The sequence below is a fragment of the Fundulus heteroclitus genome, unplaced genomic scaffold (assembly GCF_011125445.2).
Source record: "Fundulus heteroclitus isolate FHET01 unplaced genomic scaffold, MU-UCD_Fhet_4.1 scaffold_174, whole genome shotgun sequence".
Classification (NCBI taxonomy): Eukaryota; Metazoa; Chordata; class Actinopteri; order Cyprinodontiformes; family Fundulidae; genus Fundulus; species Fundulus heteroclitus.
Window position 1 is genome coordinate 26157 of NW_023396586.1, and position 272263 is coordinate 298419.

General features: G+C 42.9%; 2 protein-coding genes and 1 long non-coding RNA gene across 12 annotated transcripts; 1 reads left to right on the forward strand and 2 right to left on the reverse strand.

The window, feature by feature from the left end:
* Positions 1-44602: 44602 nt before the first annotated feature.
* LOC105919942 (homeobox protein Mohawk) lies at positions 44603-243555 on the reverse strand. Of its 5 annotated transcripts, XM_036129472.1 has the most exons (8): positions 78698-78888; positions 78544-78555; positions 77779-78048; positions 75124-75283; positions 72355-72508; positions 60699-61052; positions 47025-47058; positions 44603-46912 (listed from the first exon to the last, which is right to left on the reverse strand). In XM_036129472.1, exons 1-8 carry the CDS (start codon positions 78871-78873, stop codon positions 46705-46707), a joined length of 1368 nt encoding a protein of 455 aa, XP_035985365.1. In that variant the 5' UTR covers positions 78874-78888; the 3' UTR covers positions 44603-46704. The 5 variants fall into 5 exon arrangements, with proteins under 5 accessions (XP_035985365.1, XP_035985367.1, XP_035985366.1 ...); XM_036129474.1 differs by lacking the exons at positions 78544-78555; positions 78698-78888 and adding an exon at positions 243462-243555; XM_036129473.1 differs by lacking the exon at positions 78544-78555.
* Positions 189108-190948, forward strand: LOC118558883. Its single transcript, XR_004928544.1, has 3 exons — positions 189108-189149; positions 189611-189971; positions 190066-190948. It is a non-coding gene; the product is annotated as an uncharacterized LOC118558883 (long non-coding RNA).
* On the reverse strand, positions 224148-243539 carry LOC118558882 (homeobox protein Mohawk-like). Of its 6 annotated transcripts, none has more exons than XM_036129478.1 (7): positions 243462-243539; positions 242291-242560; positions 240277-240436; positions 238552-238705; positions 230719-231072; positions 226570-226603; positions 224148-226462 (listed from the first exon to the last, which is right to left on the reverse strand). In XM_036129478.1, exons 2-7 carry the CDS (start codon positions 242464-242466, stop codon positions 226186-226188), a joined length of 1155 nt encoding a protein of 384 aa, XP_035985371.1. In that variant the 5' UTR covers positions 242467-242560; positions 243462-243539; the 3' UTR covers positions 224148-226185. The 6 variants fall into 6 exon arrangements, with proteins under 6 accessions (XP_035985371.1, XP_035985372.1, XP_035985370.1 ...); XM_036129479.1 differs by lacking the exon at positions 243462-243539 and adding an exon at positions 242832-242930; XM_036129477.1 differs by lacking the exon at positions 243462-243539 and having other exon boundaries at positions 242291-242726.
* Positions 243556-272263: the final 28708 nt, after the last annotated feature.

Below are 272263 nucleotides of genomic sequence, written 5' to 3' on the forward strand. Positions count from 1 at the left end.
TAAGGACCAGGGTTGGACACAACTAGCATAGAGGATCAACAGGCTTACGGCTCCATCCGAATACTCTATTTGAGTAAGGACTTTTTCGCCAAAGCGGAAATGCATCAGCGGTCGCCATGATAAGTGCTGCCCAAATAGTGCGGTTAGTAAGGAAGGAGGTAGGAAAAGGAGCCTGTAAGCTTCCTCTCGGAGCTAGTTTTTCCTAGGAACCCCGAAGTTCCTTACCGGTGCTAAGAAGCCTTAAGGTATACCACAATTCTTTGCAAGACATGACGTATAAGCACAGCTGCCTCACTCAAATCAACGGAAATAAGAGATAAGAGAGCACGCACATTGTAGTGCATTTCTGTCACATAATGATGTCAGAGTTAAAGGTTGTCCAAAATCAGCACATCAGTCCAAAACTCCTTTGCTCCCCACATGGGAGTCCTTGCTGTTGACCCCGCAAAAAGTTTCTGAGCAGGATTTAGGTTATTTGGATGGAACCTGAGTGTGACAATCAAGACTGGTTGTTCACATGAAAAAGAAGAACATCAGGCAAAATAGGACCAGTGTAAAATAAGGCCCGTTTACACTACACTTTTTTTACCAAGCCGAGACCAATCTGAGCTTGGATCAGTTAACCGAGCTGAGATGACCGTTTACACACCACACTATCCCGGTTCCTTGGTTGCTCCTCGCCTCCTAGTGACGATCTGCGGTACCACCGCTCTCTGGGATTGAAGGCGGAAGCAGCAAAACAAAACGGCGGCGCCCGTAACATTCAGGATGTTAATGTTAGACAGAGTTGGCATTTGGGACGTGGATAAGACAAACGCACGTCTAATAAGGATTTACAGACGCAGGAAACAACGACAGACACTGAGGTTCATTACACTGCTAAGCAGAATCATCTCTGGAAATCGTGTGGCATGGTAAGGAAGCTAGTATTATTATGAATGTCTGAAATTTGTCTGAATGGAGTGTGAATCGGGACATGCAGCCAGACACGCCGGAAAAAACGTGGACAGTCAGCTGACTGTAAGGGGATGACGCGGTCTGCTCATGTGCTCTTTATCAGATAAACGGGCCAGAAAAAAAAACAGGCCGAGACCTACTCAAGAACTGGTCTGCAGTTAGCGCGGTACGGTTATGTTTAGCGCGGTCCAGTTCAGTCTGCTGACCATTTACACACAAGAGTTATCTTGGTTACCGAGCTCGGACTGGTCTCGGCTCGGTTAAAAAAGCGTAGTGTAAACGGGCCTATAATGGGTTAGAAATCGATCAGTCGACACTGAAGTTGATAGATGCACTGCAAAAAGGAAACTAAAAGTAAAAGATGATGGAGAGGAGTTGTTTATATTTTGAGTGCAAAAATCTTATTTCAAAGATCATTTAAACATGCCTGCTCAAATCAAGGATAAATACAGTCATTTCAAGAAAGCTCCCCTTTGCAACACATTGTGCTGTAACCAGAACAGCTGTGAAGGTTTCATCACCAATAGCCTGTGACCTTACGCTGCATAAAATATGGCTCCTTAGTTTAAATCTATCCATTTGTAAAGTGTTTTTCTTCTTTTTTAAGTCTAGATGGACATGGCACAAATGTGAAACAATTCCACCTAGTGAGGCCGAGGAATGTATCAGATGTTCTTGCACTTCTAATGCATTCCTGATGAGGCTTTGATTATCTTTTGCTATGAACACTTGTCACTGCTCTGACCCTTACATGGTCAGGATGTAGGGAACCATTAAAAAACTGAATAATAAAACTGATGTTAAATTTTTCCAGCAGAACTTTGAAGTGATTGGCTCTTTATGAAAGGTCTTGGGGTCTTTAACTGTCAGTCCTTCACCTCTTGACTCTGTTATTCTCTGACTAACAACATCCAGCTGAAAGTTAAAAACCTTCACCCATGTTTCTCCTCAGTTGTATGGACAGGCTGGTTTTGGAAACGTGAGGAAGAAAAACAGTCTCCTACACCTCTGTGTTCCCCATGTTCCATTTATCCATCTACCACCTGGAGCTATTTTCTCTTTAAACACCGATCAGACCTTATCTTTCATACATCGAACAAGGTTAGGCAGGAACAGATGAGATATGCTGATTTTTATCTGGTAAAAGCTATGTCCCAATTAAGTGCTGAAAACTTTCCCTGAAGTAAAGAAACATCCCGCTGGATGGTAACAGAACAATCTCAAGTTGGGCTATATGTGGGCATAAGGAGAATTAGCCCATTACAAATAAACATACACTACTCAAAAAAATAAAAAATAAAAATTAATCTAAAGGGGCAACAATGAGACTACCACTGAAAATAGGAAGGTTTTGCAAGTGGAGGCCACAGACTTTTTTCTAATGTCTCCTACTTTTTGAACTGCTTTTCGGTAGTTTTGCATTTGACCTGGGTTAGTGTCACTAGTGGTAGCATCATACAATACCTGTACCCTACAGAGGTGGAGTTGGACTACCCTACAGGCAGTCCAACTCCACCAGGATGGCACATCAATATGTTCTATTGCCAGGTTTGCTGTGTCTCCTAGCAGCATCTCAAGAGCATGGAGGAGATTTCAGGAGATAGCCAGATACCCTAGGTAAGATGGACAGGGCCATCAGAGGTCCACTCTGAGGTGGTGTGACAGATGGGAAAGAGTCTGGAGAATACTTGTTTTTAACAGTGTTACACCTGTTTTGCATTTTCTGGACAAAAAAAGGCAAGGCTATTCCATAACTCCCCATGTCATGACTTTACATTCCCCTGGGGGTTGCGCCCCACAGTTTGAGAACCACTGATCTAGGGAGGCATATCCATGGAGGAATGCACCGACCTGTTCACGATAAACAATGGCACCCTGACTGCGATCAGGTATCAGGATAAAATTCTTAGGTGTCATCCCAAGGGTCTAATTGGAAAGATATCTTCAGTCAAAGTGGAACTGCATCAGTGTTTGCCATAAAATGTCTGAATAGCACAGTCAGTGAAGAAGGAGGTAGGAAAAGAAGCCTATAAGCTGGCGGAGGTCAGAGGGCCCGGTGGCGCCGGTGTATGGCAGCCTCGCCTCTGTCAGCCTGCCCCAGGGCAGCTGTAGCTACTTACATAGCTCACCACCGTCAGGGTGTGAATGTGTGTGTGTAAATGGGTGAATGACTAAGACTGTAGTGTAAAGCGCTTTGGAGGTCGTCAAGACTAGTTAAAAGCGCTATACAAGTACAAACCATTTACCATTTTCCATTTATATGCTTCTTATAATGCTCCCCTGACCTTAATCCAATCACATTCAGTCAGGGGAGGCAGTGCCTCAACAATGGTCATGGCGAATAAAATACTGAGAAGATAAAATCCATTTCTCCACTTGACTGTTTATTAATTATGTGTTATTATGATTTCAACATTTGTATGTTCAGTATCTGCCGGTTCAAATACATGGGAGAAGGGTGAGGTGAGGGAGTGAAGAGCTGCACCTCGCCTCTGATAGAGCTATGCCACACACACTGAATGGATGCAGGCAGTTGGCACATGCCCATTGTTGTCTCTCTTCGTTTTACCAATACGTGTACATGTACTACACAGGCTGACATCTAAAAAAATATACTGAATGTCCATCCATCCATCTATTGTCTTCCGCTTATCCGCAGTCGGGTTGCGGGGGTAGCAGCTTCAGTAGGGAGTCCCAGACATCACTCTCCCCAGCCACTTGGGCCAGCTCCTCCGGGGGAACCCCAAGGCGTTCCCAGGCCACCCGGGAGACATACTGTAGTCCCTCCAGCATGTCCTGGGTCTTCCCCTGGGCCTCATCCCACTGGGACATGCTCGGAACACCTCACCAGGGAGGCGTCCAGGAGGCATCCTGTCCAGATGCCCCAGCCACCTCAACTGGCTCCTCTCGACGTGGAGGAGCAGCGGCTCTACTCTGAGTCCTCCCCTGATGACTGAGCTCCTCACCCTATCTCTAAGGGATAGCTCAGACACACTACGGAGAAAACTCATTTCGGCTGCTTGTATCTGGGATCTCGTTCTTTCGGTCACGACCCAAAGCTTGTGACCATAGATGAGGGTAGGAACGTAGATCGACCGGTAAATCGAGAGCTTCGCCTTTTGGCTAAGTTCTCTCTTCACCACAACGGACCGGTACAGCGCCCGCTTCACAGCAGATGTCGCACCAATCCGCCTGTCGATCTCCCGCTCCATCTTCCCCTCATTCGTGACCAAGACCCCAAGATACTTGAACTCCTCCACTAGGGGCAGCACATCCTATAATGAATTAGTGCAGCATATTTAGTTTTTTTAATCAGTCATAAATGTGTGATTAAAATTTGCTAAGCAATGCAAAAAGTACTGTGCCTATACTTTCTATCCTGCAGGCTGTGTTTGATTTTATTGCTGCATTTTTGCAGTATTGTATTATTAAGTAAGCACATTGTGACCATTGTACAATCCAGAGTCAAATTCCTCTTAGGTGTACACATACTGATTCTGATATAAGCGTGTATTTTAGGTACATATATAGATCTCCAGAGGCATTGGTGTCTCAGTAGTCATGAACCTCGCCGCACATCACTGCTTAAACTCAACAGAACATCTCTGGACCTTCATGTTTAGGTTTATCCGATTCTACCAGGTTGTAGTTCAGACTTTCTAGGAGCTCATCGATGATCTGGCGAGGATCTGGGAGGACAGTCTGTGGTGCAATTAAATGTTTTTGAGTTATTTCATATTTAATCTAATAACCCTCTGTTAGTTATTGTCCCATGAATATCAGTCCATTTTGTCTTTAAGATTAGGACAATAGGTAAAAGAGGGTTTCAAGTTCTAGCTTTCTCTAACAGCAACACATAAAATAAATGAGTGACAAACTTTTATTCAATAATGAGAATTTATTAACAGAAATATTTCAAGTCAAACGCAATTTAATCAACAACTCTTCTTTACTAGGCTAGTGAAACTTAAATAAGCAAAGTTAAGCTCAAAGAACCAGAGTTAGTCTTAATGAATGAGGTCAAATTAACTTAACTAATTTAGAAGAACAATTGTCATATGTTCAACCCATTCGCGATGCAACTAAGATAAAACATTGTTTGAGGAAATAATATTTTAAAGAATGTATTGCTAAATAAAAAAATAATAACCTTTGGGACATTAGAATTATTTAAAAATGTAATTATTTATAATTAGACACCGCCTTAGGACGAATAAGCAAGAAATTTACAGCAATTAATTAACCAAAATCAAACTTACTTTTCACCAAAGGAAGGAAGGAACATTCCCTCTAAACAATTGGTCCTCTCCATCAACAATGTCTTAGTAACATTTTTCCCAGACTTCCCAAAATAGAATGCATTTGGTATTTTAGCTTGTCAACAGAGCAGCAGCCTGCAAACATGGAAGCCAGTTAGAAAAGCGTTTGTGATTGGTTGGAAGGATGTAATGACTGTACATGATATGCTAGAATGCAAAAGAAAGGACAACTGTTATTCACATGAACTTTTTATTTACCCTTTTTTCTATTATCGATATACTGTACGTCTATCGATCAATATATATATATACATTGTTATTGATTTATCGTTCAGCTCTATAGAAAACAAAAACAAAAAATGGTCAGATAAATAACAAAAATAGAGTGATTTTGACTGTGGTTGGAGAAAGTACTGCACCGAGTTGTTTGCCAAACACCCATTCAAAAACTTAAAGGTGCCATGACATTATCGTATAAGCCATATCATGTAGTTGATATTGCTGCATTTATAAATTCTCCAAAGAATTTCCTTAAAAAAAAATTATGTCAGCTTGTTGTTTTGTCAAGCCAAATGTCCCTCCTCAGCAAAAGGGTTGGGTACACTAATGATATGCAGCCCTACCTAGATGAGTTCACTCTGATTGACTACAATCATATTCGGAAAACCAGTCAAATGTGGCTCCCCCATACCACTTTCTGCATCCATTCAAGCCTCCCTTCTTCTCAGCGCAATACTCCATCGCAAATCAATATAATAGTTTGATGGCTGGTTGAAATGTTTGTGTTGCAGGATGTCGGACAGACGTGGCCAAGCTGACCAAAACCTTTAACCTGGCGACATGATTCAACACAGTGGAACCAAAAACAAAGCCACATAAACTGCGGCGTGGAGGGGAGTGTGCTGCAGTTGCACAGGAAAAACAGTAATAACAGTGACACAGGAATATGCAACTGACTGCCAGCTCTCCACCACAGTGGAGAGCGAACTCACCTCTGCAATCACCGCGATCGCTCTCTTGGGCAGCGACAGGAAAATCATGCTGCTGGCAGCAGTTTAGCTTCAGTTAGTCAACCGGATTTTTCAGTTGCAAACACAACGCCTTACTTTTGACAGCATTTAGAAGTGAATTAAACTTAGAGGTAATAACAGTGTTGGCACAGAACTTTTTTTTTTATTTGCTTGTTTGAAAACTACAACCTGAAATTCCCCACAGGAAACTGTCTTCAGTAAAATCCCCATAATTGAACCTCAGCCACTCTTCTATGCATGGAAAATCTGCGAATAAAAGGCGTAAGTGGAACCTTCATGCACCACCGTCGGACATATCAGCCCCCCTTTTTAGTAACCACTGTGAAGTTAGTTTTGGGTTCCATGCTCCATGGCTTCTGTGGTGACTGCTTCCTGTGCAAGCCGATACAGGGAGGCTGCTATCTGCTCGCTGCTCCGCCTTCCTCCTCCAGTCAGACATGTTAGCTCGACTTACAGCCAGTGCATCAGCTGGGGGAGGGGGATGGGGACACCGCCTTATACGGTGCCCACATGGCGCAGCCATTGACTCTGTGGAAAGATAGGGGCCACAATAGGAAGGGAGAGGGAAAAACATGTATTTCACACTTTATCCTAATAACAAGATACCGTTTGAGATATCAAAAATCTCTGGCACGAGAAGCACAAATATGATGAGACACATATAAGCAGAAGGTTGATATTGGAGACTGGTCGTGTAAGTTCATATGTCGTTGTGGGCATCAGTTGTGTGTGTCTGTTTGGGTGAAAGTGTTTATATTTTCATGAACACTCTTCAGAGGCCATTCTCCTTGATGTTATCAACAGACAATCATACATGGCTAATTGTTATAAGAGAATAATGCACTTATTTTCATACACAGTTTTGTTATTTTACACCTGTTACTTCTACTTTAATACTTTAAGTACTTTTATATCCAGTACCTTTATACTTTTACTTGAGTTAAAGGTTTAAGTTGATCCTTATACTTCTTAAGAAGTATTTTTAAACCCTAGTTCTATACTTCTAGTTGAGTAGTAGATGTGAATACTTTTGACACCTCTGGCAATTTGAATCGAGAGAAAAATTTTGTAGGTTGCAGGTGTCCTGCTGTGTGGGTGGTCAAAGGAAGGTCCTACAGTCTCATAAATCTCATGATTACAATATGAAATTTATGTTCCTCAAGGCCAAGGCACAACACCATTTGTAATTCCATAAAGAACAATGTTATCAGGTATTCCTACTGTATAAGCACGTAGGGGCCATAGTAACTACGAGTAGCATGTTAAGTTACTGCATTGACATTTCAGTAATATGGGCCAGCCTGCTGCATCAGTTTTTTTAGCTCTTTGTGAAACTCTGAACTGAACATGGGTCAGTACTCTTGGCAGGGGCTCAGTGGCTGTCAAGTGTGGTCGGTTTTATTGATGTACACAAAGGGCTAAAAAGCAGTGAACTCGGGTTTCATCAGGTTTTCCATTCTCACTTCAGGCTTATTTAAAGCTGAAACAAGTGACTGAGAAATCTAGCCTACAAGCTGGTGCTGGCATGCAGCAATGGTAGATGCATTTGGAACTCTAATCTCACATTGGAAAACCTGTTCTCATTTAAGTGCTGTTTGATGAGCCCACCATACTTTGGAAATTAAATTTCAAAAAAACCTGCTGACGATCACTTTGAAGGGCTAGATAATTTTCCAAAAGGTCCCACCTAGGGATAACCAGACTTTCGCCAGATGGATTTTGTTCCGCAAAGCTCCACATGGCTTCATACATCTATCTGGAATTGCTGCCATTGGGAGGGATTCATACCACATAAAATGGACGAGAAAATCAGCATTGCCAGGCAGAATTTTCGTAGATATAACGGATCAGAGAAGTGAATGTTTGAATTCAGACAACAATGGTGGCTTGCAGCGAGGAAGCAAGCGGTGACAGTGATGCTGCTATTTAATAGCTGTTGTCCCTGTGCCTAATGTAGCCTTTTATTTGCAGATTTTACATGCATAGATGACATCTGTCATTTACTAACATCACATTATATCCAAGATGGCGGCTGTTCTGATTTTCCCTGCGTCGCTCTCGTCAGCGTCACAGGTTGGTTTTGATTTGAGTGGTTGAAGTAGCACGTCATTAAAGATGATGGTCAAGTGGTTTATCCAAACATATGCAAGGAGTTTGGATAAGGTCTCTCCTTCTGAAATACTTCTCCAACAGAGCAATCCCAGATGAATGTGTAGATCTCTGCGGAACGAAACTCCTGAGGCGAGAGTTAGTTAACCTAGGGATTCTGAGTAAAAACGACATGTTACACAGACATGGTAGTGTTTTGCTGCTGTGTGTATATATTTATATACAACTTAAATTCTTTATTTTCACATTTAAATCATTGAGTGGTAATCTTTATATAGTAGAACTGCAAAGCTTGGGTCTGAATACCTCATTAATGTAGCCCCACAGCCCCTCTTTTCCCCCTGTTCTGAGGTGCATCTGAGGACAAGGTGATCTCTTTAAAAGCAAACCAGTAGGTAAGTGAACTTTATCAAGCACCTTTCACAGGATAAAAACCACAAAGAGCTTCACAATAAAAAAAAACATAAAAAAGCATCCATGCAACATCATAGTATAGAACTGGTTAAAAACTAACCAGTGACAGAAAACCTACTATGTAATAATGTTACTGGCTTTTGGAAAGAGGTGAGAGCTCTAAATGTAGGCATATGTTTATATGTATATATGTATATATATATATATATATATATATATATATATATATATATATATATATATATATAGATAGAGAGAGAGAGAGAGAGAGAGAGAGAGAGAGAGACATAGATAGATAGATAGATAGATAGATAGATAGATAGATAGATAGATAGATAGATAGATAGATAGATAGATGTTTGTTTTTTTACATGTACTGTTTGGCAGTGTATCATTAAGAATTGCTGTCTTAATGTCGAAGAGATCAGTGGCAATGTGTCTTGCCCTTCTCTGGACTTGTCCTGCATAAACTGAAATCCTGTAGACGGCATCCTACAATTCCCTGTGTTGTTCTCACCACTCGTGCTAAATCTAACCTCTACTGTACTGTGCAGATCCCATACCACACAGTTATGCTAAGACATAAACACTTTCTATGGTAGCAATGTAAAAGTTTTTTTTAGCACCTGAGAAGAAAGTCCAGTCCATTTCAGTTTTCTAAGGAAGAACAGCCCGTTGTTGGGCCTTCTTCACAAGATAGGAGATGTTTACAGACCAGGAGAAGTCAGATGAGATGTGAATGCCCAGGAACCTAATGCTGTCCACACGCACCACCTCCTCCCCCTGTATGTAGAGAGAGGTGTGTTGCGGACCTCCTCTGTAATGGGTCTCATTGTTATTGGAAATGAGAATCACCTCACTTCATCACCGTGTTTGTGGGGTGGAAAGCAGAACAGTCATGGGTGAAGAGGGTAAAGAGAGCAGGGCTGAGGACATAGTCCTGCAGCATGTTGAGGATCTGTGGGGCATATGTGTGTTTCCCTATCCTCACCACTTGGGGTGAGGATGTCACTGATGCGGGAGCAGAGTGGTGTAGATAATCCCAGGATGTGGAGTTTGAGAGCCAGCATACCTGGGAGCATGGTGTTGAAAGCGGTCACAACTGGGATAAAAGCGTTCTGGCTGCAGGATAGAAACCCAATGGGATTTGCTGAGTGTTGCTTTAACTGCTAAAAGCGATACAAACCAATACCTTATTTCGCCCCCAACCTTTTGATGCAATATCTTTGTCTCAACCTGCAACTAGACACTAAGCTAAGATTAGATCTGTTTTGCATTAGGGCAGCCTTTTCTTTGTGCTTCCTTCTGCCTGAAAATGCAGCACCAGAATGTTTGAATTAGTGTGTTCTGATGAGCACTTACTGTGAGCACCTATGCTGTGTAAAAACGTAATGAGACGTTGGGCACGGTTTCATAAGGTGTAGGGTTCCTAGACGTCACTCACTCTGCTATACTCATTGCTATCACATGAGTGTTTTGCCATGCTACCTTATACAGTAAAAATGAGAGAACTGGAAAACTCCTTCTCAGTCACCTGAACTGATGATGTAGAAAGAATTAATCATGTTGGCAAAACTGAATCCTTTTTTCAGAGAGTTCCAGAAGAAATCTATAACTTTGTGGACTGGTTACATTCTGAGGCGAGGTAAAAGGAAGTGGCCTTTACTCCTCCTCTGAAATTAGTCAAAACCCAGGTCTGCTCTTTTAGTTTTCTTTCTGTGCAACAGAAACCTGAGAGGCATCAATCAGCATGACCAGAACTGATTGCTTTGCCACTGCAGGTAGAAACACTTTGATTACTTGAAAATTTGTGTTGACCTTTTTGTACTTCTTCACATTTAGACCATTTGACATTTCATAAACTAATGGAAGTCATTTCTGGTTTCCTTTAGGTTACACAGTGGTCAGTCAAACCTCTAAACTTCTCTCAATCACTATAGCTATAGTCTCTAAATCATCACTTGTCAGCTAAATTCCTAGAACAGGGAAAGCAGGAATCCTGTCAGTTTTTGTGAACCTTTGGCAATGGAAGCAGTGGCAGAACTTGACTTTTTTGGAGGTGGTGGGGGCAGCTAGCAGGGGCAACAGACTAAGAGAATTACTGTTTTTTAAACAATTGAAGCACCTTTACCACCACACTATAAGGTTATGCACCAGAATGGAGAAGTGCCTGTGTATGATAACAGACAAAAGATATCAAACCAGATCCATTTAGGAAAACCTAAACAACCAACTTAGAACAATACAAAATAAAACAAACACCCCTTTAAAATGAAGTACTATACCAGCAAAAATGATTTTTTAATTGCACCCCTCTTTCCCATAGGCTAACCTGGCCAGGCAGATTGATATGGTGTAGTTCTGCACATTATCAATCTTGGACTGCTCCATTTGAATCTGTTAGGGGAGGGAATTTCAGCTGAACTCTCCAAGCTGATTGGACAAAGTGACACCAAGTACCTGCCTACCAAAGGTTGGTTTTAGGCAATCATGGTATCAAAATTAAACATAAGCAGCCCACATCATGAGAAACCACAACAAGATAAGCTAGTCAATGTGCAACTTGCTGTTCTACTATCAAAGATGAAATTGTGGATTCTTACAACAGATGTGACAGCTGCAACTATGCGTATGTCCTACACGGCCATGTTTACGTTGGTGCGGCCGTGGGCTCAGCCACTCTTGCTTTTGTCACAGCGCTATGTCCCACCTTAAACCTCAACACTGCAACATCATTGGTCCAAACCGTTTTTTGGTCTGGACAAATACAGTTGAAGCTGGAGCAGTACAAGATGGATTCTCGTGTGTTTGTGAATGCACAAATGCTGCGAGAATTCATCTGCAGGCAAGGTTACCTTTTGGCCGGAGGGCAAAAACATATAAAATTTCCCTTCTCCCAGACCGTTAAAGTTATGTTTTCTTCTTCATTGTGCTGTAAATGTGGCCCCTCCAGAAATCTTGTCTTACCCACGCTTTCAGTCTGATTCCTCACAGACTTAACCTTGGGTTTCCTGCCCACAAATGTTGGGGTGCTCTCCCCACAATGCTAGTCTCTCTTCTCCTGCTTGCAAATTCCAACCAATTCCAAACCCTGCCTACACCCATACTTTTGGCCAATCATTTCTTTGTATCTTATTATTTTTTGTATCTTGTATCTTGTTCTAATGGCAGATCACAAACAGCTTTAATCCATACCGCCATTTACTGTACACAGGGCGAAAATCCCATTTGATTTTATGGAGGGACTTCACACAGATAGAAGCTCTGTTCAGCTCAGGGTCCTGACTTAGTGAAGGAGGCCACTCTCTACCTTTAGCAGAAAGGTAAACTTTGAAGAACTATGCCCTGTAGTGATCCACCACTTTGTCCACAAGCAAATTGATAACAAAATATTTATTTTCCCCCCAAGGAGGAAAGACAATGTTTCGTATCAAGTTTTTTTTTTTTTTTTAATAAAACTAAACAATCTTTGACTTTAAAAGAAATTATGTGTCAACCAAAGTAATGTAATAAGTAGTAGCCTACAAAACATAACTCAAACATAAATGAAGAAAAATGTATCTGGCTCTCTAAGAACAAATCTAAAATGGCAGTAATATATAAATTATGTTTGTATCTAACATTACCATTTTTGACAAATATGTCCTCTTTTTTCCTCTCCTCTTTTCCCTCATTTAGTTTCCTTTCAGTCATAAGGGATCTCTCTTTTTTGTCTCTTCGCTCTCATCTGTCATCCTCTGTCCTGTCACTGCCGCTACTTTATTGCTACCCATTTTAGCTTGAAAAAAATATTTACATAAACAAGGATTTTTTTTTTTTTTGGGGGGGGGGGGACATCTTTTTGTTAGTGTGGGGGGGGGGGGGGGGCACATATACCCTGCTTCCCCCCTCATCCCCCCACCATGAATGTGCAACTCTGTAGTCTCCGCATACTTTATTCTATGTTTTAGTTTTGAATTGTTTAAAAATAAGAACAATGCTTCATTATAATCCTTGGGGTGGGGTCAGTGCGTTTTCAGAGGGTCCAGTGGTGACCCCCCCACCATCAAGTTCTGCCCATGCTCGGAAGCATGTTCAGTTGGTCTTAGAAGTTTCATTGAGTTTCCTCATATTTAATCCCCTGTTAATCTAATTAAAGTTTAAATTATTTTTGTTTAACCTATACTTGTTTTCAAAAGACAGCCCCAGGTGCATAAGCTTAAAGAAATGAGATGTGAATAACTCTTTCACCTGTGCCTTAGGTTACTGTGGCAATAAGCACAAGGGTGAGGGCAGGCCACCAGAGGTGCCCCTGCAGCCGGCCAGGCCTAATTTCCTGTGCTCACAGGTCTCTCATTCTGTGTGGCTTACCTTGGGCCTTACGTTGCCTCCACACATCAGATTCTTCAGCAATATAGTCATTAGCTGTTTCAGGTCTCACTTACAGCTACTGCTGCAGACTAGAAGCAAACCCTCGTTCTCAGGCCATTGGCTCCTACAATAAACTAATCACTTTATGTCAACATGGGCTGGGTGTTAGCTTTCCACATGCCTTAAAGATTTTCATGGACTAGACAAACGTTTGATGGCAGTGCTTTGCTCCCAGTGAAACATCATGTATAAACTCCCTTTTTTGGGTTATGATTGGCATATAAAGAAACAAATTCATTATTTGTATAAACAATCTGCTCTCGGTGCAGTAATTCCTTTGCTTGTTTTTCTTTGCCAGGCCCATTTCAAGTTTTTGAGGTTAGATCAGTGTTTTTTTCTTTTAATTAACCCACAAAGATTATAGGACTGCTGTTCTATACACTTTGAAAATACAGGAAATCCCATGCTTTGGTAGCCAGATGTATGTCCACCTGACAAGTCTTCTGAAGATACTGAGGGAGTCTTATAAGACGTTTACACCACTTTTTTCTGTATTTAGACTTTTATGCTTCAATAAATCTAATCTAAGTTTAGGTTCATTATGACCAACCACAGGAAATTTGGCTACCGACAATAGTGGAAAATTTTATTTAAAAATACAAAGTCTGGAAATACCTCTCTCACCTTCGCGACTGCACCAAACTACTGAATCCCTTTCCTAGGAAATTGGACCCAGGTCACACAAACACCACATGCTTTCATTTCAATCAGTCTATGTGTATGCATTATCCACTTTCCTGGAGAATTTCCTTTCAATCAGATTATGTGGAATAACAAAGGCATGACAAGTGTTTTGTAACCACATACCCTGTGAGAGTCATTTCGTGGAGTTCAAGTAAAGGTAGAAATCAGGGTTTAATGGTCCGACCGATGACTAGATCTCTGGATACTCTAAACCAGTGGTGTTGAACTCTAGTTAGGGGTCGGTGTCCTGCAACTTTTAGATGTGTCTCAGGATCAAAACATCTGACTCTAATAGCTAAATTACTTCTTCAGTAGGCTGTTAAGTTGTACAGGGTACTACCAAAGACCTAATTATTTGTTCCATCTATTTTAAAGCATATAACTATCTAAAAGTAGCAGGGCGCTGGTTTAAGCCATCTACAAGTAAGAAACCAAAAATGGAAACACGACTGTCAAAAAGGACTCCACCGTGAGAAGTCACCTGCCCTTCTTGATTGCTTCAACATATCTTTTACATATGTTTGGATTGAGTGTTTCCAGTAGGCTGGTGGGAATGTAGCACCATGTAGGGAAGATGGATTCATAAAGACCATTTAACAATTGTAAGTGTGAACCCGAAATTCAGCCAAACACTGTGTTACATTTAAAAAGGGCTATATTGTAAATGTGGGAACAGACCAGGAGATGCAGGTGGAACCAGACTTGAGCTGATGACGGTGGAGCACACACAAATTGAAAACACCATAGTGGCAGGGCACAAGTGAGGTGATGTGACGATCTGGCAGTAAGTGTGGAGGTGAGGCAGGTATATGAAGACAGGGGAACAGGTGAGCAGAGTGGGAAACAAATTAGGGACAGCTGGTGGAATTGGTCTGGGCCGATGACTGGTGACTGAGAAGTGGAGAGAGCTAATAGGAGGATATTCTGCGGCTGAGAGGTGAAACCCTAAAGCATGACAGACCATCTATAGTCAAATGTTGTAATATAATCTCTCTTGTCATCTATATCCAAGAGTTTTCTATGAGCTGTAAATCAGACAAACATGCAGGATGGTATTAAAGACGGACATTATTGCCTTGCAATAACAGCCTAACTGGGCCCACGCATCCCTCTGCTGTGGTGTGTTGTCCTGGAGCTGTGAAGAGATAGTGTATCCTGGTTTTTTTGCCTCCTTCTCCCTAACCATTTTTTGCACTTAGTTCCCAATTTTACTTACTGAGCATAATACTTGGGCTTGGCTTTCTTGCAATGTCCCAATGAAACATTTACATTCCAAGCAGGAATCAGACAGGCAGAATGTCTTTTTCTGTTTAACGTGCCAAGCAGCTGTGTGTGTGTGTGTGTGTGTGTGTGTGTGTGTGTGTGTGTGTGTGTGTGTGTGTGTGTGTGTGTGTGTGTGTGTGTGTGTGTGTGTGTGTGTGTGTGCACTCGCATGAAGAGGAGACAGAATCTGAATCTCTGATTGCAGTGGGTTGATTGACTGTTTTAAAGTCTATTTTCTGCAATGAGCTCTATAGTGAATTGAAACATAGGCCTGCAATAATACAAATATTTTAATCTTTGTATTTGCTGCAATTCTGCTTGGATTGAGCTGGTTTCTTCCTCGAGTGTGATCCTTTGTGAGATAGGAGAGGAGAGCCTCTCCTACCTTTCTACTAATACAGCGTTCTTTCTGCTCATTTTGAGCCCTTTACATTTCAGCCATTTCAGCTGTTCTATGCTGGGTTTCTCCATTGAAGCAGGTTGAAATGAAGTTCCTGGGACGTCGTCATCTTCCAAAATGATTAGGACTGCAGTTGTTGGCAGTGTAATTTGCACTCTTCCTGTCCGACCAGAAGGTAAGCTGGCTGTCTCGGAAAAAAAATAAATGTCATTTGAGAACTGCACAATTCGCTGAGGGAAAATGAGTGCAATGATCTAACAGGAGGAGAACAGGATCTAACAGGAGTAGATGAATTATCAAATATAGAGTAAACTAAACTGGGACAGGCAGGCAGGCAGGAGAATAATGATCTAACAACACTGCTGAAATCATAAAGAACAGAAGCTAACTAAAACAGGAACCAAATCTAATAGTTCCAAGAATATATTCCTAACATAAATACTGAACAGAAAACTAAACTAATGACCGAAACAAGGGTCTAAGGAGAAACGATACAAAAAATGCAAAACATAAACAAACTGTAGGACCCGCAGGGAGCCACAATAAGTAATCAAACCTCTGGGGATTCTGATACCCTGTGCCTTTAAAAATGTTGCAGTAGTACCGGAAATGGTATTGAGTATTTTTCTTAGTATTGAATTATTGAAATCAACTTGAAATAACCAGTATTAGACACGTGCGTGCACGTGCGCACACACACACACACACACACACACACACACACACACACACACACACACACACACACACACACACACACATTCTTCTTCTTGTTTTTCTTCAAGTACATAGCCCAGAATAAAAGTGAGGATCGACACAAGATCCTCACTTTACATCAAAGTTCTCACTTTACTAGTAAAATGAGCAAAACGTGTTCAAGCTCAGTTGCAATAACAAACACACATACCAGTCTGCATTTAATTTATTTGCTGAAACAAATTTTGCTGAATGAAAATTATTTAAATGTTAATTTGACTAGGCTATGAATAATTTTGGGGTCAATGTATGGAAAGTATTTCTGTAAAACAATAAATATAGACTTGCTACATTGATACACATTTAAAATTACCCTAGTGTTACCTTACAGGTATTGAGAATGCAGCTTTTATGGACTGTGTGAGATTCATTATGCTATCTATAATTGATCTGTTTTGGCTTTTTCCCTGATATTAATTCTGCAAAATATGTATGCATTCCTTTTTTTTGTCCCATGCTAAATGTGCGTGTTTTTAATAGTAAACATGTCTTTTAATAATTATATTTATTATTAACTTGAACTCTGTGCATCGCAAACACATGGAATGTCTCTTGTATGGAACAGAAACCCTCCTGATTTACCCACCCACTGTAGTCACATAGTTTATTTTATTTGGAGATTTGATGAAATGTCTAATAACAGTTAGTCAACTTGAGTAAACTATCCCTTGATGGGAGTGTCAATCTTCACAGCTTTATGTTTCAGCTTTACCCCCCGACATGTATCCATATTTATCTCATGGGGGAACTGTGACTGACATCTGGAAGTGAGCTCCAGCATTAGCTGTGGGTGCCCAGTTGATTTGAAATTTCTGGCAGAATTATGAATTTGGCTCCAGTTGGATGCTTGAGTGATGTGAGGTCTAGTTCTGTTAGCCTACGAATCTAGCTGCCACAGTTACGCTATTCGGCCAGCCAGGCCCTCTGCTTTCCATACTGCTTTTGAGTCTCTGCTTTCACAACTCAGTATTTTTGGGTTTCACATTGTCCCCACATGTTCAATATGTGTGCATTTGTGATTTAAATACTCATTCCTCTGTGTTGACATTCTTTTGAAACATTTTTAGGCTACTCACAAAAGTTAATTTGAGCCAAATTTTATTTTTATGATAACCACTTTGTATCCTCCTCTCATTCACACAAACACAAGCAGATGTGATTAAATCCTGCTCAGTCCATAGCCAATGTGCTCTTTTTTTGTTCCTAGACAAGTGTTAAAGTGAGAAGAACTTCCAGTCTCTTTTTAGGCATTGCTCACTGCCAAACCACATTCCTCCAGCAGTGGCCATTTCTTACATCTGCTGCATGGGCATGGTTTCACTTGACTGTTTCAAGGAATTTATTTAGCTTTACTGTGATTAAATATCACAGACACACCAGGCCCCCATGCTCCTCGATTTCTTATTTGTGGTCCCCATGGCTGACATTATGTTATTGATTTTCGGGGGCTTCTGTTTTAAATGTGTAGTGTACATAATCCTGTTGCTACTGTTATCTCTCACTATGCACACTGGAATCTAACAGGGCTTTAAGCAATTTTGTAATTTGGAGATTGTATTGGTATAAATAACTTTGTCTTATACAGCTTTATTATTAGATTTAAGTGTTATTTTCTTACAATTGTTCAAATAAAAGATTATAGAAAGCCTCTACATGTTAAATGGCTTTACATATTAAAGCAGAGGAAAGTCAAGCCAAATTTATTTGTAGAGTACATTTCAGTACAAGAACAACACAAAGTGCAGTTGGGACAGTTGGGAAAAATGTAGGAAATTTTAAACAAAATAAAAACAGAAAAATTGAAACTTAAAGTAAATATTAATGATTTTAAAAACAGTTGGACTACCAACTTAAACTAATGATGTTTCAGTTGACAGTTTAGAATAGTAAAAGGCAATCCTAAAAAAAATGTGTTCAATTAAATTTTATTTATATAGCACCAATTCATGAAACATGTCATCTCAAGGCACTTTCCAAAGTCAAATTCAATCAAATTAAACAGATTGGGACAGATTATACAGATTGGTCAAAGGAAACCCAGTAGCTTGCATCAAGTCTAGACAAACAGCATTCACTCCTCCTGAAGGAACATAGAGCCACGGGAACAGTCTTCTGCATTGTCCATGGCTTTGCAGCAATCCCTTATACTGAGCAAGCATGAAGTGACAGTGAAAAGGAAAACTCCCCTTTAACAGGAAGGTAAAACCTCCAGCAGAACCAGGCTCAGTATGGACGGTCATATGCCTCGACCAACTGAGGGTTAGAGAAGACAGAGCAGAGACACAACAAAAGAGACAAAAAAAGCACACATTGATCCAGGAATCTGTTGTACATTATATGGTAATAGCGGGTCATCCATCTTCCCTGGATGATGTCACAGCTAACAGAACGCCAGACCAGGTGAACCTACTATGAAAAGAAAAAGAGAGAGAACAAAAAGTTAAAAGCTGAAATGACAACAAGCATGGCAAATTGGAGAACAAAAGGAAAATTCAGCAGAGTGAGAGAAATAGACCCTGATGTCCTCCAGCAGCCTAAGCCTATAGCAGCATAACTATAGAGATAGCTCAGGGTAACCTAAGCCACTCTAACTATAAGCTTTGTCAAAAAGGAAAGTTTTAAGCCTAGTCTTAAAAGTAGACAGGGTGTCTGCCTCACAGATCAAAACAGGAGATGAGCCTCATAGCTAAAGGATCTGCCTCCCATTTTACTTTGAGAGACTCTAGGAACCACCAGCAGACCTGCAGTCTGAGAGCGAAGTGCTCTGTTAGGAACAGGCGGGGTAATCAGAGCTCTGATATATGATGGAGCTTGATTATTAAGGGTTTTATATGTGAAAAGTAGAATTTTAAATTCTATTCTTGATTTAACAGGAAGCCAATGAAAAGAAGCTAAAATTGGAGAAATATGATCCATCTTGTTGATTTTAATCAGAACTCTCCCTGCAGCATTTTGGATCAGCTGAAAACTTCAAACTGCATTTTGTAGTCCAGTAACAAATGCATGGACTAGTTTTTCAGCATCACCGCTGGACAGAATATTTCTAATTTTGGCAATATTCCAGAGGTGGAAAAAAGGAAGCTCTGGTAATCTGTTTAATATGGTATTTAAATGACACGTCTTGGTCAAAAATAACACTAAGATTTTTTTTTTTTTTTTATAACCAGACGCTGTTATGTTTATGGCCTGTCAACTAGTGTTTTGTGGTTTCATTCTCCTCTCCCTCCTGCTCTGATTGTTCATTTGGCCCTCCTGTGCTGCCTCTGCTCAGTCCAATTACCAGTTATTCCCCCCACCTGTTTGCCAGCCTTCTTAAGCAAGCCTCTGACTAGTTGACAGCGCCAGATTGTCTGAAAGCCTTGGTTAGTGAGCATCCAGCATTTTCCTCTGTCTGTTTTCCTGATCCTGACCTGTTTTTGACTCCTGATTTTTTGAGCCTGCCTAGCCCCTGTCCGACCTGTTTTTTTGTGCCGCCTGGATCTTAGACCCGTTTCTGTGCCCTGACTTTGCTCCTGGATTCTGTTTTGGATTCTCTGGATTTCTGATCACCCGGCTCTGACCCTGGACCCTCCCTGACCACGAATATCTGCCGAGCCCCAGTGAAACGCCACTCTCTACAACCCAAGCTTCAGGATCTAAGACATCCCACCAGGATATAAGACAAGGTTAGTGGCTTTCTATCTGAACTTTCAAACTAAACTGAATTATCCATCACAGCCACTAACCTGCTCTCTCCCCTCCAGAGGCTCTGGTTTTCCCGAACCCGAATACCTGCAGAGTTTCTACAATAAATCTTTAAAAGTAATTTTTCGTTGTGTTCTGGTTGTATCTGGGTCCTCAATCGGAATCGTAACAGTACAATCTGGCCAACAATGGACCCAACACCAGCACAACAGTGGCGAGCCGGTGTAGATGGCTCTATTGCTCGGCTCAATGCAGGTATGACTGAAATAATTTCCATATTGCGCAACATGTCTAGTCCCAGTCATACCCAGGCTTCTCCACAGCCTTTTTGCTCTCCTGCAGTTCCAGTAGCTACCACAAGAGAGCCAAGTTTGTGTCCTCCAGAGGTTTTCAGGGGAGATGCTGATCAGTGCAGAGCTTTTCTCACTCAGTGTGAAATTCATTTTGAACTCCAGCCCTCATCGTTTCCCACAGATCGGTCAAAAGTGGCTTATGTAATTTCTCTTCTCTCAGGCAAAGCCAAGCAGTGGGGCACAGCAGAGTGGCAGAATGATTCCCCTTGTACCTTTTCCTATTCTGTTTTTGCTAAGGAGCTCATCAGAGTATTTGATCCTGTTCTCCCAGCCAGAGAAGCCGCCAGAGGTTTACTCTCACTCCAACAGGGGTCCAGGTCAGTCACGGCTTACATCATTGATTTTCATCTTCTGGCAGCTGATAGTTCCTGGAACCATGAAGCACTAATGGATGTATTTTGGCAAGGTTTAAATGAGGACATTAAGGATGAGCTTGCTACTCGTGATTTCCCAAGATCTTTGAAAGAGTTGGAGGATTTGGCTGCTCGTATTGACTTGCGTCTTTCTGAAAGAAGGAGAGCGAGAAGTTATAAGGGGAGGCAAGTTATTTTTTCCACAGGAGCCAAACCAGACACCCAGTTTAAAACTGTCTCATCTCCTCCTACCAGTGAACCCGAACCCATGCAGTTGGGTAGACTGAGGCTATCAGCAGAAGAACGCATTCGTAGAAAGCAGCAGAATCTATGTTTCTACTGTGGAGGAAAGGGTCACAGAGCCGTGGGGTGTCCGTTCAAAGGATCAAGCTCAGTAGAAGGGGAGGAGTTTCTACTGAGTCAAAGCCGGTCCCCAAGCTCCTCAAACACCCTGATGTTCCCTGCTAACCTTTTAGTCTCCTCTGCCTCTCATCAGGTCTCCGTGTTCATTTACTCCGGAGCCGACACAGTTTATGGATGAGTCTTTTGCCAAGAGACATAACATCAGACTCATTCCTGCTTCTGCATCCCAGAATATTTTGGCCCTGGATGGGCACCACCTCAATCAGTCACATCAGATAACAGAGAACGTTGGCCTAGCTCTAGGGGGTAACCACAAGGAGGAGATCTCCTTCATAGTTATTCAGTCTCCTTCCATTCCTGTCATTTTGGGAGCTTCATGGCTACGTAAGCACAACCCCCATGTTGACTGGAGGGCCAAGGAGATTCTAGGCTGGTCAAGTTCTTGTTCTGCCTCATGTTTGTCATCAGCTTGTACCCTCTCCACTCCCAGTAGTCAGATTGAAGAGACCTATCCTGATCTTTCCAAGGTTCCCCTAGTCTACCATGATTTAAAGGAGGTTTTCAATAAGTCTCGAGCCACTGCTCTCCCTCTCCACAGGCCCTATGATTGTGCCATTGATTTATTACCTGGAACATCCCCCCCTAGGGGGCGCCTTTATTCTTTGTCTGCCCCTGAACACCAGGCCATGAAGAACTATGTAGAGGAGTCACTTAAGGCAGGTATTATCCGGCCCTCCTCCTCCCCTGCTGGAGCTGGTTTCTTCTTTGTGGGCAAGAAGGACGGTTCTTTAAGACCATGCATAGATTATCGGGGTCTTAACGAAATTACAGTCAAGAACCGGTATCCTCTTCCCTTAATGGACACTGCATTTGATCAGATTCAAGATGCTAAGATTTTTACAAAACTAGATCTGAGAAATGCCTACCATCTTGTCCGTATTCGAGAAGGAGATGAGTGGAAGACCGCATTTAACACACCCACTGGTCATTATGAATACCTTGTCATGCCTTTTGGCTTAACTAATGCCCCGGCGGTCTTCCAGGCCTTGGTTAATGATGTCCTTCGTGACATGGTGGGACAATTTGTTTATGTATACCTGGATGATATTCTCATTTATTCACCAGACTTGGAGTCACACCATCACCATGTCAGGACGGTTCTCCTTCGCCTTCTCCAGAATCATTTGTTTGTGAAGGCTGAGAAGTGTGAGTTTCACACAAGTCGCACTGCCTTTCTTGGTTTCATGATCTCTCCAGGCAAAGTCATTATGGACCCTGCCAAGGTCTCTGCTGTTTCTGGATGGCCTACTCCTTCTGATCGCAAACAGTTGCAAAGGTTCCTCGGTTTTACAAATTTTTACCGCCGTTTTATTCGTGATTACAGCAAGATTGCTGCTCCTCTCCATGCTCTGACGTCTGTTAAGGTCAGGTTCTCCTGGAACGAGCAGGCTGAGAAGGCTTTCTCTCGTCTCAAGGCTCTGTTTTCTTCAGCCCCAGTTCTCCGGTCCCCTGATCCTCAAAGACAGTTCATTGTAGAAGTTGATGCTTCAAGCACTGGGGTAGGAGCCGTTCTTAGCCAACGTGCTTCTGACAATCGGCTTCACCCCTGTGCTTATTTCTCCAGATCTTTGTCCTGCGCTGAACGCAATTATGATGTGGGGGACCGGGAACTACTAGCCATAAAACTGGCCCTGGAGGAGTGGCGGCACTGGTTGGAGGGGGCCAAGGAACCGTTCATTGTCTGTATTGACCATAAAAACTTGGAATACCTGAAATCTGCTAAACGGCTAAATCCCAGACAAGCTAGGTGGGCTTTATTTTTTGGCCGTTTCAATTTTTCCTTATCTTACAGACCAGGAACGAAGAACATAAAACCAGACGCACTTTCCAGGATTGCTGAGAGTTCTGGATCAGAGGTCAGTGGTACTAAGGAATTTATTCTTCCTGAGTCAGTGCGACTAGCAGCCACCAGACTGGAATTGGAAAGAGAGGTTAGAGATGCCAACCGAAGTCTTCCTACCCCTGAGTCATGTCCCAGGGGTCGACTCTTTGTTCCTGAGAACCTAGTAGCCAAAGTGATCAAGTTTTGCCACAACTCCCGTCTATTTTGTCATCCTGGTATCGTCAAGACTCTGAAATTGGTTCAAGCGCAGTTCTGGTGGCCATCTCTGATCAAAGATGTCAAGGACTTTGTCTCATCCTGCACTCTGTGTTGCCAGGCTAAGCTGTCTCGCCGTCCCCCTTCTGGACTGTTGCGGCCACTCCCTATCCCGCCACGTCCTTGGTCCCATCTCTCAATGGATTTTGTTACGGGGTTGCCTCCCTCCAATGGGTTTACTGTCATTCTTACTGTTATTGACAGGTTCTCTAAGATGGTCCATCTCATCCCCCTGAAGAAGCTCCCCTCGGCCAAGGAGATGGGAGAGATCTTGGCCAGGGAGGTGTTCCGGTTACATGGGCTCCCCTCCGATATTGTGTCTGATCGAGGTCCCCAGTTTGTCTCTCGTTTCTGGAGAGAGTTCTGCTCCATGTTGGGCGTCTCCATCAGTCTGTCCTCCGGCTTCCACCCACAAACAGATGGTCAAACTGAAAGGGCAAACCAGGAGATGGAGACCAAGCTCCGTGTCCTGTGCGGGTTGGACCCATCCAAGTGGTCCCACAGTCTGTCGTGGGTTGAACACGCAATGAATTCTCTTCCCTCAAGTACCACTGGCCTCTCACCATTCTATGTTGTTTATGGTTTCCAGCCACCAATGTTTTCGATCCAGGAGAGGGAGGCTATGGTCCCTTCTGCCCACGCTGCTGCCTTGAGGTGCCAACGAGTCTGGAGGAAAGCTAGACGGGCCTTAATCAGGATGTCAGAGGTACAGTCCAGAACAGCCAACCGCCGTCGTGTCCCGGCCCCTGTTTATCAAGTTGGTCAAAGAGTCTGGCTGTCCACTAAGGACCTCCCACTCCGAGTGGAGTGTCGTAAGTTGGCACCCCGTTTTGTTGGCCCCTTTCCCATTTCTAAAGTGGTAAACCCAGTGGCCCTCCGGTTACAGTTGCCTCGTTCCATGAAGATCCATCCCACTTTCCATGTGTCCCGGGTCAAGCCCTATGTTGGGTCTTGTTTCGAGCCCTCCTCCGAGCCCCCTCCACCCACCCGGTTCCTTGATGGTGAACCTATCTACACTGTACGACGTATCCTCCGTTCTAGGAGGAGGGGTCGTGGGTTCCACTTCCTGGTGGATTGGGTAGGATATGGACCAGAGGAACGGTCTTGGATTCCTGCTAGGTTCATTATTGACAAGTCCCTCATCAGGGACTTCCATCGTCTGCACCCTGATCAATCTAGAGGTCCGTCAGGAGCCGGACCTTGAGGGAGGGGTACTGTTATGTTTATGGCCTGTCAACTAGTGTTTTGTGGTTTCATTCTCCTCTCCCTCCTGCTCTGATTGTTCATTTGGCCCTCCTGTGCTGCCTCTGCTCAGTCCAATTACCAGTTATTCCCCCCACCTGTTTGCCAGCCTTCTTAAGCAAGCCTCTGACTAGTTGACAGCGCCAGATTGTCTGAAAGCCTTGGTTAGTAAGCATCCAGCATTTTCCTCTGTCTGTTTTCCTGATCCTGACCTGTTTTTGACTCCTGCTTTTTTGAGCCTGCCTAGCCCCTGTCCGACCTGTTTTTTTGTGCCGCCTGGATCTTAGACCCGTTTCTGTGCCCTGACTTTGCTCCTGGATTCTGTTTTGGATTCTCTGGATTTCTGATCACCCGGCTCTGACCCTGGACCCTCCCTGACCACGAATATCTGCCGAGCCCCAGTGAAACGCCACTCTCTACAACCCAAGCTTCAGGATCTAAGACATCCCACCAGGATATAAGAGAAGGTTAGTGGCTTTCTATCTGAACTTTCAAACTAAACTGAATCATCCATCACAGCCACTAACCTGTTCTCTCCCCTCCAGAGGCTCTGGTTTTCCCGAACCCGACTACCTGCAGAGTTTCTACAATAAATCTTTAAAAGTAATTTTTCGTTGTGTTCTGGTTGTATCTGGGTCCTCAATCGGAATCGTAACAGACGCCAATTTAATGCAACCCAGATTAAGTAATTGATTAAGACGTTTATGTTTGAGGACTCTGGTCCAAAGATGACAACTTATGTCTTGTCAGAATTTAAAAGCAGGAAATTTAAAGTTATCCAGCCTTTGATGTCATCAAGACATGCCTATAGTCGAAGTAATTGATTGGATTCATCAGGATTTGCTGAGTGTCATCAGCATAACAGTGGAAATTAATCCCATGCAGTCTGATGCATTTAAATTGTAAAGAGAACTGGCCCAAGGACTGAACCCTGTGGTTTAAACCTAAACCACAAGGTTTAGGCTTAAACCAGCCTTTCCCCTTAATCCCTACAGTATGTTAAAGTCTTTCGAGGAGAATTTTGTAATCAACTGTATCAAATGCAGCACTTAATCTTGATTTAAAAGAACTCAGGCTTTCAGCATTTTTGCAGTTTTCTGGATGTTTGTTCCACATAAGTGAAGCATAGGAACTAAATGCTGCATCTCCGTGTTTGGTTCTGGGTATGCAGAGTAGGCTTGAACCAGAAGACCTTAGTGGTCTGGAGGTTTGATATACTAACAAGTCTGTGATGTATTTTAGTGCTATACCATTCAGTGCTTTATAGATTAAAAAAGTATTTTAAAGTCTATTCTCTGACAAACAGGGACTTCGTAACTGGGGTGATGTGCTCTACTTTCTTGGTCTTAGTGAGGACGCAGTGAATTTAGTGGTCTCTGATATAAATATATTATCTTCTGGCAAAAAAAGTCTGTCATTTTAAGTCGAGCGCTGTACCAGAAAGGCTGATCCAGTTTTCCAGGTGCTCTAACAGAATTATCAACATGACTGAAAAATGTCAAAGTCACGTTTTATCTCCATTTTGTTCATCTTCGAGTCGCTCCACTTTTGGTATATCCTCGAAATCAGACGCTCGTTGCTCAACACACTCCAATCTTTCCATATCCTGTCAAACTCATCCGACATCTCATATTAATAACTTTTTCCACCATGGTACCCAACATTTTGGCACTATTGTCAGTCACTTTATGAACTATTGAGATGTCTGGATCGGGGTTGGCATCCTACTGGACCAATATAGTGCTAGCACCCCGCTCTGTATTCCCATCACAAGCCAGGCATGCTTTGTCATCATGGCTAGCTAGAGTAGCATTAGCCTTTGGTATGTTCCCCTTTTTTGAGTTTCTTTCTTATTGGGCATATTGAAAATGTTTTCCAAGGACATCCCCAGTGCTATTGTAAGGTTAAGGACAATATTCAAAGTATTTCTGGAAGGGGTTTAATTGAAAATATTATTTTAACCCATTCCCATTAGGAGAAAAGTGAAAACACGTCTAACCAGTAGCCTTTATCACGTGACCTCTGTATTAATTATTCTAATCAGGACCCGAATCATGTGCCACGAAGAAAGTGGAAGTTGGAGGGCTATGGGTAACAAGAGGAAAAGGGTTTTACTACTAATGTTTCAGAATTTGTGCTCTGTTTCGCAATATGTAGGCCCACTCACTAAATGCAAGCATACAAGGCAAGATACGATGAGAAAGTGTGACAGGCACTTTAGGTCTACAATAGAGAAGACCACTTTTTTTTAGGTAAAGAACCTGAGAGAACGGCAACTGGATGTAGTTAATACAAAAGTTACTTAACCCTCCTTCCAAGACCCCCCCACCGCCTGCCCTGACAGCGCTCAGACGGCTTTCTCCCGGGCTGGCCACAGGAAGCCCCACTGCTGCATTGCACGTCACGGCCCAAGTCTGCGTGGGTGTGGTGCATGGCAGTGCGCCGGGCACAGAGGGTCCTTCCCCGTCGACGTCAGAAGGCCCACCTCCGCTGCCGCATGCCCACCTCCGCTGCTGCATGCAACGGCCCAAGCCTGCGTGGGTGTGCGTACCACTGCTGCTGCCTGCACGGATGCGGAGCATGCCAGAGCGCTGGTTGCACACGTCCCTGCACTGGCCGTTTCTGAGGTCGAACCGCCGCTGTCCCGTGCACCCGAGCCGCCGCTGTCCCGTGCACCCGAGCCGCCGCTGTCCCGTGCACCCGAGCCGCCGCTGTCCAGTGCACCCGAGCCACTGCAACCCAGCGAACCCCAGTGTACAGAGTTCTCCAGCGATCTGAAGCCTCCAGTGTTCTCCAGCGACCTAAAGCCTCCAGTGTTCTCCAGCGACCTAAAGCCTCCAGGGTTCTCCAGCGACCTGAAGCTTCCAGGGTTTTCCAGCGACCTGAAGCCTCCAGGGTTTTCCAGCGACCTGAAGCCTCCAGGGTTTTCCAGCGACCTGAAGCCTCCAGGGTTCTCCAGCGACCTGAAGCCTCCAGGGTTCTCCAGCGACCTGAAGCCTCCAGGGCTCTCTAGCGATCGGAAGCCTCCAGGGTTCCCCATCGCTCCCAAGCCTCCAGGGTTCCCCATCGCACCCAAGCGACTAATGTCCTCCAGCCCTCTCCAGTGTGCCTCAGAGGAGGTCCCAAGGTTCCGCCGCCGGGGTTGCCATCCCCGACGCCCGCCACTGACTCTGCTGTTCCGCGGCCGGGGTTGCCCTCCGCGATGCCCTCCACTGACTCTGCTGTTCCACCGCTGGGGTCGCCCTCTGCGACAGCCGGCGATCTCTAGCACTCTGAACCCTTTGTATGGACTTTTTCCCTCCTTCCAAGACCCCCCACGGCCTGCCCTGGTTGGGTTGTTTATCTTTTCATGAACTCTAGTGGAGGTCTGGAATCCGTCCTTGTAGGGGGGGGTAGATGTCAGGATCCTCCGAGCTGTGGCTTTATTTCAGTTAATTGGACTCACCTGTGTTCCCCTGATTACCACCTGTATTTAAGTTCCCTCTGGTTATTTCCCCGTTGTCGGGTCATTCTGCATTGAATCCTGTGTTTCGCCTGTGTTCCTCGGGTACATGGTACGGGTCCTCGCCACCGAACCCGTACCATGACACCCAGGTTTCCTAAAAACAAGCACTGTGTCTTGAACCTGCTTTGTAGCACAGGCCTCTGAAACATGGAAATGTATTTAGGTAACTATATTTATTTAATAATAGATGTTGTTATGGAATGTGTGTTGAAGGATATACTTTTAAAAATCATGTATCTTTTTTATCAAGGCAACATAATATTAAAAATATCAACCACTCGGACAGGAAAAATGACCATGAAATTGACACATGGAACTACTGTTTTGTTACCATAATATTTTCTCCACATACTGATTTGATTTAAAATAAGCACTGGTACGCTCTTGCACTTGGTTATTACATAAATACTCATTAAGATCTATGGATTTACCTATGTATTTAATAATTCAGATCTGTTGTATTTGATCTTTCTTTGCATGTTGCTCAGAATCTCTGAGAGGAGATCACTGGGGGAGTGGTGGCATAGTGGTTAGAGCAGCACGTTTGTGTCATGGTTTTTAGGTGTTTGGCCTACTTGCAGAACACAGTCAGGAGACAACAAGCAGTTAAGATGTTTATTTAGGCTAATAACCCAACTAAAATGATCGGGATGTCAGGCACTGCAGGAGAGAAAGGGACAGATTAACGAGAGCAAGTGCAGGAATCTACGCTGCGTGAAGCTCAGAACCTGTCCGGGAGAGGTGGAGTGGAAGAACGGACTCGGCAGTTCTCTTACTCTTGGTGGAACTAGGTGACTGAGCGACAGGTGAGCTGGCAGGTGGAACAAAGGTGGGGAGCCCGAGCAGCACCATAGCAGAGAGCAGGAAGGAAGAACAGCTGAAAGAACCGGGGTGAATCCAGGGACGGGAACTCTTGTCCGGCTTGGTATCACCAAGAGGGCTCGAGGGGAATGCCAGAGCAGGATCTGAGTGGCGGGGATTCAGGAGCCAGTCTTCAGCACTTGGAGAAGCGACCAGTGAGTAATCCAAAGCACAAAACGAACTACGAGAAACAGGAGACAAAAGTTAGCACAGGGAATCTGGAATATCTGACACACAGGAACGAGGAATTGGACATTGGCCACTAAGTGTACCACAACGGTTTAACACTCCGGCGTCCTTCAGCTGACTGCGACCTGCTTTTAAGCTTCAGCCGGAGGTGCCGAAATGAGCTGAAGGTGTGCACCACGCCCACCTGTCAACTACAGTCACCTGTGAGGGGAAAAAGAGTAGAGAACAGCCGTGCAGACAGCACAGCCTGCAAGTGCCCACAGAAGGTTGCAAGTGCTAACAGACTTTCACTATGGGTCCCTGAGCAAGACCCTTAGTCCCAGCTTTCTTCCTGGGCACTGTAAAAGCTTTACACTGCTCCCTAAGGGATGGGTTAAATGTGGATAACACATTTGCAATGACATTTCTTTTTCTTTTCATTTTCACACATTTTTTACTGCAGTCCATTAAAAAAAACAAAAGTGAAGGAAATTTGCAAATCCAGGTACAAATACAAAGATGCACTTTTTATTCTAGGCTGTGGATATAGAAGGATGATAAACTACACTTACCTCAAAGAGGTGGTGTCTGGGTAAATTGCAGGCTGTGTTAGATGCTGCTTTCTCAAACAGCCCAATTCAACTGGCTAACCTCCTCATGAAAGAGGCAGCCACACCAACTTCAGAAGATGAAATGTTCTGCTTAAAGTGGCTGTTGGTGTCACCACAGAATGTGAAAACAACAATCAAGACAATTGCTGCTAGCATGATGGTTATTTTTGAATGTCGCTGCAGTGGAGTTTGCCAACACCCAGAATTTGTTCACATGAGCTAAAAAAAAAACTAATAAAATTTAGTTCTACTACAAAAGCATTGCTTGTGTATTAGAAAAAAGTGTAACTTTTGTTTAATATGACATCACCTTAAACACTAAATGCAGAAGTTCTCATTTTTATGTCTGCTGCAATAAGGCAATGTGAGATAACATCCAAAAATCTTCCCTCACAAGTTCTAAAAAGAAAGTTGGTTCCTATTCCTATTCCAATCCCAGCTTAATGTTTCTGTGTAAACATGAGCTTCAACTACTGCTTGTTTGTTTCATTAGGAAATGCTCAGAAAAGATAATGTCTTCAAAATGTCTCAAATATTGTCAATGACTGGATAAAGATGTTTCAAGATAATGTCTTTCCTTCAAAGTTCTTGTGATGTTTGTTTTTCAGTTTAAGAAACACAACCATGGCAGAAAAAGCAGGATGCACCCCCCAAAAAACTTTTACTTATTTGTCACTTTGAGTTCTCTTTGGGATTCCTCCCACAGTCCAAAAAAAAGTTAATTGGTCTCTCTAAATTTCCCTTAGGTGTGTGTGTGTGTCCTGTCTCCATGTTGCCCTGTGTTGGATTGATGTCATGTCCACTGTGCAACCCGCCTCTCGTCAAATCACCCCTGGAGATAGGCCCCAGCCCCTTTGTGACCCTGTACGGATAAGCAGGCATAGACAATGGAAGGATGTCATTTTAAATAACTTTTTGATAATTCACAGGTTGATTTGGTTTGCAGTTTTTCTTTCCATGGCAATAATTAATAGAGGCAGTTCCTTACAGTATTAATGCTCCACAAGTGATCAGAAAATAATAACATTAGTACAATTAAGAAACATGTTACATTCTATTATTATAAAATGTATTTCTATGTGTAGCAACCAGAGCCACAGAAAGTGCTTTGTTCAACTTCTTAAAACATTGGTCATGTACTGTCCCTCCCCAATCCTATGGGGCTGTTAAGTCACAGCTACCACTACTTCCGGGTCCAAGCTGGCCGAATCCATTGTTGATTCAAATGCAACTGTGGTGTGTTCCATGCTGTCTTAATAGAGCTGAGACAAAAAACTATTTCAGCTGGAATTTTATCATTCCCCATGCGATAAGAAGGAGAAAAGGAGATGGCTGCAGTTTATAAGATGTTATTCTCCAGGAGATTATTAAAATTATGTGATTTTGCTGACTCACCGCATTAGCATTAAACTAATCTGTTGCATATGCTAACTACAGTACATACAACGTTAACGTTTGATATTGTAAAGCATAAATACAAGTTTGAGAATTAACCGTAAGCGTAAACCACAGTGTCATGTACAGTTGATGGGGACCCGGAAGTTCACCCGTGGCGTTAGACTTAACAACCGGATTGAGACAATTTTTTTAAGGCGCTCCTGCAATATATGCGTACAAACCTTTAAATGTTTTGGCCTTTCATCCAAACAAAAACTGTTTTACTTCACTTAAAAAGGATTATTTCTGAAAACTGCAGTCAAAGTGGAGATTTCTGAAAACTATCTTTGAGCCTATATGACAAAACAATGTTTGTGCATCACAGTCTGCAACAAATAATGCAGTGCTGACATCACATGTACGATCACTGAAAGATATGGAAGAAGTACTCATTAGAATTATGCATTTTTTAGACATTGAATTTATAACATAATTTTTATCCTGTGAAATGATGTATGTTATTCTCTTTTTTTACTTTCAATTCTCCAGCAAAAATGTCACATGCCAAAATTCACCTTCAAATATTCACCTGCAAAACTTACAGCAGCACTAATTCACCTTATAACACTATAATAACCTTGTCAGTTTCTAAATTAAAACTCCCCACCATCCCATTACCATCAAACTACAGCCCATAAGACTGAACACATTAATCTTATGACTTCTGGTAACCATCATAGGCAGACCATCTTTTTTCTGTTTCCCACTAAAGAGTCTGACGTTGTCCTGGGGTACCCCTAACCTGATTCTCACCAGATGGATGGAGTTTCACAGTGCTCCACACGTCTCTACACATCCATCTGGACACGCTGCCATTGGGAGGGATTTCTATACACCAAAAAATAGACGAGTCAATCAGAATTGCTGGCAGGGAGTTTTGTAGATGTGGCGTAAATTAAATTAACTTATTTAGCGCTTTTTCAGCCATACTGACCACGCAAAGTGTTGTACACTAGAGCCACATTCACCCAATCGCACTCACTATTTCGCACACATTTAAACACTGATAAGCAGCTCGGTAGGCAACTTGGGCAGCGTGAACAAGGGGAAGCTGGAATCAAACCCGCAATCTTGGTTTGCAAGACGACTACTCAACCCATCAAGCCACAGTCACCCAAAGAAGGCTCACAGCAAGGAAGCAAGCGGCAATAATAGCCCCTTTTCCTTTGCCCTTCAAAAGCCTAGGGCTTTGCAAATCACCAGTAGCGCTTCCATACACATTTACACAACTAATTTAATTTACCTGCGCTTTACTTTCCTGGGTCTTGTTGAGTGTGTTTATTTTTTTTGTGGTACAGTTGAAAAGAGTATCTTGTAATCAAAAAATTCCACAATCCAAATGGAAACAAATATGCTTCAACTGATTCAGTCCAGTTTGTTGCAGTTGATGTCAAGATGTGTATCTATAAAGTCTGAGGCTTTTTTTATATTTTCGAAGGGGTTTTCATGGTGTTTTATTTTGGAAAAGATTTAGGCGAGGCTCAGAATCTTTGATTTCTTTCTTTGTTTAATCACCTATAAATCAGATATGGGGACCTTTGCAATAGTAGTTCCACCTGAACATTATTCTTTAATGCCTTTTTGTAATACAAAAACTAACATTTCCACTTTATGACTTTGGAGCTGTACTTGATATAAATCACATATGTAATTTCAGGCGAAAATGCCCCCTGAAACCCTCTGGGCTTACGGGGTTAACACTGTACTTCAATCAACAAATCCTCTGTACTTGGCTAGTGAGAGTTAACTTAACTACTAAGCAAAATTAACATAAAAAGAAGCAAAGGAAATATGTACACACAGAAAAACAAAAAGGATAAAATAATAGAGTTAAAAACAATCGTCAGAACGATTCAATGAATCTTGGTTGACCCCATCTTAAACAATATGGAATGAGGTTAAATTAGCTTGTCTAATTTAGAACAACACTTGGTATATGTTCAACCCACCCACAATGAAAATCTTAGTTAGGAAAAATATTATTTGAGGAAATTACATTTTAAAGAATGATTTTGTTAACCTTTATGCTAGGCATCAGCAACCCCCGCGACCCCATGAGGGATTAAGCGGGTCAGAAAATGGATGGATGGATGGATTTTTATTAATGTGATTATTTCTCCACGAAATAATTAAGACTCAAATTGGTAACTTGGGAAGCTACAGGGTGCTGTAGCGGACAATCTACCGAACGCATCCTGGCCATGTTTCTATTACCCTGGTGAGTTAATCCCAACGTTACACGAAACACCATTAAGTCAACATTACGTTCCTTATTAATGCTATACTAACGCTTGTAGCACTATAGAACGATGGCGGAACTAGATGAAAACAAACATCATGTTTAAAACGCCGTAGAAACGTTTACTTGGAGTAGTAGCAGTAAGTTATTGAGAGTCTAATAGTGGTAATGCTAGCGGACATTTTGTGCTAATTTAACAAGGCTTTTAAGCTCTAGTTGGTCGAAATGAGCAGACCGGAAAACACAAATATTAAGGTCCCATTGGCGTATAAAACCCTGAAGAAAATAAAATTTATTATAACTGTTACGGCCCTGCTGTGAGGCAAGTGGCCGGTAATTGTTTGTCAGTGTAGGTGTCAGTGTTGTAGTCAAGTCACTATGCCTCGAGTCCGAGTCCAGGTTCGAGTCACCAGTGTTCAAGTCCGAGTCAAGTCCAAGTCATTAAAAAAAAATCCGAGTCGAGTCCGAGTCGAGTCCACTACTCATCCGAGTCAAGTCCGAGTCGAGTCACTATTGATCCAAGTTAGGAACATGCCGTGACGTGTGATGTATGACATGAAGCAGTAACATTCCATTGCACTAATAACTCTTTCGCTGTAGTTACCCTTGGTTTTACTCGGTAAAACTACCGCTTTTTCCAAGTCTATGACGTCTCCAAACCATGGTTTTTAAACATTGTTGTTATGGAACGCGCAACAGCGACTCGAGGTACGCTGATAGGCCGCATATGAAGGATGTTAAAGCCGCAAGCGGCGTCGATCGGCCCTCTCAGCCAAGCGCACTCCGGCCTATTGGCCACCGCCGCGGCCCCGGCTGACCGGCGGGGTTCGCGCACCGCCGCCCGCCACCGCAGATGCTGTTACGCATTTTCCTCGCCCGTCCACCGGGCGATTCCCACAAACGCGTTCGGCAGCCCTCCCCCATGACTCACAACAAATCTGGTGCAGATCGGTCGATGCAGCGCGGAGATACAGCCGTTGGATAATGATAATGCATTTGGCCACCGGACCGGACTAAATAATTCGGCGGGCCGGAAAATTTATACCGATTCCTGGACAGTGACTACAAACAGAAAAAAAAAAACAGCCGCTGACGCCATGAACGCCGAGCAGGAGAAAAACAACGACTTACCTTCCTATCAACTTGGCCAGTTTTCCAGTCTTTCTAAGCCCTCGACACTCAAGCAATCGTTTGAGCTGAACGCTGGTATGTTGTTCCACAGTTCTACCAGTAAAATGGTCGCCTGGACATCCTCTTGTGAAAGTTTAACAGCTGAAAAGTCGGTCATATAGTTGTGTCTGTTGCATGTGTAATGGCTGGTTGCCCAACCTTAGCGGCAAGGGGCGTTGCTCATGAGATGGTGACGTCACGTGCGCGGCACGACATTTAGATATTAAAATCATACACCAAATAATATTCTAATGACATATTAAAATTATAGCCTAATGATATAAAAAAAAAGTTGAGTCTTTTTCTCAATTTCCGAGTCAGAATGATCTGAATGTAGGAGTCCGAGTCCAAGTTCGAGTCATCAGTGCTCAAGTCCAAGTCAAGTCACGAGTCTCTAAATTTAGCTAATGACTCGGACTCGAGTTCGAGTCTCGGACTCGAGTACTACAACACTGGTAGGTGTTTGACTATGGAAGGTGCTTCTGATTACGTGGCCACCTGGATGGTATTTAAGGAGCACTGTTCCACCCATGAGGAGGTGTGTCACTGTGGTAATAGGTGTCATCGAAGTGCCAGGTATGCCCCAGGCTCAGAGCACCAGTGGCTCCGTGGCCCCAGAGAGTAACAGAGGACCAGGGTTGATCCAGGGCGGCAGCCGAGGCCAGGACCAATCCAAGTCCCAGATCCGGTCAAGAGTAGACCGGAGGGAGCACATGTTGGGCTGCCACTCATTATTCCCTAGACTGTAATTTTAATAATGCCTCTGAAGGTCTAAAAACATTTCTGGTTGCTGTGTCCTCCCTGTTTTTGTTGCGGCTATTTGAGCCGGGCCGTAACAATAACCGTAAAGCACACCCAAAACACATCAGCAAAACTTTGTTTCAACAACGCAAGCGGGCGAAGGCCTGTAAGCTCCAGGTCTTTTTACTCGGTCAAAACTTAATACAGTACAAACCCATTAAAAGTAAACAATTCTAAACTGCCCCTGCTCATTTCTCTGCCAAACCTCTGCGTTTGCCTCTGGTTGTGGCGACAGAGCAGCCGGGGTGAAGGCAGTTCGGGCTGGCTGGTCAGTGAATCCTGGGCTGGAATCGCCGGTTAAAGACTGTTCAAGCTGATGGAGAGGAAGCTCGGCGCTGCACGGAAACTCAGCAGGCTTTTTTAGCGTGGCTGTGTTCAGTGCAGGGGAGGCGACTTACCTGGTACAGCTACAGGAAACCACTTCATGCAGTCTTGGCTCAGTTTTCCTGCATCAGCTGAGATAAATCACAAAAGCTGGTTTTGATAGAGGCTGGTTACTTACTCCTGCGTCTGATTATGAAGAAGACAGACTGCAGACTTAGCTCCGTTTCCAGTTGAGCACATGCCTGTGAGTATCCGAACTCCATTCAGACCACAGTTGCAGTCTCCGGACTCCATTCAGGTCCACAACAGAAGATCAAAGGCCTCCCCTATGCTGCTTAAAGCAGCAGGTGAAAAGAGACCATTTGTAGCATGGTCAAGGGCTTTATACAGTGGGCCCCCTGCTGTGAGAACAGTCCCCTGAGGGAGGGAGTGACTCTGCTGCTTTTTATAACAGAGACAGTCTGATGTTATCGTGCTCTCAACTTACAGCCTGATCTTATATTCTCTCTTGGCTGAAAGCACAACACAGTCCAGATCCTGAAATGATTCCAAGGCTGGGCTGAGTTTTTAATTAGTAAATTTCTCAGAGATCTAACAATTAAGTCAAAATGTTTCTGAGATAATATTGTTTGGGAGTGGGGGTGAAGGATTTAGTCTCATTGCTAATGAACATATGAACATCCTTTACAGCAACATAACTAATTACTTAAGCATGCAGGAGTCATATTTCCCTATCAAATGTGAAATCATTTTTTTAGAATGACACATTCTTGGAATTTATTTTGTGAAATTTCATCTGCTTTTGACATGATTTTCTTATTGGCAAATTGAATGGCCAAGTTGAAGTCTTGAGTCTATCAAGTGTTTATCCATGCCAATCAGAATCTCTGCTTGTCCTTCTGTACCTCCTAGATAAATATGGAGTTCCATGACTTCTTTCTAATCTTTCAGCAGCACCTAGAGGAGGCACTGATGGAAAAAAAGAGAGAATGGAGAAGCTTTGAGCTGTGTGGAATATCACTTAGCATTTCAATGGAAAATGTGGATCATTGAATCTGGAATTTGCCCACCTCGGTGCAATGAAGGAGAAGAGTAAAAAAAATATGATCGGAGTGGTTTCTTGAAGCCTTTTGAGCAAATTAATAACATTATGCAGAAGTTCAAAGACAGGTGATCTGTGACAAATTCATACTCACAGGGTGTTAGACAGTCCACAGGATGTGTCCTGATTGGCTCTGAAAGATAACAGATTCCTGCGATTTAGGAGCTTCCTTGGTTTGGGGAAGAATATTTAAGACCAACTTCATATCTTTTTTTCTCCCTTTTCTGGCTGCTTCTTCAGTGCACTAAGCTGCGGTGTAGGGCTGGAAGTGAAATGAATAGTGCATATGCATACTGCAATCACATTCAAAACCAGACTGATAATCACAAAGTATTATCAGATAAAAAGTTTCATCTTTAAATTCACCTGAGTTTCAAGGATTTTTGCCAATACTGAAAGTTGGAAGATGGGACAGTAGTTGTTTAACTCAGAAGGGTCATCCCCTGTATGTAAGTGAAGAACATCAACAGCTTTCCGAATATTGCATTGATATGGATCTGCATCTATCTTTAAAAGGTAAGGCTCAATGATGTCTGGGCCTGGAAGTTTTTTTTTCTGATCAATGCCTTTTAGGCCTTTGTGAACTTGGGTGATTGAAATAGGTTCCGAATAAAACTGATGGAAATTTGTATCAGTTCCTGGGGAGGAGGAACATATGTTACTGCTATTTACATAAAAACTCTGAGATCCTGCACTGACAGTGTTCATTGAACTGTTTCACAGTAGCAGCTTTAATCTTCAATTCAGCTTAGCCAACCAGAATTGTATCAAGGTTTGAAATAGTCTTCGTAATTCACAGAGATTTAATTACTTTTCAGAATTTTGAAGGTTTATTAAAATCTTATGCAAATTACCTAAAAAAACTCGGCTTTAAATGTTTTGGTCATTAACAGGGGTGGGCAATTAATTTATTCAGGGGCCCACATGACAAATCTGAAATGTGCTGGAGGGCCGCACCACCAAAATAAATAATTTTATAATGCTCATTTGGCCTTTTATTCTTTTGGTATTAAGAAATTAAACATATTCGGTAAATATGTATAAAATGTACATATAAGTATTAAAAAAAAGTAATGGTGTAAAACAAACACAATCATACCATAAGATTTTAATTATTTTAATCTCTTCACAAATGAATGTGTGATTATTTCAGAACGTGAACTTCTCCACCATGAACAATAAAGTCTTAATGTAAAGATGAACAGCTTATCAACATTAGCACTAAATTATTGGAATCATTGTTGTAGTTCAGTGAAATTTTCAATGAGAAAAGTCCAATCTCTCCTGTGCTTCAACAAGTGCTTTGAAATCTGGTTCAATGTCTGATACAGCTATACGCAGGAAAGCTGCAAGGTGGTCATCTGTAATGGAAGACCTGTATCTGGATTTGTTGAACTTCATCAGTGAAAATGTTTGCTCACACACATATGTAGATCCAAAAAGTACAAGGATCTTTTGAGCATGTCTCCTCAGGTGTGGAAAGTTCTCCTATTTTAGTGAAGATTAAAACTGAAGCAGTGAGACTGAATTAAAGTTCTCTGCCCATAAGTGTGTCAGCCTGCAGATCAATAAGTTCCATCTGAACATCACTACATGCATCTTCAACACTACAAGTGAAGGGAATAGAAACCATGTTCATCTCACTCTCAACTATTTTGAAATCTTGAAATTGCCTTGAAAACTCATCATGCAGTGCATCTAACATGGATGAGTACCTGAGGAGCTGATCTGCTGATGGTGTAGCTTGCTTTAGTGTTGGCACGTGAGTGAGAGTATTATCTCTCAGTTGGCTTGACAGAAGCTGCAACTTCCTCCTGAAAGCCTTGACTGCACTGTACATTTGAAATACAAAAGCATTTAGTTAATTCATTTGAGCAGTCACATCTACAGTAAAAGCAAAATCTGCCAACCAGTCTGCCTCTGAGAGCTGGGGGATGTCCTTTCCCTTCCTCTCACAGAACTCCTGAATCTCACCTCTCAGGTCCCAGAAGCCTTTCAGCATTTTTCCCAAACTGAGCCATCTCACAGCTGTATGGTAGCTAATGTCACAGTGCTCAGTCTCACATTCTTCTAAAAGTAAAACAAATTGTCTATGATTAAGAGCTCTTGCTCTTATGAAGTTTACAGTTTTTGTTACAACTTCAACTACGTGATTCACATTCAACATGGATTTGCATAACACTTCCTGGTGTTTTATACAATACAAAAAGTTAACTTTTGTTCAGGGTTAATTTCTCCCACTTTATCTTGTATTCTCTTCAATAGACCAATGTTTTTTTAATGTCAGATTTGGGCAGCCGTCTGTTGTCACACCCACCAGTTTGTCCCATTCCAGTCCCAAGTTTTCCAGACATGCATTTACCTCCGTAAAGAGATCACCCCCCGTTGTTGTCCCTTTCATTGATCGCATGCCCGCCAGCTCCTCTGTCACTGTGAAGCCTGCGTTGATCCCGCGCACGAAGATGAGCAGCTGGGCAGTGTCCCGTACATCACTGCTCTCATCCAGAGCCAGGGAGAAGTAGTCAACGCCCTTCACCATCTCCTTTAGTTGTTCCTCCAGGTTTTTTGCGATGTCCTCAACCCTTCACGTCACAGTGCGGCACAATAGTGATACGTTCTCAAAAGCGCCCGTTTGGTCTGGGCAAATGATCGCGGATAAGTCCAGTAAACAGTCTTTAATCAACTCCCCATGAGAAAAGGGTTTACTCTTTCTTGCTATCTTGTGAGAGATAACAAAACTTGTCTTGACTGCAGCAGCTCTAGATGGCAAGTGTTTTCTGAAAAGTGTTTGTTGAGATTGCAGCTTGGCTAGCAAAACTGACGACTCAGTGGCGCGCTCTTTATCAGAAAAGTTCTTGCATTTCTCCTCATGCTTGGTCGCGTAGTGACGATTCAGATTGTAATCCTTTAACACAGCCACTTGTGCGCCACAAACTGAACATAGGGCTTTACTTTTGACTTCTGTGAACAAATATTTATCTGTCCATGCCTTGTTGAATACGCGACTCTCAGAATCAACTTTTCTTTTTTTATATGTCAACATTTTGGGCGGAAAATTTGCTCGCTGCGTGACCTGACCTATCACTGGGCAGACCGGGGGAGACAGAAAACAGCGTGCAGGTGCATGCATGTACATGCTGCGCGCGTGTGTAAAAAATGCGTCAAGCACTTTCAAAATAAAATATCGTTGCGTCGCAGCCACACTAAAGTATTTGTTTTTCGGACAGATGGTCCACGGGCCGGATATGGACGCCTCACGGGCCGGATGTGGCCCGCAGGCCATAAAACGCCCAGGTCTGGTCATTAACGTACATTTATTTCCCAAGATTTTAAATTTAATCTAATCAACAGGAGAGTTTGACAGTCTAGCTTGTTTCCAATATTCTCTAATTAATTAGCTCCGATGGACTATCCGAAAACCAGAGATTATTACTAACACTTACCCTCAACTTCTTAATGGAAACGTGATTATTGGAGATGGACAGAAAAGTTGAGTAAAAATGATCCCAAGCTAGCTCAACCTCAGGAATTAGATTCTGCTCAGCTTCTTTAAATCATGTAGGGAGTCCTGGAGTTTAAAATGGATGAATTGTCTTTTCCAAATAAGACAGGGTTTTGCTTAGGACATTTTTGCATTCCTAGCACAATCAAGTGTACCATGATCACTAATATTGAAACAAAATATGGCAAATGAATATTTATGGGATAAACCCTTAAAATTCTTATTATGCTTAAAACTATCGAATAAGAGGACCTGGGGTCCGTTCTTCGTACGTTGCTTAAAACATCCGAGATCAAATGAGACATTCAAGATGATTTCATCAAGCTAATCCTGATCCGGCTAATTGGGTTCTTCGAACACACCTGTTGTTTATGATTAGTATGGCTGGATTGAGTTATCTGAGACAACTACGCGTTCATGCGTTTGTTTAAAAGGGGAAATGTATCGATAGTAGAAACATTGATCAGCAACGCTGCTATTGGCTGTTCAGCATGGCCAAAGAACGCCCACAGTTTTTCTCCCAAGCAGAACAAGAGCTTTTAATGGAAGGTTATGCCGAATTTGAGTCATTAATTAAAACGACAGGGAACACCTCAAAGTCTGCTAAAGTCAGGAGAGAGGGCTGGTAAAAAGTAGCAGACAAATTAATGTGTAAATACTGTCCATGGTAGATGTTTCTATCACTTTCTACAGTATGAATTTTTGCATTTTAATAATTTCATATTTACTTTGTTCTTTTATATCAGAGCCTCCACGGGAGCCACTAGAACATGGGGGCAAGTAAAAGTGAAATACAAGAATATTCTGCAAAACGATAGCCTTTAATTATTATACTTTATTTTAAAAAGGCACTTGTTATGTCAAGAGATCCAAATTTCAGTGTCATTCCTTAGACACGGGAAGTAAAGGACACATGCAAATTGGGAATTTTAACAAAAAAATTCTTTATCCATAAAAAATGAAAATCTTCCTTTTCCAAGTCATCCACAGTTTATGTGGTAAAACTGTATTGCTCCGTGTCTAGATAATCCATCCATAGTTTTTTTCTAATACAATATACGGCTCGACAGGAAACAAGCCTTTCAAAGTAAAACTAAACTTCACGATAAAATGGCCTGAACAAATCTTCTTAATGAATAGGATAAAAATAAAAAGCAAACCATCATACAAATAACTTAAATATTTTAGATTTATGGCTCTAACACCACTTTTTCCTCTTTAAAAGCCACTGTTAAATGATGTGTGTGTCTGTTTATAACAGCCACGAAGAAAAATCTCTCTACAATTACACTGTCGCGCTGTGCCAAAGGATCCTGTCTATTGCACAATACGCGATTAATTCGAAAAACTCTGCAAATTATTCTTGCACCTTCCGCAACAGGTTGCTGTCGTAAAAATGGACATGGCTGCGGCAGACTTCCCTATCTCCTCCGCTTATACAGCTGCGATCTAATCCTGTTTACATGAAATAAGCCTGCTCGCGAGCAGGCTTAAGCTGCCGCACATGTTGCTATGACAACAAGTCCAAGATGAGTTTCGAAGAACCAAACGATCCAAGATCATGCCAAATCGTCAACAATCTAATCCAGCTATCTGAGGTAGCAACGTACGAAGAACGGGCCCCTGGTCACAACACAGGTTTTTGTTTTTGCTTGATCCATATGAGCATATTGAGTGTACAAGCAATCTAAACAAGTGACCACATGTAACATTTGCAGATGTCTTTGGCTACCGTGTTTATGGAGTGAGTGCCTACACACACGAGAAGTTCATAAATTATAAATCTCTATAAGCTCATTTCAGTTCACCAGGATCTGCAAATTTTCAGGGTCAATGACCACAAAACCGCCATTCTCACATAGGTATCTGACCATCACATGCACACACAAACCTACTCCTCAACAAACATTTAAAGGCTGCTAATTGTTAGGCACCTATGCAAGGCAAAAGAGTGCAGTTACGTGTTTCTAGTGATTTGTATAACTCATTAAGGCAATTTTGATATCTGAATGTATTTTGTTATTCTTATTAAGACCACACTATGTAAAGATAATTACATTCTCTAAATGTGGTCTGTAGAATAGTCACATTAAAAACTTTTTTGCCTTGGATTTTCACTCTCAGCACCTCAGTGAACCTCACAATAAACTGTTGGTCAAGATCTGTTCCACTGGCCAAGTGCACTGTGCATATAGCATATGTATGGCTGGCATTGCAGAGTTATGCATGATGTGGAAAGAGGCTGGACTCGGAGCCAGGCTTTTGGGTCACCGCATGGCTCAGTGGGACTCTTGCTTTTCCTCCTTTACTATTTTGTACAAAACACTGGCCGGCCTTCTGCCCGCTCTATGACAATCCTTGAAGGACATTTAACCAGCATGTCTAGGATAGGAAAACATGTTTCTAACACAGTAATGATGAAACAAATTTTCTTTATGCTTTTCAATTCAAAAATAGTGCACAATGAATATAACACTATTGGTATTATTGATGTTACAACAGGTAACCTAAAATGTTATGATAAATTGCAAAGTTGTTAAATAGTCTGATGACAGAAGCAAAAGGGGGCCTTTGGAAATCCTCACACTGTGTTCCTCTTTTTATTAGTGACTTTGGGCTTGTTAATTTATACTGTTTACAAGGTAGAGGCAATAGAGCTGGTGGCTTGTTTCTCTTGCAAGAACTATCAACACTGGCTTCCAACCCACACTCACACCATTTATTTTCCTGAAATGTAGCTGCCTGGGCCCAGAGGGATAGAACATTCTTCTCAAATGCTTCCACTGCCATGTAAAAGTTAAAATTTAAAAGTCAGTTATCCTGAACTAAAAAAGCTCTGTAGCGCTGCACAGTTCATCATGTGCATGCAGCATCTTTTGACTGAAGATGTGTGACACAGACCTAGTGGCAGCTGTTGGTTAGCAGTTAGCTGCTAACTTTTTGCGGCTAGCAAGAGATTCCTCAAAATTCCTCATTTATCATTGGTTTAACAGCAGTGATGCTAATATTTTCTTTTCCAGAATATGTGTTATTATGAGAATGTTTGGCTAGCTGTGCCCACCACTACAAACAAGAGGTTCTGAAAGTAGATTGGAGAGCACCACCATGTTTAAACCTGTATGCAATAACCGTCAAACTTACAAGATAGAGTCTAGCCTTTGTCATCTATCTATTAATTTGGTCCCAGTGCAAACCCAATGACAGCATCAAGTAAAAAAAATAAATCAATAAGAATAGCTAAGTATAAGTACAAAATAAACAAGAAAATTACACAATAAGCTAAGCACGTAATATATATGTAGAAATAACCTGTATTTGTATGAAAATTTTTAATGGCATACATTTATATTTATATTTACCTATAATCATACCTAAACCAATAGCTTGTGTCATACCTAAGACACAAGCTATTGGAACGATATTTATAATCAGCTAACAGATATATTAGGATACTCAATGCCCAAAATGTGTACATTTCTCTATCTTGCACATTTATCAGAAGGAGACATACAAACCCAGGACATCTATTTAATCAAAAATCTTCTGGCAGCTACAAAGAAAGCCATTACAAGGAATTGGTACAAAGTGGACCCCACCCACCCACACCACCACCTTTGGAAGGACATTGTGGAAGGGATTTACAAGATGGAGACACTGACCTACGTTATAAGACTACAACAACTAAAATGTGTGAAACTGTGGAAAAAAATTGACAATCTACAGGAAATTGCCAAATTAGTCAATCATTGAGAAGGCATTGAAAGTACATCTTAAACAACATTCTACTCAATGTTGTTGTGAGTAGCAGCCATCCTGAATGCGGAAGTCAGGTATGGTCCTGTTGTTCCGACATTCCGACTCATAATTCGGACTTTAGGGGCCATTACACCTGAAACTTCCAACTCAGAAGTGGGACATTCTGATTCTGTTAGTTATGGTTCTCTGGATGACTAATAGCAAAACAAGGCCACTTAGTAATCTGAAAACTAAAAAGCTGAAAATGTCTGTATTATTGACAGCGCAGGCCTTAATTGCAACAGCTCAGAGCATACCTTATACCTCGAGGACTCCCAGAATTTCTAATGGAAGAAAGCAAATAAATATACACACTGGCATTAGTCTTGAAGTAAACCATGAATCTGCTTTTTTGATTATTTTTTGACTATAATTTAGCAAAGTTTCCTTTGTAGTTGTTTCTTAAAATAAATAGGAATCAATAACATCTCACTTTTTTAATACTGACCCCGCCCCCCGACACCCCCATCTAGTGTTGCTAGTTATGTGCAAAGGAGTCATAAATTTAAAGTCACTTGTTTTGAAATTCTAAGTCGAGTCGCTTGCTTGTCTTAAACTTCTGCTTCTGCCAATGGGTGGAAAATTACACCACTCACATTGTTGACATTTTTATTTACTGTCATCACAATGAATAAGTAACAAGTAACAACAGTTTTATAAAATAAACTTTAGAAGATAGCACACAAGAAAATACAAGGAGATGTATATCTGGTCACTGGGTTGGGAATCCATTCTATCAAAATAATAAAAAAAAATCATTGTTCATAAATTAACAACAAAAGGGAAGTTTTGGTCACCAGTTTCCTTGCTTTGTCAAAGTAAAACATTATACACCATAAAACATAATTTTTTTTGTATTTCTCAATATTATAAGAGCAGAGTTTGTGCTAGTGAGTGTTACAGTAACAAAGTCATTGTAGTAGAATCCATTTGTTAATACATGTAGTGTTTCTATTGGGGCAGTAGACAGTTGCTGCTTCTGAACTCCCCTTGCCCTTGCTCTGTCTCCTCCCAGCATGTAGCCATCATGTGAGGTGCGAGCGGCCCAGAGGTTCAGAGCTGCAAACTGGAAAAACAAGAAGCCGATCCATTTCTTCCCTGCAGCTACCCTGCCTGGATCAGGCAGATAAAAAACACATGTCGGACACGGACGTCAAGATCCCTATAGTGCATAAACAATCATGGCCTGAGGTTTGGAACGTGTGATTAATTCCAAACTACTTCAAAGCTAATCCAGCATACACTGACTGAAATAACCAAAGGTTCATTGATTGTTTGTATGTTTAACTTTGTTTTGTTAAAATACCTTAACCATGAACTAAAGTTAATCATTTAACACATGAAAAGGTAACTGTGCACTTTTGCGCTATCTCAAAGACCTTGACCGTAATACAGCATTGAATAGAATATAAATATCCATCATTTTTCCAGTGGGAAAATTCAGGAAAATATTTTATACAAATGACACAATTCAAGTCCATTTTGAGGCACAATAACAGTACTTTGAAGAAATTTTACAAAATTAAAGGTCAGCACAGATGTGCAACTGTGGCCCCAATTAAGGATTTGACTTGTTCCCCTGATTCTGAGCTTAGCACAGTTTACCATAAACAATTAAACACACGCACAATAAGGAATGAGCACTTTCTCAGAAAGCAATTCTTTCCATTAGATGACAGAGATGATTTTAATGCAACACAGTCAGAGGAGATGGTTTTGATCGAGAACAAAACAAGACATACAAGCATCCATAACAAATGCTTTGAACACTTGCTTGGCTTACAAAGAAATAATATTGTAATGAAGTGCAGGGGAAAAGAGACCATGGAGAAGAAGGTTACATTTTTAAGTCTATCCTCAGGCTTCTTGTAGACAGTAATTTGAAAGAAATGTTGAACATCTGGAGATGCTGTGGATCAAAAGAGGGAGCAGAGTTTTTTTTTTCTTTTTTGGTTACTTTATACAAGACAATACTGTTAAACTATGCAAAGCACTCACTGCTTGTATGGCAGACAGAATACTAAAGACATCCCTTTTAGGTCACTGCAGTCTTTGACAGAACATATGACTCCACATTTATCTGCCATGTGGGTGATTGTGGCTTCAGGTCAAGCTGAGAACTGGTGCACGTTTCAGCAGCTACACGGGTTGATAAGAGAGGATCCTTCAGTGACTGAAGGCGGATATGTGGATGAGGTGACTCAGCAGTCACTGTTTGCTTTCCAGAATCTAGAGTCTGACTGAGATAAAGCAGCATGCTGTTTACAGCCAAAATGGAAACTCCAGTCAAAATAAAAAAACAGTTCATGTGAGGAACTTCCACCGTGGATCTGTGCAGATGCAAACTATTTGAGTTCATCAATGCCAGTGAGCTCACTCTGTCATTAAGGCACATCATGTTTTAAGGATAACACTACACGTGACAAAACATTTCTTCACAAATCTCTGTAATCATATGTTCCATTGCTCACAATCACTGAGCTGCACTGCTAAAAACAAAGGCACTTTGGATATACATTTTTTGTCATAAAAAATACTAATAGAAAATAAGTTAACATTACAAAAGTTGTGTTTTTTAAGAAAAGAAGTCCAACTTTTGAACAGTTTCAGAAGGACCAAAAATATAGTTTTTCCACAAGCCTTCTCTTCTCCTTAAGCAACCGTTAGTTTTAAGTCAGGGAGAGTTTTTGGATTCTATCAAGTTTACTGACAGAGGAATGTTTGCTGCTTTGGATGGACAAATAATGTCAGAGCTAATATTTGTGCACCAATGCTACTTTAACAGTCTTCACCTCAGCTATGTGAGAGGACTTCTGGATGATGCAGCTGGTTGTCCCAGAGACGCTGTCCTTCCCCTGTGCCAAGTTGGTCAAGGCCATGGCCGCGTTGATCTCCTTCCAGTGCGTCTCAACTTTGGCCTTCTTCTTTTGCTTTTGTGTAGCTGTGACGCCAGAGCTGCCACTGGCAACCGGCATAAGACGCAAAAAAAAGAAAAAAAATTAAAAGAGCCACTACAGCTCACGTTCAGGTTGTGATCAGACGCAGTTTATCTGGTGATAGAAGGTCTACTCACTTGTAACATTTACTTGGCCCAAGGTCTGTGGTTTCTGAAAACAGAGACAGAAAGAGGTCAATACGCTGTATTTAGCAGGCCAAAAAAAAAAGTTAAATAAATATAACTGGACTTTTGAAGCTGAAGATGTTTTGCTTTTCATACAGGAAGCTTTCTCAATTCAAAATGTCTGGAGTAGACATTTATAGACATGCCGGTGAGGCCTCATTAGAGCTTGGATTTGCATGTATATTTACCTGGAATTGATCACCCATCACAATGGAGAGCCGTTAGGCTCATCATTTGCCTGGCTCACAGGAGAAATATTGTGGTCATATGAGGTGTGATTTGGGTGGAAACTTGGCAGGAATCAAACCTATTGCTGTGTTGTAAGTTTTTGAAAGTTGAAACCTGAGCCCTCTGCCTCAGTTTAACATTGTTTTTTTCTCACTTTATGTAAATGGCTTCCTTCACTCTTCTCTCAAACCATCTATCTTCTCTGTACAAAATGTGAACATTTTGGTCTTCAAAAGAGTGTCCTTTATACTTGAGGTGCAGGTGGACTAAAGATTTTTCAGTTTCCATCACTATCTCCTCTTCTCTGACTTTTACCCTTTAACTTCCTTACTATCAGTGCTACTCTACACACCACCATCCTGTGCTGTCTCGCAACAATCTCACCAACCACTACCTTGCAGTCACTGACTTCCTTCAGGTTACATCATCTATACATGATGTAAACCACCTGTGCTTTCCTTCCTCCGCTCTTGTAAGTCAAACTGTGTTCCTGCTTCTTCTGGAAGAAAGTATTCACTATGCTTCCATCTTCTTTACAGAGTCTCCCACCACCCGTCCTTCCTCATTACCGTGGTTCCCTGCTCCAGCCTGTCCAGTGAGGTCTGCACAAATACCAATCTTTCACCTCTGGGGATATTCTGCATCACTTCATCAAACTCACTCCATAATGTCTCCTTTTCCTCTAACTCACACGCCACCTGTGGGGCAAAACCAGTGTTGAGCATGTTTCTTAAAAAAAGTAAAAAAGTAACAGTTACTAATTACCTTTCCCAAAAGGTAACTGAGTTAGTAACTCAGTTACTGCACTATCAAAGTAAGTAGTTGGTAGGTAAAGTAACTAGGCAGTTACTTTTTTACCATCTAACATGTCAATTAACTTGGATGACTTTCCTGTTATTGGAACTTTACTTACTTCTGAGATCAATTATCAAATATAGAACGCATGATAATTAAATGGATTACATATCTGAAAACATTGGGTGAGTGAGTCAAGACACCTGGCATTTGCAATATATATATTTTTAAATACAATTATTATTTTAACAATCAATTTCTAAATAGTTATGTGAAGGACACAGGGTATATGTATATAGTTGAACATTTTGTATGTTATAAGATGATATAGGTACCTATATTGTTCAAAATTGTGTTTTATTTTAAAATGGATGCAGTATATGTTCATCAACAGGGATACATATTTATCACTTGAAATTTTTATATAACAAGTATATATTGTTATATAAAAATAACAATATACTGTATATAAAAAAGTGTTTACTTCTTCCCTTTTCCTTTTTTAAATCTTAGCAGACTCTAAGCATTAGGTTATTTGCATCTACTTGCTCCTCTTCTGTCTGGTCCCCATGCAGCCTGACCCATGATGACAATAAGTTTTGATATGCTCCAAGCTGAAATGGGCTTCATTAGGACATTTCCCTAATTATGTTGCAGTTGTTTAGAAGAGTTAGACTCTTCTAAAGAGACTAACTTTCCACAGTTCTCTCATAATAAGAAAAGGAATGTGTCAAGGGAGATAAATACATGATAACCCAGAGTTACAAATCAGTTTTAGTTCAGGTTAAGGTTCATCAGAGACTTCCAACAATATCTTCACATTCATGTCTTTCCAAAATTCTCTACTGTGCTGTCTTTTCCTCTGCTGTCATCCTGCTTAATCTGGGAATCTCTTTATTTTTGTGGTGGCACTCAGTCTCCATCTTCTGTCCGCCACGTGTTCTAAGATGTTCTGGAAAACCTCCTACCTTGATCCAGGTGATCCACACTGACCCTTCCAGCTGTGAGACAAAACAAATGTGTCTCCCCTGAGTTGTGTTGAACACTTCTGAAATCCTCTTACAGTACTCAGTTTCCTTCTGTCTTATTTGATTAGTTGGATTAATTTATGAGACGCTTTAGACTCAGTTGTTTTAATTTTAACTGAGAGTTCTTACAGACTGCTCTGTGATGGATTGGCGACCTGTCCAGGGTGTACACTGCCACTTGCCCAAAGGAAGGCCTAAAATACAGGCTGACTAAACACTGAGGCGACAGGATTGAGAGCAAAAAGAGAAGAGAAAAAGATGAAGTTTAACAAACCAAATCAAAGAAGTTAAAGAGAGAGTGGTGTTCCACCTAAACAGATGACGGGTTTGTTTGTTGTTGATCATTACCATCAACAACAAACCAGCAACAAACCACGGTATGGTCAGAATAAAACAGCCAGAAACACACTAACACGCACACACACTCAAACAGCTTTCTATGATAGATCAGGCTTTAGCTGCTGCTTAGGGGCCATCTTTCTTTCCCTCTTTTTATGTTTCTGTCTTTTTAATGTAAATTTGTACATTGTTATATTATCAAGGCTATCTGCCGCTCTTCCTTCCTACTTCTTAATTGAGTGAAAATCTCTTTAAAATCTAGATCTGCCAGAGTTTATAATATTTTTGAGCGTAACTTTATTGAATTCTAATTTTATGACATTTGGGATCTGCTTCTGATCCATTCATGGGGTTTATCTAGCAACAAAAATGTGTGCTCACAACACAACATTCACTACTCTTTGCAATAAAACGCATGCATTTGTCAGAGTTTTGGTCCTGCTCTCCCCCAGCTCTGTCCCTCAAGTTCCAGGGGTAACGCCTTATCTATTGATTGTCCCACATGCCAATCATTTGCTCACATAATGGCAGTATGCGTGCCCATCCCTTGTTAGTTTCCGCTTGCTGGTTGCGCGTGCACACATCTAGTGTTTATGTATCCGGTTAGCTTAGCGGTTAGGTTAGTGGATAGCTTCCGTGTTAGCTGTTTGTTGTAACTCTGCTGCTCTCAACGAATATTTTGAACATGGCTGACAAAGGCAAGAAACAAACTGCGTACAAGTTTATGAAACAAGGAAAAAGACCTCAGTAGAAAGAAATAAGACCACAGTGGATTTGGTAGATATTTTTTTCATGGAGAAGAGCAAGGTAAGACGGCCTTACGCATGCGCAGTCATTCAAAAAGGGACTTTGGGAATCATCTGGAAAAATCGACGACGCAAGCTTTAACATTTCACTGAAAAAAAATATGGATAAATTCTTTATAAAAATTGTGTCAAACATTAAATCTTTCCAATTTCCCATAGGGATACATATGCTTAGTACACACTGAATCTGTATTCGCCTCAAAAGTCAAGCGGCTGTCGATAACTATACCAGTGCTAGGGATCTGTACCAAATTCGATACTTTAGGTGCCAACCGAATTCCGTCAGTAATACTGAATAACTATTCACATAAAATCAAACGGTACCATGTTTTGGGACCTAAATGCATCAGGATGACACTCAAACACTCCTGGGTAATCTGACCTGACTAAGAGGCCGCTCATCCATCATGTGTCAGCAGGTCAGCAGGATCTCTGAAAACATCCTCCCTCCGCATTATTCCATTGGTGCTGTCCTCAAGCAGTGCCAATGCTGCTATTGTTCCACAATTACGTGCACCTTTTACACAGCTATTTGTGGACATGTGTGACTATCTCCACTTTAGAAACAATTACACCTGACTTCTTAGGAATTAATCTGCTGATCCAACCCTGTTTTCTTTTTCGGTGAGAATGAAAGTGTCTCTTAGATGATTTACATGCATTTTTGCACATCGGCTGATCAGCATTCCCATTTACATGTGACAAAAACAGGGAATACTCTAAGTTTACATCTGACTGAAGTTCTTTCCATTAATTTCTGAGGTGTAAACAAATTATAGAATGAGAATCTATTTATTTGTACCAGTTTAACCTGTAACAGCTCAAACTCTTGAAAAACAGTTAAATTAAATATAACTGAATGAAGTTATATTTCAGTGTATTTAGGTGAGGTTTAGTACTTAGTAGCAGTTTATTATTGTTCATCAAAGGTCAAAAGATTTGCATGGATTGCCATGCATTTGTTCACACAATGTTTTTTTTAACATGCCAATTTGTGTGATATACATTGCATTGCAATTATTTTAGAAACTGATCTGTAGTGGTTAGTTAGAACTTACGTAGTGTTTTCAGGTCGTCAGTTCCCACTTTTACTCTTAAATTAGTTCGTACTTTATTTGCATGATACCTTAACTTAAAAAGTATCATGCATGTTAACTAAAGTGATTTAGTTTTTCTACCCACCGTTTTCAGCAGATGGTACACAAGTTGTTGATATTTATTGTGTTTCTGAGTCCAATCATCAGCTCTGCAGAGGCTCCTATCATCCAGATAAACAAGCTCAGAGGATCACCTTGTCTCACTGTTAGATAAAGACATAACTGTTTCAGATGGTTAAACATTCCCAGGTTGTTGTTGGCCACATGAGCCTCCTATTGCGGCTACCATCCAGCAGGTCCTAAAAAGACAAAAGCAGCCTGACCATCCTCCACCAGGTGTTTTCATCACAGCTTTCTCTGAAACATTCCTGAGAATAACCAGTTCTTTTTGTGTTGAATTAAACACATCATGGTGTAAAAAACAAAAACCACAAGCAAGTATCATTCACATTTGTAAGTGTTTATATGTGAACAAACAGCCTTTTTTGGGATCTGGAGGGCAAATGATATGTTTGTGCTGCACTTACTGCATCATTATGTTGCAGTTGTTCACAATGAGACCTGAGCTGCCCTCTCATACTCCTGGTGGATTTCTGTTCTTGTTCTGTGTCCTTGCTGTGTCACACTTCTGCTCTCTGGTTAAAGTGCCCCTCCCTCTTCCATCCCATGGAAACAGAGGCTGTCCATTGTTCCAAACCTGGCTCGGCTCTTAAAGTGAAATAGTTTGTGTTTTCCACAGAGCCGGCCAGTGTGGCTCTGCTTCCCTGAGCGAGCAGGCAGCTGTGTCCCTCACATCTCAGCATGATTGTGAGTGTGATTGTCCTGGAAAGCCTTGGCGTGCCGACCATTTAAAAACCATCAGGCTGAGAGAGCTTTTTATTCCTCACTCCTACATGTTGGAGAGCTGTCTGCATCTAAACTGTGTCTGTGTTGGTGTTTGGGAACTTTTCTCTGCAGCATCAGAGACAGAATGAACACAGTCTCTGTCTACTGCTTCCCTCAGTTTGTATCCATGAAGATCAGAAGCCAACAGCATCTTTCAATGATTTTGCATTTGATCTTCCACCTGTTGATTTTCTTCCTGTTTCTCTCTTGTCATTTTATCCTCGTTTCCGTCATCACAAAGCTTTACCTCAGGTTCATGCCAGGATTCTGCTACAGCTCAGCCAATTTCACCCCGTGTCCTGTTAGAACAGCCACACCCTGAGGCCTTTCCCACCAAACACAGTGTATAGCAGTGTATTGCTTATATTCTGAATAACGCCTGGTAAATGTGAACATAAGTCATGGTCAGATTAATTGAGTTTGTGCCCATATAAACAATATTTTGTGATTATTTTATTTAAAATGTTTCCTTCTGAATGCATTTCTATTCAACAAAACAATTTTGAGCATGTAAACATACCTACTGTTTAAAACTTTCATATAAATAAAGTTTGTCATAACGATATAACACAATCCAAAACACATTAGCATCAGGCTCCAAAGCGCTACCAGGAATCTTAGTGGCCTGCTAGCGCTAGCCTCAGTTTAACCTTAAAACCCAGTGACAAATAAACGGTACCCAAATTGTTTCATACCAAACTAACTTCCCCTTTTTACCTGCCGGACATAAGTCCTCTACCATGTCATTTCTGGAGGACAGTGGGGACATCTAGTGATGGTTATTACCACCGAACTACCACCGAAGCTAACCGTATATATAAACACTAGAAGTTCGCATGTGCAGCCAGCAAGTTGAAACTAACAAGGAACGAGCACGCAAGCTGTGGTTACATGAGAACGTCAGAATGATTGACGTGTGGGACAACCAACAGATAAGGCGATACCCCCGGAACTTGAGGGGCAGAGGGAGGTGTAGGCAGGACCAATACTCTGACCAATCCCTGAGATTTGATGACAAGGATTGATCAGTTTTTACAGGCTTGCAGCTCTCACAGAAATCAAATTTTTAATCTCCTCTTTCTGGATACATAATGTATAGACTTCTGTCAGGTTGGAAGGACCATTTCACCCCGTATAACAAACCTGGGAGAAATGTTTTTCAACAGGACTGCCAACTATAGCTTTAAGACCACCACATGTTCAGTTGACTTGTCTATTTCATTTGCTCATTTGACCTATTTCATATGCTTTAGGTCTAGCCTTCTTTAGTTCTCATTCCAGTGTTAACTCTTTTTCCTTTGCAAACCAAAGTTTGGTTGCCCAGGGAAAAAATAAAGTCTGTGGCTTTTAAGTAGGCACGATTCTTTTTGCAGCAGGACATTTATTTTAAGGGACAGTTGCTGCCTATTGCTTGATTAGCATCAGCCTTCCATAGATGGAATCTACATGGTACCCCATCACTGACTCCCACTACCGACCACAGTCACAATAGCTACCCTAGGTTGTCAGTGAGCTGAGGCATTTAGGAACTTTATTTGAAAGCAAGGCAGTAACTTCAGACTCTATCATCTGTCATGTGGATGCTCTGACAGAACGTGTTTCAGTCAGCAGCAAAAATGCACAAATGTCGGCAGCTAGCAGGTGTCGTGCCAAACTAATTGTCCCCAACAGAAACTACAGCCCCTGTGCTGGGAGCACACATTGGGACAGGATGCTGGAAGAGTGGATCCAGTCAACTCCCTCTGACATCTAGACATGGAAGTAGAGGTGTTTTGTTAAAATGTGAAAGAGGAGTGTCAACACTTTATTGTTCAATTAGTAGGTTGAAACAGAAAAACACACACACGGAGACTGCCTACTCTGAGAAGAATCATGTCTGTTTAATCTCCTTTCACAACATCTATGCTCAATATTGCACCTTCTAAACAAGTAAACGGCTCTCTGGTCATATCCAGATTTCTGAACAAAATGCAATTTGCTCTGAATGTCACTCATCTCTAGAAATTCTGTTTGGTGCCACCAAAGCCCCACCGTCCTTAGTTCATTTATCCTTGTAAAATATATTTTGTTTCTAGATAGGCCCACATCAATGGATCAAATGAAACAAACCCCAAATGTACAGTACAAATAATCACGGAATAAAGTAAAAAAGTAGTTCATTTTGTAAGTGATTTTGGCTGTGTTGATTTGTGGTTCATAAGTGACTCCACCGCGGGTTGCTTTTTCCATCTTTTTTCCCATTTCTCTCTTTTCTGTCCTCTTATCAGTGAGTTGAATCTTTTTGTTAAACCTCAGTTCGTGCTCTCCCCTTGAACTTCTCATTCAGGCCACCTCCCTACTCAAGGCACCACCCCACATTATTGTAAGCGTTGGTTACGTCACTAAGACCTTCCCTTACCTCCCCTTACCTCCCCTTACCTTGCATCACGCAAGGTTGTAGGTCACGTGTCGTCATTGTTGCCATCTTGGGAAGGTGCAGCGTAGCTAAGCTGTAGCTAGTTGTTGGAAAACATTGAAGCGTCCATCTGTATTCTCAAAGCTGTTTTGTCTTCAATGCTGCTACGTCAGTGCCGACGTCTTGAATGTGATGTTTAAACAACTGAGTTGAACTAAGATTTGCTACCCCTCATTTTAATCAAATTTTGACTTGTTAATTTTCACATATTTTCACATGCTTAGGCTAGTAGTGAGTAGAGTTTCCATGGTTGTTGAATTTGAATAATTACTGTAAAAGGGAATTGCTTCGGTTCAATAAATAGCAACCTGTGTAATAGTAATTGTTTGTGTACATTCCAATTCACAGTTGCATGGTTTTTCAGAATACAGAGTTGACTCTTTTTGAGTTAACATCCGACATTAACATTAACATTGGATTGGTGATAAGGAGTAAGGGTTTAAACTCTAATTGCAGTTATAATTTGAGTTATCAACGCTGCTGGATAAATTTCATTGACCAGAAACGGATCAGACCTCCTGTTCCAGCATTAATGAGTCCATAACAGCTAATTAATAAATGCATTAGTGTTATAAATCATTGCAAGCTTATAGCCCTGGTATCACCACCATTTGAGCCATATTTTGTTATAGCTACTATTTGAGCTTGAATGACCTATTATTAAAATTATAACACCAAATTATAATTAATAATAATAATCATATTCAAACAGCTTCTGGCATAACAGTGTTATTACACTTCTTTTTTAAAGAATGGAGAACTGCTTTATTTTATTATATTAAAGAGTACCACTCATGCAGAGTGCGTCAAAGCTCCATTCTTGACCCCTTCCTCTTCTCTCTTTACCCCATCCCTTTGGGGTCAGTTATAAGAAACCCGTGTTTAGCCTTCTTTTTTTAGCCAGAAGACAGTCAGACTTTTATGACAAAAGGAAAATAGTTTCTCTAAAAATAAACTTCTCAAAGACATTGCTGAAATCATGGATGTCAACTAAATTAATGTTGTTTGGGCACCTTGATGTGTCTAACATCAGTGTTGACCTGGGATCAATAAAGTCAGTATCTGACACATACAGCTACAGACCTGAATGTAAACCTCGAGAATAATAATTTCAAAATTATTTTATTTGTTTTTAAATGTCTTCATGGCTTTGATTTCCAGCATGTGTCAGTTGAGAATATAATTTGTTTTTAAAAACAGGGAAATATGGTTGTTTGGCAAACAGAGGTTCTGCAAAAACAGCTCAACCACATAACACAATCTTTTTTTCCCTAACTTTAATAAGAACATATCGTAGTTCATTATAAAAGGCACAATCTAGGCAACATCCAGGCAATGTAAACACTACCAATTATCATTAATCTATGGGTGTGTTTATCAATATAGGTCTATAACCTCATTGGCGAATGAGGCTGAATTTCATCAAGCCTATATGGCCCGGTATTCTCCCTTCAGCTGCAACAGCATACAGGGGTTCAATCTGCGTTTTTACGCATGATCCAGCTGCTGATGTATCCCTCTTTTTACCTCCAAGCACTTCTAGACTGTTATAGTTCATAACCATTGTAATCACCTTTCACAGTGGCAGGTTTGCCATCTCAGTCTCCGCCTTGACCAGACAAATCTCCTCTATTGTGCAGGGCGTTGCAGTGCATAATTACGCATGCCGAAGGTTGAGTTTGAAGTTGTTTTCCAAGCATGTTTTGTTTGTGGTCAGAACGAACGGAATGATTACATTCTGCTTCACTTTCAGCCCACTAATAGTCTTAAAGCCGGAATCCTTTTGGAAATATAGCACTTTTCATTATGCATTGCACCTGAGCTTTTCAAGCTCTACGCCTCACTGGTTCCTAAGTGACTGTAGAAAAAAAACACAATTTATTTTGGTAATGTCTGCTACCAGCATAGTTTATACTTAACGATACTGGTTAGGTGAGGTGGGCAGATTTTTTCCCCCATTTGGTGTGCTGTACGTGAGGAATAAACATGCATAAATGAAGACTGTAAAAGGCTCCTTTAGAGGGAAGGGGCAGAATGACAGGTCTGAGCTAAAGACCCTGATGTTACAAGTCTCTTAAAATGCCCTTTAAAAGTGCAAAACTTAATTACATGTAACTTAATTATGCACACCTGAATTCAAGCGCAAGGCGACGCAGCACGCCCACCGCAGCATCGCTGGTTCTGTGTTGTTAAACGAAATAGCATTAAATACATCTACTAACTCTCTTATTGATTTTAATTGGGACATTTTGCTACAGGAGAGAAGACATTAAATGTAGTAGTTCACGTTCTGAAGGATGGCCACTGATAAAAGCCCCTGGCTCCGAGGTAAGCGGGGGGAGGAGTAGTAGGTAGGAGCGTCGAGGCATAGAAACACAGCACATATAGTCCAGAAACAATTCAAAATGCACAGAAAATAAACTTATAAACAGACTAAGTGGTGTTTCAGACTGCATCTGGTTAGCGGATCTGTTTTCTGATCCAAGATTCTGAATGAAGGCTTTAATAATAATAATAAAACTTTATTGATCTCACAATAGAGAAATTCACTTCTGCATCTTAACCCATCCCCTTGGGGAGTAGTGGGCTGCTACTGTGCAGTGCCTGGGGAGCAATCGGATCTTGCTCCAATTAAGGATCTTGCTCAGGGACTCAGAGTGCAGGCTGTGGGGATCGAACCAGGTACTTGCAACCTTCTCAGAGCGCAAGCGCACTGCTCTAACCACTCAGCCACCACTCCCCCTTTATCTGGCAGCCACTCTCCCCCCTTGCCTCCTGTGTACCGACTTAAATTATTTTAGCAGTACGCAGTACCAGACTGTGCTGGATTTCACCGCTACTTTCACAACTGGGTAAGACCAAAATTATCTATAACTCTGATCGCTCTTCCTGTTGCTTTGTTAACACTAACTGCAGCAAGAATTACGGATGGCCACAAAACAAGATATGTAGCAGGGCTCTCAACTCTCATACAACAAATGGATTTCCCTGACTGCACACACACACACACACACACACACACACACACACACACACACACACACACACACACACACACACACACTTTACAGCACTGTTCATTCAGAGCTCAGTCCAAACCCCGCCTTCTGCGGAGCTGTTTCAGCTTCTTTCACAGCTTGTGGTCATCAGTAATTTGTACATTTGGGGTCTGTTTCATTTGATCCATTCATGCATGTTTTTCTAGAAACAAAATGTCTTACAAGAATAAAGCAAGCAGACAGCTGGAATGGACCCAGGAATTGAGCGTCAATGTTGTGAATGGATTTTAAGTAGACCTTATCCTCTTCATATTAGGTAGTCTCGATATGTTGAAACAATAACAGGAGAACAGTTTTTTTTTTCTGTTTGAACCCACTGTCGACACTCCTCTTTCAATTTTAAACAAAACTAAAACATCTCTACCTCCATGTCTAGTCGGTTAAAAATGAGACGGAGTTAACTGGATCCTCTCTTCCTGTGTCGCTCCCAATGCAGGGGATACAATAAGTGGTATTGCAGCCTATGTGATTGAACACTGTTTTCCGAAACTTGGACAGGTGTGCAACACGGGACATGGCTGCATTCACTAGGCAGAGCAAAGCGCAGAGTTAGAACCTGATGTGTGTGGCGTGCAGAAAACAGGTGGAGGATGGCAGTAAAACCTGAATGCTGACTGAAGAATCAAGAATTGTTATTGCCATTACCATAAACACATTTTTGATGAGGCAGACATCGGCTCAGAATGCACACACAGACACAACAAGACATCATATTTCCAAGCTTTGAAAAAAAAAAAAAAAAAAAAAAAAAAACAGTTGATTGCACTGGCCAACAACTCTCCCTGATAGGTGTTGAGCAGCTTTGAGTGCAAGAGGTAAGATGGAGGATTAGTCTTTTGACATTTATTATATAAATGTCAAAAGACAATAGAATTTAAATAAAATAGAAACTAATAAAGTTGTTCATCAAGTACACCACAAAGGTCTGATGAAAAGCAGGGTCACAACAGAACCTCAGAACATTGATGAACCTCTGGTTTAAAGTATTTCATTGTAATACATTTGCTATCATGATTGATCTTTCTCTTGTTGTTTTTGTCCATAAGAGACATTTTTGTGATGAATTGATCTGCTTGCGATGCCTTTCAAAGTCTGCCTCTTTGCACCGTGGTATTATCCCTATCCTAGGGACAATTTGCCTTTCAACACTTCTTTAATCTCCTTCTAGAGCTGTGTGTACAGAGGCGCTGCTCATCTGTCCAGTTTACTCTTCTCAACCTTTTTTTTCTCCATTTGGTGTTGGACATTTTGCAAAACTCAACAGCTTTATACAAGCTGGCAATCCAAGTAAAATACTGACAGGTGAATTTGCATTAATATCAAATAGATGAAGAAGTAAAATGACCAGTTTGGCGAGTAAAAATTACAATAAGCAAAATAATGATGATGTAAACAAGGCATGTTCAAACATTCTAGTGCTGTGTGGCATTTATTTTGCATAGTTTTAACATTGTGTCACATATATTCCTTAATCCTATCTAATCTATCTATTTTTAAAAGAGGAATTTCTTCAAAAAATATCTGGAATCTGTAGCAAAACAGGAGAGGAAAACAGGAGGAAATGATGAAAACTTGAAAATGAAATCATCTCCCTCTCCACTTTTTCATTTGCTCCGTTTCTCAAAGATTTGACAAGGAATTAAAATGTAATTTTGCTGACTGTCCTTTGATTCCTTTCTTATGTCGGATCAGATCTGATGTTCCCGCAGGAGCTTGACCCTTTTGAATCAACCCTGCATCAGAGAACTTTCCATGTCTGACGAGGCCAAGAGGAAGACATCAGCGCCAATAAATTAAAATAATCAGAGAGATAAAACAGCATCTATTAAAACCAGCAGGTCCGCAGCTGAATTCATCCCTTTTTGGGATTTGTCTTCATAAACTGCTGGAGTGAAGGTTCTGAGTCTCCTCTGGTCGATCCATCTGGTTCTGTCCTTGTCCATCTGGGAGTCTCAGCATGTGTTCTGCAGTGAAAACAGCCTGATGTTGGCTCGGGTCAGAGGGTTTTCCTGTCGCACTGGTTAATTCATTTCATCCAAACCCTGAACAGACACACACACACTCTGTCTGCTTTACACTCAGAACCCAAACCACATTTGTCCCAAAGAAACACAATAACAGCAGATCTTCCCTCCAAAAATCCAGCTCGTACATGTTCAAACGCGGACCATTCGGGTTCTGGCCGTGCTCCACAGAAAGTGAGAACGTTACTGTTGGATGTGAAGTCCACCTGAACAAAGACCCAGTGTTCCCAGCTGATCCAAACAGAACGGACCTTGATCCCAGAAACACTGCAGGATCTTCTGTAGATTACAGAGGCTTTGGGTCACAAAGGTCCCACATGGAATTCACCATTCGAAGAAGCCTGTTGGACATTTAGCTCTGAGCTCTCAGCTGGTGCCACAGCTGGATCAAAGACATGACAAACAGCAGCCTGAAACCATTCAAAATTACCTTGTTGTGTCTGACCCAGTAAACCCTGGTTAGCTGGAGGTGAAATTCACCCCACCTCTCTGGACTGGCTGAGAGTCAACCAGTGTTTCTGGTTGTGTGGGTCTGACAGTGTGAAGGTTACTGAATAGGCTTGTGTGTTTCAGACTAACTGCACCTTGTTTCTCTTGACCAGCCTCTCCATTTCAGCTACCATGAGAACCAGATTCAACTACACACATGGCCTATTAAATGGCAGGAGAAACACACACAGAGACACACACAAAATAATAACCCTATATCTATTTATCTATCTATCTAGATCCAGCAGAGATATTACAGACCATGCAGAGGGTCGGGCAGCTGGAAATAAAAGACTGGCTGCAGGAATTAAAAAAACCTTCAGAAAGAAGAGGAGACAAAGATCAAAAATGAAGGATGTTAGGGTGCGCTGGAGAGAGTTCCTTAAAGGGAAATAAAAATGTAAGGAATGCGTCTCCTTACCAGCTTGATAAACGAAGTTGGCCTCAGCTTCAGAGGAGGATGGCGACAGCAGCTCATCGTCGTACTCGTTGGAGCTGAAGGAGCCAGAGTGGTTTCTCTTGTGCGTGACAGCGTTGGCCACCATGACGTGCCGCAGAGAGTCGTTCAGGTAGCGATGCAGCAGGCTGCTCTTGTACTTGGGTGGAGACACGTAGTCCTCGGCCAGAGAGGCGGCCTCAACGGCAGAACGCAGCCCCGGGTCCATACCTATGGTCATGGCCACCATGGAGGAGCCCTCCCTCTTGATGACGCTCGGGTACAAGGGTTTGGTGAGAACCTCAGGACCACTTTGTGTTCTCTGAGGGTTGTCTCCATCTGCAACATCAGGGCATGCACACACAATCCTTCTTTAGATGGTGAATAGGAAGTCTTCTCCAAAGCAGGCCGGTGTTGTGCACAATTCTGTTTCCCCCGTGTCGGGAGCGCACTTTGCAGCCGTTTTCCCGGCACTTCTAGTTGATTTCTCGGTAAAACAAATCCTATAATCATGTCTAGGTTGTAACATTCAGTTTAATCGGCAGCTGTTTACAAGTGAAAATCTGTTCCCGACACAGGGGGAACAGATTTTCACGGGGGAACAGAATTGCGCACAACACCGGATCTCTCTGAACTCTGTGTGAAGCTGCAGTCCCGGTTAGAGGCGACGCCGAAGTACAGAGCCACGCACAGTAGGCGTCTGCACATCGGACCTGCCTCGGAGAAAATGCTGCCAGCATTTACCTACAACCCCGAGGAGGCAAACGGACAGTTCACGGGGTTGTAATTTTTGGATCCTCGCGTTGTATATAGGTGTTTGTTTTAATAAAGCTCTTTCTTTGCATAAACATCTTCCTGGCAAATGTTCATTTCCTGTATAAATTCATTCATGTCCTTGATGGTAGCCTAATTATAGTGTAGTAGCCTATATAGGATAACATGAATATACAGCATAATATGAATGAATAAATATATATATATATATATATATATATATATATATATATATATATATATATATATATATATATATGTGTGTGTGTGTGTGTAAATAAGTTATTGGGGATCTGCCAACCAATCAGGAGTGATTTTACTTGTTTGAAAGAAGTGGTTCCATCCAATACTCAGTAAGAACGTTCAAGCCTGGCCTGGCCACGTGTGGTTTTGCTGCCAATCAGGAGCGATTTTACTTATTTAAAAATAGTGGTTTCAGCCAATACTGAGTAGGTTATTCAAGCCAGACCTGGCCAGCCGTGCGGGTTCGCTGCATTCATATGCTAATTAGGGCCATTAGTACAGCTGATCGCTCTCCACATACGTCAGAGTCCGGTTCCGACAATTTGTGGCACTGAAAACGGCAACAAGCGCGGGTTGCAAATTGTCGTTAACTGCCGAAAATGAGGGAGATCTGCGGTAGTTTACGGGGACGAAAATCTCACTTTTCATGCAGTGTGTGCAGAGAAATGGTTGAGAAATTAATGTTTCCAACATTCATAAGGTATCAAAAAGTCTCTGGGTGGGTGGGCCCGTGGGTCGTCTGGTTTGGGGCCGGGATGGGGGTCAGGACCGAAGCATGGACCGGGAAGGTCGGGTTGTGGTGGTGCCTCCCCCCCATCTTGATTTTAGGGTTCACCTACCAGGTCTGGGGGCTGGGTATCCCTTTAGGGTGCCGGTGCCTGGACCTGGGAATAAAGGATGTGTGTGGTAAGTGTGTGTACTGCGTCCTTTTTTTGTTTTCGCATGTGGGGGCGCTAGGGTTGGAACGAGTGAATGTGACTGTGTATGTAGTTTTCTGTTAGTTTATTTGTCAGGTTGGGTTTGTACTGGAGCCCATTCCCCCCATCCTACTCCCATCTGCTGGCTGGCAACTTGGCCTGGTGGTGCATTGGTGGTACTCTGTGTCCGGGGCTGGGTGCCCGGGGCTGGGTGCCCGGGCAGGTGCCGGCTGCTAAACAGTCCACACCTCCACAGGGATATCATTAGGACCAACTGCCTTTCCCTTCCTTACTTCATCCTTAATCATCTTTGCAACTTCCTGATCCACAATGGCCGTTTCTTCTGCTTTTTGTTCTCACTCAATTTCCTCATTCATCGACCATTCAAAACACTCCAACCTGCTGAACACCCTTCCCGTCTCTGTCTCCCTGCCTCACCAATCTGTATAAACCCGTCTCTCCCTTCTTACTGACCAACCTATCATACAAGTCTCTGTATGCCCTTTGGCCTTAGCTACTTCTATCTTCACTTTATGCTGCACCTCTCTGTACTCCCTGTGACTCTGTTCAGTCCTCGGTTTTACACTTCTTAGCTACTTCCTCATTCCACCACTTGAATAAGAGAACCTTAGAAAAAAGGGCTGGCAGTTTATGGGTGGACAAACTTGGAGGACAAAAGCTCCAGTGGAGGAATATTTACAAGCCTCTAATAAAAACAGACTGGTGATCTTCAGTAGAGAATTCTTCATGATGCAATTATAACAAATATTTTTTTATCGGTCATCAGTCCTGGGGTTTTAAATGAATGTCCTTCTGCAGTTTGTCTGAGAGTATTGTTCATGTTTTTATGGATTGTAAAAAATTGACAGCTTTTTTTAACCTATTGATGAGTGTTTTTAGCTTTTTTGTTGTTATTTTTTACAAATTATATATTTATTAGCAGAGTTCACCAAAACAGAGCAAATAAGTCTAAGTCCCAATATTTTTATTTTTTAGTTGCCGAAGCAAAAATGGCCATTTATATATCTTGGTGGGACAGACTGCAGGATGGACCTAAACTTAATGGTGTAAGTCTGTGGAGGTGCAATGTGAAAGCCAGACTGTGACTTGAATTCTGTTTTCATGTAGCCAATTGGAATTAAGAAGGCTTTGTGCAGTTTTGGGGTCTTATTGGAATTCTGTGCACTGTGTCCGATACAAAAATTTAAATACAGCAAGCACCTAATGTAAATATTTTAAAACGGGAAGAAAACATATATTTTTAATAGTGTATTGTTAATTTAATTACTTGTGTAAATAAAAAAAATCTGAATAATCTTCTTCTTCTTCTAACCGGTCTTGTAATCTGGATGTATAATCAGGCGGAGAGGGCTGCTAATGCTTCCCACATTTGGTGCCACCACCTGAACTAAGTGTTCAGTGCATTGGGACCAAAACATAATACTTACATTATCCCCGACTGCCATGTCCGGTTAACTCTCTAGATCAGTGGTCGCCAACTCGTCAATCGCAATCGACTGGTAGATCTTTGAAACATGCCCAACTGTCCTTCCAAAAGACATACCAAGTACTCTCCTACCTTAGCATTAGCTGTCCAATCATTGGGAAGTACACTCAACAAAAATATAAACGCAACACTTTTGGTTTTGCTTCCATTTTTTTATGAGATGAACTCTAAGATCTAAAACTTTTTCCACATACACAATATCACCATTTCCCTCAAATATTGTTCACAAGCCAGTCTAAATCTGTGTTAGTAAGCACTTCTCCTTTGCTGACATAACCCATCCCACCTCACAGGTGTGCCATATCAAGATGCTGATTAGACACCAAGATTAGTGCACAGGTGTGCCTTAGACTGCCCACAATAAAAGGCCACTTTGAAAGGTGCAGTTTTATCACACAGCACATTGCCACAGATGCCATAAGATTTGAGGAAGCCTGCAATTGGCATGCTGACAGCATCAACCAGAGCTCTTACTCATGTATTGAATGTTCATTTCCCTACCATAAGTCATCTCCATAGGTGCTTCAGAGAATTTGGCAGTACATCCAACCAGCCTCACAACTGCAGACCACGTGTAACCACACCAGCCCAGGACCTCTAGCATGTTCACCTCGAAGATCGTCTGAAACCAGCAACTCGGACAGCTGATGAAACAATTGGTTTGCATAACCAAATAATTTTTGCACACACTGTCAGAAGCCGTCTCAGGGAAGCTCATCTGCATGCTCGTCGTCCGTATCGGGGTCTCCACCTAACTGCAGTTCATCTTCGTAACCGACTTGAGTGGGCAAATGCTGACATTCACTGGCATCTGGTACGTTGGAGAGGTGTTCTCTTCACAGATGAATCCCAGTTTACACTGTTCAGGGTAGATGGCAGACAGCGTGTGCTGTGCCATATTAAAGCTATGATGAAATAATTGATGTCAGATTGAATTCTGACCATGTACCATGGAGGAGGGACCAGAAGGGATTCCACCACCCTGCCGCAGGGTGCCTGCTGTAAACCCAGACCCCTCCCCATTCAGGATCTCTTCAGACTGCACCTCTCAGCTCCCTTCAGTCTACCCCTGGCCAGAGACGACAACCACTTTTCTCCTGAAGCCCTCAAGGAGAGGGGGGAGGGGCTGCCACCCAGACTTCTTCCAGCCATGCCCTGCAAGCCACATGGTTTCTTCCTGCCTGAGAAAAAGGAGGAAGGAGGCCAGCCCGAACCATGAGGGCTCACGGCCCAAAAGACAGGAGCCAGCACAGGGGAGAAATCCCTCGTCGCCCGGGGAATATAACCGGACAACTCAGAATTAAGTCTGCGTAAAACCGTAAAACGCTGGAGGGAGAATCCCTCCATGCCAAAAACAGCTTTGTTTATTTCTTCTGAGCCTTTACAGGAAAGTGGACTCCAGACAGAGCTGAAAAGCCGGCAAAAGGACCCACTTTTGCATGCTGAGGAAAACCTGCTGAAATCGTGACTGCAACCGGGTCAGAGGCTGCCTGCAGGACATCCAGGCCTCGACCGGTGCTCCACGCTTCAGCAAGCTCATGGCCACATTGCTGCTGCTAAGCCGCTAGCCCGCTGCTGGACAGACCAACGATTTTCCCTGCTTTTCAGTGCTCTTTTCCGTGGATGGCTAAAGTGGATCAAGCTCACAAGAGGTACCGACAGGTTGGACAGAGAGACCTAAAGGGAAAGGTTACATTGTCATTGGGAAATGTTTGTGTAATGTGTTCACATGGTTTTTAAACAAAGGGGCTAACGGAGGTAGCTCATTGATAGCATTCATTGCCAATGATGATTTGAGTGTGTTTTTATGGTTATAACAAACATTATCTCCACAAGGATTTCATACATTGATGGGATATTAATGTTCATGTTATCCGGCCACTCATTATGACTAAAATAAAAGACGAAACTTTTAAAATTAGCACCGAAATCCACTAGCCGAAATGCTATTAGGTTAATTTCCGGTTCCGGACAATCACAAAAAGCCGTTTTAAAGCATAAACTTGCTTGGTTTCACTCCGCCATCGTTCGATAGTGCTATGAGCTTTATTCCTGCATTAATATGGAATATTAATGTCGATTTAAAGGCGTTTTGGTTAACTTTAGGAGTAACCAATTTTAGCGACTGATCGCTGCAGCGACCCCTAGGGCCCGGAGGTAGAATTGCATAAATAAAATCTACCGCCCCCTAAAGTAAATGATTCTACGGAGCAAATCATTCTTTAGAATATTATTTCCTCAAATAATGTTTTGTGTAATTTGGGATTTGCTTTGTAAATGGGTTGAAACACATACCAAATGTTGTTCTTAATTAGTGAAGCTAATTTAAGCTCATTCCATGTTCTTTAAGGTGAACTTTGGTTCTTTAACTCAAACAAAATGTTATTTCATCAAATGACATTTAGTTTACTCAGGATTTACATTGTGAATGGATTGAAAACATGCCAAATGTTCTAAATTAGTTAAGCTAATTTAACTCTATTCCATGCTTTTTGAGTCAGATCTGCAGTGAACAGGATTCACTGAATTATTCAGATCATGATCAACCACTTTTGTCTTGTCTTTTGTTTTGTTTTTGCATGTAAAAATTCCTTAGCTCAGTTTCTTTTTATCTTCATTTTGCTTAGCAGTTTAGACTTAGACTTAGACTTAGACTTTCTTTATTGTCATTTTGTAGCACAGAGTGCATACAGAACGAAATTTCGTTTTTTCATACAGCTCAGAAAGATTGCAGTAACTCTACAGGATACCTTGCAGTGAATTTACAGTACAGGATAAGAAAAATGCAGTGGTAAATCACAGTCAAATACAGGATAACTTTCAATTTAACTTTCGGATAAGGTGCAGCAGTGAGCAGTAGGCAGATTTAAATGTAAAGACAATGTAAGCAATGTAAACAAATATGCAGTAAGGTGCAGCAGTGATTTAACAATAGACAGTTGCATTGTAAACAGTTTTGCAGTACGTTTCCGGAAAAAGTGCAGCAGCGATATTGAAGGATACATACATATGTGCAAATTAGCGGGTCGAGTGTGGTACACAGTCCGTTTTTATACTTCAGCAGTTCAACAGTCTGATGGCAGCAGGGAAAAAGCTTTTGCAGAACCTGGTGGACCTGCAACGGATGCTGCGGAACCTCTTTCCAGAGGGCAGCAGGGAGAATAGTCTATGGTGGGGGTGTGAGGGGTCCCTGATGATGTTACGGGCTCGAGACACACAGCGCTGCGATGAAATGTCTTTAATGGAGGGAAGAGGAGCCCCGATGATCCCTTCTGCTGTCCTCACCACTCTCCTCACGTTCTTCCAGTCGGAGGCACTGCAGCCTCCACACCACACAGAGAGACAGCTGGTCAGAATACTCTCTATGGTGCTTCTGTAAAAGGTCGTGAGAATGGGCGGGGGCAGGCGGGCTCTCCTCATCCTCCGCAGAAAGTACAGTCGCTTCTGTGCCCTCTTCACCAGTGACATGGTGTTCATAGTCCAGCTGAGGTTGTCCGTGATGTGCACCCCCAGGAACTTGGTGCTGCTGACCACCTCCACAGCTGAGCTGTTGATGAGCAGTGGAGCATGGTGAGGCCGGTTCTTCCTGAAGTCGACGATGATCTCCTTCGTCTTCTCCACGTTCAGGATCAGGCTGTTGTCTCTGCACCAGCCCACCAGCTGCTCCACCTCCTCTCTGTAGTCCTGGTCGTTGTCGTCTCTGATCAGGCCCACCACCGTTGTGTCGTCCGCAAACTTCACGATGTGATTGGTGGTGAACCTGGGGACGCAGTCGTGTGTCATCAGAGTGAACAGCAGGGGGCTCAGGACGCAGCCCTGAGGGGAGCCCGTGCTGAGGGTGATGACATCAGAGGTGTTCTGTCCGACCCGGACTGATTGAGGTCTGTTGGTTAGGAAGTCCAGCAGCCAGTTGCGAAGGGGTGTGCTGAAGCCCAGATGCTCCAGTTTTCCCATCAGATGCTGTGGGATGATGGTGTTGAACGCTGAACTGAAGTCCAGGAACAGCATCCGCACGTGCGTGTTCTTCTCCTCCAGGTGTGCCAGGCTCAGGTGAAGAGCAGAGGAGATGGCGTCCTCAGTGGAGCGGTTCCGTCGGTAGGTAAACTGGAACGGGTCGAGTGTTGGGGGGAGACTGGAGACGATGTGTTCCTTCACCAGCCTTTCAAAGCACTTCATCATGATGGGAGTCAGTGCAACAGGCCGGTAGTCGTTGAAACAGGTGACTTGAGGTTTCTTTGGCACCGGAATGATGGAGGCAGACTTGAAGCATGCTGGCACTGTGGCTTGGTCCAGCGAGGTGTTAAAAATGTCTGTGAGGACACCAGCCAGCTGACCTGCACACTCTTTGAGCACCCGCCCAGGTATGTTGTCGGGGCCTGGGGCCTTTCGCGGGTTGACTCTCCTCAGAGTCTTCAACACGTCGGCAGTGTCAAGGCAGAGGACCTCCTCTTCCTGATGGGGAACAGCTTTCACTGCTGGAGTGCTGTTTAGTGCCTCAAACCTCCCAAAGAAGTTATTTAGTCCATTGAGGAAGTCAGCATCAACTTCACCCACCGGGGGGGAGGGCGTGTTGTATTCAGTGATCGCCCGGATGCCTTTCCACATGCTCCTGGTGTTGCTGGCATCGTGGAAAAGCTCCTGGATTTTCTGGCTGTGGTTCCGCTTTGCAAGCCTGATGGCACGGTTCAGGTTGGCTCTCGCTGTCCTCAGAGCCTCCTTGTCACCAGACTTGAAGGCTGAGTTCCGTGCTTTTAGCGCTTGACGGACCTCCGCAGTAATCCAGGGTCGTTGGTTGGCTCGGGTGATGATGGTCTTGGTGGTGCTGACGTCCTCAATGCATTTGTTGATGTAGGCTGACACGGTCATGGCGTACTCATCAATGTTGATCTTGTCCTCATAAGTTGCTGCAGCTTTGAACATGTTCCAGTCAGAGCACTCAAAACAGTCCTGGAGCGCCTCTATTGCTCCCTCAGTCCACACCCTCACCTGCCTCGCTGTAGGTTTTGCTCCGATCAGCAGGGGCCTGTATGCAGGAATTAGCATCACAGAAAGGTGGTCTGAAGAGCCCAGGTGGGGGCGGGGGGCTGCTCTGAATGCTCCTTTTATGTTTGTGTAAACTAGGTCTAGAGTGTTCTCTCCCCGAGTTGCAAAATCCACGTGTTGGTAAAAATGAGGGAGAACAGTTTTCATATTTGCCTGGTTAAAATCCCCAGCAATGATGAAAACACCCTCTGTGTGTGCAGATTGCAGCTCAGAGATAGTCCGATAGAGAACAGTCATAGCCTCTGTTGTGTTTAGTTAAGTTTCACTAGCCTAGTAGGGATGATTTGTTAATCGAAATATTGTGTTAATTCAGATAAACAGCATTATATAGTGATGTTCTCTGGATGTTCATTCTATTTCTGTTATTAAATTATTGAACTTGAAGAGAAGTTTTCACTCTTTTATTCTATGTGTGTGCAGAGTTTGCTGTTAAAAGATTGCTAGTGCTCAAATTCATCCCTTTCAACCATTGTCCTGATATCAGCTTAAGAGCTGATTATCACCAGACAATACTTAACAGACAGGGAGTTATTTATTAAACATTAAATAACTTAAAACGGTATATAATTGCACAACACGTGTGTGTCATCGGGTGGGTGAGTGGTTTTCTGATGTCAATGTTGTGGATCGAGTGGCCCATGGTTGGGGTTATGGTATAGGCAGGCATCTGTTATGGACGAAGAACACAGGTGCATTTTATTGAAGGAATTTTGAATGCACAGAGATACCGTGACGAGATCCAGAGGACAATTGTCATACATCCAAGGACATTTCCTCATGTTGCAGCAGGATAATGCAGGGCCCCATGTTGCAAGGATATGTACGCAATTCTTGGAAGCTGAAAACGTCCCAGTTCTTGCATGACTGGCACACTCACCGGACATGTCACCCATTGAGCATGTTTGGGATGCTCTGGATCGGCGTATACAACAGCTTCTACCAGTTCCTGCCAATATTCAGCAACTTCACACAGCCACTGAAGAGGAGTGGACCAACATTTAACTCTCTCTATTTTACAGCTCTGCTCTGGCTTTGTCCTCTTCCTCACTATAAGACTCATTCTACACACATCACTACTGTGCTGTCTGGCATCACTCACCAACCACTGCCTTGCACTTCTTGTATAATCTAAACAAGATGTAATCCACTCGTGTGCTCCCACCTCCACTGTAAGTTACCATGTGTTTTTGCCTCTTCTGGAAAAACGTATTCACAACATTTATTTACATCTCATTTTTTGGCAAAGTCTACCTCCATCTGCCCTTCTGCATTCCTGTTCTGGAAATGCACTTCCACATCAACTCTGTTCCCTACTCCGTCTCAATTGAAATCTGCACCAGTCACCACTCTCTCACCTCTCATATTCTGTATCAACTCCTCAAACTCACTGCAGAATCTCTCCTTCTCCTCCAACTAACACCCCACCTATTGGGAATAACCACTAACAACACTGAACACAACACCTTTAAATTTTAAGCTGCAGATTCATCACCTTGACAGTTGTTTCTCTTTCAGAATATTCCTGAAAGAAAAACTCCTAAACAATTCTCTACCCTCCCACACCATGATAGAAAAGCTTGAACCCTGCTCCTAAGCCTTTAACTTTTCTACCTTTTCATCTGATCTCCTGGAGACACAGGTTGTCCACCTTCCTGCTCTGAATAATGGCAGCCAACTCTTCAGCTTTTCCTGTCATAGCCCCAACAGTCAAAGTCCCTACTCTCAGTTCCTGACATAACTTTCTGGATTAGGACAGGCTAAAATAGGACACAGGACACTGTGCCACATTTAAAGGCTTCATCTTATTCTAATGTAATTAAAGGTTATATCCTATATTTTCAGGATTAGCTTCTGCATTGTGAAGTTTACTGTGGCAGATTTTTAACCAGTTTACCATACAACACGATGTGTAGCAAAATAATCCCAGACCATGAAGCTACCCCTGCAGGATCTTAACTTTTACCAAAGTAGACCTTCTATTTTCTAATAAAATGCATATTTGGTCTGATTTAAAGGAGTCCTAGAAGTCAGTGGGGACATAAAAGTATCTGGAACAAAACTACGTGTCTCTGTGAGTTTCAAAACATAATGGAGGGATTTCAGCATGTGGGCCAGCAGTGGGAGCAGGCTGCGGACAGCTTCACAACCATAATGTGACAGGGAGAGGAGTCAGGGAGATATATGGAACCTCCAGAGGTTCAGCGGCCTGCGGCAGACACAATCCCAACACCATGCACACATTCCTCTGGGAGCCACACGCTTAGCTTCTCCTCCTCAGACACTGAGGTAGAGATTACAGACACCACAGCGCTCTTCCTTTCTGTCCATTCACTGCATGACTCAGCTTGTTTTCTGTGCTGTCAGTGAGCAGAAATAATGGCCGCATCTCCCCATGAGAGTCAGCATGTGTGCAAGTGTTAGCAGTGAATACAGGGCTGACAGAAAGTGACTCATTTCCAGCTGTAGGCCGGGAGGCAGAGGTTGGCTCAGCGGGGTGTCTTAATGGCAGCCTGTCACAGTCCGCTGGCCATCGTGTGTCCCTCTGCTGGCTCGCCATTTCTACACAAAACATGTTTCTGTACTGTATCGACTCCCTTTGACAAAAAAGCAGTGGGACATGACCTGGGCTTTTCACAACTCAAGGAGGTAGCTAAATGTTGTCCTGAGCACCAGCATCAGGTCCAAACCAGGATCTGTAGCCTTTTGATAACAAAGTTCCTGATATGATCTAAATTTACCAATATTTATAGAAACTGATTGTTTACTTAAAGAAAGATGCAAAAGAAAACAAAACCAGTTCAGAATAAGTACCATGTAATGACAAGGGGACAGAAATGACAAATACTGAAATGTTTACTATTATAAATTCAGCTCTGACTGGCGGAAAGATGTGGGTTCATTTCAGGAAACCAGAGTCAGTTTGCAGTCAAATATTAATGTGTCTCTATCAAAGGGATACCTCTGACTCAAAACTGAGTTAGAATAATCTCAGTCTGGAGAATCAGGGAGAAATTCTGATAGTCAACCTAACTACTCGGAGGGTGGCCTATTAAAGGAAGAACTTCTGCATCTAAATCATTTTAAACTAAAAACTTTTAAACAAATTTCTAATAATTGTAACATTAAGTACCTTGAAATCTCACCACTTTTAACTGAGGCGACTGATAACCCTGTCCTTATTTCCAAACTGAGGCATATTGCAGCCCACAAACAGTTACTAACTCCTGTTCAGCAGGAGGCAGAAAGAATCGGGTCCAAGAGGTTTAGCTCCAGAACAATTGTTCTCTTTAGTTTGATCATTGGCACCATTTTGATGCCAAGCGGCCACTTCTCAGAGCTACAACTGCTTTCCTTAGAGCACAAATGGGAGGCCTACCTTCTGAGCAGCTGTCGTCACTGCTGACACTGAGCCTCTCAGCGTTGCCCTGAACGTATTTGTTGTAGAGTTTGATCCTGAGGGCCCAGCTCAGGTACGGCTGCCTCACTGTGTTCTTCAGGCGTCTCCTAGCATTGGCAAACCAGTTGGACACCTGAGGGGGACAAAGCAGGAAGTGAGAACACACAGCAAACAGGAACATATGTCAATGGTTGGAATCCACACTCCTCCACATCCACAGCCAAGCAAAATGTGTCCTCCTCAGTAAAAACTTCTGCTCACTGCCTGCCACAAGTCTCAGTGAGAAAAACCGCAAGAGGAGCGAGACAGTAGACAGGAACAGAGTCAGGCTGCAGTTTAGCTGCAGCTCTCTGAAACTGAGTGTTCAGAAACATCCCAGATGCTCTGCAGAAACACCTCACATCTTTGTTCTACCAATGCCTTGTAGAAACAAACGGCAGACAGACAGTGAACGAATCATCTCCTGAACCAATGCTCTGATACAATGACTGATACAAACGTCCTCATCCTGCTTATTCTGGACACATCCAGCCTTACTCCTATAGGACACTTTTTCCATCACTGTCTTTAGGATCCAATAAAAGAGACAGTTGAGCCGCTGCTCTTCGCTTCACTGGGAGGAGAGAATATTAGATGCTATAATAAAATAACTTTTCATGCTCGATAGATTTCAAGCTGCTTATAGACGGCCAGGGACAGGGGCCTTATGTTAGAATACTTAGTTTTCAGATCCTCTCCTTCAGTATTAGATTTCTCATTAACTAGGACCATCCCTCGCTCTTCAGTCTGCAGCCCTGCATTGTGGCACAGCAGGCAGAAAGCAGCATCCAGTTGGCCAGCGGGACTGGAGGAGAGGAGGAATGAGAACAGGGGAGGCGTGGGACAGAGAGGAGGACAGACGGCTGTCAGAAGAATGAGAGTAAACAGAAAGGATGGCACGCCTGTTTAGACGACACCACAGAGACACTGAGAAGAGAACTGATCCAGCTCTTCCAGCCGTGGCCTTTCTGTAGCCGAGAGGAGACAGCATGCAGGCACGGAGATGGGTTTCAGGACCGATGGAGAGATGGCCCGATTATCAGCGCCGAGTCACAACATTTACATGGAACAAAGCTATCTGTTGTTCTAAAACATGACAGATTTAGTTGCTGTTTAACACCTGCTGCCAGGTCAGCCTTTCCAGGGAAAAACACGCAGGAAGTGATGCGTTCACCGTCACTGGCAGCCTTTACAGCGGTCTGTCTGGACTAAACAGTGGAAGAACTGGGCTGTTCTCAGCAGCAATCAGTGGAAAAACAAAGACGAGTTTCTACAGTCAGTCATCATGGTCACATCTGAGTTTCTGTTCACACTCTGGGACGAAAAGATCACTTCTTTAGTCCAGAAAAGATTTAGAAAGGCTGAAAGTCTAGAATATTTTCTAATTAGTTGTTTTCCTAATTAGCAAAAACTAATACAAATGTAATTTCTTTAAGAACCTATAAACAGAGAAACGTACAACAAGGAGGAACCAGGAACAATAACTCATGAAGATTTTTCTGGTTTTTGATATTTTTTCAGACCAGCAGATATTTGACAGCTGAATTTATCCTCTCAGCAACACAAAAGCCATGAGAAGAAAGCCTGAAAATGTAGAAAGAGATCTGATTGGATCCCTGCTGGAAAATCCTTTCAGTAAAATTGGAAACACATGCATTAAATACATGGAATATAAACACTTTCAATGATTACATGATGGACTATAGCTCAGGAAAATTTAATTAAAAAACTGAAATAATTTCCATATAATTTCAAAATAATTTTCTATATTTAATAAATTGGAATTTTTGTTGCATTGTTAATACATTTCTTCATTTAATATATTTGACAAAGTTATCTAAGTAAGAGTACAATTTGTAATTATTCAATAAAGGTATTACTGTTTATTAAAATATCACATCTAAATATTTATCTGGCAAATGATTTATTTGCTAGTATGTAGCACATTTCAAGCGAAGCCTGTCAGTTATTTATTAGATACTGAAATCATTTTTGAGGATTTTCAAATATATTAAATGTAGCTTTTATTTTGTAGTTTAGAACTGTATTTTATACATTTGACGCAGTTATGATGTATTTATTGCTGTTTTATTTAAAAAGCACATGTCTAAATATTTATCTGATAAATAATTTAATTGTTAGATTGATGCACATTTTCAACCAATCCTCCACCTCTGACCCCACTACTGATATTTGGACTCAGACATACGCGTGTGAGAGGCCTGTCAGTGTGTGTTCGGGTCAAAGCCTCCTCACTCGGCCTCACTCTCAACTAAACAAAAAGCTCCAGGGGCTCAGATATGAGAAGCAGCTTCAGCATTGCAGCCGGCAGCCTGAGAAAGCTGCTCCAGACTCTCAGAGACATGATCAGTGACCTTGTGAGGAAAATTATAGTGTACACACACACACACAGCTGCACATGTCAACCACAGACATGGGTTCAGTGCTGGATGGAAGATAAAGAAACAATCATCTCAAAGACTGAGACACGCAGCCGAGAGCAAAGAAGCTGCAGGAGGATCTGGAAGGCAGAGGAAACAGCACTTCACTCCTGCATTGCTGCTGGAAAATGTTCAGGAAAAGTAAAATCTGACTTGAAGCTGAAAAATATGAACTCCAGCAGCCTGATCACACTCATGTCTGCGTGTGCAAAAAGCAGGATCATTTGCTTCCATCTCACTGGAAACAGAGAACAAGAAAGCGGCTCACCTGGACCAGAGTCATCTGCGAGCCGAGCGCCAGGAGGATTTTCTCCGTCTTGGTCGGGTAGGGGTTGTCTCTGTGCTTGTAGAGCCACTGCTTGAGCGGCCGGGCCATGTCCTGCAGGGCCTGGCGCTTGTGTCGCACTTTGCTGCCGCTGGGACGACCCCTGTGGAGGAGCAGGAACGGGATTTAAAAGCAGGCAAATAACTGGACACATCTCTTGGTTTCGGCACACAGATGTTATAAAATCCCTCAAAATCTAAAATAACTAGAGGTGAACCAGAAGAACCTCCTTAACCCGCAGGAGGAATAACTGAATCCTTTGGGAACTGATTTGCTGAGCCATCTCGGCTTACCTCCCACCTGCAGCGCCAGTAGTATGGAGCTGCACTCCTCTCCCTTTATCTCCCAAAAAGGCTCCACTGGCTGCAGATGGGACAGATTTCAGACCTCAAGGTGGGCCTCGGGTTCTTGTTCTTCCCATATTTTCCTTGTAATCTGGGCCAGTCTAAACATATTGGAGCACATTTCTCTCTGAGCTCTGAACTTTGTTCTTCATGTCTTTTTCAAATGTTGGGCGTTCTCCATTCAGACTTTAAGACAGGAATAACTTTGTCCATTTAAATAGACGCCAACTGTCTTTAACGCCCCATGGATACAACTGTTCTTCATTTGTATCCATGCCTCCCAGACCAGGCATTCCCTTTACATGATCTTTGAGTTTTGTTCCAGCTCTCTGTGAGGAGCCCTCTTCCACTCACGGCTGTGCTCTCTTGAAATAAACAACTCATTCAAGCAAACAAAACTATTGTGTCTTCTACCTGCTTCCTGTTCCAGACAGATAGTGTTAAATCCATTCAGACTTGGTCTTTATGTGATGAACTAGAGCTCACATAGAGCTGAAGGTGGATTTATTTATTGGAAACAGATGGAGTCCTGGGCTGCAGTGACTCAGCAGTGCATTTGTTTTTATGAGTTTATTTATTTAACTTTTTAACAAAGATTACACCTGTTTCCCTCCTCAGGACACAGCTGTGTATCCACCTAACCCCTGTTTGCACTGTGTGGCTGTGTGTGTGTGTGTTTATGGGATTTAATATTCAGTAGGATGAGTTTTATTTAAAAGTTGAAAATTTTTTATTCAGACTATACAATAGCAATAACTTTGTCCATTTCAATAGTCGCCAGCTGTCTTTAATACCCACAGCAGATGTATATTATCAGTGGCTGAGATGTGGAGCTCATGGACAGTGGTAGTGACATTGTATTATGGTAAAGAAAATACAGTCACTGGGAAATGTGGGTCAATCATAGTCACGGGGCCTTGGCCCCCTTGGCTCTGTCAGTGCCCCACCAGGGAGTAGGGTGCCCCTGGGGCTCGGGTCTCTGGGCCCATGGCTCGTCGCCGTAGCTTCCGGGGGCTTTGGCACTGTGACTGTTGGGGATTTTCTGGGGCTCCTCTCTGCTCTTCCCTGGGATGGGGGAGGCAGCTAGCTGTGTTGGTCCCTCTTGGGCACCTTTGCTCTGAGGGTCCTCCCAGGCCTCTGGGGTTCTGGTTTCCCCGGCGTCTGCCTCGATGCCTCAATGCTCTGGTCTTTGGCTCCTCACAACCGCTATTGAGGATTTTTTTTTTTTTTTTTTTTGTTGAAAAAAGCTTACATACACAAGTGCACTCTCGCAAAAACTGTTTGGTGCCTGGATTCGGGTGTTTACAAATTCAATTCTTTACAGAAAACTCCTATTATATTCTTTAGCTGTCACTTTATACATTTCATATTAAATAACACTGTGTATTTTTCAGTGATGGAATTAAGGCAATCATCAGGATTTTTATTTGTAAAGACATACATTTTAGGGGTGTACTCCTATTTCATTTCCTCATGCCAGAGGTGGCACTATACATATTAAATACTTTAATGTGCAAATTTCTATTTATATATCATTTGGTCATATTTGCTAAACTATATGTTCATTGTAAAACAATGGTCTGTGAGGAGACAATATAGGTTAAGATTAGCTGATTAAACAAAAGTTTAGGTAATAGATTCATTTAGAAAATACATAATCCTGAGTTGCAGTTCTAATTCGTGTCTCTGGAACAACGAGCTACTGAACAAGTCTGAACTGCTTCTTGATTCTAACCTCAGCTGTGAAAATTAAATCATCAGCAGTTTGGAAACCAGTAAAGGTTTAATATCTCATCTGTCAGATTGTTCTCCATTACAACCTTTGGTACAAAATATTTGGATATTACAGGAAGCAGCAATAAGCAGTAATTTCAATGGGGAGGCTTTTAAACCTTTTAGCCATAATTTGCACAAATGCGTATTTGCGCACGGCTGCAGAGAGATTACCATTGGTTCATTATTTTATTTACACATTTACAATAAAAGCTATGCTGTCAAACTTTAAATTACACGTCAGTCTTTAGTTTTAATCAATTCTAGCCTTTAAAGTCTTATTTCGATGTTTCTTTTGCTCCGCTCAGTTTGCGCACAAACCGCAGAGAAACTCAAGAGATCTGACGAGAGTTTCTCCCTTTATTGCACAACTAACAAGTGAGCAACAACTTCAAAAGGCCTATAGATATCCCCCCCGTGGGTTTCTTCACGAACATCCACACATGCTGAGCAACGGCCTCTAACCGAGAGCCTCACATACCCGCTCCGCCTGTGTCTGACCGCCTGGCTTTCTCTGATGGCCGCGCTGCTGCAGAGGAGATCTGGATGTTGGCCGTCGATGACTTCCAGGTAACTTCTGCTGCTCATTTCCACCTCATTCGCCTTCTCCTCAAACAGGATCTGGCTGCTCAGCTGGTTAAACACAACTGTGTTCATCTCTGGCCGCTCGGTCCGCAGGTCTCTCCCTCTGTTGCGCACAAACTCTGAAGGTGTGTGGAGGGAAAACCGTCCCAGCGTCCCCGTGTTTCTCCTGTGGCAGATATATCACATTTAGTTTGTGAGGATCCTGTGAACAAATCTTTCAGATCAGCTCCATCACATTCGAGGAGCTTCAGAGTTAAAGGTGGCACAGCAGCCCTCTGACGCTCCACTTCAGCCTCGCTCTTTGGAAACAATCCCGAATCTGAACTGTTTCATTCATTCAGTGTTTGCGCAAACCCGCTTCTACAGTAGAGGCGCTTCATTCTGCGCACATCTCACTGCGCATTAATTAGTGCAAACAGCTGATAAATAAATGTGGGATGGATCAGAGCAGACAGCGGGCAGTTGGACTGGTTCCAGGTCCACTTTACTGCTGCGCTGCGATAAAAACCCAGAGACGCGGAAACTTCCTATTTTACAGGAAGAAAATCACCTGAATTATGTTAAAGCGTCTCTGAAACACAGGAAAATGTACGGTGAAGCTGCGGGAGGTTCGGACTGAAAACAGATCAGAGATAACGCATCTTAAACGTTGTTAAGGTACCTGGTCGCGTTGCTGTTGGTGTTACAGACAGTAGATGAAAACAAAATAGAATCCAGGAAATTTAGTTGTGTTCATTCAAAGTTGTCTTAATGCAGCTTTAGTTGTGTCTTCAGAACATCTGATCCTGTCCTGGGAGTGGATGAAGACCAGTTACCTTCCCCGGCTCCTCCTACGTCTTTCGGCTGTGCTGAACGACAATCCTGCTCCCAGCCGTCCATGCCCCGCTAACATTTTCCCCGCCCGAGTTTCTAAGCTCGATCCACACGGACCGCCGTCTCCTCCTCCGGTTTTACCGGCGGCCCGGGACTCTGAATATCTGCGCCTGCTCATGTTTTCTTGCCCCCAGCCTGAGCCTGCAAACATCCAGCTGCTGCTCTACGCTGGTTCAGGGGCAGCAGAGGAAAGGAGAGGGAGGAAGGGAGTATGGGAAACTGAGGGCAAATAATGTGCTTTTAGAAGCTGCTCTGCTCCCACTGATGAAGTTAATTTGTTATTCAGAAGGTTGATTTGATTTGGTAGCAGGAAGCTGCAGCTGAAGGACATGGCCAAACAGTTGTTTAATTTTCGGAGCAGAAAGCAGATAAAATGTCACCTGGAACTGAAATTGCATGTGCTCTTCCTGCTTAGGTTAGTGAACATCAGTGTTGGGTCAGCTTATGACAGCAAACAATAACAGCATACAATTGTAAAAGTGCAAAACTAAGGTGCCTGGTTGTAAACAATAACAAAAAAGTATAAGCGTTGGCCTACTTCTGACCTACTTCTTGTAACGCTGTTATTGTCGAATGCCTTTACTCCCTACATCGGTAAGCATCAGCACTGTAGTACAGCCAGCTGCTGTAGGAGATTAACAGCGTTGCAGTTTACTCAAAACCAGAAACAGTTACTGTAAGAATTGCTGCAGTAAGTGTTTTAATTAATTTCCATAATTACTGTTGCTAAGGATGTTGCTTTAAAGGTTCATAGTGCAAGTTTTGAAGTTAAATATTATGTAGTTGCACCCAGGCCAGGAGTGGCTAAATGGGAGGACAGAGACACTACCGCTACTACCACCATCCATGGGCTTTTTTTTTTTGACACACCCTGACGCAACACGTCGGCACAGAGAAAGCTAGAACTGAAAAGGAAAGCTCTGCAAACAGACGCTGCTAAATGTACAAAAAAATGGCTGCTTTTTCAATAAAATGAGCTTGGGGATTGTAACGTCAAATGAGGACTATGAAATGGGTTAGAAAAGATGTTGAACTTAGCCTGCATACTACCCTACATGTTATTTACCAAGTCATTGAATTTTGTGATGTTGTGGCACACAATGTTCTGTTATAGTTTAAATAATAGTAAGATAAAACACCACATGGCTGAATTTTTGTCTTGTAGCCCCTCAGAGTCAGAAGCAAAGTACAGCACCAAGTACCAGCCATGAGCTCACAAGTCCTGTGTGGGCAGGTAGGAGTACTCATTTGGTGAATATTAGAATTAATATAATGATGAGTATGGTGCTGTGATGTATTTATCCCTGAGATGTTAGATGATTCAGCTCTACATTTATGAAACTGATCTGAATTTAAAAAGGGTGATTTTATTCATGCTGAGAATTATGACCATTTTTAAAATGTGATTTAGTGTCGTAAGCAGATCCAGTAGTGTGGGGGAATTGCTCCTGTTAGTATGGAAGAAACAGGTGAGCTTTGGTAACAGAGTGTGTGAACAAACAACAATTAGTTCTTATATAACTGCTTTCTATACCCAAACAGTGACCTGTAATAATTTTTATCATTAATAGTAACATAGTAAATACACCAAGCCAACAAGTGAAAGGGAATAGGATAAAACGTGTAATAAATCTGCATATTTTTTATGATAATAGGTCCTTATCTTAGGTGGGCCGGGATGAGGCATGAAATTCTGGTGCTGAAAACAAGTCCAACTCCAGCCTTGGTTGCAGTATCCATCTGAACAGTTTAAATAAAGTGTTTAATAGAAACAGATTACTTTTCCTTTAGACTTCCACCCAGGACTGTGCTGGAGCCAATTTTTCTTTTTTTCCCCTCCATACATGCCCATACAATTGACCAACGTGTAAAATTATTTATCCTCTATTTTCTGCAGTTGTCTCTATAGACTGGATTAGTCAGATCACGAGCGAGTGATTCATGCCGAATCCTCTGGCCATGTGTGTGGGTGTGATATGTTATGCTCTCTTGTTCACCTGGCTACTTTTTGAGTCTCCTCCGTAATTGATGCCTTAGCAAGAGAATATGGAAAAAGTCAATATTTATAGCATTCTTACCTCAGAAGACAAAAACAACAAAACCTCTAAACAAAAGACCTATGCAAGTGCACAACACTTGTGTCGTTAGAGTTAGGGTTATTTTATTCTATATGTGTGCAGTGTTATGATATATTTTTCTGGGATGAACCCGGACACAGCACGCACACACAGAGTCAGTTCTTATGAGTGAGTTTTTATTGAATAGTGTGGAAGATGGATGATGAGACCAGAGTCTTACAACGGACGGAGGTGAAGGGTGTAGAAGCTGGCTGGCAGGAGGAGTGTGGAGAGACTGACCGGGAGGAACTCTGGAGCCGAACACTGGAGAGCAGGACCTCTGAGCAGAGCCGTGGAGCGCAGAGCATCAGAGCCGAGCAGAGCATCAGAGCCGAGCAGTGGCGAGCAGAACGTCAGAGCCGAGCAGAGGCGAGCAGAGCATCAGAGCCGAGCAGTGGCGAGCAGAGCATCAGAGCCGAGCAGAGCATCAGAGCCGAGCAGAGCATCAGAGCCGAGCAGTGGCGAGCAGAACGTCAGAGCCGAGCAGAGGCGAGCAGAGCATCAGAGCCGAGCAGTGGCGAGCAGAGCATCAGAGCCGAGCAGAGGCGAGCAGAGCATCAGAGCCGAGCAGAGGCGAGCAGAACCTCAGAGCCGAGCAGTGGCGAGCAGAACCTCAGAGCCGAGTAGTGGAGCACAGGACGTCCGAGCCGTGCAGTGGAGGGCTGAACGTCCGAGCCGAGCGGTAGAGGTCTGAACGTCTGAGCCGAGCGGTGGAGGTCTGAACGTCTGAGCCGAACGGTGGAGGTCTGAACGTCTGAGCTGAATACTGGAGAAAACAAAACTGTCGGAAAGTCTTTGGGCTGACTGAAACAAGACCAGGTGAAAGGAGTCTTCAGGCTGACGGGTACAAACGGAGCTGACAAGAAAAACTGGCAGGGACTGAGCGGGAGTGAACGCTATGGACCGGCGACGGGAACAGAAAGAGGTGAGTCTGATAAAGCGGTGGGAACAGGTGGAAGCAGTTGTGGGTTAATTGCAGCCTGCCAGGTGAAACTGATCAGGCTGCGCAGGAACAAGAGAGAGGGAGAGAGGCTCAGCATGCAGCCAATAAGCTGCATCCTGACAGTACCCCCCCCCAAGGCCGGACACCGGACGGCCCAGAATCCCCACGCCGGGCGGGTGGAGGGGGCCCAGGAAGGCGGGCAAGAGTCGAAACCGAACACTGAGGGACCAAAGAGCCTGCAAACACAAAAGGGGCCAGAGAATACGGGGAACCAAAGGGGCCAGAGAACACGGGGAACCAAGGAGCAAGAGAACACTGATGTGCCAAAGCACAATCAGGGGGCGGCACATCAGGGAAAGGCACGAACGCTTGACTGCGCCGGGGGAAAAAGCGAGTGCTTGACAGCGCTGGGGAAAGAGCGAGCGCAACACAGCGCCAAAGGGAAGGAACGGGCGCAACACAGCGCCAAAGGGAAGGAACGGGCGCAACACAGCGCCAAAAGGGAAAGAACGGGCGTACACAACGCCAAAAGGGAAGGATCGGGCGTATGGAAACGCCAAAAAGGGAAGGATCGGGCGTATGGAAACGCCAAAAGGGAAGGAACGGGCGTATGGAAACGCCAAGGGAAAGGAACGGGCGTGTGGAAACGCCAAGGAGAAACAACGCCGAAGCGTGAGAGGAGCGCTGGGGCCCAAGGAGCGAGATCGCCGGGGCGTGAGGGAAACGCCGAGGCGAAACGGACGCATGACAGCGTCAAGGGGAAAATATAGGCGTACGAAAACGCCAAGAGGGAAGAACGGACGTACTTAACGCCAAAGGAAAAGAACGGGCGTACAAAACGCCAAGGGGAAAGAACGGGCGTACTTAACGCCAAAGGGAAGGAACGGGCGTACTTAACGCCAAAGGGAAGGAACGGGCGTACTTAACGCCAAAGGGAAGGAACGGGCGTACTTAACGCCAAAGGGAAGGAACGGGCGTACTTAACGCCAAAGGGAAGGAACAAGCGTACTTAACGCCAAAGGGAAGGAACGGGCGTACTTAACGCCAAAGGGAAGGTACGGGCGTACTTAACGCCAAAGGGAAGGAACGGGCGTACTTAACGCCAAAGGGAAGGAACGGGCGTACTTAACGCCAAAGGGAAGGAACGGGCGTTCTTAACGCCAAAGGGAAGGAACGGGCGTACTTAACGCCAAGGGGAAGGAACGGGCGTACTTAACGCCTAAGGGAAGGAACGGGCGTACTTAACGCCTAAGGGAAGGAACGGGCGTACTTAACGCCAAAGGGAAGGAACGAGCGTACTTAACGCCAAAGGGAAGGAACGGGCGTACTTAACGCCAAAGGGAAGGAACGGGCGTACTTAATGCCAAGGGGAAGGAACGGGCGTACTTAACGCCAAAGGGAAGGAACGGGCGTACTTAACGCCAAAGGGAAGGAACAGGCGTACTTAACGCCAAAGGGAAGGATAAGCGTACGACAACGCCAGAGGGAAGAACAAGCGTACGACAACGCCAGAGGGAAGAACAGGCGTACGACAACGCCAGAGGGAAGAACAAGCGTACGACAACGCCAGAGGGAAGAACAGGCGTACGACAACGCCAGAGGGAAGAATAAGCGTACGACAACGCCAGAGGGAAGAACAAGCGTACGACAACGCCAGAGGGAAGAACAAGCGTACGACAACGCCAGAGGGAAGAACAAGCGTACGACAACGCCAGAGGGAAAACCCGCCGGGGCGTGAGGGAAACACCGGGGCTTGGGGAAGAGAACGCCGGGGCGTGGGGAGAACGCCGGGGCGCCAGGAAGAAGAATGCCGGGGCGCAAAGGGAACGCCGGGGCACAAGGGAAACAGGAATATCTAAAACACCAGGGAACAAGAACGGAGGGCGTACTAACACGCCGAGGAACCGAGAAAAGAGGGCGTCCTAACATGCCGGGGAACCACGAATCAGAGGGCGTCCTAACACGCCGGGAAACCGAGAATCAGAGGGCGTCCTAACACGCTGGGGAACCGAGAATCAGAGGGCGTCCTAACACGCCGGGGAACACTAAATCTAAACGCCAGGAAAACAAGACCTAAACACCAGGGAACTAGAGGGTGAGCTAGGCAGCAACAGGCCAAGTGCGCCAGAGGGCACAGACAGCGACTTAAGCACTGGAGGGCTCTGGCGGCGACCTGCGTGCGCTGGGCAGCGACAGGTTGGCGCACCAGAGGGCTCAGCCGGCGACATAGGGGCGCCGGAGGGCTCTGGCAGCGCCTAAACAAGGGAATAACAACAAGAGGGTGAGCTAGGCAGCAACAGGCCAGGCGCGCCAGAGGGCACAGACAGCGACTTAAGCACCGGAGGGCTCTGGCGGCGACCTGCGTGCACTGGGTGGCGACAGGCTGGCACACCAGAGGGCTCAGCCGGCGTCATAGGAGCGCCGGAGGGTTCTGGCGGCAACCTGCATGCGCAGGGCAGCGACAGTCTGGCCCACCAGAGGGCTCAGCCGGCGACATGGGTGCGCCGGAGGGCTCTGACAGCGACCTGCATGCGCCTAAACAGGGGAACAACACAGAGACACTAGGGCAAGACAGAACAAAACAACTACGGAAGGGAACTAAACTAACCTAAACAGGGCAAAACATACAACGAAAACAGGAGAAGGGTGTAGGGACCTAGAAAGCGTAGGGCCCTTAGAGAGCGCAGGGACCTTAAAGAGCGCTGGACTCCATCCAACGCAGGAACCCATACAGCGCAGGAACCCATAAGGCGCAGGAACCCAGACACCTAAATACTAAGGGGGAAGAAAAAAAAACAAAACAAACAAAACTAAAATAAAGAAAAAACAAATACAGAACAAGACTAGAACTACCGGGCTAGGACAGAAACTACAGAGGCTAGACTGGAATTACAGGGGCTAGACAGGGACTACAGGGTCAAGACAGGGACTACAGAGCTAACGAAACTACAGGGCTGACGAAACTACAGGGTCTCAAACTGAAAAATCAAAACAAGACTGGTAAACTAGGAAAGGAACCAAAAGCTAAAGCAAAACTATGAAACAAAGCAGAACCGGGAGATGAGGGCAAATACAGCTGAACTGATGAAAAACTAGATAACTAGAGCTAGAAATAACACAAACCAAAACAGGAAGTCTAAAAAAACTGGAACTCAAAAACAAAACTCAGAAAACTAACCTAAAAAATAGAACCGAACTGGATAAACAAAAGCTAAATAAAACTCTAATACTCAAAAGCAACATAAATCCCAAAAAATTCTAAGTAAACCAAAATCTAAGGTTGAGCCAAAACAAAAGAACAGAAGGCGGAAATAAATCTTCTAAAACAATAAAAAATATACAAAAAGACTAGAAACTAAAGCAGATCTAGAACACAACACCAAAAAATAACTCTAAACAAAAACCAGAAGGCGCTGGGCAGCAAAGTCTGAATATGCTGGGCAGCAGCAAAAGTTAGCGCTGGGCAGCGACGACGAGGAGCGCCGTCCTTAGTGCTGAGCAGCGGGGAAGGCGGACCAGGAAAACAGAGTCAGAGGCGGGGCGTCGCAACTCTGCGACCCGGGTGGCGTCGCAACACAGCGACCCAGGCAAGATGAATCCAGAAGCGTGGCGTCGCAACTTTGCGACCCAGGCGAGACGAACCGGAGGCGAGGCAGATCCTACCAGCTTCTACACCAGGCTCTGTGCGTGCTCGGGTTCATCCCTTGGCCGGTCCATAATGTTATGATATATTTTTCTGGGATGAACCCGGACACAGCACGCACACACAGAGTCAGTTCTTATGAGTGAGTTTTTATTGAATAGTGTGGAAGATGGATGATGAGACCAGAGTCTTACAACGGACGGAGGTGAAGGGTGTAGAAGCTGGCTGGCAGGAGGAGTGTGGAGAGACTGACCGGGAGGAACTCTGGAGCCGAACACTGGAGAGCAGGACCTCTGAGCAGAGCCGTGGAGCGCAGAGCATCAGAGCCGAGCAGAGCATCAGAGCCGAGCAGTGGCGAGCAGAACGTCAGAGGCGAGCAGAGCATCAGAGCCGAGCAGTGGCGAGCAGAGCATCAGAGCCGAGCAGAGCATCAGAGCCGAGCAGAGCATCAGAGCCGAGCAGTGGCGAGCAGAGCATCAGAGCCGAGCAGTGGCGAGCAGAGCATCAGAGCCGAGCAGAGGCGAGCAGAGCATCAGAGCCGAGCAGAACCTCAGAGCCGAGCAGTGGCGAGCAGAACCTCAGAGCCGAGTAGTGGAGCACAGGACGTCCGAGCCGTGCAGTGGAGGGCTGAACGTCCGAGCCGAGCGGTAGAGGTCTGAACGTCTGAGCCGAGCGGTGGAGGTCTGAACGTCTGAGCCGAACGGTGGAGGTCTGAACGTCTGAGCTGAATACTGGAGAAAACAAAACTGTCGGAAAGTCTTTGGGCTGACTGAAACAAGACCAGGTGAAAGGAGTCTTCAGGCTGACGGGTACAAACGGAGCTGACAAGAAAAACTGGCAGGGACTGAGCGGGAGTGAACGCTATGGACCGGCGACGGGAACAGAAAGAGGTGAGTCTGATAAAGCGGTGGGAACAGGTGGAAGCAGTTGTGGGTTAATTGCAGCCTGCCAGGTGAAACTGATCAGGCTGCGCAGGAACAAGAGAGAGGGAGAGAGGCTCAGCATGCAGCCAATAAGCTGCATCCTGACATGCAGATTTTGCTCCTTGTGACAGCAGATATAAACATTAAGTTAATCCTTGTGTTATTTTCCTAAAGGGGAGGGGTAAGTTGGAATGATGGCTAAGGATGTTGTTTTTCAGTACTCATGGCAAATTTGCTTTATGCATCTTTAGCCACTGGGACTTTAAAGGTTAACTCTATGCTTTAGTGAAATCTAGACAAATAGAAGAACTAGTTGTACTATGAATAGCCATGCTACGGCTGGTTATTCCTGACACAGCCTCTCATTGACTTCCATTATAAAGCTGTCACATTATGGGCCATCACTCAGTGGTTCTGAGGTTCTCGGCTGTGGGTTCCTTTGGGGTTTATTCAGGGTAGTTATTCCAAGGATGTGACTAAGCAGCAGGCGACATCTGAGGGTTGTACCTCTATGTAATTATTCTTTATTTGTGCTTACTTTAATTTAATGGGGGAAGTTGACTTTTACTGAGAGTTTGTGCAAACATGTTACGAAGGGTCCAGTCATGTAATCAGGTTAATTAAGGTCAGGAAAGGTTTATTTGCTCAGGTTTTCCACAATATTGCAGCTCAGACTTCTGGCCTAAGGTGAACTCCTGTTTCCTCCTCTGACCTTATCGCTGTTTTCTAGACCTGTGTCTCAGCACTGACCTGCTGCAGCACCACTTTGATCCTAATCCAGCCTCGCCATGTCTGCTGCATGTCACTCTTTGTGGGTGAATAAAACCACTCAACAGGCAGCCATGCCCAGCATTAATCATGATGTCCTAACTCCAAAGGAATTGGTGACATGGACTCTGCAGGTAATTCCTACCACACAGCTCTGCTTAATCTCAAACTGGACTTTAGGAATTGCTTTCTTTGGTATCCATTCAACTGCTGCTGTGATAGACTAGTAATGGGTTTTGAAGCCTGTCACCAGAGTTATGTCAGAGACATTGGATACCTGCTAAGAAGCTTTGCAGAGATCCAATAAGTTCTGCAGCTTCATGTTCCAGCAGGATCTCTGTTCCAAATCCTCTTCTAGTGAATGTAAACAGACATCTGACACAATTTGATCCCTGGTTGAAGAGGCACAGATTAAGTTTCCTGCAGAGCACAGTTATTTGTGCTCTGCAGAAAACTTGAAAACAAGTAACCTTTTCTCCTGCAAGTTTAGGTCCTTCAAAGGAAACTTTTGACAAAACTAAAGCAACTAAACTGAATTAGTTAATTCAGTTAAGTGTTCGATAATAGTTCATTTAGATATTAGCTTATTCTGACTTGGAGGAAACTTCCTGAGAGTCTCATCTCTGTACACTGTTTGCTGTCTCTGTTAACTCACAGTTTAACTGGGATCCAGTTAAAGAAAAAAAAAAAACAGGGTTGGAGTATTCAAATGTTTTATTAGTTTTTCACAAGTACAGAAACCTATTGTGGCAAAAAGGCTGCAGAAGGATCAATCCATGAAGATATAAACTGGTGAGGTGTGTAAACTGTGTGAAGGTAGGTAATTTAAAATCAAAAGCAGATATCTGCAACCCATTATGACTCTTGTTGGAAATATCTTGTTCATCTTCATCATTCAGTTAGAAAATAAAAGGAGTTGTCTATTAAAGATGGCCTTTACTATAAATCTGTTCTCTCAATGTAAACATGTTAGACCATTCCAGTCCAGAGGATTTTAAAGCTTCTGTCTGGAACCACAATCTGTCAATGAGGATGATGTTTTTCCTCCAGACTTGGGCTTCATTGCTCCATGTAAACCAGTCTGGAATTACAGGCTGTCTGACACAGACTTCTTCTAAAGCCACAGAAAGATTTGTTGGACTGTTTTCTAACTTTGGAAAGAGTGACTGAAGAGAAAATGAGCAGATCGATGAAATGACCCAATTCCAGCTGTAACAGCAATCTTTCCTCTCTGCAGTTTACCACCGCTATTAAGTCCTCTTGAATTTTCAGCTTGACACAAAAGAATCTTGGGAGACAGCAACTTCTGTTAATAAAGACTTTTTTGAAAAGGTAAAAATAAAGTTACACATTTATTCTCTGTTGTTCTGTCAAAAACTATGTAGCTTAGTGGCCTGCTTTACAGAGTCTGATTAGGGGGTGGTGATGCCATCACTAGTATACTTAAAAAGGTGCACAACTAAATCCCATATTCAAATCAGCCCCCCGAGAAACACGTAACAAACATTGCTCTCTATGTCATGATTTGTCTTTGGATGAACCCGGACACAGCACGCACGCACAGAGCTTGTTCTTGAAGTGAGTTTTATTGTACAGAATGGAGGGTTAATGACGAGAGGAACCAGAGTATTTATGGACGGAGATGAAGGGTGCGGAAGCTGGCTGACAGGAGGAGCGCGGGGAGACTGACCGGGAGGAGACTCTGGAGCGGAGGACTTGAGACCGTGAAACAGCTGCGGAACCGGAGAGCGTGGAACTGTTGCAGAACTTGAGAGCGTGGAGCTGAGTTGCAGAACTTGGGAGCGTGGAGCTGAGTTGCAGAACTTGAGAGCGTAGAACTGGATTGCAGAACTTGAGAGCGTGGGACTGAGTTGACACTCACTGGCTGAGACTGAGCTTGAGTGAACACTACGGACCGGCGACGAGAGCAGAATGAGGTGAGTTTAAATAAGGGTGGAACCGGGTGAGAGCAGTTGAAGGTTGATTGCAGCCTGACAGGTGGATTTAATTATTCTGAGCAGGGAAGGGAGAGAGGCAGTGAGGCACAGACTGCAGCCTACAAGCTGCATCCTGACACTCTACACATCTTTTTTTTCCCCTTGACCAGACATTTACGTTTCTGATAACCCAACATAAACACCCCCTTAATGTGCATCATCCTGCATCAGACCTATTACCAGATTCTGAATTTTCTGGTTCCCAATATAAAATCTATGGAGATACAAGAAATGCATTTTTTTTTTCAACATTGCTGCAACCACATCGTGTAAAATTAAACAAGCAACATCTAATTTATAATAGTCTTTTAGGTATGCAGGCTGTTTAACCTGACAACCAGACCTAGTAGTAACAATGGTGTCATCCCCTTGCCCAGCACTTACTACAGTCTGTGCTTATCATAGTGTCTGTATGTATTGGTGGAGCTGTTGTGTTGTAGTTGTGCCTGTGATGACAACGGTTTCTCCCCACAACACCACCAGACTCCAATTCAACCTCATAAGATATTGGGCTTACTGTTCTTAGAACATTTGCCACATTCCATGTTTGACCATAGTTGTATGGCTGGACCCGCACACTGTCCCCTGCCTTGAGACAGCTCAAGTCTTTCTTCTTCGAGTACTCTGTCTTTGTCTGTTTCTGATAAATCCTTGATTGTCGTTTGTCATTTTGGGTTCCAACAGTAACTCCTTAGTAGGAAGAATAGTCTGGGTTCTCCTACTCAAAAGTCTCTGGGCCGGGCTTCTGTCCAGACCTTGACTTGGATTATTATGATGTTGTAATACATTGGAAACTGGACACCAGAAAATTAAAATTGGACAACAATAATAATTTAAGGTTTTTAGTAAGAAACTGGCAAAGCTGCAGATGTAGCAGGTTGATGTGCACTCAGGAAATCACTGAAAGGGAGAGAGAAAGGTTAGTGCCCGAACCACACTCAGGAAGGATGAATGAACAATGAAAATAAGCCACTAACTTTCTCGGGAGCCGGTATGAAGCACTGGTCCAGACAAGATGCACTGAGCACTCAAGCAGAGTCTTTTCACAACTGATAGGTTGTTGGGCTGAGGCAAAAAAAAATATAAAATCAGAAATCCGGCTTGGGTCACGCACAATAGACAGGAAGTAGGAAGATGTTTCCAAGGGGAGCAGACAAGAGGCTTAGTCATAAGACAGGAAAGAATCAAAAAGTGTCCAGAAATCCAAGGTTCATAGTAGAGTCCAACAGGGGCAAGGCAAACAGGCAGAAATCCACAAAACAGCAATGATCAATATCAAGCAGGCAATCAGAAATATTGAAAGGTCTACTCACTCTATGGCTTTTGAGAATCTGGCAGCAACACAGGGTCTGAGGGAGGAATATATAGTGAGCAGATCAGGTGCAGTGACTCAAGTAATTGAGGCATCCAGTAGTGTTGCTGGTCAAGCTGATTACAGGAGGTGTGCAGAGCAGACAAGGAGTGACCTCATTGTCACTGCAGATACCTCGCAGTCAAAATAGCAGCAGAATTGCTAATCATTACAGATGATCCAGCATAGCCAAGTATGGAGCCTGTCCTGCAGCTGCTGCTTTCTGCATGCGTCATTTTGATGGTTTGACTGCAGACTCAGCCTTCTTGTTGCTTTGTGGGTAGCCAGGTGAAGACATTCAGTGCTCAAATTTCCAGTTTCACATGAAGGTCTTAAACCCCTGTGACAAATAGTGTGGCTCATTATCTAAAATTAGCACGTACGGTATCCCTTGATTGACAAAATGTAATTTCAGCTTGTGTATTACTGTGGTGCAGTGGCGGCTGGTGCTAAAAAAACTGAGGGGGGCGCACACAAACAAACAAATGAAAAACAAACAAAGCAAATCTTAAAAAATAGCACTATTTGAACATTAATTTTGCCCTCCTTTCCTTCTGCCCAGCAAATTTCTCAATTATATTCTTAATTGTTAAAGTCAGTCATCTCTGTGACTAGTCTTTTCTCCATTGACAACATGGCCAATGCATTCAGCCTGTCCTGAGTCATTGAGTTTCTCAGAAAAGTCTTGATTCTTTTCAGAGTTGAAAAGCACCTTTCAGCTTCTGCTGTGGTCATGGGTGTGGTGATGAGCATCTTCAAGAGCGTGACAGTTTCTGAAAAGACTTCTTCTAGATTGTTTTCCTGATTTTAATAACATTTGCTGCCATTTTTTAAGGCTGTGTTATGAAATGTGTTACAGCATTTTTGTGGGACAAGATTATACAAAATTCAGTAACTAAATGTTTTATTCCCCATTACCCATAAACTTCAGTACAACTTAAATAATAAAATATCTTGCTGACAAACATTACATCAACATACCTACACAGCATAGACACAACTAAAGGTATTTCTAACTACAAAGCACATCTTCCTAATATATTAAATAACATTACTATAAACCAGTGTAACAGTGCTTTTCCACAACAACTCACCTCTGCAGTAATCCTTTAATGGTCTTCTACACTGAGTGTCCGACGCTTCTTCACTGGCTGACTACTAGCTACACTGCTTTGTCCAACCATGGAGTGGAGAGATCACTTGCCTGCTGCTGAATTTGTAAATTAAGACGATCCGGTCCAAGCTCCTTTATCCTGTTTTTTTTCTTCAAGTGAACGCTTTGTAAAAGCATTTTTTTGTAAAGACAAAACATAATTTTCTCTCATTTTGAAACTACTCAACTTTACAAGCATAACCGTGAATCAACCTAACGAACTGCAGCTGAGCTGAGTCGAATCGGGGATTGTCCAATCACACAATGTTTTTAAAAAAATTAGCCAGTACTGACACTCTACCAGTAATGACGCAACAGAATGGGTGTGTCCGGGACGCAGAGCCGTGCGCCCCTATGCAAAAGCCTAGATAACCAATTAAAAGTCAGCCTCAGATCACGTGCTTGCCCAAGTTCCTGCGCCTACATTCACTCCCATTAGACCGGCGCCCTGCACATAGGAAAGGAGGAAGTGTGCACAATGTGAGCAATTAAATAGAATTATGTATTTACTATTTTAATAAATTCTAACATGTCTATTGGACACACAGTATGAATAAATACATTTCTAAGAACTTTGCAGTTCAGAAATCATTTATTATCGAAAAGATTTAAAGGGGGCGGCGCCCGAGCGCCCCCTACTGGCCAGCCGCCACTGCTGTGGTGCTCTTTGTGTCTGGCAAATATTCAACTTCCCAAAAATCTGAAAAATAATCCACTGTTACCATTTTATTAAGTCATGAAAACAGATTCCTATTTACTACTGACACTAATTCTGACTTTGTGTGCCCCTGGCCACTGTAAGGTAAGTATGCTCTGCTCAGTGTGTCAGGTAACAACATATCTCTACCTGGCACATAATCAGAATCAGATATACTATTTCTTTTTTAAGTTATATATTTAAGTGAGTCCATCACGCTAAAAAACTAACACACTAAACAAAACATACATTTCTTCCAAGGATATTACTTTCTAGACAATTCATTAATTTTATTAATATGGCCACATGGTCATAACCATGTGGCCATATTAATAACCATAGGTCATAACCATAGGTTCTCTGTTGCTCCCCTGTCATCTCTTTATCTCCTTCCGCTGTTATTTTCTTCTTAAAATAAGAAGAGATGTCTGTGGACTTTCTCTTCATGTCAGGAAATTGACAAACCATGCACAAGCACCAGCTAACAACGGTAGCTACGTAACTCTTTGAAAACGTGTCAAAAAGACATCAAAAGCCGCTGTAACTGTAACTGATGCAGTTCATATATTCCCCTCTTCTTTTAGAAACAAATGATTTGACTTATTTACTTACGGTTAGTATTGTTCGCTATCTCTATTAATTCCTTTCATCACCGTTGAACACGGGCACGAGCTGAGCCGTAGTTGTCTGAGAATGCAACAGCGGCTGAGGGGACAGGCGGGGGAGGGAGGTGAGGAGTGGCAGGGTGAGCTACAGTGCGGGAGAAGGTCAAGAAGAGCGGCGGTTCGCTGGCTGTGCATATCAGGGGGAACTGACGCTAAACTGACGCTACTACCATTTACACTGGCGAGTTGGGTGGCCGGTGGGGTGGCCAGGACATCGCCAGGGGTGGCCGTGGCCCACCAGAGGGCTCCAAAAGTACATTTAGGAGGAAGGATGGGTGCTGGTTCCCTTTCATGTTCCTGGGGAGCGAACTGTCTGGAAAGGGCGTCAGGCTTGACATTTCTGGAACCGGAGCGGTAGGTTATGGACAGGTTAAACCGAGAGAAAAAAAAGGACCAGCGGGCATGTCGAGGATTCAGACGTCGGGTGGACTGCAGGTAGGCGAGATTTTTATGATCAGTCCAGATGACAATGGGCTGCTCGGACCCCTCCAGCCAGTGTCACCACTAGGGAATCGAAAACCGGTTCCTTTTCAGAACCGGTTCCATGTGTTTCAGTTGGCACTGTTTTACAGCTTGCTTAACGATTCTCTTTTCGATTCCGGTGTGCTGCGGCTCTGAGCAGCACAACGGTAGCAAGTTATACAAGTTACGTCACGTTTTTACGCAAGTTAAGTCACATTTTTTACGCAAGTTACGCACACGGCATTCAGTAAGCAAGCACGACGTGACCAGGCGAAAAACCAAACAAAAAAAATGCCGCCCCATCGGATAAGCGGTCGAAGGTTTGGGTTCATTTTAAGGAAGAGAACGATGGCAACGAGGCGCTTTGCAATCATTGCAAAATGGCATATACATCCGCGAGAGGAAATAGATCCAGCAGGCAGAAACACCTGCACACACAACATGGCATACAATTTGCACGAATGCCATGTTTTTGATTCTTACCAGACAGAAGCTAAAGTTACAACCAGCATGGAAGGCAACTCTGGTTGTAAGTAGCTAGTTTTACATCTGGCTGTGCTTAATGTGGTGCCCAGTAAATCATATGCCATCTCTGGAAAAAAAACAATTTCCTACCTCTCTTTGGGGTTATTAAGGGAGTGTGCCTTTCTCGTTAAACCAGCCCTTCATTGGTAGCATGTTTAATTAGAACTACTGGTAGCTTTTTTTTTTCTTTTTTTTTTTTCTCTCTTTTCCTCTTTTTTTTCAGGTATGGGTATGGTCCGCTCCCTCTCCCAAGAACATCTGAAGTGTCCGCTAGGTGCGGAGCCCATCCCCCCACGTCCTGCCCTCCTCCGCTGCGTTGGCGGGCGCCTTGGCCCTCTGGCGCATTGGTGGGCCCCCGTCGCGGGGCCCATGGCCGGGACCACTTCAGCGGGGCTAGCCGCCGGCGGAGCCCACGGGCTCGTCCCCGCGGCTCTTGGGGGCGTCGGCATTGCAGTGGCTGGGGGATTTCCTCGGGGTCGTCTCTACTCTTTCCTTGGGGGGGGGGGGTTGCAGATATCCTGCGTCGGCCCCTCCTGGGCGCCCTGCTTTAGGGGCCCCTTTGGGAGTCCGGGATTATGGGTCCCCTGACTCCTGCCTCTGTGCTCGGGGAAGGCGGGCCTTTGGTTCTCCACAACCACTATCAAGCTATTTCCTTTTGGATAATTTTCACCTAAACTAGTGCACTCTCACAAACTCCCACAGGTGCTGGGTCCCAGGTATTAAGTGTTCACTTATATACAGTAATCTTATATTTTATTTATTTATTTATGTTCTTTCATTTTCTTTTTTCAAGTATCACATTACACATGTCAGCTTACATAATAATACATATGATTTAGCAATGGCATAGGTGTTATTCGATTGTATCTGTTGCTTTATGTCTGTTGGTTGTGCTGTTCTTTTTGCATCTCTCTTTCCAGGTGACGGAGCAGACGGAGAAGGTTTTATCATTCTCTCCCTTTTTATCTCTTCTTTCTTTCACCTCTACTCTTTTTTTTCTTTTCTTTCTCTTTCACTTCTTGTTCTTCCTTTACTCTCCCATTGTAATGTCCATATAATTTGAAATTCTCCCTGCAGGAATCACAATAAAGCTATTTACAAGCATAAATCAAGTAGAGCACTATGGCGAAAGCTGTTTTCTCCACTTGTAAAAGCAAAATCTGTCGAGCTCTATCTGGCATTGAGACATCAATTCCTATTGCCACATTGCTAGACAGGACACTGGGAAAAAAAAAAAAAAAAAAAAAAAAAAAGAACTACTGGTAGCTGGAATTCTTACATGATTCTAGGCATTGCAATGGATGTAAGGAAACATGCTACGAAGTTGCTCCACAGTTCAGGGAGCGAGAGAAAGGTGACGCTTGTTTATTTAAATCAGGGGGAGATGAGTTTATTTCCCAAAATTGTACAGTAATGCTTTTTCATTAAACGGATGGCTTCTCCGTTAGATTTAGATGGCTGAGGTTATCTAAAGAGAGATTAATAAGCAACTGTCACAATAAACTTACATTTTCTTGTATTCTAAACAACTAATCTACTGTATTTAAGTTTGTGTTTATATTTCTTTTTTTATTTAAACAAATATAAATGTTACTCCAGTTGCACATTTTCTGTGGACATATTGACCTTGTTAGTTTGTAAGGTCGTGGGATAGTTAAGTAAACAAAGTTGATGCTCATCATCAAACTGTTTGTTCTCCTTTTTTCCCCAAATTGGAATCGAAAAGAGAATCGAAAAGGAATCGAATCGTTTCACAGAATCGATAAGGGAATCGGAATCGTGAAAATCTTTTCAATTCCCAACCCCAGTCGCCACATCAATCAGTGATGCACTCTGATCGGCACCTGGCATACACAGACTGGGACAACGGAACACCATTTTACTAGAATTGCAAAATGGTACAAAAAAAATAGTTTATTAGTATTTTGTTTACAGTTTAGCTTAGATTTTATTTTCTGCACTGCATAGATTTGCAATCTGGCTTTGAGGGAACAGTGCCACCGACACAGCAACTGAGACAGTAGGCGCGGAAAGGAGGGGATGGGGTTAAACCGACAACCCACCAGTTGCAGAAATAACTCCCTAACACCTAACACCTACGCCACTCGTCATCCCTGTTAAAATGGTGGTGAATTTTACTCTTTTTAAATAAGTAAAAGCACTCAATAAAATAGAGAAAGATGCTTCTTTGTCTTTGCAAATTTATCCAAATGCATAGAGCAATTGAATGTCTCTGTCCCAATGCAGTCAGGAAACAGAGCATGCGGAAAAATCACACAACACATTTATACATTTTAAGTAGGAAGTGGGAGTAGCCTTATGTGAGATATAGGAGCGCACACAGCTGGTACGATCCACTTTTGATCTAACACAACTCTTCTGTGTGTCCTTGGTTGAACAGAACACAATAATAAATCTGTTTTCTGTGAGCTCTTTCACACAGGAAAAATATACAGCTGCATCTAAGAAGATGTGATCAAAGTTACATATCAATAAAATTTTCCACAACAAAATCTAATTCAAACATCTTGATCAAATCCAAGCTGATCTCTTCACTGGTTTGATTAATGCCCTATTTAAGGGCATTAATCAAACCAGCCTGGCAGAGATCCAGCCTGGCTTTCTGCAGCCATTTTGTATCATCTTTGTAAACAAACATTTTTTTTCTGTACTTTTGCTGCTTACAGGCTGTTTTCAGTGAGATTTGTTGATTGTGGTTTCCAAATTTCCCCTGGAATCTGACCCACTTATTAGTCAGTGTGTTTTACTCTTCTTTTTATCTAGCTACAGCTTCTGAGTCATACAGCATAATTCTGAGGTGAGACATCTCTAAGCCCCTAGAGTTGTGGTATAAAATGGAGGGAAAACATAAATTACTTCTGACACAAATAGAGCTTTAGCAGCCAAAGACCTCCAGTGTTATTCCACCATGTAAGCCTATAAGAGTCGGGTTGGAGTCCATATTCCTAATACTTTCTGTGAGCGCTGTAGAAAGTGCTCCAGAGTCTCTTCCCTCCAGAGATCCCAGAATAAAATAAGGGATGACTATGGCAGAACTAGATAAAAGTTGTGAATTATCATTTGGACCAAAACCAGCTAAACCTGCCTTAGTCAGAAGGTCAGTGTCAGTACCAGATCAAATATGTAGGCTAGTCTTGGAAATAGATGATGGATGCGGCCAGAACCTTCAGAACCTAAACTTCACTTTATTACAGAACCATAATTGTATCTGCAGCCGTTTGTTCTTACAGCTCTGTGAGAGGAACATTTGCAGAACTCATTCAGTAAAGTTTGGGCTGGAAATGTTTGGAGAGTGACTTAATTTTTTTTAATGCAAGAAAGAATTCTTGTTATATTTCTGCTATGAATACACACTCAAAGTGATAGTTGGTAACCCTGTTCAGAAATACTTTGTTATACTGGGTGAACTGGTCCTTTCATCCTGAGATTATTCAATACATTATGTATTCAGCAAAAATAAATATTAGACCTCTGCAGGACTGAATCCCTGTCATTCGTACCGAATGGCCGGGACTGGTCCTGTCCACGCCCCCTCTGTTCCTGGAGTTCCGGGGGGTATCACCTTATCTATTGGTTGTCCTACAAGCCAATCATTCTGACGTAACGGCAATGTGCGTGCACTTTCATTGCTAGTTTCCGCATGCTGGTGTCTAGTGTTCATGTATCCAATGGCTAAGAGTCACAAGAAGCAAACTGTCTTACACGTTTATGAGAGGAAGAGGAAGGCCTCTGAAGAAAGACCAGCATATATTTGGACGTTTTTTTTTCACACAATCCCCCTTAGGAGCACACGAGCAGGTAAGATGCTCTTTATTCAAAAAGGGACTTGGGTGTTGCTTAGTTGCATTTTGGAAAAAAAAATAAATAAAAAATCGCCGCCTCTGCCATTAAGGAACACACCCTTTGAAGCAAAGCTGTGCGTGTAGACAGGAATTTGTAATGTGTGGATCTAGGAATCCAATATTCAAGCTTGATACTGTCAGCATTTTAAAAAGTTTGTTACGTAAATAGAAGAAGGTGGCAGAAGAGACAGGCACGCAGGAATGGCTGGAGATCACAGAGTCAGACTCGACCAGATGATGCAGGCAGAGACAGACTCGACCAGATGATGCAGGCAGCGACAGACTCGACCAGATGATGCAGGCAGCGACAGACTCGACCAGATGATGCAGGCAGAGACAGACTTGAGCAGAAGCAGTCTATGAGTCCTCTGTGAGGGCAGGGCAAGACACATTATCCCCAGGAACAACCTGAACCAGGTGGCGCACACAAGCACTAGTGAGGCCAATTATTGAAAGCAGGGAGAGAATAGATCCACAGGATCAGCAGGCTGAACAACACAAACATTGGGGAAAGACGTGCAGGCAATGAGACAAGGAGAGATGTTCTGGCAGTGACAAGTGAGTGAGGCAGTTATAAATAGGCACTAAACTAGGTGGGAGGACTTGAGGATAATTAGTGGCAGCAGCAAGTGAAACTAATAATGGTAGCGCTGGCTGAGGGGAGCTTGAAATAGTAAAAGATCAATCAGTTCCAAAAACACAAACAAGTAACCCCAAATTAAGACAGAATTACAGCTTTTGTATCGGAAAACAGTTTTTCAGAGATATAGATTCAACTGATTTTTTTTTTTTTTTTTTTTTTTTTTACAAAAGTTGTTTTAAGGACAGAAGTAAAACTTTGTTTTGGAATCAGCCTGTTAAATATTAAATTGACAGAGATTGGACCAGTGGTCCTGGAATCTGTTTACATGAACCCAACTGCAGATGTCAAACAGGAGAGAGATGTTTGGGTCTCCATCTTGATCCTCCTCTTTATCTGAAATCAAGGAAATAAAGACAATGGACGGATGAACTTGTTAAGTTATTTTCCTTTTCTTCTTGACAGTTCAGTATTGTTCTTCTACTGTTGTGTTCAGTGGTGCTGGGCCCAAAATGCAAATAACCAGATGTAGAGGAAGAAGCAAAATGAGGGAAAAGGGTAGAGGTGGCATCTCCAGATGCAGAGGGAGACAAGCTCACGGGGTTAGCAGATGGAGGTGGAAGGTGTGGCTCGGTTGTTGAGAGGTTGGTATGGAGCTAGGTAAGGTAGCCATAGGAAATCTCAAATGGTAGAAATGACAGGTTTCTCTAGAAAGAACACTGGCCGATCTACCTACTAAGCAGTGACTATTTGGCAGCGAGCACACATGAAGCCCGGCTCTAAATACTGCTTCAGATAAAGATAGGTTTCAGGCATGTGCAGGCAGCTCCTCCCCAAGCCACACCTATGCAAGTGAGAGAGCACACCCAAACCACACCCACAGTCTCACACACCACAGTTACTACTAAATATCCTTGAATTAAAGCTCTCACAAGAAAGTCTGGTGTGTTTCCCAGAATCATGCTAAAACATTTAAGAGCAGCAGCTCTCCCGCTTACCCTCAGATTACATGAACTGCAGGTCTTCTGCTTTTCTTCCATGTTAAGATAATCATGGCTGACATAATGGAAAGCATCCCTCTCCTCTCTGGTTGCCTAAAATCCCTCCTCCTCATCCTTCCAACCAGTCCTGTAATATGGATGTATGATCAGGCAGAGAGGTCTGCTAATGCTTCCCCCACATTTGGTGCCACAACCTGGACTAAGTGTTACGGCGTCAAACCACAGCATTGGGTCCAGAACATAATCCTCACTTTATCTCCGACTGCCATGGCTGGTTAAATCTCTAGATGTTGTCTCCATTCAGTCTGAGGAGGAGAACCCTCCAATCAGAGAACCAAGATGGTATTGAAGCCATCAGCACAGACTCCTACAGTTAGTTCTCAGGCCCTTGATACAAGGTCCCTCACAGCAGCAGGGCCGCAACAGGTGGTTTCAGTGGGAGTTTTTTTCCTCTTTGCTCCACCCTCCTTTTCTCTCATTCTGAGTAACATGGGTTGTGATTGGAGGGGAAAAGGTTGTTTATTGTTTCTTCCACTTGTCGTTTACTAATTGCCTTTCAGTGACGTCTGGAAAATGGGATGTTGGACTCTAGCTTCAGGCGGCTACATGACTTGAGTCTTTGTGTCAGTTATCTTAAAATGGACTTTTTTCTTTTTGCTTCACAGTTGGAGCCATTTCTAATCCAGGTACCGGCTTGTAGTGAGTATGTTGGAGTATGAGTGGTTTGTTTGTAGCTTAAGTTTGCAGACGCCACCAGCTGCTTTCTTTACACACTTGCTAAATGTTCCACATGGGCCATGGGTGTAAGACATTATCTTGCTGGAAAATGGGTTTGACCAGACAGACCCAGAGAGCTGAATTAAATAGGCCTGTCTCCTTATTTCTCTTTTCATGGTACTTGTTTACCAAAAAACTTCACCACAGTGTCAGTTCCAGATTCTGCAATTTCTTTATTCACAGCTGGAACCGTTTGTCGTAAGACTCACAGAAATCCCTCCAGGATCCGGCCTCTACTCAGCGTTGATGCCTTTTTACAGGAGAAATGCAGATGAATGGTGGATGTTTTCCACTGTGAGGCAGAAGGTAATAATCCCCCAATAAGGAGGTGGGGGAAGTTATGGTGCTGAATGAGTAGATTAACCACTGGAGAGATGGCAAAGAGCATGAAAGCCACAGCTTGGCCAGAGTGGAACAAAGTCTGCCTCAGTACCATGTAACATTATATTCAGCACTGAGCCACGCGCCTTCACTCCTGCTTATATACACACGTGCTTATCCAGCAGCAGTGTCACTGTGCTGCCATGACTTACTGCGTGTTTCATCTGGAAGTCAGCATTGGTCTGCAGCTTCTTCCTTAATTAAGGGACTGTTTGGAAAAGAACAAGCAGAGAAAAATGGGACTCTGAGCTGTTTGTGTGCAGAGCGACACAGCTGTTTGAGGATGATGTGTGAGTCTGTCACTTCATTATTTTATTTTGGTTCATTCATTCTGCATACTTTATTACTGATATTAAAATATAATGAAATCATAAAAGTTAAACCAAGTCATTGGCAGCAAGCAGCAAGAGAGATGTATTACTTTTCAGGTTTTAGCAACATGTAATAAATACAAATGTCTGCTTTTAATACTTTTAACAATTATGAGATCAGAGTGTGCACAATGAATCATTAAATTAAGAAGTCTTGGTGACGGTCAGAGGTAGCAGAAGGGCGGTCAGAGGTTGCAGAAGGGCAGTCTGTGACATAAACCAGAAATACAGGCAGCTATAAAGTGAACAATTTTAACTGTTTGTTTACAGTAATCATTTAGGTTTCCCTGTTATGTACATATTACAGTCTTTGGAAAACAAAGCCTGACAGTTATGTGTCCAAACTTTAACAAACTGTGTCTTACAGTCATCTTTAAGAAACAAAGACCTGACAAGATCTGAGAGATGCCTTCAGCTGATGGTGTGCTGAGGGCAAAGTTTTCAGTTAACAGGTAGTTGAGAAGAACATTGTTGGCACTAAAAAATATTTTTAGAATGTAGTTCTGTAATTCTGTTTCAGCTAAGGAAACTAAAGTAAATATAAAAAAAAAACAAAGTCCAACAATTTTTTTTAAATTATTTCCAGCCTGGATAATTGCTGCTCAGTCAGAATCAACATTGTACACAGCAATTAGTTTGTACCTGTTTTAATATGTACAATCCTTTTGAAAATCATGCCCTTAGTCTACACCACACTCTGTGGATGTATTGTTTTTAAAAAAGATAATCATTTTCATGAAAAAGTTTTAGTTATAGCCTTTACTGTGTGATGTCATTGCTCACCTCACACTCTGCTGCTGTTAGACTTTGCTCTGGATAAACTGTTTTAATGTAAATCCACAACTCTCAGCATAGAGACACTTATACCCCGTTTACACTACCTTTTTTTAACCGAGCCGAGACCAGTCCGAGCTCGGTAACCGAGTGTAAATGGAACGCAAACTGAACTGAACTGAACCGAATCAGTTTGTCCCTATCTTGGTTATCTGATAACGAAGAGCGCATGAGCAGACCGCGTAATCTCCGTGCGGTCAGCTGACATTTCAGACATTCAAAAAAATTCTAGCTTCCCTACTGTGACAGATGATTTTCAGTGATGATTCTGCTTAGCAGTGTGTTGAACCTCAGCGTCTGTTGTTGTTTCCTGCATCTGTAAATCCTTATTAGACGTTTGTTTGTCTTATCCACTTCCCAAAAGCCGACTCTGTCAAGTAAATTCACCAAAAGTTGCTGTCTTTGCCTGACTCGCCACAAACAACGACGTATCACCAAGCATAATTGCCTGAATGTTACGGGCACAGCTATTTTGATTTGCCTGGTGCCGCCTTCAATCCCAGAGAGCAGTAGTACCGTAGATCGTCACTAGGTGGTGAGGAAACCAAGGAACCGAGATAGCCTTGTGTGTAAACGGTTGTCAGAACCAAGCTCGGCTTGATTAACTGATCCAAGCTCGGACCGAGCTCGGCCTGGATCGGTTTAACAAGGGTAGTGTAAATGGGGCTTTATAGATCATGGAAACTATGACCTCTGGGACTCCAGAAGCTCCAGATGGATGGGCCTCAGCCTTCAAGGATCTAAGAGGAACATGTAACCCTTAATTTAGCTCTAAGAGGGGCAGACGCTGCTGAGCTTTTATCATTCAGTCCCATTAAATAATTTTACCTCCTGCACCTCGCTCTCTGAGTCCTCAGAACTGTTCAGACGATTGAATTGGTAACACTTGCCTGGACTAGCAGCTGTTGCTAAGCTTTCCAAAGACCTTCATAACAACGTGCCAAAGTCCTGGAATTAGTTTAGTTGTTTCTGATTCTATGTTTGTGGTTGGAAAACAAATGTTGGCAGCAAATGGAGGAACAATAAGCTGAGCCAGGTGCTGCTGAGAAGGTTTAAATCTCTGTCAGCACTAAATGGAGCATCAGGGAGTTGTCGGCTTCTCCTCATTTTCCTTTTTAGGTTTCTGGCGGGAATAAATATGACAAGAACGTCTCAGACAGAAATGGAGCAACAACGTTTTCCACATTTTCCCTGAAAGTCTCTTGTTTTCAATTAATCAAAGATAAAGCTCAAACATCTGTTCGAGCAGCTTCAGGTTAGATATTTCAGAAGGTTGTTTTAAACATCCACTCTAGAAGGTGGAGAATGTCTCTCTACTTTATTTCTCTGCTCCATGTGCTCTCGCCTGATTGGCCAGGCCTCTGCAAAAAATCCAACTGGAGTTCGGATATCCTCCACATATGCAGGCAGAATCGAAGCTAAGTGCATCTCTGCTTCCTTCAACTTGAAAACCTAAGCAACCGACTACCATGAAGTGACATGGTGTCATGTTTGCCTTAAGATGTCGGGCCCACATGCAGAAAACACACTCGGTGACAACAGGTAAGTTTTAAAGAGTTTATTTTTACACGGGCGAATGCTAGGCGGCGGAGCTAATGCGCGGACTGGAGGAGGCTCGGGCAGGAACTCGGGTAGCAGGTAACCGGGTCGATCTGGAGGTAAGGGAAGACAATTAATTCACGGAGGGGAAACCTAAAGTAAAGTAACTAGGGGGGCGTAAGCTTACCACGAGGTGCAATAACCCAACCGGGGAGGATGGCAGTGTGGACTCAGCTGGATGTTGGTCGTAGGTGTCCGGGCAGCTGGAGAGCGAGGCGAGAGGTCTGAGCAGCACCGGAGAATCCAGAACAGCGGATGGAACCAGGGAGTCGTCGGGAAAGCCTTACGTCCGAGAAGCGAGAATCAACTCGAGAGGAACGGGAGAATCCCAGGAGGAGACACGAGGATGATTGAGGAGCTCGAGGGTGGACGAAGGAGCACGAGGAGGTACCTGGGAGACACAAAGGGTGGCAGTTAGCGTGGGAGCTAAGTCTAGAGGCGAGAGGTCGAAGCTGGTAGGCATACCACAACGGTAACACTCTGGCATCCATCCGCTGTTCGAGTGCAGATTTTATAGTGCAGCTCCGGTGCAGCTGACGAGCTGCAGGTGCGCCTACTCCGCCCACCGGCCAACCGCGAACACCTGTGGACAGAGCAGAGACGGCAACAGGCTGTACGGCCCTGCCAGCTGAGTCCTGACACATGCTTGTCACCTTTCTCAGTTGTTGAAGCAAAGCTGAGTCAAGATGGTGCGTAGCGATCTCCTGTGGTTATGCCGAGCTAAGAGAGAAGCTGACCTGAAGGCCTGGTTTCCCAAACAACGGCTGTTTTCCCCTGGGCTAGCCGGTTACTCGTCCCTGGCCGAAGAACCAGTCATAACCTGGAGTAATTCACTGCAACCGGATGCCCCATCACCTCAACAAGATTAATTAGTCCCAGGCCAATTAATAACTACAGTTCTTTTGAACATTTAACCCTTAGTTTCCCTCATCCAAATTGCAAAGCAATAAAACCTCTTCTGTTTGTTGTTTTGTATCGTCCACCAAGCCCTTGCTCTCAGTTTTTGGATAAGCTGTCAGACTTCTTATCTGATTTGGTGATAAACACTGACAAGGTTATTATAGTGGGTGATTTTAACATTCATGTCGACACAGAATGTGATAACCTTAGCGGAGCCTTTAAAACTATCCTAGACTCAATTGGTTTTGCTCAAAATGTGCATAAACCGATGCACTCTTGGCTCCATACTTTAGACCTTGTGCTGACATATTGCATTGATTGTGAAGAATTAGCAGTATTTCCTCACAACCCTGTCCTATCTGATATTTTTTTAATAACATTTGAGTTTAATCTAACTGAGTTCTCCACAACCCAAAAGATGGTTCCATTATAGTACATCTTTATCGGAGAAAGCTGCATAAAACTTTAAAAAGTCTGTTCCCTTTTTAATATCCTCAGTATTGCAGAAATGCCCTGTAGATGGCAGCAATGCTGTTTCTTCCCATTCACAAATAGATGTCTTTGTTAATGGTATGACTTTGTCATTGTGTTCTGCATTAGACAATGTAGCTCCCTTAAAAAAAGAAGGTGATTATTTACAGGAAGCTGGCTCCCTGGTTTAATTCAGAGCTGCGTTCCTTGAAGCACAATGTTAGGAAATTGGAGAGAAAATGGTGCTCTACACACGAAGAGGAATCCTACCTAATCTGGAGGGACAGTCTATTGTTGTATAACACGACCCTTCGCAGAGTTAGAGCAGCATATTTTTCATCATTAATTGAGAAGAACAAAAATAATCCTACATTTCTCTTCAATACAGTTGCCAAACTTACACAGAGTCATAGATCCGTTGATCCACCCATTCCCTTAGCTCTTAGCAGTAATGATTTTATGGGATTCTTCATAAACAAAATTTATTTCATTAAAAATAAAATAATTGGCATCGTCCCAAACATGACTACCTCGTCCTCAGTAAGTGAGGCAGCGTTGGAGCAATCTTTAAAACCTGCGCAGTGTCTGAACTGTTTAGAAGCAGTAGAGCTTTCTGAGCTATCTAAAATTTTAGCTTAATCTTAACCTTCTACCTGTATGTTAGACCCGATCCCACCAAGTTGTTTAAGGAGGTATTCCCTTTGATCAGTGGTCCTAATTTAGACATTATTAATCTATCCTTGGTAAATGGATATGTACCACAGGCTTTTAAAGTAGTTGTTATTAAACCTTTACTTAAGAAACCATCTCTTGATCAAGATGAGTTAGTAAACAACAGACCTATATCTAATCTTCTTTTCCTATCTAAAATTATTGAGAAAGTAGTTGCTAATCAACTTTGTGAACATTTACAAAGTAATGACTTACTTGAGGAGTTTCAGTCAGGCTTCAGAGCTCATCATAGCACTGAAACAGGTCTGGTGAAGGTCACTAACGATATTCTCATGGCTTCAGATGATGGACTTGTGTCTATACTTGTCCTGTTAGATCTCAGTGCTGCATTTGATACAGTTGATCACAATATTCTCTCACAAAGACTTGAGCATACTGTAGGGATTAAGGGGAAAGCATTAGGCAGGTTTAAATTTTATCTATTGGACAGATCCTAGTTTGCTCATGTTAATAATATATCTTCTTCAAACTCTAGGGTCACTTGTGGAGTATCACAGGGTTCAGTCCTTGGACCAATTCTCTTTACTATATATATGCTTCTGAGTGGTAAAATTATCAGACAGCATGGGATTAATTTCCACTGTTATGCTGATGACACTCAGCTATATTTATCCATAAATCCTGATGAATCCAATCAGTTACTTTGACTGCAGTCATGTCTTGATGACATCAAAAGCTGGATGACTTTAAATTTCCTACATTTAAATTCTGACAAGACAGAAGTCGTAAACTTTGGACCAGAGTCCTCAAAAAATAAACTTCTTAATAAATCACTTAATCTGGATGGCATTTAATTGGCCTCTGGAAATAAAGGTAAAAATCTTGGTTGGTTGTTTTCGACCAAGACATGTCATTTAAATCCCATATTAAACAGGTTTCCAGAGTTTCCTTTTTTCACGTCAGGAATATCGCCAAAATTAGAAACATTCTGTCCAGGGGTGGTGCTGAAAAACTTATCCATGCATTTGTCACTTCAAGGCTGGACTATTGTATTTCTTTACTATCAGGAAGTCCACACAATGCAGTTTGAAGTCTTCTGCTGATCCAAAATGCTGCAGCAAGATTTCTGATGAAAATCAACAAGAGGGATCATATTTCTCCAATTTTAGCTTCCCTTCATTGGCTTCCTCTTAAATGAAGAATAGAATTTAAATTTTTTCTTCTAACGTATAAAGCCCTTAATAATCAAGCTCCATCATATATCAGAGATCTTATTACCCCGTATGTTCCTAACAGAGCACTTCGCTCTCAGACTGCAGGTCTGCTGGTGGTTCCTAGAGTCCCTAAAAGTAGAATGGGAGGGAGATCCTTTAGCTATCAGGCTCCTCTCCTGTGGAACCAACTCCCAGTTTTGGTCAGTTAGGCAGACACCTTGTGTACTTTTAAGACTAATCTTAAAACTTTCCTTTTTGACAAAGCTTATATTTAAAGTGGCTCATGTTACCCTGAGCTACAGCTATAGTTGTGCTGCTATAGGCTTAGGCTACTGGAGGACATCAGGGCCTATTTTTCTCAGTCTACCGATTTCTACTATTCTCCAGTCTACTGTTCTCCAGTTTTGCATTGCATTACATTGAAATGACTGTTGTCATTTCAACTTTTAACTTTTTGCTCTCTCTCTTTTTTATTCATAGGTACACCTGGTCTGACGTTCTGTTACCTGTGGCATCATCCAAGGAACACAGATCACCCACTATTACCATCTAATGTAGAAAAGATTAATGAATCAATGTGTGCTTCTGTGCTTTTTTGTCTGTCTTGTTGTGTCTCTGCTCTGTCTTCTCTAACCCCCAGTCGGTTGAGGCAGATGACCGCTCATACTAAGCCCGGTTCTGCTGGAGGTTTTTCCTTCCCGCTAATGGGTGGTTTTTCTTTCCACTGTCACTTCATGCTTGCTCAGTATGAGGAATTGCTGCAAAGCCATAGACAATGCAGACGACTCTGCTCTACGCTTCTTCAGGAGTGAATGCTGCTTGTCAGGACTTTGATGCAATCAACTGGTTCCCTTTATATTGGAAATTTTTTACCAATCTGTATAATATGAATGATTCTGACTTTGTAAAGTGCCTCGAGATGACATATTTAATGAATTGGTGCTATATAAATAAAATTGAATTGAATTTAATTGAATTGTGTTAATTTTAACATGTACAATGGGGAAGGGATCCAAAATGCATTTTAGACATGAGACTCACACAGCCACATAGAAGAGAGAGCCAGCGGGGAACGGCCCCTCTCTCTCTAGCAGGATGCCAGCTGTGGATTACTCCCCACAGATAAAAGGGTCAGAGTGCTTCTGACCACTCTCTTCTGCAGCTCTTCAGACTCTCTGCAGACTTCTTCAGATTCCAAGCTGCTCAGACCACCTCGTCCTGGAGCAGACCAGAAAACCACTTCGGGCCATGAGCCCTGCACGGGCCTGACCGATACACAAGCCAGCATCTGAAGGAAGGTGCTTGGACCAGCCATGCTTGACCCAGGGTCTGCTAAACTTGTCTGCCTGCTTCAATGGAGGACCTCCCTGCCATCGGAGGAACTGCTGGGACAGAACTAGGTATCACTCTGACTTCTGCGCAAACCAGCCACAAAGGGATACTGAAACAGCTTTGTTAATTTTTGTCGGCTGTTGCAGGAAAACAGACGTGAGACGGTGGATGCCTTCCTTCACCAGACAAGCTGAGCGATCAGACTATTAAATGGACATCAGTCGAGGCCTCCAAGCTATCCCGACCACGCGTCACCAAGCTGCCCGACCACGCTGTTGGTTTGCTCATAGCTGGAGAGCTAAACGCTACCATTGTCTTGATATCAACTTAACTGCTGATTATCACCAGACAATACTTAACAGAGAGAGAGTTATTTAATAAACATTAAATAACTTTAAACAGTGTATAATTGCACAACACAGACAAAGGCAGAGGTTTTGGTAGAGAGTAAGCAGAGAAAGCTTAAAATGGTTTACTTCTAATGTGTTCTCACTGTTTTAAAGGTTTGACCGAGCTAGACAGAGCTCACAGACTAGCGTTCTTGTTGTTTTTGTGTTATTTAAGGTCATAACAATCTTTATTTCCATAAGATTTTTATACACCGATGGGACATTAATGCTTGTGTTTTCTGGTCCACTCATTACGACTAAATAGAGCTTAAAAGTCCTTTTAATTTAGCATTGAATGTCTGCTAGCATAGTGCTAGTTAGCCCCTACTAATAGATTACGGCTACCACTGAGTAAATGTAACTATGGTTCATCCTAAACAATGTTTGTTTTTGTTTCGCCACGCCATCATTCGATAGTGTTACAAGCAATTGTTAATGCATTAGTAGTGTCAGGTTGCTGCAGTGGCTCTCTCTCTCCCTCTCTTTCTCTCTCCCTCTCCCTCTCCCTCTCGATGATGGCTACTGACGAACTGGGTGGCGCTGAGCGCAGGTGTTCAACATCAGCGCGGCTGTGGGGACAGCTTAAAAGGAAGCGGCTGACTGCACATTGTTGCCAGAGTGTTAGCCATATGTGGTAGGAACTTAGGCCTGCGTCTCAAGACGTCTCCTTCTTTGACTAAAGCCTGTTTCTTGTGTCTCAAGTGGACAGCTCCGAATCCCGCTTCGGAGTCCCTCCGCGAACTGTCTAGTTCTGAAGCCAAGCTGACATCACTCTGTCCAAAAAACTAGGAAGCATGACAAATAGGGAGCATTAATGTCGATTTAATAGACAATTTTCACAGCCAGAACGACAGGCACTGCATTTTTAGTTGGTTTCAGCCAACAACTTCCAGTTTGCTTGGCCACTGTATACTTATTTGGTTTGCGGTCTGTTTTGTGGCTGAAGAGAGCAACTCTGTATTGTGTTAAATAAAGTCAGTAACATCGCCTCCACCTGCATGAGCTGTTCCGACCCCATACAAAACTCTGAGAAAATAGTGGGACCACCTATCACGCAGGTTCTATTCCCGGGTCTTCCCTGCAGCAGCAGGTTATTACAAAATGAGAAAAATGAACTACATCCACCACCTTTCCATTTATTTTACAGGTAAGCCATGCTCGTGATGAGCTTGATTAGCCTTGTCAGCCGACGTCTCTGAGTCATGTAGGCTGCAGTACCTGCGGTCCGAGTGGACCTGCGAAAAACTGACATGAATGTACACTTCTTTGTCTGATCAGGGGTGTGGTGTGTTTCTGTGTGAACTAGAATGAAAGGGAGAAATGGCACTATGAACAAACAGAGGGATTTTAATATTTTTTTGTTATTCCTCATTTCAATCGTGTTGGGGTGACGGGGTAACCTGAAAACAGCCAGATGCATGTATCGCTCCGCCTAGCTTCACTCACATACATCTGGGACATCGCTCATTGAAAGTGATTTCCCCAACCAAATTTTTGGTCTGGCCAATCAGGACGCAGGGCGGGTGTTTCATGGATGTGACGTAGTGGATAAGCCACCGTGAGATTCCAACAACAATGGCGGCTCGCATCGAGGAAGCAAGCGTTAGCATTGATGCTGCTATTTCTTCCGTGTTGTCCAATCTATCTGATATTGTTTCATTAAAAGAACATCAGAGATCGGCTCTGAAGGCTTTTGTTGGTGGAAACCATGTTTTCGCCCTTCTCCCGACCGGATTTGGCAAGTTTTGTTTTCCGGGGCGCGTACGCGGACGCGCCCCCAGCGCCTATCGCCAAGATAGGCGCTGCGGGAAACCCTGCACTAGAGCCGCAAACACATAAAAAAAAAAAAAAAAACAGGGTTTTTTTTCCTGCGTCACGGGTTAGCTTCGGTGTGAGTGGTTGAAATAGCACGTCGATAAAGATGACAGGCAAGTGGCTTATCCAATCATATGCAAGGAGTTTTGATAAGGCCCAGCCTTCAGTAAAGGCAATTCCTATGGCGGTGTCCCAGATGTATGTGAGTGGAGCTAGGCGGAGCGAGACATGCAGCTGGCTGTTGTCAGGTTAGTGACGGGGTGGACTCTATGCGCAATTGTAGTTGATTAATGGAACCTGGTGTAAATCACATAGAATATGATAGCTATACGAGACTCATGATAACATAATAAATAGGCAACCACATCACACACATTGCAACAGTTTCTACAACTTACTCACAAATTACTAATCAACAAATAAATTTGTAAGGTGAGTAAACTTCCCAGACTGCATGTCTGCATGACACGCAGTCCGGCCGGGTTACAGCGGTACAGGTGCAACCTGTTGTCTCCAACTCTCCTTCGTCCGTGACCACTAAACAAGCGTTATGAAAGTAATTATTCATACACTGGCTTGGTTAAAAATCCACCTTCATGTACACCAAATTCCCGTGTTTTTGTATCTGCACAACTCCGACTTTGTCGCTGTGTAAGTACTGATAAGCCTCTGAGCATTTCATACATAGCATTCCCATATGTAACATGAGCTCATCTCGTCAAATTAATTCAATAATATTTGTATAGCGCCAATTCACAACACGTCATCTCAAGGCACTTTAGAAAATTCAATCAAATCATACACAATGGTAACAAAGTTTCCTATCTAATGAAACCACCACAACAGATCTGTTGTGGTGAAGAGAGAGCTGAGCCAAAAGGCGAAGCTCTCGATTTACCAGTCGATCTATGTTCCTACCCTCATCTATGGGCACGAGCTTTGGGTTGTGATCGAAAGAATGAGATCCCGGATACAAGCGGCCGAAATTAGTTTTCTCCGTAGTGTGTCTGGGCTCTCCCTTAGAGATAGACTGAGGAGCTCAGTCATCCGGGGAGGACTCAGAGTAGAGCCGCTGCTCCTCTACGTCGAGAGGAGCCAGTTGAGGTGGCTCGGGCATCTGATTAGGATGCCTCCTGGACGCCTCCCTGGTGAGGTGTTCTGGGCACGTCCCACCGGGATGAGGCCCAGAGGGAGACCCAGGATACACTGGAGGGACCATGTCTCTCAGCTGGCCTGGGAACATCTGCCTCCCCTGGATGATGTCACAGCTAAAAGAACACCAGACCAGGTGTATCGACTATGAAGAAGAAAAAAAACCCTGAAATTAAAAAGTTAAAAGTTGAAATAACAACAAACAATGCAAAAAGGAGAACAGTAGGAGAACTGAGCAGTGTGCTAAAAATAGACCCTGATGTCCTCCAGCAGCCTAAGCCATAGCAGCATAACTACAGAAATAGCTCAGGGTCACCTAAACTGCTCTAATTGTTTATAAGATTTGTCAAAACGGAACCTTTTAACCCTAGTCTTAAAACCAGACAGGGTGTCTGCATCCAAAACTGGGAGTTGGTTCCATAGGAGAGAAGCCTGGTAACTAAAATATTTGCCTCCAATTCTACTTTTAGACACTCTAGGAACCACAAGTAGACCTGCAGTCTGAGAGCGAAGTGATGTGTTAGGAACATACGGGGTAATCGGAGCTCTGATATATGATGGAGCTTGATTATTAAGGGCTTTATACGTGAGAAGAAGAATTTTAAATTATATTCTTGATTTAACAGGAAGCCAATGAAGGGAAGCTTGGAGAAATATGATCTCTCTTGTTAATTTTCATCAGAACTCTTACTGCAGCATTTTGGATCACCTGAAGATTTTGAACTGCATTGTGTGGACTTCCTGATTGTTAAGAAAAAAGCAATAGTCCAGCCTTGAAGTAACAAATGCATGGACAGTTCAGTATTGTAGCAGGCTGAGAAATTTGTAAGCCACCTTTTATGAGTACAAAATGAGAATGCACCCATTTTAGAGCCATCCCCATTAGATGTAAATAAATGCTGCTAGTGTAAACAATGGCAACAGGAAGTGCCCTGACATGTAATGTCCGGTCAATCTTCCGCTTAGAGCGCCTTCTGGCCTCCTAAATTACCAATTTTAGTGTTACTTTTTTCCTGGAGAAATAATTGTCAGGATTCTGCAGGCGTGCTGTACAGTTTCCTGTCAGCACTGCCTGCTCTCTTCACTTTCCCTCTCACAGGTGATCGTACTTGACAGGTGGGCGTGGTGCGCACCTGCGGCCCGTTCAGCAGGTCCGGCCTGGAGCTTAAAAGTTGGGTACAGTCAGCTGAAGGACGCCAGAGTGTTAAACCTTTGTGGTACGCTTTCGTGCCCACTGTCTCTCAACAGTTTCTTGTTCCAGCGCTACTTGTATTTCCTATTTTCAGCGCTAACTCGTATCTCCTGTTTTCTCACAGATCACCTTGTGCTCTGGATTACTCTCCAGACGCTCTTTCGAGTGCTGAAGCTTCAAGTCAATTTCCTGGAGCCACTTCGCTCAGATTTTGCTCTGGCATTCCCCTCAAGCCCCCTTGGTATTACCAAGCCGGACAAGAGTTCCCTTCCCTGGATTCACCCTGGTTCCTTCGGCTGTTCTCTGCTCTCAGCTTCCCGCTGTGATGTTGCTCGGGCTCCCCGCCTCCATTCCACCTGCTGGCTCTCGTGTCACTCGGTCACCTAGTTCCACCTAGAGAAGAGTTCCACTGAACCCGTTCTTTCGCTCCACTCCCCCTGGCTAGGTTACCTGTGCTCGGCGGTAAGCGCACCCACCTTACGGTTAGATTCCCACATCTGCCTTACTTAACCTGTTCTTTTTTCTTCCAGAGTGTTTCGATCACTGCATCTCGATCACTGTCGGCCGCTCACTCTATGAATCTTATTCTCAGTGTATCTCCGAGCCTGAAATAAACATCGTTAAAGTGCTCTTTCCTCCTGATTGTGTTCAGCATGTGGGCCAAACACCCAAAAACCATGACAATAATTACATTAATATAAATCAAGTTTCCTAAAGACTATTCATTTTTTACTGAGCAAAGCATTCTTTAAAAAGTTATTTCCTCAAATAATGTTTTATATAACTCAAGATATAACTTACCATTATCAGTGGGTTGAACATACCAAATGTTGTTTTAAATTAGTAAAGCTAATTTGATCTCATTCCATATTCTTTAAGATGAAGTTTGGATCTCTATCTTGGATATGCAGTGAACCAGGATTCACTGAATCATTCTGATGATGGCTTTCAACTATTTTATATGTCCCTTTGTGTGTCCATAGTTCCTTAGCTTTTTTTAATCTTAATTTTGCTTAGTGGTTTGGTTAAGTTTCTTGATCATGAAAGGGAGGATTTGTTGATTGAAATATAGTGTTAATTCAGATAAACAACATTATTTAATGGTGTTCTCTGGATGTTCGTTTATTTATTTTCATTAATTCTTGAACTTGAGGAGAAGTTGTCACTCGTTTATTCTATATGCGTGCTGTTAAAAGAATACCAGTGCTCGAATTACCCTTTCAACTATTGTCCTAATATCAGCTGTTTGGCCTGATATTCACCGGCCAATACCCAACAAGCAGAGAATTATTTATTAAACATCAAATAACTTAAAACCGTGTGTAATGGTACAACAAGGGTTTGGACCAAATGTTTCTGCCTTTATCTGACATCTTATTTCACAAGTTAGAATTCACATCAGTTCCTGCACCCATGTTCCCCTCCTCCTGTTGTAATGTGAAATTTTTAGTTGAATCAGCAGCCAAACTACATTTCTAACAAGATGAGATGAAATTTTAGAGAGAAAGGATGTAGGGAACCTTAAAGAGCAAACAACAAAGACAACACGAGAATGATACATATATCCTAAATACTTCCCTGTGCTGCCTTATTCCCCGTAAGGCTTTCATCTGGTGACTATCTGACACAGGAAAGGTTCATATTGTCTAAAGGCCTCCTGGCCTTGCAAATGAGCACACCAGTTCAGAGAGCCATTTGCCTCGAGGTCCGAGGAAACATTTGGAGAGCAAAGACACCAAGCTGAAGCTGGGAACTGATGGGATTTCATCCAGCTGGTAAGAACTGCAGTGATGGTGGCAGTTAAGCTCATCATCGATGGAGAACAGAGAGCCTTGGCGGCACAGACTGCAACAGATATTCTTTGTCAGCTAACCTTCCTTACAGAATGTTGCATAACTCCTCTGCCTCCATGCTGAAGGGTGCATCACATGTTCCCTGCATGCTGCTGATTCACCAGAGGAATACAGCTGGAAGAGATGAGGGCAGCATTTTAACAGATAGAAACACATAGGTAAGATGATGTGCTGTTGGTTAGAGAATCAGTCAGGTCTAAAGACAGATCCGCCCAGAGGAGCAATCAGACATGTTGTAAACAGTGGTTCAGCCATATGTTTATCATAAACCTAAAATAAAGAACAGAGAAACTGATGGGATTTGTCCTCTGCTGATAGAAGTGAATGTTGGCTGGACTGTAGAAACTAAGATGAGCCCAAGTTGCTACAGTGAACAGCTTTGTAAATTGTCATTGATGATGACACTGAGCATTCTAGTAAACTATTTCACTGTTTGTGTTTCAGAGTGAAAACTATGTCTGATTTATTTTGAAATGCAAATCAGCCTAAATCCACAGCAGCCTTCAGATTGAAACAGATATCTTGGTAGGGATTAGACCTCACATGCAACAGGGTGTCAGAGGTGCACAGCTGTGATCTGATCTCCAACCAGGGAGGAAGACACCCAGGAATGACCTCTGGTCCGAGCCCTGGAAGTGGCCTTGAGTTATGAGCTGATTTTACCCTCACAAGCAGCCAGTAGGCTGACAGCCTACTCATCCAACAAACTGGTTGCTGTAACTTTCTCTTCTGCTTGCTGTTTTTCTCTTTTAGAAACAACTAACATGAGGCCAGAAGAAACTTCCAGATGAAGAAAACTTTTATCCTGCAAAGTTGACCTTCAAATTTAAGGTTGATCCACTGTAAAGCAACATTTTCATACCACACAGCGATGAATAACTTAACAGTAGGATAATGAAAATTATCAGATATCGAAGTGTAAAAGGAAAATATAGAAGACTGATATAGAAACTGTAAGAATGGCCTCCACAGGGTTCTCCTGTGGGGAAATATTGATGTCTCCTCATCCTCGTTCCTCGGTCTGCTCCTGTGTCTGTAAGCATTAAGCTGAAAAATAAAATGAATGAACTGAATCAAAGCACAGGTTCAGGACATCCAAAGACCTGTTTCCAAAAGGTTTTGTTCTTTAGTGCTGAGACAGGGAGCGAGATAATCATGGAAAGCATTTTAAAGTATGAAATTAGACTCAGACATCCCCCTCAAGGTAAGAGATAAGTGAGTCCACATGTGTGTCAGACTGCAAAGCAACCAGTCAGAGGTTTGCATATCAGACAGAGCAGCAGACTCGCTGTCAGGAAGCAAAGAATGCTGCCAGGATATTCAGAGAGTCTGACAGAGAGCCAGGTACTGATGGGAGGGATCCGAGGTGAAGAAGGCAGGAGGTAGTAATGCACACTGTTCAGTCAAGCTGCAAGTTTGCTAATCCAACCTGGAGCTGAAGAATAACCACTTTAAACAGCACCTCATGGCTCTTTAAATATCAGTTTCTAACCACAGAATGAATCAATGAAAGCAGAGAGAGTAAGAGATAGGAAGGGGATTGGTTAGATCTTACAAATGTTCAGTCTAAATGGACACACTCCGAAAGCCCTCGCCAAAACCAATATTGTTCCAGCTGACGGAGCTCCAGGACTGGAAGGAAAGAGGAAAAGACCCCCTTTTCAACCCACCTCTGTCCTTTGTTCAGGAACTACGGGCTCTCCAAGGTTCCCCATAGTTCAGGCCACCTCCATGTTGGGAGGTTTCCTACAATTAGGTTTCCTACAATTAGCTTGTAGTTTATGTAGTTTATGTTCATATTAGCCCTATCTCCGAGTGGATGGGCTGGGATCGGGTGGGGGGTTAAAACTAGAGTATGGACCGTGTAGGTTGTATTGTGGTGTTCCCCCCACACCATGTCACTATGTTGGTGTTTACCTCCCAGGTTTTGGGGCTGGATACCCCTCTGGGGTGCCGTTTTTTTAATGTGTAGAAGTGCTGGCACAAGGGATGGGAATGTATTGTTAAGATATCAACTGGGTCAGTGGAGTGACCAGCTTGATGTAGGAGCTGCATGGCACACTTAGATAGCACCGGACTCAAGGAAATGACTCATATCTGTCCCGGAAGTGACACAGTTTCTCTACTGATGACACAGTTAGGAAGCGTACAGCACTTGCATGGGTGTGTACCTAGATCCCTATATAATGTTTGTGTGATGAGCAATAAGGGCTTCTTGCCGATCAAGAGCCCATCAGCGCTGATGTGTCTGTAACTGTTTCTCGGTCTTTAGTAGATAAAGTAACTTGAAGTATACCTTTCTGTTTCATGCGTCTTGCATCCAAAGTTAAGCCGGGGTTGCCTGAAGGGTACAAACGAGCTGGGTCCATCGAGGGTGTTTCACCGCTGACAGGGTGCGGTAGCTCCTAACAGTATGAATGTGACTGTGTACATGGCTTTCTGTTTGTCTTTTTGTCAAGTTGAGTTTGGACTGCCCCCTCCTGGGACATCTCAGTTCTCCACTAAGTATGGAGCCCATCCACTTTCCTGCTATTCTCCGTTGGCTGGCACCTTGACCCGCTGGTGCCTGGGTGGTCCTCATTGTCCGGGGGCTGGGTCGGCTTGCTCCTGGCAGCTCCTTTGCTGGGCCTTGGCCCCGTTGTCCCAATCGGGGCCTCCGTCAGGGTCGAGGTGCGCCAGGACCTCGGGTCTCCGGCCCCATGGCTGGATCTTGTCCGGCATAGCTGGCTGCCGGCGGAGCCCGTGGGTTCGTCTCCACAGCCCCGGGGGGAATTGGGACTGTGGCTGTTGGGGGATTTCTTGGGGCTCCTCTCTGCACTTCCCTGAGATAGGGGAGGCAGCACTCCTTGTGTTGGCCCCTCCTGGGCACCTTTGTTCGGGGGGTTCCTTCGTGCAACTGGGGTTCTGGTTCCTCTGGCATCTGCCTCGGTGCTCTGGGGGTGGGTCTTTGGCTCGTCTCAACCACTATTAAGCATTTTTCTAATGGATAAACCCTGCATACACAAGTACACTCTCACAAAAATCTACACACTGCAAAAAGAGAACTAAAAATAAGTACAATTTTCTTGAAATGAATGTATTTGCCCTTGATTTGAGCAGGTAAATAAAATTATCTGCCAATGGAATGAGTATTTTTACCCCTAAAATAAGGGGTAAAAATTAGAAATACTGCACTTGAAATAAGGTGATGGAGATGAATTGTTCCTGTTTTAAGTGCAAAAATCTTATTCCATTGGCAAATAGTCCTATTTATCTACTCGAATCAAGGAAAAATACTTTAATTTAAAGAAAAAAAATTCTTATTTTTAGGTCTATTTTTGCAGTGCAGGTGCTTGGATTCAAGTGCTTCCAGATTCACTTCTATACAGAAACCCCTATTATTATCATTAGCTGTCACTACATTTTGTATTAAATTATATTGGGTATTCTCCAGGGATGGTATCAAGGTGTTGTGCCATATTACAGCTATGATCATCAAAATAATTGAGGTCAGATTGAATTATGATTCTCACATAGAAGTGAATGCTTCCAGATTCACTTCTATACAGAAACCCCTATTATTATCTTTAGCTGTCACTACATTTTGTATTAAATGATATTGGGTATTCTCCAGGGATGGTATCAAGGTGTTGTGCCATATTACAGCTATGATCATCAAAATAATTGAGGTCAGATTAAATTCTGATTCTCACAGCAATAAAGGAGAGAGAGCCAGCAAGGATGGCCCCTCTCTCTCTGCAGGGTGCTTCTGTAAACACCCACACAGATAAAAGTCAGAGTGCTTCTGACCACCCCCACTTCTTAGAACCTCTTCTGCAACCTCTTCAGACTTCAAGCTGCTCAGACCACCTCTCCCTGGAGCAGACCAGGAAAAGGCTACCTTGGACCATTGGCCTGGGCCCGGGCTGGGCCTTAATGACGCACCTGCGGGAAAACTCTCGTCGCCCGGGTGACATGTCCGGGCAAATCAGAGTTAAGTCTGCTGTCTTAACCTCAGCATCGGGAGCAGGAGGAAGGATCCTGCCTGCCAAAAACAGCTTTGTTTTATTTCTCTTCAGCCGTTACAGGAAGCGAACCCCAGATGGAGCTGAAAAGCTGGCAGACGGACCCGCGTTCGAATGCTGAGGAGAAACTGCTTTAATCGGACTGCATCCAGGTCAGAGAACGTGGCAGAGACCAGGCCTCCGATCCTGACCATGATTCGCCAAGCTGCCCAGCCACGCTGTTGGCTAGCTCATAGCTGCAGAGCTAAATGCTAGCCCGCCAGGAACAAACCAACAACATTCCTGCTTTTACTGTCTTCCTTGGATGGCCAAAGTGGATAGAACTCACACGAGGCAAAAGACAGGTTTGGCAGAGAGACCCAAAAGGGAAAGTTTAAATGGTTAATTTGGGAAATGTTTGTAAACCGTTTGCACACAGTGTTTTTGAACAAAGGGCTTAACGGAGGTAGCTCATTGCTAGAATTTGGTACAGTGTCATTGTTGAGTGTGTTTTTATGGTTATAACAAAGGTTATCTCCACAAGGGTTTTATACATTTATGGGACATTAATGTTTACGTTATCCAGCCCACTCATTATGACTAAAAATAAAGCTAAAGTCTTTAAAGTTGATGACGAAAACCCGCTAGCCAAAATGCTATTAGCTTCTGTTAGCATCTGGTTCCGGACATTCAAAAGGAGCTTGTTTTAAAGCATAAAGCTTAATCGTTCTGCTCCGCCGTAGTTAGATAGTGCTACGAGCCTTATTCCTGCATTAATATGGAATAGTAATGCCGGTTTAATGGCAATTTTGGTAACTTTAAAGTAACCGATTTTAGCGACCGATCGCCACAGCGCTCCTTAGCGCCTAGAGGTTGAATGGCATAAACAAAGACAAGCGATCCTAAGGTAATCATTTTACTGAGCAAATCATTCCTCAAAATATTATTCCCTCAAATAATGTTTTGTGTAACTCAGTATCTGCATTGTGAATGGGTTGAACCACATGTCAAATGTTATTCTGAATTAGTTTAACCACAATTCACATTCTTTAAGGTGAACTTTGGTTCTTTAACTTAAACAAATTATTATTTCATCAAATAATGTTTTGTTTATCTCAGGAGTCGCATTGTGAATGGATTGAAACACATGCCAAATGTTTTTTTTTTCACTCCATTCCATGCTTTTTGGAATCAGATCTGCAGTGAACAAGGATTCACTGAATTATTCTGATTATGATCAACCACTTTTGTTTTGTCTTTTTGTTTGTTTTGCCTGTAAATAGTTCCTTAGCTTAGCTTCCTTTTAGCTTCATTTTGCTTAGTAGTTTAGTTAAGTTTCACTAGCCTAGTAGGGAGGATTTGTGATCGAAATATTGTATTAATTCAGATAAACAGCATTACATAGTGAAGTTCTCTGGATGTTAATTTTATTTCTGTTATTAAATTCTTGAACTTGAAAAGAAGTTGTCACTCCTTTATTCTATGTGTGTGCAGGGTTTGTTGTTAAAAGCTCGCTAGTGCTCAAATTCATCCCTTTCAACCGTTGTCTTGATACCAGCTTAAGAGCTGATCATCACCAGACAATACTTAACAGACAGAGAGTTATTTAATAAACATTAACTAACTTTAAACAGTGTATAATTGTACAACAAAGGTGTTAGTTGTTTGAACCTGTAAAACTTAACTGGGTAGTTTTGCTGAAAATAGTCCCAGGATAAATCTAATAAAGCTTTGTGCATTTGTCAGTGGGGCTCTGAGGGTTATTTCTGAACTACTTATTGAAAAAGTCCTGTTCGAATAAGGGCTCACATAGGGAGGGAAACAAGTCATCAGATGGGCATGACTGTCTGAAGGTAGTAATATTAAGGGAAACAAATGCCCTGTAAGAACTGGCTTCTGGTTTACTGGGATCACTCCAGGAGCAGAATGGATCTATGAAGCCATATCCAAATGGAATGTGCTTAGCTGAGGTTTTGAAAAGGCTGAATGAAAGTAAGGAGACCAGTTATATATTAGTGAGGAGAACTTCTGTACTGATATGATCTCAAAATGTGGCTAGAACTGGCAGGATGAAGCACAGGGAGTGAGGGATAAGATAAGGAGAAGAGGAAAGGTTTGTATGGAGTGGTAAGCAGATGTGTTTCTAAACTGGTTTTTGATGGATGTGCTTACAGCAGATATTCACTGGTTCACGTGTTGCTAATATAGAAATATGGAGTCAGGTGATATACCTGAAGCTCCACATTAAAAACCTTATTATCACCAAACTGGAGAAAAAAGCACCAACTTGTTTTGGTTAAAGGCCTTGTAATAATCACAAGACTAAAATCTATGAAGTTTTACTAAAACTTCATAATATATAAACTGGAAGCACAGCCTCTTCCTTCACGGCTGCAGGCTGCTACAGGCAGGAATAATGAATAAAGCAGATTCCTGGACAACCTTCTGGTTGTGGACTGAAGTCACACAAACCAAACAAATGAAAATGTATAAATGTTTTTATATCACAACAAATGTCTTTGTGTCTTTTAGCTACTATGTAATCCAAAAAGGACAGTGATTGAAGTGAGGAAGTCTATGAAAGCAGTAAACACTTTTTTATGTTACAGAAAAGCAACTTTATAATGGTCAACTGTTATATTCCTCTACTCTGGGCACTGGGTTATAATGTTTTCCTTTCCCCTCATAACAGTGTGTGACTGGCAGGTGCAGCCTCCCCAGCTGCAGCTCATTAGGCCTCATCAGGAGGAGCATTCTGAAGGAGACTGGAGCCCTGGAACAGACACCAGTTTGTTTGCTCATATGAGTGGTATGCTCAGATGTTGCAGAGCTCTAGCCTCTTTTCCCTTCGTGGAATTTACTTACATGTATCCTCTTGCACCAGATCTTCCTTGAACCTCTCGAGTTCCCTTTGAAAGCTGCTGGATGGCTTTTGTCTCCTGTCAGTGTATGGTTACCTCCGAAGATCTACTCACACTCCTTTGTTGCTCCTCCTGGGTCTCAGATTGAGTTGTCTCTGTTCTATTGCCTGTCCAGCCTTTTTCTCCAGTTCAAATACCTGTATCTCAGTTAAGAACTCACCAACCACTATCGGCTGCTTTTTCCTATGAGATTGCTCCACCACCTCAGAGCGGTTCGCCAGACACCCTGAGAAGAGTCTGATATTTCTTCCCAGGTATGAACGAACTTCTGCTCTGCCTTGGGGGCAAAAGTCTGTGTTACCTTTGGGTTTCACCTTCGATCTAATGGACTTTGTGAGCTCAGCTGGGAGCTGGAGAACAACCATCAGTGTGTGTGCTTCTAATCCCACCTCCTGGAGTTTACAGTTACCTTGGGTGGAGTTTGCACATCTGAGCTGCTGCATGTTTTTTTTCCATTTGAGGCTTCCTTAGGGTATCAACACACCTTGCTGACTTTTTCTTTCACTGATTCTGCAAGAGAACCTGGAACTAGACAAGATTTTACGCACATCAGTGCAAAATAAAAGGATTGCAGATTCCAAGCCTGTTCGAGCCCCAATCTACATCCCTTGTCAGAAGGTCTGGTTATTCTCCTGAGATTTCCCTCTCAAGGCAGCCAACTATAAACTCTCTCCTCGTTTTCTGGGTCATCTTGAAATTGAAGCTGTCATCAGTCCTTCCGGCATATGCCTGAAGCGCCCCTCTCTGGTCCTAAATTAAACCAGTCCAGTCCGTGGAGCCCTCCTTCCGAACCCCCTCCACCTGCCCAGATTGATGGTCACGCTGCTTTTGTGATCCGCATAATTGTTGGGGTGCTGTGTCAGGGTAGGTTTTTCTAGATCTTGGTGGACTGGGAGGGATATGGTCTGGAAGAGCGTTCTTGGGTATAAAAGTCTTTCATCTTGGACCTTGGTCTGATTGCTGCATTTGTCGGTCCTTCTATGTCCGGTTGACCACCAGGTGGCATCCTTTAAAGAGGGGGTTACTGTTATATTCATCTGCTCATGGTTATGATGTTTTCCTTTTGAATTGAATTTAATATAATTTCTTTATCTGTCCCCTGTGGGGAAAAATTTGTTTCTGTACAGCCCATCAAGAAACAAGTACATGGGTAGACGGGTGACTGGGGCCGAAGCCTAGCCAGGTGCTGCCTTCTGGCAGGCTGGAGTAAGGATTACAATAGGATGGCTGAGGGAAATAAAGAGTGCATTAGTCGCACTGTCACTCTGACAATTCGATCACTGCAAGAAAAAAAACCCCTCAGCACAAAAAAAAGAAAACATACAGACAACATCATAAGCAGACATATTTCAGGTGTGACATATTTCAGGTAGTCCCAGTCCAGTACCCGAAGTGAGTAGTGCGTCCGTGCGCATCAAACCTAAGTTCCTGTTCCAAGGGGAAAAGACATCAGGCACAACAAATGCGGTGAGGCACAGGGGATTGTCTTTATCACTATGTTCATATATATATGTGTGTGTGTGTGTGTCAGTATGGGCTCATGACTCACCAGCCACCCTCCTCCAGCCATAGCCTTAGATGATATATTATCAGCAGTTCCGGATCAGGTTAGAGCATCTTGTTTGTAAAACATCCAGGAGAATTTGAGATAGCCAATTCCAAGGCTAGCCATCAGGGCACCAGATTTAATAATAAGTAGATTGTTTTATGTCTGGCTGACCAGGAATTTGTGTCAGCCTTAAAGTATCTGCTGCTCCGTCTTCATGGCGAGTCCCAAACGGCCAAATTTATTGGACTTTCTGCTGTAAATCGAGCCAGAAACATCCCCGAGTTCTTACCATTCTACCATTCCGTTCCACCCCAGCCAGCATGCAATACTGTGCAAGTATGGCATCCAGCTTGCAGTAGTGTTCACTAATCATATGAGTCTGGGTGATCACGGCCCGGTTCAAACCTTCACAAACAGGCAATCTTACCATTGCCAAATCTGACCGAGATTTTATGTATTTCTTGATATATCAGGTAACCGCCAGCTCCAGTAAGCAGAAATCCTGTTATCATAAATCCAATCATGTACACATCTTCCACGTCCTCAATGGACAAAATACATGAATTGCAGAAACAGGCTCTGAGAGTTACGCAACGTGCAGACAGAGAGGCAAGCAGGAGCGGTCCGAAGGAGAAGAGGTGCAGAGAAGTGTCCGCCTTCACTGAGAGCAGGAAGAATCCTAAAAGGGTGTGACTGGCAAGTGCAGCCTCACCAGCTGCAGCTCATTGGGCCTCATCAGAAGGAACATTCCTAAGAAGCCTGGAGCCCTGGAACAGACACCAGTTTGTTTGCTGACGTCAAGGGTATGCTCAGATGTTGCAGTGGTTTAGCGTCTTTTCTTTAGTTACCTTTACTTACCTGTATACTCTTTCGCCAGATCTTCCTAGAACCTCCCGAGTTCCCTTTAGAAGACCCGGATTGCTGCTGTCTTCTGTCAGAGTCTGATTTCCTCTCAAGATCTGTTCACGCTCCGTCCTAGCTCCTCCTGGGTCCCGGATTGTATGATCTCCGTTCTCCTGCCTTTCCAGCCACTCACCTGCTGCCTCAGTATAAATACCTGTGATACCAAAACCCTTCCACCCTGAAGAAGTGGTATCTCTACCTGTTCCCAGATTCCTTTGTCACCCGCAAATAGCAGGGTCCAATACCTGCAAAATCAGTTTATTTTAGCAAGTCAACCTGCCCAATCACTAACCCCTTCTTCTTCCCCAAGTGGCCAACCTGAGGCTTCCATCTTATCCAGTTCTTCTGTGTCCTTGTTGAAAATGAAAAATAAACTTTAACCATGCATACAGTTTTGCAAGGTCGGGTCCCTTCCAGAGTCTTCCAAAATGTTACAAACATTACACCAGCAGCTTTATTCTGTCTAATCCGTCGTAGAAACAGTAAGAAACAGAGAGGCTAATTAAAGAAACTCAGACTAAAGTTAGACTTTGCTTCTGAAACAGTCAGCGGTCAGATACCCTTGGATCAGGAGGATGTTTCTGTGTTTTCCTTTCTTCATAAACTTATAACTGATAACTGAAAAACTGCTAAGTGTCCTCCGGCTTGCACATCTGTTCAAATTTTTCATCCACTTACCGTTCAAAATGGACCAGCATTATCACAATAAAGTTTTATCATTAATTATCATGGGCCTGATGTGAGGAAACACAGATTATTTTGTCAGCACAAAGCAACCAGAAGGACGAAAAAGAGGCTGAGATGTCTGTAAGCAACACAGTATCACTGTAATATCTATATTGGTCCACAGGGGGAAATTTACTGTCACAATTTTGGCTCAATACTGTTACTGATACCTTGTTGATATCCTAACAATACGTTTCAGTCTTAAGTTTTATTTGGCCTATACATTTACATTGGCTTGCAACCATGTCATGACTATGAAGTTTCCCCCAGCAAAAATAGAACATTGCTGAAGATGCACATACTTAATGAGAAAAAGTAAACCATTTAAGTAAAACTGTTGTGTTTATATGCATTTTGACGACATTTCTTGTGAGAAGTATCAATAATATTTTCTGACACTTCATTCAGGGAAAGTAGACAATATGTCATTTATTAGTTTTGTCAGGATTCTGCAGGCTGTGCTGTCTGCACGGCCTGTTCTCTGCTCTTTAACCCTCACAGGTGACTGTAGTTGACACAGGTGGGCGTGGTGCATACTTGCAGCTCTGGCTGGATCTTAGAAGCAGGTTGCAGTCAGCTGAAGGACGCCGGAGTTTTAAACCGTTGTGGTATGCTTAGTGGCCACTGTCCTTCGACAGTTCCTCGTTCCTGTGTCTCAGATATTCCAGATTCCCTGTGCTAACCTTTGTCTCCTGTTTCTCGTAGTTCGTTTTGTGCTTTGGGTTACTCACCGGTCGCTTCTCCTAGCGCTGAAGACTGGCTCCTGAATCCCTGCTGCTCAGATCCTGCTCTGGCATTCCCCTCGAGTCCTTTTGGTGTTACCTAGCCGGACAAGAGTTCCCGTCCCTGGATTCACCACGGTTCCTCCTGCTGCTCTCCGTTCCTGCTCTCTGCTGTGGTGCTGCTTGGGCTCCCCACCTTTGTTCCACCTGCCAGCTCACCTGTCACTCAGGCACCTAGTTCCACCAAGAGTAAGAGATCTGCTGAGTCCGTTCTTCCACTCCACCCTCCATGGACAGGTTCTCCTGGCGTATTGTGTCACTTTCTGTTTTCATGGCGTGAACTACGGTCTGTTGCTCCAGACTCTCTCGCTTTTATGTATAATCTCTTTGCTGTAACATCTGTTTCTAACACATAAGCACTTTTAATACATTCTCTGTAGCTGCACATCGCGCTTGGGAACTCCTCGTGTTTCACACGGTTTGCTTTTTTGGCATGGTAAAAGGGCGCTAGCCTAGCTTTAGCTCCACAATAGCTTCCCCTCTTATTCTCTCTTCCACTTCTCCGTCTCTGTCTACGTCTCCCCCTATCTCCTGCTCTCTGTGTCAGATGTTTAGTTATTCCTCTGCCTCCTTTAGTGATAATGGTACTTGTAATAAATGTAGTATTTTTGTAGCTTTGGAGGCGAGGGTGTCAGAATTGGAGACCCGGCCCCGTGCTATGGAAAAACCAGCTGATACCCATTGCTAGCGCAGAGCCACATAGAGTTACTTCATATAGCGGTCCTCCAGAAGCACCCGAGCAGCCGGGTAACCAGGCCGGCTGGGTGACGGTTCGTAGGAAGTATGTCATGATATTTTTCTAGGATGAACCCGGACACAGCACGCACACACATAGCTAGTTCTTAGGAGTGAGTTTATTGAATGGTGTGGAAAATGGATGATGATGAACCCAGAGTCTTCTAACAGATGGAGGTGTAGGGTGCAGAAGCTGGCTGGCAGGAGGCGTGTAGAGAGCCTGACCGGGAGGAACTCTGGAGCCGACCAGGACGGAGCATCTGAGCTGAGGACTTGAGACCAGAACATCAGAGCCGAGGACTTGAGACCAGAACATCAGAGCCGAGGACTTGAGACCAGAACATCAGAGCCGAGGACTTGAGACCAGAACATCAGAGCCGTGGACTTGAGACCAGAACATCAGAGCCGTGGACTTGAGACCAGAACATCTGAGCCGAGGACTTGAGACCGGAACAGCTCACCAGGAGTTGAGAACAGGAGTGGAAACAGAGCTGAGCTGGATCTAGGCAGAGACTGGAACAAAAACAAAGCTGACGGAAAGTCTATTGGCTGACTGGAACAAAAACTAAGTTAAAGTAAGTCTTCTGGCTGACTGTAACAAAAAACAAAGTTAAAGTAAGTCTTCTGGCTGACTGTAACAAAAAACAAAGTTAAAGTAAGTCTTCTGGCTGACTGTAACAAAAACTGATCTGACAAGGATTCTGGCAGAGACGGAGCAGGAGTGAACACTATGGACCAGCGACGAGAACAGAATGAGGTGAGTCTTATAAAGAGGTGAACCCAGGTGGCAACAGATCAGGGGTAATTGCAGCCTGACAGGTGACGGGAATGAAGACTAATTAGTGTCCAGAGGTGTGACTAAAGCTGAGCGAGGGAGAGCTGAGTGAACTACAAAATAACAAAGAAGCCAGACAAAACTTAAACCATGACAAAGTATAGCTCTAGATTTCAGCCCCCAGGTCACCACCAACCCGTTTGCGTTTCTAAAAAATTTTCCCCACTCAGCGACTCACCCGCTGAGAAGCCGACCCTAATTATTGGGAGCTCTATAGTCAGAAACGGCACTAGAGACACCAGGGACCATAGTTAAATGCCTGCGAGGGGCAAGAACGGGGGCCATCGAATCTTACCTGAAACTGCTGGCTAAGGATAAGCATAAATGCAGTAAGATTGTTATTCACGCTGGCTGTAATGACACCCAGTCACGCCAATAAGGGGTTACTAAAGTTGGTGTTGCATCGGTATGTAAGTTTGCTAAAACAATGTTAGACTCCGTAATTTTCTCTGGTTCCCTGCCTGATCTGACCAGTGATGACATGTTTAGCCACATGTCATCATTCAATTCAATTCAATTCAATTCAATTTTATTTATATAGCGCCAAATCATGAAACATGTCATCTCAAGGCACTTTACAAAATCAAGTTCAATCATATTATACAGATTGGGTCAGATTATATAGATTGGTCAAAAATGTCCTATATAAGGAAACCAGTTGATTGCATCAAAGTCCCGACAAGCAGCATTCACTCCTGGGGAACCGTAGAGCCACAGGGAGAGTCGTCTGCATTGTACATGGCTTTGCTGCAATCCCTCATACTGAGCAAGCATGAAGCGACAGTGGGAAGAAAAACTCCCCGTTAACGGGAAGAAAAACCTCCGGCAGAACCGGGCTCAGTATGAACGGTCATCTGCCTCGACCGACTGGGGTTACGGAAGACAGAGCAGAGACACAACAAGAGAGACAAAAAAGCACAGAAGCACACATTGATCTAGTAATCTGTTCTACATTAGATGGTAGTAGCGGGTGAGCCGTCTTCTCTGGATGATGTCACAGTTAACAGAACGCCAGACCAGGTGTACCTACTATGAAGAAAAAGAGAGAGAGCTAAAAGTTAAAAGCTGAAATGACGACAGTAATTTCAATGTAATACAATGCAAAACTGGAGAACAGTAGACTGAAGAACAGTAGAAATCAGTAGAGTGAGAAAATTAGACCCCGATGTCCTCCAGCAGTCTAGGCCTATCACAGCACAACTAAAGAGATAGCTCAGGGTATGAGCCACTCTAACTATAAGCTTTGTCAAAAAGGAAAGTTTTAACATTAGTCTTAAAAATAGATAGGGTGTCTGCCTCACGGACCAAAACTGGGAGTTGGTTCCACAGGAGAGGAGCCTGATAGCTAAAGGATCTGCCTCCCATTCTACTTTTAGAGACTCTAGGAACCACCAGCAGACCTGCAGTCTGAGAGCGAAGTGCTCTGTTAGGAACATACGGGTAATCAGAGCTCTGATATATGATGGAGCTTGATTATTAAGGGCTTTATACGTTAGAAGGAGAATTTTAAATTCTATTCTTGATTTAACAGGAAGCCAATGAAGGGAAGCTAAAATTGGAGAAATATGATCCCTCTTGTTGATTTTCATCAGAACTCTTGCCGCAGCATTTTGAATCAGCTGAAGACTTCGAACTGCATTTTGTGGACTTCCTGATAGTAAAGAATTACAATAGTCCAGCCTTGAAGTAACAAATGCATGGACTAGTTTTTCAGCATCACTCCTGGACAGAATGTTTCTAATTTTGGCGATATTCCGGAGGTGAAAAAAGGAAACTCTGGAAATCTGTTTAATATGGGATTTAAATGACATGTCTTGGTCGAAAACAACACCAAGATTTTTAACTTTATTACCAGAGGCCAAGTTAATGCCATCCAGATTAAGTGATTGATTAAGAACTTTATTTTTTGAAGACTCTGGCCCAAAGATTACAACTTCTGTCTTGTCAGAATTTAAATGCAGGAAATTTAAAGTCATCCAGCTTTTGATGTCATCAAGACATGACTGCAGTCGAAGTAACTGATTGGATTCATCAGGATTTATGGATAAATATAGCTGAGTGTCATCAGCATAACAGTGGAAATTAATCCCATGCTGTCTGATAATTTTGCCAATCGGAAGCATATATATAGTAAATAGAATTGGTCCAAGGACTGAACCCTGTGGTACTCCACAAGTGACCCTAGAGTTTGAGGAAGATTTATTATTAACATGAACAAACTGGAATCTGTCCGACAGATAAGATTCAAACCAGCCTAATGCTTTTCCCTTAATCCCTATAGTATGCTCAATTCTTTGTAGTAGAATATTGTGATCAACTGTATCAAATGCAGCACTGAGATCTAACAGGACAAGTATAGACACAAGTCCATCATCTGAAGCCATGAGAATATCGTTAGTGACCTTCACCAGACCTGTTTCAGTGCTATGATGAGCTCTGAAGCCTGACTGAAACTCCTCAAGTAGGTCATTACTTTGTAAATGTTCACATAGTTGATTAGCAACTACTTTCTCAAGAATTTTAGATAAGAAAAGAAGATTAGATATAGGTCTGTAATTTACTAACTCATCTTGATCAAGAGATGGTTTCTTAAGTAATGGTTTAATAACAGCTACTTTAAAAGCCTGTGGTACATATCCATTTACCAAGGATAGATTAATCGTGTCTAAAATAGGACCACTGATCAGAGGGAATACCTCCTTAAACAACTTGGTTGGGATTGGGTCTAACATACAGGTAGAAGGTTTAGATGAAGCTAAAATTTTAGATAGCTCAGAAAGCTCTACTGCTTTTAAACAGTTCAGACAGTGTGCAGATTCTAAGGATTCCTCCAATGCTGCCTCACTTACTGAGGACGAGGTAATCATGTTTGGGAGGATGCCAATTATTTTATTTTTAATGGAATCAATTTTATTTAACCACCACCTAGACACCACCTAGACAACCACTGGTTGTCTAGTTGGTGTCCTGAAAACGACGTGGGCTATATTGATAACTGGCGAACTGGCAAATTGATGTACCGGCATTGATGTACTGGCGAACTTTCTGGGGAAAACCTGGTCTGATCCGGAGAGACAGCATTCATCCCACTTTGGATGGTGCAGCTCTTCTTTCTAGGAATCTGGCCAGATTTATTAGTTATCCAAATCGCTGACAACCCAGGGTACAGACCAGGAAGCAGAGCCGCAGTTTAACACACCTCTCTACAGCTTCTGTACTGTTACCCACCCATTACCCTATTGAGACGGTGTCTTTCCCACGGCCAAAACTTAACAGATCAAAAACTGATCGAAAAGGAACAAATCATAAAAATCAATACGGCTCACCTTGAACCAAAAAATAAAACAATTAAATGTGGTCTATTAAATATAAGGTCTCTCCCTCCAAAGACTTGGTTAGTTAATGAATTGATTTCTGATAAACAGATTGATTTATTTTGTCTCACAGAAACCTGGCTACAAGAGGACTACGTTAGTATAAATGAGTCAACTCCTTCCAATTATTCAAATTTCCACATTCCCAGATCTGTGGAAAGAGGAGGAGGAGTGGCAACCATATTTCAGTCTGATTTATTAATTAATCCCAGGCCAATTAATAACTACAGTTCTTTTAAACATTTAACCCTCTGTTTCCCTCATCCAAATTGCAAAGCAATAAAACCTCTTCTGTTTGTTGTTTTGTATCGTCCGCCGGACCCTTACACTCAGTTTTTGGATCAGTTGTCAGACTTCTTATCTGATTTGGTGATAAACACTGACAAGAATATTATAGTGGGGGATTTCAACATTCATGTTGATACAGAATGTGATAACCTTAGCGTAGCCTTTAAAACTATCCTAGATTCAATTGGTTTTGCTTAAAATGTGCATAAACTGACGCACTCTTGGCTCCATACTTTAGACCTTGTGCTGACATTTCAATCTGAAAAACTCACACAGAAAGAAAAGGCAATTAGAAGAATTTTATTGATACAATATTTTAAGAGTTTGGCGCTCAGACCTCGGCAGGAAAAATTCACGCTGAATTATACTTCAATATGCATAAGCAGGCGTATGAGAATAGGGATATTTCCCCCCGGGTCTGAAACTGGTGGTGGAGTGGAGATAAACAAAGTTTGTTCAGTCCATATGATGATCTGTTTGAGCTAGATGTCCAACTTGATAAATACAGGTTTGCATGAACTGTCCATGATGAGCAAGCATGAAGCGACTGTGGAGAGGAAAAACTCCCCTTTGGGAAGAAACCTCTGGCAGAACCAGGCTCAACATGGCGGTCTTCTGCCGGACCGTTTTAAGGAGTGACTGGGAATTCCATGAGAGTCCAGGAGGAATTACACTCTGATAGGGACGAGGTTGAAGGAGGACCGTAGGAAAGCCAGGTGGAGCTTGCTACGATGGTGGAGAAGGGGATGGAGGTGGGTTGAAACCGGTCGACAGAGTCCAAACCGGACACGCCCAGCCACCGCTTGCTCGCTGAGGAGAAGGCCGAGACGAGGATGTGGAGTTCTTTTAAGATGTACCCAGGATGCTGATTGGCTTCGAGGAGGAGCAGTTCAAAACTGATTGGCTTGTGTCGGAGGCGGATGAGTCTCTGATTGATGGAGGTAGGCAATAGAGTTTCTTCAGTCTGAATTTTCGCTTAAGCTGCATATGGCATTTATTGTGATTAATTAACAGTATTTCCTCACAACCCTGTCCTATCTGATCATTTTTTAATAACATTGGAGTTTAATCTAACTGAGTTCTCCACCCCCTAAAGAGTCAGAACCATTCCCGAGCCAACACCCTGTCTTTACAGTAAACTTTCTAAACCGTATACCTGTCCCTGTGGTTGCCCTCCTTCTGAGTCTCAATACATAACCATGACACTAACGTAACACTCATATATAAGCGTAGTGGTGTTGGCTCTCATTTGGCATCTGTGTAAAGGCTTCAACTACTTTGGGTGACTGGAGTAGAATCTGTGCATGCATGCCTTAGGCTTATGAATGTCAGTTACACCCATGCTAAATGTGTAAATGTAGATCCTAATGTATAAAACAGCTGGAGGCATAACTTTATAAATAACTTTAACGGCAACTCCAAAACAGTTAACATTTTCACTTTAAAATGTTTGTGAGAACATTTTCCTTTGCAGGACACCCTGAGTATTGATTGTAGTGTAAAGTGCTTCGGGTCGTATGACTAATTAAAGCACTATAAAGTACAAGCCATTTACCATTTATTGGAGTTTCTTCTGTGCATGGCTGCATGCAGGAAGGATCTCCTGTAACAGTCTATCTTACAGTGGTTCCAGAAAAGCTCCTCAATGAAGACACTGTTGTTGTATGACAATCTGATGTAGAGGATACTCAGAGTTGTCCATAATGTTCTTCATTTTATGAACATGTAAAATCATCTCCAGAGGTTCTAGTGCAGTCCCCAGAACATAGCTGGCTCTCTTTATTGAAGCTGAACAAGCTTTCTTCAAGTCAGTTACTCTGATGCTTCAAGTCAATTGCCTCTGATGCTACCCCTACAAATAATGGCAGAAGAGATAACACACTATACAACAGAAAAGATCTTCAGCATCTTGCTACCAACACTGAAGGACCTAAGCTTCTTCAATGTGTCCAGTCTGCTCTATCTCTTCTTGTAGACACTATGCTCAAATGACCTTTAGACTGCTTTATGTCAGGGAAAGTGTAATGGTAAGATTGTCCCATCAAGGACTGCATGAACAATCGACTGATGTGTGGTTCACATGTCATGATAGTATTATATATGAAACAGAATCATTGGCCACCCCATGGCTACAAATGTATCAAGTTATGTGACCTGTATTCCTATATAAATTATATCAGATACTCATTTGTAAGTTGATGCTGCACAGAGGTTTATCAGAACCTCTGATTTACTTGCAACAGGGTACATAATAGCACAAGAAAGAAGATGCATCTCCTAGAAAAAGCTCCCATAAATACTGAGTGTGTACCCTCTGACACTTTGTGTTATGATTGTATGTTGGTTAATGTTCTTGATGATAATGTTCTACAGCCTATTGTTCTGTACTTGTTAGAATTTTGAAGAAAAAACTAGATCCAGCTTCTATTAAAACAGCCTTAACAAAAGGGTTAGGATTGATGTTAGGAAAACTATGAAATAAAATATTATCTACACTTCCTGAATGAATAATGTTGAAATATTATGCATATATTTGCTAGAAATGTCATCAAAATGTAAAGAATTGCACATGGATAGAGAGTAAAAAGAACATACCTGAGTTTTGGCTCTGGCCTACACGTGGTAGAACAAGTGTAGGCAGGAACTATTATTCAGATCGTCTTAAACAATCTAACACTTTCATTCGTTCGATGATGACAAAAGATGACTCCCACCCTGTCCTCAGAGTCTCGATTAAACATGCAAGGTGCACTGCATTATGAGAGATGATCAGCAACCTCTGACCCTGGATCTTAAAACCAGAAGCAGATCCAGCCTCTGACTGCTACGATGCATAATATGAAAAAATATGTAGCAGCACCACAGTAGGTGAGAATGATCAAATGCTGGTGGGTCAGACTGCTAGATTCAATTTAGTGCACTAGTTGATGTTTTCTTCATCAGAGAACAGCAAGCACTGCAGCCAAAATATGGCCTTTTTTGACCTGCTGTATATTAGCCAGTTCCTAAGCTTGATGTATCATGAAACTGTTGACCTTTCGGGTTTTGTGATTTTTATTTTATTATTACAATTAAATAATAATACGGTTATGTTCATAGTTGTTTTTTTCCTAATCCACCTCCTTATATCTTTCAATCCTTATGTAATTTTATCTGTATTGTGTGCACCTGCCTGTTGTTTTAATCCTATAAATTTCCCCGTTGTGGGATAAATGAAGGATTAGCTAATGTTATCTGATCTTAGATAACACTTTTTAATAGGATATATGTACGGGGTTCTTTCAAGGTCTTAAATACATTTTCTGTGTGGGCTCCAGTAACTTATGATAGATAATATCTACTTTGAAAGTTAACATGAACTGCTGTTGAATGTGACCACTCTTATCTACCTGGATGTTCTCTTGAGGACTGAAACCCCTCAGTCAGAGACGTCAGTCTGTGGGTCTGGGTCTGGGTCTGTCGGGGCAATGACAGAAGTTTCGTCTCCTCTTTCCGTTTCTGTCGCTCGACGTGTTCTTGCTCATAGTTTTTCACGTGCTTTGATAAATTTGTTGTGTTTCCACTGAATTTAACCGGCTTTTTACAAAACATACAGTTTGCTATTGTTTCATTTACGGTATTGAAATAGAGCAAAACGCCGCTTCTTTCTCTCTTCATGTTTTTCCGCTCATGGGGTCTCTCTCTCTCCGAGTCTGATCAGGAGCAGCGCGGTCATTTGTGTGTGGATCTAAGTGGACGGGCCAGGCTGAGCCTGCGTGCTGATTGGCTGGCGCCGCTGAGCTATGTACGAGAGGGGAGGGGGAGCAGCAAAGTGCAGTGACACAGACTGCTGCTGGAGTCAGCACGCTCGCTGACTGACACTCTGACTGAACATTAAAATGGTCAGTCAGAGTGTCAGTTTTGGGCCCCCTCTCTGTCCTGGGCCCAGGACAACTGACCCGTTTGTCCCCCCCTGTCGGCGGGCGTGAGTGGTACCTACGGACACAGAGTAACCCCTGTTCTTTAGGTAGGATTTGAACCAATTGTGTACTGTACCAGAGAGTCCAACCCAGCTCTCCAGTTGCTTTAATAATATATAATGGTAAAAAGTGTCAAATGCTTTACTGAGGTCCAACAGAACTAGTACTGTGGTTCTTCCACAGTCTGTATTTATATGGATGTAACTGAAAACTTTATCAATAATTTCATTCATAAATGGCAGGTTGTAGATTGGCCTCTAATTCTGCGGATGTGATTTGCCCTGATTGCTCTGTAGGTGTCTGAAAGAAACTTTGCTGTCAGAGACACTTGGGCAGAGATGAGTCCATAATGTTAATGTAATTAACTCCATTGAACTAAAATTAAGATGCTATTTTAAGGGGCATTATTCTTATTGGAGAGTAGTGTGTCTGTATCTCAATTTGTGTATGTGCAGTAGGATTTGAAAATGTGTAAATAAATATGTAAATGTGTGAGGAGATTTGAGTGTCTACAACAATCTGCAAATGTGTAAAACAACTTCTGTGTGTAATCTGGTTTGCAAATGTGTAAAAAATCCACAAATCTGTATTCAGATCTACAAATATGTGCTAAGATTTGCAAATGTGTACTAAGATTTGTAATTGTGTACTAAGATCTGCAAATGTGTAGATCAATCTGTAAGCACGCACAGAGACACTTATGTCTGAAGTATTTTCGTTTCAAGACCCAGAAATACAGACAAATCATTGGTTATCAGTAAAGCGGTTTCTTGGTTGGCTCTCTTTACACATGTGATTTTTGCTACACTTCTGCTGTGTGACATCCACAAATGCGTAGAGGATTTGTATGTGTAATATCTGGATTTGCTGTCCTGAGCGCAGGCTCAGTGGCTGCCTCTTCCAGCTGTGGGAGTTCACGTGACTTTTACGGATCGTACCGAAGCATTTTGCTGCCAGACGGGTGACAAGGTAACTTGTTATAACGAGATAACGTTCTTGTTTTAACGACAGAAGTTTCTCATTTCAATGAGATATTTATCTTGTTAAAACGAGATAATTTTCTCCTTATAACAATGGCATCAGCTTGCGGGATATTTGAGTGTCATGGGAGAAGATGGAGAGACAGAAGGATGCCCTTTATTTCTTTTTAAGAAGTCATCATTTGTCTGAGGAATTTATTTCTGCTCTGTGGAGTGACAAGGTAAGTCATGCATATAAAGCAAGTAGCCTACTTGAAATCTGATCGATTCGACAGTTATTATTTATAGTTAACAACTATGCTCTGGATACACCTGCAGCACTGTGGTCCCGTCTGTGGCTCTGTTTACACCATGAAAACAGGTTTGCGTTGCATTTTTACCGTCCATTTATACACTACAAGGTTTAACTGTTGCTTAAGGAGACTTTCAGCTAGTACTATAGGTTTATTCAGAAGAGTTTGCAGCTGAAACAGTACTCTGCTAGCCATTGTTTTCTTCTTCAGGGCAATTTAACGTGGAGTTTCTAAAATCACATCACTACTAGTGGTGCGGCATGAGAATTACACAGTTTAAGTACCCTGTAAACAGGGCCTGACTGCAAATGTACTTCATTGATGTTGATGAAATTGGCTGACAAAAAAAAGAGAGATAAGGATAAGCAGCTTGATTTAAAAAAAAAAAAAACATGTCATGTATTTAATCATAAATTCTGCTGTAAAGATGAATAAACATGAGCTCAAAACAATCTATTTTTAGTTTTTTTTCTCTCTCTTTGCTATAACCATACTTTTATTGTGCTTGTAGACTGACATATCAGCTATAGCAAGCATGGATGATGAGAACTTGGCCACCTACATTCCCACCTATGGTGACAGAATTGTCACCTGGAGATTTTGCTCCGAGTACCAAGGATAAGGTGAAAGAGATGTGCATCGACATACATTGCTTGAAAAACTCTTTTTTTTTTTTTTTTTCAAACAAATCGTTTCATGGAAAAAGTGCAATTTGTTTGATATATGTTCTTCTGTGAGTTGGTTTGATCACAAAACATACTTTATTTTGTGATGGGTTTTTACCAAGGCTTTAATAAAAGTTTTCATGTTCAACAGAAGTCTGTTTTTTTTTCTTCCATCTGTATGTCTTTGACTGCTTGTCCTTCAGTGGTTGTGGGGTCTGCAGCTGTCTATTTCTGACTGTGTGGGAAAGTGACAGGGTCATTCTGCACAGGGTCACAAGTCATTTGCTGCACAAACTCTTCTAATTTTTTACAAGACGATATCACACATCTCACAGGTTTATACGTATACAAGCTCTTAAAATAATTATAACTCAATTGTTTCATCAGGTGTGGACGGTGCACAAAGAAAGTTTTCTTTCATCAGAAGGTATGATAATTTGAAAACTGTCTCATCACATGTGAATGGTCCTCTGAAGACATTGGGCTTTGCAAGTGTCCGCTGCTTGCTCAGAAACCTGTTTGAGATTATATTGTTCACCAAAAAGGCATATCATGTAGGGCTGGCCACTTGGAGCAATTGCATCCCTAATCTTACGAATGCTAAGGGTGTTCGTAAGTGAATTACTTTTTGGAGTTTTCCTGAAAGACAAGAAAATAAACAAGTTCTTAAAGTACATTCTCCATATTTAAAAGCTTGTATCATATAGTATTTATCTTTTACATTCAAACATACCTCAATGATATTTAAACAGGTGAAGAGAATTAGCTGCTTATCCAAGATGTCACCAGTAAAGTAATCTGAATTCTTCAGTTTTTTAAAAAGGTTCATCCAGTGCTGTGCGTGACGTTTCCTTAGGAAAGCCCAGCAGCTCTCAATGTGCTGGCTGTGGGTGATGGATACTACAATGACACAGTTTCAGAATAGCTCTAATCATGATGCAAAAATCTTTGAATGTCTTTCATTGTACTATTCTCTGTCTCCATGTATATATGAATTCTGGCAGCGGTACCCCCTCTTTCGTCAAATTTTGAAACAAAATATCCAGCAATAACTTTGGAATTACTGGACAGCTACCATCCCTGCATTCAGCCTCAAAGATGCCAACCTGTAAACACGGCAGAGATTTTGTTATTGTTTTTTTCAGTTTTTTTTTTTTTTTTTAACAAAGGTGACAATAACAATTTATTTATCTTTTCTACAAATTGAGCATGTTAGTTTTGCTAAATGTGGGAAGCTAAATATTCCAAATTAAAAGTTTTTTAAGTATTTACATTTACATTTTGAGTGTCAGATCAAATGCACAGGCATTCTAAGATGTAAAACAGCAAATTCATGTTTTTTTTTTCTTAAATCTGTGGCTGTGTTCTTAAACCTGGTTCACCTACCTTAATGTTTTTGTTTATGGGAATTTAAAAAAGTACTTTTACAAAATTCCCATCAAAGGGAGATTAAAGGTTAGACTGGATCAATATTAAAATCGCTCAAACCTAGATTGCGATGGAACAATGTTGTTGAATAAGATTTGTTTTCTTTTCTGAGTGAGTTTAAAGACATCAGAAAAAACAAATGCAACAACTAATAAACTGAAAACATAATGTAATGCCTTCCTACCAGGAGCTTTTTTTTGATAAATTCTGATAATAACCTTTACATTTAAAGCAATGACAATGGATTATCAGTTTTTGCTTTTCACCTTATTAAAGCATGTCGGTAGTTTACTGGGTTCATTAATGGAGCTGATATAAACAGCTGTCATTGACTTGCTTCTACACATTTGCAAATCTTAGTACACATTTGCAAATCTTAGCACACATTTGTATATCTGAATACAGATTTGTGGATTGTTTTGCACATTTGCAAACCGTATTACACACACAAGTTGTTTTACACATTTGCAGATTGTTGTACAGACACACAAATCTCGTCACACATTTACAGATTTATTTACACATTTTCAAATCCCACTGCACACACATAAATTGAGATACAAACACACAACTCTCTCCACACACATTTTCAAATAATATTGCAACAATATTGCCCCCATACTATTTAAGTGGCTGCGAGTCAGAATGTAATGTAGGTTTGACTGAGAAGAGTTTGTCTTCTTCAGTGGTTTGCATCCAGCTGTGGACAAACAGGGATTATTCTCTTTAGGGGTAGGGAAGGTAATGAACTGGTTATGGTTAGAGGTAAACTATTAACCCCATAGAGGCTAATTATGAGTAAAGATACCATGTGTATGTGTTTATAAAGAGCTGAAGGATTATCTGTCTGCACAGAATATAGGTGACTCTTTCATTCCTCTTAAGGTTCCTCCCTGAAAACCTCAGTCCCATAATGGAGCTCATTTGAGGCCTGAGGAGAAAGCTGCTTGGAAGAACTACACAGCATCAGTTTCCTCCATGGAGGCCCTGGCGCTTAATACTTCTTGTTTTAAGACCAGAAAAGAGTCACTACAGAAAAAGGACACTGTGTAATTGTCAGCAGAGTGATGGGAGGCCTGAGGTCTGGCAGAAGATTAAGAAAACTATTCTCAAATTCATTTTAAACAAGGAATATTTTGTTTCTTTGCCAAGGGAATGAAGCTGAAACAGAGAATTTTTTGGACTGATATTAAAAGACACCAGTCAACCCAGGGTATGAATGATTTCCTCTGGTTTCTTGTCAACCACAAGGATCATGTTGACCTTCTTCAGTTCATCTCCAGCATCAGCCCTGACACATAAAAACACCAAGATTACATCTCTATAATCCCTCTGATGTCTATTGCTGTAATCTTCTGGCCCAAGTGGGTGACTATGTGAATGTGCAGCGTGTTTAGAGACAGAGGTTGTGTACAGAACATCAAATCAATGTTTACAGTGATAGTGATCAGATAGGATTGGAAATTGGAATGGGATTGGAAAGGAATCATCAGGTTATTGTGGACATGTGTGGAAATTTGCCTTTGGCTCGACTCTGGCAGAGCTGACACACAGGCTGGACACAGTTAATACACACACAAATGGGAAACATGTGGACAAACAGTGAAGCATTGGCATCTGTGTTAACTTTTAAAGAGCGGATTGATTTAATTTATGGTCCAAAGACCATTCCTTGACGCATCCTTTCTCTGCTGCACAGAATCAGGAACTTTGACCCCTCCAAACTGCTGACAGACTAACACAAGTAAGAACAAGAAGGAGAAAAAGAACGAGCTGGAACTGAACATTCCTGTTGGCTGTTTCTCCTCTCATGTTCCAAGTCACAATGATGGCTGCTGTACCATCATCACATCTTATTGTGTCATAGTGTCATGTAAACATACAAGGATCCAAACTTCAAGTATTTATTCACACCCATCAAAACCAAGACAAAGTCAGAACTCAAAATAGCAATTTCAGAAAAAACAAAAAAAACAATCAGCCTACATCATGTCGTCTTTCTGGATCCGGCCACAAAATTTCGTCAACATCGCATGCGATATCCTCCAGTCCAAGGCATATCTCCTTGAATGCCGTATCCAGGCCTGACATGATGCCTGGTCAATATCTCCGCATGCCTCCTTCATTGCCTGTAAACGGGCTACCTGTTAATGAGGATGACAGTCGTACACTTTCCAGCACCAGGCAGAGAAGAACTCCTCGATGGGATTTAAGAATGGAGAGTATGGAGGGAGGTTGAGTGCCATGAAGAATGGGTGGTCTGTAAACCAGTTGCGGACCAAAGCAGCCCTATGGAAACTAACATTGTCCTATATGATGACATATCGGGTATGCTCTGGTCTCTGAACAGTGAGCATGTCATGTAAGGTGTCCAGGAATGCAATAATGTGTGCAGTGTTGTATGGGCCTATGGTTGCATGATGGTGAACAACACCATTTTGGCTTATAGCTGCACACATGGTTATGTTACCACCACGTTGTCCTGGGACATTGATGATGGCACGGTGTCCAATAAAGTTCCTGCCACGTCTCCTGGTTTTACTGAGGTTTAAACCGGCTTCATCTACAAAAAGTAGCTCATGTCCCATGACATCTGCTTCTAGTTCCATCACTCTCTGGACAAGACAAAACGGATTTGCATCACATCAGGCCCATGCACAGCACTACAATATGTACTTCCAAATTCAGAGCCAATGACACTATAGCTTACCTACACATAATCATATTGCAGTTGCTTTACACGTTCTGTGTTTCTCTCGAAAGGAATTCTGTAAATTTGCTTCATTCTTATTCTGTGGCGCGCAAGTACACAACTTAGTGCAGAAATGCTTACACTGTGTATATTTTAAAAGATGGTGTCATTATCAATTATGCGCTGCTGTATTTCGTGCAGCCTTATTGCATTATTGGCAATCACCATATTCACTATATGGGTCTCTTACTCTGTAGTGAACATCCTTCCTCTGCCCCCAACATCTGGACGTCTAGCAATTCTGTAAAGTAACAATTTTAGTATTTTTGCATGTATGGTACTGTTGTGTTTCTCAACAGAGTATGGCAGTGCTACAAAGTACTTACCGATTCTCATTTCGAATCAAATTAGGCCGAACCCGTTGGCCAGCTTCCCTCAGGGTCATCCCATGGTTGATGACATGGTCAACTATTGTAGCTCTGATGTCATCAGTTATTCTATTTCTTAATCTTCTTAGCCTTCCTCTTTCCCCTCCTTGTCCTCTTCCTCTAACTTCCTCTAACCCTCTTGCTTCTTCAACTTCACGTCCCCTCCCTCGGCCTCCTCCGATTCTCACTCTTCTCACTTTTACTGCTCCATCCATTGTACTCCACACAGACAGCTTACATGTGGCTTATTTATAGTGCTTAGGCTGATTGCAAAGTGAACTAATTATCTAAAACAGTTTTAACATGTGAAAGTGTGTCAGACAGTTGGCAAAATAGTGGTAATGTTAACCATACATGTGTATAATTTTACTAGGAGTGTGTTGGAAATTTGGTAATTGAGTGTAAGCAGTGAGTTGTGTTTAAAGTTCTGCAAAAAGAGTGTTGTGCAGTGAATTGTAAATTTGCAAAATGTGTGTTACAAAACTGAGTAATTGTTTGTGCTTTTAGTTTTGCAAACTCAGTGAGTGGTTTTGCTATACATATTGTTTTAAAAATTGTGCTACAAGAAGCTCAAGCATTCAGGAAAAAAACTGTAATCAGAATATGTACATGCATAATTCATTGGTGTGCCTGTGTAAAGGTGAATACTTACGTTTTACCCAGAAATCTCCATCTCATAACAGTCCAGTTCTATATTGTGTTTGATTTCTATCCACATTGTCTTGCAAACGTTTTCCTACTCCTTATAGTTTTTAAATGTTTTACAGTTCTTCTTCTGCAGGTTGCTGCTATTGATGAAGAGAAGGGCAGACAGGATTTTTTTTTATGTCTCTCTGTTTGTTTTGGTGTTTTTTATTGGGACATGCACTGGTACTAGCGCTGCAGCCCGAAAGGAGTCATTTTGGCTGTGGTCAGAGGGCCTGGTGGCGCCGGTGCATGGCAGCCTCGCCTCTGTCAGTCTGCCCCAGGGCAGCTTTAACTACTAACATAGCTCACCACTGTCAGGGTATGAATGTGTGTGTGAATGGGTGAATGACTAAACTGTAGGGAGAAGCACTTTGGGGGTCGTCAAGACAAGTTAAAGTGCAATGCAAGTATAAGCCATTTGGCATTTACCATTATTTTAGTACTCCACACTGTTGCCAGCTCCTCAGTAAGGAAAGCAGTGGGCTTCAGGACTGGCTGTCCTGAAGCCCACTAGAAACTTGGCTAGATATCAGAAAATAAATGGAACTGTAATACGCACCCCGTACATAGGAGAACCAATAGGCTAAATTATATAGTAAATGTGTTTAAACATCCTTTTTTCTGTTCATTGTTTATAAGTTGATGATTAAAAGTGGGCTGCACTAGTAGTACTATTGCCTTGCAGCAAGAAGGTCCTGAGTTCAAATCTTTCTGCATGGAGTTTGCATGTTCCCCTTGTGCATGTGTGGTTTATCTCCAGGTACTCTGGCTTAGATAAGTAGCTATACAGAGTGGGTGGATAGATGGATGATTAAAAGGGCTTATTATTCAGAATCAGTTTAGGCCAAAGTATCAATAATTCAAGGTTTCAATTAGGGCTGGACGATATAGAAAAAAACATATTGATAAAATATAAATCATATTGGATCAATATTGATAATAATCAACAAATTGAAAACATATTTTAGGTACAGCCCTGGTCATTTTATGCGACCTAGTTTAAGATACAGTATTCACTTACACTGAATTCAAACTTAACCCTAAATTCAACAAACTTTTTGTCATGGTTTGTTTATCGATGAACTAAGGACGCACAGACGGGACTAAAAGTTTGAGTCTTTATTGAAACAAGTATGCTGGGTGGTGAGTGATGAAGACTGGAGGTTCAGGACTGCAGAAGGTCAGGGATGTAGGTGATGGCAGGAGCTGACGGCCCGGAGTGAGAGTCCATTCAAGCCTGGAGGCTAAGAAGCATAGGGCTGCTAGGCTAGCAGGCCTTATAGCAACACCAGGGCACCGAGCGGAGCTTTTCCAGGGTGGCCAGGCAGGTTAGCAGTTCTCAGGAGATACCAGGACACAGAGTAGGGCTTCCTCAGAGCGGCTAGTCAGGTTAGCAGCTCTCTGGAGACACCAGGACTCAGAGCAGAGCCTCCACTGGGCGGCTAGTCAGTTTAGCAGCTCTCTGGAGACACCAGGACACAGAACAGAGCTTCTCCAGGGACAACAGTAGCGTACCAAATCTTTTAAGGCAACAGGCAGGACTAACCTTCAATGAAAGAACAGAAACAGAAACAGATCTTCCAAGACACAAACAAGGACTTGCATGGAGTGGTGGATAGCAGAAGACGGCCCAGTGCTGAACTGAAGACAGAGGGAGGTTTAAATAGAGCACTAACAGGTGAAACAAGGGTCTGACTGATTAACAAGCAAATGATATCAGGTGTGACTGACTGCTGAGGAGGTGAAGTGAAAATTGACAGAAAATAACTGATGACTGAAAACATAAAATAAAATTAAACCTAACTCAAAAGAGATGAAAAAATGAGAATAACAGAAAAACAAAGCCAAACCAAAACTCAACCATGACACTTTTTATCAAAACTACAAGTTTTTACAAAAGTAAAGAACGCATACTCTCTGAACCCTTTGAAGGAGGCAGAGATTGGTGGTTTCCTGGGTCTGTATTTGTGATTGGTTGGGAGGATGTAATGACTGTAATATTAACCTATATGGCTAAAATGCATAAGGAAGGAAAACTTTTATTATATTGAACTTTTTATTGACCCTCATGGCCACAGATAATGGACTTGTGTCTGTACTTGTCCTGTTAGATCTCAGTGCTGCATTTGATACAATTGATGACAATATTCTCCTGGACAGACTTGAACATACTGTAGGGATTAAGAGGAATGCATTAGGCTGGTTTAAATCGTATCTGTCTGACAAATTCCAGTTTGTTCATGTTAATAATAAATCTTCTTCAAATTCTAGGGTCACTTGTGGAGTATCACAGGGTTCAGCCCTTGGACCAATTCTCTTTACTATATATATATATATATATATATATATATATATATATATATATATATATATATATATATATATATATATATTAGGGCTGGGCAAGTTAACGCGTTAATTTCGCGTTAACTCATTAGACTATTAACGGCGATATTTTCTTTAACGCGCATTAACGCATGTTGGTCACATGCTTTTATTTTGTGAAGGTCTGTTGCTGCGGTGTAGGGGTTTGAATCAGAACAGTAGGTGGCGATAATGCGCCAATAACCTCGCTGTCAGCCCAGCCTCAGATTCAAAGAGGAAGAAAGGTGCTGGCCGGAAAAAAACACAGCTGACATGCGGAAGGCGGTGTTTCCCGCAGGTACCGCGAGCGAGCTTAGGCGAGGCGAGGCGGTGAGTTGGCGGCCGGAACAAGTTTTGTGCGGAGCGGAGCGGGGGGGGGTCTGCATCGACGCCGTCGGTGAAGTCGCTTCTCGTTTCAAAGTATCCATGTATTTTTGCCTGTTTTCCCCTGCCATTCACTATATGCGCGCGAGAAAGCAACAACAAAAAACCGCGTGTCAACGTCAAATAAACGCAAGCATATCGAGTTAGCAAGCATTTCAGTTTAAAGTTCTTCCAGCATGGAATATGACAGAAACAAGTTAGTTGTAACCACTGCCAAGTTAAACTTTGGTATTAAACATAAAATGGTAATGCTGCTCCCTGCTGTTACCTCAGAAATTGCCTGTTTTTGGTAGATTTTTTCCCCATAAAGAGAATTCCCTGTCAGTGGCAATAAGCTTTAATTTATTATTATTGCTATTTTTTGTTTTACATGTTTAAGTTGAGCTTTACACTAAATATGTGTTACTGATAAGTGCTACAAATGTTACAACACTTTTGTTCATATGGCAGCAGAACATTAAAATAAAAGTGCTCTTTACACTACTTTTGAATTCATTCTTGGAGTTTGTAAATACAATGCGATTAATCGCGATTAATCGCGATTAATCAGTGCGATTAATCGCGATTAAATATTTTAATCGTTGCCCAGCCCTAATATATATATATGTATGCTTCCAATTGGCAAATTTATCAGACAGTATGGGATTAATTTTCACTGTTATGCTGATGATGATATATTTATCCATAAATCCTGATGAATCCAATCAATTACTTCAACTACAGGCATGTCTTGATGACATCATAAACTGGATGACTTTAAATTTCCTGCATTTAAATTCTGACAAGACAGAAGTTGTAATCTTTGGACAAGAGTCCTCAAAAATAAACTTCTTAATCAATCAAAATATTCTGTCCAGGGGTGATGCTGAAAAACTAGTCCATGCATTTGTTACCTCAAGGCTGGACTATTGTAATTCTTTACTATCAGGAAGTCCACAAAATGCAGTTCAAAGTCTTCAGCTGATCCAAAATGCTGCAGCAAGAGTTCTGATAAAAATCATTAAGAGGGATCATATTTCTCCAATTTTAGCTTCCCTTCATTGGCTTCCTGTTAAATCAAGAATATCATTTAAAATTATTCTTCTCACGTATAAAGTCCTTAATAATCAAGCTCCATCATATATCAGAGCTCTGATTACCCCGTATGTTCCTAACAGAGCACTTCGCTCTCAGACTGCAGGTCTACTGGTGGTTCCTAGAGTCTCTAAAAGTAGAATGGGAGGCAGATCCTTTATCTATCAGGCTCCTCTCCTGTGGAACCAACTCCTAGTTTTGGTCCGTGAGGAAGACATCCTGTCTACCTTTAGGTCTAAGCCTTTCTGACAAAGCTTATAGTTAGAGAGGCTCACATAGCTATCGCTATAGTCATGCTGCTATAGGCTTAGGCTACTGAATGAATCCAGGGTCTATTTTTCACACTCTACTGAGTTCTACTGTTCTCCAATTTGAATTGCTTGTCGTCATTTCAGCTGTTAACATTTTGTTCTCTCTCTTTTTTTCTTCATAGTAGGTACACCCGGTCTGGCGTTCTGTTAGCTGTGACATCATCCAGGGAAGACAGATCACCCGCTATTACCATCTAATGTAGAACAGATTACTAGATCAATGTGTGCTTCTGTGCTTGTTTGTCTCTCTTGTTGTGTCTCTGCTCTGTCTTCTCAAACCACCAGTCGGTTGAGGCAGATGACTGTTCATACTGAGCCTGGTTCTGCTGGAGGTTTTCCTCCCAGTTAATAGGGAGTTTTTCTTTCCACTGTCGCTTCATGCTGGCTCTGTATGAGGGATTGCTGCAAAGCCATGTACAATGCAGACAACTCTCCCTGTTGCTCTATGCTTCTCCAGGAGTGAATGCTGCTTGTCAAGATTTTGATGCAATCAACTGGCTTCCTTTATATAGGACATTTTCAGACCAATCTGTATAATCTGAGCCAATCTGTATAATCTGATTGAATTTAACTTTGTAAAGTGTCTTGAGATGACATGTTTCATGAATTGGCACTATATAAATAAAATTTAATTGAATTGAATAGATTAACAAAAAGAGTGGCCCACAGTGGATAATTATTACACTCTAAATGTTTGTTTGACATTTTGTAACACTGGTCTCATCTATTCCTTTGTGAACAAACAGAACCCCCCCTATTGATCATATCCAATATTATAGCTAAGTGTTCACACTAAGGCTATGCTTACATTGGAGGTCTTAATGCCAAAATGCTGATTGTTTGCTGAAATTGGATTTTGTTGAAGTGGCCATTCATACTACTATTAAATGCGACCACCATCATACTTCTGTCTGAACTATTCAAGAACACAAAGCGAGACACATACATAGATAACAGAAGGAGACATCACAAAGCAACGCACTGTTTGTGGAAGTAATGGTGAATGTAATTGTTTCTAGAAACTTTTACTAAAGTTTTGTTTAAAAAAACTTGATAAGAAAAAAAAACACAGATACTGGTCGGCATCTCTTCTTGTTGTTATTAGAAAGCTGCTGAGCAATGGGTGCCGACAATAGGCGACATCAAAGCAAGACAAAGTAAAGTAAGAAGAAAGCAGCACAGCTATTAACAATGGTCTTTTATGAAGTGCTAACTACTACTAATATGTGTGGATTTATAATGAGAGAAAAGGGAGTGACGTTAAAGATGGATAAAATTCCTCATGACCGTCCAGACAGCGAACGCTTTGAAAAAAATCTGTTACGTATCCAAATTAGTACCACATATCAAAGTAGCACAGATCGGATTTTTTTGGGGTTGATAAGATCGGAATTGGACAATTCACACTGCCATGAAAAAGACAGATATGGGTCACATATGGGCAAAAAGATTGGTTTGGGTCCCATTTACCTGCAGTGTGAATGTAACCTGAGGTATTGTGTTATTGCTAAGGTCTATTGATAGAAAAGAGTGATGCAGTGAAGATACTGGACTCCAGTAGCCTATCAGTCCTTCCTGGATGCATGACTGAGACCTTGGAAGAAATCTGAGGCAACCGGACTAAAAAAAGATAAATAATCCAGTCTCCTGAACACAGCCTTACCTTCCCTGTGCTTCGATATCCTCAGGGCGCCCATATAAGTATCCAACCATGCGTTGCCATTAACAAGAAATATTAAATGAATCAGCCCTTGGCAACAACATGAAGTGTGTGTGTTTGTATATGTGTTCTTGTACTTGCAGCTTGCTAAGAACAATTTGCTCATTTTACTAGTAAAGTAATGTAATATTCTGGGTTCTGTCTTGGCTTTTGTTTATTATTTGATCAATTAGTCTCCTCTCCTGCCACAGGTTCTGTTTTGAGTTTTGTCTTGTCTGGATGCTTATTTAGCTTGTGTACTGTTTTTGTTATCCCGTCCCTGTATTGGTTCTGGTTTTCATCATGTGCTCTGCTTTATTTTCTATCTTAGTTTTGGTCCTTATGTGATTCTGGTTCTGTATTTCCCTTGTTTAGATTCTGTTCCCTTCCACTGGTCCTGTCAGCTCGTCCTTGATTACTTCCACCTGTTCTGATTAATTACTTGTTCACTCTGCTCACCTGTTCATCTGCCTATTTATACCTGCCTCAGTTCTCTGCTCCCTGCCTGAACATCGCACATGTTTCATACTTTTTCTCATCCACCTATCTCCCGGTAAGAGCTCACCAGCATTCTGTGTATCTGCCTGACCGATTGCCTGTCCTGATCTGATCCTCTGTTTTTGAGTCTGCCTGTTAAGTATTTTGCCTTGGTTATATATCAGCTCTGTACCCTAATGTGGATTATTTTTTGTCTGCCTGCCTGACCCTTCACCATCTCAATAAACCTTTTAAGCTTAGCAACAGTGTCTGGTTCATCTCATCCGTAAATCATTACAAGTAAAGACCTATTAGGCCAATTAAGTTAAGGTTTGGGTTAGGTATAAACTGGTAAAGGTTAGGGTTAGGTTTGTATGAGATATTTTCTTAATGAACGTCCCCTGCCACCTGAAAGCTCTGCAGAGTTTGCTCTGAAGATCAAAGGTGCGCACGCTCACTTGAGACCAGAGCCAAACCTAGGTAGATGGTGTCATGATTTGTCTTAGATGAACCCAGACAGAGAACGCACACACAGAGCTGTCTTTGAGAGTTTATTGCAAAGGGTGGATGACAAGAACCAGAGTTAGTTACCAGACGGAGATGTAGGATGCAGGAGCTGGCTGACAGGAACAGAGCAGGGAGAAGTCCAAAGGAGCTCAGCTGCAGCAGAACCAGGAGCGAGACGAGATGGACCAGAACAGGACTTGACAGGCATGGTGTTGAAGACGAGCCGGCAACGAGGAACAGACTAAGGTGAGCTTATGTATGGAGCTGGCAGGTGACGTGAATCCTGACTAATTAGTGTCCAACAAGTGTAACTAGTTGCTGAGGGTGAGCTGAGTGACAGGAGGAGGAACCGAAAAACATCAGAGAAAAAGCCAGACAGGGACCAAACCATGACAGATGGGATCCGTCTTATGGTACTGTGCTCACAAATATTCTAAGAGGCCCTTGGAATATTGTTCTTTTAATTTTCAAATGTGCTGAGTAAGATGCATTGATCCATAGCCTGGGTTATGTTTGTTATATGGTATGCTTAGTAGGTGAATCCTACTGGGACGAAAGGTAAGCCTAGGAGGGGAAGCAGGGAGGGTGATAGGTGGGTTAATGGGGCATACAAGAACTAGTTTGGGCTGCACCCAGATTTGAACCTGTCCTGAGGTTGTTCACCCCATGTGTGTTTCCCCGAGATATCACAGCTGTGTATTTGGAGTGGTATGCTGAAGGAAAATACTAATGTTGTCATGTTCCATGTTTCCATGTAGTGTTTGCCTCACCTCCTCCTTCCTCAGGGTGTGACAGGCGGGTCTGATCCCCAGCTGTGCCTCATCAGATAATTGTCGAGGGTTTAAAAGAAGAGCCGGATCCTGAAGCAGACGGCAGATGGTTAAATCACATCCTGTGGTAATCAGGCCCCAACAGTTGCTCTCTGAGCCTAGATTGAGCTTCTAGCCGCTCAAAGAACTAACCCTCTGACTCTGTCCTCCTCTCACAGTTCCTCTGTGTGGATCATTCCCAAGGCACATGGTTTTTCCTGGACCGCACCTGGGCCACACGCTGGAACAAGCGGATTGCTCCGTCTTCTCTCCTCTGTCTGCCCCGCTCGTTGATGCTTATCTGAAGGCTCCTCTGACCCGTCGCCTGTCTGTCTACCCTCCAACGTTTTCCTCACTACCGGAACAGTAAGCAGCCTGAACCACCTGTCCTCCGATCCTGCTGTGCTCTAACTACTCTTCCCTCTCCTAGTGCGGAACTGGACTTCCTCCCCCTGTGATCGCCCGCTTATTATTGTCTTCAATAAACCCCTTTGAACCCACACTGGTCTGTAATTGCTGCCTAAATCTGAGTATCAGCACAAATCATGACAAGTGTGAACAAGGTATATATATTGTTTCTAATTAGTTAGGGTAAATGGAATGGGATTCAGAGGAGGTTATGACCGATTGTTTCACGGTTTGCTAGTCTGTTTTTTGGTTCACTAAGAAGTTTGGATGTAAGGTGTAAGGTTCCAAGATGGAACCTTTAGGATTATGGGAGATGAATCTGATCCCTGAAGACTTTATGGTTTGTGAAAACTGGTGTGGGCAAGGCAATATTAACAGTATATCTGATGTAGTGTGAGGAATGAAGTGTTTGGGGCCTGGGCTAATCTTGGAGACAAAGACTTGTAGGGTTAGGGCCGTGGGAGTAGGTAAATCTGCTCCCCTGAAACCTTAGGGTTAGCGAAAAATGCTCTGGGCAAGGTGATATTAATTGACCTTGTATATGTTGGGCCTGGGGTTCTACTGGGATAAGGGTTAGGGTTGGACTGTTAAGGTGGTACCTCCAAAGCATGTTTGGTATTGGCCCAGCATTTAGTCAGAATTCTTTGATCCAACTGGAGTTTCAGGAAAATATGAAGACTTCTTGAAATGAAAAAATGGTTGGAGATGATTCCCATTTACATATTTCTGAATTCATGAGTGGAGGACCATGGATCTCAGACGTGTGACTTGAACCAGGAAAGCTCAGCAACACTGAGTTATACTGGTCCAGTTGGCAAAATAAAGGGGAACAAAGCAGATATTCATCTGTCTTTGTTTCTTTGGGTGGGTAGAGAAAGTCCTGACTGGAGGAGGGCGCTTATAAACTGGTGGGTTTCTAATGTGCAGGTTGATAAGTTTCAAATCATTCAAGAACAGAGGTTGGAGCTGCATGGGTTAATTATCATTAGGTCTCAATTCTCTCTCCATTTATCTGTCTGATTAAAGAAAACCAGCTCGCTCGCTCAGGACCACTGCTCACCAGCAGCTGAGATCCAAGAGTTCAAAACTTGCAAAACTGTTGGGAACAGTCAGAGAAATGAAGTACTGCTCTGCTTGAACTCAGAGTAATGAAGTTCTCAGCTGCTTCAAATATTTCAAACATCCACATGCAGAAAAAAAAAGACCGGACAGAGAAGGGAATGATGCCACTGAGACACTCATTTACAAACTAACCAGCTGGGCCTGTCCTGATTTTTCCTTCAACAGGTTGGAGGGAGAAAACTTCTTCTAACCCATGTTGGAGACAATAGAGAGACGAAGAGGAAGAGTTTAGATGTGAATGTGAACGCTGTGTTTTATGACACGGAGCACATTGCAGTACAACATTCACGATGTTGTTAACTGGGTCGAGATGAGAGGAGGAGTCAGGAGACGAGTTGTATGTCTGGGATTCAGACAGAGACCAACTGATCTGACTATAAGCTGTCGGTATCTTCTGAGTTCTGACTGCAGCTGAAAAGACAGATTCAGATTTATTACCACTCCACCTGAAGCCAATCTTTTCATTTTAATAACTGAGTTAATCAGACTTCACCTCCGACCCAAAATATAATGTTGATACCTTCCCTGAACAAAGATCCAAGCTGAAACACACAGTAGAGAAGCTCAGACCAGACTAGACATAGTCTCAGGAGAACAAGTTTAGGTCTATATTTATATATATCCCATTAATCCTATCCCTTCTTGTTCATCAAAAATCCTGGAGCGAGTTATATTAGTGGGGAAAGTTCATCTTTCCCCACTAATATAACTCGCTCCAGGATTTTTATTGGCCCTTATTCTGAGCCTGAGCATAATTTCATCATGATGTTGCAACATTTTCTTGTAACACCAGAAAACATTTATTTCTGCAGATGAAGAAAACCAGTAACTTGATGGGAATAGGATCAATCAGAAAAAAAATGACAGCAGTAGCTGGACAACAGGAGATGAATAGTGAAAGCTCCATCAAGAGCTCAAGAAAATATCTCATTCTGCATATTTGTGTAAAACAGCTTCTGACTCAGAAACCTCAATCTTCTTAGTTTCATTTTCCTATTTTTCCTTGTTTTTTCTCCCACAGGGCATTCAGGAAAACCAGCTATAGATTGGATCTGTATCAGGTTGATGTTTTCCAACAACATCCTCTGGTGAAAGTGACACTAAAACCTGGAGAGGGGGAAGTGGGTTCTGTTTTAGTTTCAGGTCGGATCCATGTCGTGTTGTGGCTCTTTATGGTGACAGCCTGTCAGTCACAGTAGCTGATCTCAGGTCAGACAGGCATCTATCAGTCCCTCAGCAGGGAGGAACAGCCATGCTGGCCTGGGGCCCAAACAGCAGAACTACAGAGTTCCGCTGCTGCTGAGAAGAATTAGTCCCCCGAGGTAATCACCATCAATTTCGGAGTTATAGAAACATCTTTTGCTTTGTTTTATGCATTCTTTACACTCCACTTCCACAGCCAGCTGAAGGTCAAACATCTGATTTATAATGCAGATGATAATCAAATCTAAACACAACTTGACCTCAGCTGTTTAAAAACTTCAGCTTAAGACTCTGTTGCAAGATTTAGATCAGAGGATTTGTATTTCCATCAAAGTTCAGATTTATCTTGTTCCATCTAATCTCAACCTTTCCCCCGCTATTGCCCCTGTACTCTGTAGAACCTAACACAGGACCTGTGGGTTTATGTCCATCCATGGATTATCCTTAAGGCAGGATCTGCTCCCTCCTGCCATATCCTCCCACACATCCTCCACTAACAACCTTAAACAGAGCGACAACCAATTTTCTATAAAAAACCTTCATGGAAGTTGCAGTAATAAAAATAACTTTCTTTTTAAAAGGGACAATGTACATCTCAAACATATATGTCACCATTTGATGTCCTGCACCAAAATCAAGTATAAACTAAGTCACATCTTCAGCCCCTTGACAGATTACAAGAATTGATATACAATAGAATAATAAAATAAAACATTAAATGTAACACTACAACTTCTGTTCTAATCACACTATACAGACAACACACACGTACACAGATTTAATCACAGGCGCATATTTACGGCTGGTTGCTAGTGGGGAGCACATGGAGCGTGCCCTGGCTGCAGATTGTTGACACGGAGTACAACTCAGGTACAAATGTTTCACAGACACAGGTTTCTGCAGGGAAACATTCCTGCTGGGCTGATATGAGTCAGTGGGCCTTCTCTTTAGTGACATGCAGTCAGGGGAGGCAAGTGAGGCCAGGCCTCACTTGTCATCATGGAAAGAAAGAAAATATATAACATAATATAAATTTTGATTCACTCAGTATTTTTTTAATCTAATTTCCTAATTTTTGATCATATTTTCTTCAAAATCGTTGAAGTTTCGCTATTTTTTCATGTAAATCCTTGTTCGCGCTTCATAGCAAAGCCGGTGAGGCCGCAGCGAGCTTGGCCTTCCCTGAGATTGTGCAATCCCATGTTAACTGCGCTGACTTCCATTCTGTGAATCCATATTCCTGTCTCTAGATCATAAATTCATTTGTTCAAACAGTTATGAACTGATTTTCCACAATTTAATGTATGTGGATAGCTTATTGTGTTTTGGTCATCAAACTGTGCAGGTAACATGTTTTCGTGCTGCTGGGCGATCATACACGGCAAAGAACGGATTGTGGGTGAGGCCGGCAGTTCCTTGGCCTCTAGGCAGGGGGCGCTCAAGGAGCACCGCTCGTGATCCCAAATCTATAGAGGGACAGTGTAATGCAATTATACACTGTTAAAAGTTATTTAATGTTTCATAAATAACTATCTGTCTGTTAAGTATTGTCTGGTGATGATCAGCTCCTAAGCTGATATCAAGACAATGGTTGAAAGGGATGAATTCCAGCACTAGCAATCTTTTAACAGCAAAACCTGCACACACATAGAATAAAGGAGTGACAACTTCTTTTCAAGTTCAAAAATCTAATAACAGAAATAAAATGAACATCCAGAGAACATCACTATGTAATGCTGTTTACCTGAATTAACACAATATTTCGATTAATAAATCCTCTCTACTAGGCTAGTGAAACTTAACTAACTACTAAGCAAAATGAAGATAAAAAAAACTAAGCTAAGGAACTATTTACATGCAAAACAAACAAAAGACAAACAAAAGTGGTTGATCATAATCAGAATACTTCAGTGAATCCTGGTTCACTGCACATCTGATTAACAAAAACATGGAACGGAGTTTAAAAAACATCTGCCATGTATTTCAATCCATTCACAATGCAAAGCCCAAGTCAAACAAAACATTATTTGTTGAAATAATATTCTGAGGACCGTTTTGTCCCGTAAAATCATTTAAACCCTTACGACCGAGTTTGTTAATGCGATTCTCCCTCCGGGCGCATGGGGTCACTGTGGCAACTCGGTGGCTAAGAGGTTACAACATAAAGTTGCCAAGATCGCCTTGAAAACCGGCATTAATATACCATATTGATGTGGGAATAAAGCTTATAACACCATCGGAGGATGTCGGAGCAGAACAGTTACGCTTTATGCTTTAAAACGAACTCCTTTTGAACTGTCCGAAACAGAATGTTAGCAAGGCTAATAGCATGTTGGCTAGCGAACGCTCGGCGCTAACATGGTACCAAATGCTAGCAATGCTATATTGCTAGCCTTCGTTCAAAACGCCAGGTATACACGGTTTACAAGACATTTCCCAATAACCTTTTTAACTTCACCCTCTTAACTTCACCCTCAGACCGCTGCCCAAACCTCTGTCCTTTGTTTCGTGTCAGTCCTGTCCAGTTTTGGCCATTCACGGGAGGAGCGTTGAAAGAGGGAAGTTGTTGACTAGCGCTAGTGGGCTAGCACTTGGCTCTTGGCAGGCTAGCTTTAGCCTTGCAGCAGCATGTGGCTAACGGCGTGGTCGGGTCGGAGGCCTGGTGTGAGCACGTTCTCTGAACCGGCTGCAGTCCGAGTTGAGCGGGGTTTTCCTTTAGAATTCCACAGCTTTCCACCCTGTCTGGGTTCGCTCCCCTGTATAGGCTGAGAAGAAATACACAGAGCTGTTTCGCATGGAGGATCTTTGTTCCTGCATCTGATTGTGAAGTTAGGACTGCAACTTAGCTCTTTATTTGTCCGGATTCAGTCAGGTCCTCTGCTGAAGCAGGCAGTCGAATCTAGCAGACACTGGATCAAGCGTTGTTGGTCCAGGCAATCTTTCAGATGTTCCAGCAGATGAGGCCATATGGCCCCATGGTTCAGGCCTCTTCCCTTGTCCTGGAGAGGTGATCTGTGCAGCTGCTGACACTGCATGAAAAGTGAGATTTTCGTCCCCGTAAACTACCGCAGATCTCCCTCATTTTCGGCAGTTAACGACAATTTGCAACCCGCGCTTGTCGGCGTTTTCAGTGCCACAAATTGTCGGAACCGGACTCTGACGTATGTGGAGAGCGATCAGCTGTACTAATGGCCCTAATTAGCATATGAATGCAGCGAACCCGCGCGGCTGGCCATGTCTGGCTTGAATAACCTACTCAGTATTGGCTGAAACCACTATTTTTAAATAAGTAAAATCGCTCCTGATTGGCAGCAAAACCACACGTGGCCAGGCCAGGCTGGAACGTTCTTACTGAGTATTGGATGGAACCACTTCTTTCAAACAAGTAAAATCACTCCTGATTGGTTGGCAGATCCCCAATAACTTATTTACATATATATATATTTATTTATATATATTTATGTATTATATATATATATATATATATATATATATATATATATATATATATATATATATATATATATATATATATATATTTATTTATTCATTCATATTATGCTGTATATTCATGTTATCCTATGTAGGCTACTACACTATTATTAGGCTACCATCAAGGACATGAATGAATTTATACAGGAAATGAACATTTGCCAGGAAGATGTTTATGCAAAGAAAGAGCTTTATTAAAACAAACACCTATATACAACGCGAGGATCCAAAAATTACAACCCCGTGAACTGTCCGTTTGCCTGCTCGGGGTTGTAGGTAACTGCTGGCGGCGTTCTTTCTGAGGCAGGTCCGATGTGCAGACGCCTACTGTGCGTGGCTCTGTACTTCGGCGTCGCCTCTAACCGGGACTGCATCTTCACACAGAGTTCAGAGAGATCCGGTGTTGTGCGCAATTCTGTTCCCCCGTGAAAATCTGTTTCCCCTGTGTCGGGAATGCGCTTTGCAGCCGTTTTCCCGGCGCTTCTAATTGATTTCTCGGTAAAACAACTCATATAATCATGTCATGGTTGTAACAGTCAGTTTAATCGGCAGTTGTTTACAAAATTGTAGAATAAAAATAAATAAACTAGGTCTTCTTACGCTGTATTGTGTTATTATAAATGGCAAGATAAACGGTCTTTTTCCAACTTTTGTCACTTTAACCTGACAAATAAAAGTAAGCCATAAAACACTATTCCAGCACCTACTGTGTATTTATGATTTTTATGATTGCTGAAAGAGGAGGATGGGATGGCTGATAGCAGGACACAAACATTATGGCTGTTTCTCAATTCACGAGAATGCGAGGGCGTTCTCGTGAATTGAGAAACAGCCTAAGACTTCCTGAAAACACAAGAGTGTAGACTTCCCAGTACATCCCTTTGTAATATAAAATATGACAGTTTACTGGATTAAGGAAATTTCTAGTATACTACATGCTATCACACATAATTTTTGAGAATTTAGAAACATTTGCTCTTTATTTCCCAAAGTTTTCGGGAGATGTCTGAAAGACCGTTTATTTTCATTTTACAATTTTGTAAACAGCTGCCGATTAAACTGAATGTTACAACCTAGACATGATTATAGGATTTGTTTTTACCGAGAAATCAACTAGAAGCTGCACAGTGGCGCAGTGGGTAGCGCTGTTGCCTTGCAGCAAGAAGGTCCTGGGTTCAAGTACACCCCTGGGTCTTTCTGCATGGAGTTTGCATGTTCTCCCTGTGCATGCGTGGGTTCTCTCCGGGTACTCCGGCTTCCTCCCACAGTCCAAAAACATGACTGTTAATTGGGTTCTCCAAATTGTCCTTAGGTGTAAGTGTGTGTGTGAATGGTTGTTTGTCCTGTTTGTCTCTCTGTGTTGCCCTGCGACAGACTGGTGACCTGTCCAGGGTGTACCCCACCTCCCGCCCAGTGAACGCTGGAGATAGGCACCAGCACCCCCCGCGACCCCATGAGGGAGAAGCGGTTTGGAAAATGGATGGATGGATGGATCAACTAGAAGCGCCGGGAAAACGGCTGCAAAGTGCGCTCCCGACACGGGGGAAACAGAATTGCGCACAACACCGGCCTACGAAATGGCGGCGGCCGTCCAATCCATCCAGAGACCACGCCAACAACGCCATCTTCTTCCCCTGGAAAACAATTAAATGAGAGTGGTATGAATAAAAATCAAACGCAAGTCACAATAACATTAAACAAGGAAGGAGAAGCAGTGAAAACAAGTCACTTACAGATAATGTCGTCTTTATCAACATCGTGTCAATCTGGAATTACAGACATAGCTCCGAGCAAATAGGAGGGCTCCGGTTCATAGCGCCTGCAATTTGTCTCCGAGTTGTGAAGACGGCATACTGCTTCCTGTAGATGAAAATACACTTTAATAAAGCTTGTTCTTTTGCAAGGCTACTAGGCTAATCTTAGATTTGGTTGTAGGCTAGGCTACTTTTAGCTTAGCTAGCAGTCACCGAACATATTCTTACCTAAGCTTGGGATTCTGCACCCGTCTTCTCTTCTTGGAGTTAGTCTCTCCCGCACAGTTGTTCGACTGCAGAGCCGCCAACTTGTCCTCTATGGACAGCAACCTGGAGTTTACCGAATTCTGCAGTTAAGTGAACCGCTCATTCATATCGGGACTATTAGCTGACGAGACGGTCCACTTCTTCTTCGTCTTCTTCTTCTTTCGGTTTTTATGGCGGTTGGCAACTAACTTTAATGGTGCATTACCGCCACCAACTGGACTGGAGTGTGGTACTGGAGTCTAACCTTCCCTAATAGGTTGCAAACAAATAAAACAAACACACAAACAAACATAACGAAACAAACCAATCAAAACAAAACAAACAAAAAGATCATACTAAATTATTTTAATTAGTCCTGTATTCCTCAGGAAGCCAATTACATAGTTTACACTCATTTCCCCTGTGTTTTTTTGCAGAATTTCTAAGTTTAGCCTCATCTGTTCTCCTTGTAATTGTAAGACTGGTCTTTGTCTTTCTTCCTGATATTTATTACAGTCTACAATAACATGCTCTATAGTCTCTGGACTACCACAGAATTCAGTTGCCATCAGCATGCTTCTTCATTATTAACAAAGTTTTATTTAGACGTGTGTGTCCATACCTCATTCTAGAAAATACATCCTCCTCCTCCTTGCTTCTGTTTGTATTTCTGCTCTTTCCCACTTTATTCTGAATGTTATAGAACTGTCTTCCAGTCTGCCCACCGTCCCATAATGTTTGCCATTTACCCTTAACTATGTTTTTGACCATACTTTTAATTTCTTCTTTGCTGTAGTGCACTTCAACATCTATATTAGAATGTCTAGCTGCTTGCTTAGCACTTTTATCTGCTAACTCGTTTCCTATTACTCCTATATGAGCTGGTACAATACCAGAGTTATATTAATTACTGAGTTTATTAGATTATTTGCAGTTTGCAGTATATCATACACAATGTCTTGCCTTGATTTTGACTGAAATGTTTTAATACTGATTAAAGCTGAGCTGGAATCTGAAGCAATTACTGCCTTCCTTGGCCTATTGACCTCCACCCAAAGCAAAGCTAGCCACACAGCAATCCATTCCGCTGTGTAAACTGCTAAATCATCACTCACTCTTTTTCCAACTTTAATGTTTAATTTTGGAATGACATAAGCAACACCCATTCTTTTATCAGTTAGTTTAGATGCATCTGTATATATAGTTAAATCCTCACTATACCTCTCCATTAAAGTGGGACTTATTTTTAGTTCATTAAACCCCATTTCATTTACTTTAACCTGAATGACCCAACCAAAACTTCTGACTTGAACATTTCCACGCTCTTGGCATTGCTTCAGTACCGACTGACTCATATGAGACAGTCCACTGATAGCAATCAGCAGTTTCTTCTCGTCAGTCTGCGGACTGGCTGAAAGTTGTAGATCGCGTCCAAGAGGAGTTGAAGGGGAGTTGAATGCGAGACATGGGTAAACTCCCCCTGCAACCCTGATTTGCATTTGCATAGCTCACAGCATTTTAATTTACATGTTAAAGCCTCTCCTAGAATTAGGAGGAGGGGGGGTCATGGGGGGACCACGCCAAGCAAGGCCCACGTCAATTTCTGACAATTCACGGCAGTTTTCGGTGTTGCCTGCAAATTACCGTGAACAGCCGTTAACCTGAACTTCCACGACAATCTACAGTGCCGCATAGTGACGAAAATCACACTTTTCATGCAGTGTGAAGAGGTCTGGAGAAGTGGGGGTCTTTGTCTGTGGGAGGAAAGTTTTTATAGCAAGCAGGGGTCACAGCTGACCTCCTGCTGGGAAGAAGGGCCGTCCAAGCCTTGAGAGTCTCGTTACGGGCAGAGTGGAATTCCTTTGTGACCCTTCCACTGTTCAGAATTCAATCTGAGATCAATTATTTTGATGACCCTGGCGGTAATATCACAACAACAGCAAGTTATGGATGTATTATTAGCGAGTTATGCTAAACAAGTAAAGCACTAAAAAGACTAAACACACAGCCGGAACAGAACTGATCAAGGAAGGCTTTCCTCCCTGGCAGTGAGCTCCATCGAGACTGAGAGACATTTAAAACTGAAGAAGATAAAGGGAACTTTTACCGGAAAATGGTCGATATTTTTGGGCAGAAAGAGCGCAGCATGGACTTCATTTATAAGTGGAGGTAAGACAGCAATAGCTATTTATGTTTTGTTTTTGTAATGAAATGTGCAAAATGTGGGTTTTTGACTGTGTTACAAATGCAGAAATCCATCATAACTCATAAACTGTTACCAATCACATGACAAATAATTTAGTTTTATTTTTTTCATCAAATAATCAATATTTTTTCCATGTCTCTTGGTGATTTGATTTGGCTCAACCAGTCTCCTTCAGCACTTTGCAATGAGTCTACTCTGTAGAGTGTATATATTTGTAAATCTGACTCTGATGACGTCAGTGCCTCACCAGCTATTAAACCTACCGCACGTCACTGCTTCTCTTAGTGTTGGTGGATTAGCCGATTTATCAGATCTAGATTTCTATTCCCGTAGAATTTCTGCAGCTGAAGCATGAAGAAGAAAAGATGACAGATGGAAAGAAGGATGAAAGGAAGGAAAACCATCCTTGTCTTTCTTTGTTCTTCTGTGACCATTAGACATTATAGGAATTGTAGAAATTCACAGATTCAGAATCTGACTAAATAAACCTGCTGTACATTCCTGGCGGAAGACTCTTATTCAGGCCTCCAGGTCCTGTCGTCAGCCCACTCTGTTTTCAAATAGAGGCACTGGATTGTTTCAAGGTGAGCACTTTCCCTACGTCCAATAGACCCTGTCAATCTCAGATGCATCATTGTAGACCATCTAGAATACAAATGTTCATGTTGTGCACATTCAGTAACCTTGAATGTTGAATGCACCTGAGGCAAACACCTTCTGAAAGTGTGTATGTCTGATCTGAAACAGGCCGTCATCATTATTGGCACTGCCAGTATTATTCTGAGAGTTATAAAGAGTCTGATTTCTATTCCCACCCAGGAATTGACCAATCCACTAGGAATTACTATTGCACACAGTCACCATTCAAAGGCAGCAGCCAGCTTCTTGTATTTTACACACACAGCTCCATGATTCACACTCTGGCTGGCTGGTACAGTATTCGTACCGATGTGGACCAATAGAGAGGCCTGCAGAGAGCTGATAGTCTGAGATATCAGGAGAAGACAATGCCTCCGTAGCTCAGTTTGTTACAGTCACAGGTCTACATCCAATCCCAATGCTGGAACTGATCTGTTAGTAACCGAGTGTCTCAGAAGAACCCAGCAGAACTGTTTACCTTCAGGTTCAGGTGAAGAAGCTTGAAAAAAAAAAATATTATCCAGAAAACAAACTAGGACAGAGTGGAGGTCAAATTTTCAGGGCTTCAAGAACTGGTCTATAAAATGGGCGTATGTGGATAAAATATATCACCTGGAAAGAGACTGGTATAACACTATAAATAAGATTTAGTTTTTGAGGCACTAAATGCCTGGAAAGCACAATAAAAACACTGTAGTTTCTTCCAGAGGGGAACATCCACTCTGTTCCACTTCCTTCAACTAGAGCACTGACAGCTGTTTGAATCTTAAAGCAGATCACTTGCAGCTTTGGACAGAAATGTCTGAAGGTGGTTTGTTCCAGTAGGTTTTCTGATTATTGTGCAGAGTTAAAATCATCTAAGTAATTTGGTTGGCATAACAGTTCAGAGATAAAATCTTTGCAGCTGCAGGCTCTCTGTCAGATTCAGCCGCTCTGCAGTCCTGCCAAGGTGCCTTGGCTGGATGTTGAGGAAGCAGATGAAAAACTGGTTGTACTGATCTGGCTGACCTGGTTCTGGTTCTTTTTTTTGTGCTGTGAGTCCAACCTGGTTCCAAGTCTCCATTCTGTCGTGCTGTGAGTCCAACCCACTGAGCTATATAATACACTGGAGTGCTGATTTTGCCGAAAAACTGAAGTCACTGGCCGCCATCTTGCTACTCCCTACTCTCACAGAATTCCATAGGATTTGGTTGCAACAACAAGCAGTTTTCTGGCTAAGTGAAAACGTTTCACAGGTAATTTTACAGTCAGTGGATGTACTAACACTATCAACTACTAGGAAATTAGGTGCTGAAATATTTTACATGTTATTCATATTAAATATATATATATGTATATATAAGTATGTGTATATGTATATATATGTATACACATATGTAAATATATGTTTTTGTATATTGTTATTTATATATTTATAAATGTTAAACATATATATTTAAATGAATAAAATGCAAAATATTTCAGCACATGACTTTCTCAGTACTTGATAGTTTTAGAACATAACATAAAACTATATGGCATTTGACATTTTAAAAGTTTTAAGCCCCCCCTGAACATGAGAAAATCCTCGTTATTCGATGCTGTAGTGCAAATATTCCCTAGTTACTGAGGGGAAATAGGGAGTACCAATATGGCGGCTGGTGGCTTCAAAGCGACTCGTTCAAACAGACGGTGATTAGCACTCCAGTGTATAATATAGCTCAGTGGTCCAGCCTGGTTCCTAGTCTCCATTCTGCTGTGCTTCTGGTTCTGCTGCCTCCATGCTCTGTCTCCGTCCAGCTTGCCAGCCTCAGCCACTAACAGCCTCCTACTTCTGTCTGGTCTGAACTCTGGTCTTCATCATCTTCAATAAACTCACTAAACAGAACTCTGTGTGTGGCTGTGTTCGGGTTCATCACAAAAACATGACACATTCGATACTGTCGATCACTCCATTCTGTTAGAACGCCTGGAGAACTGGGTCGGTCTCTCTGTAGAGCTCTCAACTGCTTTAAATCCTACTTAAAGAACAGGGAATCTTTTGTGTCAGTAGGTTACATTACATCAAAGACGACAAAAATCACATGTGGGGAAGACCTGAACTTCCAAAAGCATCTAAAGACCATTACAAGGTCGGCTTTCTATCACCTGAGGAACATTTCCAGGATTAAAGGACTAATGTCTCAGAAGGATCTGGAAAAACTAATCCATGCATTCATCTTTAGTCAAATTGATTACTGCAACGGTGTTTTCACAGGTCTGCCTAAGAAGTGGATCAGACAGCTGCAGCTGATCCAGAACGCTGCTGCCCGCGTCCTCACTAAGACTAAGAAAGTAGAGCACATAACCCCAGTTCGAAAGTCATTACACTGGCTCCCTATATCTCAGAGAAAAGACTTTAAAATACTTCTGTTAGTCTATAAATCCCTGAATGGCTTAGCACTGTTGTGCAATTATACACTGTTAAAAGTTATTTAATGTTTCATAAATAACTCTCTGTCTGTTAAGTATTGTCTGGTGATGATCAGCTCTTAAGCTGATATCAGGACAATGGTTGAAAGGGATGAATTCGAGCACTAGCGATCTTTTAACAGCAAAACCTGCACACACATAGAATAAAAGAGTGACAGCTTCTTTTCAAGTTCAAGAATTTAATAACAGAAATAAAATGAACATCCAGAGAACATCACTATGTAATGCTGTTTACCTGAATTAACACAATATTTCGATTAATAAATCCTCTCTACTAGGCTAGTGAAACTTAACTAAACTACTAAGCAAAATGAAGATAAAAAGAAGCTAAGCTAAGGAACTATTTACATGCAGAACAAACAAAAAGACAAAACAAAAGTGGTTGATCATAATCAGAATAGTTCAGTGAATCCTGGTTCACTGCAGATCTGATTAACAAAAACATGGAATGGAGTTAAAACATTTGCCATGTATTTCAATCCATTCACAATGCAAAGCCCAAGTTGAACAAAACATTATTTGTTAAAATAATGTTCTGAGGACCGGTTTGTCCTGTAAAATTATTTAAACCCTTACGACCGAGTTTGTTAATGCGATTCTCCCTCCGGGCGCATGGGGTCGCTGTGGCAACTCGGTGGCTAAGAGGTTACAACATAAAGTTGCCGAAATTGCCTTGAAAAACGGCATCAATATACCATATTGATGCGGGAATAAGGCTTATAACACCATTGCAGGATGGCAGAACAGAACAGTTACGCTTTACGCTTTAAAACGGACTCCTTTTTAGGGGTCCGAAACCGGATGTTAGCAAGGCTAATATCCTGTTAGCTAGCGCGAGCTACCGGTTAGCCCTTTTGTTCTAAACACCACGGTTTACAAACATTTCCCAATAAACCTTTTACTTCACCCTCAGTCCACTGCCCAAACCTCTGTCCTTTGTTTCGTGTCAGTTCGGTCCAGTTTTGGCCATTCACGGGGAAGCGTTGAAGGAGGGAAGTTGTTGGCTAGCGCTAGCGGGCTAGCGCTCGGTTCTTGGAAGGCTAGCGTTAGCCTTGCAGCAGCATGTGGCTAACGGCGTGGTTGGGTCGGAGGCCTGGTGTGAGCACGTTCTCTTAACCGGCTGCAGTTCGATGAGCAGGGGTTTTCCTCAGCATCCAGACTTCAGCTCCATTGGTGTTCACTTCCCTGTACAGGCTGAGGAAAAATACACAGAGCTGTTTCAGATGCAGGATTTTTTCCCCTGCATCTGATTGTGAAGTTAGGACTGCAACTTAGCTCTGTATTTGGCCGGACATGTTGTTTGTCCGGATTCAGTCAGGTCCTCTGCTGAAGCAGGCAGTCGAATCAAGCAGACCCTGGATCAAGTGTTGTTGGCCCAGGCAATCTTTCAGATGTTCCAGCAGATGAGGCCATATGGCCCCATGGTTCAGGCCCTCGCCTTGTCCTGGAGAGGTGGTCTGTAGACCTGCTGTGTCTTCTATCTGTGAGGAGGTGGTCACAGCTGACCTCCTGCCGAGAAGAAGGGACGAGCGAGAGAGAGGGGGAGAGGAAGGCTTCTCCTGGCCCCCCCCTTATCCTTTGCAGCAGGAGTGGACTTTCTTTGTTGAATCATCCACTGTTCAGGATTCAATCTGAGATCACTATCATGGCATAACAGCACCTACAGAAAACTGTAAAAGTGTGGAAAGCCTGAGTTCTTTTAAATCAAAATTAAAAACATATTTGCTTAGGATTGCCTTTGACTGTTCTAGTTAAACTGTTTTACTGTTTTTAATGTCCTTTTTTGTTTCTACATTTTATTCCTACGTGATTTTATTCCGTTTTATTTTTCTATATTTTAATCATATAAAGCACTTTGCATTGTCTCTGTACTGAATTGTGCTATATAAATTAATGTGCCTTGCCTTGCCTTGCCTTGCCTTGCCTTGCCTTGCCTTGCCTTGCCTTGCCTTGCCTTGCCTTGCCTTGCCTTGCCTTGCCTTGCCTTGCCTTGCCTTGCCTATCTATCTATCAATGCTGCACATTGACTGTGGGTGTCAGTGCAGAGCATACATCTTTGATATCCATCAAATAATAAGCATAGATTTAAAATATCTGTTTCTAATCCTGAATCTCTGAGGAGGGTGGATTTTTTTACATCCCTGCAGTCTGAAATCTAGACTTATTGAATATTAGTATGTACAGTGTGTCTGAGTCCTGCTGGGAAGGAACTTCCGTGTGAATAGTTGTGTCTGGCAGGAGCCAAATAATCACGAGGACAGTGTTGAGAAGGAAGCCAATCAAACTCTCCCACGGTGAAGCCAGCTCTTTCTGGTGACACCGGGAGGACCTGATGGATGGTTAGTATTTGGGATTAGAAAATAAAGTGTCTAAATTTATTTTGTAGTTGCCTGCAGACAACAGCTCTACTGTTTGAGAAAAAGAACAAAATTAAATAACATTAATGCTGTAGATGCAGAGACAGCAGTGATCCAGATCCAAAGCAGCTCAATGTTCTGCTATTTTACATACAATATAGCATTCATTAAAAAAATATTTTTCATCAAAACCCCTCAATGAAAAAAACATCCCAAGCTTCACATGACATTTATTACAAATAAAAGCAGAAAAGTGGAAAAGTGCCTTTGGAAAAGTGCCATGTTTCATGATTTGGCGCTATATATATACAGTTTAATTTAATTGAATTATAAACTTTACATAAAGGGGCAAGAAGCCTTAGGTGGTCTTGAAGCCAACATTGATATCCTAAAAGCTGTCAGTTCGTTAGTTTAGAGTTTTGTTCTCCATGGCACACTGAAGAACTTCTGGACACTTAGATAACAGTGATTATTGGCGACTGTTATCCCAGCATTCATCTGTCAGGTGCTGTCCTTGGTACTGAACTAAGGGAGAACAGGAATAAGTTGGATCTCATCATGCTGAAGTCTCAAGCCAAACTTAATTTCAGTTTATAGAGCCGAAACAGATCTATGTCTTAATAAAATTACCCTTTCACATCCTCACTAGTTTGGACTTGCTTTCACCCTCATGCTTTCTGTCACTAATTCATCAAAATGTCAAAATTTTTGACATTTTTGAAATTTGATTTTTCTTCTGGTTATACTTTATTGCATCTATAAGCTGAGGACAAGGATGCTATGGTGCTATATAAAGAGGATTTCAGGGGGAGGAGAGGTCATATTTTTATGGGGCCCAGAACGCTGACTGGATTTGACTTTTTTTTATCAAATGTCTTATTTTGTTTTACAAGATAATTCTTCAGTGAGCATGCAGGAACAAAAGAAAGATCAGCAGCTCAGAGATGCAGCTCTGCAGAACAGACAACACTCCAAGGTGTCCACAGGTTCCACATTATCTTGTCAGAAGTCGTGTTTGTGTGCTGAAGGGAGGAGAGAGCTTTACCACCCACAAAGCGGGCCAGGCAACTTTTGGAACAGCGTTCTGTAGATGTGTGAAGGCCTTGCATATGCTCAGTCCTTGCATATGCTCAGTCCTTGCATATGCTCAGTCCTTGCATATGCTCAGTAATTATACTTATTTATGATGTTTTGGATAAAGGTGGATGTACTTTAATTTATTCACATTGACTTCAGACTGTTGAATGCACAACTATTTTAAATATAAAACTGGTTTACAGATTTAAAAAACAGATGGAGGTGGCATATCATCTATAACCATGTAACATGTATACATCCATGGTAACTTCCTGTTTAATAGGGTGTTTTCACTGACGTCACTAGCCAACTTCCGGTCCGCCATATTGGGTGGCACACTTCCTTATCTCTAGTTGTCTTACACGTATTATCGTATCGCGAATGGATAAGTACGCCAGCACGCTAGAGCGACCAGATAAGGACGTATATCTGAGGAAATGTTCCGTGATCGACCATATGGACCCCTATGCCCTCCACGGTGCCTTGTTTAGCCGTAATCCAGATGATTGGCCAAATGTAGAGCACGGCGACATAGTGCATTACCTGGTGTTCGGTGAAAACCCTCTGCACACTCTTGAGGAAATGAGAGCTTACAAGGGTCTAGAGGCTCACAACCAGTTCACATCTGGTTATGTACATCAAGGAAATCGCCATCATACGTGGACGGGTGAGTTTTAATAAGATGGTAAAAATGTAAACAATCCGACGCAAATGTGTTGCACCGCCCGCCGGTGGCGGGCGGTGCGCGAAGGCGCTTGGCTGCAAGGCCGATCGACGCCGCTCGCGGCTTTAATTATTTAAGCAGAACAATGACCAGTGAAAAATTAAGTTGTATTTACCGTATTGGCGCCGGTAGGAGCTGCAGATCATAAAGCCAGCAAACAGTGGGAACACAGCAACTCGTTCAAAGGTAAGCTGCGCTCAGACGGGTTAGCACATGCTAACCGTTAGCGCTAACAACCACTCGCGCATGTAATGTACTTTTAACTTGCTGCTATGTGTTTCAAACGTTTAGAACACACTCTCATTGACATCGGGATACTGTGGAAAGTTATGTTCGGTCGACTTGCAGCCGCGATCCAGGCGAGCCGATGATCTCTTTGTTATCGCTGTAACTCGTTCAAAGGTAAGCTGCGTACAGACGGGCTCTGGCTCATGCTAACCGTTAGCGCTAACAACCACTCGCGCATGTAATGTACTTTTAACTAGCTGCTATGTGTTTCAAACGTTTAGAACACACTCTCATTGACATCGGGATACTGTGGAAAGTTATGATCGGTCGACTTACAACCGCGATCCAAGCGAGCCGACGACTCTTTGTTATCACTAACAGTTGTTCTCCGTGGTTGCGCCTCCAGGCAGGAAAGCGGTGGAAAATTAATCCGTTTCTATGTTTTTCCCATGGCGATCATGTGTTGCGCTGTTACAGCCCACAATACAGCAACGGTTTACCATGGTTGAAATCAAGTTAAGGTGAAATTAATCAAATTAAAACACGGCTGAGAGAGGGAGTACAGTATGCGGTAGTAATAGGCAGTAGAGGCGGCGGAGGCAGTCAACATGGCAGCCGCGGAAAGTAATAAGTCATAACGCCCAAGCCCTATTATTAATATATTCTTCTTATATGTTTTAAATACTTAACAGTTAATTACCTGTGACAAAGTGAGCACCGCAGACTCTGGCGTATTCCAGCTTAACACCGTCCAAATCGGACCTGGATATCCGTGTCAGCCATAGGTGACGGCGTTGTTCAGACAGCTGGTTTTTTTTCCACACTGATTCACTATTACGGCTGGTAGGTGATAGAAAGAGCGTTGATCTCTACCTCCACGGGCCGTGCAACCAACCATTAAACACGTTTTCCCCATTGTTCACTTCCTATACTGCCTAAGGCGTCATACAATGCAGGTCAACGGTGCGAAACGACTGCCACCCAATATGGCGGACGCGCTGAGTAGTCACGTGAGCGTGACGTCAGCTGAAAACCCCCTATTTATACTTTCTGTTTTGCAGTCATAGTTTTACTGAGAACATTTTAAGTATAAAATATCTGTCATAGCTTTGTTTCCATGGTGACCTGGAAGCAACACAAATAGAGACAGATAATGGTTAAGAATATTTTTATTGAATAATAAGTAGGCTGAGGGAATATGAGTATGAAAGTGGGTCTGGCTGGCTGGGAAGGTCACAGACTGTGGGGAAAGGAGAGAGGAGACCGTGTGTGCTGACAACAGAGTGTCTGGAATGGTGGAGAACAGAGGCTGACTTACGAGGTGCTTGGATGAAGATGACCGAGGAGAGGCTTGACTTAACTGAGCAGGAACAGGAATGTATCTGTGAATGGAGAACAAGGATTAGCATGGAGCAACAAGGAGAGTTTCAAAAAGCAAGGTTCAGGTCAGGTACTGCTCAGATGAGCTAATACTCTGATGCCTTCTATCAGTCTCCGGTCGCCTTACATGGTCCTCTAGATTGGTGGTAATGGAAAACACTTGCTGCCAGTCTCCACCTGTGGCAGCATGCAGGAGAAGGGTAGGAACAACAACAACAACACATCTCTGCTGCCCTGAAACCCATACCTGACAAGATCTGGTTGTTTCAGGGCAGAACATAAAAAATAAAGGACCCACATTTCGTCTTTAGTAAAGAGATTCAGTTCTAGTTTCGCTATAATATAAACAGATTTTAGTATGATGGAAATGCAATGAAGAACAGAACCATTTATGTGATAAAAGGTTTCACATGAAGTATCCAGACAAACATGGATCGTCTCACTGTCTATGTTGTCATCAAACAGGAGAACATAATAGTCATCCTTCAGATATGAAGCACAGAGAGATGATGGAGGAAATATGTCTGAGTAATGGCTACTGTTCTCCAGGAATAAGGCAGCAGAGGTAAGGCAGAAGTTAGAGAGTGGGGGCTGAGAGTTAGACTGGGGTTGGGGGGATCTCTGTCACTTTACCTAAAAACAGAAACATGTGCTGCTGCCTTAGAAGGAGAGACATCTTTATCAATTCCATCACTTCATATCCCTTCAAGGAAGAAGAACAGATCCCTGATAAATAGTTGTAGACATTAGAGTCAGTTTAACATTAACATTGCTGCGTGGCTCTTTGAGATTTTCTTTTTGATTATTTTGAAATAAAATAGGTGGAGTTAACTGTCCTTGTGAAGGAACTTGTCTTATAACTCAGAGTGGACAGATGGGACATATTGGACAATACCTCCTACCTTGATGCTTCCCTGCAGGAATCACATTTTCCATTTTTCATTTTTGCAGAAGTTTGATTCCATCAGGTCAGTTTACAGCTCTCCACTGACCCTGAACAGATATGGGCTCACTTCTGTTATACATAACCACCGATACATAAAGCAAATGTATTTGATAGCCTTTTAATAACATTTATTCAAACTGATAAACATTTTCAAAGTTTTGCAGCTGAAAAGCTGCTTTTAGATTGAGAGGATTTTATTGACAAATACATTTTCAGTATTAATAAGTAAAGTAGAGACCCTTCATCATACCCTCTGTAGACAGTGGCTCATAGATCAATTTTCACTGAGGACATCTGGCGACACATCTGTGTATCACTGTTGTCACCAACTGCACTTCTTCCCCTATTGCTCAGTACTGACCAGGTTGGAGGTGTGATGAGTAGTAGAGCCACCTGCTGGGAGTTACATACAGTGCATAGGGCCAGACGGGATCCAAGCGTCACTTTATGAAAACCAATAAATTCTGTCCCAATTACCTGAAACCCAAGCCTGAAGTTAAACAGATCTATTTGCTTTCTCTTTAGTCCTCAGCCACCACTTCAATAGAGAGCATTCAGAGCAGCATAATGGCTGAAAAACAATCCTTTTTAAAAATACACCATGATATGTAAGGACTTGTCAAAGTGCCTGAGTTGTAAAATTCCACCTTCCTCCTCAGTTTGCTTGCTAGGTAACTTTGCAGATAGCCCTTTGGAAAAAAAAACTCAGTTTGCATGGCTTTCACTGCCTTATGTGTAGCAAAGAAAACTCTCTGCATGAATTGGAAAAGCAAAATAAATGTCAGTATCAATCAGTATATAGATCTGTTGTTGGATCATATTAGTCTTCAGAAAGCTTCTGCATCCGCATCAGACCGATCTCTCAGGGCTCCTTTGATCGGCTACATCACTTAGTTGGGGTGGGGAACTGTGGGATGCGTCCTGTGGGGCATGGAGGCTGATTCAGGCGGTGCCTGAGTCTTGGGGCTTTGGGGGGTACTCGGAGTGGAATGTCTGTTGGGTCTGGCCCCAGAGTCAGTGGCACCCACCTGAGCGGGGCTTGGGGACCTCAGGACAGCCTGGCAGCTGTACTGCCACTGGGTGGGTATAGGGTGGGTCCGTGGTGTGCGGTTGGCACATGGGCCCTGCTGCCTGTTCCTGGGCTATGGTGGTGCGGCTGGTGGAGCCTCCCTCCCTGGGTGGGTTTTCGGAGAACAGGGGTGCCTATCAGAGTCAGCAGGGGAGCTGGCTCCCTGGGAGAGCATGAGGCTCCTCAGTCCTTTCTTCCCTATCCCCGAACTCCTACCTCTGCCTGATCCATCATGTTGCCACACATGTTGGACCTTGGGGAAGGGGGTGTTGTTGGAGGATCCCATTTCCTGGTGACATCCCTGACCCCAATTTTATTATGCATCTCAGACACTTTCATTCACAACATTTCCACAACACACATGTATGTAGGGCGTTGTTTGGGGGGGTGGGGGTAAAGACATCTGGGGGGAGTTATTGTGTAGGCCTCATCCCTGATTGCTCCCTTTTCCCCCACTCGCATTTAGACATTGTGGGCTCTGGGTAGGTTGCTCGGAGGGGGTGCGCTGGCACCAGCTACCTGTCGGAGGGGGGGAGGGGTGGACTGTGCCAGGCATCCCCTTTGGCACTCCCAATTTTAAACACACTCTAGAACAACATGTAACAACACAACATTTGAGCAGGCAAAGCTGCTCTGTTATCCGATTGCTGCACGGACTGTGGGGCCTGGAGGAGGACCAGGCCTCCTGGCGGTTGTTGTTGGGCCTGAGTGACTTGCTGGGACTGGGGCTGACACTTCTGCTACGGTATGGAGGGGGAGGGTGTGGGGGTGGTAGAAATTCAGGGTTTGTGGAGGGGGGATTCTGTTTGATTGGCCCATTCACTTCATGTTGGCCCGCGGGTCGTCTGGTCTGGGTACGGGATGGAGGGTCGGGTCTGAAGCAGGAACTGGGAAGGTTTGGTGGAACCGGGTGGGTTTGTACTGCCCCCTCTACCAAGGACATCTCAAGTGTGGAGCCCCCCCGTCCTTCTCCTGTCCGCTGGCTGGCATCTTGGCTCACTGGTGCATTGATGGTACTCTGTGTCTGGGGTTGGGTACCTGGGCAGGTACTGGCTCACTCCTGAGGACTGCTTCGCGGGGCCTGGCCCCCCGGGGGTTGTCATGCCCCCCGCCAGGGGATGGGGCACCCCTGGGGCTTTAGGTCTCTGGGACCCATGGCCAAACCCACTCCAGCATAGCTGGCTGCCAGTGGAGCCTACAGGCTCGTCCCCGGGGATCCCGGGGGCTTCGGCATTGTGGCGGTTGGGGGGTTTCCTTGGGGCCGTCTCTCCTCTTCCCTTTGTGGGGGAGGCAGATTTCCTGTGTTGGCCCGTCTTGGGCACCTTTACTTCCCCTGGCGTCTGCCTCGGTGCACTGGGGGAAGGGGGTTGCTGGTCTTTGGCTCTTCACAACCAATATTGAGCATTTTTCTTTTAGATGAACTTTGCATACACAAGCGCATTCTCACAAACACCTACAGATGCTTGGATCCAGGTATTTACAGACTCACTTCCACACAGAAAACCCCTATTATTATCTTCAGCTGTCACTTTATGCATGTATTAATTAATACTGTATATACTTCAGTGATGGTATCAAGGCGCTACTTTATTATATCTGCAATACGTCTTCCGCTGGTTGTGCAGCTCTTTTTACATCTCTGTTTGCAGGTGAAGAAGCTGGTGTTTTATCATTATCTCCCTTTCATCTCCCCTTTCCTTCACCTTTTTCTCCTTTTTTCACTTCTACTTTCTTATTGTAGTGTCCATATAACATGAAATATTCCCTTCATAAATTATGATAAAGCTATTTACATGTATAAATCAAGCGGAGCACTATGGCAAAAGTGGTACGGTTCGACTGAAAGTAAAATCTGTTGCGCTTTTTTTTTGCATTAAAACAACAATTCTTAATGCCACATTGCCAGACAGGACACTATTAAACAAAATAAATAAATACACCATGAGGCTCTGTGCCGACAGGGGACTCAGGTCTGTGGTGTGCAGAGAGACGCTTTGATACCCAGAGAGCCACTTTACAGGGCATTCACCAGGAAGCATACATTTAACGGTCTGTAATTTGACAAATAATCTGAGCAGAAATATGTAGTGGGGAGGGCAGATAGAGGCTGATAGGAGGGGGCCTTTTCAACAGCCTGGACTCCTTCTATGACCTGCAGAAACAGAGTCAAGACTTGGACAGAGAAGGAAGGACAACAGGAATCAGAGATACTTTAAATCACAGCCCTCGCCTCTTTAATACCTGCAGCAGTAAAATAAACTCTCATGTTTTAAAACTATGAGCTTTTTCTAACATCCCTGAAACAAACTCATGTAGGTGTTCCAGAGAAAGATCCTTTCTAGTGAAATATAAAGCAACACAGCTGTGTGTGAAATGTCTTTAGTCTGTCCCTCTCTGCCTACCAACATCACCTTTCAGGCCTTCAACAGTTTCAGCTGCACTCATCCACACAGTCTGTTGAGATAAATCATAGCCTGTTAGGAGCCAGTCTGAGCCAACTGAGGGGGCAGGCTTTATGGTCAGAGTGTAGGTTTAAATCCCTGTGAAATGCCCACATTACTCTGGTATAAAACACGCAGCATTAGGCCTGTCAGGGAGGCAATCTGTTGAAGGCTGCCTAGCTGAGCTGGAGCTGCAAACTGCTGGGAGACGTGCAGCAGACAGAGGTGCAGACAGGAAGAAGCTGAAAGGTGAAGAATTGGAAATAAAGTTGAGATGAGTGGCAGGAACTGGTTAAAATGCTGTCTGTTTAGTAAATTTTGTCAATAAAGGGAGACTTCTGCAATTTTCATTTCATTGAGCCAAGTCCCATCTTAAGAGTTCTTCACTGTTGCTGTTGATGAAATCTCTGATCCTCCACCCGGCGCTCTGACTCCTCTGTCTTTTCTTCTACTGCAGGCAGCCATGAAAAGAGCCACTCTGGCTCCTCTGGTTCCTTCATCTGTCCTCATCATCTTTGGACGAAAACTGGTTAAATGAGCGAGCGAGGCTGCCAGTGTCTTCAGCACTCCAACATACCACAGTCCCAGTAACATCTGCAGAGCTACTTGGTGCTCCACCGCCTCCACTTACTGAATTTTTGAGGAATTTCTCCTCTTTGAGCAAATGCTTTTATTTACTTTTGAGGACACTTCCCAAGCTGCTGTACATGACACGTTGATGTGTGTTAAAGTCATTCCCCAACTTTTAGCAGAACACTTTCTCTTTCCCCACAGTGAGGCAGCGCTGTTGCTGGCAAATAAAAATGTTTTATATGGAATAAAAACTGAAGAAAAAACAGAGAGGGAGCTGGAGCCAAGACAGGCTTTGCTCACACCAGAGAGAGATCCAGGTCCCAGATCCAAATTACCACCTGAGCTTCTGAAGCTTCTCATATCAACCTGGCTGCTGCTTCAATGAAGAATAAGGAAAACTATGGTTAAAAAGCTCCAAGTTGTGGAAGCTGATAGACGATGAATGAATTAACTCTCTCACAGAGATGGTTCCTACAAGGGAGAAGTGTTTATGTTGATCTCCTCAGGGTTGTTTTTGCTTCCAGAAACACCATGTGTTTTAAACACACACAGCAACACAGGAGGAACACCATCTGAAAAGAAAAACTGCAACATAGGTAAAGACGGATCCAATGAGGCCCCTTGAGGCCAGACTGCAGCAGAAATAGAACATCTGTCTTAATCTTTCGTAGGAGACGCTTCAGGTTAAAGGTCAAACATCGTTGAGGCCTTTTAAACCATCTGTGGACTTTCCTGTGATCAAGGCAATCGCTGGAGCAAGAACAACAAACACCTCATGTTTCCATCATCAACAGAGAGGCAGAGTTGAGGAAAAGAAGCAGAGCCACACAAACACTGATTAAGAGAGGATTTAGGATTCAAGCCTGGCACAGAGGAAAGGAAAGACTGTGTAAGGAAGCAGAAGGTGAGCTAGATGGAGAGGTGAGCTGATGGAAGGAGAAGAGGTCAGTAGATCACAGCGATGGATCATGTTTCTGTTTCACTCTCCTTCAATGAGGGCCAAAGTCTCTGATTAATGTTCACGGCCCAGAAAACCCCAGTCAGAGCAGGTGGAGCCCATGATCTTTCTCATTGTCCAGTTTCTACATCTAGCTACCAGAGAGGAACCCATATCATGTGTTATTTAATCCTCCTGGGTCCGTTCCCTCAGTCTTATCCAGAACACCTCATCAAGGCACCACAACCTGGTTGAATGGATCAGGTTCAGGAGACTGGACGGGTCGATCATAGACAGACTTGCAGGGTTGCAGCTGGTGAAGCTGTGAGATGATCTTAGTACTCAGACATGTTGAAGGGAAAAGCTAAGATTTGGGCTTTGTTTTGACACAGAAGGTCAGTTTACTGGGTTCTGGTGTAATAGTATCTGGTTCTGGACAATGTGCTGTGGTTTGTGAAAGACATCCAGCATATGATGCTACTGTTCACTATCAGTCTGTTGAATTAGTGTCAGGGTGGTATGAATGATCACAGACAGAAGAGACTATCAAGTGAAGCCATCTTCAAGCTTATCAGAACACATCAATAGAGCTTGGATCAGTTTGTCCTCTTTTACCGGAGAGTAAAATGTGAAGCTGTGGCCTGAAGGTGTGTCAGCCGAGTTTAAAAAGAAATGAGAACATCCAGAAGAACTGACACAACAATACTGGGCTTATTTCTGGTTCCTAAAGGTTTTTACTTTCCATCCATGACAATTCTAAAATCCAGATAAAACTTGTAACCCACGGCATTTTTTCTTGATGCACAAAGTTGTGTTTTCCACCATTGTGTACAGTTTACCTGATAGTTAACCATATTTTATTACATAACGTGTTCCCACTGAACATAGGCTAGTAGTTAAAGTTGGACACATGGATGTTTCACACAAACAAGCTTAAACCCAGCATGTCTCCTTGACCTTGATCCCCTGGAGAGTAACAATTTCATTCAATTTTTCTGGCGGAGTCTCATCCGCCTCTAGTTCTCTGTGACAGGCTCAACTGTTATCATTGGCAATTTTTCAAGCTTCGTACTTGGGGGCTTCACTTGTACTTCTGGACCCATTCACTTATATATCTGTGAGTACTCATCTCTCCTGGCTGCCTTGGATTTACCTGCTTGTCCACCCGCCAATCCTCCTGCAAAAAGAAAAGTGCAACTTACCCCATTCACCAGCTGCAGCTGTCAGTGTACGGAATCACACATCCCCTGGACTCATCCTTCCCTACAAACATTCATGACCAGAGCCTTCCCTATTGACAAAATACTTTTCTTGCTCAACCAGTGACATTTTCAATAAATCATTTTAACCGCTACTCTGCCTCCGTACTTGCTGCACTGTTCAGAGTCAAACATAAACTATGACATGAATTTGTTCCTTCATTGTGGTGGAACCAGCCAGAAATGGTTGAGAGCTAATTAAGAAGCAGCAGGAGATCCAGTAAATTAGGAAAAAGAGCACCTTCATCAACCAGTGATGAAAGCCTCATCACTGAGAAAAAGGATATTATTTCCTCCTGGAGGCCCTCTGAATGCTGCCATAGATGTTCTGTGTCATGAGAAGCCAGGATGGTGCAGAACAAAGTCATGCTTCATCCCAATCCCAATTCAATTAAGAAGACAGATCTTTTGGACTCCAGGAGATGCTCCTGAAGACCTTTTATGACGTTGTATTGCATCAGCTATATACTAGGGTGCATAGGTGTCAAGTAACTAAGTACAAATACTTTGTCACCTTACTTAAGTAGAAATTTTGGTTATTTATACTTTAGAGCAATAGTTATTTTTTAGCTTACTTTTTACTTCTACTCCTTACTTTTTCCATGCAACTATCTGTCCTTTTTTACTCCTTGCATTTGGAAAATTGTATCATTACTTCTATTTTATATCAGCTTGTATTCATTCTGGCTTATCAATAAAAACAAAAAATATTCAGATGATTGTGGTTGGAGGCAGTATTGCACCAAGTTGTTTACCAAATGTCCATCAAAACATAGAAGAACATTCCATTTTTATGATTATTTGTTATTTTCTTTTTTCCCCTTTTCTGATTACCACTACAATTAATGAATAATTTTGACAACACTGTCTACTGTATACAGACAACTAAAGAGTAATTGTTATAAAAGGGTAATGCACAAATCTCCATGTCCAGTTGTGTTATCTTGCATCTGTTGACCTCATCAATTCCTGTAGCTACACTTGGATGTTAATTTACATTCCAATAATTGCAAGTGAAATGTTATTGATAATATGTCTCTGAAGTTAGACTTTTTACACCAATACGTATAGTCAACCAGACATCAGATTTTTGTATCCATGAAACCTATGCTGATGTTCAGTATTGCACATATATGGACATTTAATATATTTTCATTGTACTAAATGGTTTATTTTCAATGGACATATATGTGGGTGAAACAGCCAATCCATCTTTGTCAATATTAACATCATGTCATATTCTGTGGTCTAGGTGCGGGTCTGGTTTTCCTTCTCTCCCTACTCTGCAGGGTTGGATGGGCAGGTGTGTCTCATCAGAGCTGATCACCACTCTTCTTAATGAGCTGGAACCAGGAGGAGGGCGTCAGTTAGTTTACGCTTCTGCGTGGTACAGACCAACGCCTATTGTTACTCCTTGATTCTCATGCAAACTGGGACTAACCGTGTTCCTGTCTTTGTTCCTCCTAGAACCTCATACCCACCAGTGAAAGACCTGGTAACCTCGCCTCGGACCCGTGCCAGAAGAAACGCTTGGAAACAATCTCATACCGAAGAAGAACCACGGACAATCCTGTTAGCTCTCCTACCTGCGCTCGCCTGCCTGTCCACCATCCAACAGCCAACACCGAGAAGGGAACTGGATCCGCACCAACAGGCCGGACTATTGCACAGCACCTCTTCCCCGAACCATGCCCAAGCCACAACGTCCGTGAGTTCCTCCTTCAAACAGTCATCTTCTCAATACCCAGCTCAAGTTATTCACCGTCCACTCCCTTCTTCCCAGCAGAGCCACAAGATCCCCGACCAGCAGACAGTCTTGTCATCACCACTCTTTTCAATAAAACTTTTAGATGTTATCACTGTCTTCAGCTTTTGCGCTCATTCAGAGTCACACGCTCAAAACATGACACATCATACTTTACAATTATTGTAATGTGAGGGGATTACTTCTACATTAATACCATAAGTAGTTTTATATCCAGTAGTTTTATACTTTTAATTGAGTAAAAGGTTTGAGTTGATACTTCTCCTTTTCCAGAAGTATTTTTTTAAATCCTAGTATATATACTTCTACTTGAGTAATAGATGGGAATACCTTTGACACCTCTGCTATTGTGTAGATTGTTTGGGCAGCAGTTCTACAGCTGAGAGGAAACGGTTAGATGAGCTGATCAGGAAGGCCAGCTCTAGGATGCACTCTGGTCACAGTGCAGGTGGTGGGAGAAAGAAGGACTCTGGCAAAAAAAAATATCACTGTTGGGCAATGTCTTCCATCCCATGCTTGAAGCTCTTGCAGAGCTGGAGAGCTCCTTCAGTGCCAAACTGTTGCATCCTAAATGCTAAAATAGCATTATCACAGATCCTTTCTTCCAGCTGCTGTTAGACTTAATAACCCTCGCTGCTCCCAACGTACCCAGGAAGTGTTTATATTCCTTCTGCTATGAGCCCAGTCTTTCCATTTTGTAATTAGTCTGTATATGGACAAGTATACATGTGCATTTTGTACACGTTCAAAATTATCCTACTCAGTTCCCATTTTTAATAACCGTAGAACAGACCTAGTGTGGTTGTATATGGTCTTCTTGGGTCACCTGAGACCAATAAAAACCTTACATGGCTCCATTAAGCTCAGTTTGCTGATCATCCTCTCAGATTTATTTTTTTTTGGAAGATTTAATCTGAGAGGGCTGCAGCAACCTCAGAAGATATTTTTGTATTTTTTCCTGATTTTCTGTGACAACTGGCAGAAAGAACTAAATCATCATTAAATCAATAAAACCCAAAAGGAGATTCTGTGGTTAGCTTCCAGAAGAAATATGGATGAACATCTCTGAGTGAAACATAAAACTGGGAGTGTGACCAGAAGCCGGATCATTATTCAGTCTGCTTGGTACCCAACATATACAGTCCAGTATGTCTGAAAATGAGCTCATTCACTGAAAACAGTCTTAACTTTCCACTTGGGCCCAAGAATCCACAGCAGGTATGTAACCTACTATTAAAGGTCTGCAGCACTTTGTGAAGAAAAAACTGGAGAGCCCACATCAATAATGTTAAAAAACAACGAAGCAGCTAACATGAATTTATGGCACTCTGACTGACCACAAAATGAGGGATCTGAGAGGCCCGCTGACAGGAACTTGGTCAAAAGAGAGGGCCACCTTAGGCAGGTGGAAACTGAACATGGGCTTACATATTCTGTGGATTTTTCTGGAGTGGGACCTTGGCAGCAGAACAATGAGTGAGGAGAAGTTTATAAAAAGTTTGCTTCAGTGACCTGCTTTCATTAAAACACTCTGAGTTGTTTTAGCTATGCTAGGTATGCCCAGCAGAACTCACATTTAATGTCAGTTATGTTCCTGAACTGATTTAAAGTTGTAAATGAGGTGAACTGATGAGCCTCCAGTCCTGGTAAGAGACATCATTTGCTGTATTTCATTCATATGAAATAATCTGACCAGAGCTCTGAGAGGGTCTCCCCATTGTATGATGAGGGTCGGTGACCAGAGACAAGTCCCCATCAGGGTCTGAAGGCTCTCTTCTCCTTCATCTCCATCACTTCCACAATGAGCAGCAGCCGATGAGCCATTCGGAACCAGGCAAGGCCCAAGTGTTTCCATGATAGGAACTTTGTCATATTAACATGATGGGTGTTTTCTCTGCACCGTTTAGCTTTTCTAACTATCTCAGTCGGAGCCTTTGGAGATTTGGTGTTGGGGCTTTAGAGGATGAGGACTGTTAAGCTTCTATTAACGGTGTGCTGCTAACATTAGCCATGTTCTCCTGAATGCTTGTTCTGACTGCTGCTCTATGCTGTAAGGTGAGATGGGTGTACTCCTATGTGTTCTGTAGTCTGGATGTCTATAGATTGGGTGGGTTAGCTGATGGCTGTTTTACGTGTCAGTACCAAGTAGAAAGCAGCAGAAACAGTTTTACTTAGAAAGTTAGATTTACCAGAGAAAAACATTGTATGTCAGTGCTCCTGAGACAACATGTCACTGAGCTCCTCTTCAAACAGTCCATAATAGTCAGGAGTGGTTAGAAGGCCACATTGACCCAGGAACTCCACCCTCATGTCTTGCTGGATATCCCAGAAATATAATGCTACCTTCATTAGTCTCACCATGGGCCCTGAACTAGGCAGTGTTTTCTTTGGGGCCTCAGAGAACCAGAACCTGAACATGATCAGGCACTGCCCATCATTATCTGGGTTGAAGCTGCTTTCTTCTGTGGCCATCCATAACAATCTGAGCATTAAATGAAACCTGTCTGGCTTCTTCAAGTCCCGTTATCAGGGTTCTGACTGAACCGTCCTGAGGTAGACCATAATTCCGACTTTTGCATGCTCAAACAGCCATGTTCCAACCCTGGATCCTGAACAAACTCTTCAGAGAGATCACTGAAAAATTATGTGGGATTTTCTACTTCAGTTGTCTCTGTAACATTGCTGGAGAGAGTGACCAAAAGAAAAAAAATAGCTTCCTGGAGGGACGATATATACTGTCTGGCCTGGGGACACCTTGGGATCCCCTAGAATGAACTGGAAGATGTTGGTGGGAAAAGGGGTGTTTTGGTTTCCTTCCTGAACCTGTTTCACCCCAGCACGTTCTCACTCCCAACTTGTCAATATTTGATGAGTTGGGAGTAAGAATGTGTTGTTCAGCCAGGACCCAATCTCAGAGAAACAGAAAACAATGGATGGATGGATGGATAACATGAAAATGGGAGTTCTCTAGTAATCTCAAGCCTCCAGAGTTCTCCAGTGTTCTGAAGCTACAGGAGCTCTCCAGGGTTCCTAAGCTACCGGAGCTCCTCAGTGTTCTAAAGCCTCTGGAGTTCTCCAGTGTTCTAAAGCCTCTGGAGTTCACCAGAGTTCTCAAGCCTCAAGAGTTCTCCAGTGATCTCCAGCCTCAGGGGTTCTCCAGTGATCTCAAGCCGCCAGAGTTTGCCAGTGATCTCAAGCCACCGGAGTTCACCAGTGTTCTCAAGCCACCGGAGTTCACCAGAGTTCTCAAGCCTCAAGAGTTCACCAGTGTTCTCAAGCCTCAGGAGTTACCTGGTGTTCTCAAGCGTCAGGAGTTCACCAGTGCTCTCAAGCCACCAGAGTTCTCCAGTGGTCTCCTACCCCCAGTGTCCTGCTGCTGGCTTTCAAAGTTTCGCTGGCCGCTTGAGATGGCGTTCCGCCGCCGTGGTCGTCCACCGCGACACCCGCTTCTGACACTGCTGCCTCGCCGTCGGGGCCGTCCTCCGCGACACCTGTCAGAGACCCTGCTGCTCCGCCGCCGAGGTCACCCTCCATGACACCTGCCAAAAACTCTGCAGCTCCGCCGCCGAGGTCGCCCTCCGCAACGCCTGCTTCTCATTCTGATGGCCTGCTGCTAGGGCCGCCCACCTGAGGCTCTACCTGGTCATCAGTTGCCGGTCAGGCTCCCTCCTGGCCTCAAGCCAGCGCTGTCCAGCGCTTCTCTCAAGCCCAGCGTTTTCAAGTCTCCCGAGATTCCCAACGTTCTCAGATTTCCCAGGATCTCCAGCGTTCTCATGTTTCCTGGGATCCCCAGCATTTTCAAGTCTCCCAAGATTCCGAGCGTTCTCAAGATTCCTTGGGTCCCCAGCGTTCTCAAATTACCTGGGATCCCCAGTGTACTCAAGTCTCCTCCTGAGCCCTCTGGCGCTTCCAGGCCGCTGCCTGAGCCCTCTGGCGTTCCCAAGCTGCCTCCTAAGCTCCCCTGCGCTCCCCTGTGGATCCCTGAGCTCTTCCGTAGCCGTCAACCCACTGGTCGGCCACCAGAACTTTTCTTGTGTTGGACCCTAGCACCCTGTTCAGAACCTCCCTCCGCCCACCCTGGGTGGTTTGTTTTTTGTTAGACTCTAGCCCCCCGTGCAGAACCTCCCTCTGCCCAACCTGGGTAGGTTGTTTTTTGTTCGACTCTAGCCCCCCGTCCATAACATCTCTCTACCCACCCTGGGTGGGTCGTTTTGCTTTTGTTTTTTTGCCATCTGGAATCCAGCCTTTGGGGGGGGGGGGGGGTGATGTCAGGATGCAGTTTTTCCTCACTGCATCCAGGTTTAGTCCTATCACCCTCTGCCTTCCCTAGAGCTTGTCAGCACACCTCACAATAATGAATTAAGCCTTTCAAGCTCCAATCAAGCCAAACTTCGTGTTTTCCCACGTCAGCCCGACAAAGATTTTTCCACGTCTGGCTGCCTAAGTTACCCACGCTTACCACCCCTGCACCTCCAAGAACCCTCTCTACTACGCTGCTGGATCTACTGCAGCCCCGCCGTTCTAAGGTCTCTCTCTCTGCTGCGCTCCTGGTCCTACTGCAGCCCCCGCGTCCAAGGAACTCTCTGCCGGCTACCTGCAACTTCAGGCGCTCCTACGCTCCAAGTAATCACAATAATCACACTGCTGTGCTGCCGGCTACCTGCAACTTCAAGCACTCTTACGCTCCAAGTAATAACACTGCTGTGCTGCCGGCTTACCTGCAACTTCAAGCACTCCTACGCTCCAAGTAATAACACTGCTGTGCTGCCGGCTTACATGCAACTTCAAGCACTCCTGCGCTCCAAGTAATCACTCTGCTCTGCTGCTGGATCTCCTCCTTCCCCGGCACTCCAAGTAAGCTCTCTGCTGGGCTGCTGGTTCTCTTGCTACCCCAGCGCTTCAACTGCTGTGCCACCTCTGTGCTATGAAGGAGCCTGTATCTTGCCTCCTGCATCTGACAGTCGCCTCCTTACAACTCCTCAGACTGAAGAAGTCTCTCGGAGAAGAAGCGAAATTTTTCAATATAGAGGAACTCGTCCAGAGCACCTACTCAGTCTCTCTATTTTTGTATTTTTCTACCACAGTGGTCTCAAACTTTAGTCCTCGAATGTTGGTATACTGAAACTTTTAGATGCATCTTTGCTTCAACACACCTGACTGCAACTTCAGCTCATTAGCAGAGCTCTGCAGAACTTGACACCGTGCTACTGAGTTAGTTGAACCATTTGATTCCGGTGCATAGGGCAAGGGACACATCTCTGTTCCTTGCACACAAAGTACAACTCAGTTCCTTGCACAGCAGTGGTAGATCATGGAAGCACCATGGTGGGAGGAATATGAGTGGTCAGCTCTGAAATCTTACAGCAGATATTTCAGCTTCATTCAGGCCTTTGATTCTCCCATCATAATCTTCAAAGAAGCAAACCACTTATTTACATTAGAGGTAAATGAATGAGTTTTATGATGTGCTCACTGATACTCAGATATTTGACTGTCCTGCTCAAGAAAGCGCAAACCTTCAGCCCATCAGACTTTTGAAGAAAGAAGGAGCCTGCATCTTGCCTCCTGCATCTGACAGTCGCCTGAAGCCACTGGAATGGGAAGAGCTAGAAAACCTGGGTGAGATACTGTTTCAACTAATTCCTTAAATAATAAAGTCATAAATATCAGTTTGCAGTATTGGTTGTTGTCAGGAGAAGGGGTGGTCAGATGGGGTAACAGTCCCCCTGGGGTAATATAGACAGGGGATTAGAGTCCCCCTCGGGTAATACAGAATGGGGGGGGGGGGGGGGTTAGAATCCCCATTGGTTAAAGAAATGAAGAGTTAAAGTTTCTTAGCACTTCAGGTGCTAAGAAACTTGATGACCTCAGGTAAGCGTCTGACATCCTCCTCCATCCCAAACAAAGCCCAAGTGTCTTGTACTTCTAAACTGGATCGTAAACTCTGTGCTGGCATTCATGTCTTTGACCAGATTATCCTTTAATGATTGATACAGCCAAACACAGAGTTATGTTAAAAAAAAGGTTTATTGGAAATGCTTACAGACCAGGAGTAGCTGGTAGAACCAGAATAGACCAGAAGCAGATGGAACCAGACTTGAACTGATGTAGGTGGAACCAGAAATGAGATAAAGGTGGAACCAGACTTGAGCAGATGCGGGTGGAACAGGACTTGAGCAGATGGTGGTGGAACCAGACTTGAGCAGATGCAAGTGGCACTGAAAACACCACAGCGGCAGAACATAAGTGAGGTGATGCGACGATCTGCCAGTGAGTGAGTGAGTGAGGCAGGTATATGAAGGCTGGGGAACAGGTGAGCAGAGTAAGAACTGATTAGTTGCAGCAGGTGGAACTGGTCTGGGCTGATGACTGGTGACTGAGCTGCTCGGATAGGGGCAGGTGACAGACTGAAACTTCAAGTCCAAAACAAACCAACAAAACCTTAAATCATGACATATATGAGAAGCACATGTGTTTTGAAGGTTTGGAAAATATTTAAACGGGACAGTTGCTGACCAACTGGATATTTTCAGTATAAAGGCAAATAATTAATTACTTAATGCTCTAACCTCCAACCTAGTATGAGTGGGATCCTACCCAAGTCTGCCTATGTTGCATGGCAGATGAGCCTTCTGGCATTGAGGATTGTCAATCCGGACCTGGACTCCTACCCCTCGGTCCGACAACAGCACTCTACATCATCAGCACTGGCCCAAGGCCCTGAGATAAAGCAACAACAAACTGCACCAGCCACGATCCCATCACTGGGCCAGCAAAATCTTTCAAAGTAAACTGCGGAGCAATTTCAAAAATTTATTATTTAAGCAGATAAATTTCAACATCCACCAGACTAAAAGAAACAACTGAAAACTAAAAGGCTTTAAAACATTTAAACTGAAAATACAATCATCAATGATTATTTGCAGTTATGATTTTAACTGGGAATGAGTACTGACTATTAAACAATTAAAGGAGAAATAAAGATTTACTTTGTTATTCAGAATAAATTATGTTATAAGCTATAGACTGATTAACTTTGAAAATGTTGAAAAAAAAATATATATTTAATATTTAGGTTAAAAGTTGGAATCAAAACAATTTAGCTCTACATCAAATATAAGTACAGAGATAATTTCAAATTATTAATCAGCAGGTTAAATAACAGAGGGGGTCTGGGGAATAAACTCCTTGCCTGACCCTACCCCAAAGAAAACTTTATTAAGCCTGAATTAAAGAAAGCTTTCAAAGTATATAACAAGTGTGCATGCTTGCAGAATTGAGGGAACTGGTCAGTGAAACCACTCAAACGATAAATTTGGTCTTAAAATACCCGGGGACCAAGTGTGAATGAAAGTTTGCAAACTTGAATGTGGTGGGGTGAATCTGATCAATGTGGATGGAGTATGTAAGATGAAAGCTGTATGACTGTATGCTTAATAAGACAAACTGCAAGATGGGTGGAATGATCGGGAATTATTTTTACTTTAATGAAAATATTGGGTTCTTGGAACTTTGTTGACTCTGTTTAAAGTAAGAAAAATATGGGTTTTGACAACCAATAAACAAGTGAACTGACAAAAAATTAACTCTTTTAATTTTTGTCAAACACAAAAGTAAATTAAATAACTTTAACAATGATTGTTTGTAATAGTTTTATTTTAATTTTGTTTAGACTAAATGAAGCTACACAGCAGATGGAAAGATGGACAATATTTTGAATTAGACAATGTGACATCATTATGGCTTGATTTCGCAAAGATACTTCGCTACTTCTCTCTCTCCACAGATAACTTGTTAGAGGGAGCAGAAGGCTACTGAGACAAAGAACAGAGAATGAGTTTTACAATAACTGCCCTGATGGACACTGGAATGGACAGAGAAGCCTAGGAGAAGACAGGGTGAAGAAGGAGCATCAACTAACAGCAGAGAGGAACTCCATCCCCTGCCACAAAAGATGAGTCCAGCACAACACACTTCAGTGCTCATTTCAGATTTCTTATTAAGAAAATGGATATAGTTAGCTTTTGAAAATAAATGCACAAAGAGAAACATGTCTAAAAAAAATGTAATACATAATGTGATCATAAGATCACATTAATACCACATTAGGCATAACAACTAACAGCTGTTTTTAATCTAAAGTGAAGCTTTTAGGCCCTACACCATGTCCTTTTCCTAAATATGAGCTTTGTGAAGAGAAATATTTAATGTTTAATAATATAGAGTTTGTTATGTTTCACTCAGGCTCTTCTTGTGTTTTGTGGTTAAGCTGTGTGTCTGCATCTGTTTCCTATAAAAAAGAAAAACAAAATGTCTTATCCGGCACACAAGCCTCTGCTTGGGTGTACGTCAAACGCTGCCTTTGACAATAAAACACAGACAGATTGTTCTCTTACCCTTTAATGAAACATTGTCTTACTCCTTTAATAATATTTTTCCATAAAAGTGGCAAAAAGTAATAAGATCCTGCAGGAAGTAAGTTAGGCTTCCTCATCATGGAGGGTGACTTCAGAGAGGATCACGGATTGTTCCAGGTGCAATCAACCATCACTACAATTACACATCCACTGATTCACTGCTTCGGGTTAAACTCTATGTGCATGGTCTTTAAGGATCCACAAAGAGTCTTTCTGAGATCACGCTTCAGTTTTCAGCATTTTATATACATTCCATCTCAGAACCAAGATGGATCAAACCTTCCAAGAGGAAATGTCTGTTTTGTTACATTTTAAACACACCATAAACTGTCATTTAACCTGTCCATTCACCAAATAACATTTACTCTTCCATGAAAACAAGCATTGTACCCATGGCCGATGTAGGCGTTTTAACTCTCACACTTTTCTTAGTTCTGCTCAGTGGTCTAACAGTCCTGTATGCGAAGCCCATGTTAATAATAAACTACTCATTATGTTTTGCCTCTTAGCAGCCTATCAGTAGAATGAGGCAAAAAGACCAAGGAGAAGACTGGTTCCTTCGTCAAGAAGAAAAATGGATCCTTCCAGCTGGATTCAGACATATCAGTGTCTCAATTCTTGAGAGGCACTTTAAATGTTCTTTAAACTTTTAGACCAGCTCACAGGCTTTTCCTCAGCACACCACATTCTGCTTGTCAAACATAGCCCACTGTCTGTGAAGCTGTTTTCAGGTAGTATGCGAGCAGGTCCAGCCCAACAGTGATTTAGTACCCATCAGGTTCTAGAAGAGCACCATAGAGGATGGATGTCATAACTCCACAAAAAGAAGAATTATATCTATTCAAACATGTAAAAGTCCTTTTTCTTCTCTCTCTGGTGTTCTTTTTTTCTTTATGTGTGTCTTGTCTGGCAATGTGATTATAAGAATTGTTGTCTTGATACAAAAAGACCAAGAGTCCAAGAGATTTTGCTTTCACAAGTGGAGCCTTGCTGCTTTCGCTATAGTGCTCCGCTTGATGTATATACGAAAGAAGCTTTATTAGATGCTGTGCTGGGACTATTTAATTTTCAATGGGTACTGAAACGGTAAGATAAAAGAGGAACAAAGGAGAGAAACAGATGAGACAAAATGCTAAAAGGGAGAAAAGGTGAAAGAGAAAGAGAGGAAAGGGAGAGAGCAGTATAACATCCTCTGAGTCTGTTTCTACACCATCAAAGAGAGATATAAAAAGAACAGCAAAACTAACAAATAAAGTATTAGAGGTATATACAACCAACTCCTTGATACCATGACTGAAGAATATACAGTATTATTTAATATGCCACTCCCCAAACACATCCACCCACCTTCGGGACCGTCTGGGAGCAAGAAAAGGGGGAAAAAACACTTTAGTCACCATGCTAGCCCACCAGAGCCATGCAGACCCCTGTTCCCCAATTAGAACCAGCAATAAGAGCCACTATGAACCAAGGCCAAGAGAAGAAGCTGGACAAAGAGCCCTCCAATCATCCCATTTTCCCATTTTCTCCTTTCCAATTCATGAGGATAGTTTTCTTTGCGCTAAATAAGGCAGTGATCTTTTTTCTAAAGTGCTATCATCCAAGTTACCCATCAGCTTCTAAATCTCAGTCTGACTCACAATGTACACTGCAAAATACAAACATGAAGAAGTTTAATTTGATTTGTGTCCAATGACGAGGGAGAGAGAGAGAGAGAGAGAGAGAGAGAGAGAGAGGAGAGAGAGAGAGGAGAGAGAGAGAGAGAGAGAGAGAGAGAGAGAGAGAGAGAGAGAGAGAGAGAGAGAGAGGAGAACACTCTGGCAGAGTATAGAGTAACAATAACAGAGGGCCAGCCTCGATAAAACAGTTATTAATCAGAGACATAAAACGTTATTTCCTGATTGTTTCATAGCAGTTACATTCAGCAGCTAAACACGCCCATCTTAACGCACCTGAGCTCCCTCCAACCCCCAATGCTGGTTTCCCTGTTCTGGTCTGAATACACGCTAAAACTGCATCTTTAAAATGAACTGCACCTATCTGAATCACAATGAAAAGTAAAACAGCTCTATGCATGAGCATAGTCAAGAAACCGTGTCTACCACCAATTTTCCCACAAGCAGCAGTGGTATGGGAATGAAATGCGTATCAGTGCTTGCTGCCGGTTTAGAGCCACAGCAGCATGGGCAGTGCTGTTTGTATATGGGGCTAAAATAGTAGCTTTAACATTTGCAAATGTGTGTGGAGAGTTGTGTGTCTGTATCTCGATTTGTGCGTGTGCAGTGGGATTTGTAAATGTGTGAGAAGATTTGAGTGTCTGTACAACAATCTGCAAATGTGTAAAACTACTTGTGTGTAATCCGTTTTGCAAATGTGTAAAAAATCCACAAATCTGTATTCATATCTGCAAATGTGTACAGATATTTGCAAATGTGTAAAAAATCCACAAACCTGTATTCAGATCTGCAAATGTGTACAGAGATTTGCAAATGTGTAAAAAATCCACACATCTGTATTCAGATCTGCAAATGTGTACAGAGATTTGTAAATGTGTAAAAAAATCCACAAATCTGTATTCAGATCTGCAAATGTGTACTGAGATTCGCAAATGTGTAGATCAATCTGTAAGCACACACAGAGACACTTGTGTCTGAAGTGTTTTTGCTTCAAGACCCAGAAATACAGACAAATCATTGGTTACAAGTCAAGCGGTTTTTTCGGTTGGCTCTCTTTACACACGTGATTTTTGCTACTGTTCTGCCGCGTGAGATGCACAAATGCGTGGAAGGATTTGTATGCGTATCTTTTCGATTTGTGTCCCCTTGCGCAGACTCACAGGCTCAAAGGCTCACATACTGCCCTGAGCGCAGGCTCACAGGCACACAGGCTGCCTCTTCCGGCTGTGGGAGGTCACGTGACTTTAAAGGATTTTACCAAAGCGTTTTGCTTCCAGACGGCTGATAAGGCAACTTGTTAAAACTATATAACTTTCTCCCTTTAACGGCAAAGGTTTCTTGTTTTAATGAGAGACTTATCTTGCTAAAACCAGATAATTGTCTCATCATAACAACGCAACATAACCCGGCATCAGCTCGCGGGATATTTGAGTGTCATGGAGAAGAGGAGAGACGGAGGGGCGCCTTTTATTTATTTTTAAAAAGTCGTCATTTGTCGGAGGAATGTATTTCTGCACTGAGGAGTGACAAGGTAAGTCGTGCATATACAGCAAGTCCTCTACTTGAAATTTTATCAATTCGGCAGTTATTTATATTTAACAACTATGCTATGGAAACACAAGTTGCAGCCCTGTAGTACAGTCTCTGGCTCCGTTTACACGGTGAAAACAGGTTTGCGTTGCCTTTGTACTCTCCATTTACACACTACAAGGTTTAACTGTTGCTTGGGGGGGGGGGGGGCTTTCAGCTATAGCTGTGGGTTTATTTACAACAGTTTGCAGCCGAAACAGTCCTCCGCCAGCCGCTGTTTTCTTCTTCTGGGCAATTTGACCCGGAGCTTCAAAAATCACAGCACTATATTTAATATTTAGATTCTCACATTTAGCAGAACTAACGTGCTCAATTTTTAGAAAGAATACATTGTTATTTTTACCTTTTGTTTAAAATAAAAAACTTGAAAGAACGATAACAAAATCTCTGCTGTGTTTACAGGTTGGCATCTCTAAAGCTGAATACATGGATGGTGCTGTCCAAAAGTTACTGCTGGATATTTTCTTCCAGCAGTAACAGAGGGGGTACCACAGCCAGAATTCATATCGACATGGAGACAGAGAATGGTACAATGAAAGACATTCAAAGATTTTTGCGTCTTGATGACAGCTATCCTGAAAACTACTTCATTGTGGGATCCAGCACCCACAGCCAGCACATCAACAGCTGGTGGGATTTCTTAAGGAAACGTTGTGCACAGTACTGGATGAACCTTTTTCAAAAACTGAAGAATACAGATTACTTTACTGGTGACTTTTTGGATAAGCAGCCAATTCTGCTCACCTGTTTAAATATCACTGAGGTATGTTTGAATGTAAAAGATAAATACTATATGATATATGCTTTTAAATATGGAGTATGTACTTTAAGAACTTGTTTATTTTCTTGTCTTTCAGGAAGAACTCTTAAAGTGGTTCACTTATGGAACATAATTCGTAAGATTAGAGACACTATTGCTCCAAGTTGCCGGTCCTACATGATGTATACCCTTCCACGGCTTTTTGGTGAACAAGACAATCTCAAACAGGTTTCTGAGCAAGTGGCGGAAACTTGCACAGTCCAACGTCTTCAGAGGACCGTTCACACGTGATGAGACAGTTCGAAGTATCATACCTTCTGATGACAGAGAACTTTCTTCATGCACCGTCCACACATGAAACAATTGAGTTATGCTTATTTTTAAGAGCTTATATATGCACAAACCTGTGACACGTGTGATATTTTCTTGTAAAAAAAAGAGTTTGTGGAGCAAATGACCTTGTGAGCCTGTCCAGAATGAACCTGTCACTTTCCCACACAGTCAGAATTAGGCAGCTGCAGACCCCACAACCCATAAAGGACAGGCAGTCAAAGAAATACAGATGGAGGGGGAAAAAACAGACCTCTGTTTTCTTCAATTCCCATGTACTTAAAAGTTTCATCATGATGTACATAACTTTTTGAATTTTGCTGCTAGGTTTTATATTTTCTGTGATTCTTGTTGTGTTTGACAGCAAATATATGCTGCTACATATATTAGGACAATAACAAGAAATCTAACTTCACATTTGCCTTGTAATCTGTCATGTAGGACAAAATGTTTAAATGACATGTTCTGTAAACCCCTCCACTGCTCCTCATATTCAAGACATACTTTTTATATTTATAACAGCAAGACTTATAGTTCTCTGTTACTGAACACTGAGACCCAAGTTATGTACTGTTTCACAATGACGATATGGTCGAATGATATATGAAAACCTTTAATGAATCTTTGGTAAAAACCCATTACAAAATGAAGTGTTATGGTTTGTGATCAAACCAACTCATTCTTTCCTTAGAAACATAACATTATACTCCAATGTTACATCAACTCACAGAAGAACATACATTAAAAGTACCTTCAACAAGTGCTCTGAAAGATCCTTTTGAAAGGAAGTTTTCTACCTCCAGAAGATGACCAAACTAGAACATGATCTATGAGTATTAAAAAGATCAATACATGGATCTCAAAAATGAACATGAGAAAATCCTTATACATACAACAGACAAAAGTCTTTGTTAGAAATCTGGGCACTATTGCACTCAAAGCATTTATCAATTTTACAATCAACTTTGAAGAATATAAAAGAAAAATAATGCCCTATGGAAAGAAAAGGAAAATCAGTGCAGTTTAAACACATGCTTCAGAATTTTTACCTTAAAGAAGCTTTATAGCAACAGCAATAATTTGACTTCAAAACTTGTATTTCACAATGTTGTTGGAGTAATCTTTTTAATCAGTATTTTTGCTCTATATCTTTGTCAGCAAAAACAAAAGCTAACTGACTCTATTGTGGCTCACTTCCATATGTTCCTGAAAACATGACCATTTTGAGTCAAATGGTAAACTTTCTTTTGAAATATATTACATAGTGGTATTACCTGTGACCAAAAACATTTTAGATCAAATTGGACTTTTTCCATGAAGATTTGCATGAAAAGAGTTTTTCAAGCAATGTCTGTCGAAGGACACCTCTTTCACCTTTCCCTTGGAACTCGAAGCAAAATCTCCAGGGGGCAATTCTGTCAGCATAGGTGGGAATGTAGATGACCAAGCTCTCACCATCCATGCTTGCTATAGCTGATATGTCTACAAGCACAATGAAATTATGGTTAATATAAAAAAGAAATAAACTAAAAAGACTCTTTTAAGCACACGATTATTAATCTTTACAGCAGAATTTATGATTGACATGTTTTAAAAAAAATGAAGCTGCTTATCCGTATCTCTATATCTTTTTGTCAGCCTATCTCATTAACATCCATGAAGAACTGTAATTCCCATGACGCACCACTAGTAGTGCTGTGATTTTTGAAGCTCCGGGTCAAATTGCCCAGAAGAAGAAAACAGCGGCTGGCGGAGGACTGTTTCGGCCATAGACATCATATACGTAGACGCGTCATAGGGCGCAGGTTCGCACGTCAACGTCACCGCCATATTGTATGTGGCAGAAAAAAGTCGAGTTCTGTTATTGTGAACGTGAATCAGAAAAGATGCCTCATTCCTGTGCTGCAATAAATACACACACACACACGCATATATATATATATATATATATATATATATATATATATATATATATATATATATATATATATATATATATATATATATATATATATATATATATATATATATATATATATATATATATATGTGTGTGTGTGTGTTTATGTGTTATGAATATAAGGATAAATTTGTTAAATCTAAACATTGTGGTCTTCATTATTTCATAAACCCGTGTCACAGGAGAACCTTTAGGAACAGACTTTTTGGGTGAGTATTAAAGAGGTAAAATTAATAATATGAGGGAAAAAAAGTCCTAAAGTAAAAATAAACTAACAAACACAAAAGTGATAATGTTATGATAAAAACATCATATTATGAGAATTAAGGGGAAACATTTCCAGAATAATCACAGTTTGCAGAATTATTTCACTCCTGGAGTAATAGGGCCAGGTTAGATTATTTTAATTATTTTTATTCTTTAGGAGAATAAATTCAGGAGAATGAAGCTAAAGGGATACGGAAATAAACTTGTAATATTACGAAAACAAAAATACTACGAATACAAAGTATATTCAGAGATTAAAGTCCCTCTGATACTGTTTAAGTGACTGAGTAACCGATTTGCCACATTTAAGATGGCGGACGCTCTGACGCATCGCAGCATAGGCAGAACCCGCCCAATGACGCGTCTACTCTTATATTATGTCTATGGTTTCGGCTGCAAACTGTTGTAAATAAACCCACAGCTATAGCTGAAAGCCCCCCCTAAGCAACAGTTAAACCTTGTAGTGTGTAAATGGAGAGTACAAAGGCAACGCAAACCTGTTTTCACCGTGTAAACGGAGCCAGAGACTGTACTACAGGGCTGCAACTTGTGTTTCCATAGCATAGTTGTTGTTAACTATAAATAATAACTGCAAAAAATAGATCAAATTCCCATCAGAAGGAGAATAGCTACTGTTTAAAATTGTGATTAAAGGTTAGACTGGATCAATGTTTAATTGCTCAAACCTAGACTACAATGCAACAATGTTGTTGATTAAGATTTGTTTTCTTTTCTGAGTAAGTTTAAAAAGACATCAGAAAAAACAAATGCAACAACTAATAAACTGAGAACAGTTGTGCCTTGCTGCCAGGTGCGTTTATTGATAAATTCTTTTTTTTTTTTTTTTTTTTTTAGAACTTTTTTATTCAGATTTTCCAGTGCAGGTCACATCACATACATCTTACAAATAATACATTTTACAGGTTACATGTACAAACTCACATGTTATGTTTCATAAAATGTTTTGTTTGTCTGAGGTCTTAAAGAGGCAAGTAATAATTGTACAATCAGGGTGAAGAACACGAGGAGGAGTCTCCTATTTATTAATCATAGTTTCCATCAATTGTGATTCGAAATGAATGTTTGAATTAGGGACCATTTTTCTAGGAAGATATCACTTTTCATCTGAAGTTTTGCCGTAATATGTTCCATATGGTAAACCTCCCTCACTCTATTCTTCCATTGGGAAATTGTTGGGGGCTGAGGCTTCAGCCATGAGACAGTGATCATTTTCTTTGCGAGGACAAGTAAAATCTTTAAGATATAAATCTTACTGTGATCTTGGATTTTATTCTGGAAAATACCCAGTATTATTAAAGATGGCTCTAGAGGAATTGTAATGCCCAGACATTTATTAATTTCCCTTTGTATTCCTTTCCAATAGTTTAATAGTTTTGGACAGTCCCAAAATATATGGGTGAAATCTCCAATTAGTCCACAACCCCTCCAACATTTGTCCGAGGTGCGGTTAAATCTGGATGTGAGAAGAGGAGTCCTGAAAAATCTCACTTTGATTTTCCATTCAAATTCTCTTAGCATTGGGCTATTTAATATTTTATGACCCTCTCGGAACATTTTCTCCCAGTCTTCATCATTGATTATGACATTCATTTCTAGCTCCCATTTCCCTTTAATATCTTTTGTGTCAGTTATTCCTTCCTCTTGCAATATTTTGTAAATATGGGATATGAATTTGGTGGTTATATTTCCTTTTATTACAGAGAGAAAAAAATTCTCTATGTTTGAGGGGGGTATTTGTAGGTTTTCCCATTCCCTATGTTTCTGCAGGTAGTGTCTCATTTGTAGATATTTAAAAAAATCATGGGTTGGGAGATTGTATTTTTGTTGAAGTTGTTGAAAGGACATTAGGTTTCCATTTTCAAACATTTGATCTATTAGAATCAATCCTTTTTCAACCCAGTTATGTAATCCAGATGTAGGAAGAAATTCAGAGTTATGGTCGAGCCGTATAACTCTACATAAGGAGTTGGGTAAATTTAGTATCTTTTTGATCTTTGCCCATGTTACTAGAGTAAACTTAACCCATTCATTATTAATTTTATTCTTTGTCCATGTGTTTTGGTTAACAAATGGGACAGTATCAAGAAGTATATCTTGGGAGTCACCTTGTTCCATCTTGTACCAAATTGTATCTTCGTCTTGGCGTATCCATGTTATTATTGATCTAATTTGTGCGGCCCAGTAGTATTTTTTAAGGTTTGGTACGTTTAGTCCCCCATGTTCTTTAGGACACATAAGAGTTTTCAATCTAATTCTGGGGCGTTTATTTTGCCAGATAAATTTCGAAAGCCATTTATTCAGAATATTAAATATGGACATGGGTACTTTTATAGGTAAGGTTTGAAAAAGAAAGAGGAGTCTTGGAAGGATGTTCATTCTGATGGTTTCAATCCTCCCTACGAGTGAGAGGGGTAGAATGTTCCATCTCATAAGGTCTGTCTTGATCTCATCCATTAGTTTTCCATAATTAGCTTTAAAAAGTTGTGAAGTTTGAGGAGTTATGAAGATTCCTAAGTATCTGAATCCCTGTTTTGATATTTTAGGTTTGAATCTATCTGTTAATTTTGTGGGTAAATGGCCGTGTAACACCATCACTTCAGATTTGGATTGATTGATTTGGTAACCTGAAAGTCTACCATATTCTTCAATAGTCTCCATAAGTGAGGGAATAGACTTCACCGGATCACTTATGTAGGTCAAAATATCGTCGGCAAAAAGTGAAATCTTGTGTTCCGTATTATTTTTATCTCTAATACCTTTAATATATTTGTTCATTCTAATCGCTGCTGCCAGAGGTTCGATGTTTAATGCAAAGAGTAGGGGACTAAGACAATCTCCTTGGCGAACCCCTCTTTCAAGCATAAAGAAGTCAGAGCAAAATCCATTAACTCTAACACGTGATTTAGGGTTCGTGTATATTATTTTAATCCATTCCACGAAACGTGGATGGAAGCCCATAGTTAACAAGGTGTTATATAAAAATTGCCAGTTAACTGTATCAAATGCTTTTTGTGCATCAAAACTAATTAGCATGGATTCTTGGTTGGTTTCTTTGGCTTGTGTTATAACATTCAGGGTTCTCCTTATGTTATTAATACTTTGTCGATTTGGAATGAAACCCGTCTGGTCTGGGTGAATTAGTTTTTTAATATATTTCTGTATCCTTTTACCTAGAATACTGGTTAGTAGTTTTAGATCTGTGCATAACAGGCTAATTGGTCTGTATCCCTCACAAATTGTTGCGTCTTTCCCTTCCTTATGAATAACTGAGATGATGGCCTCAGACCAGGAGTTTGAGATTTCACCCTTGTTAAGTGCATAGTTAAAAATTTTAGTTAGTGTTGGCGATAAGATGTTTTTGAAGCACTTATAGAATTCCCCCGGGAGTCCATCAGTCCCTGGAGATTTATTATTTTTCAAATTGTTAATTGCCTCCTGTACTTCTGTTTCTCTTATATCTGAGATCATTTCAGCCGCTTCCTCATCGGACAGAGTAGGTAGTCTTAACTTAGCAAGAAACATAGCAGTTTGATTTTTTACTTCGTTGTTGATTTGGTTTGGTTCCTGGTATAAGTTTTTATAAAAGGATGCAAAAGCGTTGGCAATTTCTATCGGACGAAATAGAGTTGTTTTAAGTGAGGGATCTGTTATTTTGTGTATTATTCTGTCCGATTGTGTTTTTCGAAGCTGGAAAGATAACAGTCGACTGGCTCTATTTCCCATCTCATAGAATCTTTGTTTGGAGAACCTCAGTGCTCCCTCTGCTTTGTATGTAAGAACTTCATCAAGCTTTTTTCTAGTCTCTTTTAGTTCTGTTAGAGTGTCATCTCCTCCTCTATGCTTATGCTCAATTTCTAGTTGTTTTATTTTATTTTCAAGTCTTGTTTGTTCTTCCATGCGTTGTTTCTTAAGTCTAGAAGATATCTGTATCATTTTTCCTCTTAACACTGCCTTGGCTCCACTCCACATCATAGGTGGTGTTACTGATCCATTATCGTTTATCTCTAAATATTCAAGCAAATGTTGTCTCAGTTCCTGAATCACTGATGTGTTGGTGAGTAGTGATACATTTAACCTCCAGTATCTAAAGGGAATGTCCTTACTTAAGTTTAGTTGTAAGGTAACTGGAGCATGGTCACTCAGAGTAATTGGTTCAATACTACAGTCAATTACTTTATAAAAATATTTTTGAGGTATGCAAAAGAAGTCTATCCTTGAATAGCTATTATGAACTTTCGAAAAGAAAGTAAAATCCTTTTTGCTCGGGTTTTTAAATCTCCATGGATCCCCCAGTCCCAGTTCAGTTACCATATTATTAAGTATTTTTGTTTTTCTGCTCTGACTCCCCATCTCTACTGGTGTCCTATCCATTTTGCCATCATGTACTGCGTTAAAGTCTCCTCCAACTATTACTATGCCTTTAGCATTCTCTGCAATTATATTAGCTATTTCTTTAAAGAAGGATTCATCACATTCGTTAGGAGCGTAAAGATTCAAAATAGATATCTCCTCCTCCCACATCCGACCAAGCACAAAGACATATCTCCCCATTTTATCCTGTATAACTTTTTCTGTGGAAAAGGCCAATGATTTGTTAAATAAAATAGTGACTCCTCTCTTATTTCCATATGATGCACTATATATTTGATTTGCCCAGTCCCGTCTTAATTTTTTATGTTCTAATTCGTTTAAGTGGGTTTCCTGTAGTAGGGCAATGGAGCAGTGCATCTTTTTTAGTTGATTAAGGATTTTTTTCCTCTTTATTGGGTGATTTAATCCGTGGACATTATATGTTACGATTGTTAGTTTTTCCATATGTACCTTTTAATTATGAATACCTTTTCTATATTGCTGATCCTGTAAGTATCAATATTAATGTAAAATATGTATTTTACACGATGTGATTGCACATTTGCTAAATTGGTCAAGGTAAAGTTTACAAACATTAGAACATACTTGAACTTTAAAGTGAACAGGCTTCCAAACACTGAGCTAAGTAACAATACGGCCTTAAAACTGGTCTCCATGGCGACGAAGGGGGTGTGACAGAATCCCTTCGCCTGAACACGCCGTGTAATAGCAGTCTGACAACAAGAGTCTGTTCCCGGACTTGCCTTTCCAAAAACAAGTATACATAAAATAAAATAGAAAAAATAAATCATCCTACCGTTCCTGTGGTGAGGAAATTCCCTGGTATACAGAATTGTTTCATATTTTACTAAACTAGCCTTCTTTCAAGTCGTTTTATCCCAAATATGATACTTTGAGATCAATTTTAGTTGTCCATATATTACTCCCAAATCCTTGGTTTAATTATTACCTTGCAAAATCGCCCGCATGTCCGTTATGCTCAGCATAGTTTCTCCTGCTTTTCCGGGCACCGTGGTCCAGGATTCGCCCAGCAGTTCCTCTCGGTATCTCTCACGCTCATCTATCTTGACATGGATTCCCATCTTCTCCAGTGTTGAGGCTGCTCTTGCAAGTGTTGCAAAGGTCTTCACACCGGAGTCCAGGTGGATTTTCAGTTGAGCCGGGAAAGGTGACACTGCTTTCACATTTTTGTCTTTAAGTTGCTTAATAACTTCTCGGACCTGTTTGCGTTTCTTCTGTACGTTCGCCGTGTAATCTTGGTCGAAGTATATCCTTTGGCCGTGGTAGGTAACATCACGTCTACTCCATGCCGTCTGTATTACTTTTTCTTTCACTCTGTAGTTAGAAAACCTGACGATGATTGACCGAGGGGGAGCGGAGTCTTTGGGCTTCACATTTAGCGACCGGTGGGCCCTCTCTATATTCAGATTCATGTCCTGCGGTAGTTTGAGTGAGGTGCGCATCAAGTCAGTCACGAAGGAAATCATGTCGTTCTTTTCTTCTCCTTCAGGTATCCCGTATATGCGTAGATTGTTGCGCCTGGATCTTGACTCGAGGTCTTCACATTTAGCTGAGAGATTAGCTTCTCTCTGTAGCATGTAGCGCAGCACGCGGTCATGGCGGAGCAGCTGGTCCTCAGCGTCGCTCACTCTTTGGTTGATGTCGGTAATTTGCTGCTCCAGTTTCGTCGTTCGTTCAAGCACGTCTTTCAATGATGATTCCACCCTTGACAGAGTAGCTTTAGTATCGTGTGAAGCATCCGTGTGTTCCTTTCTCAGTTGTATTAGCTCTGCAAGTACGGTCTCCATGTTGTCTTTCTGTTCGCTCACGACCGTCGTAGTTTCTGGAAGTTGGCAGGTTTCTTTCCGCGAAGTCGTTTTACTTTTCTTATCAGCTTCTTTTCTGAGAGTAGTCATTTTTGTAATTCGTCGAATTGTTATAAATTATATGTTATATCGCCAAATAAGCTAGTTTTAAGGGATTTTCCTCAGAGTAGGGCAATCAGGCTGCTTCTCCTTTCATGGCGTCACCGGAAGCACCATAATTTTTTTATATTGTATTGAAAAAGGCTTGTTGCTTTGGCTCTTCTGTTTTCCCAGGACACACAGAACAAAACCTTTTATTGATAAATTCTGATATTAACTTTTGAATTTGCAGCAATAATAATCGATTATCAGTTTTTGCTTTTCTCCTTATTAAAGCATAAAGCAGTAGTTGACTGGGTTTATTAATGGATCTGATATAAATAGCTGTCCTTTACTGGCTTGTGAATAGTCACATTAGAAAGCTCTGTATTCATCACTTTGTTTTGACACAATAAAATATGGATAAATGTAGCTTTATCTAGCCTCACTTTTATTGTGTAGAATACACATACTTTTAATTAGCCTTACGAGTGTCGAATTAAAATTTATTTTAATTACATTTAATTCAAATACATAAAGGCATAGATACATTAGCAGTCACAGGCCCTGTTTACAGAGTACTTAAACGGTGTAATTCCCATGACGCACCACTAGTAGTGCTGTGATTTTTGAAGCTCCGGGTCAAATTGCCCAGAAGAAGAAAACAGCGGCTGGCGGAGGACTGTTTCGGCTGCAAACTGTTGTAAATAAACCCACAGCTATAGCTGAAAGCCCCCCCCCCCCCCCCCCCCCCCCCCTGTCTAGTTGTTAAATATAAATAACTGCCGAATTGATAAAATTTCAAGTAGAGGACTTGCTGTATATGCACGACTTACCTTGTCACTCCTCAGTGCAGAAATACATTCCTCCGACAAATGACGACTTTTTAAAAATAAATAAAAGGCGCCCCTCCGTCTCTCCTCTTCTCCATGACACTCAAATATCCCGCGAGCTGATGCCGGGGTATGTTGCGTTGTTATGATGAGACAATTATCTGGTTTTAGCAAGATAAGTCTCTCATTAAAACAAGAAACCTTTGCCGTTAAAGGGAGAAAGTTATATAGTTTTAACAAGTTGCCTTATCAGCCGTCTGGAAGCAAAACGCTTTGGTAAAATCCTTTAAAGTCACGTGACCTCCCACAGCCGGAAGAGGCAGCCTGTGTGCCTGTGAGCCTGCGCTCAGGGCAGTATGTGAGCCTTTGAGCCTGTGAGTCTGCGCAAGGGGACACAAATCGAAAAGATACGCATACAAATCCTTCCACTCATTTGTGCATCTCACGCGGCAGAACAGTAGCAAAAATCACGTGTGTAAAGAGAGCCAACCGAAAAACCGCTTGACTTGTAACCAATGATTTGTCTGTATTTCTGAGTCTTGAAGCAAAAACACTTCAGACACAAGTGTCTCTGTGTGTGCTTACAGATTGATCTACACATTTGCGAATCTCAGTACACATTTGCAGATCTGAATACAGATTTGTGGATTTTTTACACATTTACAAATCTCTGTACACATTTGCAGATCTGAATACAGATCTGTGGATTTTTTACACATTTGCAAATCTCTGTACACATTTGCAGATCTGAATACAGGTTTGTGGATTTTTTACACATTTGCAAATCTCTGTACACATTTGCAGATATGAATACAGATTTGTGGATTTTTTACACATTTGCAAAACGGATTACACACAAGTAGTTTTACACATTTGCAGATTGTTGTACAGACACTCAAATCTTCTCTCACATTTACAAATCCCACTGCACACGCACAAATCGAGATACAGACACACAACTCTCCACACACATTTGCAAATGCTAAAGCTACTATTTTAGCCCCATATTTGTAGGTGCTGCGCGGTCGATAGAGAGACCAAGTCACTCAATTTAAAATTGTAAATAAAACTTTGACTCAAATTAAATTTTCTGTCTACTGACGTAAACAACGTGAAGTGAGGAAAGAGATAGAGAGGCATTTTCTCATTCCTTCTCACTTTCTACTCCTGGATCAGTTGCAATTCTCTCTTCTGTTGCCTCTGATTCCTCACTCTCTTGGTTCCTCTCCTCCTTCATCCCTAACTTTGACCTTAGGTGTATCTCCTGCATGAAAGTTTCGCTGGTTTCAGCCAATTGAGCATATTTGCGAGAATGAATGAAGTATAGGCCACAAGCTAGGTGCACATATAGGGCACAATGCATAGAAGATGATAACTGTCAAGATTTGTCTTTGTGTACCCGAACATGCACACACAGAGCACACTGAGTTTAAGTAGTTTATTGCAGGGTTGGTTGAATGTGGATGAGGTGAGCCAGAGTCTTTTACCGGAGTGGAGTGGGTGGATGGAGTATGCTGGAGCAGGCTGACAGCAGCAAGCTGGAGTACCGGTAGTGCCTAGAGGCGGGACCCAAGGCTGGCAGGCAACTTCGGGCTGAGACCCGAGCAGAGCTTGGCCAGAGAGTCTCGGGCCTGGACCCAAGCAGCGTTCCTCATCTGTGGGGAGATGAAGGCAGCGAGCAGTCTTCTCATCAGAGGAGGATGAAAGACGGACTGGTAGTGAACAGGAGACTGAGGCGAGTTTTTATGGAGAGGTTTGCAGGTGGACTGAGTTCTGACTGATTGAAGGTTAACAGGTGTAGATGATTAGGGGAGGGAGACAGAGCAGGGCAGGAGTAAGATCTTCAAGATGTGGCAGACAGAAGCTGCACACTGACACACTTATCCATAAATCCTGATTAATCCAATAAATTACTTCGACTGCAGTCATGTCTTAATGACATTAAAAGTTGGATGACTTTAAATTTCCTTAATTTAAAGGTATACTATGCAACTGGGGTTGATTTTCCAGCGAGGCTCCCCCCAGAGGGCGAAAGTAAAAGTGCACTGTCATAAAGATGCTCAGCTGTTCTGGTTTCTCCGTCAAGCCAGGCGCGGTTGTTTTGAGCTTAGCAGACGGGCGAACGCAACAAAAAGTAAAAAAAAAAACGGCAGTACAAACAATGACTAACAGAGTGAAAGTATGAACATCAGGCTTCCCGCAGCGCTATCTTGGCGGCCTCGCCGCGGCCGCCGCGGTAGCGTCTCGCCAACATTAAAAAAAAAAATAAATAAATAAATAAATAATAATAATAATAATAAAACTCGATATGCTTGCATGTTTATTTGAGGTTAACACGCGATTCTTTGTTGTTGCTTTCGCGCGTGCATATAGTGAATGGCAGGGCAAAAACACATGGAGTTCTCGTCATAAAGCAAGACCGACTCTCGCGGTCTTGCACGAGACTTCTGAGCCTATGGATGCGGGCCGAGGGCTCCTGCAATTGCAAGTGCAGTATTTCCCCCACAGACCACCAGGGCGGCTGAGAAAACCTTTGTTCGACCTGAAATGAGTCATTTAATCATCCAAAACGGTATGGAACACATTAATTAACTGAAAAATGTTGCATAGTATGCCTTTAAATTCTGACAAGACAGAAGTTGCAATCTTTGAACCAGAGTCCTCGAAAAATAAACTTAATCAATCACTTAATCTGGATGGCATTAACTTGGCCTCTGGTAATAAAGTAAAAAATCTTGATGTTATTTTTGACCTAGACATGTCATTTAAATCCCATATTAAACAGGTTTCCAGAGTTTCCTTTTTTCACCATCGGAATATTGCCAAATTAGAAACATTCTGTCCAGGGGTGATGCTGAAAAACTAGTCCATGCATTTGTTACTTCAAGGCTTGACAATTGTAATTCTTAAATATCAGAAAGTCCACAAAATGCAGTTCAAAGTCTTCAGCTGATCCAAAATGCTGCAGCAAGAGTTCTGATGAAAATCAACAAGAGGGATCATATTTCTCCAATTTTAGCTTCCCTTCATTGGCTTCCTGTTAAATCAAGAATATAATTTAAAATTCTTCTTCTAACGTATCAAGCCCTTAATAATCAAGCTCCATCATATATCAGAGCTCTGATTACCCCATATGTTCCTAACAGAGCACTTCGCTCTCAGACTGCAGGTCTGCTGGTGGTTCCTAGAGTCTAAAAGTAGAATGGGAGGCAGATCCTTTAGCTATCAGGCTCCTCTCCTATGGAACCAGCTCCCACTTTTGGTCCGTGAGGCAGACACCTTGTGTACTTTTAAGACTAATCTTAAAACTTTCCTTTATGACAAAGCTCATAGTTAGAGAGGCTCACGTTACCCTGAGTTACCTCTATAGTTATGCTGCTATAGGCTTAGGCTACTGGAGGGAATCAGGGCCTATTTTTCTCGCTCTACTGAGTTCTACTGTTCTCCAGTTTTCCATTGCTTGTCATCATTTCAGCTTTTAACTTTTTGTTCTCTCTCTTTTTTTTCTTCATAGTAAGTACACCTGGTCTGGCGTTCTGTTAGCTATGACATCATCCAGCGAAGACAGATCACCCGCTATTACCATCTAATGTAGAACAGATTACTGGATCAATGTGTGCTTCTGTGCTTTTTTGTCTCTCTTGTTGTGTCTCTGCTCTGTCTTCTCCAACCCCCAGTCGGTCGAAGCAGATGACCGTTCATACTGAGCCTGCTTCTGCTGGAGGTTTTCCTTCCCGTTAATGGGGAGTTTTTCTTTTCACTGTCGCTTCATGCTTGCTCAGTATGAGGGATTGCTGCAAAGCCATGGACAATGCAGAGGACTCTCCCTGTGGCTCTACGCTTCTCCAGGAGTGAATGCTGCTTGTCGGGACTTTGATGCAATCTACTGTGTTCCCTTATATAGGAAATTTTTGACCAATCTGTATAATCTGACCCAATCTGCATGTCATCAGTGCCTTGAGATGACATGCTTCATGAATTGGCGCTACATAAATACAATTGAATTGGATTGAATTGAAATGAATGAATCTAGTGTCATTCTTTCACTATCTAATAATTTAGGAAGTGTTATTTTATCCAGAAATTGATCAGTGTCATTATCTGATGGGTTTATCTCAGATGTGTATAAGGATTTGTAGAAGTCTCAGAAGGTGTGGTTTATATAAATTCCTCCTCATGCTGTCTTGATGTTCTACCCATAGTTTTCTTTAAGAAAGTTTTGCCTGTCATAGCATCTGATTTGACTCAGATAATAAACACGTCCCTTCTGTCAGGTGTTTTCCCCCAGTCCCTAAATACAGCAATTATCAAACCACTGCTGAAAAAGAACAATTTAGACAAACTACTACTCCAGAACTACAGGCCCATCTCAAACCTCCCCTTTATCAGTAAGATTATTGAAAAAGCTGTATTTCAACAATTAAACACCTTCTTAACAACGACCAGCCGCTTTGACGTTTTCCAGTCAGGCTTCCGTGCTCACCACAGTACAGAGACCGCCCTTATCAAGGTGATTAATGACATCCATATAAATACAGACTGTGGAAGAACCACAGTGCTGGTATTATTGGACCACAGTGCAGCATTTGATACTGTTGATCACTCCATCCTGTTAGAGCGCCTGGAAAACTGGGTCGTCCGTTCTGGTACAGCTCTCAACTGGTTTAACTCCTACTTAAAGGACAGGGACTTCTTCGTGTCAGTAGGTAACTTTACATCCCAGACGACAAGAATCACATGTGGGGCTCCCCAAGGGTCCATCCTGGGTACCGTCCGATTCAATATCTACATGCTCCCTCTAGCTCAGATAATAAAAAATAACAACATCAGCTACCATAACTATGCAGACGACACACAGCTCTACATCACCATGTCACCAGGTGACTATGAACCAGTTCAAGCACTGAGTAAATGCCTAGACGAAATCAATGCCTGGATGTGCCAAAAGTTTCTTCAATTGAATAAAAACAAAACTGAAGTAATAATCTTTGGACCAATAGAGGAGAGATCAAAAGTTAGCACACAGCTTCAGCTGCTTCAGCAAGAAACCACTGATCAGGCCCGAAATCTGGGTGTAGTGATGGACTCAGAACTTCCAAAAGCATCTATAGACAATTACAAGGTCGGCTTTCCATCACCTGAGGAACATTTCCAGGATTAAAGGACTAATGTCTCAGCAGGATATGTAAAAACTAATACATGTGTTTATTTGTAGTCAAATTGATTACTGCAGCAATGTTTTTACAGGTCTGCCTAAAAAGTGGGTCAGACAGCTGCAGCTGATCCAGAACGCTGCTGCCCGTGTCCTCACTAAGACTAAGAAAGTAGAGCACATAACCCCGGTTCTAAAGTCCTTACACTGGCTCCCTGTATCTCAGAGAATAGACTTTAAAATACTTCTGTTAGTCTATAAATCCCTAAATGGCTTAGCACCTAAATACATCACAGACTTGTTATCAGTGTATCAACCCTCCAGACCACTCAGGTCTTCTGGCTCCAGCCTCCTCTGCATACCTAGAACCAGAACGAAACACGGAGAAGCAGCATTTAGTTCTTATGCTCCACTTATCTGGAACAAACTTCCAGAAAACTGTAAAAGTGCGGAAAGCCTGAGTTCTTTTAAATCAAGTTTAGAAACACATTTGTTTCGGATTGCCTTCTACTGTTTTACTGAAACATCATTAGTTCAACTTTGTAGTCCAACAGTTTTTAGACAACTTAGACAACTTTATTTTATTTGTCATTTTGTATGCACAGAGTGCGTACAGAACGAAATGTCATTTGCATACAGCTTGAAAATTACAGTAAATTACCGTAAATTACAGTAAATTACAGGATAAGTGCAGCAGTAATTTTAACAATTGAAATGTAAACAATGCAGGAGAAAGAGACATTTGCGATCACAGTGTACAGGTGAGTATTTTAAAAAGAACATTTGTTTGTGCAGAAGTGATTGTGCAAAGAGCATTTGTGCAAGAATGCATTTTAGAAACTAAGAGTTCGGCAGCATTTGTAATGCTAGATAGAGGTGCAGTGATGCAAATGTGCAAATGTGGACCTGCAGCAGGGAGAACAGTCCATGGTGGGGGTGTGAGGGGTCCCTGATGATGCTTCGGGCTCGGGACACGCAGCGCTGAGATGAATAGAGGGAAGAGGAGCCCCGAAGATCCCTTCTGCTGTCCTCACCACTCTCCTCACGTTCTTCCTGTCAGAGGCACTGCAGCCTCCACACCACACAGAGAGACAGCTGGTCAGAATACTCACTATGGTGCTTCTGTAGAAAGTTGTGAGGATGGGTGGGGGCAGGTGGGCTCTCCTCATCCTCCGCAGGAAGTACAGTCACTTCTGTGCCCTCTTCACCAGTGACGTGGTGTTCACAGACCAGGTGAGGTTGTCCGTGATGTGCACCACCAGGAACTTGGTGCTGCTGACCACCTCCACAGCTGAGCTGTTGATGAGCAGTGGAGCGTGGTAAGGCCAGTTCTTCCTGAAGTCGACGATGATCTCCTTTGTCTTCTCCACGTTCAGGTTTCAGGCTGTTGTCTCTGCACCAGTCCACCAGCTGCTCCACCTCCTCTCTGTAGTTCTGGTCGTTGTCGTTTCTGATCAAGCCCACCACCGTTGTGTCATCTGCAAACTTCACGATGTGATTGGTGGTGAAGCTGGGGACGCAGTCGTGAGTCATCAGAATGAACAGCAGGGGGCTCAGGACGCAGCCCTGAGGGGAGCCTGTGCTGAGGGTGATAACATCAGAGGTGTTCTGTCCGACCTGGACCGACAGAGGTCAGGAGGTGAGGAAGTCTAGCAGCCAGTTGCGAAAGGGTGTGCTAAAGATGTTCCAGTTTCCCCACCAGATGTTGAGGGATGATGGTGTTAAACGCTGAACTGAAGTCCAGGAACAGCATCCGCACGTGCGTGTTCTTCTCCTCCAGGTGTGCCAGGCTCAGGTGAAGAGTGGAGGAGATGGCATCTTCAGTGGAGCGGTTCCGTCGGTAGGCAAACTGGAACGGGTCAAGTGTTGGGGGGAGACTGGAGACGAGGTGCAGTGTTTTTTTTTTAATGTTTGCTTTTAGTTTCGATTTTTCCATGTTCTATTTTGTTTCTACATTGTATTCCTACTTGCAATTTTTATGTTTTATTTTCCTACATTTTAATCATATAAAGCACTTTGCATTGTCTCTGTATTGAAATCTGCTATACAAATACATTTGCCTTGCTTTTTCTTCCCTTAAAATTTCAGGATCGTATATTGTATACCCAGTTGAATCTTTAACTGCAGATATAGTTGTTTTTTCTTTTTATTTTTAGCTGATTAGCTAAGGAGGTTCCGGATTTATTGCCATGTTCAAAGTTTTCTATTCAAAGTCTTTGTATTAAAAATATATTTTGCTTTTCAAAATATTTGTTTAGCACTAATTTTGCTTTACGGATTTTACCCAGCTTTCCCTCTTCCTGAGAGGCTTCTAGTAATTTATTTATGTTCTTCTAATTCCTTTATCCTTTTGTTTTCTATGTTATTTTTATGAGATGAGAATGAAATAATTTTACCTCTCATCACTCCTTCCCCTGCTTCCCAGAGGATATATGCTGATGTCCCTCGTAGATCATTGTACTCCTAGTATGAAGCCCACTCTTTTTTTTAATATTTGATAAATTCTTCATCTTCAAGGAATTATGTATTAAATCTCCAGCTTTTATTTTGTGGGGGTACTTATTTATTTATTAGGGTTAAATAAATAGGAGTATGATCACTGACAGCAATAGGATATCTCGTCTTCTCAGTTCTTTCATTTAATTTCTCTATAAACATCTGCTTCCTCTTACAGCTTTTCTGTAAGATGATGTGGAAATTTATATTTCGATGGAATTACTGGAAACAAGGAGAGCTTCCAACAACTCCTTGCGTTTTGGTACAGTATCAGTGCGGGAGCAAGCCGCCTCTTGGCTACTGACCAGGACAAATGTCTGAAGCTCCCAGAGGATCCACCAACCCCCTCAGCTCAGACCAAGTCAGCCCCCAAACCTCCCTAATGTCTCCAACAAATTAAAACCAACTAAACACCAGAGCCTCAGTATTCTTTTCCACCAGGATGGAAACTTTGTTTTCCCAGGCAGAGAAAAAGATAATCATATTCTTATCTGATTTAATTCAGAGATTCATGCTTCTACAAATGTCTTTGTCCTGCACCACAGGATGTGCATGGTGACAGCAACATCAGGATGAAGGCAGCATAGTTGGCTTTAGCATTATCTGCAGCTCATCCTCATAATGATTATACAACCATCACTTTTAACCAAATGGGAAACGTGAAGATTGGAGCAAAGAGGCTGGAATTGTTCATTTATCCTCCCAAACATCTGCACATACAGCCAGTGGGTTATTAGCGTGTCTGCTAAAAGCTTTGTCCCATTCAAACATTTCCACGTGTCGTCTTTCAGCCTCCACCTCTCCAGCTGTGCATGAATGAACCTCCTCACCTTTAAATGCAGTGTGGGTGCTGTAAACCTTGATAGAACCTGCAGGTCCAGCTTGGAATAACATTGTTAACTTTAAAAAGGTTAATAACAGGCCATCCGGGTCTTTAGAAGCACCTCCAACACCAGAGTCAGGGGAAAGTTGTAGCCTGGCTTCATGTGTTTGGTATAAGGGGGACCAAGTAGTGTGTATTTTATGGGAACATCAATACACCTGATTATTGCTGTTCAATTCAGACAGGAGGCGGGTTTATTTATGGTCATACACACTATTGTCCATTACTTTCCCACGCTCCAAACAGCAATGGTGGTAGTGCACAATGCAAGAGCAGCTGAGGACTAACAATCTTCTTAATAAAAACTCTAGTTTTAGCAGTACTAGTTTTGTCCTATCACTAAATATTATAACACAGGCTATTTCCTTAACATCACCAGCTTACCTGCAATATAGAATAGTTGAGTTTAGAGGTACAGTCACCACACAGCACTCATATACATTCATCTTCAAAACATCTCACAACATGATTGCTACCTGAGAAATATGGTTCTCCTTCAATCTCTTCTTCATTGGTGGAGCGTTACTCACTCCGTCTGGCAAACTAAGCGACCGGTGATTGATAAAAAAAGATATCCTACAGTTTTCAACCAAAAATCAACTAAACTTTGTGCTCTAACACCAAAAATATACCAACAAACACACCAAACCATATAAATTCACACAAACTTTTGTTGTGATTGCCTATGTGCCACACCGGCGTTGAGCAGCCATAACTGTGCAACTGCAGCAAAGGAGGAAATTTGCTGTAAATGACCTTAAATATTATTGTCAGAATTTGTTCTAATGACCAGAACACACAAATCACACAGAGCTTGGTTTATTGTGAGTTTTATTGAAGAAGGATGGTTTGTGGAGGATGAAACCAGAGAGGCAGGACTGAACTGTAACAGGGGTGTAGATGTGAGCAGGAGCTGATAGACTGGAGTGAGTTCTTGGGAGCAGGACTACTGGAGAACAGAGGCAGCAGGAGATCCAGGCGACAAGGCAGGTAAATCCAACAGAATGCAGAGGCTTGAAGCAGAGAGGTGGCAGAATAATCCTGTATCTGAAGCTCAGGTGAGGCAGGTAAATCCAACAGCTTAGCAGAGGCTTGAGGCAGAGAGGTGGCAGATAGTCCAGCAACAGGCAGAGACTTAACTTGAGACTCAGAGGTGGCAGGATTCCAACAGCAAGCAGGGGCAAATCAGGTTGACAGGCGAGGAGTGAGTGGACTCTGATGACGGACTGGCAGGGAAGAGAAGACTGAGGGAGGCTTATGTAGGGAGGCTGGCAGGTGGAGTGAGTACTGACTAATTAATGTCCAACAGGTGTGACTGATTGCAGAGGGAGTGGAGGGTAAGCTGAGTGAGAGGAGGAGGAGGAACTGAAAACTAACAGGAAAAAAAGCTAGATCAAAACTAAACCATGACAATTATAAAAGGCAAAAATACCCAGTGGTTAAAATAACGTGAAACCAAACCTTTTGGCTGATGAGGTTCAGCAGGGAGATACTGTGTGCTGCAAACAGAGGAGTGGGTTTGTCTGCCTGGATCACCCTGAGTGGGAGCTGAATCAAGCTGAGATGAGCCGGATCAATCTGAACAGAGGCGAAACAGTTATCTGTCCCCGACTGAGTCCAGAACCAAACTTGATCCTGGTTAAACAGGACGAGAAATCACTGAACAGCAGCTGTCTGGAAGAGAGGAAAGACCTGGAGAGCAGCAGGTTAGATTTACTACAGGGTGGTGGGAGGAGGAAGAGGGTTCAGGTTCCTCTGTCCTGACTTCTGGTTTATGAGCCTCATCACTGTCAGTCCTCAGAGGTATTTGTTCAGTTAAAAACACATTCTACGTTACATCTTGTTACAGTCAGAACCTGTATGTGGTTGTGTGTTGAACCTTTAAAACAAAAACCAATAAAGTGTCCCTACAAGCTCCTGATAAGCTGCACAGCGACAAACACTCAGCTAAAATGCTCCAAGCCACCAACAGAACCCAGTCAGAACAACCTCTCAGCTCTGCACATGGATCCATTATAGGACAGTTTCAACTGTTTATTGAAGTTTATTTTCTCACCATATAGTTTTTTGTTTTAAACTAATGGGTACAGGGTTCTGCTATTTATTTAGGCAGAACATGTTACATGATTTGATCTTAAATGGGGCCATTTTACTGCTCTCATGTTTCCTCTCCAAATACTCCAATAATGAAGCTTTTAATGGAACTGACACTCCTGACACTGGAATATTTTTCCTGTTCATATCTGCTAATGAAACCACAGACACACAATTAAATAAATATTTATATTATGTGAATACGTGAGTGTTATGGGAGTTTTGGGTGGAATTCTAAGCAATAGTAACTGAGTTCCCATCTTTACTAAATGACGAGACGGTGGTATGACGTTCCAGCACTTTTATTGAGAAACAGAGCAGAGATTCACATAGATGGAAAGTAATCGCACCCCACGGTTCCGCTGCAGTCTGCGTCTGCCCTGTCTCTGCCTGCCTCGCTTTTCGGGCTTCCCCTAATACTGCACCGTGGCCTTCCCATGAGACATAACAAAGACAGTCTTTCGTAAACAATCAATATCCCTCAGCAGCTGCAGCATTTGGCCTTGCAATCAGAAAACAGTGGATCTTATACACAGACATCAGGTCTCCAGGCCTCCTCTGTCCGAGTGGTGTGAGGCCATAGTGACTTCAGAATAATAATTCTTATAACATTCCTCTCTTTTTTTTTTTTTTTTTGATGATGGCGTCGTCAGCATCAAGTCAAAACAAGATAACCCATCATATGAAAATGTGAACAAAGCACAGAGGAACCATTTCTGTAAACTCGTAAAGTGGGACCCAAAGGGTTCCCGTGTTGGAACCGGGTAGTGCTGGAACTTTTAATACAGATAAACATGAATGCTTCATAGAGCTTTAACACACAAGATCAAAGATTTAGCTTTTGTCCACAATTTAGGATTCATCTAATTAGGTAAGGCCTGTTTTAGGTACCTATGCGCACATTATTTTAAAATTACATTAGACTATGGTAAGCTAAACCCTGTTCAGTAACCAAGGTCGAATCCGTCTACTCTTCCCCACCTTGAATACCCTCCTACTCCTTTCTCCACTCACCCCTACGATGGACAATAATCCACCACTCCAAACTTACAACACCAGGAGCAAAGGCAGGAGAGGTTCAGTGCGGGCAGGGGAACACCAGAAAAAGCTACCCCCCCCCCCCCCCCCCCCCCCCCCCCCCAGGTGATAGTAAAAACTTGCAAGGCCCCCATCCCAGGGAGATCTGCTCTCGGCCAATCTGAGCCTGAAAACCCTGTATTGAATCTAAGTGTTATCATTACCAGCTAATATTAAAGGATCTTTAGAGCCAATCCGATCCTGGTTCTTCCTATATCAAATCAAAAGGTGCATAAACCATAGATCCTTGTGTGTCTGAAGCAAACAGTTTCCATTTTTTACCCCATAAAACCATATTGATCAACGTGATGTAACATTAAAGTGTAGATCTCATAACACAAAAAAATCAAACATGTGAGTCAGTGGAACAGAGCAGTTAAACAAACAGCAATACAATATGAGAAGAGTTCTAAATGTCAAGAACGCAAAGTTAAGGAAGCCTTCAGGCCATTCAGGCACAAGGCAGAAAATAATCTAATCGCGCTTAGGGTCTCTTCAGGCAACTCCTCCCGTTGAAGAATAAAGAATCAGAGTTCTGTGGCTTCTTCATCCCCAGTCCTCTTCTTGTTTCCCCCTCGCAGGCTGGACGATTGAGCTGGATGGTAATAAGCGTTCAGTTCTGGATGGGCACTGAGCATTTTATTTTGCATTTCTCTCTAATAAAACACTTTGTGAAGATGGTCTGCAGACACGAGTCCTTGTTCCCACTAGAGAACAGAAACAAGGTGTAATTAGTGTTCTTATCAAAACCCCTTTCATGTGTCATTTATTAAAACATTCTCCAAGCACTTTCACATTCAAGATATTTCTGTCCACAATTATTTAGCTCTCAGAATTCTGCAATTTAATTATTAGTTAAAAGAGTAATCTTTAATCTGCCTTTTACCCATTACACGGACTCTTCTGCATCCAGACTTTTTTTTTATTTGTTTTTATTTATTTTATCCTTTTTTTGTGTTTTTATTGATATTTTCTACTCGTCTTTAGCACGATCGACCAACTAAAATGAAAGGCCTCACATCTGATGGTCGGCTTTTTGGTATAATGGTCGGGGTCCCCACTTATCAAAGCTGCAAACGTCTTCGCAACAGTCAAGGACTTAAGCATCCCTGCCGCTTTCATCCACAACAGAAGTGGACAGCCTCTTGCACAAACCCAAGACAAGAGGACTTTAATGGACCAGCTGCAAACTGCTCAGCCGGTCACCTGTTCTCCAGGTGAAAATCACTCTGCCCCTCCTCCCCCCTTGTGGGAAAGTCCGTATTTCAGCTGAAAACGTATTCTAATTAAATTTTGAATTTTAGTTTAATGTTTAAACCTTAGTCACCGTTCGGTATTGCGAACCCTGTTTTATTTGCCTTAAGGATTAAATATAATTCATTATTTCTACCGGCTTTTACTTTTACTACCTTTTAGGTTTACAGTTTTAAATTTTACAATTTCTTGAGGTATACTTTAAAATGGGGTTTAAAATTTAAAAGCTTGCAAGCATTTTTGACCAATTGCGTTTGTTTTTAAAAGAGCTGGAAAATAATCCCCTTACCGTCTCATGAAAGAAAGGTTTGGATCTTCGCGCCGACGCCCAGAGACGCTCCGAGACCAGGAGCTCCTCCACATCCCTTGAAAATCCATTCGGGGTACCAGAGGCCGGATAACCTCTCCGGGCCGGCCAAAGCAGCTCCTGTCCCCGGACTCCCTCGCTCGTCGGTCGGAGATCTTGTTCGTTTACGCCAAATTGTTATGGGAGTTTTGGGTGGAATTCTAAGCAATAGTAACTGAGTTCCCATCTTTACTAAATGACGAGACGGTGGTATGACGTTCCAGCACTTTTATTGAGAAACAGAGCAGAGATTCACATAAATGGAAAGTAATCGCACCCCACGGTTCCGCTGCAGTCTGCGTCTGCCCTGTCTCTGCCTGCCTCGCTTTTCGGGCTTCCCCTAATACTGCACCGTGGCCTTCCCATGAGACATAACAAAGACAGTCTATCGTAAACAATCAGTATCCCTCAGCAGCTGCAGCATTTGGCCTTGCAATCAGAAAACAGTGGATCTTATACACAGACATCAGGTCTCCAGGCCTCCTCTGTCCGAGTGGTGTGAGGCCATAGTGACTTCAGAATAATAATTCTTATAACAGTGAGTAGCATAATATGGTGGGACATATAAAATCAGGACCTCTTAGAATGATGTGAATTGTGTTGGGAGCTTCAGTGTTGTCCTAATTTAACAGGGATGTATTCTGATTCTGATTCCAGTCTGCTGTCTGCATTCATCCACATCTCTCCTGCTCCAGGCTCATTCTCAGCACTTGTGAGACCGGAAGCCGCTGCGGATTGGAGCTGACAGACGACCAGAAACTAGCGGCTAACTGAGCAGTCAACGGAGCAGTCAAGATCGATAGCGGTTGGCATAAACTGGTTTGTGACTGGTCAGAATGTCAGAATGTCTACTCAGGAAGTAGAGGAAGATGGGGAAATGGATTCTGTCGACTGGACTCCAATGGCTAACAGGAGAGGAAGAACAGTGGTAAATAGCAGAGGCCATAGACATCATATACGGGTTCTGCCTATGCTGCGGATGCGTCAGAGCGTCCACCATGTTGAATGTGGCAAATCTGCAGTTAGTCTGAGTCACTTAAACAGTATCAGAGGGAGTTTAATCTCAAAACATACTTTATATTTGTAATATTTTAATTTTTTATCCCTTTGGCTTCATTCTCCTGACTTTATAATCGTAAAGAATAAAAATAATAAAAACATTTTTACCTGGCCGTATTACTCCAGGACTGAAATAGTTCTGCAAACTGTGACTATTCTGGAAATGTCCCCCCTTAATTCTCATAATATGATGTTTTTCTTATAATATTACCACTTTTGTCTTTTTTTTTTTACTTTATTGTCCCAGGACTTTCTTTTCTCATATTAGTAACTTTCTCTTTAATACTCCCCCAAAATGTTTGTTCCTAATCTGTGACTATACCACAACGTAAAAGGTTCACATGTGACCCGGTTTTATGAAATAATGAAGTCCACAATGTTTAGATTTAACCAACCAACTGTAATGAATCAGAATCGGACCCAAGATTCAACCATGACAGGTCAGTGACTCTACAGACAGTTTATTGATAAGCAGGGTAAAACCAGCTTCGGCTCTCGGGTGTGCTGCTCTCGTAACGGGTGGAGCTTCCCTGGAAGCAGAGGGACAGGTCAGAGACTACTGAGGCAGGTTAGCAAAGAAACAAACTGACTAACCTGATAACGGGAGCAGCCAGGGCATGGAGAGACAGCTGGAAGTGTTTGGGGCAGAATCCGCTGACGACGAGGGGTTTTCCAGGGGCGTAAATCCAGAGACAGTCCAGGTCCGGTAACAGTAGTTCACAACTCCAGCAGAGATACAGAGGGGAAATCCAAAGAGGGTCCGGGTCCAGATCCAGGTCCGAAATCCGACAGAACAGGCTTACAGGGGGCAGGCAGGTCTCAAACTCACAGGCAGACCGAGATCAGAAACACGGGGAATCAGTCCAGAATCCAGAGGCTGCAAGGCAGAACTCAGGCAGGCAGGAAAACCAGAACAGGATCAGGGAGGCTCAAAAAACAGAGGGCAAAACAGGTCGGGCAACAGACAGGCAGGCAGGTTTTCTGGGATAGTGCTGGAAAGTTCTCACCGGTTGGCTCGAAGACGATCTGGCACTGGAGACTGACAAGAACAGGGTTTTTATGCAGCTGGAGACAGGTGGAGCCAGTAGAGGTTGATTGCAGATAGGTGGAGACTGAACAGGTGTGACTGATTAAGAGCAGGATCAGCTCCAGTGCCAGAATCATCACACCAACATGGCAATAAGGCAGGAAGCTTCCTAGCTAATCAGCTAAAAATAAATAAAGAGAAAATGACTATATTTGCAGTTACAGATTCAACTGGTAATACATTACATGATCCGGAATGTATAAACAACACCTTCCGAGATTTCTACAAATCTTTATACACATCACAGATAAATCCATCAGATAATGACATCAAGCAAATTCTGGATAAAATTACACTTCCTAAATTATCAGATTGCCAAAGAATGACACTGGACTCACCGCTGACAACAGTTGAAGTTCAGGAAGCTCTAACAAGCATGACCAATAAATAGGCTCCAGGTCCAGATGGATTCCCTACTGAGTTTTATAAAGAGTTCTCGAATTTTCTGGCACCAACGTTCCACTGAATGTTGCAGGAAATTCAGGAAAATGGCAGATTTCCAGCTAATATCAAATCTGCCACCATCAGTCTTCTGCTTAAGCCAGGCAAAGATCCTATGTTTCCTACAAGGTATTGTCCCATATCCTTAATCAACGTGGATATTAAAATAATCTGTAAAGCTTTTGCAAAACTATTAGATAAAGTCACTCCTTTCATAATCCACCCTGATCAAACTAGTTTCATCAGAGGAAGACAGTCATCCACAAACACACGCAGATTACCTAATTTAATAGATTATTCCTACAGCACAAATGTTAAAACTAATAAAGTGTCTTTAGAAAAAGCATTTGATAGAGTAAATTGGAATTTTTTATTCGTTACTCTACATAAATTTGGTTTAGGCATTTTATTTTATAAATTGGCTAAAAAATGTATACAGCTTTCCTACAGCCTGTGTCAGGACAAATAATCAAACATCTTCCATCTTTTGTCTCCAGAGGGGCACTAGGCAAGGATGCACACTTTCCCCCTCACTTTTTGCCATTTTTATTGAACCTCTAGCAGTAACAATTAAACAAACAAATGTTGTCAAAGGTATAAAATGCATGAAAATAGAGCATAAGTTAGTCTTTATGCTGATGATGTATTACTCTATCACCTTTCCCCCCGGGGCTTGGCCGGGGCCCCCGCCACAGGGGCGGGGCACCCCCCTGTAATTTGTTTCTGCAGCCGTGTCTGGGTGGATGTGAAGTCAGGAAGAGGGCTGTAGAAATACAGAAGGTTAAAATAGTTGACATAAGTTATGCAGAAGAAGTGAAGAAAGTACAAGGACAAAGCGGAGGAAAGGTTGATACTGACATTGTTATCCAGGTGTCGAGAATAGAACCAGGTCGAACAGAGAAAACAAATCCATTACTGTCAGTGGATAAGATTATTTTGTTTGTAGCATATGTGGTCAACTGTACTGATCAAGTTAAAAACAAAACCGAGAAAATTAAAATAACAGTTAAGGGAGCTGAGAAGTTTTTGGGCATAACAGATATATCTTATGCCCAAAAACATATCAAAACAAGACTTGAAACAGATGGGAAAGCGGGAGGCCCAGGTGATAAGGCAAACTGATTATTGTACAGTGGAATGCAAGAAGCTTAATAGCAACTGGTCAGGAATTTAAGAGATGTATTAAAGATCTGAAAAATAAACCAGAAATTGTATATGTTCAAGCAACATTGCCTTAATGAGAATTAGAGTTTGTTATTAAAGGATATGTGTCATACTCTGTGGTCTAGGTGCAGGCCTGTCTTTCCCTTCTCTTCCTCCTCTGCAGGGCTGGACGGGCTGGTGTGACACATCTGAGCTGATTACCACCCTTTATAAGGAGCTGGAACCAGGAGGAGGGCGTCAGTTTGTTTGCGCTTCAGCGTGGTACAGACCAAACCCAAGTGTTCTCCGTGTTCCAACCTGATACCTTGTCTTACCCTGTTCTTGTTATCTTTTGCCTTAGAACCTCGATAATCCGCACCAAGCCTGGTAGCCTCACTTCACCTTCGTCAGAGATCAGCCTGGAAACAGTTTCAGAACCGAACTGGAACCAACTCAGTTAGCCCTCCTGCCTGCGCTCGCCTGCCTGTCCACCCTCCAACCAATCACAACAACAAGGAGGGACCAGGACTTGCACCGAAAACCCGGACGTCTGCACAGCACCCCTCACCTGGACCAAACCCAAGACACCGCTTCAGTGAGTCCTTTTTCCAAACAACATCTTCACAGTACCAAGCTCAAGTTATTCACCCTCCTCTCCATCTTTTCCAGCAGAACCCACAAGACCTTTGATCCACTTAAAGATCCATCCAGATCTAAACTTTTCAATAAACCTTCTTAAACCTACATTTGTTTCAGTCATTGCGTTCCTCAGAGTCACATTGATAGAAATATGACAATATGATAGCATCCGTAGAGATACAGGGGAGGGTAGTGGAGGAGGATGTATGATATTTATGAAACAAGGAATGCAATATAGAGTTTTAGGGAAAGGAAATATTTAATAATTGAAGTCTGGACTAAAAAAGGAAATATCAAAGTTATTAACTTTTATAATCCATTTAGTAAGTTATCATTAGGGTTGCTGGAGGAACTGGTGATGCAGTTAGTAGGGAAGGTGATCTGTTGTGGGGACATTATGGGGTAACACCAATAAAATTCTTTGATCGGCAATAAAATTCTATAAAAAAGAAGACCTGTGAGACTGGCTCTCAGCCACTGCTATCAAGCTCATCACACACATGTGTTCTGCCCTCTTTAAGCCTGCTGCAGACAGTACCAGATTGTTGAAGGATTACAGCCAGTAGATCTCCAGCTGCCTTCATGTCTGTTTTTTATGTTTCATGTTTTCTGGATCTTCCTGCCTTGCCAAGCTCTTGTCAGACATCTAACTTAGTTTCTCTTTTCTGTGCCAATTCACTGGCACAGAAAAGAGCTCTGACCACCTGTGACCCAAGCCTCGGCCGTCCTGCCTGTCTCCTCTGGAGTGAATAAGCCAACTCTCACCTCTGCCTGATCTCCTGTTTGCATGTGCAGAAGATCTCTGATTGCTCCAGATCACAAATAAATCTTTAAACCGCAACACTGTGTGAATATCAGTTTCCCTGCCTGTCTGACTCCTGACAGGATACCTGCTGAAAAATCTGTACAGTTTTTGTACTGTTTTCGCATTTGAGTATCTTTATGGTAAATGGACCGAACTTATATACATATATATAAGCCTCTTTCTCCCCTACATATATACTGCTTTTACAGTCACGCTGACCACCCAAAACACTGTACACTATAGCCACATTCACCCAGTCGCTCTCACTAACGCACACACATTTACACACCGAGACACAGCTCGGTAGGCAACTTCAGGTTAAGTGCTTTGCCCAAGGGTACATCAACATGTGGCAAGGGGAAGCTGGAATCAAACCCACAACCTTCTGGTTGCCAGACAACTACTCAACCCATCAAACCACAGTCGCCTTTCAGATTATGTTTTATTCCTTGTTTGATATCTCAGTCTTTTCTCAGTTATCCTAGTTTTTTTCCTTGAATTGTGTTTGCCCCTGGTCACCCCGTGTTTCTTGGTCAGCCTTGTTTCAGTTTCCTTCTGAACAGTCTTTAACTTATTCCCTGTATCTAGTTATCCTCCTTCCCCTGTTACTCTCTCTCTTTCTCTCTCACTCTCTCACCCCCTTTTGCCTCTCTCTCCCCTACATTTTTTTTCCTCTAGCTCCTTCTCCACAACTACTATCAATTAGTCAACCAACCCCTGCCATTGTTCCAGCTCTCATCTTCCTAGTCTTTAAGTTCCTCATTTTCCCAATCACTGCTGGTATTTTTTTGTTTCCTGTCTTTTTGCCCAATTGTTTCCCTGTTTGCGTCCCAGATTTATGTATTGTTTTCGCTCTGGCTCCCATCCTCCAGTGTTTTTGTGAGTTTTTATTTTCATTAAATCAACCAATAACTACTTGCTGCCTCTGCCTCTCTGCATTTGGGTCCTACACAACTACTAAAAATAATGACAACATCTCCATGCAGCAGTTTGATGTCCCGACACAACCTGAAGTTCCAATGTTACATTGACGGAAACAGCAACCAGGTCATGATGGAGCCTCCTCCACTGTGTCGTATAGAAAACGTCTCCAGTGGGACCTCTTTATCAAACCTGTAATATTGGAAGTCATCAGGATGGTCCTGCCAAATATTTGCTGTGTCAGATACATAAACATTTTCATGAAAGCGTGAATATCTGACAAAAAGTTTAACTGAAAGTCAGATTTCTGTGTAACTTTTTAGGGCTGTATTGTTAAACCTATGATCAGCTGATCACCATGTTTGACTTTAATCGCAGGTTTCAATAGTTTGCCTAATTTGACTCTTGCTCCTTCTTCTTGCCTTTTGCAGCTCTACAGACAACCTTCTAATTTAAAAAGATTCTGTTCAGAACTGTGGATATTAGTTTTAACGCTACATGTGTTCTGTCCATTATTTGGTACCATGTCAGCCCAACACAGTGCCTAACAGGCAGTATTTGGGACTTTGTCAAGGCTGGAGATTAGTGACCCACCATTCATGCAGAAAGTTCACCATGATTCACCTGCACCCACCTTCACAGGACCATCAAGGGGGGAGCTGAGCTGAGGGTCAGGGGAGTCTTTATGGATTTTATGTAGAAACCTGAGTTAATGCCAGCAATTGGTCACAATGTCTTTCATCTAAACTGATGGTCTGGATTTGTATTTTATCTCCACAAAGTTGTTCAATGATGAAGCTTCAATAACGCTGTCAAAGTGTGTGTGTGTGTGTGTGTGTGTGTGTGTGTGCGTGTGTGTGTGTGTTCTTTCTGGCAGCTGTCTCATTGATGACAAGCTTGATAACTTCTTCACTCTGACATCATACTCCCATCCACACACACTTCTCTCTGAGGAGGAGAAAAGGCTGGTTTGTATATTTGATCCTGATGTTGCTCTGTGATGTTGCTCTGTAAATTTGCAGCGGTTTGTTTTTCATTTTTCTGGGCTCAGCATAGTAAAAACAGACTCTGGGTTATTTTCCAACCTCAGTCGGTCCAGTCTAATTAAGAAAAATCAACGTAAGGCAACTTAAGAGTAGCAGCATCAGGACTTGTTAAAATGACAAAAAAGAGGACTTTAGTTCTCAGTTCAAATCAACAGAGGTACACTTTAATTTAGTTTATGTGCTGATGACAGAAAAACTTAACCAAGAAGCAGAACGTTGACATATTCTAGTTATACAGCTGTGGTGGCCTTCAGGCTGTGGAAAATAGCAGCAGCATGTCAGACTGGAGAGCTCCTCCCCAAAGAGCAGCTGGATCTGAAGATGGCCTTTATACCACAGAGCCCTGCGAGGAAACCAGGTTTTAGAGCCAGCTTGTCAAACAGCACATCACCACATACATGTCAGCTCCAGCAGCCTGTAACCATGGATATGAACATCTACCAGATCTAACAAATACATGTATGTGTTTCTAGCTTAGCCAACCATTGACTGAGTGTGTGTGCAGAAAATTCACACTCTGGGTGTTTACAGTCCAACACGTTTTTCCCAAAGCGGCTGATCATCCTGCTCTGAACATAAGCCAACCACACCTTGCCTGAACACAGACATACATTCAGCTTTCCAACACTTTATTCTATTTTTTTTTTATACCGGTTTAAGTGACAATAAATTTTCCATCATGAGGGGATCAGAGTCCAAATCCAGCTTCTACTTGATGCCAGGACCAGTTTGTAGGCCAGATTTCTCAGTCACTTTGCATGAGCCTGAGGTGGATATGGAAAACCTGATGAAACCCAAGTTCACTGCTGTTCAACTCTTTAAGTACATTAATAAAACAGGTTAAGAGGAGAGAAGGGCAGTGGTGCCTCAAGCCACGACTACAAGATCTCTGCAGCAGAGGAATCTGAACAGGAGACTAAACCTGACAGCCACTGAGCTCCTGCCAAGAGTACTGACCTATGTTAAATCAGTTCAGTGTTTCACAGAGAGACCCTGCACGGTTCTGTCATAAACTCAGCAATTGGAATGACAGACTTGGAGAACGACAAACGACAGAGGACATGAAGGGTCAAGCAGTTTAGCAGCCCTCTAATATCAGTCGGTCACCATTGGGTTGAGACATAATCTTCAGTCTGAGGAAGGATTTGTCATTTCTGATGGAGATTTCTGAAGGTCAGGAAGAACACTGCAGGTTCTGGAACACCTGTGACTTTTAACAAGACCCGAAAGGCTCACGACAGACGGGCTTAAAGAAACATTCTCCACTCTCATCACGCTCTAATGGTGTCTGTTCAGATCACAGAGGATCAGATGGTCAGCAAGGGAATAAAGACCCACTCTGCCATGTGGTATAAAGATGAAATATCTTTAATTGGACTTGGATATTTCTCCTTCTGCTCACATAGAGCCTGAACTCAGATTGTTCTGTCTCCATCCAATGGGACATTTCTTTACTACAGGGAGAGCTTTCAGCTCTTAATTGGGACATAGCTTCTACCTGAAAAAAATCAGCACACCTCATCTGTCCCTGCCAAACCTTGTTCAATGTGTGAAACACAAGGTCTGATCAGTGTTTAAAGAGAAAATAGCTGCAGGTGGTAGATGGACAGATGGACCATTGGGGACACAGAGATGTAGGAGACTTCTTCACTTTTCCAAAACAGGCCTGTTCATCCTACCGAGGAGCAACATGGGTGGAGGTGTTCAACTCTCAGCTGGATGTTGATAAAGTTACTCAGAGAATAACAGAGTTAGGGGGTGAAGTACTGACAGTTAAATGACCGCTAAGGCCTTTCTGAAAGAGCCAATCCCTTCAAAGCTTTGCTCCAACATCAGTTTTATTATTCAGTCCTCTTGTGTTTCTCTACATCCTGATCATGGATGGACAGAGGAATGACAATTTCTCTACACTATCCACACTAAACCTGTGTGACTTGAAATATTTGACATATTAAAAACCTTTGATGTTTCCAAAATTCTTTTCCATCAGATCTTCTCCTTCTGGCACGACTAGATAAATGTTTCAGGTAGAAATATTAGACGACTGGTCTGAATCATTTCAGAAGCTTTTTCCTTTCAATTCTATGTGTATATTGGGTCCATTAATAAACAAAATTATATGATTTTTTTTTATTTTATTCTCAGAATGAAACAGAGCAATTATTTGTTAGAATGTGTCACTAAATATGAAACGGTACAAAAGTTTGAATCAAACCAGTGAACAATTCAGTTGAATGGTACATTCTGACAAACTAAACCTGAGGAATGAAACAGATCGAAATGTAAATGTCTTCTAGTGATGCAGGGTATAGGTTGAATTCCTCTGAAATTCCTGCACATTCCAAAGCAGAGTGCCAAAAAAACTATTTTACACTTTATGATTAAAACTGTTTTATCTGGACGACATCATCATGTTTTCTCTCTTCTGAATCTTCCTGTGTTTATTCAATCAAAAATATTGCAAGAAGAAAATAACCAACTTCCACTGAAGGAGTTGCGTCATTATCTTTAGGCTGATCATGTTTTACTCAATAACTCAGCAGGATCTAAACAGACAACCATGAACAAACAGTGCTGACATCAATGTGTTTAGCAAACAGGGATAATCAGATTCATGTTATTTCCTGTAAATTGCTGCTTTACTTGGAAGTTCACTTCTAGAAGTATCTGTGCCTAAACTCCCTGTTTTTGCTTTGGTACGACAGCTAAGGTAATTTCCTTCCAGGGGTACCAGCAGCTGAAGCTGTGATCATGTAGAACCAGACCTGACCCTAACATCAGTGTCGCTGTCAACATCTCTGGCCATGAATACAAACCAGCCACGATACCTTCACACAGGGCCGCAGCTAGAAAAATGTTCATGTGATGGCAGGAGGGGGCAGGGGATCTAGTGGGGTGAGTGGTACTGTATGGTGAAATATACAGGATTGGGCAGAACCCCATCAGAATTTGATTCAGCATTAAATCATGATTTATGTTTATTCCCTTTTAAAATCATGCTTTATTTTTTATTATGGATACTTTAAGAATATTATCTAAATAATCTTAATATTTTATCAAGGTTGATAGAGCTGCAGCCACTATTACCCACCCAGCTATGACTCCATCAGGAGACTATAGGCTCGTTTACACTACACTTTTTTAACCGAGCCGAGCCGAGACCAGTCCGAGCTGGGATCAGTTAACCAAGCCCAGTTAACTGTTTACACACCACGCTATTCCGGATCCTTGGTTGCTCCTCGCCTCCCAGTGACGATCTGCGGTACTGATGCTCTCTGGGATTGAAGGCGGAACCGAGCAAATCAAAATGGCGGCACCCGTAACATTCAGGATGTTATGGTTAGACAGAATCGGCTTTTGGGACATGGATAAGTCAAACGAACCTCTAATAAGGATTTACAGACGCAGGAAACAACAACAGACACTGAGGTTCATTACACTGCTAAGCAGAATCATCTCTGTATATTGTGTGGCACGGTAAGGCAGCTAGTATTTTATGAATGTCTGAAATTTGTCTGAATGGAGTGTGAATCGGGACGTGCAGCCAGACACGGCGGAAAACCCGCGGACAGTCAGCTGACTGTAAGGGGATGACGCGGTCTGCTCATGCGCTCTGCGTTATCAGATAACCGGGATAAAAAAAAAAAAACAGTCCGAGACCTGCTCAGGAACTGGTCTGCAGTTAGCGCGGTCCGGTTATGTTTAGCGCGGTTCAGTTCAGTCTGCTTACCGTTTACACACAAGAGTTATCTTGGTTACCGAGCTCGGATCCAAAGGATCCAGCTGTGATAAAGACCAACACTGGTAAACACACAGGAACACACTGTCACTACATTTCATTCAGCGGGGCATAATTTCATGGCGGGAACAAGTAGTTGTAGAGAAAGTTAAGATGAATTACATTTTTAGATGGAAATTTTATTTCAATAGAAAAACCTCCTGGTTTATGTGAAGAAACTTGGTTACATAACATTTTTCTCCTTCCTCACTGCAGCACTGCTGAGACCCCAATACCCAACGAGTGTCTGTGTATAAAACTGATGTGACTCATTTAATTCAATAGTTTATTCATTTTTGTCACAAAGTAACAGCTTTATAAAATACATTTTACTTGAGAACAAACCAGGCAGCACAAGCAAATATGTATTTGATCATTGGACTGCGCATCCAGTCTCCATATGAATAAACACATATATGTTTTTATAAACAATAAAAACTGATGCATACCACTTTCATTGCTTTGATGTAAATACAAGTTATAGAAAAGTCATGATGTTGATATTTCATCCCTACATGTCCTGATATACTGTCTCATGGCCATACAATGGCCATAGTGACCCTTCTGTTGTCAGGGAACAAGGTTCTTCCTGTTAAAGCATCAGTTCTGATAAGGATCAGAGACGGACACTTCAGCTCATCGATACAGAGCCTTTTACTCTACAAAATGAACATCATAAGCTTTTTCTGCAACACATTGCATTGAAACTGTCCAGAATGCTGCAGCTAGACTTTTGACAGGGACAAGCAGGGGAGTTCACATAATTCTTGTTCAAGCCCCTCTTCCCTGGCTACCAGTTAATTTTAGGTTCCAGTTTAAACTTATTGTTTTAACTTGTAGGGCCCAACATGGTCAGGACCTCCAGTATATTTCTGACATGCTTAAGCCTCAGCCTTCTGATGTTTTCTGTGAAATGTGCTGTAAAAATACAATTTTACTTAGTTACTATTCTCTGGCCTCACTTCACCTCCTTCCTGACTTATTTACTATACTGTCGACTCAAACAGCGTTCTGTTGACTGGCCCTAAAATAATACTGTCACATCAGCTGCTGTGACCCTCACACCTGCAGGTAGTCTTCTGATCAGCAGTGGGTCCCATATAAGGGCAGAGCTTCCACCTGCTCGGCGTCAGATTGTTGTCTAACCCCTAGTGGTAAACACTCTCAGGCCATCTGTCCGCTCGTGTCTAGCTTTGACTAAGCCAAGTTTTTGTTCCCTCTCCTAACCTGCCTGTTTTTTCTCCCTTGTCCAGTCTTGTCTGATTACCTGAACCCTCACCTGTTGTCTTGGACTCCCCGGTGACAACCTCCTGCTTCCCTGACAACTGATACATGGATAGCCCCAAACTTGGACTGACGCCACGGATATAACCCCCGCCTGCCTGACCAAGAATTATCAATAAACACCATCTAACCGGGCCAACTGCTCAGTTCATGAGGCCATTTGTGCCTGAAGCGTGTGACAAATACGGACATATCAGGGTTCGCCCGATATGTACGAGCGACCCGTCCAGGGTGTACCCCGCCTCTCACCCATTGACAGCTGGAGATAGGCACCAGCACCCCTCGTGACCCCACAGGGGATAAGCGTGTTGGAATAGGGATGCATGGATAGATGGAGATCGGGTTTCTTCAATCGTCCCACCAAGTGAAATAATGTAACTTTATCTCTCGTTAGTCAGACTTTCCTTCACCATTCTGTTGAAACCCATCCCAACCAGGAACCAGAGTTCCTGGTTGGGAGCTTTTTAAACTCTTCAGCACATTCTTTCCTAAAGTCTCTGATCACAACAGTCTGGGTGTCAGAAAATCCAAACACAACTAGTCAATTATGACACACATGAACAGAACCTTACAGACCCGTATATACTGAGTCAGTCAGGAGAGGACGGATCCAAGATGAGTCGACACCTACAGGCAACAATAACATGTTTAATCCTATAATGGTTCATCCAGGCACCTGCTCAAAGGAACAAGGGCAGTGACGGAACCCCCATTTCTAAACATAGGGGCTGCAGTGAAGCTTCACTGTTCCTGACTTTCCTTTCAGAACAACTAGATCATGTTTGCTGAATATCTGAACAATCAGTGAGCGAATCTGCTACAAAACAAAGGCTCTTTGGTGAATACAGAATCTGGACCAGTAAAAAATAGAAATACAAAAATAAGATTACAAAAGTTCCTTGTTTTAAGAAAAGGATGGCCAACGCAACTTTTGGAAATTTTCAATAAGACCAACAGTTAAATTTTGGGCCTTTCAGATCCCCTTTCTCCTCCTTCAGCACCAGTTGTTTTTCTGTCAGGGGGAGTTTATTTGGTCTCTGTTTGCTGAGAGAGGAATGTTTGCTGCTTTGCATAGACGGATAACGTCAGAGCTAATACTTCAGCAGCAGCAGCAGCTTTTCTAACAGTCTTCACCTCAGCTATGTGAGAGGACTTCTGGATGATGCAGCTGGTTGTCCCAGAGACGCTGTCCTTCCCCTGTGCCAAGTTGGTCAAGGCCATGGCCGCGTTGATCTCCTTCCAGTGCGTCTCATCTTTGGCCTTTACCTCCTCCTTCTGCGTAGCTGCGACGCCACCGCTGCCACTGACGACCGGCAGAACACGCAGAGAAAGAAGAAAAACAGAGAGTGTTACAGCTCCGTTCAGCTTGTGATCGGACGCAGTTTATCTGGTGATAGAAGGTCTACTCACTTGTCACATTTACTTGGCCCAAGGTCTGTGGTTTCTGAAAGCAGAGACAGAAAGAGGTCAATACGCAATTCTCAGGGTCAGGAGATTCACTGCAGCTGTTCAGAACATGCATGTTCAGCAGATTTGTGGATCTGTGTGCATGGTTTTTGACTTATACACTTTAAGTGAACACGTGTCCTCAGCAAACACGTGCTGCTCTGTCTTCTCTTTGCTCAAGATGCTAGACAGAAAAAGGATGTTTAGCAAGAAGCCTTCAAGAGTAAAGGAGAATGATAGGATGGAACTAAATGTTGTTTCTTGTGACTCCTAAAGTCCTCTTTGTAATATTTAGCTGGAAAACACATGGAGCCCAGGCAGCATAACTGAGTTGTCAGAGTGAAAAGACTAAAGAGAGCAGATCTGAGAGGGAATGAAAATGCAGCAAAGTTGTCTTTAGAGCATCCATAGTGTTGACTTTAGCATGCTGTTTATTCAGAGTTTCTTGGTGCTTTTAGACCTCAACCTGTCTTCGGTCTCATGCTACCAGCCCAAGCTACCATGTCCCCAGAGACACCAGTTGGAGGCCCTCTGGGAGCCCATAACCCCAGACTCATGAAATACACCCCTGCTTACAAAAAGGGTATTGCCAAGGCTCCTTGCCTAAAACATCAGAAACTATGATTTTTCTAAACAAGAACAGCTCCAATGACTCAATAAATCAATAGCTCAGTTCTTGCTTCTCTCCTACTTTGCTGCTGCCTTTGGGCCTCTCTGGAGTTTTATGGAGCAGCAAAGCGGAAAACCTAAGATGTCTGCTGGTTTCTGGCATTGTGGTGAAAGGCCTGAAATACTGTCTAACTGAAATCTGAGGCGGGGGTGTGCAGAAAGAAAGATGGAGTTTAACAAACCAAACCAAAGAGGTTAAAAAGGGAGTGATATTCCACCTGTTCTTATGACTGTGTAGGAGACTGGTCCACTCCCATCTGCTGCTGCTAGCAACACAAACACAAACCAGCACCAAGCTATGGGCTGGACCCAGACTGACAGAAACACCTGAGCCTCCTATTGCTGCTGCCATCCAGCAGGTCCTAAGGAGACAAAAGCAGCCTGACCAGTCCTCTACCAGGAGCTTTCATCTCAGCTTTCTCTGAAGCATTCCTGGGAAGAATCGGCTCTTGTTTGTGGTGAACTAAACGCTCACATCAGGGTGGAAAAAAAGAAACAACCACAAGAAAACATTATTCACATTTGTAAGTGTTTACATGTGGAAACAAACAGCCTTTTTTGGGATCTGGAGGCCAAATGATATGTTTGTCCAGCACCCACTGCATCATTATGTTGCAGTCGTTCACAGTGAGAGCTGAGCTGCCCTCTCACACTCTTGGTGGATTTCTGTTTGTGTTCTGTTCTGCGTCCTCACCTCTGCTCTCTGGTTAAAGCTCTCCTATCTCCTCCATCCCGTGGGAACACAGAGGCTGTCCATTGTTCTAAACCCAGCTCGGCTGTTAAAGTGAAACAGTTTGTGCTTTCCACAGAGCCGGCCAGTGTGGCTCCACTTCCCTGAGCAGGCAGGCAGCTGTGTTCCTCACATCTCAACATCTGATTGTGTGCGTGAGTGTGATTGTCCTGGAAAGCCTTGGCGTTCCGACCATTTAAAAACCATCAGGCTGAGACAGTTTTTTATTCCTCACTCCTCCTGTTCTATGTTGGGGAGCTGCTCCTCTAAACTGTCTGTGTTGATGTTTGGGAACTTTTCTCTGCGGCATCTCAGACAGAATCAACACAGTCTCTGTCTACTGCTTCCCTCAGTTTGTATCCATGAAGATCAGAAGCCAACATCCAATCATCTTCCAATGACAGAGATCCTCCATCTGATGTTTCTCTTCCTGTTTATCTTCATGAATTATCCACCTTTCCATCAAAATGAAGCTTTACCTCAAGTTCATGCCAGGATTTTACCTCACCGCTGCCAGTCCTAACCCTGCCACACCCTGAGGCCTCTCCCACTAAACACTAAATCTCTATAAATCTCTATATGATCCACTCTTTAAGTGGTGCAGATTATCTGTTGCAGCATTTCATTAACATGGTTTGCCCTGAATTCATCACAAACAAGATAAATCTAACATAACTCATGACTCATAGACAGTCAGTCAGGGGGATGTGATCAAAATATTTTATTTGATGTAATGACTGATCACACATGATGTAATTTAAGGTATTTTTTTTAGCAAAGGCAGAAAAATAAATGGGATCTCTTTGTGTATAGGTGTGGCTGGTGGTGCTGGATTTGTGAGTTCATGTGATGTTTGAGGCCTTGGAGCTGTACTACAGTGTGAGTCCTTTCAAGCTGACTGAAGGTTCATTTTCCACTGGAGTGGATCCAAGATCTCCATTTTCTGCCACATCTGCCTGAATTTTAGCCATCAGGACGGCAACCAGGTACATCCCTTTTCATTGGACCAACCATTTTGTTATAAGCTGGACTGACCAAAACATTATGACTCAAAAATCTTCCTGTACGAACTGAAGATGTGAAGAATATCTTTTAAAGCCAAAGAACAGAACAAAGTCTGGAATTGGAGCAGTCAGTGATCTGAGATCTGATTTATTTGGAAATGTTGTCCTCTTTTGCAGCTAGTAGAAGAACAGATTTATTTTAAACATTGTCATTTAACTATAAAACATAAACTATGTGTAAAATAGGAATGTGTTCACTAAAAAATATATGGACTCTGCAGCAAACAGGAGAGAAAAACAGCAGAGAGTTATACAAATTTCAGCTTGAAATCATTTATCTCTCCATTTTAGTTGCTCCGTTTCTCAGAGATCAGAAGTGTAATTATTTTTTTTTATTTTCTCGACTTTCCTTTGATTCCTTTCTTCTAATGTTGGATCAGATCCAATGTTCCAGGCAGAAGCTTGACTCTTCCTTGTATCAGAGATCTTTCCATGTTGACCCAAAGAGCTTCTCTCATATGTAACAGAGTAACAATAGGGAGATGTCAGCGGCAAGAAATTAAAATTATCAGAGAGATAAAACAGCGTCTCTTCAAAGTAGCAGGTCTGCTACCTGAATTCATCCCTTTTTGGGATTTGTCTTCATAAAATCTTCTGGAGTGAAGGTTCTGAGTCTCCTCTGGTCGATCCATCTGGTTCTGTCCTTCTGTCCATCTGGGAGTCTCAGCATGTGTTCTGCAGTGAAAATAGCTTGATGTTGGTTCGGGTCAGAGGGTTTTAATGGTTCCTGTCACACTTGTTGATTGATTTCATGCAAACCCTGAACAGACACACACACACACTCTCTGTCTGCTTTACATTCCAGAACCACTTTTGCCCCAAAGAGGCACAATAAAAGCAGATCTTCCCTCCAACAATCCAGCTCCTACATGTTCAAACCCAGACTCTCCAGGTTCTGGCTGTGCTCCACAGAAAGTGAAAATGTTACTATCGGATGTGAAGTCCACCTGAACAAAGACCCGGTGTTCCCAGCTGATCCAAACAGAACAGACTTTGGTCCCAGAAACACTGCGGGACCTTCTGTAAATTATAGAGGCTTTGGATCGTAAATGTCTCACAATAAACTCTCCGGTTACAGAACTCTGTTGGACATTTAGCTCTGACCTCTCAGCGGGAGCCACAGCTGGATCAAAAACATGACAAACAGCAGCCTGAAAGACTTTAACATGACCTTGTTGTGTCTGACCCAGTAAACCCTGGTTAGCTGGAGGTGAAATTCACCCCACCTCTCTGGACTGGCTGAGAGTCAACCAGTGGGTCTGATTGTGTGGGTCTGACAGTGTGAAGGTTACTGAATATGCTTGTGTGTTTCAGACTAACTGCACACGTAACACGTGGTGACAATAAAATACTCTTGACTCTTGATTTGACCTTGTTTCTCTTGAACAGCCTCTCCATTTCAGCTACCATAAGAACCAGATTAAACTACACATATGGCCCATTAAATGGAAGGAGAAACAGAGAGAGAGGCCAGCAGAGATATTACAGACCATGCAGAGGGACAGGCAGCTGGAAATGAAGGACTGGCTGCAGGAATTAAAAAAACCTTCAGAAAGAAGAGGAGACAAAGATCAAAAATGAAGGACGTTAGGGTGCGCTGGAGAGAGTTCCTTAAAGGGAAATAAAAATGTAAGGAATGCGTCTCCTTACCAGCTTGATAAACGAAGTTGGCCTCAGCTTCGGAGGAGGACGGCGACAGCAGCTCATCGTCGTATTCGTTGGAGCTGAAGGAGCCAGAGTGGTTCCTCTTGTGCGTGACAGCGTTGGTCACCATGACGTGCCGCAGAGAGTCGTTCAGGTAGCGATGCAGCAGGCTGCTCTTGTACTTGGGTGGAGACACGTAATCCTCGGCCAGAGAGGCGGCCTCAACGGCAGAACGCAGCCCCGGGTCCATACCTATGGTCATGGCCACCATGGAGGAGCCCTCCCTCTTGACGACTCTCGGGTACAAGGGTTTGGTGAGAACCTCAGGACCATTTTGTGTCATCTGAGGGTTGTCGCCATCTGCAATATCAAGACATTCACACATGATCCTTCTTTAGATGGAGAACAAGAAGTCTTCTCCAAACCAAGACTAATCTCTTAAAGACTTTCTAACAAACTTCTGTTGCTCCTGTCATCTTTACCGGCTAAACATTATCTTATCTTTGATAGTGATGGAATGTCATCAGGCAGTTCAGTTCACTGCACTCTCTTCAAGGCCACAGATGTCAGATGTCATAGTGCTTCTTGTTTACATAAAATCCTGTCACATCAGCTGCTGTGACCCTCACACCTGCAGGTCGTCCTCTGATCAGCAGTGGCTTCTATATAAGGGCGGAGCCTCCACCTGTTTGGCGTCAGATTGTTGTCTAACCCCTAGTGGTAAACACTTTCAGGCCATCTGTCCGTTAAACGTCAAGCTTTGACTAAGCCTAGTTTGTTCCCTCTCCTAACCTGCCTGTTTCTCTCCCTTGTCCAGTCTCGTCCGATTTCCTGAACCCTCGCCTGCTGCCTTGGACTCCCTGGTGACGACCTCCTGCCTGCCCGACGACTGATTCCTGGATAGCCCCAAACCCTGACTGACGCCACGGATCTGACCCTTGCCTGCCTGACCAAGAGTAGCCAATAAATACCATCTAACCGTGCCAACTGTTCTGTTTCTGAGTCCATCCGTGCCTGAAGTGTGTGACAAATCCAGGAGAAATTGGAGCCGGTTTGGATTGCAGCATTTGTTTTGGGCAGGCAGACTATTGTTTTTCTGTCTGCCTTAAAGTCTCACTGGTACTTCTTGATGGCGATTCCAAAAAAGCCAAAATTGTGGTCGTTCTGTCAGGGTCCAGCTTCCAGCTTTATCCAAGATCGTACACATCCTGCCAGCAAGCTGCAGCTGGCCTGCAGTTCTGCTTTCACAGCATTTCAGTCTTAGGACTGGTAGCAGACATATCTCACATAGTTTAGGCAGCCTTGACGTGAGTTGAAACAGCTGCCGACGTTTTCAGAATTTCTGGATACTCCAGCTCACCGCCAGCACCAAAAAGCAGAAATCCTGTTATTATGAATCCAATTTTGAATACATTTTCAACATCCTCGACAGACACACGACCCTCCTCCCACCATGTGTCTAGCTGCACATGTCCCATCAGGTACAAGGGCTCTCCTTCGGCCGGTCTTCTCGTTGAGAAAATTTTATCAACTGTGTTGACTGTCCAGCTGACCAGATCCATAATTTATGGTTTGGAAGATATGTAAAAAGAGGCTCCAAAAAAGATGGATACACTCAACAAAAATATAAACGCAACACTTTTGGTTTTGCTCCCATTTTTTATGAGATGAACTCAAATATCTAAATCTTTTTCTACATACACAATATCACCATTTCCCTCAAATATTGTTCACAAACCAGTCAAATTATGTGATAGTGAGCACTTCTCCTTTGCTGAGATAATCCATCCCACCTCACAGGTGTGCCATATCAAGATGCTGATTAGACACCATGATTAGTGCACATGTGTGCCTTAGACTGCCCACAATAAAAGGCCAATCTGAAAGGTGCAGTTTTATTACACAGCACAATGCCACAGATGTTGTAAGATTTGAGGCAATCGCCATACTGACAGCAGGAATGTCAACCAGAGCTGTTGCTCGTGTATTGAATGTTAATTTCTCTACCATAAGCCGTCTCCAAAGGCGTTTCAAAGAATTTGGCAGAACATCCAACCAGCCTTACAACCGCAGACCACGTGTAACCACACCAGCCCAGGACCTCCACATCCAGCATGTTCACCTCCAAGATCGTCTGAGACCAGGATCTCGGACAGCTGCTGAATCAATCGGTTTACATAACCAAAGAATTTCTGCACAAACTGTCAGAAACTGTCTCAGGGAAGCTGATCTGCATGTCCTCATCGGGGTCTCCACCTGACTCTAGTTCGTTGTCGTAACCGATTTGAGTGGACAAATGCTGACATTTGCTGGCGTCTGGCACATTGGAGAGGTGTTCTCTTCACGGATGTATCACGGTTTACACTGTTCAGGGCAGATGGCAGACAGCGTGTGTCACGTCGTGTGGGTAAGCGGTTTTCTGATGTCAATGTTGTGGATGGAGTAGCCCATGATTGCGGTGGGGTTATGGTATGGGCAGGCGTCTGTTATGGACGAAGAACACAAGTGCATTTTATTGATGGAATTTTGAATGCACAGGGATACCGTGACGAGATCCTGAGGCCCATTGTTGTGCCATACATCCAAGAGCATCACCTCATGTTGCAGCAGGATAATGCACGGCCCAATGTTTCAAGGATCTGTACACAGTTCTTGGAAGCTGAAAACGTCCCAGTTCTCGCGTGGCCAGCATACTCACCGGACATGTCACCCATTGAGCATGTTTTGGATGCTCTGGATCACTGTATACGGCAGCCAGTTCCTGCCAATATCCAGCAATTTCGCACAGAACATAGAAGTGGAGTGGACCAACATTCCACAGGCCACAATTGACAACCTGATCAACTCTATGCAAAGGAGATGTGTTGTACTGCATGAGGCAAATGATGATCACACCAGACACTGATACACTGACTGGTTTTCTGAGTCACCAGACCCCCTCCCCAATAAAGCAAAACTGCACCTTTCAGATTGGCCTTTTATTGTGGGCAGTCTAAGGCACACCTGTGCACTAATCATGGTGTCTAATCAGCATCTTGATATGGCACACCTGTGAGGTGGGATGGATTATCTCAGCAAAGGAGAAGTGCTCACTGTCACAGATTTAGACTGGTTTTTGAACAATATTTGCGGGAAATGGTGATATTGTGTATGTGGAAAAGTTCATAAGATGAACTCAAGTCTTTGAGTTCATCTTGGGACATCTTCAGGTCTCCACTAAGCGTGGAGCCCATCCCCTGCCGTCTGCCTCAGTGCTCTGGGGGTCTTTCGATCCTTACAACAACTATTGAGCATTTTTCTCATGGATAAACCTTACATACATAAGTGCACTCTCACAAACACCTACAGGTGCTTGGATCCAGGTACTTACAGATTCACTTCAATACAGAAACCCCCTATTATCATCTTTAGTTGTCACTTTATACTAGTGATGTTACGTTATGTGCCGAGGCTTCGAGGCGTGTGTCGAGTAATGGAGGGGGCGTTTCCGTGAAGCGCGTATCGAGGCTTGCTTCATTTAGGGGAGGAGCCGAAAACGATGACGTCCGAAGCCTCGCTGGCCGGCTGTACCACGTGACTGCTTCGGGAAGTAGTTCAGATGTTGGCGCGGCTTCGACAGCTTTTAGAAACCCCACAGGCTTCATTCAAAATGTGGGTTGTTGTAGGCGAGTGGCAGTCAGTTGAGAGAGTGGATAGAGTTTTGATAGTTTGGATAGCAGAGTTTGGATAGTGGTTATTTAGTTTGAGACAGTTAGTTTGGTGTTTGGAGAGTTTAGGAGAGAGATAGATAGATAGATAGATAGATAGGAGATCAGTGCTCTCAACTATCACGCATTGACCGTCACTGACTTCACACAGTCACACGCAAACATGGCATTTTTCACGCATAAAAATCCCAACGCCCATCTGGGCAGCGGACGATAAAAACTCCGCCTTCTGCTGAGATGTTTCAGCTTCTTTCACAGCTTGTGGCCATCATTCCTGCTGCAGTTCATGTTAACAGAGCAGCAGGAGGAGCGATCAGAGTTATGAATAATTTTAGTCTTAACAGTGGTGAAAGTAAGCCGGTAAGGTCCTGTACTATGTACGCAGGAGGGGAGGGGGGCGGGGGAAGAGAGCTCCTGCCAGATAAAGCCTTCATTCAGAACCAGTGATGGCTGCACTCTGGATCATAAAACAGTTCTGCTCATCAGATGCAGTTTAAAACGCTACGTCTGGTTATAAGTTGTTTTTATTAATTCTGCATTTTTTAACTACATGCACCGTATTTCTGTGCCTCAGCGCTTCGGTGCGCTGCTGCCGTGCGCTTTTTTCAGGTGCGCAAAATTACGTTACTTGTAATTTGGGTGCGCGCTTTCATTTTAAAGAACTTGTAACATCAGGAGGTTGATCTCTGACCGGTCAGCTCCTATGATCACTGTATAGGAGGCATTTACAGTTTTTATTTATGCATTTCCACCCTGTTTATCCCTCGCACGCAGCGCACCATCGGGTAAAATCCTCCCACCTCACCGCCCAGAGCGCACTGAGGAGAGCAATAGAGATTTGTCTGGTCGACTGAGATGAGAAACCTGTTGCTGTGAAAGGTGATATAGGTTATAAACTGTTACTGTCTAGAAGTGCATGGAGCTGAAAAGAGAGGAGACATCAGCAGCTGGATCGTGCGTAAAGACGCAGCGGGAACCTCTGTGTGCTTCAGTGTTGCTGCTGAGGGGAAACTGTGGGACCGTATAGTACTGGGCTAATCATCGGTCACAGTACCCCAATCTGTACATACTTGCACTTATTTATTTATGCACCCCGGCATCATCTGTGCCATGTGAGCGTGTCTTTTCAAAGGTTGGAGAAGTAGTATCAAAAAAGAGAAATCATTTGAAACCAAAAACTGTGGAGAAATTGTTGTTTCTTAATAAAAATGCATGAAATCATCCAAGTTACACAAGCATTAGCCTATTCACTACCCCCTGCCTATTTCCACAATCACTTTCATTGTCCTCTGCCTGATTAAGCCCATGCCATTTTTCTAGAGTCACAGAAAAACTATTACACAACATGCCATATCACATGTCACTACTATTTTGGGAATAATTACACACAGACAATACATTGAAACAATGTTTTATTATACACACGTGTATATAAAATTTATGTAGACAAATTATTTCGTCCTACACCTTTTGTGAAGTCATTCCCAAGAGTCATAATAGACAAAAATTCAATGCATCACACGTGTTAAGATCCAGCTGGCTGTGATTATACAACTTGCCAGTAGGTGGTGCTGTGTGCACATGAACCGTCAAGAAATGAACCTTTTCTCGAACCAGTTGGCTGAGTGGTTCAATGCCTCATGAGGCTTCATCTCGCCATCACTACTTTATACGTTTCATATTAAATAATACTGTATATTCTTCAGTGATGGTATCAAGGCTGTGATGGTAAGCCACACAGGGTAAGAACACACCCTACAAGAATTTGCTTTCTCTTTAAATCACTTTATAGTTATTACTTTAAATATTCCTTAATTATATTTCTCAGTTTGTTCCTTTATCACCTTACAATGTTTATATGGAGTGCACACATATTAACATTGCAAGGTCAATTCAGTTTATGTTGTATTAATACTCTTTTTCTTTGTTTGAGTTGCATGGGTGTTAGGTGTTTGGCTTCCTCTTCCGGATGTGCAAAAGGCGTGGCTAAGGGCTGGATCACTGAAGTGCAGCTGATGGCCTCATTGGACTGAACCAAATGCCTCATGCCAAGTGGGGGAGTCTTAGGGGGTGTTTTAGGTTTATTTCATTGTTTGAGTTAGTAGTTATGTGGCAGCAATTTTGTTTTCCCCTATTGTGTGTCTATAGTTTAGCTAAACCAGTAGTTAAGGGCACTTGTGGGTCATTTCATTAGGTCAGTTTGGTTTGTGTCTGTCTGTCTGAGGCCAGTATTTTGAGTTGACCTCTTTTATTGGCATGCCGGTTAAATTTCTAACTTTGTTAAACATTTTTTGTGTTTTAGGGTAAATAAAACTCACTGTTTGAATCCAACACCTGTGTCCTCCATTGTGTACTGCTTGGTCCCTCGACAAAGACGTTGGTTATTTGTACCTGTAATACTTTATCAGTTCGTTTTGGTGTTCTTTTTATATCTCTCTTTGCAGGTGTAGAAGCAGACTCAGATGATGTTATATTGCTCTCTCCTTTCTTCTCTTCTTTTTCTTTCCCCTTTTCTCCCTTTTAGTATCTGTTTTTCCTCTTATACCTTCCCATTTCTGTGTTTATTGAACATGAAAAAGTCCCAGTATAAAAGCTAATAAAGCTTCTTGCATATATCAATCAAGCAGAGCTTGTGAAATTAAAGTCTGATGGGATCTTCTTGGCATTAAGACAACAATTATTGCCAGACAGGACACAAAAAAGTCTGGTTATTTTGAGCTAATCCTTAATTCAAACACCAGAACCAGGAGATTTCAGTCTGGCTTCCTGTCCCCATGTTGGCATCACCTCCAGAACAGAAAGCCCAGCAGAGACTTCAGAACCATACTGGATGGTGGTCCATGTCCTCTCCATCTAAACTCTGCTTCCACCCCCTACAGAAATAATCCTTCCCAGAGTGCTTTGCAGCTGCTCCCAGAAATAGTTTCTGGAACAAAAGCATGGGTTTCAAAACATAATGGAGGGCCTTTCGGCACTTGGGCCAACAGTGGGAGAAGGCTGCGGACAGCTTCACAGCCATAATGTGACAGGGAGAGGAGTCAAGGAGATATATGGAACCTCCAGAGGTGCAGTGGCCTGTGGCAGACATAATCCAAACACCATGCACACATTCCTCTGGGAGCCACACACTCAGCTTCTCCTCCTCAGACACTGAGGTAGAGATTACTGACACCACAACGCTCTTCCTTTCTGTCCATTCACTGCATGACTACTGGACATTGATTTTCTGACGCTTCCTCAGCTTGTTTTCTGTGCTGTCAGTGAGCAGAAATAATGGCCGGACCTTCCCATGAGAGTCAGCAAGTGTGCAAGTGTTAGCCGTGAATACAGGGCTGACAAAAAGTGACTCATTTCCAGCTGTAGGCCGGGAGGCAGAGGTTGGCCCAGCGGGGTGTCTTAATGGCAGCCTGTCACAGTCCGCTGGCCATTGTGTGTCCCTCTGCTGGCTCGCCATTTCTACACAAAACATGTTTCTGCACTGTATCGACTCCCTTTGACAAAAAAGCAGTGGGACATGACCTGGGCTTTTCATATGTCAAGGAGATAGCTAAATGTTGTCCTCTAATAGCTACTCAAAGGGTGGCCTAACAAAGGAAGAACTTCTGCATTTAAAACATTTAAACTGAAAACCTTTCGACTAATTTCTAATTATTGTGCCATTACGTACTTTGAAATCTCACCACTTTGGCCTGAGGCAACTGATAATGCTGTCATCATATCCAAACTTTTCAACATTTTTGACTTTACAACGTCACCTCAGCTGGGAAACCTGCTCTAAACCTGCTGAAGGCTGAGGAGCTCCAGAGACTGATAGAATGAGAACATACAGTGTGTCAGTTTCTGAGCTCAGAAGATAATAAAGGTGCTGGTCCAGTTTGATGGCGCTGCCACTGACAGAGCTGGACTTAATTTACAGAAGAGGTGGAGTTCCATCATGATGAATATGTGGCAGAGTGCAGCCCACAAACAGGCACTAAGTCCTGTTCAGCAGGAGGCAGAAAGAATCAGGTCCAAGAGTTTTAGCTCCAGAACAATTGTTCTCTTCAGTTTGATCATCGGCACCATTTTGATGCCAAGCAGCCACTTCTCAGAGCTACAACTGCTTTCCTTAGAGCACAAATGGGAGGCATACCTTCAGAGCAGCTGTCGTCACTGCTGACACTGAGCCTCTCAGCGTTGCCCTGAACGTATTTGTTGTAGAGTTTGATCCTGAGGGCCCAGCTCAGGTCCGGCTGCCTCACTGTGTTCTTCAGGCGTCTCCTAGCATTGGCAAACCAGTTGGACACCTGAGGGGGACAAAGCAGGAAGTGAGAACACACAGCAAACAGGAACACATGTCAATGATTGGAATCCACATCCACAGCCAAGCAAAATGTGTCCTCCTCAGTGAAAACTTCTGCTCACTGCATTCCACGAGTCTCAGTGAGAAAAACCGCAGGAGGAGCATCATCTCCTGAACCAATACTCTGACTGAGACACGTCCCCGTCCTGCTTATTCTGGACTCATCCAGCCTTCCTCCTATAGGACACTTTTCCCCTCACTGTCTTTAAGGTCCAATAAAAGAGACACTTGAGCAGTCACTCTTCCCTTCACTGGGAGCAGAGACTATTAGATGTTATACTGGAATAACTTTTCATGCTCGATAGATTTCAAGCTGCTTATAGACGGCCAGGGACAGGGGCCTTATGTTAGAATACTTAGTTTTCAGATCCTCTCCTTCAGTATTAGATTTCTCATTAACTAGGACCATCCCTCGCTCTTCAGTCTGCAGCCCTGCACTGTGGCACAGCAGGCAGAAAGCAGCATCCAGCTGGCCAGCGGGACTGGAGGAGAGGAGGAATGAGAGCAGGGGAGGCGTGGGACAGAGAGGAGGACAGACGGCTGTCAGAAGAATGAGAGAAAAGAGAAAGGATGGCACGCCTGTTTAGACGACACCACAGAGACACCGAGAAGAGAACTGATCCAGCTCTTCCAGCCGTGGCCTTTCTGTAGCCGAGAGGAGACAGCATGCAGGCACGGCGATGGGTTTCAGGACCGATGGAGAGATGGCCCGATTATCAGCGCCGAGTCACAACATTTACATGGAACAAAGCTATCTGTTGTTCTAAAACATGACAGATTTAGTTGCTGTTTAACACCTGCTGCCAGGTCAGCCTTTTCAGGGAAAAACACGCAGGAAGTGATGCGTTCACCGTCACTGGCAGCCTTTACAGCGGTCTGTCTGGACTAAACAGTGGAAGAACTGGGCTGTTCTCAGCAGCAATCAGTGGAAAAACAAAGACGAGTTTCTACAGTCAGTCATCATGATCACATCTGAGTTTATTTTACACTCTAGGACGAAAAGATCACTTCTTTAGTCCAGAAAATATCTAGGGCTGAAAGTCCAAAATATTGTTCTAATTAGTTGTTTTCTTTTTTCCTATACAGCAAAATAAATAAATAAATTTAAAGCTTATTTTTCTTTCAGACCCTAAAAAAGAGAAACAGGTTCTAACAACAAAGAGGACGTATAAACAATAACTAATAAAGATATTTCTGTTTTTTCATATTTTCCAGACAAGCAGAGATTTGACAACTGAACTAATCATCTCAGAAACACAACTCTTATCAGAACAAACTCGGAATATTTAGATAAAGAACTGGTTGAATCCCAGTTAAATAGGAAATACATGTATTGGAAACAGCACTTCACTCCTGCATTGCTGCTGCAAAATGTTCAGGAAAAGTAAAAGCTGCCTTAAAGCTGAAAAATATCAACTCCAGCAGCCTGATCACACTCATGTCTGCGTGTGCAAAAAGCAGGATCTGACATTTGCTTCCATCCCACTGGAAACAGAGAACAAGAAAGCGGCTCACCTGGACAAGAGTCATCTGCGAGCCGAGCGCCAGGAGGATTTTCTCCGTCTTGGTCGGGTAGGGGTTGTCTCTGTGCTTGTAGAGCCACTGCTTGAGCGGCCGGGCCATGTCCTGCAGGGCCTGGCGCTTGTGTCGCACTTTGCTGCCGCTGGGACGACCCCTGTGGAGGAGCAGGAACGGGATTTAAAAGCAGGCAAATAACTGGAAACATCTCTTGGTTTCGGCACACAGATGTTATAAAATCCCTCAAAATCTAAAATAACTAGAGGTGAATGAGAAGAACCTCCTTAACCCACAGAAGGAATAACTGAATCATTCTGATTCTCTGAGCCGTGTCGGCTTCACTCCACCTGCAGTTCCAGGTGTTCTGAACCTGTAGATGTCAGTATGGAGCTGCACTCCGCTTCTCCCTTTATCTCCAAAAAGGCTCCACAGGCTGCAGATGGGACAGATTTCAGACCTCAAGGTGGGCCTGAAGTTCTTGTTCTCCCCATATTTTCCTTGTAATCTGGGTCAGTTTGAACATCATGGAGCACATTTCACTCTGAGCTCTGAACTTTGTTCCTCAAGTTATTTTCAAGTGATAGGCATTCTGTATTCAGCTTAAATGACAGTAATAACTGTTCATTTGAATAGACGCCAGCTGTCTTTAACACCCAGAGCAAATGTATATCCTCAGTGGCTGAGATGTGGAGCTCATAGGCAGTGGTAGGGACAGAAAAAAACAGCCACTGGCAAATACTGGTCAATCATAATCAATATCGTTGTCACAATTTTCTGCATTAGTATTCTAATGAAATATTTTCTGAATATGGTAAAGCCCCACTAAACTGTAATGAATTCAGGCAGAAAGATAGAAAGTCTTTAGTCAAAGGTTTAGAACCACCTTTGACCGTTTGACGCTGCCAACGTTTGTTCATTGCAGACTGTGTTCAGCAGACTAAATAAGCTTTAATTTATCCTGTTTCAACCTCATTTTATCCAGCTAATATTCATACCTAAATAATTTAAATGAGGCTCAAAAACAATGCATTCAAGCTGTAGTTGCAATCTCCATCAGAACAGTTTAAATAACTTGTTTAATAGAAACTTATTATTTTACCAGTGACGTTCCAATCAGGACTGAACAGAGGCTGACTTTCCACTTCAGTTTCATCTTCTTTGACTTTCAGGATTATCAGGGTTTTTAGTTGTAAAGACATAAATATTAAGGGCATAATCCTATTCATGTTCATCATACTAGACGAGGCACTATATTCAATATTTTGATGTTCAAATTTCTACTTTATATGCAATAAACGCAAACATTTAATGTAAAATAAATAATCGTGTGTTGTGAGGAGAAAAACATTCTAGTTAATAGATTAATTTAGAAAGTACATAATCCTGAGGTGCAGCTCCAATTCGTGTCTGGAACAACGATACTGAACAAGTCTGAACTGCTTCTCGATTCTAACCTGAGCTGTGAACATTAAATCAGCATTAGCTTGGAAACCAGAAAAGGTTTATTATCTCATATGTCAGATTGTTCTACATTACAACCTCTGGTATACAATATTTAAATTAAATTAAATTAAATTACAGGGAGAAGCAAGAAGCATAAATCTATCTAAACGATGACATTTTTAAAACTCGTTTAGCCATAATTGGCAAAAATGCGCATTTACGCACGCCTGCAGTAATATTTCCAGCAGTTATTTATTTTGTGTATAGATTTACATAAAAAAACTTTAACAGACTTTAACATTTTAAAGACTTTAACATTTAGTTTTAATCAATTCTAGCCTTTAAAGTCTGATTCACGTTTCTTTTGCTGCACTCATTTTGCGCACAAACCGCAGTGAAACTCCCAGATATGTTGAGGAGAGTTTCTTCCTTTCTCGCTCAGCTAACGAGTGACCAACAGGTTCAAAATGCTAACAGATATATCCGCCTTGGGTTTGTTCGCGCACTCCAGCTGGTCCACATGCATACATGAGCAGCAGCCTCTATCAGAACCGAGAGCCTCACATACCCGCTCCGCCTGTGTCTGACCGCCTGGCTTTCTCTGATGGCCGCGCTGCTGCAGAGGAGATCTGGATGTTGGCCGTCGATGACTTCCAGGTAACTTCTGCTGCTCATTTCCACCTCATTCGCCTTCTCCTCAAACAGGATCTGGCTGCTCAGCTGGTTAAACACAACTGTGTTCATCTCTGGCCGCTCGGTCCGCTGGTCTCTCCCTCTGCTGCGCACAAACTCTCAATGTGTGTGGAGGGAAAACCGTCCCAGCGTCCCCGTGTTTCTCCTGTGGCAGAAATATCACATTTAGTTTGTGAGGATCCTGTGAACCAAATCCTCCAGATCAGCTCCTTCACATTCGAGGAGCTTCAGAGTTAAAGGTGGCACAGCAGCGCTCTGACGCTCCACTTCAGCGTCGCTCTTTGGAAACAATCCCGAATCAGAATCACTGTTTGATTCATTTAGTGTTTGCGCAAACTCTTCCCGATTCTACAGCGAAGAGGCGTTTCATTCTGCGCACATCTCACTATTAATTTGTGTAAACGGCTGATACATACATTATGATAAATGCGGGAAGGCCGAGCAGGTGTACTGGTTCAGGTCCACTTTACTGCTGCTCTGCGATAAAAACCCACTCACGGAGAGACACGGATACTGGATGGTGATGGTCGCATTTATTCTACAGGAACACAATAATCAGAATTATGGTAAAGCGTCTCTGAAGCACAGGGAAATTTACAGTGAAGCTGCGGAAGGTTCGGACTGGAATCAGATTCAAATGGATTCCAATGGAACTAGATATAAAGAATCTCAAACGCCATTTCTCGCCTTCAGCTCACTCCCTGAAAGCCATTGATACCTTATTTATTTTCTTCCCACGTTTGAAGCAAAGCAAATAACCTCCTGCTTCAGAATCTGAACCTGCTCCTGCAATCTTTCTTTAGGTGCTGGACCCTATTATAGTCCGATCTGTCCCGGACGTGGATCCATCAGCAGCAGATTCTTTGAAAATAGCGTTTTATGAATGAGAAAAACAAGTTGCGCACCTGGCCGCGCTGCTGTTCGCGTTACAGACAGTATATGAAAACAAAATAGAATCGGGTTGGTTTAAAACAGCTTTATGTGAGCCGTCAGAACCCCTGGTCCTGTCCTTTCATGAAATCTGGGCGTAGATGAGGACCAGTTACCTTCCCCGGCTCCTCCTGCGTCTCCTGGCTGTGCTGAACGACAATACTGCTCCCAGCCGTCCATGCCCCGCAAACATTTTCCCCGATCCACACGGACCGCCGTCTCCTCCTCCTCCGGTTTTCACAGGCGGCGCGGGACTCTGAATATCTGCGCCTTCTCGCGTTTCCTTGCCCTCAACCTGAGCCTGTGAACGTCATGCTGCTGCTCTACGCAGGTTCAGGGGCAGCGGCCCCTGGAGGAAAGGAGAGGGAGGAAGGCTGTCTGAGCCTCTGAGCTCAAAGTTCCTGAGGATTAACGGTCCAACGGACAAATAATGTGCTTTTAGAAGCTGTTCTGCTCCCACTGATGGAGTTCATTTCTTATGTCAGAAGGTTCAATGGATAAAGGTTCAGGTTTGATTTGATTGGGGAGCAGGAAGCTGCAGCTGAAGGACATAGCAACTTAAGACTGTAGGGGCAGAAAACATTTTTTTTTAGTCAAGAGATATGACAACAAGCAATTGTATTAACTGTGAAAAGCAGGCAAGAAAATGTGTAGTTTAAATCTCATTTGAAAAATAAACAATCTAACTCCATCCTGTCAGCCAGGACCCCCGCCACTTTGAGTTTCAGCTTTGATCCTGTCCTAGTTCAGGTTCTCTTCTGTTAAGAGCAGAAGGTATAAACACTGATTTATTCCTAGTTTCCCTCCATGAGTAAAAGGGAGAGGTTAGTTGGACTGAGGATCTTGTTTGTCACTACTGATGGAATCTGTGTTTTCATCCATTTTTATACAGCAAAAATTAACACCCACAGTGTTAATTTTAACACCAAAAAAGTGTCTATATTTGTCCACACTAGTTAGTGTTAAAATAACATTTATTAAAGTGTTAATAGACTGACACCCAATTTGTGTTAAATTTACACCAGTCATGTTGATTATCCAACACTACTGGTTGTGGTATTAACATTACAAAAGGGTTTGTCTTAAAATAGAATGTTAAAATTAACACCAGTGTGGTGGTAATACCAAAACAAAATGTGTTTTTTAATGGTAAAGAATTGACTACTCAGCATCTCAATACCAAATATAATGGGTAAAAAAAAATATTCAAAACAATGCACAGACATTTAAAGTTTAACCTTTTTATTAAACTGTTCTCTTTCTCAATAACCTCAAACAATGTACAACTCATATAAAACAGCAGTGGGGCACAATATATGTTTTTTCGTCATTATCAGCTGAAAACTGTCTGTCATAAGGCTGATAATATTTCAGGTCCGACACACAGATAACAGCAAACACATCATCCACAATTTATATTCTGAAAGCACTCAGGTGCTCATCAAAAAACTCTGTAATGACTTTAGTAGTCAAAAGAAATGCTTCATCATTGTTGACTATGATGTTGACAATTTTTTGAAAAACAGGCATTTCATTTTCAGTACTTATACAGACAAACATTCCAATGTGGTATTGTGTTCCAAAGTTTTTCACCCATGAAGTTGTGGACACACACTGCACATTCAGTCTGGGACAAGACCTTAAGACCTCCCTTAAATTTAGTTAATTTGTTGGATAATCTTTGAAAATCTTTAAACTGAAATATTTGAAAGTAAAACCTCCCATTGAAAAGCCAGCTGCCTTTGGTGCTTTTTCACCAAGGTTTTAGTTATGTTCTTAAAGTTCTTCACAGATTTCTTAAAAAAAAATTGTGTTTCCCTTGAAATCTCATACACCACACATGGATGAGTGGTCCTATTTTTCTGATACATCTCGGATAATGAATCATTAGATGATGATTTGGAATCAGCTTCTTATCTGTGAATACAGATTTAAAGAGTTTATGATGGTCAGAAATAAAATGCTTTAAAAAATAAGTCATACCATCTGTGATTACTGGTGAGCACATACAATGGACAATTTGAAGCAGAAGAAGAATTACTCTCCAATAACTGTTGTCCCTTTCGATTGGATCTCCAAACATCAAGGGTGTATTGCGTAAGATGCACCATGACTGGATAGCATTGAGGCCAAGGTCATTGCTACCATCAATTCTGATTGCACTAGGTCTGTTGCACTAGGTATCCATAGTTAAAGCTCTGTATCCTTTCTGAAGTCCTAGCCATGTACTGAAAAAGAAGCTGAAGTTTATAGTGCACAACACCTTCTAAAAGGTCATGCATAATATCCACTGCACAGTTGTTTGAACAATGAAAATACTGGAGTGTATTAAGAGGACACTCACTTTTTACACCAAAAGAGTGGACTAGCATGTCTTTTGTGTCATGTTGTTGCAATAGCGCGGAATTGTTCGGAATAGAGCTCTTTTGTGTGAAAAATCATGTTTGGGTCATCGTCACTGAATACTGACTGTAACTATGTTTTATCAGTTAAACAAAATCAACAACAATGAGTTGCACTGAATGATTCCACCATGCCAAAAAGGCCATGTAATGCCAAATTACCACTGGTAACTTGAACTATTGAACCCCTCAATGGTGGGTCAGAAAATGGTTCCTTAATACCTTCTGTCTCGAGACATTTTAAATCATTAAGAAGAGGCTGAAAAAGTTAGTTATTTGTGTCATCCATTCTCTTGTGATTACACAATTCCTATTGTCAGCAAAATTTAACCGGACACCCAAAACAGAAGGTGTGTTCTGTCAGGGTAAAGTTATTGCCTGCACATTTTCTAGAGTATTCCATCTTCAGCCCAGTTTTCCCTCGGCCGCCCAAGGCTCTGCTTTGCCTGCTTCAGACTCTGCCTCGCCAAGGATCTCCCACCGCGACTCCTGCCTCAGACTTTGCCTCGCCGGGGTCGCCCACCATGACGCACACCTCAGACTCTGCCTCGCCGAAGCCGCCCACCTGTTCTTCAGTCGCTGACAGTGATACAACCTGGTCATCGGCCGAGCTGCCTCCTGGCCTGCAGTTGTCGGCCGAACTGCCTCCTGGCCTCCAGTCATCGGCCGAGCCTACCAGCACTCCCCAGTTATTGGTTGAGTCTTCCAACGCTCCCCAGTCGTCGGCCAAGCCTTTTTGTGCTCCCCAGTCATCGGTCGAGCCTTTTAGCCCTCCCCAGTCATCAGCCGAACCACCTCCTGGTCTTCAGTCGGCGGCCGAGCCGCCTCCTGGTCTTCAGTCGTTGGCCGAGCCGCCTCCTGGTCCTCAGTCGTCGGCCGAGCCTCCTCCTGGTCTGCAGTGGTCAGCTGAGCCTCTTCCTGGTCGTCAATCGTCTCCTGAGCTCCCTAGCGCTCCCCAGTCGCTGTTTGAGCTCTCCAGTGCCCCCAGTCGCCACTTGAGCTCTCCAGTGCTCCCCAGTTCAAAGAGAACGCGAATGTGGAATCCCAAGCGATAGATTTACATGATATCTCTATGTACAGATACACCACTGGAGCAATGCAACGTAAAGTGAGAACACGGGCATTTCTGGCAATGCAAGAGGGGTGATTTTGGTGAGGCGTAGCCAGAGATACATGATACCAGCAAGGGATGCAAAGCAACAGTTGAAAATTCTGAACTTGTGTCGTGTCATGAAAACCAATCAGGAACTAGATATGGCTGTGACCTGGGGTGAAGGAGATGAAGCTGTTTTCATTCTACCAGGAATAAAAGCTGATAGTGGCGGTCTGCGGTCAGCCTGAATTGCATGACTCAACTAATTATTACTACTGAGACAAGTCCAGAACAGACCAGGCCTGCAAAGGAAAGTGGCAATGCTGGAGTACCAGTTAAGTCAACATGACACTAGACGGCGACAAGCCTGCTATATTTCTGGCTTGGTGCCTGCTGTACAATGGCTCTCACAAAGCAAACTGCTGGTGATATGTCAGGCGAGTGACAGCAAATGGCGACTTTGTTGAGGAATTTGCATTTGGTTGGAACGCACCTCAACACTAAATCATAACAATACATCAAATAATAGCAAACATAACGACCGACTCAATAACCCATATTTAGTTTTTAAAAACAGGCTGATTTACAGTAAGTGAAGCAAAATATTCAGTCATGTCAAAACCATACATTCATGAACTTGAGTACATGGTCAGCTTCCTCAGGTGCACTGATTTTACCCTGTCTCTTCCCCTTTGTAGTTGGAGGCAAGAGATGAACCAGCAGAAGAATGGCTTCCAAGTCTCTGTCCCATTCTAAGCAAATAACACACACCACCTTTACAATCAGAGCATGCAAAACGCATGTATAGAGAAAACTGTTGAAAACGTTTATATATTTACACCTACCATATTCACTTGATTCCTCCTGAGCGGAAAGAAAGTAATCCAGATGAGCACTCTGTTGAAGGCTTTTGCTGACAGTGATGACCCTCGGTTTTCTAGAATGTTGGCCATCTTGCAATGAACTTTCCAGAGATGTCTTCCCCAAAGAGCCTAATGAACTCCTGCTCAATCTTACACAGAAAAAAATCACAATAAAATGCAATTCAACACAAATAATTAGTTAATCAAGTCTCCGTGTTTCTTACTAAGCCTGGTGTATCCAAGAATCTTGGGAAGTGATCCAAGATGAGTGATGACTGCTCCTGATCACGCAGCATGTTCTGTCTATGCTGAAATGTTGCTTAATTTTCTCCTTGATGACTTCAGGGTTTGACGAATGCTTCATTATGGAAATTGCTTCTTTGCATTCATCCCCAAACAGCTGTTCTGATGTTTCTGTTTGCCTCAGAGTTTCCGAGCAACACTGATGAGCAGACTCAGAGCTTCTTTTGAAGTTGCTTGCAGTGTTGCTTGCAATCTGATCAGTTGAAACCTCAAGCTACAGTGATTAAAACTGACGGCTGGTATTTTAACCATTTTATTTTTGAAACCATTTTTTCCTCAGTAATGGGGGTTGGAAATATAAAAGTAAATAATTAAAATCTGCATACATATCGAAAACAAAGTATTGTGCTTGATGAATAATGAAAAAAATGTAAATAATTGAACTAAAAATAATGAAAAACTAAATGAGTGTAAGATCACATCGTTTTAATTAGCTTGAGATTAGAAAATCCAAAGATGCAACATTGCTTTAACAGTTATTTGATTAGTTTCAATAAAGGTTTCATCATCTGATGAATTAGTCAAATATATTATAAACCCGCCAGGTTTACAATATGCTGGGGGAAACGCTGGACTTATGAAATTAACAGACAAATCAGTCGACCAATCAGAATTTTGGTCAACCCAGAACATATCCCCGATAAATCGACCAGTCACTAGGACTTTACAGCCCTACACACTAAGACATACAAATGTGCCACACTCAAATAGGAGATTCTTCAAGGTTCCTGCTAAAAAAATATATACTCAAATAGTCAGTTGGTGAGGCATTATATTTCAAATTAGAGAAGGGTGACAATTGCCAGGGCATAGGTCATGCAGACACTCACAGGAGAGACCCTCCTACAAAACAGTCAAATAAAAATGTTGGTGTTGGTGTGTCAAAGAGTTAAGAATATAAATTATATATTTTGTATATTTAATGAGTGAACCTAAAATTATTGGTTACATACCCATGACTTTCAATCATGCCAGCTACTAAAATATTGACAAGTTTGGTTGTTGTTGGATCAGAAAGACCTTTGGTCTTGTTTTACTCTTTTAATACATCTTCTCTCCCCGGTTTTTGGTGCAGAGATATGTAGACAATCTGAAACAGATGTCATCCTTCTATGAATTTTGAAAATGGATCAATATTCCATTTGCTACATTGACCCAACTCACATCTTTTGCCATCTTACTGTCAGGTGGCCCCTTAACCAGTCGTCTTCTCTGTGCTTTGATGTTCTCTGTAATCACTGTCTGTAATCCGACAGTCAAAGACTCAACTGTCAAAGATGACCCATCTTCAGAACAGAAGGAAGCATCAGTTACCTCACTCTCGTCAACAGGAGCCTCCGTACAAAATGTAGGAGCGTTTTTAGTTTTCAACACAAATTATTATATCATTTTACTCATTTATGTACTTTGGTAATCTTATTTATTTTTAATCTTCTAAAATCAAAATGAATTTGTTCTACAGCAGTCAAATCAAAAGGCAACAACTTATGATAAAATACAAATTATATAATAATGATTTATGAACTAATTCCAAGAAGAGGAGCCACATCTGTGCAGTGGTTTTTCAGCTTTTAAAAGTGCAATACACAGTAGGTTTACTTTTCTGTAAAGTGTCTGTTGTAGACTGTGGGTTTAACCTGACTCTGTTCAGGAGCTTCAGAAACATCATCTCCATGTTCTCTCTGCATATCCATAAACAAAGTTGTCCATCTTCCTTTGGATCTCCAGCTGCCTAAAGCTGAAGTTAACAGGTTTACTCTCAGCTTTAGTGAAAACTAAACAAGTAGAAGACATAGTTGGACTATAAATAGCCATGCCACAGCTGGTTACTCCTGATGCAGCCTCTCATTGACTTCCATTATAAAACTGTCACATTTTGGGCCATGATTCAGAGGTTCTGAGGTTCTCGGCTGTGGATTCCTTTGGGATTTATCCAGGGTAGTTATTTTAAGGTTGTGACTAAGCAGCAGGAGCAATCTGAAGGGTAGGACCTCTGTGTAATTATTCTTTATTTGTGCTTATTTTCATTTAATGGGGGAAGTTGACTTTTACTAAGACTTTGTGCAAACATGTTATGAAGGGGCCAGTCATGTAATCAGGTTAATTAAGGTCAGGAAAGGTTTATTTGCTCAGGGTTTCCACAATATTGCAGCTTGGACTTCTGGCCTGAGATGAACTTCAGTTTCCACCTCTGACCCTATCGCTATTCTCCAAACCTGTGGCTCAGCACCGACCTGCTGCAGCACCACTTTGATTCTAATCCAGCCTCTCCAAAGCTTCAACCACTCCTCCCTACACCTCTGCCTCAGACTGCTGCATGTCGCTCTTTGTGGGTGAGTAAAACTATTCAACAGGCAGCCATGCCCAGCATTAATCATGATGTCCCAACCTCAAAGGGATCGATGACAGGAACTCTGCAGGTAAGTCCTATCCACAGCTCTGCTTCGTCTCAGACTGGACTTCAGGATCTATCCTGGCATCTTCTTTCTTTGGTATTCATTGAACGGCTGCTGGGTTGGACAAGTAATGGACTTCTAAACCTGGCAACAGAGTAATTATGTCAGAGACATTGGATACCTACTAAGAAGCTTTGCAGAGATCCAAAGTTCTGCAGCTTCATATGTTCCAGTAGGATCTCTGTTCTAGATCATTTTCTAGTGGACGCAAACAGACTTCTGACACAGTTTGATCCCTGCTTGAAGCGGCACAGATCAAGTTTTCTGCAGAGCTTATTCAAGCTTCATGCAGAGCACAGTTACTTTTCTGTTCTCTGTGTCCCAGCTGTTCACTGTCCGATTTGTGATTCTTAATTAATAAACCCTGACTTCACCTCCTGCCGGTCTAGGTTCTTCACAGGAAACGTTTGACAAAACTAAAGCAACTAAACCAAACTTATTATCAAACAGTTTTTTATCCCCAATGGTTCATTCAGATGTGAGCGTGTTCTGACTTTTTTGACTTAAAGCTATAGTTGGTAATCCTGAGGAGAAACACTTTTTGTAATACTGGGTCAAATGGTCCTTCCATCCTGAAAGTAATCAATACATTAAGTATTCAGAAAAAGGAGGTTAAAAAAAATCAATCTCTGTGGGAGATGCAGGCCTGTAAAAACTCTAACCAATCCATGACTTTCGGTCTGAAAGGCAAGGATTTGACAGAGTTGACTTTGACCAATTGGGAAAATGCCGTGAAGTCACCAACTCTACCCTTAAAGCTAGGGTTGGCGATTTTTCCGGAAGTTACCCCAAGTCCCTTTCTGAATAACTGCACATGCACAGGACGGCTTACCTCGCTCTTCCACTCTTCAGAGGGATTCCGTCTTAAAAATCTCCCAAATCCACTCTGGTCTTATGACTTTCTACTGATGCCTTCCTCTTCTTCTCAAAAACAGGAACGTGGTTCACTTCATGTGAACGGCTAACCACTAACCTAACCGGAAACATAAACATTAGAAGTGCACATGTGTGGCACCTGAGTGGTGATTTTAAAAAAATAGGAACTGCAGTGACTGTGGGCAGGGCTTTAACGAAACGAGCCGTAAGAGTTAACAATTTATTTTAAAAGAAAAATTAATCAATAAAAACATGTAAGGCGGTGAGGAGCGGCAGAGTCAATACAAAAGTCTGGTAAGGACAAATAGTCTCTTAACTAGCCAAGGTGGGGAGTGGTCCTCCCCGTCGCTCAGTCCTCTCTGATCGATCCTCCACGAACACGGGCGTGACCCCCTCCGTCACCAGCTGATCAACCCTGCACGACCACGGGCGCACCTCGATGGCGATCCGGCTGCTCGCACTCCAATACCCGGTCGTCTGTTCCTCGGCAGCAACCAGTTGGACGAACCTCTACAGCAACCAGTCCTCGGGGGCGCAGTCCTCTCCGTCACCAGCTGATCGGTCCTCCACGACCACGGGCGCACCTCGATGGCGATCCGGCTGCTCGCACTCCAATATCCGGTCGTCTGTTCCTCGGCAGCAATCAGTTGGACGAACCTCTGCAGCAACCAGTCCTCGGGGGCGCAGTCCTCTCCGTCACCAGCTGATCAACCCTGCACGACCACGGGCGAACCTCGATGGCGATCCGGCTGCTCGCACTCCAATACCCGGTCGTCTGTTCCTCGGCAGCAACCAGTTGGACGAACCTCTACAGCAACCAGTCCTCGGGGGCGCAGTCCTCTCCGTCACCAGCTGATCAACCCTGCATGACCACGGGCGAATTTCTGCAGCAATCAGTCCCCAGTCTTGCCGTCCTGCCGCTCTCACACCTGTGATCTATCCGGCTCCGTCTTTTCCGCTTCAACTACACAGCTCTCTTTATTGCCTGTCTCAGGATCTGCATGCAGTTTTGTTAATAGAGAACACCTGTGATCGCGGTGGGCGTCGCCAGGTATGGGTGGTCCCTTCAAAATCAAAACAATCAAAAAGACATGCAACACCAAAAGGAAATAACTCCAACTTATAACAAGCAAATCCAAATCAGAAAAGTTAAAGACATGCAATCAACTTAAAGGAAAACAAGACCACATTACCACACCCCCCCACACTTTAACAAGGCCAGTCCCGGCCGACATTTTAGTCTCTATAGCGAGAAGGGCATTGACCTCTTGTAGCACGTGTAGAACGGCGCAGTACTTGTCCTGGTTCTTCATTAGTTACAGGGTAATAGAGCATTAAAGGCAGTTCGGGCGTTTCAACCAGGGTTTTTTTCCTTGACGTATCGGTGGGGGGAGCAATACAAGTCTTCAAAGCATTCCTGTGCAGGGTTCGTTCCTTCCCACCTTTTTCTGGCTTAACACGATAAACCAGACCAGTGTCCCCAACAACACCCACTACTACAAATGGCTCTGGATCCCACCAACTGCATAGTTTCCCCTGGCCTTGTCTGTTCCTATCACGGACCCACACACGTTCCCCAGGGAGAAGTGCACTGGCTTTGGCTTTCTTGTCATAACAGCGTTTTTCATTGTTTGCTGCACTAGTCATTTTATTCCGGGCTACCTCATAAGCATGAGACAACTTCCGATGGTGTTCTAAGACCCATCCCTGTAAGTCTCGGCGAGGTGGCGCGTCTAACACACCCAAACTCAAATCGACTGGGAGCCTAAGATGTCGACCAAACATGAGGTATGATGGGGCGAACCCAGTAGCACTATGGACGACATTGTTGTAAGCATGCAACAACTCTGGTAAGTGTTCTGGCCACCTACTCTGTTTTTCGACCTCAAGTGTACGCAGCATGTTTAGTAATGTTTGGTTCATCCTTTCTACCCTCCCATTACCTGCTGGGTGATAAGGGGACATACGGCTTTTAGAAACCCCATACAAGCTGCATAGCTCTTTCATTAGTTCTGATTCGAAATTTGGTCCCTGGTCAGAATGAAAACGGGCTGGGCAACCAAACGGTTGAATAACATGAGACCAGATGGCACGAACCGTAGTTTGAGCAGTTTGATCACGTGTAGGAACAGCCCATGAATAACGGGTAAACATATCAGTCATTACTAAAATACTTTGATAAGTATCACTCGGCCGACGCAAAGAGAGGAAGTCTAAAGCTACTACCTCTAAAGGGTAGGACACTCTTATCGGCTTAAGAGGTGCTCGGGGTTCGACACGGTCTTTTTGTAGACTACAGACAACACACCCATTCTGGAGACACTGTACCCCCTTTTCCATGCTTGGCCAGAAGAAATGGCGCCTTATGTGAGCGAGGGTCTTCTCCACTCCTGCGTGGGCTGTGGCTTCATGGCATTTCCTCCAGACCTCCTGGCGCTTAGACTCTGGGCACACAATCTGGAAACGGGGCTCACATACATGAGAGTCAAATACACGTCTGCAGAGAACCCTTCTATGCATGCAGAGTCTCTTCCAGTGTTTGAGCAGCTTTTTAACCGGTTCACTTAGTACCGCCTGCTCAGTCTTATTTGGGGCTCTCCCCCGATCCACATGCATTCGTACCTGCTGTATGTCTGGATCTGCCTCCTGAAGGGTCGCCCAGTCCTCTCCCAGCTCAAATGAAGTCATGTCTTCTGTATCCATTTCCATTACAGCTGCTGCAGCGCAGCCAACAATGGTTGTAGCCTTGGGGAATCTAGACAGTGCATCTGCATTCACATTATCTGTTCCTGCTCGATACTTCACCTCAAAATCAAATGAGGCCAACTGAGCAACCCACCTTTGTTCTACAGCCCCAAGCTTGGCAGTTTGTAGATGAGCGACTGGATTATTGTCAGTGAACACCGTAAACTTGGCACCGGTTAGGTAGTCCCTAAATTTTTCAGTGACTGCCCATTTCAGTGCCAAGAGCTCCAATTTAAATGAGCTGTAGTTTGCATCATTTCGCTCCGCAGGGTGTAAGCTGCGACTGGCATAAGCGATGACCCGCTCTTCTCCTTCTTGGTTTTGTGCCAGTACTGCACCCAAACCATGATTACTAGCATCTGTATATAGGCTGAAAGGTTGGGTATAATCTGCGTAGGCCAATATTGGTGCTTGAGTTAATGCCTCTTTCAGTTTGTCAAATGCAGTTTGACACTCTAATGTCCAGTCAATCAATTTGGTTCCATTCTTCTTGTCAGTAGGGATGCCTGTTAATAGCGAATTAAGTGGCCGTGCAATTTTGGAAAACCCCTGGATAAAACGTCTGTAATAGCCGGCCAGGCCCAGAAACGCCCTCACCTCCTTAACGGACTTTGGGGTAGCCCACTCGGTAACTGCAGCCACCTTCTCCGGATCAGGCATAACCCCCCTCTGGTTAACCACATGACCCAGAAATCTCACTTCTCTCTGAAACAGATTACACTTGTCGGGTCTCAGCTTCAGGCCGTGCCTCCACAGACGCATGAAGACTTCTTCCAGATGTTGCAGGTGGGTATCAAAATCAGGTGAGTAGACAATTATGTCATCCAAATATACAAGCAAAGACTCAGTAATCTGCCCACTTAGACATTGTTGCATTAGTCTCTGAAAGGTTGCTGGCGCATTGCAGAGACCAAACGGCATGCGTTGGAATTCAAAAAGGCCCAAAGGTGTAGTAAAGGCAGTCTTTTCCCTATCCTTTGGGTCAACTTCGACTTGCCAATATCCACTGGCCAAGTCTAAAGTGGAAAACCACTGTGCCTTGGAAAGAGAGGTTAAAGTTTCTTCAATTCTAGGGAGAGGGAAAGCATCCTTGTGAGTAACAGAGTTCAATTTTCTATAGTCGACGCAGAACCTCCAGCTCCCATCTTTTTTCTTGACCATAACAATGGGTGCAGCCCAAGGGCTAGAACTTTCAGTTATCACACCTTTGTCCAACATGTCAGCTAGTAGTGACCTCATTTCTTTATACATGAGTGGCGGCAGCGGTCTGAACCTCTCCCTTGTAGGGCATGCATCTCCCGTTGGGATGGTATGCTTGACGGCATCCGTCCGACCGAAATCCTCATCGTGTTTAGAAAACACTCTCTCCCATTTTGTAAGTAGGGTGGTCAGCTTACCGGCTTCTGCAGGTGGCAAACCTGGTTGTTCCACTAGTCTGGGTAGACCAAAATCTTGGCTCTCCTCTAGGGAATCCACAGCTTCCACCAGCCCGACTTGCACCACGCCACTGTCATCAACAACTAGTTCAACATCTCTACCCCCGTGGACATCCATGTCGTCGACTTGGTAGAGGCGGCCGATCTTTTGGTAACGCCCTAGGGTAACTGGAAAATTATTCAAATTTTTCAGACGAACAGGGAGCCTACCATTCCTGACGACAGCAAGAGTGCCTTCCACCAGGCCGCAGTAGTTTCTTCCTGCTGGTCCCGCTCGAACTCGACCCCAGACCACCACCTCGCTCCTTGCAGGGATCTTCACCCGTCGCTGAGCTGGCCAAACGTATCCCATGAACTCATCCTCTGTGGCAACAGTGGTCCTCTGGCAAAGGGAAAAAGCCTCCCGCCATGCCCGCTGGGACCTCGGGTTTTGGCAGCAAAAGGACAAGGGCTTCCCGGGGTTACGGAAAACCACATCCCAACACGGTCTAATTACATTCATGCCAATGATAAAGGGATTTGTGGAGGATTCACCAGTCACTACAAAAACCCCTTTTTGGTTAATATCAACACCCTCAATCTTAAAGTCCATTAGGGCGTAGCCTATGCAGGGGATCTCGAGGCCATTTGCCGCCTTAAGCTGGATGTAAGTGGGAACATTATTGACATTGCAGTTCGGAAAGTGTTTTAGGAACAGGCTCTGTTGCATAAGTGTCACTTGTGAGCCCGTATCCAAAAGCCCCTCCAAATTAATCCCTCCCACAGACACATCCACATATGGGCAATTCCCCACTAAATTAGTAGTGGTCCTTTGGTCCTTTTGACCTGACCCCACTGCATGGACCTCAACAGTAGGGTGTACTAGTTTAAAGCTGGCTGATTTTCAGAGGACTCCCTGCAAAACCGGCCTATATGGCCCGGTTGTTTGCACACCCTACAAATGGGCCTACCGTCTTCATCCCATCGGTAACTGGTGTAACGGTCCTGCTGCCGTTTCCCCCGGGGGTATGGAGAGGTGGTCCTTGGGCTTACTGATGTTCGTGCGGGACCTGTTGATCTCTGGTCTTTAATTAACTCGAGGGCAAGGTCCTTCATCTGGGCCTTCACCTCCTCCATAAGTTCCCTTTTCAGTTCCTGTTTCCATACGTCACTCTGTTGGTGAGATCGAACAGCATTAGGGTCCCTTACCGCCGCACATGTAACTTCAGGCCATCTTGGACTTTGTTCTTCTTCCAATAGAAGGGCCTCCTGTTGAACGGCACTGAAGGTTGCATCAGGGTCCAGGCGCACGACCCGCTTCAGCATCTGAAGTAAGGCACCATCCTCCAGGCCAAGCAGGAATTGGTCCCTAAGGTGGGTATCCGTGGGTGCTTCTGTTGCGTCACGTTTCTGTAGTTCTTGGTACAGCTCTCTCAACCGGAGCCCATACGCCTGGACAGACTCGGCCGGTTTCTGCACACAACCAAAAAATCGTGACCGTAAGGCAGAAACAGGAACCTTCGTTGTATACAAGTCATCCAGGACTGAAAATACTTTTGTCACCCTATCACGCTCATCATCACAGAGCACATTAATTTGGCGTCTGGGCAACCCAGACAAAGCACCAATCAAAATCTTTACTTTATGTGACTCAGATAAATCATTTGCCTCTAAAAGACCTCGCATTTGCTCCTTCCACTCATTATATTTAATATCGCTTTGCCCTTCGAATTTAGGGATCCATGGGGCACCGGGATAGATTAGCATCATCATTTCTGAATATTATATATATGTATCCCTTTTTTTTTTTTTTTTTTTTTTTTTAAAACAACCTATAAAAAAGTTTCACATTTATCTATTAAAACACTGCTCACAATCCTGCGATCCTGTCAACAACGCCAGAATCTGTGGCACCTGAGTGGTGATTTTAAAAAAATAGGAACTGCAGTGACTGTGGGCAGGGCTTTAACGAAACGAGCCGTAAGAGTTAACAATTTATTTTAAAAGAAAAATTAATCAATAAAAACATGTAAGGCGGTGAGGAGCGGCAGAGTCAATACAAAAGTCTGGTAAGGACAAATAGTCTCTTAACTAGCCAAGGTGGGGAGTGGTCCTCCCCGTCGCTCAGTCCTCTCTGATCGATCCTCCACGAACACGGGCGTGACCCCCTCCGTCACCAGCTGATCAACCCTGCACGACCACGGGCGCACCTCGATGGCGATCCGGCTGCTCGCACTCCAATACCCGGTCGTCTGTTCCTCGGCAGCAACCAGTTGGACGAACCTCTACAGCAACCAGTCCTCGGGGGCGCAGTCCTCTCCGTCACCAGCTGATCGGTCCTCCACGACCACGGGCGCACCTCGATGGCGATCCGGCTGCTCGCACTCCAATATCCGGTCGTCTGTTCCTCGGCAGCAATCAGTTGGACGAACCTCTGCAGCAACCAGTCCTCGGGGGCGCAGTCCTCTCCGTCACCAGCTGATCAACCCTGCACGACCACGGGCGAACCTCGATGGCGATCCGGCTGCTCGCACTCCAATACCCGGTCGTCTGTTCCTCGGCAGCAACCAGTTGGACGAACCTCTACAGCAACCAGTCCTCGGGGGCGCAGTCCTCTCCGTCACCAGCTGATCAACCCTGCACGACCACGGGCGAATTTCTGCAGCAATCAGTCCCCAGTCTTGCCGTCCTGCCGCTCTCACACCTGTGATCTATCCGGCTCCGTCTTTTCCGCTTCAACTACACAGCTCTCTTTATTGCCTGTCTCAGGATCTGCATGCAGTTTTGTTAATAGAGAACACCTGTGATCGCGGTGGGCGTCGCCAGGTATGGGTGGTCCCTTCAAAATCAAAACAATCAAAAAGACATGCAACACCAAAAGGAAATAACTCCAACTTATAACAAGCAAATCCAAATCAGAAAAGTTAAAGACATGCAATCAACTTAAAAGAAAACAAGACCACATTACCACACCTGCACAGCCAGCAAGCAGAAACTAGTAAGAATGATTGGCATGTAGGGCAACCAATAGATATGGGGATATCCCCGGAACTTCTGACCGAAGGGCAAGGATTGATTTGAGTTTTTAGAGGCCTGCATCTCCCACAGAAAACATTTTTTAACCTCCTTTTTGTGAATACATAATATATTTTCTACTTTCAGGATGGAAGAACCATTTTACCCAGTATTACAAAAAGTGGATTACAAACTATAGCTTTAAAGGGAACTTCCTGAGAGTCTCATCTCTTTACACTCACAATGTTTACTGTCTCTACAAACTCCCAGTTTAACTGGGATCCAATTAAGGTAAATAACACAGTTTTACAGAGTCATTAAAATTTCTTCTCTGTTTTTAACAAGAACAGAAGCCTATTGCGTGTAAATGGCTGCAGAAGGTTCAGTCCTAGAGATCCAAACTGGTGAGTTGTGTAAACTGTGTGAAGGCAGTGAATGTAAAAGCTGACATCTAGAATCCAGCATGACTCTGGCTGGGAACAGCCTGTTCTGATTTTAAAGCTTCTGTCTGGAACCACAATCTCTCTTTGAGGATGATGGTTTTCCTCCAGACATGGGCTTCAATACTCCATGTGTCACTATCACTAGGTCTTTTGTAATGTTTAGATTCCTGAGGATCATGCAGTTCTGGTTATGTTTTGAACTTTTAGGCTATGTTCACACTGCAGGTAAATGCAATCCAAATCTGCATTTACCTGCAGATTCAAATCCGATCTTTTTGCCCAAATCATATCTGTTGGTTTTTTTTTTGGCAGTGTGCACGGCCCAATTCCAATTAAATATAAAAATGGACTTCCATACATGGTACTAATTTGGATACGCATCAGGTATTTTTGAAATGCAACATGTATGGCCATGTTGCATTTCATCCGTCTTTCATGTCACTTTCCTGTCTCTCACTACATATCCACACACAGTAGTAGCAGTTAGCACTCTATAAAATACTATTGGTACTAGCTGTTGTTAAGAATTAAAAATATATCTTAGTTGGGGTTACTGAGGAAAGCAGAGTGGGGCCTGTCCCTTCCTGCTCCAGCGTAAGATAAACATGGAGTTTTATTGCCCCGAGGGGGTGGTCAGAAGGAGAGGGGGTCAGTCATCCTCCCACTGAGCCATGCAGGAGGAGTTTAAAGTTGATAAAAAGAGCCTTTGTTCAGAGCTTAATTTAGACAGACTTCTGGACCGCGCGGTAAAAGATCTTGTAATGGTATGTACTCTGTCTCCATATTTAATTTCTATGAATTAAATATGTATTTAAACCGTTCTACCTCTGATAAATGATTCCTCATTTATTGTCAAATCTTAAACCGTGGTAAAAATGGGCCTTTAGTACCGAAGCAGGATTAGGCCAATAATAATACAAAATTACACTATACTGTATTTTTCTTACCTAACTTGTCTTGCTATGATGTGGTCTTAGTATTGTCAGCTCCCATTGTTCAACAGCTTTCTAATAATAACAAGGAGAGACACTGGCCAGTATCCTTGTATTTTTTTAATTTTTATTTTTTAAAGAAAAACTTTATTGAACACTTCTAACAACAATTATATTCACCATTACTTCCAGAAGTATGATGCCAGTCGCATTTAATAGTAGTATGAACTGCCACCTAAGAAATGGACTTCGGCAATAAATCAGAATTGAGCATCAAAGCCTGCAGTGTGAAAGTAGCTTTTGTGTTGTTTAGTATTTGCATACTTGGCTCCTGTCAGTCAGTCTTCCATTCATTATTATTCAAGTAGTCTATTCTTGTTTCTGTTAGATCCATATTTTCCTGCCTGCCTGTTCTCAGGTCTGTTAGTGAGTTTATTTAGGCCCCGTCCAGATGAAGCTGGGTTTTGGTGTATACAGCAAGATTCTTTCTTGTTTAGGGGGTCCCGTCAAAACATGGGGAATGTCACGCAGGCGTCACGCTCATCTCACGTTCACCTGTGTGACATCCCTTTACGCATAACCGGCTACACACTGGTGCGTTTGCGTATGCAAGCCTATGTAGACCATGCCTCTAATTTAACACACATGTGCTCCCTGGCCAACAACAACAATGGCGATATCCATAGTTGCAGTTGTGCTGCACAGCTTTTCAACTTAATTTTTTGTGGTTACCCAGTCTTGGAAGTCAACTGTATGCCCATAGGAGTAGTTCCACCTTGTCATTGGTTCAAATACAAGCTCTTATCTTACTCCAGCAGGGATATCAGTTGCCATTTTCCGTCTTCTTCTTCTTGTTCTTCCTGCCACACAGTACCACTGGCATTGCATATGTATTGCAATGCCTATTACGACTTGTTTGGCTTCCGGCGGTTTCTTCATTACACTCAAATGTTTCTGTGCCGATATCTCTATTTGGCTCTGTTCAGCTTCATGTGGATGTCCATTCACCATGTTTTCCTATTAGGTTCTGCTCTCCTCCTGTCTCTGTCAAATCATTTCTTCTCTCTGCTTCAGCTTAATTACCTCTAGAGCTACCACCTGCACTAATTGCTCCACTTGTCTTCCCTTCTGTCTCCTGTTCTATTAATTCAAGCAGTTTAGTCACACTCATTGCCAGGTCCTCTGTTATGCTGCCCCTGTTCTGGTTCCCTCCTTGTCATGTTCCTGATCCTTGTTTCACCTATTCATTGTTATTGTCATCTGTTATTTATTTATTATTAAACCACCTTTTCACTTCGACATGTGACTCCCGAGCTCTTGCCTGCACTTTGATCCGTCACCAACAACCTCAGACCTGACGCTATATAAACCATGCTGGAATAATTACTTGCTGATGATTTGTTGTTTGGGTGTTGTTCCCTTCAGCTCCATGTCTTCCTCTCAGGTCCATATCAGTGATAGCTTGATGAAAAGGTCCTGCTGAAAAATCTTGGATAATAGTGCTGGTGGGGAGCCACATGGATCTCTCACATTAGTTTATGTTCCAGTAAGAGAAATATGGATGGGCTTTTAGTTCACAGCCATGCAGCTGGGAGCACATCCTGATTAATTCCCGTCTGCTGTGTGAGGAACTTGCCATCTCTGAGCATCTTAACCGGCAAGTATTCCTGACTGCAAACAGAAATTTCTGTTGACCTCACTTACCTCTCCTTTATAGCTCAGTATAACTGTAAGATGTGAGGGCCCAGATAGGGTTAAAGGTCACACAGAACCTTCTCACTACAAAAAGCTGAAAATACATGGAGCATCAATACACTTCACAGAAGCAGCAGAAACAGACAGTAAAGCAATATAAAGGAAAACTCACTTCAACCATGCTCTTTGAAATGTGACCATATGGAGCCAATCAGTGGCATTTTTAGCAACACTTAAAGCTTCCAAGTTTTATCCAATCAGAGTCTTGGTCTGTAACATTTCCTGTTTCCTCAGTTTAAAAGTCAGGTAAAGAACTAAGAGTTCTCATGTGTTAATGTGGTTGACAGGTAGATCCTAAAGACCGAGCCCTGCTTTCTTCCACCATACACCATACCTTACTTCTAGGCGCAACAGGCATAAAAAAAGGATTTGGCAGCAAATCAAGATGAAGTATCAAAATACCTCAGTCAGGTGACGTCCAGTTCTTCAAAACTTAAGTAAAATAAGTTTTTCTTATGTTTAACCTTAACCCCCCTAGGGCCAAAACCAAAATTTCCAGGGCGGGCGGGCGAAACGAGACCCTCCGTTTCCGTACAGCCCCGTACGGCCCCAATGCCCAGGTATGCGCGGCGGCGTTCCGACGCTCGCCGCGGCCGGGCCGGCCCCCTTAAAAATCGGCGGGCCGGCCGGCCGGGTGCGGAGCGGATCCCCGCCCGCCACGCCGCCGCCGCCGCCACGCACGGCGGCCGTGCAGCGGCCCCCCAAAGAAGGCCCTTCTCCGCTCGCAGCGCGGGCTCCATCCACAGTGTGGCGCCCGGGGGTAGCCATGTTCAAGCATAAGGGTGTCCATATGTGCTCTTGGCACCAGGACACCCTAGGTCGCAGTTCAATGATCGACTTTGTTGTCGTTTCATCTGACCTGCGGCCGCATGTCTTGGACACTCGGGTGAAGAGAGGGGCGGAGCTCTCCACCGACCACTACCTGGTGGTGAGTTGGCTCCGATGGCGGGGGAGGAAGCCGGTCCGACCGGGCAGGCCCAAACGTACTGTGAGGGTTTGCTGGGAACGTCTGGCGGAGTCCCCTGTGAGGCGGAGCTTTAACTCCCACCTCCGGGAGAACTTTAAACACGTCCCGAGGGAGGCGGGGGACATTGAGTCTGAATGGACCATGTTCCACGCCTCTATTGCTGAGGCGGCTAGTCGGAGCTGTGGCCGCAAGGTTGTCGGTGCATGTCGTGGCGGCAACCCTCGAACCCGCTGGTGGACACCAGCGGTGAGGGAAGCCGTCAAGCTGAAGAAGGAGTCCTACCGGGCTTTTTTGGCCTGTGGGACTCCGGAAGCAGCTGATGTGTACCGGCAGTCGAAGCTGCAGGCGGCTCGGCTGGTCGCCGAGGCAAAAACTCGGGCGTGGGAAGAGTTCGGAGAGGCCATGGAGAAAGACTTCCGTACGGCTTCGAAGCGATTCTGGTCCACCATCCGGCGTCTCAGGAGGGGGAAGCAGTGCAGTACCAACACTGTTTACAGTGGGGGTGGTGTGCTGCTGACCTCGACTCGGGACGTCGTGCGTCGGTGGGCGGAATACTTCGAAGACCTCCTTAATCCCACCAATACGTCTTCCATTGAGGAAGCAGAGCCTGAGGACTCTGGGTCGGGTTCTCCCATCTCTGGTGCTGAGGTTGCCGAGGTTGTCAAAAAGCTCCTCGGTGGCAAGGCTCCGGGGGTGGATGAGATTCGCCCTGAGTACCTTAAGGCTCTGGATGTTGTGGGGCTGTGTTGGTTAACGCGGCTCTGCAACATTGCGTGGACATCGGGGGCAGTTCCCCTGGATTGGCAGACTGGGGTGGTGGTCCCCCTATTTAAAAAGGGGGACCGGAGGGTGTGTTCCAACTACAGAGGAATCACACTCTTAAGCCTCCCTGGTAAGGTCTATTCAGGGGTTCTGGAAAGGAGGGTCCGTCGGATAGTCGAATCTCGGATTCAGGAAGAGCAGTGTGGTTTTCGTCCTGGCCGTGGAACACTGGACCAGCTCTACACCCTCAGCAGGATTCTTGAGGGGGCATGGGAGTTTGCCCAACCAGTCTACATGTGCTTTGTGGATCTGGAGAAGGCATTCGACCGTGTCCCCCGGGGGATCCTGTGGGGGGTACTCCGGGAGTATGGAGTACCGGACCCTTTAATAAGGGCTGTCAGGTCTCTGTACGACCGGTGTCATAGTCTGGTCCGCATTGCCGGCAGTAAGTCGGACTCGTTTCCGGTGAGAGTTGGACTCCGCCAAGGCTGCCCTTTGTCACCGATTCTGTTCATAACTTTTATGGACAGAATTTCTAGGCGCAGCCAAGGTGTTGAGGGGATCCGCTTTGGTGGCCTTAGGATTGCGTCTCTGCTATTCGCGGATGACGTGGTCCTATTGGCTTCATCAGGGTGTGATCTACAGCTCTCACTGGAGCGGTTCGCAGCCGAGTGCGAAGCGGCCGGGATGAAAATCAGTGCCTCCAAATCCGAGACCATGGTCTTGAACCGGAAAAGGGTAGAGTGCCTTCTCCGGGTTGGGGAGGATGTCCTGCCCCTAGTGGAGGAGTTCAAGTATCTTGGGGTCTTGTTCACGAATGAGGGGAAGATGGAGCGGGAGATCGACAGGCGGATTGGTGCAGCGTCTGCTGTGAAGCGGGCGCTGTACCGATCCGTTGTGGTGAAGAGAGAGCTGAGCCAAAAGGCGAAGCTCTCGATTTACCGGTCGATCTACGTTCCTACCCTCATCTATGGTCACGAGCTTTGGGTCGTGACCGAAAGAACGAGATCCCGGATACAAGCGGCTGAAATGAGTTTTCTCCGTAGTGTGTCTGGGCTCTCCCTTAGAGATAGGGTGAGGAGCTCAGTCATCCGGGGAGGACTCAGAGTAGAGCCGCTGCTCCTCCACGTCGAGAGGAGCCAGTTGAGGTGGCTCGGGCATCTGGTCAGGATGCCTCCTGGACGCCTCCCTAGAGAGGTGTTCCGGGCACGTCCCACCGGGAGGAGACCCAGGGGAAGACCCAGGACACGCTGGAGGGACTATGTCTCCCGGCTGGCCTGGGAACGCCTTGGGATTCCTCCTGAGGAGCTGGCCCAAGTGGCTGGGGAGAGGGACGTCTGGGCCTCCCTACTGAAGCTGCTACCCCCGCGACCCGACCCCGGATAAGCGGAAGACAACGGACGGACGGACGGACGGATATGTACACTTTAGATGTACGGCAGCTACCGCGATATGTACAATGTACATGTACGGCAGCTACCGCGTTATGTACAATTTAGATGTACGGCAGCTACCGCGTTATGTACAATTTAGATGTACGTACGCTACCGCGTTATGTACACTTTAGATGTACGGAAGCTACCGCGTTATGTACACTTTAGATGTATGGAAGCTACCGCGTTATGTACACTTTAGATGTACGGCTGCTACCGCGATATGTACACTTTAGATGTACGTACGCTACCGCGTTATGTACACTTTAGATGTACATACGCTACCGCGTTATGTACACTTTAGATGTACGTACACTACCGCGTTATGTACACTTTAGATGTACGGCAGCTACCGCGTTATGTACACTTTAGATGTACGGAAGCTACCGCGTTATGTACACTTTAGATGTACGGCAGCTACCTCGTTATGTACACTTTAGATGTACGGAAGCTACCGCGTTATGTACACTTTAGATGTACGGAAGCTACCGCGTTATGTACACTTTAGATGTACGGCTGCTACCGCGATATGTACAATGTACATGTACGCCAGCTACCGCGTTATGTACACTTTAGATGTACGTACGCTACCGCGTTATGTATACTTTAGATGTACGCCAGCTACCGCGTTATGTACACTTTAGATGTACGTACGCTACCGCGTTATGTACAATTTAGATGTACGGCAGCTACCGCGTTATGTACACTTTAGATGTACGGCTGCTACCGCGATATGTACACTTTAGATGTACGCCAGCTACCGCGTTATGTACACTTTAGATGTACGTACACTACCGCGTTATGTACACTTTAGATGTACGTACGCTACCGCGTTATGTACAATTTAGATGTACGGAAGCTGCCGCGTTATGTACACTTTAGATGTACGGCTGCTACCGCGATATGTACAATGTACATGTACGGCAGCTACCGCGTTATGTACACTTTAGATGTACGTACGCTACCGCGTTATGTACACTTTAGATGTACGCCAGCTACCGCGTTATGTACACTTTAGATGTACGTACGCTACCGCGTTATGTACAATTTAGATGTACGGCAGCTACCGCGTTATGTACACTTTAGATGTACGGCTGCTACCGCGATATGTACCCTTTAGATGTACGCCAGCTACCGCGTTATGTACACTTTAGATGTACGTACACTACCGCGTTATGTACAATTTAGATGTACGGCAGCCACCGCGTTATGTACACTTTAGATGTACGTACGCTACCGCGTTATGTACACTTTAGATGTACGTACGTTACCGCGTTATGTACAATTTAGATGTACGCCAGCTACCGCGTTATGTACACTTTATATGTACGTATGCTACCACGTTATGTACATTTAGGACCTAAAAAAAAACGCCACTTTTTAAAATATAATGTTCAAATTATTATTAAATCTGTTTGCAAATATAGCTTCCAGACCCCTAATGTGAAATAAAAAAAAAATTAATCTCCCACTTCCAGGCTGGGGGAGTCTCAGTCAGAGACCTCTCCCCAGGAAGAGTGCCTCTCGCTGGGCTAGAGTGCTTGACTGGACCCCCCTTCTGGAAGTCTGCCTTACCATAGGAACAATTTGAGCTACTCCTGTTAAATTCGTATCCATGCCATGCTGGAGACAGAACTAAAAAAAAATACGCCACTTATTTTAATATAATGGTAAAATTATTATTTAACCCGTTTGCAAATATAGCTTCCAGACCCCTAATGTGAAATAAAAAAAAAATTAATCTCCCACTTCCAGGCTGAGGGGGTCTCAGTCAGAGACCTCTCCCCAGGAAGAGTGCCTCTCGCTGGGCTAGAGTGCTTGACTGGACCCCCCCTTCTGGAAGTCTGCCTTACCATAGGAACAATTTGAGCTACTCCTGTTAAATTCGTATCCACGCCATGCTGGAGACAGAACTAAAAAAAAATATGCCACTTATTTTAATATAATGTTAAAATTATTATTTAACCCATTTGCAAATATAGCTTCCAGACCCCTAATGTGAAATTAAAAAAAAAAAAAAATTATCTCCCACTTCCAGGCTGGGGGGGTCTCAGTCACAGACCTCTCCCCAGGAAGAGTGCCTCTCGCTGGGCTAGAGTGCTGGAACGATGACCCCCCCTGCTGGAGCTCATTCCAGTGAGATGCTGACCGATCATTGCCCCGGGGACAGGTTTTGGCAGCATCTCATCCACAAAACCTGCGCTGTTTTGAGAAAACTGTAGGAAATAAATGAGTGATAAGCTAAGTTAAGCTCTTACCACTACTCACAGACATTTTGACACATATTTAAAAATTCCACCTCCAGGCTTGGGGGGTCTCAGTCACAGACCTCTCCCCAGGAAGAGTGCCTCTCGCTGGGCTAGAGTGCTGGAACGATGACCCCCCTGCTGGAGCTCATTCCAGTGAGATGCTGACAGATCGTTGCCCCGGGGACAGGTTTTGGCAGCATCTCATCCACAAAACCTGCGCTGTTTTGAGAAAACTGTAGGAAATAAATGAGTGATAAGCTAAGTTAAGCTCTTACCACTACTCACAGACATTTTGACACATATTTAAAAATTCCACCTCCAGGCTTGGGGGGGTCTCAGTCACACACCTCTCCCCAGGAAGAGTGCCTCTCTCTGGGCTAGAGTGCTGGAACGATGACCCCCCCCTGCTGGAGCTCTGACATACATCAGGCAACATCTCTAAATGTTTGGTAGAGCAGGTTACAGTTTATACAGTTTATTCTGTTCTGTCTCTCCTCGAGGTCGGTCGGTTTTTCTTCAGCTCTCCAGAGCTCCTTATCTGCTTTTACCCTGCCCCCATTCTCCTGCTATTTGCTTCGTCTGTGTCTTTTGTGCCATTTCTTCATAGCAACCGAAAGCTCTAAGGCAATTCTCCCTGGTTGTTATGGCGACATCGCACAAATTCCCTGCTACCCCACATTCCTGCGGACATCTGTGGAGGAGTCAAGCCGGAGCGGCAGAGTGATAAGACTTTCCACCAAGGACACTTGCCTGCCGGAGGACGGCCTTCATGGACATACAGATTTCCACACAACATGCACCCAGACACACATATGCTCACAAATACAGATGACTTTACCCGACCAGAACTCAAATGTTTACCTTCTGCATATATGTGTCTCGTCATTGATTGTGCTTTTTGTGCAAATGAGGTTTTTTTGTCGGATGCTTCACATTTTGTGTGGAAACACAAATTGTGCAGCACCTGTCTTTTTTCTCTCCTCCACTCGCCCAGTGTAAATCTTTTTTCAACAGATCTCAAGGCAGCGCCTAGGGACCCCGTGTAAAGCGGGGTCTGGGGCAGTTTGGGGAACGCACCTCACGGCTAGCGCTCATGTAGCAGCGGCCGACTGTGTGTGTTCCTGGCAACGCAAGGCCTCAGTCAATCGTTCCCCCAAAATGTTTGTTAAGTGTATGTGATGGACGGTTGTACTGGAACTGAAATTTCGATTGTAATGCAAATTGCAGTTGACTAATAAAATTGATTGATTGATTGATTGATTGATTGATATTTATTAAAAATAACCTACTGCGATATGTACACTTTATATGTACGGCAGCTACGCCGTTATGTACACTTTAGATGTACGTCAGCTACCGCATTATGTACATCTAGAACCAAAAAAAAAACGCCACTTTTTAAAAGATAATGTTCAAATTATTATTAAATCTGTTTCCAAATTTCCCTTCCAGAGTCCTATTAAGAAATTAGAAAAATATTTCAAAGTACAAGATGCTTATTTGCTTTAATTTTGTAAATGAAAATATGATGGCCGAGGTGAGATTCGAACCCTGCTCCTCTGGGTGGAAGGCAATGTTGTTATCCACTCTGCTACACCCCTTAGCCCCTAAGTACATGGAAGTTTTCTACATGGAAGTTTTGTACTTCCATGTTGCCTGTAAAGCCTCCCTCCTTCTGTACACCTTGACCCCTCCTTAACCCACATAATTACATAGGCCACGCTCTCAGCCAATAGCAAAAGCTGTTCCCCTCCCCCGGTAGTTGTGGTCGTGTAGTGCAGTTTCAGACACAACAGTGGAGCTTGATTTCCAATGAGTCAGCCCGTAACCTACCGAGTTATGTACACTTTATTTGTAAGTCCGCTACTGTGTTATGTACATCTAGGATCGGAAAAAAAAAAACGCCACTTTTTAAAAGATAATGTTCAAATTATTATTAAATCTGTTTCCAAATTTCCCTTCCAGAGTCCTATTAAGAAATTAGAAAAATATTTCAAGTCTAAATGGTTTATTTACTTTAATGTACTAAATGAGAATATGAAGGCTGAGGTGAGATTCGAACCCTGCACCTCTGGGTGGAAGGCAATGTTGTTATCCACTCTGCTACACCCCTTACCCCCTATATATAGGGGGCAGAGAATCGTTTTGTACTTCCATGTTGCCTGTACAGCCTCCCTCCTGTACACCTTGGCCCTCTGTGTTGTCCTGCTCTAACTCTACTCCTCAGGTGTGCCTAGTTGGCTGAGGGGGTGTGGCCCACACCTGCAGCTCGTTGCAGGCGGCTTCCTCTGGCTTCTTAAGCAGAGCGCTGACAGATGGAAGACGCCAGAGCCTTAAGCAGTGGTGGTACGACGTGGCCTCTGACCCAACTCCTGAAAACCTGCTGGTGAGTTTTTTCATCTTTGAACTTTGACTAATTTTGGATCTCCCTGTTTTTGTCACAGTTTTTGGTGCTTCTGGATCCTGCTGGTTCTTCCCTCACTCTGGTCAATCCATCTGTCACCCACTTCTGCCCAGCTTTATGGTAAGCAGTAGTGATGGCGAGATGAAGCCTCATGAGGCATTGAACCACTCAGCCAACTGGTTCGAGAAAAGGTTCATTTCTTGACGGTTCATGTGCACACAGCACCACCTACTGGCAAGTTGTATAATCACAGCCAGCTGTAACTTAACACGTGTGATGCATATCATTTTTGTCTATTATGGCTCTTGGGAATGACTTCACAGAAGGTGTAGGACGAAATCATTTGTCTACATAAATTTTGTAAACACATGTGTACAATAAAATATTGTTTGAATGTATTCTCTGTGTGTAATTATTCCCAAAATAGGAGTGTCATGTGATATGGCATGTTGTGTAATAATGTTTTTCTGTGACTCTACAAAAATGGCATAGCCTTAATCAGGCAGAGGACAGTGAAAGTGCTTATGAAACTAGGGAGGGGGTAATGAATAGGCTGATGCTTGTGTAACTTGGATGATTTCATGCATTTTTATTAAGAAACAACAATTTCTCCACAGTTTTTGGTTTCAAACAATTTCTCTTTTTTGATACTACTTCTCCAGCCTTTGAAAAGACACGCTCACATGGCACAGATGATGCCGGGGTGCATAAATAAATACGTGCAAGTTTGTACAGATTGGGGTACAGTGACCGATGATTAGCCCAGTACTCCAGGGGGTTCTCCAGCCTGCTTATGTTCGCCTCTGAGAGGTAGCGCTGGACCTCTACGGTGGCATCTGCTGAGACATTTGGAGTCCTCTTTGCCTCCATGACACTAGTGTCCAATCTTTGCCAAAGTCTGCTACCTAAATGGAAACCACAGGTCAGGTTAGTAAGTGTTTTAATAGGAATAAGTAATCTCAAAATGTAATACAAAAGATTACCTCCACTGAATTCTTGAGAGGTGGAAGCCTGGGGAATCTCGTGAGTGTTCTCTTCTAGGTTCCGTCGGATTACGGTGGCACACTCTGAAGTCAAGCGCTTCACTGCTTCAGCAGCTTTTGTGTTGCTGAAAAATGCTATAACTTTAAATCGTGGATCCAGGAGTGTAGCCAGCGACAAGATGCTCATTGACTGGAGCATGTGCAGCTTCTCCCTGAGATATCTGATGAGCTGCTCTCCTATTTGCACTGCTTCTGCAGGTGCCGACTTGGTGTCCTCCTCCTGAAGGGCATTCTCTATCATCTTCAGGAGGGGGATAACTTTTGATGCCGACACGTGTTGTTCTGCCGAGAGCTCCGTGGTGGCGTCATAGAAAGGAGAGAGTAACGAAAGGCATGCTACAACAATATCAAATTCACTGGCAGTTAAAAAGGGAATGTCAGTGTGCAATCCAGCCAATGCCGCTCCTACTGGCTCTCTCAACTCCACCAGACGGTGCAGCATCAAGTAGGTGCTGTTCCATCTGGTTTCCACCTCCTGCATCAGCTTGGTTGCTTGCATGCCCAGCTGATGCTGCACTTGTGTAAGCTTCTCCTTTAAAGATACAGAAGAGTAGGCCATTAAGTCACTGCAGTAGGAGTACAGACAAACTATTAACATTATATATTGGAATAAAATAAAAGAGGATACCTTAGCAGTGGTGCTGCTTCTAAAGTAGCCAACCAGCTTCCTTGCTTTGGCCCGGAGGCCAGAGAGCGCAGGTATGTGATCAAGCGCCCTCTTCACAATAAGATTGAGGGTGTGAGCAACACAAATGTGGTGGCGAAGCTTCAGGTCTCTCACGCATGCCACCATATTAGGAGCACCATCGGTGACAATGCATGTCACCTTGCCTGAGATTCCCCATTCCTCCATCAGGGAGGCTTTCACACAAGCAATATTTTCAGCAGTGTGAGACTGGGGGAATGCCTGCACTCCCAACAACACCGAGCTCAGCTTTTCATTCTCCTCCACAAAGTGGCATGTCACTGCCAGGTAGGCATCCATGTTGATGGATGTCCACATATCTGATGTAAGGCTAACAGCAGCCACCTTCTCTACTTTAGCCTTAGCGTGCTCCTTAGCAGACTCATATTTGGCCTCCACCATGGCCTTCAGAGCCTAAAGGAAGAGATTATATATATATATATATATATATATATATATATATATATATATATATATATATATATATACACACACACACACATACATACATACATTTATATATATATATTGCAAAATTGTGACACAATAATGTAGTAATTCGTTTCATGTATGGACCCACACATACCTGCCTTGTAGGGAGAACATAATTGGGATCCAGCTTAGACACAAATGTCTTGAATCCAACGTCATCCACAATAGTGAAAGGCTGGGTATCCTTCACTATCATTGAGACTAGAGCTTCATCCAGCTCTGCTTTTCTGGTGGCTGGTTAAAAGGGAATAAATACAGTGTCTGTTACCTATCTTTATTTGCACAACAAGCAAACATCAGCATGCAAAAATTGTGAAAGTGTGTTTTTAATATAGTAATGAAATACCTTGGCTGGGTGAAGCTCCAGTTTCATCCCTATTCTCATGCAAGGCACGGTAGTGCCTTAGCATGGATGAGGTGTTATTATTGTACCCCAACTCCTTGGAGCACAATAAACACCTCACCTTTACACAAAATAAGAAACAGTGAAAAATACAGTTCCTCATAAGCAAACCTAATGCATCTGCAAATGTTCAGTTCACCTTACCTTGTTAGGGCTTATCAAATCAAATGTTCCCAATAGGG

Bases quoted from the DNA above. Each gene is read 5' to 3' on its own strand.
- LOC105919942 (XM_036129472.1), bottom strand. From the start codon at position 78,873: ATGAGCAGGCGCAGATATTCAGAGTCCCGGGCCGCCGGTAAAACCGGA. The intron at 47,059-60,698 runs GTAAGGAGACGC...CTCTGTTTTCAG, and splicing joins CAACTTCGTTTATCAAGCTG to AAACCACAGACCTTGGGCCA. The intron at 46,913-47,024 runs GTGAGTAGACCT...GCCGGTTGCCAG, and splicing joins GGGCCAAGTAAATGTTACAA to TGGCAGCTCTGGCGTCACAG.
- LOC118558882 (XM_036129478.1), bottom strand. From the start codon at position 242,466: ATGAACACAGTTGTGTTTAACCAGCTGAGCAGCCAGATCCTGTTTGAG. The intron at 240,437-242,290 runs GTATGTGAGGCT...GCTCCTCCACAG, and splicing joins GTCAGACACAGGCGGAGCGG to GGGTCGTCCCAGCGGCAGCA. The intron at 231,073-238,551 runs GTATGCCTCCCA...TTGATATTGCAG, and splicing joins TGACGACAGCTGCTCTGAAG to ATGGCGACAACCCTCAGATG.